Below are 259153 nucleotides of genomic sequence, written 5' to 3'. Positions count from 1 at the left end.
ATTACCAAATTTCAATGCATTTTAACCAATAGTCTTTCAATAAATTCAATTATTTTTATTGAAATTTGCAATTTTTATATAGAAAACATAAAAAATACATCTTTTTGAAACAAATATTTTTTCCAGAACATGCATCTTTTAAAAACAGAGGAAGTAATAATAGTAGTTGAGTGTTGAAAATAAAAGTAGCTGATAGTCCACCCATATCCCGATTAAAATGGTAACAAACAGTTGCATATTATATTCTGCGTTCAAAACAATATGTTCAATAACTAAATTACCTTTAGGCTATTAGTTAAGGGTAACTAAATTTTTGTAAATAGTTGGACTAAACATATATCAATGGAGCATACTTTAACTTAAAAAAAACTAGATTTTGACCCGCCCTTTCAAAGGGCGGGTATATTTTTTTTTGTTTTATTAATCTGAGAAATTTAATTTTTATAATTGTGTTTTTTTGTTATCATACTTTTAGCTAAGATTAGTTAAATTTAATATATTTTCTGGTAATTATATTCAATATGTCAAGTTGCTCAACTCTATACTTGTGTCATATGCATTTAAGAAATCATTTTTAAACTTTATTCTTAAAATTTATATCATTAATATTTTCTTAGTACTTATGTAACATAATTAGTCAAGAATATCTGTAACAAAAAACCCGATTTTGGAATTGACCCGAAAATGGCTTCCTTTGATCTATACTTCTATACACGGGTCAAAATTTAAAGTAACTAATTTTTATTTCTTAGTACTTCTACAATATTCTTATCTATTTATGTATACTATCTTTTTAAAATTATTAGTAAGAAGATTTGATAATTGTATTAAATTTGTGATATTATACACATGTACCTAGTGTTTTAAAACATAATCCAGATCTGCGGTTGAAAATGTAAATCCGGTGATCTGGTATGTAATCAGATTTGAATTTTTATGTAAAAATCATTTTTAATAATCCAGTAAAACCCAAGAAAACCCGCTAAAACCTAGAACCTGACTACCAGTTGAATCACTGATTGAACCTATATGTAACTTGTAATTATTAATTTTTTTTTTAAATTTTAGTTATATAATTAGAATCTCTTTATATTCTAATTAGGAAGTTAGTTTTTTAGTATAACAATACTGTGAGTATTTTGCGGTATATTTTTGACCCGATCTTGAAAGGCTGGTATATTTTTTGTTTTAAATTACTTTTTTTAGAAATTTAATTTTTATTTTTGTGTTTTTGTAATCATACTTGTGTTTTTCTTTTGTAATTTATTTTTAGTTATGAATAAGAAGTTTTGATAATTATAAGACTAAAACTGATATAATTAATATTTTTACTTTTTTACTTTATTAATGCTTATTTTGAAATTTTATACAATGATCAAAAAATTGTTTAATTTATTGTGTATTTGATAATTATTTTTATGTCTCACAGAATAACCATGATGTCAAAAAGAAATAATAATAACCCATAACTTTTAATAGCAATAACATCAATTATATTAATTATATTGATTAAACGAATTGTACTGTGGACATATAGTTAATCAAACGAAAATACATGTCCACTATCTAAATTATATGTTCACGACAATCAAAAGGAAATGAGTGTAATACTATAGTAAAACTGAACGGTTAGATAGGAGCGGTTAGATAGGAGCGGATTATGGTTAGATTAAGTAGTTATATAAATATGTCATGTATAACCACTTACATTGCTTCCTTGTTTTTTTTTAAATAGACCCAACTAATATCAGTTGATCATACTTCAACTTTAATAGTATTGATTTAATTTAATAGTATTGATGCTTGTTGTGTGTTAGATTTGCTTAATAGATCCTGAAAATAGTGCTTTACGAGAAAGAACCCCTTTTTTTTCTTATCCCAAACATAAACTATCATGTTCTCTTTTATACACTTAAAATATTTATTTAACTAACGAATGAAAAGTTAAAAACAAAGGTTTGAATATATGATGTGATCTTGTGATAAATAATGAAGCTATCTAATTTGGTGAAACACACAATCATAGTTATAGAATGTTGCCTACAAGGACATTAATGTGGCCCGTATTATCATGACAATGGCATCACATTACTCGAAAGCCACCACATATTTACTGTACTGATAAAATTGACTAAACATCGCATCAATCAATCAACATAAAAACTAGTTACATTTCTCAGCAACTTTAACCAGAAAGGAAACAGTTATTAGTTTTGTGTTAAATAATGTATTAAAAACAGTTATTAGTTTTCTGGAACACATAATGGAGAAACACACGTTTTTTTTATTTGGGGGTGTTCGAAATGCTAACACTTTTCGAATGATGACTGGAGATTGAAAAGTGTGAGACAAGCGGTTTAACTGCGATGCCATTTTAACAGTTATAGAAATGTATATATATGGTATATGTAGAAATTTTTGTTAATATTAACTGCGGTGCAGGACAGAATGCTGTTTACCATTCAAAGATTAAGTGGAAAAACAAAAGTTGTAAACTACAATCGACATAGTAGACTTGTGTACTATGATTATTTTTATTCTATACACATCCATGATCTAATTATATTTCATTTATTAAATTAAAACAATTATTCAGAAATGGGTTGCCGATGTAATTGAGTCATCGCTAATAGTTTCAGAAGTTGAAACTGATTAGATGTTTATAACTAATAAAATATTACTAGTATTTTTAGCTAAGAATTAGGGTAAGTTTGGTATTAGTTTCATTTTATAATGTTTCTATTATTTGTGTCCAAGGTCCTGGATATATAACTATTCAAAACATAATTTTACCGCCCACTCTGAACATTATTGGTAATACACATCATACAGAATGGGTAAAAGTTGACAAAAAATGTAGAATGGATAAAACAAATGGAGATATTTGGTTCAAACCTGACATGATTTTTTTTAAAATACAAAAATCCTAAGAATCCATATCTAGTATAGAATATTTTGTGGACACTACAATACAAAATTGTAAAGATGACGGTTTAGTATTATTGTGTATACATATTACAATTTTTTAATATTCTAAATAAAACATCAGTAATCATTTCATTTAACCCTGATTCTACCAATAGAAAAACAAATTGCATAATAAAAAGCTTATATATATCATAATAACCAAGTGGTGGTATTTTAATGGCAATTTTTTAGAGTTTAGTGTATATCCACATCAATTTTGGGTTGGATTCTCCGTAAGAATTAAATTATATCATTTGGTTAGTTTGGGCTTGGACTTTGGTTCAAATGGTTTACCTGGTGAAACGTAACAAATAATCTGTTCACCCCTTGACATTAGTCGGAAGATATTCCAAACTCAGTCATGCATTGTGGTAGTCAATCCATTCTTTAGCACTAATTGTGTTCCTTCCGAAGCCGACCGGATCAACCGATAGAATTTATCAATAAAGAAAACATTAATAAATTTTACATTGACAATTGAAAACATCATTTAAGTTGGAACTTTTTTCAAAACGTCAAGTATTAAAAAATGGAGAGAATATCATTTAACATTCAAATTTTATTTCATTTTTATAAAAGGTGTGAGTTTGCATTTGCACGCAAATTTTAAATAAAGTTTTCAAGCTTTATCTATGTTCTTTTAAATTAATGAGATAAATCATGCAGAATATTAATAAGATCTATAATTTACATATTTATAGAAAAATAGTTATTATGTTCTAAAGAAAATAAATTATATTTTAGAATTTTATCTTAACATAATAAAGATATTTGAAACCCAACAACAATCATCAAAATAAAATAGAGTGGATATATAATCATGATTCCTTATAAATAAACATTAATATTTATATCTAGTGGTTATTTTAACACTCACCATCATGCATACATAATCTTCTATATATAGCTTATATATATATATATATATATATATATATCTTTGGTAACTCGGGAATTTTGTATATGTAATTCTTTGACTATACGCGTATAAATTTAAACTGAAGTATCAGATTAAAGTTCAAAAAAAAAAAGTATCGGATTTTCTGTCCTTTCTCAAAAAAAAAAGTATCGGATTTTCTGAAATGTTAAGTGAGATATTTTGGCAGACAACGTAAATGGGTTCTCATATCACACCACAGTTATATGTACTATGACATTGGCCCTTTGCAGATCTACAGTCTCCTACACATATCTTAAAGTTGCATGGTTCAGTGATTTGCATCCACTGTTTTTGGGATACATGATTTGTAAGTCACACGCATCGTGCGGACATGAATGGAGCACTTCGCTTCCATCATAACTATACAAATGTGCGTATGTCTGTGAGTAACAATAAATTGGATGTGTATAGTATAAAGTAAATCCATATGGCAACAACGCATATAATTTAAACAATGTGGATAGAACAATATCAATAGAATCTACTCAAATGCATGCGTGGATTTTCTTTATTTTTGCACTAGCTGAAATTGAGTTGTCATTGTTAAGTGAATAGATTATACTAAAGGATCTTTTTGTAAATACTCACTAGTACTAGTAACCTTACTTGTATTTTTTGTAATAATACTTTTCCTATACTGAATAATAAATTCATTTAGCCTAATGTATAAGGTATTAGGCCATAATTAGACTTAATTAAGAGCCGGCATTTTTCTTTTTCAAAATTTTCTTTGCTCCCACTATATCTGCAACAAACTTGCCAGCTTCAACAACTGAAATCATCGCTGTCTCAGTCACTACATCTCTCCTCAATATCAAAATGACAAATGTGACCAAAGTTACCGGTTCCAATTTTCTAATACGGAGTAAAAAGTTCATGCTCTACTTGATGGCTGCGATTTGGCTACCTATATCAAAGGATTTATCGCCGTGCCTACAATGACGTTCACAACCATGATGGATCACACCCAACCCGGATTACACTCTCTGGAAGAGATAAGATCGCTTGATTTACAGTGAGTTTCTTAGAGTGACCACCACGACGATTCAACCCATCTTATCTATTATGTCGGAGATCTGGCAAACTCTCATAATGACCTACGCAAAACCAAGCAGAGTCCATGTGAAGCAGATTCGTCAACAAATCCAGAATTGGAAGAAATGCAGTAAGTCCATCAATGAATACTTTAAGTCCATCAAGGGACTTACCACACGATTTGATGAACTCGCCTTGCTTGGAAAGGTACTTGATCACGAAGATCAAATTGAGTTTGTACTCGACGGTCTTCTTGAGGAGTACAAGACCATTGCTGATCAGATCGATGGACGTGAAACTCCTCCATCGCTACCTGAGATCCACGAAAAGCTTCTTAATCAAAAAGCAAAACTTCAGAGCATCACTATTCCAGCAACACCAGCACCTGTTACAGCCAACTTGATCAATCACATGGAATCTAAAAATCAAAACCATCGCAACTACAAAAATTATAACTCATGTCGCGGAGGTCATTGGGGAAACCAAACCTGGCAGCAACAACAAATGATCTCCTCACCACAACAGCAGAACAGCTCACGAGGTTATCAAGGGGAGTGTCAAATCTGCAGCGTCTTCGGTTATAGTGCACGCCGGTGTCCTCAACTCCACAGTGGTACCTCTCACTCCAATCAAATCACCACGCAGAACAATCTCTCCTGGTAACTTCTAGCCAACATAACGCAAGCCACACTCTACAATCTGAATGATTGGCTCTTGGACAGTGGCGCGACGCACCAACGCCAACACAATCTTCTACATCTCTGGCTGACTCTACACATTATTTTTCTCCACCAGAGCCTACCGAAGAACCTGCTGCAGCTCCGCCAGAACCAGTTCAACCTCACAACTCTATGACAACACGCACAAAGAATAACAGCACCAAACCGGTTGCTCGCTACAATTTTACTGCAAGTCTCCAAGATAATCCACATTGGATCCCTTCAACCTGGCATCAAGCTGTGAAACACAATCACTGTTGTGATGTAATGTTAAGAGAATTTAACTAAACTACAGAAAACTATATGTGGGATTTAGTTGAAGTTTCAGAAAATATGAACATTGTTGGCTGCCATTGGGTGTTCACCAACTCTGATGGTAGCATTGATCGATACAAAGCTCGCATTGTCACAAAAGGGTTACCATCAGCAACAAGGAGTCGATTATGAGGATACTTTCAGCCCAGTTATCAAGTCCAAAACAATTATCAAGTGCAAAACCATCAGAATTGTTCTCGGCTTGGCTGTCAATAATGACTGGCATGTTCGTCAAATAGATGTAAACATTGCCTTCTTGCATGGTCATCTAAATGAAGAGGTTTTCATGTCGCAACGGCCAGGTTTCACAGACTCAAATCGCCCGGCTCATGTATGTAGTCTACGGAAAGCTCTTTGTGGCTTAAAACAAGCTCTCCGCGCTTGGTATTCCGAATTCAAAACTTACCTATTGCAGTCTGGTTTCACAAACTCACTAGCTGATACCTCTCTCTTTATCTACAATAAACACTCACAATTTGTTTTTTTGCTTGTATATGTTGACGAGATATTGGTCACATGAAGTAACCCAGAGCTGTGCAAGATGTTATCGCATCCCTCTCGAATTGTTTCTCTATCAAAGATATGGGAAATCTGAGTTACTTCCTTGGCATCGAGACAGTAGGAACACCGCATGGTCTCCACATGAAGCAATGGAGGCAAATATGGTGAACACTAAGAATGTTCCTACTCCTCTTTCTTCCCCCCTAAGCTCACCCTAAATTCATGCTTACCACTCTCTAATCTGAAAGAGTATCGCAGCATAGTAGGAAGTCTTCAGTACTTAGCTCTGACTCGATCTGATGTGGCTTATGACATCAATAAGCTTTCACAATTCATGCATTGCCTAACTACGGAGCATTGGCAAGCAGCTAAGTGTGTTCTTCGCTATCTCTCGGGAACTCTTAACCATGGAATTTACCTTTGAAAACAGTCTTCACGAATGCTCTGTGCCTTCTCTGATGCTTACTGGGCTGGAGACTCAGATGATTATGTGTCTAAAAATGCATACATCATCTTCCTAGGCTCTCAACCCATCTCCTGGACGACGAAAAGGCAGAAAGGGTTGCGCGCACTTAGACAGAAACAAAGTACCGTGCTGTTGCTAATACGGCTTCCGAGATCCGATGGATTGCTTCTCTGCTCACAGAACTTGGTTTTTGAATCACCACTGTTCCCACAGTTTATTGCGAAAACATTGCAGCGACCTACCTCTGAGCTAATCCGGTCTTTCATACTCGTATGAAGCACATAGCTCTCGACTACCACTTCGTACGTGTTGTCAGATACAGAATGGACTGCTATGGGTTACTCATGTTTCGACGAACGATCAATTTGCATATGGTCTAACGAAACCACTTCAAAGAGCTCCTTTTCAATCAAGGTCCAAGATTAGTATTACTACAACATCACCATCTTGAGGGGACATGTTAAATAAATAAATTATATTAAAGGATCTCTTTGTAAATATTCATTAGTACTAGTAACCCTACTTGTATTCTTGTATAAATACTTTTTCTATACTGGATAATAAACTCATTCAACCTAACATATAGTTTTCTTTTTTGGACAACACAGCCTAACGTATAGTCATGATCTTTAAAACAACAGATATTGACCCGCCCTCAAGAGGACGAGTATATTTTTTGTTTTTATTTTTGTTGCTTAGTATAATTTATATGCTTGTGTTTGTAATATGAATTTAATAGAATATATAATTTTTGTAAGTATATTAAATAAATCAAGTTTTATAAGTATGTACTTGTGTCATATACGTTTTGGAAATTATTTTTAATCTTTATTCAAAAAGTTTACAATATTTTATAATTTTTTTAGTTTCATATATGATAACAGTTATATTATAATCTGATAGACTTTGACATGTGGGTTGATGATTTGTTTTTCTCTTCCTTGTATTTTCTTCTATGTTCTTCATGTTTGGTTGTAATGGTAACTATTTTTGGAAAAGTTAGTTTTCCATGAATATCTTTTCAGAATCCATCGATGTTCTCTGTTGAGTGTTAGGGTTACTTTTCTATGAATATGGGTAAGCTAATTAACTACTTTATTACTGGATAATTTATTTTTGTTGCAATTATCATATAAAAAGATATGTATTGTCGTTGCAGTTATCATATAAAAAGGCTGGACACAACATGTATTGATGATGATTGTGTTTTAATAGAATAGATTTCCATAAATACACCAAATTATACAGCATTTTTTTGTAAACTAAATTATACAGCAGTTGATTTCTCGAAATAAAGTACCAACTGTGATATACAGTAAAACCTCTATAAATTAATAATGTTGGGACTTTGAAATTTTATTAATTTATAGAGATATTAATTTATAAAATTTTCCTTATTTAGATTTTTTCTATTTTTATTTATATAAAAAAGAAAATATTTTATTTTACCGTATGTACATTATTTAAATTTTATAAATTTGACTTCAATATTGTTTTATTATCTTATTTTATGTATAATTTTATGTTTCATAGAATTGTTAAGTTGTTTTCGGTATAATTTTACTAAATGTTATCAAAATATATTGAAATGTTAAGAAAAATAAAGAATTTTCATTGTGAATATAAAACCAACAATATAATATTTAACTTATATAAAAATTATATATAGATAAATTATTAATTTATGATTTTAAGGGGACTATATATTTACATAGAAATTTTAAGAATATTATTATCTTATTATTTTATCGATTTGTGTTATATTTAACACCGGCCCAACTTGGGACCGCTAAAATTTATTAATTTATAGAGATTATTAATTTATAGATTATTAATTTATAGAGGTTCTACTGTACTATGGGTCCAACTGGTTCAAACGCAGCGGTTACCGTTGTGGGTGTGGAAATTTGCGAATACAGATGGTCACGATTTCAAGCGTTATTTAATGTTTTGTATAATTGACACAACGTTTGAAAATTATTGCATTTGCGGAAATATTTATGATATTACAGCGTTTTAATAATAAACTACCAATATAAATATATTAAAACATTATAAAATATTAAAACATACTATTGTGACAAAATATAATAATTATTAATATAATACGATTAATATTTTTTAAAGTTTTTTAATTAGTTGAAAGTTATAATTTTAATAATTCTTTTAAAATATTTATATTAAAACTTTTAAAATAATATTTTGTTTTGTTTTATATGTGTATATATTTATATATGTATGTATATTAATTTAAAAAAAATCTAATGAATAGCTATAGTTTAAGGTTTTTATAAAACCAATTATGATATGGTTTCTGAATTTAAATTAATATATAAAATATGTATATTTTTTATTTATAATATTTTCATTGTTAATTAAAAAAGTTAAAATATTTTTTAAAAATTATATTTATTTATCCATTTGTAACTGCATGTAACTGCAAATTTAGCTGGAACCAGTTTCTGACTTTAGGAAATTTGGAGTAGTTTGAACCGATTTATACTAATTTGTATGATTATTTGAAACGATGTAAACTGATACTAACTGCAAAAGCTGCGTTTATAAATGGTAGCTGATAAACCAATTAGACCCTATACATGCATGTTCACTAGTACGGTTCAGAAGTCAGAACTAATCAATCTATATTTTAATAATAACATAGACAACAGTGAAAATGTAAGCCCTTATTACTTATATATTTATACAAAATACTCAGTAGTTCAGCTTCAACCGGTTGAATCCATATTTTTAGTTTTATTTAGCTACCATTTGCTGTCCTTATTTTGTTGTGGAGGTAGTAGATCCGATCCTTTACTGAAAGGAGTGGACGAACGTGAATTTCTCTTGGTTAAAAAGAATGGGAAAATCGATATCATGGGTTTTACACAATGATTAAAAGTTTTTTTTTTGTTTGAAAAATACAATGATGATTAAAAGTTCCGATTGTGATCCCCATGATTTAAAAAGTAGGCAAGTCTTCTTCCCGTCCTATCTACTTTAAACCTAAAAGGAGATTCCCCAGACATGGATTGAGGCATTGGACCACTGACTTCTACTAGAGGTTATATGGTTGGGTAGTTATCTGCAAAAAGTTATAGATTTCTATAGTAACAATATGGTTTTTATTATCTAGTATGTTAAAGCTTTTGTTGTTGTTATATGGTTGGGTAGTTATTTGCAAAGTTAAAGATATAGATAGTAACAATATAGTTGTTATTATTTAGGTTAAAACCTTCTTGTGGTTTGTTATATGGTTGGGTAGATATTTAGAAGTTAAAACAAGTTATAGGAACGAGAAGGTATTTACTATTCAGGCTTAAAACGCTTTGTTGTTATATGGTTGTGACTGATATGGTTATATCCATCTTTTGCTTTTGTGTATTGGCTCTATTCAGACCAAATACCTTGGAAAGGAAAAGAAAGAAGTCGTGTGATGTCTCGGTATGCATTGCATGGGAGAAAGAGCAGGTGGTCTCGTTAAAGCAAAACCATTCACATGGATCGCAAATGTCAGGTCCGAATGGACTATAATCATTGTTCTATCGGTTTTCCTTATTTTGTAACTGTCACCATTTTTTTTTATTTGTTAAATTTATTGAACCAAAAGAAACATTTTTACAAAGAATGTGATATCATTCAGAATGAAAATACATATCTTGAAAGTTGAAACCTTCCAGCCTTCTCTCATCTAGTGGCAAACCAAACCCCATGGATTTGTCATATCTGCCATTTCTGCTTTCTCGAAGAGAATCTATATTATTTCGTCTTAGTTTGACAATGTAAAAGGCTCAAGCGAGCTTGGTCTTGAGGAAGTTCACCATAGTTTCTTCCATTTCTCATTTTCTCTCACTCCAGATCGAGTAAACAACTGCTTGAAAAAATTACCGTAGAAAGAACAGAGAAGTGATGTCCCAAGTAGTGTCCAACAAGCATTACAAAATGCCACTCCATACGTGAATCTCGGTCTCATTAGTTTCTAAATGTGTCACCATTTTAACATGTGGTTTGATTTAAATAATAGGTTAAAAATGAATGTACCAAACCTCAGGTTAATTTCTCAAAAATAAATTCAGGTTAAGTAAATTATGTACATACATTATGTTCATATTCAATGCGTTTCATAGTTCCAACAACATATCATTACACAACACTCGTGTTATTTTTCTCGGACCATGTGATAACACTTATGTTTGTTCTCGGACCATGTGATAACACTTCTAAGTTTGACTTTGGTAAAATGCGATAACAATTTTTGGTTGATTGGGAAGAAAGATCTGGGGTGGAACCTAATGAGACTTCTAGCAGCATCTTCCCATTCCGCATAAACAAACAGAGGAATGAAAACGTTTTACCAAAAAAGAGAAAAGGATACACATTTAATTTGACTAAACATCTTTTTTTTTGTCACTGAACTGATTCATTAAAATGAAAAAGATAGAATGAGCCCAAACCAGGCCCATTCGGATAAGTCTCAATACAAAAGAAGATGGGCTTGAAGAGCCTGTTTTGCTAGTTTGTCGGCAAGAGTGTTTTCCGATCGACGAAAGTGAGAGAAAGAGATAGATGCAAACTCAGAAGAGATCAATCGGATGTCTTTCACAATACCGATGATCTCCTTTGACTGGGTGTTGCCGGTGATTGCTCTGATGAGCGTTCTGTTGTCGGAGAAGACGTTGAGTGACGAGAACTCCAGGGTTTGGGCCATGCATAGGGCTGATCTGAGTGCCATAGCTTCTGCGACGAGCGGAGATCCGACGAACTTCTCAATCGCTGTTCCTTCAATTGAAGCCTCCAAGTGTGCTCCGGTGAAGACCCAGGCGACTCCTGCTAGCCGTTGATCCTTGTTCCATGCCGCATCCGTCTTGCAAGTTAAGGCGTAGTTGTCGATGATCTGTTGTTGTGCTTCCTTGTGGCTTGCTCCTTTGGAAGAAGGTAACTCTCCAATCCTCTTCTCGATTGCTTTTGCTTGGGACCATTCCTTTGCTAACTTGACTCCTTTCGCAGCAGTATCTTCTGGAGAGATGTATCTTCCTTCGAAGATTAAGAGGTTCCTCGATGTCCAAACAGCCCACAGCACCCACAGGAGGATGTTGAGCGTTACCCCAGAGGGTGGGAGACAGATTAGTCTCCTGGACTTGACGATGAAGTCTCTTATAGAGATGCCTGTTGCTATGTGTAGAGGTGTGGCTAAAGGTACCGCTTCCCAGACCTTCTTTGCAAAGGAACAGGTAAAGAAGCAGTGTTCCGTCGTCTTTAACTCCTGACACCTGGAACATGTACTCATATTCACCACTCCTCTTTTTTGCAGGTTGCTTCCTAGAGCTATTGCATTATGGAGTATGGACCAGAGGAATGTTTTTAGTTTTGGTGAGGACGCTCCCGCCCAAACATCTCTGATCCAGCTAAATTCCTCTCCTGTGGGTGTTTGAATTGTGTACTTCTCTGTCTTGCAGGTTGAGTAGTAGCTCGATTTTGTAGTATAGATCCCAGAAGACGTTGGATGCCACAGGAACGAGTCCTCACCTCCTCTCACACTAGGCCTGATGCACTGGACCTGTTCTGCAAAGCTTGGTAAGATTTCGTTGAGCCGCTTTATGTTCCATGTTAGGTCCGTCGTTAGTAGATCCCCCACCGTCAGGTCTAGTTCTGCTTCCTTGATAGGGCCAATAGGCTTGACAACACTATCCAAAGATATCCAGGAATCTTTCCAAAGCCTAGTTGTTTGACCATTGCCTATAGATTTACCCAAGTTACCTTTGAGGAGGTCTCTTCCATGTAAGATGCTCCACCATCCATGAGAGCAGGATTGAGTAGCTTCCACCTCTAGGAAATTACGTTTGTGACAATATTTTCCTCTAAGAATACGAGCTAGTAAGCAATCTGGGACTGTGACTATTCTCCATGCAACTTTAGCTAGCAAAGCCTGGTTGAAACATTGTATATCTCTGATCCCCAGCCCTCCCGAATCCTTTGGTTGAGTCATCTTGTCCCACGCAATCCAGCAAATTTTCTTTTTATCCTCTGCATCATCCCACCAAAACCTGGTTAACACTGATTGTATCCTTTTGCAGAGGCTCACAGGGAGGAGGAAGCACGTCATGGTATACGTCGGGATGGCACTCAGAACAGACTTGAGCATTGTGAGCTTTCCGGCTTTTGATAATCTCTTCGAGGACCAGCTAACTGCCTTCTGCCTGATTCTATCAACTATGGAGGTAAACAGATCTCTTTTCCTTCTTCCGAAATGTTCGGGAAGCCCCAAGTACTTTCCTAGTCCTCCTTCCTTTTCGATGCCCAACACTAGTTTAGCATTTGCTTTCACCTCAGGTGGGGTTTTACTAGAGAAAGTAATTGATGACTTATTCTTGTTAATCATTTGCCCAGATGCTTTCTCGTAGTCGTGGAGCAGTTGTAGCAGGGACTCACAACACTCATTTGATGCTTGACAAAAGAACATTGTATCATCTGCAAACAGCAGATGATTAATTCTTGGGCTTCCGTTTGCCACTCTGATGCCTTGGATCAAACCTCTACGTTCTGCCTCCCTACACAACCCAGACAGTACCTCACTACAGAGGATAAAGACATACGGGGAGATTGGATCTCCTTGTCTAATGCCCCGGTAAGGTACTACGTTCCCATAGATAGAGTCATTAATGAGATAGGAGTAAGAGACCGTTGTGATGCATTGCAGTACCCATGTGATCCATACTTGGTGAAACCCCAGTTGAGTTAGAACGTCTTCAATAAATTTCCACTCGATACGGTCGTAGGCTTTTGACATATCTGTCTTAACGGCCATAGTGCATTTCTTTACTGCTTTAGAAGCTTTTAGGAAATGGAGAACCTCATGAGTAATTAGAACATTATCAGCTATTGCTCGCCCATGAATAAAGGCTGATTGTGACTCTGAGATGATCCCTCCTAGCACTGTCTTCAATCTAAGAGATAGCAGCTTAGAAATTATCTTGTAGTAGATGTTGCATAGGGCTATAGGACGGTAGTCTTCTACACGTTTTGCTCCTTGTGATTTCGGAATCAGTCTAACATACGTCGTGTTTATTGTTGGTGCGAGGATTCCTGTCAAGAAGAAGCTTTGAACTTCTTGTACTACCGCCGGTCCTATTACCTCCCAGTTGGAATGGAAGAAGCTGGCAGAGAATCCATCTGGCCCGGGTGCCTTATCTGGGTGTATGGAGAACGTAGCATCTTTGATTTCTTTAGCTTGAGGTATTCTGATGAGACACTCATTCTGTTCTGTTGTGATACAAGGTTTGATAGCTCGAGCTACGGTGAGATCCCCAAAATATCCTGTGGACTTGAAGAGGTCTTCATAGAATAAGGAGATGGTATCAGAGATTTGTTCTTCCTCATACACGGGTACGCCATCTTTATTCTCTATCACAGAGAGCCTATTTCTTGCAGTTCTTCCTTTTGCCATAGCATGAAAATAGGCTGTATTTGAATCCCCCAGACTTAACCATAACTGTCTACTTCTCTGTTTCCAGAAGTTCTCTTCATCTTTATAAATCCCGAGCAGCTTCTGGTTTAGCTCTTGGATCAGTGTTTCATCTGGGAGTAGAGACGATAGTGCAGTATCCATTTTGGTTTTGGTCTCCTCCAGTGACTCCTGGCTAGATTCGTGGAAAGCTTTACACCATTTGCATATGGCTTGTCTGCACAGGGAGAGGCGGTCCTCCACTCCTAGGTGAGTTGCACTATTCCAAATCGTTGCTACCAGATTCTTTACTTCGATATTGTCATTTAAACGCCTATCGAATCTGAAGATTTTGGCTCCTTTCTTTTTTGATGTGTCCAGGTACGACAATAAGGGCCTATGATCTGATCCTTCAAACTTCAAATACTTACTTCGACAAGCGGGGAAGAGGTCTGCCCACTCACTGTTGCTCAGAGATCTATCCAGTCTGCACAAGACAAGATGCGTGTGCCTCTTTCCCCTCCAAGATAAGTAACTTCCCGTGTACTTTAGGTCAAACAGATCATTTTGTGAAAGGAAGGATCTGAAAGAGCAGAAAGTCCCCTCTGCCCTGTCGGGTCCACCTCTTTTTTCACTGTTATCAACTATCTCGTTGAAATCTCCTGTCAGAAACCATGGTTTTTCTTTGTCGGCGTGTAGATTTGAGATAGTATTCCATACTTGATGTCTTTTCGATTGATCTGGTTCGCCATAAACAAACGTTGTCTGGAAAGATAGACCTTTGTATTCAATCGTAGCATCAATATAGTTATCCGAGGATGATGTAACCGTTAACTTGATGTCTTTTTTCCAGGAGAGGAAGAGACCTCCACCTCCCGGGCTATGTGGAGGGACTGCAAAGAAGTTATTTGCTTGTAGCCAGACTAGTTCCTTCATCACCATCTCTGTAGGGTTTTTTGTCTCCATGAGAAAAACAATATCAGGTGAGTGTTTTCTCTGGAGCTCTTGTAGGCGCTGGACTGTTATGGGGTTCCCCAACCCACAGCAGTTCCAGCTGAGAATGGCTAAGGAGCCTGGTTTGGGTGAAGCCGAAAATCCGACCTCTTTCTTGTCGTTGCTGGGATGAGATGGATAGGAGGGTTAGGATTGTTTTGTGAGCCTCCCTATATGGCTTCTGTTCTCTTCTGTTTCTTTCTACTCACCACCTTGTTCTGTCCTGCAGGTGAGCTTCTTAGTTGAGAGATGTTCCTCTTCTTTGAGCTGGCACCTCGAAGAATGTTAGGCGTAGCCCGAGCAGGTGAGGTCCTTTTAGTCTGTTTTGATCGTATCGTAACTCTATCCTGGAAGTTCCTCAGAGTCTCGTCGTCATCTCTCAGTTCAGGTGGGGTTCTCAGAGCTAGAGGTGTGTCCCGGTCTTCTACCTGCGGGCTAACAATGATGGAACGGAGACGCTGAGATCCTTCTGCCTCCTGATCTTGATGATTAGTCGCAGGGGGAGTGTCGTCTTTGGTGTATTGATTTTCTCCACTCTCCTCTTCAATGATGCTTGGCGGGTATAGTACCAACGGTGCTGGATAGATGAGAGCCTGGAGTACTGGGTCTTGGAGTGGTGGCGGAGTGACAGGATTGCTCAGGTTCCCCGGAGCTTGTTGTAGCTGAGGATGTCCTTTTGTGGAAGCTGCCAAGATCGAGGCCGCTGTGGTCTCCATGAGTCCTTCAGCATCAGTGTATTGTACTCTCTGACGTCTAGCTGCAGCTTCTACAGGATCAGCACAACTGAGGTATTGTCGTGTGACTTCATGAAGTTCATTCATGATGGCTTCTTTTGCTAATACTTGTTCGCTAGTTTCCTGCAGTTGGTTAGGAGAAGCCACTTGCTTTTCTTCAGCCGTCACAGTTTCATTTCTATTCTGCATCTCCTCCGGAGGATTAGGAACTACCACTAATTTGGGTCTCTATTGACCTTCACTTCTCTGGGGAAAGAGATCTCTTCCCTGGCGAAAATTCCTACCGTTGCTTTCTCTGTATCTTGAGTACTGAGGTGAGGCGTATTCTAGGGTCCTTTGGTCTGTAAACCTCCTGGTTTCTATTAGTCTGCTAGCCTCTCTTTCTCCTTCGTGTTTCTCTGGAGGTGGGTTACGAGTTTGTTTCGTGCTTACTCGGTCCCCAAAGGGGTTTCCATGTCTATCTAACCTCTCTTGAAACACCGGTGCAGGTGGTTGCTGTAGTTGCTTTCTTGGTGCAGGGTGCCTCTCCTCCATTTCAAGACCTCTAGTCAAAGGTCCTGCTGCAAGCGGTCGTTCCATTACTCTCGACGAGTCTCTTGTTGGCTCATCACTTCTGATAGGCTCGTAGCTAGGTCTGGTCTCTTCCACTTCCAGTTTCTTGGTGGGGCAGTGGCTCTTGTGATGGAGAAGAGAACAGCATAGCGAGCAGTGCATCTGGAGGTTCTCGTACTCCAAGGTAATATAAATCTCTTCACCTGAGTCAAAATCTACCATTGCTTCCTTCACCAGAGGTTTTAAACCATCGATATGGACTCTTACTCTTGCAGTTGTTTTTGTGAGTTCGTGGTTCTCCAGTGTGCCCAGATCCTGGCCTACTCTGACTACCATATCGTCGTGCCAGTAGTGCAGCGTAGCCCTTTAACGCGGATCCAGAACGGGATCAAGTTGGGGAAGGATGCAGAGATGATAGGCTCCTAACGCTGAAGGATGACCATCCAGTAAGAGAAATGATAAGGTCTGTTATCCAAAACCCTACGCAGGTCATCTTCTCTTTCAAATCGGAACTGGAAACAGTTGTTTCCCAGATCTGACCCCACTGCTCTGCCTCTCAGGTTCCATTTGCGGGGGAGGGCTGGAATCAACGCTGAGATTCTCTGTTCGCGTGGATTTGTGAGTCGTCCGATTAGGGTAAGGGCGTTTTCCTTGATAAGTGCAGCATTATCGAAAGATGGTGCTTTGATTCTTCTGATACCGCCTCTTGATTGTTCAGAGACTTGTTTCTTTCCCTTTTCCTCTTCAGTAAACCTAGCAGCCATGTTGGATTGCTACTGAGAAGGTAATGTTGAAGGAGGAGGCTAAAACTCTAGTTCGCTGGAGGAGGTAACGTCGACTCCAAGCAACACCGAGAGCTTCAGTAGGTTGAGAATGGTGAGAACAGGGAGCCAGAAACAGAAGCTTGGTTGTTGTATGTTGCTCTATCCTTCTAGATTCTTGTTTGTTTGGTATCCGCTAGCTTCCTTACAATAGAGAGTTACTTTCTACCGATTGAGAACTAGAGAGAAGGAAAATTCGAAGCAAGGATGGCCCAAGATCTGATACTTTGCAGTTCTTGGAGGTTTGAATTTGAATAGAAGTCCCTTGGAGGATGCTAGTTCGAGTAAAAAAGTAGGGCTTCCATGAAGATGCGATGGAGAGACCAGCGGTTTCTTTCCTCTAACGGCAATGCAGTGAGTTGTCGCTGTCTATGCTTTCCAACGTCAACCAAGTTGCTTTCCTTGCCTCGACTACCGTGTCTGGGAGAGTCTTTTCTCACCAAGACGGGTTTATTGAATATTTGACTAAACATCTAAAGGAAAAGGATACCACACTCTTTTATACTGAGTGTTGCAAAAAAAAACACTCTTATACCAAAAAGGTCATCCGACGCAGTGTGGGTGTGGGATAAGATGTTTGTTTTGTTTGGCTGTTTGGCTGTATCTTTTTTTTTATTAAACAAATGAACTTCTCTAAAATTAAACACATTTACAATTGTAACTATTTTATATGAGAAATACTTGGGTTCACCCTTAGAGTGAACATTTAGGTTCACCCAACCAATAGGATTTCGTTATTTCATATTCAGTATCTTTTAAAAAAGGAAATAAAATATTGTCAAGTTTTATTATGTTTTTAAAATAAAAAATAAATAGAAAATAATAATAGTAGCAAAAAAAGATTTTATATTTAAAATACCGTCAACAAAACACTAAACCCTAAATCATAAACCCTAAACCCATGGTAAATCCTTGGATAAATCCTAAATCTTTTGATTTTTAAAAATATACTTTTAACACAATCGGCAAAACACTAAACCCTAAATACTAAACCCTAAACCCTTGGATAAATCCTAAATTCTAGGATTTAGAATTTATCCAAGTGTTTTAGATTTACCAAGGGTTTAGGGTTTAACCAAGGGTTTAGGGTTTACCCAAGGGTTTAGGATTTATGATTTAGGGTTTAGTGTTGGTTGACGGTATTAAAAATATAATTTTTAAACGTGTTTTTGTTTGCAATTATTATTATTTTTTATTTATTTTTATTTTTATTTTAAAAATATAATAAAACTTGAAAATATTTTGTTTCTTTTTTTAAAAGATACTGAATATGAAATAAGGAAATTCTATTGGTTGGGTGAACCTAAAGGTTCACTTTAGGGGTGAACCCAAGAATTTCTCATTTTATATTGAGTTATTCTTGGGTTCACCCCCTAGGGTGAACCTTTAGGTTCACCAACCAATATAAACTTATCATTTTAGATTCAGTTTAATTAAGGAAACAAATAATTTGTCAAATTATATTATTTTTTCAAAATAAAATTTAAAATAAATAAAAATATTATATAAAAACAAATTAAAAAAAAAAATTAATGTTGTCAACAAAACACTAAACTCTAATACTAAACCCTAAACTCTAATCATAAAACCTAAACCCTTGAGTAAACTATAAACCTTTGGAAAAAACACTAAACATGTTGTCAACAAAACACTAAACCCTAAACTCTAATCCTAAACCCTAAACCTTTGGGTAAACCCTAAACCTTTGGGTAAACCCTAAACCCTTGGATAAACCCTAACCCTTGGAAAAACACTAAACATTTGGATAAATTCTAAACTATAAATCTTAAATACTAAACTCCAAATCTTATAAATAAATATTTTTTAAAATAATCTTTATTGAGAACTATTGTTATTTTTATTTATTTAATCTTTTTTATTTATTTTAAAAGCATAATATAATTTAGCAAGTTATTTTTGTTTCCTTAATTAAAAGATACTAGATTTAAAATAACAATTTTCTATTGGTTGGTGAACCTAAAAGTTCACCCTAGGAGGTGAACCCAAGAAAAAATGTTTTATATTTGAAAACTAGTTTTATGAAATGTATTTTTATATATTTTCTTAGTTTGGAACATTTGGCCTTTCTTGGATTTTATTTAATTTTGAATTACTTGGTCAATCTGTCAATTATTATTACGTAGCTATTTTCTTAATTTTACCATGTTATAATACATATATAGAATATACCAGTTTCACTCTTATGTTCAAAAACAATTGTGTGTGTTTTGGCTGGATTAAAACAGTTTGATTTGCCAGATTTCTAACCTTCATTAAGTTTCTCAAAATGGGTATCCAAACATATAAATATTATAATTTTATTTTCTATACTTTTCTATTTAATTTTTATACTAGAATGAAAAATAGATGGACAAGCAAATGACAAAAGAGAAGAAGAAGTATATTATGAATATCTCATAACTCCTCAAATGAGATACTTTCTTCTTTTGTTCTTTTCCAAATTGAAATTCATTCATAAACCACAAGATTTAATATATAAGTTGACGGATAAAATACATCCTCAAAAACAAGATTCCAAAGACCAGTTAGCTAAAACCTACATTGGAGCAATTTTCGAACACAATCTTAACAAAAGAAAGAGACTAGACAACGTAAAACGATTCAATAAACTAAAAATAGCTACACAAAAGCATAAGACAAACCAGTGCAAAAGATCTCTTGAGTAGCAGATAATAATAATCTGAATAAATCGATGCTGTCCTCGCATGCCATACAATACTAACCACTTGTAAAATCTAAAGACAATGTTACACCTATCAACCGGATCTATCGCTTCCACCCATCTCCTGCCAAACGGTACAACCCCACTTGTAACTAAGAACCAAGACTTCACAACCCGACCAGAAAGATGCTTCACAATCCAAACATCTCTCGGAAATGACTTGAACGCACTCTCTGACGTCCACTTTGCACCTAAATAGAAGTCCATTGTAACCTCCAACAACCAAGCTTCGTCGCTCAATATCATTGCACAACCACTAGAACCAAATATAATTTTGCAACTGAATGCGTGTCACTGCAGTAACCATAGATAGTCTCTAAAAACCAATAACATGAAACACACAAGAGGATCCAAAAGGTACACCACTGCCAATGTAAGCCCCTTACCAGAGACCTCTTAAACAAAAACCACAACTAAGAGAATAAGGATCAGAAGCTATCCACATCGGAAATGGCACCGACATATCACGACCACCTAAAGTAGACGAGGGGAGGAAGCACAAAAACCGACTGTTTCCGGCACTGGTTTGCAGTGACAGGCGATATCGAGACTCAAGGCAAGGGCCACCGACTGAGAGAGAAAGACGAGAAGCTTTCCCAGAAGTTCGGTGTAAGATAAAACTGCTATGGAGCTCTGATGACCTTCACCCACCGTCCTTCTCTTCACCCTGCCGCCATGGATCTGTATGGTTCATCCACATCAGGCACAACAACTAGATCCGGTGGCTATAGGTCTAGCCGGATATACACGCCCACTCCGAAAGTAGATCTGAAGGGAAAACTACTTCATGATCCATAGTCGACCCCTCTTTACCATCTCCTATACCAAATCTCTTTTTTCATCAGATCTGACATCTGAGAAGTGGATCTACACCAGATTTAAACCTAGGGAAAAAAGATATATCGATTCACGAGGATAGAAGCAAGGAGAGGCAAAACGAAAGAGGGAACTAAGGAATCCGGCACTGGTGCTACTCGCTACCAATGGAGAAGCTGGAGGCGAAAAGGTCGTCTGCAAGTTTTGGATGCTTTTTTCTAGAGAAAATTGGCTCTCATGCCTTTAACCGATACTTTAATTAGAGCTTTGCTCTTGATTTGATATTAATAATATCATTCCGAAAACAACCCTACTTTCTCACTGACGACCCTATGTGTAGCTGTGTCTGTGTCTGTGTCAGCAAGGCTATCAGCCTCCTTTAATCATTCCCCGAAACAAGTTGTCCTCTAGTTCTCTTTCTCTCTATCATCTCCTTTTTTAGTTTCCTGTATGTTTTTTTTGTTTTTCTTAGTTTTCTCTCATCTTCCTTCCTAATTATTTTTCATTTTATCTTCTCTCCATTTTTTCTTTTATCTCTTCTCACTTAAGAACTATCATCTTCTCGTCTTCTCTCCATCTTTTCTTTTCTCTTATCCCTTCTTTCTTTTTCAATTTAGTTCTCTAAGTATTATTTCAAACTTTACCCCAATCTACATCCAACTCTCTTCCCTTGAAACTTTCCCATATTTTCCATCATCTTTTAAATATTTTCCACTAATCAATCTTAGACAAACAAACCAACTCAGTGATTTGAGTTTGATATCAACTAATATATGATAATTAAATTATTGCTATTTAAAATGTTAAGGTATAATAGATTAGTTAAATATGTTACATTCATAAATTGCATGTAGCAATCACTACAACAAAATATGATTTTATGTTCTAATGAAAATAACATGAGACATAACAACTAATATATTTATTACCGTGTAAAAAAGAATATTGCGTCTATATAAATATGTATGTTTATTATATGGGTTGTATGAGAATTTTAAGTTAATACATATGTTAACAGCTAATACATATTTTAAATGATACATCAATTATTAGCAACTTACAATAGGGATTGTTACATGTTACATGTGTTGTTTTACTCGTTAACTTAAATTTTAATAACTAACTTATCTGTTACCTGATAAATTATATTCGTTAACTTAAATTTTAGCAATTAACTTAGTTATTATATGATAACTAATATTTTAGATTAATAGCTAATGCTAAATTATAAAGGTTGTTATTATGTTATTGATTTGTTTAACGCATATAACACTTAACTATTTAACTGGATATATGTGAATACCCTCGCAAGAGCCTCTTGGTTAGTTGATAAATTGTTTGATTAATGCTGTACATGGTATGATACTTGGTTTTTTAGTTGACAAATGCATTGATACATGGTTTGTGAGTTTATATGGTGCTTGTTAGATGGTTTATTATCAAATACATCAGTTTGTTATCCAAGACATGTTTTGTTAAGTGATACATACTTTGATATAAAAAATGAGCAAGAAAGAAGATTCAAAAAACTGAGAAATGATGGAGACTACGAGATAAGAAGAGAAGAAGTTCCACATATGTTTGGAACTAGATGAATGAGAAAGAAATAAGAATAAGAGTCATTTGCACAGAAAAAAAGACAATAACCTTTTAATTTGCAAGAATGGAAAAGGATAATGGGGCCCAACATTATCAGGTATAAAATGATTCTGATAACCCTACTAGACATTTTCTTATTTTAATAGGCAAAATAATTTTGCAGAAGTTATTTATGTATATACAAAAATAGTGGACCCCACTATTCAAGTTTGCTCTCTCTTCCTCTCGTTTTTGTTTCTCAATTTTTCTTGTTAGTTTTGTAATTTATTTATTTTAAAACTATTATTTTATTCAAAATTCTTTGTTCTCCCTCGGTGATTCCGCCATCTCTTGTTTCCTCTCACCACAAAACACAGAAAATGCTATTTCTTCAAACCTTATGGTTTCAAGTAAAATCAAAAGATTAATATCACATTAAATCATAGTCTCACATCACTTTATTATTCTGTACTTTCAATGCAAACTTTCGTTATCCATTGTCTCGGTATTCTTATGGAGATTTCTTAGATACGAAAAGATAATATAATAATTAACCTGCTAACATAAATTACTAATGTTTACGTATTTATTAGTTTAGTCGGCTAACATTCACTTGTTTAGCCAGCTAACAAATATTTTATATGTATTCAGATCAAACCTTTTCATGCAATATATTTGTTAGTTTAGCCGGCTAACATTTAACAAAATATTTTATACGTGTTCAAATCAAATTTTTTTCATGTAATATATTTGTTAGTTTAGCCCGCTAACGAATCTAACATTTGTTTCGTTTAGCCGGTTAAAAATATATATAAACAGTGATTTGCTAACAATATATATGTTTACCGGCTATTTGAACACTTGAAGAAAATTTTATTTTATAAAAATATAATTTAATAGTCCGTGTATGATTAGTGAATGGTTAAATTTTTTGAGGACATCAATCATAAGTTAGCAAGGTTACTTTTTGAGAACATCAATCATAAGTTAGCAAGACTATCCTCCGACATAACCAGACACTTATTGTTTTTAGCTGGTTTTAAAATTTGTGTTATATGGCTATTTGAACATTTGACTGCTAACAAACCAGTTACCCAGTTATTTTGAATGGTAGTTGGTTATTTAAATTAGAGGTCGACTAATATAAATAATTATCCGATCTCATTGGTGTCCCATCTCATTAATGATCCGATCTACCTTGTCCGATTCTTTTCTATTCTTCTGCTCTGAGAAATAGAAAAAAAAAATAAAGTCAAAAAGACTTAGATATCATCGAAAATGATGAAAGTTTAAAGAGCAAGGTAAAAAATTAGAGGAAGCAACATAATATATGGGTGGGACGAGACTTACGAGTTGGCAATAAAAATGAGTCACAATAACAAGAGCAAACACATGCAGAAGATCAGAAACAACAGAAGCAGAGGACTTCCTCGACGGTAACGCCAGCTCCGGCAAAAAAATATTATTACAAGAAGAATAGCTATTTCTCTGAAGGTACTGGTATGAATTTCATTTCTCAGATTCCTTCGTTTTATCCAACAAAAACACATAAGTAACAAGAAAATTTCAAAAAAAAACAGAGGAAAAGGGGGAGAAAATATTTTTTTATTTAATATCTGAAATATAAGCTTATCCATTAATCACAAATTTCTCTCTGATTTTCTTTGTACTTCTAAGAAACAGCACTGGGTAAAATTATGAAAGACATCAATGAAAGAAGGTGAAGTAAGAGTGAGAGAGAAAGCTTAGGCAAATTAGGGAACAAATGAAAGTGAGGCGGAGGAGAGAGAGACAAAAAAAGAAAATGAATTGGAAATGAAAATAAAGTAATAGGAGAAAAAAATGGTTTAATAGGTTTTGTTTAGGTTCTCATAGGGGTAACAGTGTCATTATGAAAATTGAACAGTGAAAATTCCATTTTTGCAAATATAGCTGTTATGTTTGTATATGAGTGCCAATTTCTCTAAGAATAATAAGTTTTTGTGAATGATTTATTTATGTAAAGAAAAGAGTGTGAAAAGAAAGAGAAAAGAGGGAAGAAAGAAACGAAAGAGAAGTGAAGTGAAGTAAAAGAAAAATGAAGCTTGCGTCGGTGAAAGAAAGAAAGAGAGAGAGTGTAAAAGTAAGAAGATTTGTGAGAGTGCCCTCTGCGATGGATGTGTCAAATGGGGAAAGATATTTTCATCCATTCTTGGATTCTATTGTATGACTTGTGTCTCGGCTGTCAATTTGAATGAACTCTCTAATATAGATTTCATTTATGGGTAATCCACTATTTCACCATTTTTCTAATGAGGTGGTTTTCTATCCATACTTTTATTCTTCTCTTTCCATTTTTTCTAATTATAATTTCTGACAAAAAAATTATAGAAGTAATTAGTTGGGATGTGACAAGTGGTTTTATCTTTAATTTATATTTATAGTTATACTATCTCTGTTTTAATATATAAGTAGTTTCAGATGTTTTTGTTTTTTTCACAATGTAAGTTGTTTTCAAAATCCAATGTAAAAAATAATATGAAAATAGTATTTAGATAAAAAGATAAAAGCAAAGTTAGAAATATGATTTGTCAATGTCATTGGTTCTTTTCTCCCTTTAACTAAATTTTAAAATCATAAATATGCATCTTTCTGAATATTTGTGCTTTTATAAAAAACTATTTACAATTTGAAACATAAAAAGTATAATTTATCAATCATGCTTTAACTAATTTTCAAAGCTAAAGTATAAAATTGTTGTATGGGCCTTTTTTTCTAAAGCAAATTTTTATTTAATTTAGAAACTTTATTTATTTTTCATTTTATTTCTACATTTACAATAGTTACAATTATATCAAAACATTCTACATACTAAATGCTACAATAAAATTTATATGGCTACATCGTAACCAATCAGTCCCTAGATGCTCTTAAATTTTTTTTATTATAGATAAATCATAATGTAATGATAAAAAAAAAGAAAATATAGTGTTTTGTAATATCTAAGTTTGTGGTATATGAAATGTTTTTAAAATTGATTTGACTACTTATGTCACTAAAATACACTTACTTTTTAGGTCACACATTTGTCTAGAACTCCACGGCTAACATGCTTGAGCTGGAGTAGTAGAAGAATTGGTGATCTATAGAGTAGTGAGTGGGACCAAAGCACAAGGAAATATCATGTGGTGTTTGTATGGTCACTAAATAATAATTTCGAATCTTTGGAAAAATTAATGTATTGTCCGTCAGGCAGAATGTGACATACAGACCAAAAGAACAGACGTGGGAGGCCCATTAGAGAGAGACGGTTAGGTGTTATATTTTCTATGTTCTGTAATTTGTATTTATCTATCAGACATTGGAAAAGAGAGACGCAAATTTCTCAGATGTCCCTCTCCCAGTATTTGATCGGATTTACTGGTTTAATTTAAATCCAATTTTTAGCACAATCCAAAACCGGCTAAAAGAGCAGGTCAACGGATTTTGACGAATGTCGGTCTGGTTTGAAAACATTGTTTTAAAGTTAGACCACAATTGTAAGTATGGTTATTTATAGACCAGCCCATACATAATTGATTAGACCCGAGTATCAAACTTATTTATGGGCCAAATAAACTGAATACTCTTAAAACATGTAAATTCTAAAAATTAACATTTGTATCTTTTTATCGGTTCAAATCTACAAGTTACAAATAATCAGATATTTATTTGGTTTTTAATTTTCATCAAACTAGTGTACTGTACATAGTCATAGTATGAGAGTTTCCAAATCAATACTATTAAAAAGGAAGGAGTTTTAATAAATCTACTTTAAAAAGTTGTTTGGACCCTTTTATTAATTAATTAATTTTTTGGTCTTACTTTTTATTTCTCTAACTATTTAATAGTCTACTAGTTTAAATGATCTCATTTATAGTTCTAATTTATTAAAACACTTCTTACCTACACGTCACTTATTAATTTCAGTACCACAATATGAATGATAAAATCCCAAAACCAAAACGTGATAATTAAATCCCACTACAATAACGATTGTGTTCCTTGGTGCACCAACCATTCAACATCAATCCATCACTACATGAAACTAATATGTATTGTAAGTCTATTTCAATACTTTTATTAAAATAAAAACCGATTTTTTCTCTTTAACATATGTTAACGCTGGAGACGTTACTAAAAATGTGGTTGTTATAATTCAAAAGTTTAATGCTGATATTGACATGCTAATCATATTCACTTACTTGATTAACACTTTTACTAATTTTGAAATTATTTTAAAGAAAGTTGATTGTTAGAATATATTGTACTTTGTTAGGAATATATTATATATACGATTTGTATGTCAATTACAGAAACGATTCATTTGTTATTTCGAATTTTGATCCACATAGTATACTACATAAAGTAAATAAAAATCAACATCACATATCTCAACCTTAATTTTTAAAATACTTATTATTTTGCCATATAATTTCACAACAGTTAAAAACATAAACACCCATTACAATTTCAGTACTATTCTAAATAATATTATTTTTACAAATTTATATTATTAGTACATAAATATTACTTTTTTGTTTTAATGAAAATTTCAAATTTTCCAAAATTATCTCTGAATTTATAAAATAAAATTAATTATATATTTCAAAGATAATTTTATCTCTTGATTTTTGGTCTTTAAACTATATATATCCATTAATTTAATTCTTTGCATCTATGATCCATTAAAAACTCATTCCAACAATCGTATGTTTAGTTTTATTAATAAACCTAAATACATTGTATTTTTTAAACAAAGAAATATATTATCTATATTGAAATTGTAATATTATTGATCATTACAAACTCATAAATTAAAATACATAACATAAATACAATGCACATATTTTATATGACAAATCAAATAGTTTGTATACTATTATAAAGTACATGAAAAGTTTAATCAAAATAATATCAGTTTTTCTGGGTTTTTACTGAGTTCACAAGGTTTATTGGTTCGACCGTAGGTCCAAATTTTTTAAAAAATTACTTATACTTTAATTCGTCTATAAACCACATATATTCTCCCACTAAAAGAGTTAATCATTTGTCTGGTTTTCCGGTTTTGGTTTGGTTCGGTAGCAAAGTAAATGTACTTAGAAAATTAGATGTAATTAATTTTTGTAGGTATATAATTTATATTTCGAAAATTCTGATAACCATTTGGTTTTCAGTTTTTCGGTTCTAAAGATATAGAATATGGTTGGTTATTATGAAATTTAGTCCGATATTGGTTTTGTTTTTTCAGTTTGGTATGATATTTCTGAGTCATAATCGAACTCACGTGAACTTCTCATTTACTTCCCCCACATCTTTACTTTTCAGCCATTTTTCTATTAATCCCTAACAAAAAATGAAAAGGTATTTTTTCTTTCTAAGAATAACCTACTGATTTCATTGACTTTGTTGAGTTAGCCTAGCCATACAACATGTTTTTAATCTGTTTGTATTTTATTTCTTAAGCTAAAATTAAGATCTATTTTTAGTCTGTGTTGACTATATATTTATAATATGTGTGGAGGACAAGGAAACATCACATAATTTCACGAGATTGATAAAGGATAACAAAAAGGTTTTGCATTGTATAGAAACAACCTTTTATCCATTTCTGAAATCATGAAGTGTGCTATTTTGTTTGTTGTTTTATGCGTTCTCATGTTCCAAGTTTCGAACATTGTAAAAGGTAAATACTGTATATTTTTCCTTTGATTTGGTATCCGCAAGTTGAGAACAGAACTGGATCCCAAAATTTGGGACCATTAACAGTTTTTAAAAACCATTATAAAACTTTCTTTTTATAATTTAAGGACCTATACATATATAAAATGTTAAAAGATTTGGGGACCAAAATCAATGTTTTATTGGTCTTGGTCCAAATCTGATCATGATTGTTGAAATACTGATTATTCCTACAAACAAAACTGGCGATAAATATAAAAGAGAGCAAAATGTAAAGAAAAAATTGCTCTCTTCCATCTCTACAAAACCGCCGCTGCTTGTATTTCCGGCCGACGGGTTTGGCTCCCTTAGCCACCGTCGGCCGGCTCTCCTTTGTCTTTTTCACTTTTCTCTTCGGTGCATGTGTAAATCGGAAGGTAAGGGTTCTCCGGAACCCTTTTTCCTCTGCTTTCCTCGGCTCCGGGATGAGGAGAACCTCTTATCTCTCTCATCACCGTTTTCATCTCCAGCATCGCATCTCATGATAGATGGATGGTTGGCTTATGGCCTCTGGGGCCGCGCCGTTTCCTTCGTCGGTGGTGGTTGCCGGCTTTCGTCTCTTTGGGTTTGCTCGCACTGCATGATGGGTCGATTGTGTGTGATTGGTGGCCAAGATCGGATGAGATCGCGAATTAGATGCTCTCTGAGGCTGTGGCGTAAGTGTTGAACCTGAATTCCTTTACTTCTGATACTGTTGTCGGAAGTGGCGTTCGGTGTTCGTTATGAGTTTCCCGGTGTTTTCCGGTGGGAAGTTTAGTGTTTGGTTTCAGTGGCGACTTCCAATTGAGGACAAAGACGATGACTTTGATTCTGATGGAGAGACGACCGGTGGTCCCGGCGGCGACTTTTTCGGCTGAGATGGAGATGCTGCAACCATCGACACGCGTTGTTCTGGATGCTTAGGGTTCGACACGTGGGGCGGTGGTGGTTGAGTCACAATCCTTTCATCTTGGGCTTGGAAGTTTAGGTGGCCTAATAGGCTAGGTTGTCTTTTTTTGTGTGGGCTCGGTTTTTTTGGGCCAGTGTGTATGTTGGTTTTTCCTTTAGCCTTTTTAGGCTTTATTAATAATACTTTAAGATGGCAAAAAAAAAAGAACAAAATGTAATAAATATATCGTGTCAATTATTGCAGAGCCGTGCCTACATGGTATTGAAAGAGGCATTTGCCCCAAGCCCCTATTAACTACATTTTAGGGCCCCTAATCTTAAATTTTTTGTTAGTCTAGTGGCTAAAATAGGTTTAAAGTAGTATTCACAGGTTCGATCAATTTTCCTGTTGATTTCAACTTTTTTTTGTAATTCAATTCTAGCTTCAGTTTATAGGCAAATTATTATATAACAATTATTTTTTAATATTTTAGAATTTATCTATGATTATGTGTAAAAATGATTTCTAATATGAAAATCTGTCTAAAACCTCTAATAGTCTTGGCATAGTACTCCCATTAATCATATATAGTTAATAAATAAGTTTGTGTTTTTTTTAGTATTTTAAATTTAGCTTTTATAGAACGGTTACATTAACCTTATGATCTAAGTATTCTTAAAATAATCTAGATATTATTTTATGTTTCTAAGACCATAGAAAACATACTCCAAGATTTGAATAAATAAAATACAAATGAATTTTAACATATAACTTCAAAAATAATATTAATTCAACATATTTGTCTTAGTATTTCTAATAAGCTATATATTGAACAGCATAACAACACTATTTTTATCTATGTGTTGTGTTTGTACTCTTTTATTTATTAAAAACATAGATTTGAAATATAATCACAAAACATAATGAGTAATAAAGTTATAAATGTATAAAATAAAACTTATTTGGCCGCAGGCCCCCAAATAGCCTCGCACGGCACTGAATCATTGTTTAGCAAAATTATTATTATTATTATTATTATTATTATTAAATTTTAGTGTGTTTCTTTATGTTGGTTGCCGGAAAATTGTAAAAGCGAATGGCCTAGACATGTGTAGATGGCATGGTAGGTATCCTGGAAAATGTGGCCCGGGAAAGTGTCATAACGAAATAAAGTCACCTCACAAGTTTCAGCGTTGCGATTGTAAAGATATTATTTATCTAAAGAAAGACCATCATGACTGCGATTGTTACATTAAGCCTCCTTGTCGTCCAAACTAAACGGCTGGTCGGCTGCTATTGATTTTTTTTTGGAACACTCGGCTGCTATTGATATAAGAAACCTCTTTGTCGGCAATACACTACCAGTCTTACCAATAAAATTCACTTACCAATAGAAAGGAGATGAGAGAGGAGAGTTTTTATGCTAATATGTTGTTAGTCTATATTTTTCTAAATTTAATTGTTTTATTATAGAAAATAATAAACGTTATGAGTTAATTATTGAAAATATATTTTCTTGTCGCAAAAAATATATTTAAATTTTATCTAGTGTTAATTTATATTGTCTTTCAGTTCTGTTGAAGTTTTTATTATTCATTTGAGAATATCTCAAAACAGATATTCCATAACAAATCGAATTTTAAAAATAAAACAGCATGAAATTCCTAATAAAGGAGAAATATTTGAAGCTACTTAATATTTTCTCTAAATCCAATCATAAAGCCAATCTGAACAATCCAAAGCGGGATAAGACTCTTGGAAACAACATAGCCAAGTGGTTAATACTTAAAGACTTCTACATTTAGATATGGGGGTTTGAAGCCCCATACAACACAACTTCTTGTAGATTATAAGATGTAAAACTTATCGATGGTTCCAAAATACTGCAGGCAGAACCGTTCGTTTAGGAATGTCTATCAAGGGTTTAGTACATGTAGAACCGTATGTTGATCCAAATGTTTCGAGGAGAGTTTCGTCGTGAAATCATTATCCTTAAAGTTATTCATCAAGATGCATATGTTATAGGTAATTGATCATCATATGTTATCCGTAAATGCATGTGGGTCAGAAATTGCCATTTCTGTATGTATATAGATCCATGCCTTGATTTAGATCTATTATCTTGTGAAAGCACTTGCCAAATACAGACAACTCAACAAATCAAGAAAGAACAATGGAATGTTTGGTCTGTTAGATATGATACGATCTATAAGAGGAGTCCCGTGAACTTTTCATTTGCTTATCCCACATGTTTACATTCGATTTACCTTTTCAGCTGTTTTAATTCATGATAACTAAATGCTCATTTCATCACATTAGTTTATGTTTAATATTATCTTGATTTCTGTATGAACTGGCAGAGTACACATACAAGTATTTTGTCTTCTCCCGCAAAGGATATTAATACTTAATTATTTTGTAGATATTTACACGTAGCAAAAGCTCTTTTTGAGGTAAGTCATACAATCGTAGATCCTAGAAAAATATTTAGCCATGTTCGTTACTCAAACGCTGCGATCGAGATGAGCGTCACAAAATTTAACGGAAACAAGGGAAGAATCAACGAAGGATTTGCTGCTTTTAATCGTTTTCAGTCGCTGAAGAGAGAGAATATGGACAAAATAAGTCGCTGTTATTTTCTGTCACCAGCGTTACCGGAGCTCTCTGATTATTTGATCGCTCCGTTTTCTATTTTATCACCGGAAAAACCAATAAAGCATAAAACTGTGAAGAAAATGCAGCTGCTGGTCTTGTTCTCAGTGTTACCCAAACCAACAGGTCTTTTGTTGATCCTAGAAAGACATGACTGCAGTAGATCTTATGGTAGATACTAGATAGAGAAGATTGATGTGGTGGTCCTAGAAGTTTGTTATTATATCATTTTTCAATGTATTATCTAAAACGGGGATATGTTTTTCTTTAATGTATACCTTTATTTTTGTTTCTATAATGAAAAATTTCAAAGATTTTTTAATTGGTATATTTTATTTATAAATGTTACAAATTAACCTTATTTACTTTTACTTTTTCAAAGATCTATGTAAAATTATAATTTTATTTAAACTAAATATTTTTAAAGATGATTATATACATAAAAGTGATTCTATTTTTATAAAATTTGTATTTCTCTAAAAGTATTTGTTTTATTATAATTATAAAAGTTCAGAATTTAAGAGTCCATCTTGAAAATAAAAAAATATAACTCTATAATAAAGGATTTTTTTTTGAAAAAAAATAGAGATAAGTTGGAGCATATTTTTCTATTATAGCATTTAGACATAAAAATAATAATGAATTGGAGCATTATGCTCGTAGATAATTTTTAAATGAATAATTAGACCATCTTCAATGTATTTCCTTATTTCTACTTCTAAAATAGAGTAATTCTTAAATGGAGATGGATTTCTCTCCAATGTATTCCTCTATTTTTGTCTTTATAAAAAATATTTTCAAAAGATTATTTTTAAATATTTTTAAATAACTTTTGTTTATGAAAGTTGATAACTAGGCCTATTTATTTTAAAATTTTATAATTTTTTCGAAAATTATGAATTTATTTAAACTAAAGTTTTATTAAAATACTATTATGTAAATAAAAATGTAATTCTATTTTTTCAAAAAAATGTATTTCTCTATAAAATAATTATTTTGGTTATAATTGTAAAAGTTTAAAAGTTAAAGGATTATTTTGAAAATAAAAAGTATGATTTTATAATAGAGCAATGATAATTTTTCATCTATAAATAGAGGAAAAAATAATAATCTCTATTTTAGAAGTGAAAATAGAAATGGGAAGAAATTTTTTTTCCCTGTTATAGCATATAAAGGTAGAAATAGCAATTAATTGTAGATACTCTTAGACTTACATGTAGATGCTCTTAGACTTACATTGTAGATGCTCTTATAGATATGATACTCAAATACACTGTAGTTGATATGAATAACATCTGTCATTTGATGGTTTAAAAAAAAACTATACTCAATCCCAAGAGGTCACAAACACTGCGTGCAGTTTAAATCATAACCATTGTTGTATCTTCTTATTTCAAAATATACTTTTAACTAATGTGTATTTTATTAATTGATGAAAATTTATAGTGATAAAGACCTGAAAATAAAATCTAAATGTATATTTTCATATTAATTTTGAGCTATTAATATTTTTAAGAACTTCTTCTAAATATTATGGCTACTGAAAAGTTTTATTTGGTAAGATTTATTTTTATAAGAATATCATGTTGAATTCATTTTGATCCAATCAAATCCAATGTAACCCGGTCGAACTCCAATAATCCATGACCAAAATATTTCTCTGTCATAATAAGACTCACGTAAACTTCTCATTTAGTGTTCGAATGGTGTAGTGAGAGAAAAACAGATCACCCGCAGGTGTAGTTCTCCTACCCTAAATTTACGTTTTCTGTTTTTAAAAAGCAGTTAGTGGGAGATCTGCTTGCAGTTTTATATTTTTTGTCTTTTTGTGAAAAAGCAGAAGATCTGCATGCAGATTTCACCCGCTAACATTTGTTGGTGTTGATATGTTTTTTTTCTTTTTTGGCCAATAAATTACGTTTTACAAATTACAAACATTTAACTCTAAAATTATCTGCTTTTATAAATAATTTTCATTTTATCTTACTTACAACTTTAGCGATACAACACTATTATTGTCTACTTATTTTTATTTTTATTTTTGACAAATGAGTTTTATACATACATATATATATATATATGTGTGTGTGTGTGTGTGTTTTAATTATAGTAAGTATTATGCAAATATATAGTAATAAATTTTAAATATGTATACTAATGGAAAAGATGTGTATTTTATTAAATTCGAATGTTTTCAAATTTTTGGATTTTAAAATGGTAGAAACATTGTTTTAGAACAGTAAAATGTAAATAAAATATTTTCATTCTATGTTACTTACAACTTTAACAATATAAAAACTATCATCGACTATATATTTATCTTTCTATTTTTGTCATATAATTTTACATTCATTTAAATTATTATATTTTTATAATGTATGTTTAATTATAATATATACTATGCAAATATAATAATATAATTTAAATATGTATACTAGTGGAAGATATATATATATATATATCATTAAATTTTACTGTTTTCATATTTAATTTCAAAATTGCATAACATGGTTTTAGTGTAAGATTTATTCCTGTTTATTTATATTTCTATATTATGTGTTTTGATATTTTTATTGTAATTTTTATTGTTTAAACATTTATTTATTTTTATTTGAACTATTTCATCATTCAAAACTATAATATTTGTTTACTCTACTTGATCTGTCCTGGATGATCTACTTGATTTGCATCTCTCCTACATGATCCCTTTGATATATATTTGTTCCGCTTGATCTGTAACGCTTGAATTCATTTTCCCATTCGGAACCTAAACCCCCCCTCTCCCCCCCCCCCCCTAATATTATATTTTATTGTAATTTTTATTATTTAAACATTTAATTTGTTTTATTTGAACTGTTTTATCATTCAAAACTATAATATTTGTTTGTTCTGCTTGATCTGTCCTACATGATCTACTTGATCTGAATCTCTCCTACATAATCTACTTGATATATATTTGTTCCGCTTGATCTGCAATGCTTAAACTCATTTTCTCATTCGGAACTATTTAAACATTTAATTTTTTTATTTGAACTGTTTCATCATTCAAAACTATAATATTTTTTTGTTCTACTTAATCTGCCATGCATGATCTACTTGATCTGAATCTCTCCTGGATGCTCTACTTGATATATATTTGTTTCGCTTGATCTGCGACCCTTAAACTCCTTTCCCATCCTTTCTGTATCAGATGGCTGTAGGCAGAGCTCCCTTACAAATTATTTGTCTTCTCCCACCAATAATTAAACTATTACTTTTACATATACAAATAAACATAAACTTGATATGATTAGATCCATTGATCACATCTTTCAATTTATAAACAAATTTAAGCTCACTCTAAGCAATATTGGGAATATTAGTTGAGACTTGAGAATTAACACCTCGTTTATTTTATGTTTTGCAAACTATCATTTATTTATGATACAACGCTAACAACTAAATAAATACGAGGTCTTCTAATTAAGACCAATTTTTTTCTTGGTAAAAGATTACACCCAGCTTACTACTAGAATTTCGTCTTAACTAATAATTTGTTAGCAATATTTTACCTTAATCAAGGTAATCATTATTGGTACACCATCGACAATATCAACTGCTACTATCGCTGGTCAAACAGCAGACCAACGACCGGTTATTATGTAGAACTCGCGTTAAGTTCAAGAGTGATTACATTATATTACAAAGTTTCCATGATATCCAATAATCTATTATTCTATTAAAATAGAAGTACAAAATTAGATTAATCTTTAGTTTTTTATTATATTTACATTATCATATTTACATTGTCATGTCACTGAAGTATTAAATGAGACTATATTTAAATATAATTGTTTTTTCCTAATTTAAATAATACTCCTTAACAAAATCTAGACTACCTTTAGATTTAAGCATTTAATATTTTTTCCTAATTTAAATAATAGATTTCCTTAACAAAATCTTAACCAAAATATATTTCCTAATATATAACATATAATCAATTTATATAACATAAAAATAAAATATAATTTTTATATATTATTAGCATAATACTTCCTATATAAGTCCAATTAGTTATAAATATAAGATTTGTTTATATGATACACTATGATCTAATAGATGATTAAATCACAAAATATAATTATTTAAAACTAATAAATAAAATCGTTATGTTTTAAAATGTTATATTAACAATTATGTAATACATTTTAATTTACAAATATATATAGTATACCATTAGTACATAGAAAAAATTTAAAGTGAAATAAAATATTTATACGGTCACGGGTCAAGCTCTAGAAATAAACAAAAACAGCGCAACATTATTTTTCTTTAACAAATTTATTTTAGTAGAAAGTATAGTTCCAAATATGGTTATATGTTTTATGTATTTATAATTTTATTTTCTTTGTTTTTGAGGGATGCTAGGATTTTTGAATTGGAAAAAATTATGACTCAACTCTATATTATTTTAATTAGGAAATTTAACATTTATATCAGAATATTTTATTAAAATTTTAATTTTAATTTTTATTATAACTGCAAAGATAAATTTCCAATCTAAATTTATATTTAAATATTACAAATAAATCATTTAATATTAAAAAAATTAAAAACATAAAATAAATACCCGCCCGGTCGGGCGGGTCAAGATCTAGTACGAATTAAAAATGAAAACAAAAAAGGTATCATTCTCTATTTTTTAACAAAAAAATAAAGACAAAAGGAGAAAATGATCATTAAAAAGGCAAAAAAAGAAGAGGCTATGCCATCTGTCATCCTATGTAGCCGTTGCACCTTCCTCATTCTTTTTAAATACTCTTTAAAACATTTCCTCATACGCTCCAAACAAGTCTTTTGAGTTTTTCTTGATGCCGATGGTGAGAAGATCAATCCAAGAAGGAGTCTTGATGATGTCTTCATCGTCTTCCTCCACAACCACAAGCAGCAACGGAACCGACTCCTCGGACGATTCTCTCAGCCCCTCCGCCTCTTCCAAAAGCTTCGTCCTCACCACTCTCCCTCCCCCCATCACCGGCGCGTACAAGCCACTCGCCGTCCTCTCCGCTCACGCCGGCTCCGTTTCGTCCTTAGCGCTCTGCGGGGAGTTCTTGCTGAGCGCGTCTCAGGGGAAAGACATCATCGTCTGGCAACAGCCAGATCTCAAGATCTTCGCGAAGTTCGGACAAGGAGACGGGTCGGTGAAGGCTTTGGTGAGCGTGGGGAGCAAAGTTTTCACGGCGCATCAGGACAGCAGGATCAGAGTCTGGAAAGTATCGCGGAGAAGAGGGTCCGAGAATGCTTTCAGGCTCGTCGACACGCTTCCCACGACGAAAGATTACTTGGGGAAGTTTATGAAACAGAGTAACTACGTTCAGACGAGGAGGAACCATAAGAGGCTCTGGATCGAACACGCGGATAGTATCTCGTGCCTTGCGGTACACGCCGGGATAATCTACTCAGGGTCGTGGGATAAGACGCTTAAAGTGTGGAGGTTGTCGGATTTAAAGTGTCTCGAGTCGATCAAGGCGCATGACGATGCTATCAACGGTCTTGTCGCTGGAGATGGCAGAGTGTACTCTGCTTCTGCGGATGGGAAGATCAAGATTTGGGGGAAAGAGAAGAGGAAGAAAGCTGATTCGTCTTTGTCTTCTTCTTCTGCTTCTTCTTGGTCACATGTTCTGAAAGCGACACTGGAGGGTCATGCGGAGGTATCGGTGAACTCGGTGGTGGTTTCCGGGGAGGGGAAGTGGGTATACGGAGGAGGGTCAGATGGGTTTGTGATGGGATGGGAGAAGAGAGAGAAGGGAGAGGACTTTGAGGAATGGAGATTAGGGTTTGAGATGAGAGGACATAAGATGGCAGTGCTGTGTATGTGCGTGGTTGGGGATATGGTGTGTAGTGGATCGGCTGATAAGAGCATTGGGCTGTGGAGGAGAGAAGAGAGTGGCAGGCTTTGTAAATTTGGAGTCATACAAGGGCATGAAGGTCCGGTCAAATGCTTGCAAGCTTCTCCCAACAATGTTGGTGCTGGATTCATGCTTTACAGTGGAAGTCTTGACAAGAGCATAAGGGTTTGGTGGGTTCCAAAACAAGTCGATGTAGAAGAAGAGAAGAAACCAAGTTTTAAGACATTGTTGATGCAACAGGGATGAGTAGATACTCGCATTAGATGTTTGTTTTTTTTGGTTTTTAATATACGATTTGGTTTATATTTGTGATTTGTTATTCAATTTGTAAAGTTTTTTACCATGATATAAATGATATTTGATTCGTTTTGATAGACTTGCGTCTCCTGCAATCAGCAGAAACCTTATACCAACTGTTTTGGTCCTAATGATAAGGTCCCATGCTTTGGGATTGCCTTTGCTTTGTATTGAAACTGTAGCAACTAGCAATGTGAAGATGGCTTCGGCGTTGGACAATACTATTGTTGCGGTCAGCCTACTTTTTGAGCGTTGATCACCGTCCAATTATCAAAACAAGAGTTATGCAACTTTCTCAATCCTTATCATGCTTTAACCATGTCCAATTAATGTTTTTAATTATTTAAGCAGATGCACCCATCATAATGGACCAACCTGGTGTTTTGGAAGTGAAGCATATATCCATTTGTTTAATCAAGAAAAAGCAGAGTTCCTCAGTTTTCAAATATAAAAAATGAGATGAGAAAGCTTTGAAGGGATGCATGTAGCCAAAAGCAGAAGTGCTAACATGTGTGTATATGCCTTTCTTTATGAAGTTGGAAGAGATTAGGTGAAATGTGATTAAAACCACCCTAGAAAGATACATTATCATATTCCAGTACCAAAGACAAAAACTTTGAATAGTTTAGTATGAAACATCATCATCAAAAAGGGTGGTAGATGCACTACACGTGTGTTGACCTTTGAAGGAGAAACATAAACCCTACCTTTGAGATTCTATAGGCATCTTAATGACTTAATCTTAAACTAAGACATCAAAACATCCCCGAAAAATGTAGATTACATTACCTACTTAGAAGAGAAATTGACCTTCCTGTTCTGGTAGTCACCTCTTGAGTTTCTTCTGTAGTTAGTGTTGTAGCCACATGATTCATCTCTTCCTCTGTTTCGCCTACCCCAGCCATCACTCGATCGTTTCACATCCCATTCTCTTCGATTAGTCTCACTCACTCTACTTGTTTGCCAACCGCCTCCATTAGCCCCATACTCTCTCCGAGTTGTATTGTCAGGCACAAAGCCAGCTTTCCATGGATTGTAACTCTTTGGCTCCCTATAATCCTGACTATATCTCGTACCACGCCAATCCTTCGTCTCCGTAACTTGATTTACCGAATCTCGCTTTCCCCATCCATCACTTCCCCAACCTCTATCATCATCCCACTCCTTACCAGAGCAACCTCCCCAGGTAGTATCTTCTGCTGTCTCCTTTCTACAACTAACCTTGGCTTCCCAAGGATCCTCGAGCATTTCACACTCTTCGGCTGGCACACTTTCAGAACCTTTCGCCTTCTTGTTTTGTTCCCATCCATCGTTTCCCTGTCCCCATCTGTCATTACCTCTATCTTTAGCTCCCCACTCGACCTCCTTCCAGCCCTCAGTCGTCAAGCAATCCCCAGACATTGTATCATTTCCTTCTTCCCGCGGCCTTGTTCTATCATTTAGATGATCTCCACTACTCTCTTCCACGTTCCATCCACTACCTTCCCACGGAACCTTCAACATACGAGTCTCTTCAATAGGGACAAGGTTACTACAACCACTCCAACTCCTGTCTCTCCGCCCTCGTTTCAAACCAGACTTGGCCTCATCAGGAGGCGCATAGTAAGCACCTTCCAACTCCCTAATCAGTTCAGGGTCAACCGTAGTGTCCCAATCCACTTCGCTAACGTAAAGATCCGGATCAGGAGGAGAGATATCACAGCGAACTCCATTGACTTGAGACCAAAACCGTTTCTTCTCGTTGTGGAAAGTCTCTTGGCAAGCGGAATCATCCCAAGTGATTACGTTACCTGTGTACCAGCTCTTGAAGTCAGTAGCTTCAACTACTTTTCGCCACGGCACTGATCCAATTACTTCGCAGAATCTCTTCTCCCATACTGGAATCCCATCATCGCCTTCACCATAACCTAATACAATACAGTAAAACACACAGATAATCTCAATCACTAGTGAGAACAATAGTTCCTCAGGAGACGGAAACTGAGATGAATTAAGATTTATATTTACCAGAAGAAGAAGGTCTTTCGCTATACCATCGCGAAGGAGATCTGCGACGGTTGAATCTGGATCGATTGTTCCACTTTCCCATCGAGAAGCCTCAAAGGGATGACGATTGATGTTTGGAGAGCAAAAAGAATGGTTGAGATCGGAGAATCTAGGGTCTTGCGGCGGGAGAATTTGGGCGGAGGTGACGACGGAGCGAGTTTGAAATTGCAGCAGGAGGAGGAGTGAAGTCTATTCTCGTTCGGTGGCGACTATTCAACTTCTGGTTCTGTAACGGCTCGAGTTCATTGCGTTTGGGCTATTAATGGGCCTAAAAGAGTAGGCATTTGTAGGCTTATAAGAATATATAATTGGGGTAATAGGAGTATTGAACAAGCCACGTGGACCCACACACCGCACCAAAGTCAGGTCTTTCTTCGCTTTTTATTTTGGGCCTGTACGTTTTCGAAAACGCGGGAGTTTATTAGTCGGATGCGTGGACGGTGATTTGGCAATGGTGAATGGGGGAAGTTGGAGGATCAATGGTAATGGAAATCTTGCAATTTATGGGTTCTGATGGGTAATTGAGTATGTCATTTTATTTGATTAGACCTAATCCACCCATTTCCCACAATGCATAAAATGTATAGCAGCGCCCCACAAAGCGTCGTTATTAGGGTTCAAAATTCAAAAGACCTGGCACTATTTGGACCATTTTAAACCAAAAGTTTTGTTGCCTAGCTTGAACAATACCTCAAGAACTGCTTTATTTACCAAAAGAAATATACTAACAGACGACGCCGATCACGCCATATCTAAAGTGAAAAGAACCGAACTTACCAAAAAATATAAGAAGATTATCACAGCATCATCATTTCTCCTCGTGTTGTAATCTCAAAGTCACTCATTCCATTGCTACTACGGTTTTGTGTATTTCTGGCACAACTTTCCATAGGTGTAGAACTCACCTGCAAACTTAATTACCAGTCAGTAAAATTAAATTAAGTAATCAATGTTTTTCCTCAAATCAAATGCTTCGAAACGAGCATCCACAATGCAAGTGATTCTAATCATGTCCCTCCTCTTATCATAGGAACTTGTTCACCAACAACACCAAACTTTGGAACTCTCTTTTCCAGTGTCCAAACAAAATTTCTACATTACATTCAATTAGTTGTTTTACTTTTACACTACTAAGTTAAATTGCCACGGTAACAAGTTTATATTGTTTTAATTTTTCAAGTTTACGCATGTCTTTTATTTTAGTACTAGATGGTTGCATGTCAAGATTCTTGTTTGTTTTGTACGTTTTTATATAAACTGATTTTAGAAAAGAATAGGTTTATATTAGTTTCAAACGAAATTACTGACCAAAATGTTTTCAATATTTATCCCCGAAAAAGCAGCAAACTATTGCCTATCGAACTAGTACTGGAAACTAAATACGCATGTATCCACGTTTATGCGTTTTGACCATAATTACTGAAACAATACTAAAATAAACAAACATACGCATGTATCTGCGTAGATACACTGACCATAACTACTGAAACATACGCTTGTTGAGTCATTAGGTGAAACGAACAATCATCATTCAATTGCTCCACACAATTCAGTAGCATGGCGTCGCCTTCAAATTCGATTCTCTCTTAATATTTGCTTTATTTTCTCAGACAAATCTTTCTTCTCTACTTTTGTAGAAAATGCTATGATCTGAAAAGAAAAACAAAAATATAAAGAAGAAAAGTGGGCCTTATTTTAAGACAAGAAAAGGTAAATTGCACGTTGTGGAGCATTCAACCCTCTGACAACATCATTTTAGTTTTAACTTTCTCCCACTCTCGCTACCCAGCCTACCCTCCACTCTCCATTGCTTCCACTCTCTACAGCATTCACGCGCCAGCCATGTGAATGACTCACGCGCCGATGATTGTTTATTAATTTCATAAAAGACATTAATAATGAGCTCTTCGTTTCATTTAATTGTCGTCGGGTTGGATTGGGTTGTTTTCGATTTTATTTGATATCGTAAATACGTATATAAAAATCAGTGTATGCCTCGTTCTTTGAAACCAATACCAACGGTTAACGATGCTACTACCATTAGGTCCATTACCATCGATCTTTATTTATTTCATCACTCCTACAGTCCCACTCTCACTCTCCTTACATTAATTGCCACTAAGAGCATCCCCATGAGTGAAACTAATGGGGGTTCACACAATTCCAAAAAAAAAAAAATATTAAATAAAGCCAACAGTGATGAACTTCACTCCCGCGAGTTCTTGCTGATGAACCTGTATCATCACTATTTCGCGGGCCCCACGACACGTGGCGGCCCGCGGTTAGTCGATTATTATTATTATTATTATTATTATTATTTTTTAGAAAAAAATGTCGAACAGTAAAAAAAAAAAAAAAATTTAGATGGAGATGCTCTAACTATTGTTAGTGACATGAATGATACTCCCTCTGTTTCATACTCCCTCCGTTTCATAATAAGTGTCGTTGTAGAGATTTTTTTCGTTGCAAAATAAGTGTCGTTTTCGAATTTCAATGCAGAATTTATTAATTTTATTCTGTATTTTATTTTTATATTGGTCGAGATACATGGGTAATGATGTTTTTATATGGAAAATATGCAAAATTTAATGATTTCTTAATCCGTGTGCACAACTCTAAAATGACACTTATTCAGAAACAGAGGGAGTAATAAGTGTCACTCTGAACTCATTTTCTTGTTACACAAAGAGTGTCACTTTAAAATTCCAATGTAAATTATACTAACTTTCAGCTGAAAATTAATTGCAAACTGCATTGATTTTATAAATAATTTTATTTATCTAAAATACTATTGGTCAAAAATGTATAACTAATTACAACTTACATATATTTCAACAACTTTCTTAATCTGTGTGAAAAATGTCACAACAACACTCTTTAAGAAACGGAGGGAGTACTAGAGTGTCTTGTGGAATGGTATTTGGTCGCTTTTGGAAACTTATGTTGTTTCCAATAAACGCTACCAGGTAAAAGTTATGAAACCAGCAAATGCTCAAAGTATTCAGATTTGTAAATTTACTTCGGTCGGATTAAGATTGGTAGTCTTAAAAGATAAGACCATTGATCGATTTCAGCGTGTTACCCTTCCACATGAATCCTGCTTATCCTTTTATGTATGGTTCAAATTGTGAATGTTTGACGCTTACGAAAAGATATTTTTTTTTGTTTAAACTAATCCATTCATATATAAAAGGTTTAGACATTGTTTAAGGCCCACATAGCCTGTTTGGCAACAGAGTCAACTTTAACATTAGCTGCTCTTGGAATAAAGATAAACATGATTGAAATAAATGCAGTAGATAGAAGGTAGATATCACGAAAAACATCATAAATCTCTAGTTTCATCTCATGCTTGATAATCGTGTTGATCAGAATTTGAGAGTCGGAGAAGAGCGTGATGGAGTTGATTTCTTGATCTCGAGAAAAGATCATGGCCGCTAGCACCACCAAAGTTTATGCCATAAGGGGCGACGAGACCGAAGTCGAAGTCGTTGCATGTTGAGATGAAGAATCCCGATCATCAATGATCCAACCCAATCCTACACATCCCGTTGATGAATTCCAAGCTGCGTCAGTGAAGATAGAGCAGGATCCAACTCGAGTAGGATTAGGTTTCGATCTGATCAAAGGTTTCAGAGGGGTAGGATTTGGAGGAAGCTGAGCCATCACCCATTCTCTTGCGCTTGAGATTGCTTTCTGGAGAGTCTCTTTTGGTGTTGTCTGGAGATTCTCGAAGATCCGTTGGTTCCTAGTATTCCATAAAGACCAGATGACACCAGCTGCTAAGGTTCCTGGTCCGAGCCCTATCGGGGAGAGAAGGTATTTTCCTTACCAGCTCCCATCCTTCCCGTGCTGAGGAGACGTTTCTGGAGTTGATTGTCTGTATAAATGGAGCCAGATCCCAAACTTTGAAAGCAAAGGAGCATCCGAAGAGGAGGTGAGTGATTGATTCTTCTTCGTTACATCTTACGCATAGTGTAGAGACTGGGATATTACGAATTGTGAACTGTTCTCCTACTGGTAGACCATTATGTAGGGATCTCCATATAAATACTTTAATTTTCTCTGATGTTTTGATGTTCCAGACATTTGGGAGCCATTCAAGAGTTGCGGCTGGATACATAGGTGCTGCATTAACCCTCTCCTCCGTCGCTACCAGGTAACCCGATCTCGTTGAGTACTCACCTGAAGGATTCTTTAGCCAAACCAGTTCGTCTAGAGCTTTGAGTTTGCTAGGTCTTAGCTTCAAAATGTGCTCTTTGTATGCTGGGAGGATCTCATCAATATTTGCTATATCCCGTTCAGATGTAGGCATGAGTAGGTCAAAGACTTTGAGTTCTTGATGGGCGTCAGGAACTGGACCATACGGTCTGAGATGTTCGGAATGAGATAGCCATGGATCCTTCCAAATGTTGATAGATTCTCCCATTCCCACCATCCATCCTAGCTACTTAATCAGTAGATATCTTCCTATTAGAATGCTTCTCCAGCCATGGGAGGAGGACTTCAGATGTTTGCACGTGAGAAAAGAGTATGTGTGACAATATTTCCCAAGCAGACAACGAGCTAATAGGCATGTAGGATTCTTTAGGATACTCCAGCCAGGTTTTGCCAGAAGTGCATCGTTAAAAGAGGTAATTTCTTTAAAGCCCAATCCTCTTTTTTCTTAGGTTTAGTCATTCTGTCCCACGAGATCCAAAACATCTTATCCTTATCAGGTTTAGAATCCCACCAAAATCTTGTTAATGTAGATTGAATGTTCGAGGTTAGTGACTGAGGGAGTTTGAAGCACAACATGGAGTGAGATGACATCGGTGCAAGGACTCTTTATCATTATCATCTTTCTAGCACAAGAGAGGAATTTTGAAGACCAGCTCGCAGCCTTTTTCTTGGTTCGATCCACCACAGCAGTAAAAAGGTCTTTCTTCTTCCTGCCGAAGAGTTCAGGAAGGCCAAGGTATTTTTCCATTCCCACCTCTTTCTCAATTCCAAGCGTCACTTTCATAAGGTTTCGAGCCACTGTACTTGTTCTCTTGGAAAAACTAGATAGAAGATTTCTCTTTGCTTATTAACTGACCCGAGACTGTTTCGTAAGTAGCAAGTAGATTTCTCCTTACAAAAAGATATATATTGTACATATTTTCAACAGATTTCTAAAGTTCGTAAGAATTTGTTGATCGATATTTATTTTTTTACTAAAACTTAAGCTCAGTAATTATAAATGTTTTAAATCGTTGGAAACTCCTTAAAAATTTCAGTACAAAACTTTTAGTTTATGTGACATTAAGTCTTATGTAATATTTTTTTTCTTAAACAATCTCAACCCTTAATTATAAGGGTTTGCAAGAGTTGAAGTATGCGAAAACTTTTTTTTTCCGTTTTCTAGATTGCTGAATATTTTAATCTTTTTTACGAATTGACAAAATGTTGAATTAAAACCCTAGACCGATTTTAATATACAGTAGTTTTATGAAAAACAAAAACTCATCTCCAACTGTATATTACTTACACATTTTAAAATAATCAGTTTTCAACTACATGCATCCACTATACTTTTCAGATATAAAAGTATATATTTATTATATATAAATAACTATTTATCTTTCATGCAAATTCGCAGCTTAAAGACGTTATACATAGAGCTGGCCACGGATCATATAATTCTATATTTTAGTATTTTTGATTTGTTTCGTAATTTACGGATCTCCGATTTTCCTATTTATTTTGTTTCGCAAAAATACAGATATCCAGAAAATTTATGGATATTTACGAATGTAAACATATATTTACGGATATTTCATCCACTTTGTTTAATACAAGAAAATCAAGAAAAAACAATACCAATTTAAATTTTTTAAAATTATATTTTATAAAATAAAAATATAAAGTAAAAAAAATAATGAAATTCTATGCTTTCTAAATTTTATAAATTAATAAATTTTCTTATAAAATAATTGTTTTTAAGAAAATTGTACTTTTTGTATAAAGATTTGGTATTATTTTTTTAATTTAATATTTTATAATTAATTTTAACAAAAGTTAATAAATTATATGTTAAATAACAAGGATATAAGATTATACATTCAAAACTCTATATTTAATCGTAAATGTACATGTATCTGTACAAAAGTAAGAGCAGAATGTATATCCATTTTTTATTTTTTTCAATATTTATGATTTACTTCGTTTTTAGTGGATACTAGTTTTTAGTATATGTTTTTTTCTTGAAGATTTACGAACATCCAAATATTTAGAATCGAATCGAAATGAATAAAAAGTCGAATCAAATTTGATGGATAATATGTCTAGCCTAGTTACACGTTCCTAGCTAACCAAATTCAGGAATTTTGGTCTTTCTCGGTTCAACAATTTCTGACTAGGTGTCATACATTATGAGATTTCTCAACAGAAAAATGTATTAGTATGCGCTTGTTGATTACCTGGGAAATGCGCTTGTTGATTACCTGGGAAAGGACATGATTTGACATGTCACATATGATATACTCCACAATATTTGGCGTATATTTGTGGAGATGTCTCCACAAGTCACAACTTCTGGCATATATCTCCCCACACCACATTGGCCTTTGTGTTGCCTCGTGGGATCTCACTATTTTTTCTTGTTTTTTTTTTTTTGATTAATCAGGGGATGATCCAAAGACTTTTTAGGTCCAAAACTAATCTCTCTGAGGCCGACGGCAACCCACGTATTCTTGCGATTTAACGCTAGCCCCGATGGCCAAGTGGAATCGAATCCAGGACGGAAACTCCAGCCGGAGCCTCTATACCACTAGGCCAAGACAACTTGGTTTATTTCTTCTTGTTTTTCTATTGCAAAAAGTGACCAGTTACGGAGAAGTGTTTGTGATAATTTGTGAAATGAAATAACTGGTCACTTTTTGGGACAAAATAACTGGCAACTTAGTATATTAAAGCATTTGGCTTTCTATTAGTATTATCTTTTTCATGATCCTGACTACTTTTAACATTTTCACCCGAAATGAATCGAGTTGTGAATTATTTTTTATTTAAAGATTCCACATCTTACCTAGGAAGAGTTGGCTCAACTGGAAAAGAATCCAAAACACTTGTGTTAGAGATCTTCAGTTTGAATATGCTGATAACATTGAATGAGATCAAACAGCTGGCCTTTGTCTCCTATCCTAGAAGGATTAGTCGGGTTCAAGAACCTCCTAATTACCCAAAAAAAAGATTCCACTTGCTTCATTTCCGTTAACCTATTAAACTTCGTTTATCTGATGAATCACATATGAGAGTTACATGCTTTATTAATTAATTACTTTTTGAAACTATTATTAACTGTTAAGAAAATAACTAAACAAACCTTTTATTTTGTACGGATCAAGTTTGGTTAATAACAAATTTAAAATTTGGATATAATTTTTAACTAATGCTAAAATCTTTTTGTAACTATGCTTATTTAGGACTTGGATTATTTTAGACTCGAGTATTCTTAGATATCATATGAAGATAAATATAAAAATAAGTATTTGAAATATTTAGTTTAGATATTATATCAAAATAAATACAAAATATTTGAAATATTTATTTCAGTTTCAGATATTTATTATGAATACTTCTAGGATCGAGTTTTCTGAAATTTTGGATTTTTTTCAGCATTGCTCACTAACACTTCGACTTCATATATATATTACCACCTTATAAAATCCGTTAGTGTATTTTTTTATATTTTTGATCGGAGATATGATTCGATGCAAGAGACTTGCAAAAGAGACTTCCAATGCTGATGCTCTAACTATATTTGTTCTGGGTATTTTATATTCCCCATGTTTCACACCTTTGGATTTCTTTCATCTTCATTTACAATCTTAAACCATCATCTGGCATGGTGGAACAAGAGCGGACAACAAGCAGCACGAACATGAACGTAAGACGCCGCCATTCACGCTAACTTAAAATGCATATGTGTACTCTCTATGTCTATGTGCTACTGTTTCTGAGAGAGATTAGCTGCAATTAAAAATGAGATCAACTAATTTTGAAACCGGAACAGAATCTCTAGATTATTCGTTTCCCCAGCCAAGTACTTAGGCCTTCTCTCAACGTGTCCTACTTAGGCCTTCTCTCAACGTGTCCTGCAACCTTCTCTCAACGTGTCCTGCAAAAAGCTTAATCTGTTTCTGATACTTTCTTTCGTCAATGAAATTACTGGGTTAGCAAACCCTTTCTCAAAAAAGGAGAAATGAAATTACTGGATTATTAACCCCAACTCAAAAGAATATGGCCTTCACATTCGTTTGGTCTCAGAGGGATATGACGAATTGACGCACCTTCTTTTCCACATTTCACATAATAGAAGCGACATCTAGTTTGAAAGTAGACCCACAAGTTACGTAGCTATTTTGTAATGTTGTGATTTTAATTTTTGGCACTCAGTCTCTAGCGCCTGCCCCACCATACGCCACTGTCCGTGTCTTTGGTAAAATCATTAATGATACACATAACATCACGCATTTCATTTAATACGAATACCTCTTATACCTTTCTTCTTTACATGCAATGTAACATTCTTCCTCTTTTGAAAATCACGGTAATAGCCATGGATCAATCACCTACTCGCTTTCACATACTTTCCACCTCATAGATGTTACATTTAATAACGTTGACACAAAACCTACTTCATAAAAATCAAACCTAAAGATTTGTAGTTGTAGAAAAAAATAACCAAAAGTGGATGTCTGTGGGTTTTTCAAGCTGGAGAGTGGTTAGACTGAGAGAGTAGCTACTGCTAAGGACAAGAAGAGAGTTGCTAACACTTTTCAAACCCATATTGTAATCTCTTTCTTCTGTAAATCTGTAGAGAGATTACACTTCTTGTCCTATATATTTATATCATATCATATTACATCATCTTCTGAGGTCCATAAACATTACACATTAAAACTAGAGAAATGGTACAACAATCTTTTTTTTTCTTCTCTTCACTTCTCTATCTCTTACATCAATTTTCCTGCTTTACTTTTATACCTCTGCATCTTTTTGTTATTAAGAGTCTCTACATTATTAGTTTTTTTAACTTACCTCAGTTTCTTTCTTTCTCACTTCTCTTCCTGCAACAACAAAGACACATAAATGATTTAACCTAACAAGATTGTTGGTTATGTGTTAACCATCCATTGAACTACTCTTTCTACCTGTTTATATCCCAACACGACATGCTGGTCCACCCCTACCGGGTAACATCCCAAATGCCGGCGACCTGATTCATAAAACAGTGTTAGGTTACCATTTACTTGATATTAATCAGAAACATAAAACAATGGTTGCATCATGAGACCTAGGCATTTGGCAGTTGAAAGAGTTGAAGGAGTCAGAGAGTGTAGAAGGAGTAGAATTATCATCATTATCAGAAGAAGGAGACCACAGATCTGATCCATTATTGTCCACCGAATCAGCAAACAGAAGCAAATGATTAGTTGACGATGCAAATGGACTATCTGGCAAGCATTCCTCCAACCTGTAATAATCCAAATAGAATTTGCTAGTTAACCTCACATAGCTTCAAAATAGATAAAAAAAGTTCATTAGTCATGAGTAAACCTACTTCTCTTGTAGATTTATTGTATCATCATCAGATCCTTCTTTGGAACTTCCTTTCCCTATCTCTCCTCCTGCTTTAACCCCACCTGGGCGTGGAGACACAAGTGTCTGGCTAAAAGGATTTGGAGAATGAATGTGTGTAGATGGGGAATTGAGCTGGAAATGATTCTTAACGTCATGAAGCTGCAGATTCATTAGCCTTCTGCTTTGAAGCTCAAGAATCTCTTCTTCAAACTTACTCCTCCACATAACATCTTGGGGGTTGTTATAGAACCCTCTCCCTCCTGCGCCACAATCAAATCACTATGGAGCGAGAAGCAAAAGGTTTCTTCAACTAAACTCTAAACGACAAAGAGCTTTAGTTTTTGTTTACCTAAAACATCTCTGGGGCTAGAATCAAGCCCTGTTGGGGACAATTCTAACTCTGTTGTTTGGTTAGTTCTACAGGAAAGAATAAAAGAACGGTAAACACAAGGATTCAAGGAACAATCAAGCCCAAAGTACTAGTTAAGTACCTGTATTTGTCAGGGACTTTGCCTTTCTCCTTGTAAGGCTTAACAAGAACCCTTGAATCACACACAAAGTGAGGGTTCCCTTTGGCAAGAATGCTCTTGACAGTCTCAGGGTACAAAAAAGTCACAAACCCAAACATCCTCTTTTGCTGATATGGTATCCTCACATCTTGAACTGGTCCAAAAGTACTAAACACAACCATAACAACATCTTTTAAGTCAAACTAAAACATATACTCAAACTAAAGAGAAGAGATCTGATTGACTGTGTTTGTAAGCATTACCTGAAATAATTGGACACATCTTCCTCCCTGAACCTACTGTCGGCAGGAAATGTCAAATAGATCTGTCTGGAAGCAGGACAGGCCATAGCAGAAAGATCAATCCTCTCAGGTCTCCATCTTCCAAGCTTCTGCAGTTCATCTCCCATCATCAAAGCAGCAGCAGCAGCTCTGTCCAAATACTTACACTAAGTTAAAAAAAAATCACTTTGAACATTTCAAAATAGAAAAAAAAAGATGAAGAAAAGTCAAACCTTTGAGCATCGGTGTTCTGCAAGTTAACACCTTTAGGAGAGAAAGAAGAGCGAGTCATGAACTGGTGAGCGAGTCTTGGAGGTACCGAGTTAGACCTAAGAAGCTCCATTCTGCTTGGAGAGCCAACAAGTTCACCTCCTCCGTCACTGTGGACGAATCTGCAGCTACTCCCGTTTTTGCAGAAGCCTCTAGCGAAATAAGAACAGGGCACACCTCCAAACCCTAACTCAGAATCACCAAACCCTAAACCGTCAAGACCGCAGCTACCGCTTCTGGCATGCACAGAGCCCAAGTTCACATCATCAACGAACTCGAACTCGTTGGTCATATCCTTAAAAGATCTTCCTCCTCCGTTAGCGTAGAAGGGCAGAGAAGCAGGGTTGAGAGAAGAGCCACGGCCGTTGTTCTTAGGGCTTATCAACTCCTCTTGACACCAAAGAGGCCTTGAACAGCTCATGAGACCCAACTCTTTCTTGGCTTTCGCTATCACAGAGTGAACAAGATTCTCCGGGCCAAAAGCTAGTCTTATCATCTCTTTCTCACCGTGATCTTGGAGAAGGAGAAGACCCATGATCTTTGATGCGTTAGCTGGGTCCAAAGCTTGGATACGAGAGAGCACAATCCTAGTTGCTTCATACCCATCCATGGCTTTTTTTTTCTCTCTCTCTCTATTGAGTTAGAGTAGAGAGAAGAAGAAGAAGGTAAAGAGTGATGCTTTTGTAGAGATAGAAAGAGAGTGTGAGTGTTTGTTGTCTTGTGTATAGAGAGGTTGTTGTCGTGAATAGGTCTCTCTGGTTACTTGTGCTGGAGTTTAGTTCTAAGGATTTTTCTTTTTTTTTTTCTTCTTTTCTAAACTACAATTTCTCAAAAACCTATCTTTTATAATACTATCTTCACCTACTGTTTCCTGCGAGACAACCAGTAAATAACAAAAAATAAAAATCAAACTTTAAAAAAGGATAAACAGTAGAAAAGGTTTTTCTTCTCGCGTGCTTATGAGAAGAAACAAAAAAAATCACCACTTTAAGAAAAATAGTTTGAGAAAGAAAAGGGAAAAGTTTAAACTTTATTAGGAAAAAAAAATAAGAAGAAAGGAAGTTTTTTTTTGCATGCTGAGAATCTTTACATGGAAACAAAAACGATTTTTTTTAACTGAGGAAGAAAAAGTAAAATCTAATTTACCTGAAAAAGTCAAAATGATCAACTCTTGAGATTCTCTGTTGGAGAACATTTTATCTATCAGTACAACAAGAGTGAAAACTTCTGCAGGTGACTGACGTTTACTGCTAGATGAAGAAAACATGTGACATCATGTAAAGATTCTATCATCAGAACTTGCACAAGTTTAACCTCTCTAGAGAGAGAGAGAGAGAGAGAAGATTCTATCATCAGAACATGTACGTACTTTAGTTGTGTATGTTGAGAGAGTAGATCTGCGCCATGAGGAAGCTTCTTCCGGATTTGGGATCAGGAGAAAACTCTCTGGTCTTTTCACGAGTTGAAGAAGAGTTGAAGAGAGAGATTGTGAACAGTTTCAAAGCCAGAAAAAAAAAACAAAAGATGGTTGCATTGCACGTTCTCTGACACTAGCCCTTTTTCATTTCACTCGGACAGTGAACTTCACGCGCCTTACGTTAAGAACGTATCACGCGCTATACGTTTTAAAAATTAAGACATAGTATTATTCACGCGCCTGTCGCTGAGGTTTGTTCTCCACGCGCAGGGATTGATATGCAGACCAGCTGTAACGCTGGGGTCTCCACTCTCTCCTACTGTCCTTTTCTCATTTTCATCATTATATTTTGTAGGGACACATTTAAGTTAGCTTAATCCTTTTGTTAATTAAAGGAAGTTAAAACCCCTCAGATTTCTTTCTAAATTGTTTTATTCTACTTGTAATTAAATTTTGCATTTATGATATAATGAGTCAGCAGGAAACATAATACATGCCATACATATTGACACTTAACCAGCTAATGTCTGGTAAGACACTTTTAATTCTTAGTCAATACTGTTGCAGAACTGCCTAGTATCTGATTCAATCATTTTGGCATGTTTGACTGAATTAAAAAAAATTATCATTATCATTTTTTTATGGATACCATTTCCATAAAACCATTATCATTTTCTCTTAATAAAAAGATATAGTGGCATATATAAATGGTAAGATATTGTTGACCAGTTCCATAGGTTTCTCCTTTGATGCAATGTAAACTAGCATGTATATTTTTGCTATATGATATGGACAATATAAAATACTGCGCATGTATTATCCACATATTCAAACTTTTAGTGAAAGATTCAAACTATTATATTGTTGTATACATGAGAGGGAGAGGGTGGGGATTAAAGATGAAAAGACATCATTGTCCTAAAATAATGCATGGTAAAAGGAATTAGCATTTTCAAATTTTCAAATTTTGAAAGGACCTTTTTTGTAAAAGAAGAATGACCCACAATAAAAAAGCAATGATTATAATAGTTTATATTTTTTGTGGGTGTAGCAGTGATTACAGGAGCCGAGGCACCTAACATAACACCTCACTCTATGATTATGTGCTTCAATATTATTACTACGCTAAATAATTACCCCCCAGAAATCTAACATTGCGGCCTTTTGATTGACCCATCCACAAATATTTGATTCCATTACATGGGAGAATGATTATTATGTACAAATGTTTTGAAGCAAATAAAATTGAAAATTTCTATGATTGGTGCAGTCAACACCAATGGATTCTTAAAGACACACATTTACGTATGATGTATACCTTATCCTTCTGTGATTGGGTTTGCACCATTGCCCACATGTAGAGAATCTATAAATGGACCCTCAAAGATCTTTCAAGCCCACAATCATCATCATACACACAACTACAATCCTCCTCGTCCTGCTCATTCCAAATCAAATTACATCAAATCAAATATGTTTTGGTACCACCAGAATAGACACATGTGGAGTAAACTACAATTTATGTATTACGTTAACTATATTGCAACCCTACCTCTGTCCCCTAACTAAACCCTTGCATGTTATACACTTAATGTGAAAATGGGTGGTGAAAGGGGAACAAAGGAGTTAAATAGGGTTCATGAAATGTTTGGCCCTCATCTCATTCTGCTCCTGCCACTTCACACATTACATTCCTTGTTGCTACGTTGCATCCATCGGTGTGACTAAACGAGATTGAGATTGTATGGTCCATCTGGCCTATTAGGTCAAATGAAACTCAGTTTTTGGAAAATGAGTTCACTGAAGACAATCACTTTCATTGAACACAAAACCAGAACCGTTGCATTGCTTCTGAAGCGAGAAACGACCGAGCTCATTATCAATCTTCACCTGCATCTCTACCAGAAGAGTCCGGAGTCTGATGATGATGAGATGAGCGTGAGAGTGAAGAGTAAAGTATTGTACAGTGATGATGAGATGAGTGTGAGAGTGAGAAGCATGATCTGGGCCTGGAGGGTTGCAACTATGAGTGTGACTACATCCTCTAGATGCTCATGCTCCATCCAAAAACTCTACTTCTTCCTCTTCCATCTTTACTATGATTCTAAACTTTAGAAATAACCTGCTCTGATCATCAAAATTGGAGTGTTTCTTTACTAAAAGGATGATAGTGCTGAAGAATAAGTTCTTACTTGATCAACATAGTGGATGAATACTACAACAGTAGTCAACGCTTACAGAGAATCAAACCTAGAAACTTTGTTGGATTCCTCTTTGAATCGTTGCAACAACAAAAGATTTATATATATTTCAAAGCTGGAAGATCCAAATCCAAAGATAAATAAGATTCTTGATTTTGAGGTCACAGGAAAAGAACAAGTCGCGAGGAGAACAGGGATGATGATGGTTGTTTACCTTGAGGTTAAGATGGAATAAAACCTTACTGGAAGAGACATAAGCCATTTACCGTATCTTAGCGCAATTAAAATATTCCAACGAGAAAAGGAGAGAAAGAGAGAGACTGGTTCTTTATGTCAACTTGTTAACGACTAGAAAAAGAAAAATAAAAACAAAGACTTTCCCTCCATGGTTTTCATTCATGTCATGGCACGTTTTGTAAGATGTTGTGTCCGTTTTGTGACTTGTCGATCCTCATCATCATTCATCATCTTACTATTCTTCCTTACCGATGAGTTTCATAAGCTCGTGGTGTTTAGTGATCATCTCATTGTGTTACACTTATGTCGTTGCCCGATTTGTTCCAAAAGGGATCAGAAGGATGATACTGTTCATACCTGTCTTCCTCTATTTCTTCATAGTTCCTTTGTCATTATCAGCCATACATTCAGTCGGTATCACGGCTTTCTTCAACTCCTGGCTCGCTAACTTCAAGCTCTTTCTCTTTGCTTTAGGAAGAAGAGGTCTTCACTCTTCAAACTCTAAACCCTTATATCTCCCTATTTTTTCTTAGCCGTCTCTTACTTGCGCATCAAGATTCATCTGAGCCCTAACCTCCTACATTCTTACTTCCACGGAGGATCATCGAGAGAGTCTCTTATACTATACCATCATGGTTACTCTTTTGGTTCTTTATGACAAAAGTCTACGAGTATATCAGCAAATCTCCCTGACAAAGCCGTCTTTACTCTCTACGCGATTCATATCTATCTCTTCCTCGAGCTCATCCTATCTGCCACACGGCAACCGTGTTTCGACCCATGCCTGGTCTTGACCTCGAACCACAGTTCGCAAGCCGTACCTGGCGATGACATCAATTCAAGATTTCTGGGGGAGACGGTGGAACCTAGCTTCAGCGGAATCCTAAGGCAGGCCTACCGTGTACGAAACCAACGGTTCATCTGTTCTCTGTCTTTGGGCGGAACTGGTCTCGTGTACTTGCTGTTTGCGCCAGAGTTTATGCATGACCTCATCTTCTTCTACATGGGACGGTTGATACCGGATTGGAAGGTAATGTGGTTCTTTCTTGTACACGGGCTCTGCACGACTGTGGAGATCGCGGGAGGTTCGGGTTTGTCATGGTGTATGGTGACTAGATCAAGAGCATCATTTCATCTCTACTTTAATACTTACCATGAGTTTCATATTGCTACGAAACATATCAAGATCATGATTGCATATATATGTGACTATTCTTTTTCCCTTTATTGCTACAACTATTCCAAAGTTTCTGCAACTACATCACTTGCATGAAACATGAATCAAGAAAATAGTGGAAGTTTATAAAACTATTATATAAAAACATAGCAAACAGGATATGGAACTAAAGATGAAAACCTCTCAAGTAGAGAAAATAGCATGCAAAACGGATCATTACACATCTTAAACCTATCTAAGCCACCAGATATGTAGACAACTCCTATGACTAAAGTCTAAAGCTCTTCCCACTAATAAATCAAACGCACAGGGAGTAGTTACTGATCATGTCATAAAAAGTCCAAGCTTTTTCCGGAAGACCAGTTCCACTTCACCACGAAGGCTTTCCACATCTGCAGCGTAGTCTCTCTTGTCTTCATCCGCCATTGATTCCTTGAGCTGCAGCTTCATTCTCTCTAATGCTCCTTCCAACCCGCAGAAGTCTCTGAGAACCAAAGGCTCTATGGACTTAAGTTGAAGAAGAGTACTAATTGCTGTAAGAGCCTGAAAAAAAAGAAATTTACACAGCCATAAGTTAGAAGGTGATTGTGGCCAGAATAATAATAATATAACAAGGTCATTTGTGCACACTGTAAAAGAGAGTTTCACCTTTTCTTGAAGATCAAGATCAAGCACAAGGATCAAATCCACCACGGATTTTAGGAAGGAACGATCACTGAATATAGGGAGTTCAGATTTCTCTGCGTTTTGTAGTTGAACCTCAGCCAAATCACCCACTAAGAATACAGCTTTCCGTCTAAGTTTAATATCTAAGCTCCCATTGCTCATTACATCCTGCAGCAATGAAGAAACGTGAATTGTTTTTTAAAAACAAAATCTTTATCTGATTCAGAGAATAATACATGAACAAGTGTGCTCACCTGAAGCATAATGTATCCTTGTGATGCATAAAACATGTCCTGGCCAGCTATGTTGTTCCGTATCAAGGCAGAGACAGCAAAGAGTGCTTTCGCAGCTTCTTCAGTAGAGTTGGAGTTTACCATCTTTATCAATGTTGTCAAAGCCCCAAGTTCAAGAACCTGTTACCAGGATTCACACAATTAAGAAACGTGACTGTTTCAGATGGCTTATAGATTTCAACGGAGGAAGGAAACAGACCTGGGCTTGAACAAAAGGGTTGTTTTGGCTGGCCTTCCCGAGCACCCACGCAGCTAGTTTCCTTACATCTGAGTCAGAATGAGTAAGCTCTCCTGCCACAACTTTAAGCCCTCCTGATTTGCTCAAATCTGTTACAGAGTAATAACAACAGCTGATCAAAACTCATCTGAACAAGAGAACAAAAAAAAAATTAAGACTCAATAGTTATTACCATTAGCATTATCGATAGGTTCAACGAGGATCAAGAGCTCATGCAAAGCACGGTGACGATCTTCAAGAGACAAGGAAGCATTGTTCAAGTCAGAGACAGCTATTTGCATCAACTTGGCGTCTGATGGCATGTTCAGCTTCTCCACCAGCTCCTGTTCAAACACTTTTTAACTTTTAGATGAGATTCCATAGAAAGCAGAAACAAGAGTCATAATATAAAGTAGGCACCTTTAGCTCAACTTGACGCTTCTGCAACTCATCCATAGACATCTTCTGTGCATCTTTAGCTGCTTCCTTCAATGTCGCAGGATCCGAGTGGCCTAAGCGGAGATAGTTTTTAGAATCAGATCTAGAGGAAGAAGAAGCAGTGGGAAGGAGGGATCGTATTACCTATAGCCCAGTGTAACATCCCATCAAGGGAGGAGAAGCCACCGTCGATTTGATCCTGTTCTCCGATAACCAAACCGGAATCTTCTACCAGCTCCGCCTCGTCCCTCGCACTGGACCAAACCATTCCTCCTCCGGTAGAGTTGGCTTTCTCAGCGGTTGTACCACCCACTAGTGCCATCACAACCAATAGTGACAACAGACATCTGAAGAAGTTCATCGTCGCCGGGGGAGGCAGATTAATTCAGTGGAGAAAGGACTTTAAGGTTTTTAATGGTGTGTAATTTTTGGTTTCGGATGTTTATATTACGAAACTAAACTAGTCCCTCCTTACAACGTGTTCAACCAATAAGTTTATTACACGTCATCTCGTTGGTCGTCACCCTCCGTGTCCACGTGGTGGTAATTGAATGGTTGTGCGATGCATAACTAATCTTTTAACTAATTTGGATCTAGATAAAGATTCAAGCAAACCAGTCTTTCTAAGGGTTAGCATACTACATTAGTTTAAGGGAAATTGCATTGCATATACATAAGAACACAAAAAAAAGAGTCTATAACCATAACAACTCTTTGGCTATAATATTCATTGTATAATATGTATAAAGACAAAAAATACCCTTCATCTCACTATTTCATTCTCACTCTCACTTTTATTATCGATCTTGTTCTTCTGAAATTATTTTTTTCTTTCCAAAATTTATATTAATCTTTATTCTCTGTTTTTTGTCTCATGATCATTTTAAAGTTTTATGAAGTTTTTGGAAAATGATACTTCACATGTCATCTAATCATCTACTCTGCTCCAACAACTGTGTTTGATCACGTTTCTTCATATTTTTGTTTGGATTTACAATTTTATTATTTTTTGATAGATGTGGGTTAAGAAGTAGAGGATGCGTAGAATTATTGGTGAAGATGAACAGTACACATTGCGTTGTACCATTCCATTTGATAAACATAGAATAGTATAATGAAACATGTACTGTTACATCATCTCCCCTCCTCCTCCTCCTATTTTATCGCGGCGAGACATCACTGTCACTCTTTCTTAACCAAGAAACGAATAACATTGATATGTTTCATACTATTTTAAATTACAGTATAGTATGATACATTTCTTTTTCTTTTATTTTGCAATTTGTATCTTCTTCTCTGCCTCATGGTTCTTCTTACTCCCTACCTCATTAGTTACACTATTTTGTCCTTCAACGTTGTCGTCACTCATCATCTCTCTCTATATAAGGGAATTTTAGAGAATTTGATATATACAAAATTTGTGGATGTGTCGAGTATTCCATACCATAATATGTATAGCATAGTCACGTAATGGATAAGGGTTTGGGTTTAGGTTTAGGATTTAGGATTAGGGTTTGGGTTTAGGGTATATGGTTTGGGTTTAGAGTTTGGGTTTAGGGTATATGGTTTGGGTTTAGGGTTTAGGGTTTAGAGTTTGGGTTTGGGTTTTGGGTTTAGAGTTTGGGTTTGGGTTTAGGGTTTAGAGTTTGGGTTTAGGTTTAGAGTTTAGGGTTTAGAGTTTTGATTTGGGTTTAGAATTTGGGTTTAGAGTTTGAGTTTGGATTTAGAGTTTGGGTTTAGGGTTTAGGGTTTAGAATTTAGAGTTTAAGTTTGGGTTTAGGGTTTAGAGTTTGGGTTGGGTTTAGAGTTTAGAATTTAGGATTTAAAATTTGTGTAATTGTCATAAATTTAACTTTTATAGTATTGTTTATTAATACATCTCACAACATTTATATATAAGTGAAAGACTATTCTATGTATATGTATAGTATAACGCAATTAGAGTACAACGCTTTATTCTTAATTGTTACAATCTTTGGACTATAATATATACTATATAGTATAGTATTACATATTCAGTTTTAAAGCGTCAATATCAAACGCACGCGCCTAAAAGGAGTTTTTAGTCAAAATTGTGTGCTAATTGTCACATCCATCGTTGCAACTGTAGAATGGCTATATGCTTGAGTTTTTCCTCCCTTATGTACATCTCACAAATTCTCCCTTAGTTTAACTCGGGGTGTAACTTCAATTTTTTTTTTATACTTATTTCTTGGGTATAATATGAAATGATGATAAATTAGAGGGGTGAATTTTTGGTTGATTTAGAAAAAGTCATCACTTAATTTAAGTAGTTTTGCCAGTTCTTTAAATAATTTAGGTAATTTTAAATATTTTTGGTAATTTTCTGTGATTTCAGACATTAAATATAAATAATACACCAATTAACTTTAAATAAAACTGTGATAAAGTGAATTTGATCCAAAATTTCGGGAAAAAACCGAATAAAACGTAAAAGGTATTGAAATTTCCGAAAATCTAATTCCTCTTCAAAAAGCTATATTAGCTTCATGAGAGTAAAAAATGGACTGATGATAAATTAGAGACGCGACTTTAGATTTAAAAAAGGGTGTAAATTGATAAATATATTATTTATTGGGTACAAAAGAGAGCAATAACGAATTTAGAGGGGCGACAATGGGAAAATTAGAGAAAAAGACATAAACAGGAAAAAAAGAAAGAATCATGACTTCTCCACTTCCTTCGAGTTGTATCTAATCAAATGTCCCTTTTTATTACCAAAATGACTTCTCACGCCACCAGACTCATCAACACCTTTCCTTTTCTTCTCCCTCCCTCCTCTCCTCCTCCTTCTAACATTCTCTCATCAACCCAATATGGGTTACCTCTCGTGCAGAGCCGGATCCGCCGTCGCAGTCGCCGTCTCATCCTCCTCCTCCTCCTCCAAATCCCTCTCCACCAAACCCCCTCCCGAATCTCCCCCAGAAGACCGTCCCAAACTCCGCCGTTTCCTCCACCGCGACCTCGAAGCCGCCACAGGCGGCTTCTCCGCCGACAACCTCCTCGGACGCGGCAGCCACGGCCGCGTCTACAAAGCCGCCATCGGCTCCTCCGCCTCCTCCCGCCTCGTCGCCGTCAAGAGACCTTCGAAATCCCGAGAGATCAGCCGCGAGTTCCACAACGAGTTCGAGATCCTCTCCAGGATCCGAAGCCCCAGGTTCGTCAACCTCCTCGGCTACAGCGCCGACGACCCCAAGGACCCTCTCCTCGTCGTCGAGTTCATGCTCAACGGAAGCCTCTACGACGTGATCCACTCCGATTCACCTTCCGCCCCCGCGATATCCAGCTGGAGCAAGAGGATCAAGATCGCTCTCCAGATAGCCAAAGCCGTGCACCTCCTCCACTCGCAGGACCCGCCGATCGTGCACAGAGACATCAAATCCGCCAACGTTCTCATGGACAAGAGCCTGAACGCGAAGCTGGGAGACTTCGGGTTGGCGATCAGATGCAATGCGGAGGACCAGAGAGTGAAATCCACCCCTCCAGCTGGCACCATGGGGTACCTCGACCCGGACTACGTCACGGCGGATAGGCTGAGCACCAAGACTGACGTGTTCAGCTTCGGGATCTTGCTGCTGGAGATAATCAGCGGGAGGAAAGCGATAGACGTGAGGTACTCGCCGTCCTTCATAGTGGACTGGGCGATTCCGATGATTAAGAGAGGGAAGATCGGGGGGATTTATGATCCGGTGATCGGGCCTCCCGTGGATGTGAGCGTGAGGAATCATTTGGGGTTGGTGGCGGCCAAGTGTGTGAGGACGTGTAGGGAGAAGAGGCCCGGGATGGAGGAAGTGGTTGGGTGGCTCACGGGGTTGACGCAGTCCGTTAGGTCGCGGCGGTGGGATGAGTTGGGCATTGGGAACCCGTGTATGATGGTTGAGACCGTGGGCAGGCCCGTGGAATGATCCCTTTTTGGAGTTTTATTAACGTTTTTAATCAAGTGCTTCGCTTTCAAGCCATTTGTTTCTTTTTTTGGGTTGGTCAAATTATTTCATTCAGCAAAAGTATTATTGTATATAATAAAGATTTTAATCACGTAACATCGTGTTTGTGTCATGGTATTATGATGGATCACCTCGTAATATTACGTGTATTACGTATTAGTCTAAAGTCAATGCGTTTATCCTTATCCCACATTTTAGGCGAGGAAATGTAGTTGCACAAGAATATTCCAAATCAGTCTCTTAATATTGACTTGTTGAGATAACCTTCTTATTTCTCCCAACTTGAGCTCCAATTTGCTTCAACTTGACAATGATCACTACGATACTTGAACTTGGCTACCTAGTGCCTGTACCCTGTAGGATTGGTTTCTCAATCCATGCTAATGAAGATTTTTATTTTCTTTATCAAAAGCAGTTGCATTGACCAAGAAGCTTGGAAGGGAGGGTGGAAGTTGGAACATGCCGTATATTTGATATGTGCAGTAAGACATGTTCACATATATATTGTTAGGTAGGCATGGGCGTCGGTGGCCTGTTCGGTATCGGTTCAGATGATTCGGATTTTCGGATTTTTTGGGTTATGCTTAGAAGTACCATTCGGTATTTACTAGTTATTGGATCAGATTCGGTTCGGTTCCTTCCGGGTTCAGTTCGGATAGGATGTAACCAATGATTAAAATCGTTCAAAAATATATTTTTTAAACTTCAAAAAGTAAAAAATTTTTGTTTCAAAATATATAAATTATTTACAAATCTAATTAAATATTAGTTAAACTAACTAAATTAGCTAAAATAATTCAAAATAACAAATAAAACAAACTACAAAAATATTTTGAATAGTCAAAAACATCTAAATCACCTTAAAATATATCAAAACATTAACATATTTAACTAATTTCGGATATTTTCGGATCCTATTTCGGATTTCGGATCAGTTCGAGTTATAACCAAACACCAAAGTAGTAGGCTCATAAATATCATTCGGATGTTTTTGTATAATCATTCGGATTTGGTTTCGATTTTTCCGGTTCGGGTTCAGGTAAGTACTTCGAGTTGAGGTAAAAACGCCCATGCCTATTGTTAGGTAAAGCTCTGCGACTGTGGAACTCCAAAAGTAAAACTGTAAAATTTTGTATGTCGCAGCGAATATTATGTTAAGATTGATACCCCTCTATACACGTATGTAATCATCCTCAACGTCTTCATCTGATGAATCAACTCTTATATATTAATCAAAAAGCACTACAACCAGAAAACGGTCTCGAGAAGATATCGGATCACTCACATACGAGATATCCGATCAACTTATCCATACGATTCCTCCACGAGAGAATCGTCTGAGACCTCGTGGTCTCACTATCAATTTTCTAGTTCTAAATGCATAAACTATGACAGAGAACAATGAAAACTACATAACGCTCCAGTTCTCACTTCAACTGAAAAACTCTCCAACTAACATAGAGAGTCTTTCAATCCGCATCAGCATTCTGACTTCTTCCTCTGACCAAGCTTATTAAATTGTTTACAATTAAATATGAGAACCTAATCACAAATTTCCTGACAGATTTTGTAATTGTTCCACTGACCCAAGTTGGCAGGACGCACAGAGCAAGTGGGTCGTTTCACTTATCTCTAAGCGAGAACCAACTGTTTCTTAGCGGGTCTTCGCTAGGGAGAGTAAAAGTATCTGAACCCTTGTTGGATTAACTAAGTGGCTACTCTTAAATCCATGATAACTGCAGGAGGTAGACTCAAAACACTCACTGAGAACACCTAAAGCAACAAGCCCCTCATCACTTAGCGGGTCTTCGCTAGGGAGAGTAAAAGTATCTGAACCCTTGTTGGATTAACTAAGTGACTACTCTTAAATCCATGATAACTGCAGGAGGTAGACTCAAAACACTCACTGAGAACACCTAAAGCAACAACCCCCTCATCACCTGAAGTAAATTATATATGTTAAATCGAAGTTGATGGTGACGCTTGAGAATGGAAAAGTGAAGACGGTGGAGCTAGGAAAGCAAGGGGTTAGATTTGTTGCTCAGAAACAAAAGAGGACAAAGACGTGATAAGCTTTGAGCATCATCCAACATTTGGAACAAGATGAGCTGAAGCTTCGAGGAGGGGTTGGTAGGGGAAGCAGTACTAGCTTCTTTATCATCGATACCTTTAGATTAGGCCTGCTTTAGATGTTGTATGTAAAATATATACATTTCTGAAACAAATATAGCTTTTCAAAATTTAAAAAAGGGTTAACAACAGCTGAATGAAATAAGAGATTTTAAGAATTTTAAAAGAGATACTTTAAGCATTGGTTTTTCTTATTTAGAGATGCAAAAGATCTCAAGAATATTTGAATATTATCAAAACTTCCAACTATTTGGAAATCAATCATGTTGCAGCTTTTGGTAGAGAGGGTAACACAAATGTATATTCATCTCGATTAAGGATATATTCTTAAACTTACAATACAAGCCAAAAAAAGCAGAGCCCATCCCATCTTGAACTTTCTCAACTTGATTGTCTATTAAGTATTTGGAAGCTTAACATGATTTCTGACACAAATAAGAACTAACCCACCAAAATTAATAGTCTGAATGATAGAGACATAAGCTTATAAAATTTTGATAAAAACATTATGCAAGATATCAAATTGACACTTGCGATCCAATACATGAAAGAACTCAAACAGCACTTCAAAATCTTACACTGAAATTGCAATACAAACAAACCAAGAACGTTCACAATCAAGACATGTAAGTGCCAGGAAGTCACAAGTTCTTACACGCTTAAGATGTTAAGATAGACATATATGAAGGCATAAATATAATTATTTTTAGGAAGGGTTTGCCAATAAAACAGAAGTAACTCAGGTTTCCAAATACATAATGCTCTCAAAATCATCCCAATAAGTCCTATGCAAAGACTCAGTCTCAAAAGGGAGGCGTTCCCGCAATTTGGACAATAGAACCCCTTCAATCATCTTACAAGAATGCAGATCGCATATGAGATGCAATGAAGAGTAAGCAGTCTTAGAGAAAACCATAACCATACCCTCACGACTAGTACCCTGCACGGACAACTCACCCGGGATGATAACCACGATGTTTGAAATAGGCAAAACAAAAGTCTTCTTGTTTGACCATTGGCTCTCATCCTCCAAAACCCACAGGTCCAAACTACGATCACTCGCCAGATGGGCCGGGGAGCAGTCGAAGACAGCAAGTTTTCCTCCATAGTTCATTAGATTGGTGCCAGCAGCATGAAGGGGTAATTTGATCAAATTGAACTTCTCGGAGCTCATGTTAAAACTCACAACCAGAAATGTATTATCACCAGTCAATGCACCATAATACAAGACACCGTCCATGGAGACACCTTGCGAGCAAGGATGATGATGCGGAGGGACGCTTTGGGTGATTCTCCTCCAAGAAGCTCCAGGGCCAAGCACCAAAACGTGATACTCGGATCTCACTACTCTCTCTTGTGCCATCTCCCAAGTTAGGCTAATCACTTTGTATTCCTCCTGAATAGGATCATATCCAAAGTGGTTCCACATATTGGAGGAATTATCTCCCGAGATGTTCGATACAACTATTGGCAACTCCACGTGCTGCTTGGTGGTGAGGTTACAGATCCTCACGCTTCTCCCAATTCTGCAACACATCAATCCCTCAAGAACGTTGACCAAGCAGCCTCCCATTCCTGGTATTGTCACATATTCCTGGAGTTGGAAGGTGTTCGCCTTCAAGTTCTTAATCAATTTAGAGAGCAGGGCATAGTCGCCGTGCCCATTCTTGTCCACTAAGTACATGAACAGACGCCGTTCACGTAGCGGCGATGCAACTTTACGGAAAAGATTAGCAAAATAACGGGATGAGATGATGGAATACCAGAGCCTAGAGACACACTTGAACTGCATCAATAACTTCGCGGGCAATCTCGCCAAGATCTGCATCAACACATCCTCAGGGAGCTCCGGAAGGTCAACGGTTACTGGTGGTTTTGAATCGAGCTTGTAGAGTAGGACTCTTCTATTCCGTTTGACCTTTGATCTTTTCATCTTCTTCTTCTTCCTCAAACCTTTCACCACAGCAATACGGAAAGATAACCCCACCATAGCTTACAGGGGATCTATTCGGTCTAGCCTGCGTTTTTTTTCCTTTGTCAATCAACCCAACCCTAGAACTTAAATAAGCATATGTACTTTATATAAAAACAGACCTCACAGAGAATCGTACACTTTTCCCTTTATACATTTATTTACCCTATTTTCCATTTAAATTAATTAATTTTACCTTTTACTTTCTGTTTTAGGAAAATATTTACCAGTATCTATCTCCTTTTAACCCAAACGCCACGACCACATGATAAACCTTTCACTTTTTTGTAAAATTTATTTATGCTCTGTGAAAATTTATGATATCTTAGATTGAGAATTTTTCAAATGTGGTAAAAATACCATTTTTTCAGATTTGAAAATAAATTCAAAGTAAAATAATAATACAAATCTGTGAAATAACCTGCTTCGCGGTAGGTGAATGTATATGCATTGTTGTAACAATAGTTCCTCCCCTCCTTGGGATAGAGTAAGAACTTGCATACGATTTGGAGAAGTAAATAATGTATGTCTTACATTTGCTTTAGTTTGTACTCCTGTTTTTCTTTTATATTTGACGTTTTACACACTTTCACACCAAACAAGAAAAGTTGCGCAATATCTTTTCTATCCTTCGCAGTTAATGTAAACATTTTTATTCGTTAAAAAGAATAATATAAAAGGTAAGTGAAGTCATTACTTCTATATTTCAAGTTTTCTTCTATATTTTGATCAATCAGTTTCAGTTTTTCATCTTAAATGTGTAAATATATTTTTATAATATTTATAATAATTTGTTATTTTTTTGATTTTCTAAAATATTAAAAAAAAAAATTGATGATCAGTAGAAAGTTTCATAAAAGAAAGTAACTAATAAAAAATATATAAGCTCATAGATGCATATCAATATTAGTATTAATTAAAATATTTTGAAATCTCTAAGTAATATTATAACTTAGATTTATAAAACTGAATTAAAATCATTTTAAATAATTTTAAATATAATAATTCAGATTTTCTTATGTACTTTTATTATGGGTATATTAGATTGTCATTTTACAAATATAATAGAAAAAGACAAAAAACTAAATATTAAGTAAAATATATATTTTTAATTGTAGCAAAATATAATATGTTTAGTTCATTAAAAATGTTTAGGATTATCTTATTTAAAAAATATTTTTGTAATTATTTGTTCAAAGTAGAGTATTTGCACTCCATGCACACAAAATTCACCCTATTTGCACTCCATACACAATATTCCTCCAATTTTCCTCTCCCTATCTTTACTATTTTTTCCCCATTCTATGGTATCCCACTTATTTTAGGACATTGAGCTAATTTGCTCCAAAGTATGCTTGTGGTAAAATTAGTTTTCATAAAAGTATCATTTAATGTTTTAAAAATAAAAATCAGTTCTTTTAATTTTTTTCTTGAGAATCTATTTTTTATATGTAAAATGTTTTTATAGACATTTTTAGTTTTATTTTAATTATAAATATTATTAGTCAACAAATATTATAATAACAAATAAACCATTTCAATAATACTAATTATAAAATAATATTATTCAATTAAAGGTATCTTTGTTTATCCAATCAATTTATTTTCTGTATTTATCCGAGAAAATGTATAGATATAATAAAAATATTTTTATTACTTTGAAAATATATTTATATTGCTTAAGATTATGTTTTAAAAGAAATTTTTATTTTCTAATATTAAAATTATTTTTTTAAATTTCCTTTTTACGAAATCATAGTATATATAAATATATTATTTTTTCAAATAAATATTATTTGATTGTAAATTCGTTTTTATTTCTATTTTTTTAAATTATATATGTTAACCAACGCTCCAAATCTCGCCTTCTCTGAAACAACTGCGGCATATGTTTCATGCTAAGAAACGGCTGTGTTTGTTTCAAAGATGCAAGCTGTAAAATGTAAATTGGCTTGTGCAAACAAAACAGTATTTTGTTTTTATCACAGGAAAATGGGACAGATGTACTCGATACAACAGTTAAAAAGGAATGATACATCGATTATGATTGTTGTGTTGCGACTTGTGACTGATCAGAAGAGTGGAAGAGTTCTGTCTAGCTGTGTAGTGGATAAGGTCTCCACATATTGGAGAAGGCACAACCAACTTGGCCTTAAATCAGTTACTTAGAAATAGGAATGAAGAAGGTCGTAACATAACAGCTCACAGTGGTAGTAAATTCATAAAGCGTATGGGAATTCAAACACTCGTAGAAAGTTTTGCTTTAACATAAACCTTTGTTACTCTTGTTTTGTGACAAAACTGTTGTAAAAAAACACAAAAGTTGGAACACTCTGAAAAGAAAAAAAGAAGAGGATTTGTCTACTTGGCGGATTTCTTCTTGGAAGGATCAGCTTGGGATTCAGCTTTGAGGATATTGAGTTGACCACCTTCTTTGCAAGCAGCATTGGCAGCTTTCACTTCATTGCAATGGTTTATGAATTTCGTAAGCTCCTGCTCCAGTATCAACAAAACCAACTTTATTAAAAATGATAAAAACAAACAGTTCGACACTAGCAAGATTTATGGAAGATTTGTAAGGAAAGAGAAAAGTACCCGGTCGGTGTCTGACTCTTTCGTTGTCTTTGATGGTTTCATATATCTCCTTCCTGTAAGAACAACAAGAAGACAATGAAAATCTGAGAAAAACCACAAATCGTTAGGGATTCGAGTGAGAATTACCTTTGCGAGTTTGAATGGCTTTTCCATGGCGATTTGGGGCAACTGTCTTCTTCTTCTGTTGGCCCTTGAACTGATTGCTCTTTTGCGTCATCTTCTTCTTTGATCTAAACTTCTCGTTGTCTCTAGGGTTTTCGACGGCCTCTGTGTACTCTTAAGGGTTTTGATGTAATTAAAAACAGCGCACTCAAGGCCTATATAATGGGCTTTAGAGAGGAGGCCTGTATTGATGATATAAACCCGATTAGCACACTCACAAAATTAATTTGGTTGCAGGGTCGATATCGGTTAGCTCCATTTTGTTCGGTTTAAAACAAATTGAATTAATACTAATATTTTGAATTGAATTGATTCAACTAGCTTAAATCATGCAAAAATAAAATAATTTAAATAAATTTATCCAAATTTTTTTTGGTCCAGTTCAATCGATACTAATGTAGCTTTAAAAAAATTGATATATAAAAAAATCTACAGACTTTTTGCTATGACTTTAGATTTTATTGTTGTAAATTTTATAGAAAGTTTTTAAAAATTGCTTTGAATATTTGGTTATGCAGAGCAATTATACATGTAAGTTATTTCAAGAGTTGTGGTTTAAATAAAAAATTTAAAACTTGATTACTCTGAATTTAGTGTTGTATAAATAAATAGGATTGTAGATAACACCTACATCAACTACCAATCACACTCATTATTTTACGAAGTGATTTTACTTACTTATCAGTTTTTCCGTAATATTCTGTGATTCAAATTATTTTTTGTTGTTTACTACTTATTTTCATATTTTTCAATAATTTCAGGTAATATGCTTATTTGTTATGTTTTAAATAGTTTTAGTTTTGCTTAATTGTCATATTCTCCATAACTTAGGTTATTTATTTATTATGTTCTTAATAAATTTAATTGTTAGTTTTATTTATTTGTCATATTTTAAAATAATTTTAAGTGGTAGTTTTAGTTTTGATCACTTATCATTTTCTCCATGATTTTAAGTTATTTTGTTTATTTTTCATGTTTTATTATTTTTAGAAGTTTATTTGTCATATTCCATAATTTAATTAGGTCACTAGTTTTAATAACTAACTTTTTGAATTGTTATTTTTAAATTTTAGTGATAGTTTAATAAATATTTTCATTCTATTTAAGGATTATTACTATTAACGAGTATCATCAATATCTAAAAATAATTATAAAGTTTTGTTCATCTTATGTTTACTTTAGTAATATTAATTGTTTAACAGTTTTATTCATTATTTTTAAAGAGGAGATTTTCTTTATGACCCAATTATCTTACCAATCAAAAATATATGAGTCCAAAAAATATAATTTCTCGCTAATTTTTCTTTTAAAAAAATTAAGCTTTTACTATATATATTAACTTATTACCTTTAGTTCATAAAATTTTACTTAAATACAAATATATTTATAATTGTTGTAAATTTTGTTAACAGGTGTCACTATAAACATCGATAAAGAAGAAATTCATATAAAATGCAGTTGCGATTTGATGAAGATGGGTTTGATTTCATAGACTTCACTGATAACAATAATTATGATTTAGTTGTATATTTATCTTTTATGTTATTATATTTTATTAATAAATTTTTTTTAGGTTATTATGATGTGATACATTTTACATGTGTGGTTTGGTGATATAATAAATAAAAGATTTTATAAGTACCAAGCTATTATCTATGTTGTGTTGTAATAAAAAAAAATATATCTTTTGATTAATTTAATATTTGAAATTAGTTAAATAATTGAAATTAAAATTGAAAATTATATTAAAATTTAAATTAGTTGGACATATTAGTCTGTACAAGTGGATCATCATTATAATAATATTTAAATAAATTAGGACAAACTAACAAAAAAACTATTAGGGATAATCAAAAACATGATGTCAGAAGCATGATCAAAAACAATCAGAGAGCTATACTTCAGTGTCTTTTGCATGAATTTAACATTTTTCCAGATAAAGATTTTAAAAAGAATTTATAGATCAGCGACTCGTGATCTGAAATACGTACAAGAATAGTAAACATATTCAATGTATATTAATAGAAAAACATTTAAAAAGTTATAACATGTAATTTGTACTAATAAAAAAATGTCACGTTGAGTTGCACGTAATTGGAATGTTAATTTTATTTACATGGCGGTTTGAGAATCAATTGAGAATTTTGTTACTCCAAAACTAAACTGTTAGGAAATGTTATATTGTATAATATATCTATTATAGAACATTCATTTATCAAGTTGAAATTTATTATCTATTTTTTTAAATAAAATATACATAATTAGCTAATGTGACTAAAATATATATAGCAATTAATAATTTTAAATAATAAAGATTTGTTTACAATCTGTATACATTCTATTGTTTCTGTTTAACTTTTTATTATTAATATTATAAAATTTAATTAAATATAGTATACAGTTGATAAAATTGATTGTTTTAATTTATTTACCATAAAATCGTCAATAAACAAGAACAATAGTTTGATTTATACGTGCACCTTAGTTTAGTTATTAATTTTCCAGTTATTCAATATATATTTATTTATTTTATAATATGTAAAAACTAGTAATAATATATAGATATAATTCTCATCAAATTATTAGAAATCCAAAGGAACCGAATCAAACCGTAAATTACTTTGGTTCAATTTGGTAAATTTTTTCAAATATCGAACGAACCGTAAAAGCGAACTAACCAGCTCGACTAAACCGAACCCGCAGGTCAATTGGAGTCGTTCTATAGGTGGGAGAAAGAAGATTTGGTTAAGAGTGGAGTCAAGTCGAGTCGAGTCGAGTCCGAGGGAAGGAAGACACGAAGACGCATAAAGCCGTAAAATCCTTCCTAAGCTTCCTCCACACTCCTCTCTCTCCGTCTTCGTTTCGATTCGTCTGCTTTTGTAGATTTTGTGAAAGTGTTTCAGTTCAGGTTCATTCCTTGTCACTGACCTAATGACGTCGCATCTCTCTCATCACTCCCGTTTTCTCTGGAGAAATCTATGTTTGCCCAGGAGAATTGAAAATCTATGCAATAGGAAGAGGAACTACTCTCTCATCTCTCCTTCTCTTTCACTCACCACCAAGGTGAGAGAGAGAGAGGCATGCTTACTTCAACATCGCTGTGCTCTTCTTACTCTTAAAATCATATGTTTCACATCAGAATCGGTTTAGCTCCTAGGTTTAGCTGATTCACATAAGATATTGAGGAAATAGATTCTAATGTTGTTGATACTTATTACATATCTGGGGAGAGTTCAGTGTTTTTGCAGTTCCACATGTAATTTGGACGCCACGGTTTCTCAATTCTCCAAAATTCAACATCTTGCGCCTGCGTCGTCGTCGATAAACTCAGCAGAAATTAGCGCTGCTTCTTCGAATGGTAGAGTGATGCTTATCGATGGGACATCCATTATTTACAGGGCTTACTATAAGCTCTTAGGTATAATATAATGCCTCTACTACTCCTTAAGTTAAAATTCATAGAAAAAGAATGTAACTTTTTTCTCTCACAACTCACTGACATTTTTGACTGGGCAGCAAGGTTGAATCATGGTCATCTAACTCACGCTGATGGAAACGCCGACTGGGTTTTGACTATTTTCTCTGCTCTTTCTCTTGTAAGTCCAATCTCTCATACTCTCCTCTACATATCTATTCTACTGAGTTTGAAAAATGTTTCTTATAGCATTTCAGGATGCCTGTTCGAGTAATCATGGTTGCCTTTTGAATTGTGTTTCTCTTTCTTGTTTACTCTTCTGACTTTAGGATTACCTTTTTCTGCCTTGTGTTATCACTTGCAGATCATTGATGTTTTGAAGTTTCTCCCATCCCATGTGGCGGTATGTTCCATTTCCATTTTCTCTCTCTGATTTTTAAGATGGAAGTTCTCTTTTCTCACATTTCCTTATTGGATATTATCCTGCTGACTTAGTTCTCTGTGTACATGCAGGTGGTGTTCGACCATGATGGTGAGTCCTAACTTTAGCGTAGGGCGCATTAATCTTGCTCTAGTTTCATAGTTATGGCCTCTTATCAGTTGATGCTAATTGCTCCACAAGTTATCTATAGATATGCTATTCACTACTTTTCCTCTCATATAAAAATGATTGTGTTCACCTTGTTGAGTGTTGTTTGCTAAACTTTGCCCCAAAATTTATTGTATTTTTGTACAAGTATCGGCTTCCTCAATTGTTTAAATTCAGTGCTGACGTTCTCAACCACCTATGTAGTGATATATTACTTGATGTTGATAATCATCAGTGCATCGTTAATGGGATTTTCTACTAAGCTATCAAGAGAGGGTTTTCTAATTATATATGAGTGTGGTAGTCTGACAAATATATCATCTAATAGACAAGGATATGTGGGGCAAGAAGATTACAATGTTTGTGGACCTGTACTTTTCTAGTTTACTCCTTTTGACGATATAGAGTCTTTTTCAGGAGTTGCTTTTGGCAGTACTTCTAATTCGTCAATTGGTTATCATTCTTCAAAAGGTAAGCTCCATGTCTTAAAGTCACACTTAAGTTAATGATGTTGGTTGGATCAGTTGATTGTCTAACAAATGGGTTGTTTTTCTGAGAGTTAAGTTAGTATGCTGACTCGATGGTTATGAAAGCAATATCATCACTAAGAATATCACAATTAATACATAAGCCTTCAATAAATTGCTTCTATAGACATTTTACTTTCAGTTATAACTGATTTTCTTTGTGCGCCTCAGAGAATTTAGTCCAGATATTATGGCTTACTTGTCAAGGGTGACAAGGTGGGCTGTTTGGCTGTCGCTTTTTGGCAGTCATAAACTTTGGTGTAGAGAATAGAGTAAATTGATTTATGAAAATATATCTTACCGGTTGGGCAGTATTTAGCTCCAATACTCAGTCGCTGCTGTCTTTTGTTATTACCGTCTTGTATTGCTGAGCACAGATATGTATATCCAATACTCTCTCTCCTTCGGAGTGAATGCTTATCTTTCCAGTATGCTTTTTAGACTTTTTTCGCAATCCCGGCATGATTCTTCCTTTCCTTTGTGTTAGAGTGTGAAGGATGAATAATATGTAATCTCGTCAGTATCTTTATTCTGTGCTTTAACTTTTACAGGCATGAACTTCCGTCATACTCTCTACCCTGCTTATAAAAGTAATCGTCCTCCCACACCTGATACCATAGTACAAGGACTTCAATATCTCAAAGCGTCCATCAAGGCAATGTCTGTAAAGGTTATAGAGGTAAATCATACACTTGAATGCCATATTTCCTTTGATTGGGATGATTACTCACTAATGGGTAACAATTCTATGAATACAGGTGCCAGGTGTAGAAGCTGATGATGTTATAGGAACACTGGCTATGCGAAGCATTGGTGCCGGTTATAAAGTAATGATTATCAGTTATTCAAAAAGTGTTCTTTGCTAATTTTAACTAGGTCCCGTTGATTTTTTTTCCTTTTTCTAGATATGGACTGATCATTTGTTTGTTGCCTCTTTACAGGTTCGAGTTGTCTCTCCTGACAAAGACTTCTTTCAGATTCTTTCTCCGTCACTGCGTCTTCTTCGAATAGCACCACGCGGATCAGAGTAAGAAATTCACGTTAGACAACTGTTGTCTTTTTATGTATATTTGCATATTCTCACTCATTGGTGTCAATACCGCCGCTTCGTATGGCCAGGATGGTTTCTTTTGGAGTAGAAGAGTTTGCTAAAAAGTTTGGAAATTTGAAGCCAGCCCAGTTTGTTGATATCATAGCCCTTGCTGGAGACAAGTCTGATAACATTCCAGGTAACACCCTTCTCTACCCCTTACGAAGTTGTTTCTGATATTCTTTTTCTGTAAATATTTCGTTTCACAGCTTCATCTGTGAATAGGGTTAGATACAAAAATTTAGCAAAAGTGAACAGAGAGAATAGCTAAAGTGAGATCCAATCCAATCATATGTTTGTGTGTTCACGTGCAGGAATTGATGGAATAGGGAACGTGCATGCAGTGGAACTGTTATCTAGATTTGGTGAGTCGTTGACACATATACTACATGCTTTGATTTCATTGATTTGCGCCCTCCTTGTTGCCTGATAGTGATTCTGATTATGTCATCAGGCACGTTGGAGAATCTGCTGCAGTCTATCGATGAGATAAAGGAAGGAAAATTAAAAGAGGTGAGTGAGATGGCTCTTGCATAGGCGACCTAGTACTTGTTGGATACGAAATTGCCTAATTTTTCTCTCTTACTTTTTTTTTTACAACAGAGCATAATAGCTAACGCGGATCAAGCCATGCTAAGCAAGAAGTTGGTAGGTTTTTTTTTTTTTTTTGCCTTCTCTCGTTCATTTCAGCAGAGATGACTAATTTTTGTTGTTTTGGTTAAATGGCAGGCACTGTTACGGACTGATCTCCCCGATTACATAGTACCATTTGAAACGACAGATCTTGTTTTTAAGAAACCAGAGGTTAGTATGACTGCAATTTGTTCGAAAGGGCTTTACACGTACTATATAGAATATACAGTAAATAAGAAGCGAAATAAGTAAGAGCGGAAATTGGTTTGGTGATGTGTACAGGACAATGGGGAGAAATGGAGGAGCTTATTGGTGGCGATAGGGGCATACGCAGAAGGATTTTCAGCTGATCCAGTCATGAGAAAAACTTTACAGTTGTGGGAGAGCCTTGACGCATCTAAGTGTTGAATCATGATAATGATACTATGCATCTTTTGTTGGATGGGGGGTACATAGAATATAAGAAAGCTCAAGGGTAGAGAGGGTTCTCGGGCAAAGGGTAGACACTTGTTGAACAATCCCTTTGTAAGGCAGTCATGCTTTTATTGAAAACTAGCGAGAGAATAGTTGAAGTTGATGCTCTGAAAATGTATTCCTCAAAAAGTATCTCAAACGTACAGCAGTGGTTGTAATGCAGGTCAGGCATGGAACCGTTACTACCACTCCAACATTGTAAAAAAAGAGCATCCAAAGTACCCAATGATCCATCAAACTATTATGAACTACAAAAAAAAACTATTTTTTTTTGTATTCATATCCCCTAATCTATATTTAAGAAGTGATTTTGACATGTGTCATCACCATATTAATTTTGAAAGAAAAATTATGACATGGCACACTAACATTGATGACATGTCTTGAAATAAATTATGACATGGATATTTACATTTAGTATTGATTTATATTTAAGATAATTTTTTAAAAAATATGGTAATAACTTATAGATCATTATGACATATTTACATTTAATATTGATTTATATTTAAGGTAAAATTTTAAAATATGGTAATAACTTATATATCATAATTAATATAACAATAAATCATAAATTAAATAGAAATATAATAATAATTAAAATTTCGAAATATTATTTAGCTATATTTTATAAGTATATATATTTGAGAAGTGATTTTGACATGTGTCATCACCATATTAATTTTGAAAGAAAATTATGACTTGACACACTAACATTGATGACATGTCTTGAAATAAATTATGACATGGATATTTACTTTTAGTATTGATTTATATTTAAAATAATTTTTTAAAAATATGGTAATAACTTATAGATCATTATGACATATTTACATTTAATATTGATTTATATTTAAGGTAAAATTTTAAAATATGGTAATAACTTATATATCATAATTAATATAACAATAAATAATAAATTAAATAGGAATATAATAATAATTAAAATTTCGAAATATTATTTAGCTATATTTTATAAGTATATAATTTTTAATACAAAAACAATTCTTCAAAATACTATGCATTTTGAAAAAAAAAATTCTTTAAATAATGACATGGACATTTACATTTATTGTTGAATTGTATTTTTAGTAAGTTTTTAAAATATGGTAATAACTCATAGATCATATAAATATAGCAATAAATAATATAATGTTATAAATAAAAATATAATATTATTTTGGAATTTTTCAAAATTTAATTCTGTTTTATAATTATAAATAATAAATTAAATAGAAATATAATAATAATTAAAATTTCGAAATATTATTTAGCTATATTTTATAAGTATATATTTTTATTACAAAAACAATTCTTCAAAATACTATGCATTTTGAAAAAAAAAAAATTTGTTAAATAATGACATGGACATTTACATTTATTGTTGATTTGTATTTTTAGTAAGTTTTAAAATATGGTAATAACTCATAGATCATATTAATATAGCAATAAATAATATAATGTTATAAATAAAAATATAATATTATTTTGGAATTTTTCAAAATTTAATTCTGTTTTATAATTATTATTAGTAAAACAATTCTTCAAAATTATACAGTTTTAAATGTAATTTTCTAATCCAATACTATTAGTTTATTTTTGATATCCATAAATTTTAGAGAATTATTTAGTTTTATATTTTGATAATTATACACTTAACAAAATTTTCTCTTGCATTTACAAAATTTGATTTAATATATTTTAACAAAAAGATATAAATTAAAGAATATTTCAAAATTGTAATTTTAAATATATAAATACATATTGCTAAATATACGTTGAATAAAAAATATTTTTTTAATCTTAAAGTTTTTTTTTGACATCTTAATATTAAATTTTTATATATGATTAAATTAAGATTATATATTGTAAGCAAATTATAAAATCAAAAATTAACAAAATCAAAAAATTAACAAAATTTGTATTTTAAAATAAATTTAAATTTTAAAACTTTTAATTCTGCACATGGTGCAGGAAGACACCTAGTAACAAAGAACTGTTACATTCACACTTGTTTTTTGAAACAGAAGAGAGGGGAAGGCCCTTTTGCCATTCACACTCTATCTCTGTTTCCAGAGGGAAGGGAAAGGAAGTGAAAACAAAAAGAGAGCCGATTAGGCCAACTTGATCATCGCTTTCACTTTGCCCCTTGAGGGCTATTTACATTTTCCCTCTACACCCAATTCAACCATCTAATTTCCCTAAAAAAGGACAAATCGTAAAAAGAAAACACAGACATAGAGGCACCCTTTTCATCTATGTAGGTTGAGTCGAAACACACTACACACACACACCAGAGTTTGACCTTTATTTGCCACTCTTCTTCGAGGAGCGCCAGCCATAAACTTCTAATAATAAAAGAACCTGAAACACACACATAAGAAAATCAAACACACAAAAAGAAGATGCAACACACAACCACAAGAAGAGAGATGAAACACAACACACAACACATAAACAAACAAAACTAAACCTAAAACAACAAACATTCATCTACATTTAGGTAGTGATTCAGTGTTTACCTAATTTAATTTCACTGATTCAATCCCTGAAGATCACATCATCTGCAATCTCCATCAGCCCTTGCAACGACTCCGGCGAGAACTTCCTCGCGAAGAAGTAATCCAAACTCGAATTAGATCTCCTCAGCGCGCGAATCAGCCGGGGCGACACCTCGTCGGCCCCGTACGTGTGAGGATGACCGCCAACACTCCCTGTCCAGTCAACACGCGTGAGCGTAAAGTTGCTACACCCTCGAGGATCCTCGAGGGACAGCAGCGTCGGGAAATAATGCTCCTCGGGGTAACAAGATCCCTCGTCGACGACGCAGGGAAGCCTAAACTTCCTCCACAGCTTCCTCTCCCTGATCACCACCAGCGCGTGGCGCTTGGCCATGACGAAGAACTGAGACCCCACGCGGAAGTCTCGGTAGGGAATCTCCGGCATCATCGCGTTGACGCCACGGGCGGCGTAGCGTCTCGGGAGGAAAGGCTCGTCGGAGAGGATCTCGACGAAGCTCCGTTGAGGATGATCGGAGGAGAAGAGGTGGTTGTGGATGTAGGGGAAGGAGTGGAGAGGGACGCAGTGCTGGGAGACGAGAGCGAAGTAGAGGTTGTTAGGATCGTCGAGGATGGCGCGTGCGATCAAACGCCGCTCGGCTGATATGAGGGAAGGGGAAGCGCGCGCGGTTTTCTTGGCGGGGATGAGTTTGGCGTTGATTGACGAGGAGATGGGGGAGATGGGGGAGGATGGATCCGCGTGGATGTAAGCGTTGTAGAGGTGTTGGTGTCCTTTGAAGAAGCGTTCCCAGAGAGGGAGGAAGGTGAGATCAGAGTTTGTGAGGAAGAGGAATGCGATCTTGGGAGGAGTTTGAGAGAGGGAGATGAGACGGCGGTTGTTGTTGTTGTTGGCGGAGACGGAGGCGCGGTGGAAGAGGGATAGGTCGTCGAGTTCGTCGGCGGGGGAGAGGATGTCGACGTGGTGGCGGGAGGGAGAGAGGAAGAAGAGGAAGGAGAGGAGTGAGAGGGAGAGGAAGAGGGAAAGAGAATAGACGAGAGTAGAGGAAGACAACATCTCTGTCTGCAATGCAATGCAATCTCAACAACACAATTAGAAATTTTCTGAGCAAGAAGAAGAATGAAGAAGAAGATGATTGGTTTTTAAATTTAAAAGGGAAATATGACGTGGGGACACGTGGATGTTTTAGTTAATTTCCGGGGAAATTAAAAGGACGAATCGACACAATTATTGCTAATCTTGTTGCGTGGGCCTCTTTAAATAATACTAAAAGAGTTTGATTCGGTTTTTTCAGCAACCAGATTTCCTTAAGCATATCTCGATTTATTAATCTATTAATAGGGTATGGAGACAGGAACACATGTAAGAAGAACCTTCTTTCGAGAAGCTTTTGACTTTTTACTTCTTTTTTTTTGTTATCCACTTGATTCTATCATTGATCTCACAAGTCACCGTAATGTGTGTTGATTGTGTGTGTGAATTGAGAAAATGAGTTGGATAGATTCTAGACTAACATGCTGTGACTCTCTCCAAAAAAATTCTAATTAGAAAATCTTCAAAAATATTATATACCTTCAAATATTTTTTTTTTGGCTCTATAAAAAAGAAACATCATATTTAAATTTTCACTGCTCAAAGTTTTTTATTTACATTTTTGTTCTTACAGTTAATTATACATCATATTTATGATTTTTAAGTTTTTTCTCATTTATCATTTTAATCTTTAAACTTTTATATTTCATAAATATTTCAGATTTGTTTTATAATTCAAGTTTTGCACATAAAATTAAATAAAAAAATTTAAAATAAGATTCATATTATTTTAGAACTAGAATTAGACAACAATTATATATCAAAGGAAACTTAATAATTTTTTTTTTAAAAAGATACATGAAAGTATAATTAAATTAAATTAAAAAATAATCAAAACCTAAATATGCAGATTTAAGTAAAATTACGTAATTCAGTCCAATTAAACAAAAATCTAACAGAATACTGAACTTGTATTCAATTCAATAAAATAAAGCAAACTAACCAAAAACCAACAAAATTTTTGTTCAGTTCAACCTGCCAAAATTTTGTGTAATCAAACTAATCAAAAACTAAATTAACCAAACCAATCTAGTTTTTGAACTCGCAGCCCAATTTCTGCGCGCGTGTGTGTGTGTTAGATTAGATTAGGTCTATCCACACCTTGTTTTAGTTCAATCATTTTGTCCTCATCCTACCAAAGATTCAGATATTTTTCTTGTTCATTCTTTTCTTCCCAAAACAAAAGCCTTCTTCAAATATTATTTTATTCATCTTTGCATGGCGGCTCACACCATCTTCTACCACCCACTCCTCTCATGCCACAACCACCGTACAACAAGACAAGCCCCAAACAGACACAGCGTCAGATCCCTGACTGTAATATCTTGTCGGAAGCAGAAATCACCGGAAGAGCGGCAAGGAGTGATCCAGAGAACAGTTTCAAAGATGATATCAGAGGCTGAGAAGATTGGGAAGAAACTGAAGCCAGAGAAGAAAGGAGATATGAAGGATCTGATGCTTATGAGTCTTTCTTTTGCAGTTTATGTTTATATCTCTCAACTAATGGTCTGTGCTTACTTCGCCTGGACCCATGTCACCCTCCCCAATCCCTCATGGTAGTTTTAGCTTTTAGATAATTGGGTTATTGTAAATCCACCACATCAATCAATAAGATCAAGAAGCTACATGTCTCTTAAATCCAATACAACATAGAAGAACGCAGAGGGACGGACACCAACCATTGCTTTTACAGTTGAATTTTCTCAAGCTTTCATTTTAAATTATTAATCTGCTTTAACTCTGTGACGTCCGAAGATCCTGCTGAAGAGAGACACCAACCATTGCCATATCATTATCAACCAGTTACGGCTCTTTCTTTTGGCACCACTTTCTTCTCTCCCTACAAACATTCCTTTGTACATCTCTTTTTGCTTTTGGTACAAAGCTTTCTCTTGCTCTGCAATTCCTCGTAGCTCTCTTCTGATGGCATTGTCGTCAGGAGCATACTTTTGAGCTTTTCGAAAATCTTCACGAGCTGAATCCATCTGCCCTAGCTCCGCCTTGGCCTTCCCTCTTCTGAACAGCGCTTTTGGGTTTTTCTCTTCTTCTGTCAACACCTGACAAAGTTTTTTTTTACATTCTTTGATTAGATTTCGAGAAAAAACCGAGTATGAAAATATATTCTTCAGATCATATGCTTTGATGAGTCTTACGATGTTGCAGTGACCAATTGCTTCATCATATCGTTTAAGCTTGATCAAGCAAGCTGCCATGTTCAGATGGCATGGGTTCTTAACCGCCAAAGCCATATCCTGGTACTTCCCATACAGCTGAAACATAAAATCATCCCCCATGTATGCAATTGCCTAAAAACAGTAAAACCATGATCAAAAAAGTTGACAAGACTCGCTCAGTATGCTTGAAAACCAAACAAGATCTAAACCCTAATTACCATTTCATACTGTTGCATGGCCTCCTCCAGTTTATCCTCCTTAAACAGATTATTCCCGTCCATTTTCCTTCTGTCTGCTGCACCAATCCTTTCCTCCACAGTCATATCACTCCGTGCCTTTCCCTGTACAATAAACCCTCTTTAAGCGTCAGGTGTAAGCAGGGAGCTTGAGAGATAAAAGCTTGGCTGTAAAGTTTATCTATACTATTAAAGGACAAGAACTTGCCTCCTTTGTTTCATCAAATCCAATGACTTCAACCTCATAGAGCAAATCCGCCATAGGAGGAACATTCGGAAAAGAGAAGTTTCCATCTTTCCCATATCCCAGTTCCCAGCCAATATGCAAGAGCGCACGTTCACCAGACTTCATGCTAGAAACACCGATGGCCAAACCGGCCATTTCTTTTTTCTCTGTCCCACAGACAACATTTCACTTCTTAGTCCACAGTCTATGTGGTAACACTAACATGGATTTGAAAACCAAAACATTGGAAACTCCCTCCCAAATATCCTTTTTTTCTTTACATTCACATGAAACACAAGCTGACTCAGATGCATCCAAGGAGAACTAGAATACATAATGAATAGCCAGATACCTTTTCCAAGAACCAATTCAATAGGTTGCTGCTCTTGCCATGTATCCTCAAATTTGTGCTGCGTGTGTTTGGTCCATGCCCTATAGTGCACTATGACCCAAGATGAAATTGGTGAGATAGGTAGAAAAGCTCGAAAAATGGATAAACCCTGTAGAAGATTTACTCAGGGAAACGTTGGATTATTAACTCTTCCTCACTACTTAAGAGGAAACATTTCAAAAGTAATTCATTTTCTCAAAAGCTGCCAGCTCACAAAAGCTTATACCACATTTCAACTCTCATCTATGTGAATAAACCTTCTTATAGCACAATACTGTATATCAACGACTACTAACAAAATTTCTGAACAAAGTCAAGAGAGTCAATCACAAAGGGAAGAGTAAGTGCAGTAGAAAATCAGTAAGCGGAAAAGTGTAGAAAGGGACCTGATCAACAAGGTACTTACAGAAGCATGTGGAGTACTTGGATGGTTTGGAACCGTGACCTTCCTTTATGATCTGCTTACTGACTTTCTCATCTAAGACTTGGACTTCACTATCAACTTTAGGGGGAACACTACTACCATCTTGAGGAGGCTCACCATGCACAACCGAAACACCTTCAGTTACTATCTCCTCGTTCTCTTGGTCTGAAACCAAATGTGAAGTAGGAATATAGTAGTCATTATCAAGTTCTTTAAAAAAAAATAAGATCTTTTTCTCCCGCAGATCACCAATCTTTTCTCCGGCAGATCACAACAAGATGTAGAAGAAAGAAGTGCGCTTCATTTCATATGCAGTTTGCTTAATAGCACAATCGTCTTGATAAAACCCATCACCACACAAAGAAAAAGCGGCGGAAAAAAAATTCCAAATTTTTAAGAAACAGAAAGACGCAGCTGTGACAAAATGGCTAACAGCTTCTAAAATCAAATAAAGTGAAGAAAATACATAGACAGAGAATGAATAGAATTGAAGGAGAGACAGTTTTATTTACCAAGAGTTTGACTTTGATGCTCCAAAGGAGATACATCCATTATTTCCAATCTAGTTTCGATCCTGCAGTACATTCAAAAGGTGTTGTAATGATGGCAAAGTAAGTAAGAATTGGACAAACCATGTTAACTGTTAAATGGGATTATACAAGAAGCCTTCCAATTAAAACGATTTTCCAGAGATATTCCTCGGAACTGACAACGAAACATTTATAAATAAAAAAGAACAGTAAAGGTAATCTTACGAGAATAAGAGTTCAGTGACATAAGAATATGTTCGAAAGCATCTTTTAGTCAAAACAGAATCAAGTGTTAAAAGGAGAAGAAAGTGAACTTACTGAGTAGGATTATCCGGAAAGCGGAAGGAGAAGTCTCTCACGAAGAAGACTCGATCGAGAAAGATCCAGCGGAGATCGCTCTAGAGACTGATGATTTTTTTTTTTAATTTTGATTAAAGGAAAATGTCAAGAAAGACCCTAAACTTTTAACTTTGCTCAAAACATAACCTTCTACAAAGAATTTTATCGTATTTGACCTTAAACGTTTAACTTTAGTCAAGACAGACCCTTCTATAAAGAAAAATTCTCGTATTTGAGCTGTATTTTTTTTATTTTTGCACCAGATTAATTTTTTTTTCCTATCGTTCCTAATCATTCCGTTATCAAATTGAATTGCAAGTAATCTTCATCATTGTTCTCAGAGTGTTCTACTAACCAGTCTTGGTCATGGATATTATTAAACTCGCCAGATCATGGTGTTTCAGTGGCTCCGTCCAACAAGTGATTATCGTTATCCATGATCCCCATAACATTAGTTCCACGCTCAACCTTGTGGAGATCTGCCATGGAGACAATGAGCCAGAGTCCATATTCTATACCTTATTCATATGGATGAGCAGACATGAAATTGCCGCTACACTGAAAAAAGGGTGGAGGAGCAGGTCAGAGTAATGATTCAGTGACGATAACAGAGAGGTAGTTAAGAGGCATGCAGACCAAGAGCGTCCATGGACAACAGGACATTGCTATTTTATTCATAGGTGGCACTTCCCTTTGCTGCACAAGATAAGAGCTCTCAGTCAGAACGCACAAAAACGCAGCAGCATCTTGAACAGAGCGAGCGTAGTATAGCAAGAGGAGGAAATGAAGCTTGATGTGGAGTGTTTTGCTGAGTTCTACAAAATATATACATATATAGCTGGTGGAGGAAGGAGAAGTATTTCACAAACTCCACAGACGGTCACATCACTTAAATCACAGGATGGAGAGTTCGGGCTGGTGATTGTTGGAAAGGGCTAGTAGCAGGTTAACCACTGGTCTCAACGAACGACTGGCAACAATGTCCAGAGATTGGCCTCATAGGTAGTGATGTTCTTTCTTGCTAAGATTTCTCCCTATGTGGTGCGATATTGATCATGCAGTAGCAGCGTACAAGAGGTGAGCTAGAAGGGCTAATAATAATCATCTGTTCAAATGCGCTAACTTAATACCTGAAGAGTAGTATCTTCAAGGTGACCATCAATTTTAAAAAGAACGTACAATAAAAGGTTTTCCTAAAGGAAAGGTAATCAAAGCATTACTGGTGTCCGAAACGTAAGAGTTAAAACAAGAAAACACGAAAACTAAGCTGATTACAAAAGTCTTCTAGTTGGTGCATAGATAAGGAAAACACTGAGCTCCTCCTTAGTACGGATTTGAGAACTTGGCAACCTCTGCCTGAAAACACACAAGGGGGGTACAAGCTTAAGGCCTACACATATGCAGCAATTCAGTAGCATTTGATATTCTTCTAGCTATACCTCACAACAACTTGATATAAACAGATCATGATAGAGAAAGAGAGAGAGACTTGTGTTGGTAGTAACCTCGAATTGGGACTTGAGAAAGTCAAGCTCCTTGTCAAGGTCATTGATAGCCTGATTGTATGCTTGCATAGGAGAAGACTGGCTTGTGGTGTGAATCTGCAAAACAAAATCAGACTTCACACTTAGAGAACAAAACTTGTTAATCAATCATTCCAATCACAAACCAGAGCTTAAAAGTTGCTAAACCTAAATAAACCAGTCAGCTGGATGCAATTGGAGAAAAGAAACGTTTGAACATACCCTGACTATGATTTTGTACTTGAGAGGATGAGGCAGTTGGTATCCTGCAAACAACACATTCTCGTCCCGGTGAAGCTGCCTACTCATATATCCCCCCCCCCCGACAGAAATTAGAGATTTCTTCTGTTAAAAATAAAAGTAAAAGAGAGACAATGAATGATGGTACATGCGGACGATGTTGCCAATGGTGTGGTCTTCTCTCTCAATCGTGAAGGAAGCAGCGTTGATGATCTTCGTGTCCCTCTCGTACGAAACCCTAGAATTACATCCAGAGAGGGTTTTAGCACATCAACTGTTACAGAAAGATGAAGATTAGAGTAAAGCTTTATTCGAGTGAAGTACTTTTTGGTGCCTTCTGGGACGACGAATCGTTCGTATCTGTCGGGGGCGTTCATGGCGGATCCAACGATTCTCCTCGCTTAGGTATCACTCTCTCAGAGACTGTCTGTCGCAGACGAACACCGAATTAACCCCAATGAACAACGCCACGGCGTCGTTTTGGTTTATTTAGTCTAGTATATCTCCACGTGTTGTTTTCTGATTGGGTTAAATCCTCTGGCTCGGATCGGGCTGACAACTCTTAGATATTTCCTCTTAGGTCCTTAGTATTTAAGGTTATTTACAGAAAAAATCTGGTGTGATTTAATTGGGGATAAAGACCTAACTAAACAAAAAAAAAAATCAAATTATATCAGAAGGAAAAAAAGAAAAGAAAAAAAAAGAGAGAAGTCATCAGATCCCTAAAAATCGAACCCGAACCGACTATGGCCTTTCACGTAGCTTGTCCAATTACATGGTATCATCTCTTTTCTCATTACTCTCTTTTTTCGTTCGTTTGTTTGTTTGTTTGTTTGTTTAGCGCGCCTCGCGAGAGGGCGTCGTCTTCTTTCTACCCCTACCTAACGGCTTTGTTGTTTTCACTTATCGAATTGGTTCACTTCTTTCTTTCTTTCATCGCAGCCGTAAAATTTGCGACTGCTTGTTGGGGTTTCGTCAGAGTCGTGAAGCCAAGGATTTGTTCCTCAACCAGATTCATTCTCTCCAGCACTTGTTGCCTGCCCCCTGGGATGATGCTGCAGTTCCAAAGGGAGCTACCGTTCAGATCCATGTGCCTAAGCTCCCTCTCCCCGATGATGATTCGGCAAAGGAGGTTGCTGCTTCTGCCTTATCGGTTTCGAGGCAAGTCAGCAGACACACCGTGGTGCTTAAGAAGGCAGTTGAGCATCATTCAGCTCCTGACGACTTTGAGGTGCCATTCCTTCTTCTCGGATTCTTATTTGTTTGTTTGTTTGTTTGTGTGGTTGATGTACAACTCCTTTATAACCCCAAGCTTGTTTTGCTTTTATGCATTTCTCTATGCAGATGGCGGTCAGTGAGCTCAACGAAGGAGATCACGGCACTGACAGTGCAAGTGTTACGTGTCCCATGTGCTATATCGTTGAAGTTGGGAAGAGTGTGAGAGCCAAGATGCTTTCTTGCAAATGTTGTGGCAACAAGTATCATAGAAACTGCTTGAAGTCTTGGGCTCAACATAGAGGTATCGTTTCATTGGGATTTGTTATGCTTTTAGCTGTCCTGCTTATGTTTCTTATAGTGATTTTTTGGCTTGCAGATTTGTTTAACTGGAGCTCGTGGGCTTGCCCATCTTGCCGAACCTGTGAGGTTAGTTTGGACATAACTTTCTCAATCACTAGTCCTGCACTTTTTCATGATCGCGGATTTGAACACTTTTTATTATGTTTCCTTTAGGCCTGTGGAACTTCAGAGGATCCTAAGAAGTTGATGTTCTGCAAAAGATGTGATGATGCCTATCATTGTGATTGCCAACAGCCTCGACACAAGGTATATATTTGTTGCTTCTATGCGAAGTTCTTATCTTGTCTTTTGCAAATTGATTTAATTTTATCCCTGGATGTTACAGACTGTTAGTTCTGGACCCTATCTGTGTCCTAAACACACCAAATGTTACAGCTGTGGGTCCAAAGTCCCTGGGAATGGCCAGAGCTTACGGTATTCTTATCTTTTGCTTTGTGGTGTATTCTCGTATTTGTTCGTCTAAAGTGCACCAGATCTCTTAGTAGTCCTTTTAAGATTGCAGGTGGTTTTTGGGGCACACTTGTTGCGATGCTTGTGGAAGGCTGTTTAACAAGGGAAATTATTGTCCTGTATGTTTGAAGGTATGTTCTTACACTCTCTCCTGTTGTTGATACTTGATACTGAAACGTATGTGTTCGCTTTCCCTGCTTCATATTTGGCTATGTTTGGCCATAGTTGATAGGTTGAGGTTTTTGTATTTTACAGTTGTTATCGTATGCTATCAGATATCTGTATGCAAATGCAGTTTAAATGCAACACTTTTGGGTAATCTTTGTCCCGCTTTGAAACGAATTGACTAACTTGTTTTGCATTCTTCACGTAGGTTTACAGGGACTCGGAAGCAACACCAATGGTGTGTTGTGACTTTTGCCAGCGCTGGGTCCACTGCTCGTGTGACGGAATCAGGTCCATATCCGTCTTTTTCATATAACCAATTGCACGTCTGTTCTGTAAGAAATGTTCCCCATGTCTGTATCCAACTAACGTTAACTTTGCAAACAAAATGTTGCAGCGAGGAGAAATATATGCAGTTTCAAGTGGACGGGAATCTTCAGTACAAGTGTTCTACTTGTCGCGGAGAAAGCTACCAGGTGTGTTTCATGTGTGGTCAATCTTTTATACATATTTGTTTTCTTATATCTCTCCAACTCCAATGCTAGTGAAATGCTGTGAATGACGATTCAGTGATCCCGTTTTCTCGCTATGATTTTGGTTTATGATGCTAGGTCAAGGATCTTGAGGATGCTGTACAGGAAATCTGGAAACGAAAAGATATTGAGGATAAAGAGCTAATTGCTAGCCTGAGAGCTAGTGCACGAGTCGTAGGGCAAACTGGTACCGCCCCTGTTATCAATCAGCCTGGGTCTGTCGAAAGAGAAGTTGCTGAAAAAGCTATGGTCAGTGGTGAAGAAGAGAAGCCACTGAGAGTTCTCAGGATAAAAAGTAGCAGGCCTCAAGATTCAGATAGCGAGAAACTCGGAAAACACTCTAAAGAGCTGAGCCCTGCGAAGACGAAAAAATTGGTTATAAGCATAGGCCCTAGAAAGGCAGGGGTTACAAAACCGATGAGCTGCGATTCCTCAAAGCTTGCCTCCAAATCCAACGGTATGCGTATTTTGAGTGATCATACACGATGGGTTTATTTTGAAGACTTGTTATAAATATGTATTATTTTCTTAAAAACTGATTTACAACATGGGCAAAAATAATAAAGGAAGCTTTGGTAATTTCAGGGAAGCATGTGAGAGTACAATCAGAAGAAACGGCTTCCCAAGAAGAGCAGCAACGGAGCTTATTGAGAAAGAGTAGTGAAGAAAAGAGAGGGTCTCAAGTTGAGGTAGGCACTTCAAAGGGTGAGCGCGGAGGAGATTCAAAGGGTGAGCGCGGAGGAGATTCAAATGGTGGCCAACAAGAGTTGCAGAAAGATTCAAGAAGGCTGCTGAAACTGAAAATAAAAACGCATAATCCGGAGAGCCAAGAACGTGAAGCCCCTAGAATTGTGTATGAAAGAAGCAAATCCGGTAAAGGACATAGGTCCAAGAGAAAGAGAGCATCACCTCCAGCAGAAAAATCAGCTTTCAATGAAGATGAAGATGTGTCACTGTCACGTGAAGACAGTTTGTTAGACGAGATGCTGGATGCTAGTTGGATTCTGAAGAAGTTGGGGAAGGATGCAAAAGGAAAACAGGTTCAAATACACGAGGCCTCGGATAATACATGGTACAAGAGACTTCTTTTTTTTTTAAACCTTTGAACGTCTTTTAGATGTTTCATCTATTACTAAGTTGTTGTAACAATTGAGTATTAATAAACAGGGAGAAAGGGGTGGTAAGTGAAGTAGGAGGAGGAGGGACATCAAAGTTGATGGTGACGCTTGGGAATGGAAAGGTGAAGACGGTGGAGCTAGGAAAGCAAGGGGTTAGATTTGTTGCTCAGAAGCAAAAGAGGACAAAGACATGAGAAGCTTTGAGCATCATCCAACATATGGAACAAGATGAGCAGAAGACTTCGAGGAGGGGTTGGTAGGTGAAGCAGTGCTAGCTTCTTTATCATCGATGCCTTTAGATTAGGCCTACTTTAGATGTTGTATGTAAAATATATACATTTCTGAAACAAATTTAGCTTTTGAAAATTTAAGAAAGGGTTAACAACAGCTGAATGAAATAAGAGATTCTAAGAATTTTAAAAGAGAAAATACTAAGCATTGGTTTGGTTACTTGAACGTATTTAGGATGCTTTTTCTTATTTTGAAATGCAAAAGATCTCAAGAATATTATAAAGAAGTTTTCTACGTTTTTATATTTAAATTTCTTAAGTATATATAAATGGATGTCGAAGATGAAAATTTTAAATTTATGACATTAAATTTATTTATATAAATGAGATAAATACAAGTAAGGAAATTGGTTGAATTAATAATAAGACGACCACTTATAGAAGCATTATTGTCCGAGCAAATAGTAAATATCAAGGGAAGTGTTTCGAATGTTGAATGTGCCTCTCAATAAAAGAAAAACTCAGAATGTGGCCCATTGTGTAAACAACTCCTCTTCTTTTTTATGAAATCAAAAGTCACTACTCTCACTCCAGCCCTCCAACCACCTACGTCTCCCTTCATCCGAGCAGTGGTGAATCTAGATTTTTTTTTTGGGGACATAAAATAAATAAGAGGAAAGAAAGGGTTCAGGAAAGCAAATGACTGTAACCATAGTCTAGAGGGGGAAAGCAAACGACTGTAACCAACTATGCTACAGAAAGCTTGTTGTTTTTTATAAAAATAGATTTATTTTTAGAGTTTTGTGGGGGCAGCTACCTCCTCCTCGATGAACGTAGGTTCGCCACTGCATCCGACATGGCACATTCCCGATGATGTTATCGCCTGATGTTGCCTATCATTCTCTACTTAAGAATATTTTGTTCAAACTTGTGTGACTTCTTTTATGCTAATTTTTTTCTTGCTTTTGGATTTAAAACTTTGTTACAATTTGTTTCTTTTTTATTCACTTTGTTTCAGTTTATTTGAACTTTAAAAAAGTCTCTGTTTCTTTTGTTAAAAACTGAATTTTGATCATCGCATAAGAACTAAACATGCATCATCATTTAAAATAAAATTTGATGCATGATATTTCGGTCATAGAAAAAAATAATTGCTCTATAATTAAGCCATCCACAAAAAATATACAAATGAATGACTTGTGGACAAAGAAAATGTGGACATGATTTAAAAGAAAGTGAAAATTATATTTTATAAAATACATGAAGTTATTGTTTGTGTTCGCTGTAGAATAGATAGAAAAAATAATTTTTTTTTTGTGGATAGAACCTTCCAATTTAGAGAATGTTGTGGTTTGTAGTTAAACTTGGTGATGGCATTTTGGCATGAGAAATATAGACGTCGTCATAGCTATGAATCGATCCATTGGATGTGGACGGTTCACCTGCAACCACTTCACCAAGCAAGATCTCATCAGAAGCCACCCACTAGTTTCCAGAGATATATTCAACCATCCACACATAACCCATCCACGCTCCAGCTATCCACATACCACCTATCCACGCAATTCCATCTACACGTTATCTATCCACATCTTTTGCAGATCTGGATTTTGAAATCCAATTGCATGTCTAGATTTTGAAATCCACAACAACACTAAGAAACCAACAAAACAAAAACGAGAATCGATTTAAAGGATTTAGAAGATCAGACAATTTCATCTCTCCTCTTCTCATCATCTCCTCTTTCATCTCTCCTCTTCGATCTCTCCTTATGTCTCTACTGCAACTTTGGCTCTGTCTCTCAGCATGTTCTTTTTCTTCCTCATCTTCTTCTCCGTAAAAATTACTCAAATTGGGAAGCAGCCGTGTGAGAAAACAAGCTGAGATTGGAGTGGGGCTGCTATCCAACTTCTCTGATTGAAAATAGAAATCTATATTGATCTTGGTCAGACACTATATTGCTGACTAGTCAAAGTCGGAGCAACCGGAGACGGTCACATCGATGACTTAGTTTTAGAGAACGCAACCAGCGAATTTTAGGAAATTAGGAAAATGGGAGAAATTAGGATTTCGGGATTCAGAAGAATGATTTCGGAATCGAAATAGGAAAGAGAAACAAAAAAATATTGTAGAGGTATCAGTGGTAAAATATTTTTGTTTGATGAAAAGGTAGAAATGACAAATCATAAGAAGAAAGTGTGTCAAAAGCACGATGTGTCTTGATATGTAATTGCAAAGTGAGAAAGTATCTACAATGTGAAAAATTCTTAAACGAGAAACTTACCAAAATGAACCTAGAAGATTCCCATAGAGAACCGTTGGATGCTGAAGCAGGAACATCATTAATGACTCTTGCGTCCATTTGAGGGAACAGATGGATGATCTTTGCAACAATCAAGGTATTCTACATCAAATAGATCAGTGTGGTTATTAGAGACAGATAGTGCATCATGTTTCCCTACCGCTGCTGTGCTCCCACACCTTCTCTAGACGGTTGAAACCAAAAGCTGCAACATGATAGATTTCACCAAAAGCTGCAACATGATTGATTTCCAAATAGTTGAAAGTTTTTTATAATTTATTGTATACTTTTGAAACAATTTAATGAATTTAGAATTAATAAATCAGAAATGTCTAAAACAGTAAAACATATGTTGGGGATTTTTTAAGCTACATATTGTTGCTTTCTGAGTGGATTAATATGACTTATCTTACATAGAGTAAGAATAGTATATTATTCCAAATGTTGAGGTTAAATAATAATTTTTGTATTGTTGAAAAAATAAATTAGCAGAAATCAAATATGATAATGAATTATTTTTCAATAACCTGATCGATCATTAATATAAATCACACACACATAGAGAGAGAGAGAGAGAGAGAGAGAGAGAGAGAGAGAGAGAGAGAGAGAGAGAGAGAGAGAGAGAGAGAGAGATTTGCTCGTTGTTGATCTTCATGATAATGGAAGTGGATGATTATGCAACCTGAAAGTATGATGAACAACAATTTTGTGAAAAACGACTACAGAAGACGACGATTACAGTAAGTAGAGTGTGTATTTATAGCAATGAGCAGCAGTAATTAGGGTTTTTATGGGCCAAATAGGCTTAAGCTTAAAATTAATAAACGTTTTGGATTAGTAATTTTTATTAAAATAATTTATATTTACTCTTATATGCTTTCAAATTGTCTAAAAATTTATTGTTTGGTCATTCTGTATGAAAAAATGTACAAAATTTACATGTGAGATATTTCAAGATTAAAACATTTTTTGGAATTTTTCTTTCTAATATTATTTTGTGTGTGTACCTTTTGAAAAGCAAACCTATAACAAATTGTGTTTTTGTATTTTTTTGTGGTAAACTTTTTCTATGATGTGTATTTTCTAATAACGTTTGGATGGATCTTCAAAATTAAAAAAAATTATATTTTGAAATTTAAAATAAATAAACACAAAGTTTAGTTATATAATTATCTAATAGGGATAATAACATCTGATTGTAAGTTTTGACCGTAACATGTATGAATGTACATTCGAGTATGTTTTCTTAATATGATTATTGTATTTTCTTGGGTGATTTGAATGATATGTGAACAATGTTAGAATGTATTCTTTACTGTTTCTAAAAAATATTATAATTTGCAAGATATATCAAAGATCCTTAATATATGATTTTAATTATATATTTTTAATTTTTAATTTTAGATATTTTAAAAATGTAATTAATAATTTATTTTAAAATTTGATAGATTTATTGTTTATTACTTGGTTCAAATAATTTTTTGGTAGCAAAATAAATAGACTCAACTTGGTTCAAACTAATTCACATACATGTTGAAGTAATAAAGTTTGTGTGTTTATTTCTATTTGCCATTTTATAATCCTTAATGTCTTATTTTCTTTTTACTTCTTTGTGTATTGATATTAGATATTAATTCTATTCATTTAATTTAGTACTATTTCATAGTTATATTTAGTAAAATTTTGAAATTTTATGTTTTATTTGATTGCATCATCAAAGATTAATACAATTCCTTATACTGCTTTAACACTAATTTGTTGTTTTAGTTTTTTTTTTGGATAATTTATCTACATAAGTATATTATATTTTATAGGTTAGAAATTGTAAATTTAGAACTGGACATGAGTTTGGAAACAATGACATTATCTTGGCCAAATAAATCAATTTTATTTACCAATTTTTCATCTATAATTTAATTTTCAAATAAAAATATGAGATCGCAAATTTACAAAATAAGAATTTTCATGTAGTGGAAGTATTAAAATAAAGAGAATAATAAAGAAAAACACTCACTTCTAATCATTCCCATAACAATTTTACCAAAATAAAGAAGTCACAGAGATCAGCCATCTGTCCTTATGCTACAAACTTCAACCTCTTTGTCACCATTCTCATCATGAATTTGATGATACACAATGAAACGTAATTTCAAATTATAACTACATACCTATGTACTATCATCCTCACCCTCAATCTTATATATTAAAGGGAATTTTAGGAAAATTGAACAAATAAACTAAACTATTGTCCCCTTAGTACAAAATCAAATTTTATCACTTTTGGACTTTCACTATTCTTCTTGTAAATAAAATTCATATCAATATATTTACAATGCAAAAAAATTAAGAAAAATATAAAACATAAAATAATTGCATATATGAAATATATTTATGGATTAAAAAATATTTGTAATAATAAGTTTTAAAATAGGTTAAATGTGTTAGAATATCAAATCTACCATCTACGACGACTTAGAATATGTAGTCTACCTAAAACAATGATCTACACATGGTAGAATGCAGAATACACCGAAAACATTTCGACCTACTAAGGCAGAAAAACAAATCTACATTTCCTTCTATTTTTTGTATATTTGGTAGATTATAAGGTATAATAAATGTTCTCATGTCTACCTTGGCAGAACATACTCTCTTCACATTTTTCTTTTATCTACGATCTCAGTTTTTCATATCTACCACTTTATCGGTTTTCTAACTTTAGTAGAATGTAAGTTCTACTAGATTTGTAAATAAAATGCGAAAATTTAAGAAAAAACAGTCACTAAATATCCCCTAAATCTATTAAATCTTTTTATTTCCTTTTTAAAATGTTTTCCCCTAAATTTGAATTTTGTTCGTTAATGTAAGCATATTTTTGTTAGATATTTTTTCATATCAGAAATCATACATATGTAGTAGGTTACTTGAGGTGGAAGAAAAATCTATCAAACTAAGACGCAAATGCCATTCAGCTAGTGGAAAGACATAGCACATGTGAACAACACGTTCTACTCTTAGAATTACTTTTACCTGTCAATAAGATTACAAGTAACTGATTCACGTTGTCTGTATGACTGTATCTCAAGGATTAATGCTTAATGTTTTTCTAAGAAGCTCTTTTCCAATAAGGTAATGTAATGAAATATCTGAGTGAAACTGTGAGACATTCATCAGATAATTCAAACAAAGACTGGTTATCTGTGTTTGTAATAAAACATCTGAGTGAAACTGTGAGACATTCATCAGACAACTCTATGCTCTTACAAAAAATTATGACAAACAAGATTTCCAGTTGTTAAAGTGAAAGTTTACCAAAGCTAGCAATATTAATTTAGACAATCAGACACTAAGATGAGGCTGTGATCAAAGCCAGCAACTGCTTGAAGAACACAACCCTCAACGTCCTCCAGCAACATCGGTTCATGTTCATCAACCAAGCTTCCTAACCCCACCCAAAAACTTTACCATCAACAGTAAAAGCAAGACTGTGCGCCCAACCTGACGATACCTTAACGATGTATTCTTGACCTCAAGCTTCAATCTTTGAAGGAACCAGAGCTTCAACGATACCTTCCCCAAGCCCAAGCTGTCCCTTTTTCGATTTTCCCCAAACCCACAGAGATCCATCATCTTCTATTGCCATTGAAACCACTCCAGACTCAAACGCTGATCGGACTCTCACATTCTCCGAGCTTTCTTCCACTCTCTTCGCCACACTCCCTGAATCTCTATCGATTCGACCGAGCTGGCTTTTCTCCTTTGCGACCCCAAGCCCAAATCTCGCCGCCGGAGTTAACTGCAAGGGAGTGGTAGTGTCCGAGGGATACGAACGAGACGTCGGAAGGTAAATCAGGAACCAGAGTTGGTTCGTAAGCGTCGGTTCCCAGTATTCATATACATGGTAGCCCCAGAGCGCCATGGCTTCCGTCTCCGAAGCTCATCACTCTACTAGTTCTCTGGCCGCCACTGCCCGTGAACCATCGTCATAGTAAATAATAATTTTATAATTTTTACTTTTTATAATTAAATCTTAATTGTTAATTTTATTATTTTTCTTTATAATTAATTTTAATTGTATTTAAAGTTAATTAGAAAGGATTAAACTGGATTTTCATTAATGTTTATACTATAAGGACAATGATTTCAGTTTTAATTCTAAGGGGACAATACAATAGTTAGTTTGTTCCTTATTTCCAAATTTCCCTATATTAAAAGAGAAGTCATTACTTTTCATTTATGTGTGACTTTTTATAAAATGGAATATCTATTAGAGTTGATCACATTACATTTTCATTTATTAATAATCTTGATATTAAATAAAACACATTATTAAATACACAAATCAAACTCACATATTTATTGTTACCTTGATATTCTCAAATAGTTTCCTATATTTTCGAAATTGATATCTCTTTAATTACTACTCTCTCCGTTCCTAAAAGATAATTGTTCTAGAAAAAAATTGTTTCTAAAAGATGATTGTTTTATGTTTTCTATGAAAAATTGTAAACTTTAAGAAAATTAATTGGTTTTATTGGATTATTATTGGCCAAAAGTTGTTGAAAATTGAAAATCATGGAAAACAATAAGTTTATTATAGTGATTTAATGCGTTTTCTTAATATGTGTGAAAACACTAGAAAGACTATCTTTTAGGAACATAGGGAGTATTATTTTCTATAATATCATAAATGATATCATCTAATTAATATACTTGATAGCAGATTTATATTGAATATATATCAATAATTTAATGTTATAATATTATACCTCCATATGTTAATTATTTACATATTTTTTTATTTTAACTTTTGATTTTATTTATTTTTTAAATAGAAAAATCATCATTATCTCTATACTACCTTTAACCAATGAAAACAAATTTATAACTATATAGTTTATTTAAAAATTAAACAAAAACTAAATGTTTAATTATTTTCTCGATAATATAAATCTATTGAAACTAAAAATTTAATTTTTTAAAAAACTTTCTAATTTTGTGAAATGTTACAAATATCTTTGAAGAAGAAAATAAAAAAAATATTTTACCAATCTTTATATATATATATATACGATTTCAATAATAAAATAATAATCCAAATATATATAGAAGAAGATACAAATACATGTAAAATATATAAACATTCTATTTAATAAAAACAAATATACCGTAAAATCATTATATTTTAAAAATTGATAAACACACCTCATATATATAATAATATATACCAGTATAAAATTGAAAACAAAATGTTTATATAAAAATAAATCAAAACAAACACTCACACGGTTGTACGGTTGTGCATGTTGAGATCTAGTTTCATTGTTAATCTCCGACACTGATTTGTTAGATTCCATCTTCATTTAAACATCCCTACTAAAAATCACCACAACTTAAATAACAACTGATCATTAGAATCTGAAAGAAGAAAAAAAACAAATTATAATTTTGTGATTGTTGGCACTTGATGAAGCAAATTAAGATATACATTTCTTATCCTATCAATGTAATCTAATAGCAGTACATAAGGAATACTCCCTAGATTAAAAAAAAAACATGTGTTACGTCCAGTACTTCAAAATGTTGCTCTTACCGTTCATTTCATTCATTTCTGTGAGTGAAGCAGTACTAGCTTCATTTCATAAAAAAAACGTGTTACAGACCTTGCAGGAGGAGTTGGTGGGTGAAGCAGTACTAGCTTCTTTATCATCTTATACCCTTTTAGATGTTGTATGTACAATATATACATATTCTGAAACAAAATTAGCTTTTAAGAATTTAAGAAGAGAAACACGTTAATCACTAGATTGACCTGAATGAATGATTTTCATATTGAGAATACAAAAGATCTGACTATCAAAACTTCCAACCACTTTGGAAATCTATCCCGTCGTAACTTTGGTATGGATTGTATTAGAGAAGGTGGGGGAGCTAGTGGAATACCAAAGTCAACCAAAACACAAGATATGTATTTGGACATTGCCAAGCGTAACAGTAACAGTCTAACCGACATAATCTACGAGTACTAGGAGGCCCCCTCCAGGGGCGGATCTATATTGGTGAGTACGGGGTCACGTGACCCCTACTAATTATCAAAAACTCACGTTAACGAGTAGCATGAATTTTGGAATAGTTCAGTGGTGATTAGTATGCCTCCGTTTAGTCTCGTTTGAGCTGTTTGATTGTTGGTGCTCTAAGGCATTCAGTATGTTTTACTATTAGAAAATAGTATTTTTTTCTCTTTCTTCTTTAAAATACTCCATAAATCATAACTTTGTTTCATTTTTATATTAGAGTATTAAAAATTTGGTAAAACAACCTAGGTTTTTGCTGTAGACAAATAGAATAATTAAAAATTTAATATAATATCCCAAAATCAATTTTAATTGCTTTAAATGTAATATAATATTATTAAAAATTAAAATTAGTTATACTAAAATTATTAGTATATTATAATATAGTGCCTCCGATTAAAAAAAATTCTAGATGCGCCACTGGCCCTAGAGATGTCAAATGGACGGACTATAAATGGGCGGCCCGTGTCCAAATTAATATGGTCTGAAATGGACATGTCCATTTTGACCCAGTAACTAAATTTTGTCCATATGGACGAGCCCAATTATAACATGGACAATATTGGGTTTAACCACTTGGACAATGGACGGCCCAAAAATCTAAAATATCTAGGTTTAGCAAATTGGAAAAAACACAATATTTTTTTTTCAACATTTTTCTTCCTGAAGCCTGAAAGTTTGATTTCTACCTGTTTATTTGTGATTTTTGTTATGAAAAAACATAATTTTCCGCTAAAACCGAAAAACGTAATTTTCCATTAAAATCGAAAAACGTAATTTTTCGTTAAAACCGGAAAATATAGTTGCCCGCCAAAACCAGAAAAATGTAATTTCCTGCCAATATCGAAAAATACAATTTTCCGCCAAAACCGAAAAATGCAATTTCTGCCAAAACCGAAAAACCCAATTTCCTGTCAAAATCAAAAATGCAATTTCCCGTCAATACCGAGAAACGTAATTTCTCGCCAAAACTAAAAACGTAATTTTCCGCAAAAATTGAAAAACGCAATTTTCTGCCAAAACTGAAAAATACAATTTCTCGCAAAAACCGAAAATGTAATTTTCTGCCAAAACAAAAAAACACAATTTCCTGGCAAAATCGAAAAAAATGAAAATTATATTGTTTACATTAAATGGGTGTATGGGTCTCATGGACAGCCCAACAAATCATGGTCTTATTTGGTTATGGTCTCATTTGGACATGGTTCTATTTGGGCTTCGACCAAAAATATTCAACAAAAAAATGAAACCTATTCGGATACTTCCAAACCCGTCCGGTCCGCCCAATTTACATCTCTAAGTGGCCCCCTCTAAGGATAAGAAACAATAGTTTATGAAATGACATAATATGGTAATAAAATAATTAATTTAACTCCAACTTTATTAAACTGTCGGTCAACTACAATATAGAAGTAGCTACTAGAAATGACATGAACCGTATGAATGATAACAACATAAAACTTTATTTCATTTTTGTTAGGGTCTACTAACCAGGTTGAGATCAGCGAGAAGAGAGAATGTTACAGCTGTTATTTACGATAGCTTTCTCGGCGGCGCCGTTAACGCTGTACATACCGCCGATCAGATGTTTGACGGCGTTCGCTCGGACGATGGAGGAGATGGGTGTTGAAGGTAGGGCTTACAGGGTGAGAGTCTTCGCTCGCGCAAGAATTGCTTGGTCTAGGCTTCTCGATTGCCTCTTCTCCTCTTCTCCTCGCCGTCCTTAATTTATTTAACTGTTCCTTGTCTCTTTCTCTGTACATATATCATCATGTTCCTCTCTCTCACTTTCCCTTCGCTGTGTTTTTTTGATCACGTAATATGTTTTAGATTTGGTGGATATATTTCATGATGATGATAGAACAGAGACTTAGGTTCTTGTTCTTGATCTTAATAAATAGAGATTGATCATAATCCTCATTTTTTTAATTCCCTATCAGTATCTCTTTATTTAAACAACTTTTATTTATTGTATGTAAAGGTGAGATTGATGATACAAAATTGCTCGGGATTACATGATGAATCTCTGAGCAAGATCATCAGTGACAGTTTAAAAATGAAATGAACTTTAAAACAAAAGAATGAATCAAATATATAAGAAGAAGTATCTGGTAAAAATTCTTTTTAGAGTTTTTAGTTGGCCATTGAGCAAGGCTTTAAGAACCAGAGAACATCCAAGCCCCTCCCTTCTTTGTTGTTGTTGTTGTTGTTGTTACTCTCTCTGCTCTGCTCTTCTTCCTCCTTTCTCTTCACCACTTCTTCAACCTGTATGTACACACAATAAAAACATCCTTTTGCTCAGGCATATGTCTCTACCAGTAAAATGAAGAGGAGAGAATAAGAGCATCACAAATACCGTAGGTTTGGGGGTACTCAAGGCCTTCAAAGAAGCAGTCCGGTTCTCTGAGAAGCACTGAGGAGATGGTGGGTTTGTTCTGATTTGCTGCAGTAACCGCTCATGTCCTTTGCTCTTTACATTCCCACCAAGCTTTAGAGGTGTAAGGATGTTCTCTGCATCATCATCCACTCTCCTGCAAATACCATCCCACAGAATAATCTTAGTTTCAAATCATAGGCTTTCTTCTAGTGTACTGCAACACATATGAGAAAGGAACTTACTTAATCCTTCTACACTCCTCTCCTTTCATCTTCACTACAGTCTCCACATTAAGACAGACAGGAATATTCTCCGCATCATCCACTCTCCTGCAACACCTCCAAAGTTAGTAACTTTTACATAAATAAATAAAACAACATTTCCCAAAGAAGCAGCAACACTTACTTCTTCCTTCTACGGTTCTCTTTAAAGGTGTTTGTGGAGGATTCATGGACCTTCTCTTTCCTCACTTCCAGCAACGGCTTTCTTTCCTTCTTCAACTCCAATTCATGAACAGAGTAAGGCTGATGATGAGTCAGAGTCTCCTTCCCAGTAGTAGTATCTTCTCCTCTCTCAGTTACCCTCGTGGCTAATCTCTTCAGCTCGTAGCAGAACTCTGAGATATGTCCAAATATATCTCTCCCCGAGAATAGATTCCTGGCTGATTGCGTGCTCTTTAGCTTCGGTGTCTCTTTGCTCATCTTCTTGGCGGAAGATGACTTAAGTGCTGCTCGCCATGATGATATTGGAGGCGTGGCTGAGTTTGGATTCTGGTTCTCACTCTCTTCATCATGTCCCCTCCTCCTACAAATCACCACAAGTCAATGGATGATTGATAACTAAAGAGACTATGAAACAAATCAAAGGGGAGATTTTTCAACAAGGTAAGTACCTCTGCTTCTGCTCTGTACTAGATCCTCCTGGTGTCTGATTCGTTTTCCTAAGACTCGGATGCTTCAAATCAAGACAGAAACACGAAATTGAGAAACCTTGGAAAGTGTTAACGAGGGAAAACAAGAAAATCAAGAAGAGTCAAACAAAACCTTGGAAGAAGTAGGCGTTTGGAAGAAGTCCTCAGGTCTCTTGGGATGGTTACAATCTTTGAGAGTCCAAAAACGAAGCCCAAGATCAGTAAAGAACAACAGATAGACGCAGAGATGAGATCAAGAGATTGTTACCAGATTTGCAGAACCAAGCGTCGTCGTCAACGGAGTCTTCTAAATGGTTAGGGGCCAAGAAGTCGAACCATTTGGGAGCTCGGATGTGCTCGTAGAAGACGTCTTCCACAAAACGAGAATCGATTCGCTTCCAATCGATCTGTGCAGGCTCCATCAGCGAAGATAATACTCGAGAGAGAGTAACGAGTCTGTGTGTTCGTTCGTTGGTTGGTTGGAGAGAAGAGATGAAGAATGCTAATTATGTAACCGTTACAGAGTTAACGTTACAAGCCAGATAAGCGGCTCCTATGCACGTGGCTTTCTCTTGTTACCGTTGCAGCTTTGTTTATTTATTTTTATCATTAAATTTATGGGCCGTGCGTGACCAGTAGTATTAAACTGGCCCGTTATGTGTGGAGAAGCGGCCCACTCTAAAGCTCTTGGGGTCTTACTATAATTATATGAAACCTTAGGTCTCCAATTGAAAAAGGGCCTCCTATATATAAATGATTCGGACCCAACCAAAACGCAGGACAAAATCGAGTTTCTGATTCTGACGACGACCTTTGACCGCAAATCGTCTCGCAGGTGATAAGATCGCTGTTTTCTCTTTCTTCGATTGTTTCAATAGCCTATGTGATCTTAATTGAGGATCATCATTATATTCAGCTTCCGTGTCTGATTGATTAATTGTTACCTAGGGTTTAATCCTTCCCTCGATCTTAGTTGATCTTTGATTCTCTGTTGGTTTGATTACGATTCTCAATTTTTTTTAAGATTTGTTTCTAAATCGTTTGAGAGCTTAATCTGTAGAGCAGTTGAGAGCTTCTAAATCGTTTTGGCAATGGATAAAGGAGCACCTCCTCCTCCTCCTCCCAGCATATTTGTGAACGATGGGTCCTTCATGGAAAGATTCAGACAGCTTCAACAGGAGAAGAAAGATGAAGCCAAGGATAAGGAGGCTCCCCATGTTGTTGTTGAGGAGTCCAAGCCTGTGAAGATTATTATATCTGGGATTTCTAATCCTAGGCCTTCTTCTTCTGCTACTAAAACTTCCATTGGGTTTAAGACCAATGATGCACAGAAGAAAGGTGGTAAGCTTGCCTTCAGCTTGAAGCAAAAGTCTAAGCTTCTCGCACCTCCTGTGAAGCTTGGTGAAGAAGAGGATGATGAGGATGTGCAGAATGATCAAAGCTTCGGATCTGCTAAGCGTCCAAAGTTAGACGCACCTGCCAAGTCAACCAAACTCTCAGATGTTGTTGTTGGTAATGGCTGTTTATATAGTAAATGTATATATATGTCTTTGGGTGGGTCTTTTGTGCAGTTTCTTCCTTAACCAACAATCCAATTTCTGGAAAAGACTTGGAATATCTGCCACGCCTGCTAGCCCCAACAAGAGTGATTTGCGTTCATTGGTATTAATCAGTTTTATAAGTGATTGTGCAGCACCTCCTGCGCCCAGTGACCCTAATGTGAAGAATGCTGCTGACAAATTAGCAAGCTTTGTTGCTAAGAATGGAAGGGCATTTGAGAATGTTACACGCCAAAAGAATCCTGGGGATACACTATTTAAGTATGTTAATTCAATTGCTTTCTTGGAGCATCTACAGTTTAATATGTTTCTTGATTCTCTCTTGTGTACATTCTAACTTGGTAGGTACTTGGGTGTTCGTTGACCTAATGCATCTTGTGTCCTGTTTCCCAACCAGGTTTCTTTTTGATGAGAGCTGTGCTGATTACAAGTACTATGCATTCAGGCTGTCTGAAGAGGAAAAATCTATTTCACAAGCCAAGGAATCTGGTGTACTTCACAGTGGTAATTATTACACCACGCCTGTGTTTATTTCTGCAACTGTTTTTTTTAATGTTATTTAACTGTTTCACCATATGTTTAGTTAAGCGTGTGCAAGGAATGTATTCCTCATCTCTTGTTCTTTTTCAGACAACATTTAGAGTATTCTATAATAAGAACTATATATTCTCTGTAGTATGTGTATAATGTGAGGCTACTTGTTCGGCTAACACATCTTGGTAGATTCTTAACGCCAGATTTCTTCATATTATCTTTCCAGGTGATGGAGGCCCGCGGATGTCCACCACACCAATCACTTCCCAAAAGCCAGCTCAGCAACAAAGAGGCTATCAGACCCCTGCTTCGGCTCTCTATGATGCTTCTGTAGAATCTGGAGCTTCCTCTAGATCTGTTCAGGCATCAGTTACAAGACCAAACAACAGTAAGTCAGTTCGCCTTTTGTCTGCCTAGGTTCCCTCTTATTGTTAACATCAGCTCTGACTGTCTGTTACATTTTTATACGTTGCAGGCGACTCTTATAGTGCGCCGAGGGCTGCAGACCCTATTTCTATGATGGAGTTTTACATGAAAAAGGCTGCCCAAGAAGAAAAGATGAGACGCCCTAGACAGTCAAAAGATGAAATGCCCCCGCCAGCTTCTCTTCAAGGTTCATCTGGTGAGAATGAATCCTATTTCTGTTTCGTGTTTGATGCAGCTGTGATGTCTCTTATCCCTCAACCATGTTTTATTTCAGCTATTCCCTCGACAGACTCCGGAAAGAGAGGTCATCACATGGGTGATTATATCCCACCGGAGGAGCTAGATAAGTTCCTTGCAAAGTGTGACGATGTAGCTGCATTGAAAGCCACAAAGGAGGCAGCTGAGAAGGCTAAGATCCAAGCAGATAATGTGGGACATAAGCTCTTGTCAAAAATGGGTTGGAAAGAAGGTGCTTACTTGCCTCGCTCTATCTGTAAACTTGTGACCTAGTTTCTTTCTGTATCTTGTGCCTTTATGGAGACAAGGAGGTTAAAAAAATTGGAGGAGTGGGTTGGTTACAGGTGAAGGTATAGGAAGCTCTAGAAAGGGTATGGCAGACCCGATAATGGCAGGCGATGTAAAGACTAACAACTTGGGAGTTGGGGCTTCTGCTCCAGGAGAGGTTAACCCTGAAGATGATATATACGAGCAGTACAAGAAGCGAATGATGCTTGGTTACAAACACAGACCCAACCCACTGGTACTTTTTACCAATATTTTTACCTCCATTCTTTCTTTTTTCTTGTAATAGTACTTCTTTACTCACCTTTTGTCTCAATTGATCTACAGGGAAATCCAAGGAAAGCTTATTATTAAGAACCATTCAGTGTGCTGCAGACAATCATGAGCTATCTCTCACCCCACCAAGCCCCAGCTGATCTTTGCTTTTCTATTAAAAGATATAATGTTTTTGTTTGGTTTTGGATTTGGATTGTTTGCAAATAGATCTATATCAGTTGGGATTGGAATTGACTGAGATTTCTATTCTTATTTCTTTGTTATAATGTTTTTGAAGACCGGTACAATAACAATCTCAACAGCGTATTTATTAGAGTGGAAGAAGGTAAATGAGAAAAATAACAAAAAGAAAAGAAAGGATGATAGGTTTCCTCCTAGACTCCTAGTTAATGATATCGCAAGGAGGGAAATTAGCAGAGCATCTCTGAGGAAGCTGAAGAGCCATGGTGCGGTCAATGCCTGAGAGCGGAGGTCCGTTGGCGAGGAGGCAAAGGCAAGGGCGACCAAGTGTGACAACAGCAGAGCAACATGACTCGGTCGGTGGGATTGGGCTGAAAGGAGCCACTGCTGCTCTACAAGGTATCAGTTGTACAATCGCTGAGAAGAATGTCCTGCTGCATCCTCCCACTTCTTCCTCGGGTAACATCGGTGGAGGTGGTTGCTGGTCCTCGAGCTGTGCAGTGACTATGGTAAGAACCGTTATGGTCGTAAGCAGTGTCATCGCTAACCCAACTCTCATGGCTTTCATCATCGTGTAAACAATAATAGTAATGAGATTGATGCATGATGCAACGAGATGATGATGCTTCTTTATACTATGAGGAAGGGGTGTCATGTCATGCTGTGTAACACCTCTCTCCTACCTCATAACCCAAATAGCTTCACGGTTACGACGTGTGTTTCCTACTCTTTAGAAATTCAATCTTCGGCATTTTTTATGACATCACTGGTCGTGTTATGTATAAAACGTCAAAGCGTTTTGAACCAGTGACTGTAGTTAAGAAAAACAACAAAGTAGTAAATACAAGAGATTATAGAGTCTATAGACAGTTAGCCCATTCTTGGTGTCGGGTCTTCGTCGTGCGGTCAATGGTTCGTAGAGAGATAGTCTGGTATATCGTGGTTAATGGGTGAATATGAATCGGATATCCGGCTTTTGAAACTATTTGATATGTTTCGGCAGAATAATCAACTATCTAATCTGATTCGATTTCGATCGGTAACCACCTAAATATTCAGTTTATCTTAGTTCCGATTCGATCCGTAAAATAAATGAGAAATCAGAAAATAAGTAAAAGTCAAAATAATATAAATAATAATATTTTATTACAAAATAAAAATTATTTACTTTGTAAAATTATAATGAGTACTTAATTAATAAAAATTCTGTAAACCTATATAAAATATAATTTTATAATTCTTTAGTATATGCATATAACGGATCAGATTAGATATATGTTTTTAAAAATATTAGTATTGTGATTTTCTTTGTTTCTTATGATATTGCCTATCAAAACAGATAACAAATCGAATCAAAATCTATGGATATTTTTACCCGCCCTAGTGATTATAACATGTCTTTTGTTGTTAAATATGCATATTATTAATAGAAATGATGTTTTCCTAGTATTGTATGGCAAGTATGAGTTCTTTATGTGGAACTGATGAATGATATACTCTTACAAATATAATGCGGTTTGTATGCTACGTCTTTTATTATTTATAAAGCATTGATGTATGTGTAAACATGTATTCATAAACGTGGAAAGTAGACTTTTATCTGTAAAAAGCCTTACAGACTGTAAACAACACATGACAAAACCCGTAGTTGTACAGCAGAAAGGATAATTTATGGGCTTATTTGCCAAATAACCAAAAAAGAGTAATTAGATTTTTAGTAAGAAGTAAGAGATAAAAAGAGAGAAGGTATTTTTGGTTAGATAGTAGGTTTGTGTTTTTTTATGGTTATTGGGACAAATTTCCCATACTGTTGATAAGATAAAAATCATAACCACACATACTCAACCAAAGTGAGCTGGTTCACCACAACCAAAGGGGAAAAAACGAAACCGCATCGGTCTGTTTTGCCATCGGTTTCTCCTACCATCAAAATCAAACCCCATACCCTATCTTGTCGTCTGTAATTAATAAAGGAATCTTAATTAGCTTTTCTTAAGATGATTAGCATTAAATTACGCAATAATAAAGTTCCTAATAAAGGAACAACCCATAGAAGGCCCAACAAATAATAAAAGCCCAAAGAGAGTGACAGGTTCCCCTCTCTCTCTCTCAAGCTGTGGTCTCCCTACTCTACTCGAGCTTTTCTAATAAAGAGTCAGCAGCCGCCTCGCCTCTTCTTTCACTTTCAACCCCCTCCTTAAACCTCATATCTCCTCCGTCCTCTCCGCCGCCGCCGTCATACCATTTCTCTTTGTCCCCTCAAGGTACCTCCTTTAGATCCTCTACTAAACCCCCCCTTTAATCTAACCCTTTTTTGTTATATCTCCTTTTGATTTCACATCCGCGACTTTCTTTCTTTTTTTTTTCTCCTTTATTATCGATTCTAATGCTCCTTTTTTATCTTTGTTTCCATGAAAATGAATGAGATTCTCTAATTCACTCGTTATTACCTAGTTTCTGCATGTTTATTCACTAGATAACCTCACCTTTCTCTGTGTCTAGGTGAAATGGCTGGGAAGTCGAACAAGTCTAAGGCCAAGAGAGCTGCTGCTGCTGCCACCTCCACTGACTCTGCTCTTCAAACCGATGTTCCTGCTGCTCCTGCTTCCGTTCCAACCGTTGATAATGCTGTTGAAGCTACTACCGTCCCTGAGGCCAGTGAAGTTCCTCCTACTGTTACCAAGGCTGACGACGACAGCGAACCACAAGCAGTAGAAGCAAGTACCGATGAGCAACCCAAACAAGGTTAGCTCTTTATGCGTTTTCTCAATTGCAATCAGCTTCTTTTTTTCTTATATGCTTGTCTGTCTTTCACACAGGTGAACTTCGTCTTTATCCTGTTTCGGTCAAAACACAGAGTGGCGGTAAAATGGAGCTACAAGTGAGCTCAAAGTTTCTCTTTTTAACTACTATTATTGGTGTGAGTTTACTCTAATCTGTTTTTTTTTTTAATTTCAGTTGAACCCTGGAGACTCAGTGATGGATATAAGGCAGTTCCTTCTTGATGCCCCGGAGACGTGTTACTTCACTTGCTACGAGTTGTTGCTCCGCAACAAGGAGAACGAGACTCACCATCTTGAAGATTACAATGAGATCTCTGAAGTTGCTGACATCACAACTGGTGGTTGTTCCTTGGAAATGATTCCTGGTATGCTTTAGACTCTGTATTTCTTTATAAGTTGAAAACTAGTTTCTTGACAGTTGACCGTATTTTTTTTTGATCTTTCCACAGCGTTGTACGATGATAGATCTATCAGGGCTCACGTTCACCGAGCTAGAGACCTCCTTTCGCTTTCTACGCTCCACTCCTCCCTGTCAACCACGCTTGCCTTGAAGTATGACGCAGCGCTGAACAAAGCTCAGAATCCTGGAGGTTTCAGATTTGAATATTACTCTTTTTCTTAGTGTTTATGACTTAATAATCTTGCTTGCTGTTCATGCACTCTGAACGGTTCTTTTCTGAATCAGACAAACCAAACGTCCCAGAGCTTGATTGTCTCGGTTTCATGGATGATGTACCCGCCTCGCTCAGGAAGTTGATCAATTCTCCAACGGAAGAGATCAAATGCGTGGAGAGCATTGTCTTCTCGTCATTCAATCCTCCTCCTAGCCACAGAAGGTATGCCTCTGCTGCTTTTTAACATATAGAGGCTATAATATCAGCTCCTTTTGTATCTAATAAATTTGTTTTGTGACAGGCTTGTAGGAGACTTAATCTATTTGGATGTTGTGACGCTGGAAGGTAACAAATACTGTATTACCGGCACAACAAAGGCGTTTTACATTAATTCTAGCTCAGCGAATGTTCTCGATCCAAGGCCGAATAAATCTGGGTTCGAAACAGCTACCCTCATTGGTTTATTGCAAAAACTTAGCTCTAAGTTTAAAAAAGGTGGGAACAAGTATATATTTATTTTTTCCTTAGTTTATTATTTCTTCATGGTTATTATTATTCAATTTGTTAATCATCTTCTTTTTTTTTCTCCTGTGACGACAAAAGCTTTCCGTGAGGTCATGGAAAAGAAAGCCTCTGCACATCCCTTTGAAAATGTTCAGTCGCTTTTGCCACCACACTCATGGCTAAGACCTTATCCTGTTCCCGGTGAGTTTGAATTTAAAAGCTGTTTGAGTCCGTATCAACTTTGCACATAGCGAACTTGTTTATTACAGTATGCTTTTTTGTTCTCTTAGACGTTTCTTCACATTTCCTGTTATCAGCAGCGATTATGCTTCTGAGATTAACATGGCAGCCAGCACTAATTAGGATTTAAAAGAAAGCTTTTTCTTGATCTTAGTTTCCTTATATGTAATAGATCCTTGAAATCTTTCTGTGACTGCATCCTAAGGTTCTAGTTATGTCTCGCTTGTTGTCCAAACTGTTACTTGTTTGTCGACCGCACACTCCTTTTATATTATATACCACGCTTTTGCTCACTACTATTTGATATATGAGAAGATGAGTTCCTCGCTTTATTTGGAATTTCAAAACAAATTGGACTTCTCTCCCCATTTTAAGAGAGAAACAGTTAAAATAATCGTGTATGTTATATCTGAGCATAAGCTCTTGTATCTGGCTCAGATCACAAGCGCGATGCAGCCAGAGCCGAGGAAGCCCTGACCATTTCCTATGGTAGTGAGCTCATTGGTATGCAAAGAGATTGGAACGAAGAGTTGCAATCCTGCAGGGAGTTCCCTCACTCTACTCCTCAGGAGAGGTATATTTTATATTTGACTACAGTGATTTTTTTTGTTCCATGAAACTTTTTATTTTGGCATTCTGTTCCTTTTGTATGTTGCTTCATATTGATAAATTCCGTCGTTGCAGGATCTTACGTGACAGAGCTCTTTACAAAGTTTCTTCTGACTTTGTCGATGCGGCCCTTAACGGAGCGATTGGTGTAATCAGCCGATGTATACCGCCCATAAATCCAACTGATCCAGAGTGTCTGCACATGTCAGTGTTCATCCTTTGGCTTTTGTCATTGATTCTTAATCGTCAACTCATATCTTTTAGTGTGTTAGCTGTTGCCATGACATCTTATCAATGGAATGATTCTCTTTTTGCTTAAACATGGAAAATGAGCTTTTAGATGTTTACGTTTTGTATTTTGTACTAGCGTGTTAATGTTGATTACTTGTATTGTTCCACTGCTGTAGGTATGTGCACAACAATATATTTTTCAGTTTTGCCGTTGATGCGGACATCGAACAGCTATCCAAGAAACGTCCATCGAGCAATGTCTCGGTGACTGAGAAAATGCCCTCATCTGATAAGGTTCTATGCAAAGAAGGAACTTGCGATGGAGAACACAATGCCGAGCTTAACTGCTGTAATGAGGCCCCTCTTGCAGAGAATGAGCAAGCAACATATGCATCTGCAAACAACGACTTAAAAGGCACAAAGTTATATCAAGAAGCAGATGTATCAGGGCTATATAATCTGGCTATGGCTATTATTGATTACAGAGGTCATCGGGTTGTTGCTCAGGTTCGTACTTATGCTGTAACTGTCAATTATCTTTTCTTGATCTTTCTTGTGTATATTTTAATAGCTTGCAATGTGTTTTCATATGTGTGTGTTCTAGAGTGTTCTACCAGGCATCCTTCAAGGGGATAAATCAGATGCGCTTTTGTATGGTTCAGTCGATAATGGCAAGAAAATATGCTGGAATGAAGATTTTCATGCAAAGGTAATCTTGTTGTTGGATTTTGTATTCATAAGCGTGACAGTTCTAGTATTGATCTACGTGTACAGTATTGTTACACATCTTTATTATATGACCACCTTTGTCCTAACATAACTTTTTGTCCGGATTTATTCCTTCTTCAGGTGCTTGAGGCTGCAAAACTCCTTCACATAAAAGAACATGATGTTATTGATGCTTCCGAGAATGTCTTCAAGTTAGCTGCACCAGTAGAGTGCAAGGGGATTGTTGGGAGTGACAACAGACATTATCTTCTGGACTTAATGAGAGTGACTCCTCGTGATGCCAATTACACGGGTCCAGAGTCACGCTTTTGTGTCCTAAGACCAGAACTGATCACATCATTTTGCCAGGTACAGATATTTTATTCCTTATAAACACATTTCCTTCGATTACTATGAGAGGCACTGATCAGTACGTATGTCATGATGAAGGCTGAATCTCAATCAAAATGTAAAACCAAGACTGATGAAGGGACGGATACTGTTTCTGATCCTTCTGATGTTAGGGTTGATACTTCTAAGACGGGTGATGAATTGAGCCATGGAGAGGAAAACGGAGCTTCAATTTCTGAGGTATGGGCTTACCTCCTTAAATGTTTGTGAAATAAAAGCAGCCAGCCAAAATACCAAGTAGGATTGGCCTCTGTAACAATGATGGGCTGTTTTCGTTTATATTAGTAGACAATACCGAGTACTTTGCTAATACTGAATACAGTTGAACTCGGTGGTCTGTCCTCGTTTTTTTTTGCTTTGAAATTTCTTCCATCCTTCCTAATGCTGAAGAGAAGTGTCTGAGAACAGTTGAAACTGATATTAACAAGAAACTGTAATTGCTGATATCTTTGTTTTATCTACAGAAAACTGATACAGAAAAGCAAGATACGACTGCCGATTCTGCAGCCAGATCATCTGAAAGTTCTAAAGTATGTGATGAAATAACATTTAACCCTAATGTTTTCACCGACTTCAAATTAGGTGGCACGCAAGAGGTATGTTATGTTGCTTATAGGTGCTGTGGTAAGATCATTCCTTATATTTGTTTAACTGATCTAATATTAATTATTATTTTTGTGTTAACCAGGAGATAGCTGCTGATGAAGAAAATGTGAAGAAAGTTAGTTCATACCTGGTGGATGTGGTGCTTCCAAAATTCGTAGCAGATCTTTGCGCTCTTGAAGTTTCTCCAATGGATGGTCAAACTTTGACTGAAGCACTCCATTCTCATGGTGTTAATGTTCGTTATATTGGAAGGGTAAGTTCGTCGTCTCCAGTGTTATTTTATGAGAGCTATCTCCTTGGCTGACGTTATTAACAATGGTTGTACATGATCAGGTTGCTAATGGAGTGAAGCATTTGCCTCATTTGAGGGATCTTTGTTTGAATGAAGTTACCGTAAGATCTGCCAAGCACATTCTCAAGGTAGTTAGAAAGTCTGTAAAGTTCATTAACATGGTTGAACAAGAGACAAGCTCCTTATTTAAATTTTTTACATGCTTCTGCAGGACATTCTAAGAGATATAGAGGATCACGATATTGGTGCAGCAGTCTCACATTTCTTAAATTGTTTCTTTGGAAACGTTACTGGGGGAAAAGCTAGCACCAACAGCGTGCATGCTAAAAATCAAAAGAAGGTTCGTGTTCACTATCAAGAGTCTGTCTATCTATAGTTCCTTGTTTGTTCTTCTTGAATTATGCTATTTCGTCCTTTGGAGCAGTCTATACAGTCTCATTTAACAAAGCGCACTCAGTGTTTCTGATTGGTATAAGGGACTATACTGACCCTTGAATTTGGACAGGATCAATCTATCACCAAAAAAGGTCAAGGAAGAGGGAAAGGAAAAGCTTCTTCAAAGAAAAGTCTCGCATCTTATATGATGGTTGACTCCAACATTCTATGGTCTGACATTCAAGAGTTTGCCAAAGCCAAGTATGAGGTATGATCAATTTGAACTTATTTTATTGACTGTCTACTGTATATTTGAAGTGGTGTCACCCTTCTGAGCAAGTTACTTTTTTCTTTTGCCTACTATACCCACCTGAAGCTAATGTGAGCTTATTTTCAGTTTGAGTTGCCCGAGCAGGCAAGAACTACAGCTAAAAATATACCTGTTCTCCGTAACCTTTGCCAAAAGGTAAGTAGAGAGACACATAACCTGTTCCTTCAGAATTTTGTTACTAATCATTGTTATTAATCGTTATTTTCTTGGTTACTTGGTTAATCAGGTTGGCATCAGTGTAGCTGCTCGCAAATACGACTTTGGTGCCACCTCGCCTTTTGATGCGACAGATGTGTTGGATCTTCGGGCTGTTGTTAAGCATTCGGTCCCTGTATGCTCTGAGGCTAAAAATCTCGTTGAGATGGGGAAGGTCCAACTGGCTGAGGTATTTATGCTATTTCAAATTAGCTGTTTTAGTTTCCGCCGTCTGATTGGTCTGTTGTTTTACTAAAGTGATTATTAATCTCTTGTAGGGTATGCTCAGTGAGTCCTACACGTTTTTCTCAGAGGCGTTTTCGATACTTCAACAGGTAAGCCTTCATGCATCTTATTAGACTGTCCAAATATTTTTAACGCTAAATCTTGTGATCATGGTAATTGTATAACAGGTGACTGGTCCAATGCACAGGGAAGTTGCAAACTGCTGCAGGTAACCCCTCTACTGCCTGAAGCTCCACCTTTCATCTATTTGTTTTTGATTTAGCCTATCATATACGGTTTTCTGTTTTGTTTTCTTGTTTTGCCTTACGGTTTTTGTTGCTTTCCAGGTACCTGGCCATGGTTTTGTACCATGCAGGAGACATGGCTGGTGCCATAATGCAGCAACACAAGGAACTAATCATAAATGAGCGTTGCCTTGGTTTGGACCATCCTGATACCGCTCACAGGTAACAACTTGGTTGAAAATTCAGATACAGGACTTGCAGTGCGCTCCTGTTCTTTTCTCTTGTTTGATATATGTTACTTACTTGGGGGTATCTGAACTGCAGCTATGGCAATATGGCTCTTTTCTATCATGGGCTGAATCAGACGGAGCTTGCTCTACAGAACATGGGCCGTGCCTTGCTTTTACTTGGCCTTTCATCTGGCCCTGATCATCCAGATGTTGCAGCCACATTTATAAATGTCGCCATGATGTATCAAGATATGGGCAAAATGGACACAGCTCTACGCTATCTTCAAGACGCTTTGAAGAAAAATGAGAGGCTTCTTGGTCCCGAGCACATTCAGACTGCAGTATGCTACCACGCTCTTGCCATTGCGTGCAACAGTATGGGTTTATTCAAGCTCTCACAACAGGTATTACAACTTCTGTAAGGCTTTGAATCTTCTATTTGGTCTATAATCTTCTTTAAGTAACTTGTCTTGTTTTGGTCAGCATGAGAAGAAAACCTATGATATACTTGTCAAACAATTGGGAGAGGATGATTCCAGAACAAAAGACTCTCAAAACTGGATGAAGACTTTTGAGATGCGTGAGGTTCAGGTTCGTGCACACTATACCTCTCTTCTTCATTTATACATTCTATTTTTTTTTTTATGTTTCTCAATTTTTTCTGGTTTTGTCTTTTATCAGAAGACTGCACAAAAGCAGAAAGGACAGGCAGTCGATGCGGCAAACACGAAAAAGGCTATCGATCTCTTGAAGGTATCTTACTTGCAGCTTTAGTTTCTGTCGTGTTTTTGGCTGAAAATCACAAAACTGTTTATTGATGGATGTTATAGTAATAATGTAATCGTTTTCCTGATTGGGGATGCAACAGTCACGTCCAGACCTGATACAGGCGTTCCAAAACGCAGCAGCGGCAGAGAGGGCTAATGCACTGAACACGGCTGTACTGGGAGAGGCTCAACCACGGGGCAGAGGATTTGATGAGAGAGCGGCTCGTGCTGCAGCTGAAGTTAGGAAGAAGGCAGCTGCTAAGGGGCTACCGGTTCGTCCCCAGAGTGGTGTTCCAGTGCCGCAACAGCGCTCCCAACTAATCAATCCAGGAACTGCAGCTTCTTCTAAGAAAAGCGGTGAAAACGGGGAGGCAAAAAAGGTAGAAGAGAAGAAAGCATCCTCTGAAAGCGTGAAAACAACGAACGTGGCGGCTCCTGCAGGATTGGGAGCTGGTTTAGCATCACTGGATAAGAAGAAGCAAAAAGCCAAAAAGTAAAAGTAGGGAGCGCTTCTAAATGAAATGGTGCTCGACTCTTAAGTAGTGGAGTTTGGTTTTGTGTGATTTCATCGCAGGAGAAGAAAACTTTTGTTCTGTTCTCATTGATATGTTTCGACGATTTGGGCTAAGTCCCTCTTCCAGCTTATGTCTGGTCTTTTTCATTTTCTTTTCCCTTCACTTTTTATGCGGATGTAATTTTATTCCACAAAAGTTCTAGTTTATCTTAGAGAATAAGCTCACTATTTAAGTATTTTGATTTAACAACATTTTTGACTTCTTTTTCGTGTCTACTACATAAAGTTCGATCAACCACCCCCCCACGAGTGGCGAACCTAAAGCACCAACGTCATACTTTCGGTTTTGGTTCGGGTTTGACAGGTGATGTATGATAAGTATTCAGAAAGAAGCCGACGGTTTGGATTCGCTACGATGAAATCAGTTGAAGATGCCAATGCGGTGAATGTCAAGTTGAGTGACACTGTGAGCTTTCTTTTTTTATCTTCATTTCACCATCTTCTGTTATTAAAAATGACGAAAGGTTTGTTCTTTATGACAGACCATAGAAGGACGTGAGGTGAAGGTTGACATCACAGAGAAACCTATAGCATCATCATCATCATCTTCTTCTCCTGATTTGTCATTGCTTCAGTCTGAAGATTCGGCGTTTGTAGATAGTCCTTACACAAAGTGTATGTAGGGAATCTAGCAAAGACTGTTACTAAAGAGATGCTTGAGAATCTGTTTTCTGAGATAGGGAAAGTAGTCAGTGCAAAGGTTTCTTCTGAAGAGGATGTTGAAGCTGCCATTTTGGCTCTTAACAAATCTGTAAGCTTTCATCCTTGCAAAACATATAGTAGTATGTAGAATCTTTTCTCATTTTGAATGTTTTAACCTTTCAGATCTTGGAAGGACAGAAAATTCGGGTGAACAAGGCATAGCGTGACAAAGAAGACAAGCCTTTGCCATCATAAGAAGGTGAAAAGAATTGAAGATTGTAATGCAAACATTTAGAGCTTAGTGATCATCATCTTTGTATCAGTTCTATGTTAAAAAAAATGAAAGCATCAAGTTATTTCAGACTGACCATTTCTAAGCAGCATAGATACAAAGGATAGGCGGCTATCAATACAGCTAACACTCAAAAGTAGCATTGGTGTAGCATAATCTTGCTCATCTATACAGATTAAGAGTATGATCATCCATTGACTTTTGTCTTAAATACTTACTCAAAAGGTTAAGAGTGCTGATTAACAAAGATATTTCTGAAAAGGACTACCCTAAGCTTCATATGGTGAACGAATATAGTTAACAAGAACAAAGATTAAAGTCTTATGTAATATTATTATACTTGAACATGGTACAATACAACTAGCTTTATGCTTCTTTTTCCCTATAAACATAACTTTATGTATGACCTACATAAAGCATTTTATTGTTACTAGTAAGGGGTACATTCACAGACTTACAACCTCAAACTTCTGCCTCAGAAGAAGTCTCCAAGAACTGGATTAGCTTCGAGCGTTCGTCCTCCAAAAGCTCAGGGTCTTCCTTTGTTAACCTCTCCCGAGTTGTACCATCCACACTCGTTGGATCATACACTACCTATTTCATTATAACAGCAAAATTACATCATAAACTCATTCATCAAAAACTTGTTCAACACTACTGTTAAGAGAAAAAAAGAGACATTATACTTTTGCGTAATTATTGGTATGGCCATCTTTGTTAGGTCCTGTAAACGGCTCGAGCTCATTGTGTCTCCATTCCCCATCTATGATATATTTATATTCAAACTGTCCCTCCTGCGTTTCAGAATCATAGCCATGTTCGTCAGAAAATGTTAAAACAAAAAGTAGACCACTAATAAGCTTTTCTAGTTCATTAAGAAAAAAAAGACTCACAGGCAATTCTCTCTTCAGGCTCCAGAATCCTGTTCCCTTGTCCAGTGTCAGAGGTATCCTCTGCATAGATGGTGAATGCATTATATACATTCTCTCAAGTAGTTTGCAATTGCATCAAGAAGATATGCTTATAATAAGAAGCCATTATTCACCTGTCCCCATCCGATGTCAAGGCCAGAAATTTCTACAGTGGAGAAACCCTTGTCTTTCAGTGTCAGAGTAACATACTTCTTCTTGAGTCCTGTAAGCTTTTAGGTTTCCCGGAAATAAATAGTCAGGAATATCAAGGAGCTAAGCACCAATTTGCTTGAAAATAAAACTGAGGAAGCTACAAACATATGTGCAAGCATTCTGAAGTTTAAAAGAGTTGCTAAGCTCACAATATCAATTGTTGCATTTCTGATAGCATCCAGCTTCGGGAAGCACGTTCGTTTGCTCTGCCATAAATTGTAAGAGATGGTTCTTAGAGCCTCTTTAAATAACATGTCTAGATCATATACTATAATGTTTTTGTCTTTAGCTATTTTTTAAATATATAATAAAGACTACAAAATGTGTGGTCAACTGGTTTTATAACACATAATATAACAAGAGGCAGTAACACTGGTTCAAAATGTTGTGGGTTAATCAATAAAGGTATTAGTAAAATCATGTGTAGAGGGGACAGAAACCAGAAGTTAGATTAGCATCTTACCATAAGTATTTTATGAGCATCCATAAGTTTATAGCCTTGCACCCAGAACATGTATGTCAACTGTAAATTGAAATCAATACACCTTCTCAGTATTAGTCAGCAAAAAAAAGTAAACACTTGTTAATATTCCTTCATCATCCAAAACCAAAGAAGCACAATAATGAACATTGTGGTACAGAAAGAAAAAGGGAGAGAAAGAGTAAGAGCACCAATAATTGGTTTCTGCAACATACATACCGCAACAGCAGGAGCCCTTCCCATACCAGCAGTGCAGTGGACGTATGTAACTCCTCCATTTCGCTTAACAGCTTTGTACAGTGTACTAAGCACAGCAGGAAGACGCATTCTCAAATCAAATGCATCAAAGTCTCTGTTGTTACACCAAAGATTTACATCAAACATTACAAGTGAGTGCTTTCATGGTGAATTATTTGATGCCATGTGCTCATGAACAATGTATTATGTGAAATTGGATGACAATGGTATAGACAAATAGCAAGAGTACAATGATGAATAACTTCCTCCTTTGCTAATTTGCAGACAGACAAAAAATTAACCAACTTTCCTGATCTCTCTCCTACCTTAGTATGCTTAATTAATATCCCATCATTTAGTGCCAATCAGTCACAAATTCACAGCCAAGTCATCAAAAAGCATAAACTTAAACAGATCATGACCTGTTGCATCACTAAAAGGCTTACCTTATTTCACAGCGAATATGCTCAATATCAGTAAATGTCTTAGCATATGCTTGAATGCTCTTTATATCTACTCCAAAATATCTGAAAAGTAATATAGGTCAAGGCACTATGCAGATCACTCTTCCTCACTCAAACCGAAGGAAGCTTGAAAAAATAGATAGTAAAGAATGAACAGAGAAAGAGGGGGGGGGGGGGGGGACTAGAAGGATACTCCAAGTCAGGATCTTGTTGCAAGCAGAATATGGTTTTAACACCAATCTTACGGAGCTTGTCAACATCTTCAGGAGTCTACAGCAAACAAAGCAGCAGAGCAGATAATAAAGATAGTAGTAACAGAGCAAACTTCAATAGTTAACAAAAAGGATGGATGAAAAAAAAAAGAAAACCTGTAAGCAAGATCCAACGATTAAATCTGGACGAAGGAAGTTGTAGTTCATTCCTAGCTCGTGCCTGTATGTTAATACTGAAATGAAAAGAGGCATAGCAACCTAGTCAGTGACTGAACTACTGCATGAGCATGAGCATGAGCAATGGGAACAAGAATTGGTGAATTTGTCAAAATAACAAATCAGAACTAATCTAAGATGAAACTTGAAAAACAGCACTCGAATACAAATCTAATCAATATTTGAATGTCACTCACATACCAGCACCCATAGCTTGAGTCATGTCTTGGCTATATTCATCAGATTTCTCTTCCTCCTTCTTTGAAACACCACTCATCTCTGCGCTGTCTGATACAGCCTACACTCAAACAAAAGCAAATGTTTCCACTAGTTTCAAAACATAGCAAGCAACACAAATATAAATAACAATATGGTCAACAATTAAAACCACCAGTTTACCTCTAAAACAAGTCGACATTTAGGATCATTGGCTTTGAATGGTAGCTGAAAAAAGGAGTTTCAAGAAATTAAGACTGTAAGAAAAAGGAAACTTGATTCAGTAGAGTGAGTACATGAAGTAGTGTGGTGTGGTACCATCATCTTCAAGGAAGACCAAGAAGGATCTCTGTGATTGCCTCCAAAGCCCCCCAACAAAGGTGAGACTGAAGATCTGAAATCACTGACGATCATCAACACACAATACAGAAAGAATCAAGAATCAAAAGAACTCAGAAGAAAAAAACAAGAAAGATAAAATAAATATTATCTGGAAAGCAAGAAGAAGAATGAATGAATGAATACCTAGGAAGATTCTGAAGGCAATTCATCTCTTAGAGAATGTATCAGAGAGGAAGAATTGCTCACTCACTCACTCAGTCCCAGGTCCGTCGATAAAAGATCTGTAGGTAAGTTAGTATTGTTCAAATGCCCAGGTCCACAGTGAATGTGAGTGCTTCTGAGGCTCAGGATCGAGACAAATAAATAGGACCCACAATGCTCGGGAAAGCCAATCACTTTTGTTTTGTCTCATACGTAAAGGGACAATAACATTAACAACAAAGAAGCTTAAATCTTCTTTTTTTTTTTTTTTACTTTAATCAAAAAACAAAACAACTCTCTTTAACCGTAACACTTCTGACCGCAAACTAACACTTCAAGCCACTGTACTTTATTTTGTTTTTCAGATTGAGTGTTTAGGTTTACGGCTTTAGATTGTTTCTGGGTCCACAAACTCCATGTGCCATCATATCTCACACCACCTCACCTTTTTAAGTTTTTGTTTTGCAGTATCTTCATGATCATCCCACAGAATATTTTCTTAGATATTTTTGAACCAAAGGGAACACTGTTTTTTTTTTATATATTTATCATCGTTTCTAAAAGCTTAAAGGAGGGCCACTCACGTGATGTCTTCACGTCTCTTATTGCTACCGACCTATATATCATGTGGGCCCCTTTAAAGGTGATATAAGAAGGAAAAAACACTCTTACTTTACAAGATATTTTCTGGGGGTTGCAGTTGCAGCAACACTTTTCTTTTAATGTTTTAGGAACATTTCTTCAACTGATGTGAGTAAGCCACTTAGAATTGAAACCAAAACGTATTTTTAATTTTTAATTCCAGAACCGAAAGAGTTACTGTCAGATAATCAGAGCTGAGGAAAAGGAGGAAAATAAAAACATGTGACAAAGTTTTGAAAAGAAACAAAAAGACAGAAAACGTCCCGTGTGGAGTTTACACATAAATATCTCTCTTTCAATCTATAGGTCCAAGTTCCACTTGTTATGATCCTCGGCAGGCGTAGAGGATGAACCTCCAAAGAGACTTATCTTTGGTCTTCTTTGATCTTTTCCCATTGGCAACTTCCAAAACGAATCTGAGTTCTCGAAGAACACGTATGCAAGTACCACTGATGCCATGAACAAGCAAAACAACAGCGCATATATCTGCCACTCTGCAAAACCCAACAGATAAAAGATATAGAGAAAGGTATATACGCCAATCATATTTGCAGATAGAAAGCTGGGAAGCAAAGCAAAGCAAACCTTTCCACTCCTTTGGTACAGTGAGTTCGGTCACCATCTCACCCCATTCACTCGATGTTGTCAGCATCACCCTAATGCCACAAGTAGATACACATAAACATTGGAAACAATGCTAGTCTAAAAATCCAAATAATGAGACTTGTTGATATATCAACTTATGCATACCTTTCACTAGGGCAGAACTCAAGTGAAGCAATGGTTTGACCAAGATGCAGCCTCTTACTGTAATGGTATATCTCCATTGTCTTCACTTCAGCTACAGATATATCTCCATCTTTGCCACCCCTTCAAATAAATTGCAAAAATAAATAAAAAAGTTTTAGCCTTTGTACAATCAAAAGCCTGAAAAGCAACAAGACCCGGGATGAAGAAAACACTCACAAAGCAATATATTTGCCATCCAAGCTCACTGCCATCGTCGATGCATTCTTCCTTGACAGCTTCTTGAACCCAAGCTTCTTCCATGTACTAATGTCGTAAACATTGACCACAGGAACATCACCTGTTAACAATTGTTTTAAAAAAAAATATCATTATCTTGTTCTGACTTAACACTAGTAATGTCTCTAATAGTTACATAAAGAGTCGCTATATAATCTTTTACCTCTTTGAGCAGCACAGAACAGAAAGGGTTTTGTTCCATCTTTAGAGAACCGGCACAGTTCAATATTTTCATCCTGCACATATCAAGGTAACATAATCAGGATATATCAGAAGAAATACATATATGAGTTACCAAAATGCAAACATTAGCTCCCATCATCATCACATACCCCACTACGTTCCAAAGTTGACAAAGGAAAACCATCTTCTGCTTTCCATATCCTAGCTGACCCATCAGTTGATGTTGTGGCTAAGAACTCTGAGTCAAGACTGCAACAAAAGACACGCAGATATGAGAAAGATGCACAGAACAGGCTTCGTTATCACAATCTCCATTTACTTATGTTGTATGACCCGAGTCAAAGACCTCATGTATTACTAGTTTAACTATGCTTTAAACTGAAAAGACTATAAAAGGAGGGATAATAAGAGAGAAGATCCTGGTCATTACCTAAAATCCATGTCCCGGATGGATTTGTGTGCCTTTGGCTCATCCAAAATTACACTTAGGTTTGGCCACTCCATTATTCTTAGACACCCATCCTGAAAAAGAAATAGCTTCTAGTAAGCTAGAGAAGAATGTGGCAACAGCGAGTATTATAAAGCAATTATTGGTCCCTCCTTACCACTCCTCCAGTAGCTAGTTTAGACCCGTCAAAGCTGAAGGCCATACATTTTTGTAGCCCAGCATTCTGAAGAGGAGGGAGTTCTTTGGCTAAGATTGTAACACCTGTTGCTCCTCCCACGATCTCAAACAACCTGAAAACCATATAAAATTCATATAGACAATGAGGCAGATAGTTTCCTAAAATTGGTGGAAGTCAATTCCAATCCAAAGCTCTAGTAGATGGAACAGTAGAGTTGCAAAAGATGGATGCAAGAAAGCAAGTCTAGATTACATACAACAAAACTAGAAAAGACCAACAATTATAAAAGGTGCCAAGAAGTACAGCAGAAGTATATGCAGATTTATAGTATTACAAGCCTCTCCTATAATAAGAGAAGCAATACACTGTTCGATTATTAGTCATTTGATCAGTTGTCAAGGCAAAGATCAACTGTTCAACATTTAGTCATTTGATCAGTTCTGAAGACAAGGCTAAATTAGAAACACTGTATTCAGAGGGAGGCACTAGAATATATCAAATAGTTAAGTGGAAGAGAAGAAAACGTACTTGCAACCACCTTTGGAGGTAGAGCAAACAAAATAATCACCACCAGGATGCACAGAGATTGCTATAGGATCACCATCACTCTCCTTAAGCTCATGTGTTGCCTTTTGATCATCAAAAGAAAGAAGAAAAATGTTAGTTTTTAGATCTCATTATTAGTCAAACCAAAAATAAAAGGGGGGGGGGGGGTTAGTCCTCCTGCTTGCTGCTTGTGTGGAAGATTAAAATAAATAAAAAAAAACCCTAGCTTTCTTAAAAGAAAAAACAGCCTAGATTCTCAGTCAAAACCCCCCAACAAAACGTGAAAGGTCTCGGTACGTGCAAGACACATGACTAATTGTTTCAAAAGACTTTTTTTTCTTTCTAAAAGGAGAAAGAATATTATTATTACCAAGGGAGAGGAGGAGAGGGAAGTGGTGATGGGATCGAAAGAGAAGATGTGAAGGAGGGCAGGAGAGGAGGAGCCACGGCGTTTGGCAGCTCTGGCGATGATGGCCCAGTTGACTTTCTTGGGGCGACGAATCCATGATCCGCACACCACATGCCCACTTTCCCCACGACTCGCTTCTTCTTTCTCCATTCTCTTCCCAATTCCGATTCGATTGATTGATTATTTTCCTCTTTCTTCTTCTTCTTCTTCAACTACAAATCTGTATCTCTTCCAAACCAATTGGAATCCTGATTAATATAGTTTACAAAGTTTTCTTTTTGTTTCTTTTTGTTTTTTTTTTTAATTTCCGGAAAAACAAAAACAAAACAGGAGTTGACTTTGCAAACTGGAAAGAAAGTTTTTGTTGGTTTTTTTTTTAAATAATGTGAATGAAAAAGTCTCAAAGGGACGGTGATTTGTGCTGTGGCTTGAACAAAATCGTGCGATTAGCTTTGAGATAATTACACAAGTCAGATGACATGATGCTGTCTGAATAGGATATACCTTTGATCCTTTTTTCTGATGCCAATTTAATTTAATTTTAATTAATTACCAACTCAGGTGTCACAATCGTGCTTCCGTGATCTTCTTTCATATCGCACTCTGGCCAGTTGCCATTAATGTTCAATGTTTGGGTCCTGATTATATATTAACATAATAACTATGCGAACTGTGGCCCATTTATTTGAGCCTGTGAACTGTGAAGATCGAAATTATATTTTGTGTTGGGGACAAGGCCCAAATGATTGGTTCAACCAGTTAGTTATAAGCCTGCGAGCTTGGATTTTTATTTAGGATATTTATATTCGAATATTTTGATACAAGGATATAGGGAATTTTATTATTTCAGAAGATTATAGCCCTGTTCGTTTGGTTGCCGCCGGTTTCAGCGTCAGCGTCGGCGTCGGCGTCGGCGTCAGCGGCTGCGTCAAACTCATTTATCTGATGTTCGTTTGGTTGCCGCTGACGCCGACGCTGACGCCGACGCCGACGCCGACGCCGACGCTGATTATTGTTCGTTTCGAAGACGCAGGAAATTGACGCAGCCGCATGACGCAGCCGCATGACGCTGTTTTGGATTGTTCGTTTGATTGACGCTGCGACTATTTTCATTTATTCATATTTTATTTTTAAAAATTTATAACATTATCTTTTAAATAAATAAAATATAGTTTGAATATATTTACATCCATAAAAATATTATGTTTACTTGGTAATATTTTTTTGGTCAAATATACAAATATAACAATATTTTTATCATAAAACTAAATCATACATTTAATTTTCCTTTGGAAAAAATGTATATCAACAAACATTTGATCTTTCAATAATCCTTCTCACAAGCTCAAAACATTTCTTTTAAATATCAGAGCAATTATATTTTCCAAAATGACATATTTTCTAAAAAACATAGAAAATAATGACATTTAGTATCAGCGCAACTATATTTTCACAAGATGTGATCCTTTTTTCATAATGGTAACAAATATAATTTTTATTATGAACACAGACAGAGAGATGTGAAATAATGACAAAACAACTATGTTCCAGCACAAGATATATGTCTTGTGGTTCTATTCAATGGCTGCTTCCTCTGAGACGGAGGTGACATCAGACAAGATGTCTGCGTCATTGTCTTCTTCGATGGTTAGACTCGACACTTCTTCGTTTAAGGAAGAGACATCGTCTTCCCCAGTGACAGATGGAGCTGGTGAAGCATCAGTGCTCGTGCACGTCGTGGTTGTGCTATGCGTCGATGATGTATCAGAACTTGAACTCTCTGACGATGATGACTTTTGCTGAAGACTCCAATACGTTATACTTGCCGTTAAGATCAACATCATCTTTTGATTTACCTGCATTGCAACAACGAGTCCCTCACAAATTAGAGACATAACAAAACCTCAGATTTGAATGCTGTTTTTTTCATAAGGTTTAGAAGATGTTTCTTACGTCCACGATATCTTCTGGTAACAAGAAAACAGAGCAACCGAGCTTTCTTGCTACACTGACGATGTATGTAGCATTCAATATCATCTCTTTCCCAATCCTCACAACTTGATTGCAGTTCTCTACTTTCTTAAACGGCATCTTAATTGGTGGTTTTGAAGCATGCTTCCAGTTAACTGAGCCTGGATAGACCTTGTCAAGAACTTCAAGAAGAATCCATCTGCATCAAAAAAAATATATAAGAAACCTTTCCTTTCCTATAAACTTCCGGAACAGAACATCACTCTTGTCTTCACAGAAAGCTTACCCGTTTCTGACATCTTCAAACACATTATTGACATAACTATCAATCCCCAGGCTATTAATCCATAGCCGGTAACATCTTTCATCTCTGCAACTCTGTGTATCCTCAGTCATCATCTCCGCAAAGGAGAACCTGCCATCAGTGCTAAGGCCATTCCTGCAGCAAGGTACATAGAAGCTAGTGAAAAGATCAAGTGAGTTAAGACCAAACCTATTATCTTCTGTGATCTTTTACAAACCTTTCGTGAAAAGTCTGTGCCACAAATGCGAGATTCAAATACGAAGACCCTTCAACTATCTCTTCCGCAGTCAAGTACCGTTTGCAGTTCATTCTCTCACCTGGGTTTGAGATCGAGAGAGAGAGCTCTGGAGATGGTGTGAGAGACGAGACGAAGCTTGATGGAGAGAGGGTCGAGAGGTGGAGAGCGAGCTTGAGATGCGTTGGAGATGGAGAGCGAGCTTGAGAGAGGTTGGAGATGGAGAACTCGAGATCGTGCGAGATGGAGAGAGGGTCGAGAGTTTGAAAGAGATGGAGAGCGAGCTTGAGAGAGGTTGGAGATGGAGAGAGCTGTAGAGGAGAAGAGAAAGCTCAAAGGAGAAGAGAAGAGAGCTGCGTTGATGGAGAAGAAGAAGCGGCGTCAATAGATCTATGTAATGGCAAATTTTTTGTAAATATTAAATTAGGTTAAGGGTAAAATAGTAATTGCAGTAAATAGACGTGGATTTATGTCGCAGACGCCGGATTTATGGCGTCAGACGCAGGCCTGCTGCGTTCGGCCGCAGACGCAGACGCCGATACCCGCGTCAATGAAACGAACAAGCGTCTAAAAAAAATATTGACGCAGCCGCAGCCGCAGGTACGTGCGGCGACCAAACGAACAGCACTATACTCGAAATCTAAACTTAAAAAAAATAAACTTCAAATGCATATTCTATTTTGTCTTCAACTCATTCATAATGTAAATAGTCCAAAAACACATAAAATAGACTTTTGCTGACTGAAATATTGTTATTGATCAACGTTGATTCTAGAGCATTTTTGAAATTAAGGTTTTAAAGTAACGTAATAAATTTTTATAAATGCAGTCCATATCTGAATCATAACGTAACCAAAAAAAGAGTAACGTAATATTTTTTTGTAAATGCTGTCCATATCCCAATCATAACCTAACCAGAAAAAAATACAAGTAACGTAAATAAATTTTTACAAATACCGCTTTGTTCGATTTCATCGTCTTAATTCAAACACCAAACTGTTTTCCAAAAAAAAAAAAAAAAACTCAAACACCGAACAATTTTTTTTTTGGTAAAAAAAACCGAACCTTTTTCATTCTGTCCTGCTGAAAAATGCCCAACTCCAACACCGACAATACCCATCCTCCGCAGCCGTCTCTTTTCTCACTGCCTGACGATATCGTTTTGAGATGCTTGGTCCTTATCCCAAGGATCTATCACCTAAACATCTCATGGGTCTCAAAACACCTAAGATCCCTTGTCTGCTCGCCTGAGCTCAACGCCTTGCGATCCATCCTCCCCAGGAGCTCCTCCCTCCATGTATGTTTTGAAGAAATCCACGGCAACGGCGATGACGAAGAAAACCATTCAACCTTCCACTAGTTTACTCTGACTAGTACAGAGAAGGAATATGGGTTTGTTCTGAACCCAACTCCCTTCCCTCCTCATCCTAATTACGGTTCTTCAGCCGTCGTTTTAGTGGGCTCAAAGATCTTTTTCGTTGGCGGATCTAGAGAACCTTCGACGGATCTATGGATCCTTGATACACGATCTGGAAACATCACTCAGGGACCAAGCATGAGTGTGCCTCGAGTACATCTCCAAGCAACTGTGGGAATAATCGACGGGATGATATACGTAGTCGGAGGCGGGAAGTTTAACGAAGAGATTCAAGTTGAAGTTTTCGATCCAAAGTCGGAGACTTGGGAGCTTGCTGGGGCGGAGATCGTTCGTAAGATGCCACGGAGTGGTGCCTCGGTACTGGAGGGGAAGGTTTATATGGTGGAGTACGGGGAGACAAATGTGTACAATCCGAGAGAAGGTGGAGGACAACGGATGGTTCATATGGTAAGCCAGAGATTCAGGGAAGACGACGAGGGAAGCAAGGTTAAGTTCACTGAAATGGCGTATCACGTGTGTGTGGTGGAGGGTGTTCTCTTTGCTTTTTTTACCCGGATTAGGTTGATGTGGTTTGATACAAAGCTCAATGTGTGGAAGAAATTGATTGGTCGTGATGGGAAGGAACTGGTTATCTCACGTGTGAGGACCATGTCGGAATATGACGGAAGGCTTGTTGTTTTTACTTACAATATCCCAGCTGACGTCTTGAGGAAATCAAATGCAGTTGATATGAAGATTAAGGTTCAGTGTATGTTGGTCTCACTGGATAGAGTTGGAGAAAAGATCTGTGGGACGATCGATTGGTCTGGTATTGTGGCTACAGTCCCAGTTTGGTTTAATTCTCAACATTGTTTAGCTGTTTCCGAGTGATTGGTTAGAGTGTGTGTTCTTGAGAGAGCAAGTTGTTTGCAAATTAGAAAGAAATTTATCATGAAACACAATAAAGAAATGAACATGTTTTGAAGTTTTTTTCGGAATGAAACCAGAATTCATTTATTAATGATCAGTCTAGTTATTTACTGTATATTCTTCTTATTAAATGTAAAAATTTCATATTGCTACTGGAATTCAAAACACGAAATTTTATTGGATCTCTGGTATTGTTATTTGAATCCAAAAAAACTAAAACAACTTAACTCAAATCGAATCAAAATTCATAAATAATTGAATCTTTTTATATTTTTAAACCGGAAACCAAAAATTACAACCAAATTAAAAACCAAAAAATACAATCTAACACCGAATCGATAATACCGAAACATATTAATCAACAAATATGTTAATAAATTTGTTAAGAAAAAAAATGTAATTACACGTTTCGAAAGCGTGGATATCCTAGTACAAATTAAAATAGAGCACTATTTGATTTGTAATAGAATAACAAATTAGTTGTTGCAAAAAAATCAAAGATGAAGAAAGAAACATATATAAATGAGTTCCAAATAATAATGTAATAAATTCAGATTTTGTGTGGGAGAGAGGAAGAAAGAAATGAGCGGCATCATGATCCCAGGTTCGAAACCACTACCGGAGCAGCAGAGTCACCACCACCGTCTCTTCGATTTCGCGAAAACGGCAATAATCAAAATCTTCGCACACCCTTACACCACTGTAACAAACTCCCTCTTTAAACCACAATAATCCCTTTTACAAACAAAGTCTCATCCTTTTTATCTCTCTCTATCTCTCTGCGTTGTTGTTGTTGTCTAGGTTTGCGAGCTCTACTGCGGCGAAGCTCCCGACACCGAGAAATGGGAAGACGCCTTAATCGGTCACTACATCGGAATCGGTACTACCATACTTATTACCACTAGAGCTTCCTGAAAGAGAGTGTACTAATTGGGTTTTGCAACTTAGATACATGGTATTCTGGGATATCTTGCGTGCGAGAAGCTTGGGAGAGTCATAGGAAGAGATACGATGTGGACTTCTTTCAAGCTGATCCTTCCAAGGTGTATCACTTTACGTGTTTTATTATCAATGTGGACCACACTTCTTAGTTTGCTTTCTTGTGGTGTATGTAACAGGACGATCTTGTAATGAAGGTAGAGAAGATAGTTGGGGAGGTTGATTTAGTTTCCTGTTGGCGTCATCTGCAGGCAGGGGTTTTGATTTTTTTTTTTTTAACTTGTGGATATTTGTAGCAATAGCAGGAACGTGACATCTTTAGCAAATTGTTCCTTGCTTTTTAGTTATGCTTTGAAACTGAGGAGAGTGCGAGAAGACTTTTGACTAATGTTGCAAGTTTGCTGAAACCGGGTGGTTACTTTTTCGGGATTACTCCTGATTCGTCTACAATATGGTATGAAAGATTGAAAGTTACATGAGAAAGCAATCATCTTGATTAATTGCAAGGGTGTATTCTTGGTTTTTGAGTGCCTGAATTGGATTACACTGTTTTATACAACTCTTAATATGTTTTTGTTTTATGGTCTTAATGTCTTACGAGTTTAGTTTATATAACAAGATGCTCAATTTGTTAGTTGCAACATTTGACTACATAGGTATTATGTTGTTCAGTTGGACTGAGCTTCTTAACATTATGGTAAAACAGGGCAAAGTACCAGAAGAATGTGGAAGCATACCACAATAGGAGCGGAGGGACGAAGCCTAATGTTTTTCCCAACTACATTCGGTCGGAAAGTTACATGATCACTTTCGAAGTAGAGGAAGAAAAGTGAGCTATTTAATTTTTTTTCTGAGAAAAGAGAGAATCATTTTGCCATAAAGCTTCTTTTCTGAAAGTAGAGACTGTTTGGTATTTTTCTACTCAGGTTTCCTAAGTTTGGAAAGAGGTATCAGCTGAAATTTTCTGGTGACAACCCTCCTGAAGACCATTGCTTGGTTCACTTCCCAAGCTTAATCAGGTGCGTTTTCGTTGCACCACGAACTCACCTTTTCTGTTTAATAAAACGTAACACTAGTTGGATGATATGGTATTTTTACCATATGAACAATGTGTGTTACTTGTTGACCTTTGCGCTTGTATTTATTTTTAATTTCTCTTGGCTAATATTAGATTCCCATTGCAATCATGCTTGTCAATTCTTATTCAGGTTAGCGAGGGAAGCTGGCCTTGAATATGTGGAGATTCAAAGTTTAACAGATTTCTACGATGATAACAGGTTTGAAAATCTGACAACGCTTACAGATTCTCAGTCTCATACCACGAGCTTTATTGTATTCTTGTTGCTTCTTTCTAAGGTTGTATTACGTTTGCTGATGTTGTTCACCTCTTCTTGTCAGAGCTCAATTCGCAAGTTTGCTGATGAATGCTGGACCGAACTTTGTTGACCCTAGGGGGAAGCTTCTTCCACGGGCATTTGATTTGTTAGGTAAACCTTTTCATCGTCTTATGCTATCTTAGCTCATCTCGTCTCCGTTATTGATACTCTGCTACTACTTATCTACCTTTTTTTTTTGCTGCAGGGCTCTATGCAACATTCATATTTCAGAAGCCTGACCCAGACCTTGAACCTCCTCTAACGACCCCAATACCTTACGAGTGTGATGAGGCAAGTGTCTTTTTTCTTGTATCGTTTCTTTCACTTGTGAAAAGAACATCTGTATTGGCTTTAGTATAAGATGTCAGTTAGAAAATCCATGGTTTAGTTTGTAGCACAACAATGCTTCAGTCTTAACCTCCCTCTGTTCATTGTGTATTTGGTCCACTTCGTTAATTGTTCTTTACGGATTTGCAGAGAGAAGTTCAGGTGATCAATGACACAAGGGCACCTTCGGAAGACTCATCACAAGGATTAGGGAAGATTAGTGAGCAAAAAGGAATATTGGGACCAGGCCCTGCTGATTTACGTTTCTCCGAGGCAATTTGACACCTCTTTTGTATGAAAAAATTGGGTTGCTAGGCCATCATATGCAAGTTGTGTACACAAAAAAAGATAAAACATGCAATCTGGTTTTGTTACAGAATCATATCACTTTGTCCATGTCATTTAACAAACAGAGATCATTTTTTATCTTTTTCAAGTGGATTACATCAACGTTCAACACAAAACATATTGATAGTTCTTTTACTCCATGATTTGTAAACGAAAATGAGCTAAGAAAATTTTAAATCTTGCAGAACACTTCTCCCCTCCGTAAAAGGACAGGACACACACTGGTAGATTTCAATTCAATCGGAATCAGAGTCATGTCTCCTCTTCCTATCCTTCTTCTCTTTCTTGTGCTTCTTCCTGTCATCTGAATCACGACTGTGTCGCTTTTCATGCCTCTCACGTTTCTCGCGCCTTTCATGTTTTTCGTGCCTCTCATGTCTCTCTTCCCTATCTCTCTTCGTAGGTTTCTTTTCCTCGCGCTTATCCTTCTCTTGGTTCCTCTCAGTATCATTAGGTACAACTTCAACAGTTTTGATCGTTGGTGCCTCTGCTGGTAGACGTACAGGCCCTGCATCTTCTGTCTGAGTTGGTGCAAGGGTGGTAGGATCTTCCCAAGGTCGTGGTGTCCTATACCAGAAAGATATGTGAGATGAAGGACGAAAGTGAAGTACTAGTAAAGCATAGACCCACCAAAACCACAAGAGTCTTTAAGGAAGTAGAGATGGTCACACAGAAAAAAATAAAAAAAAGGGAACTTACTTAGCATAGCCAATGCCGTGAACCCAAACTGCATCAGCCTTCCCTGCACCCAGGTCCTCGGCAGTTGAACCCCTTTTGATAAGTTCAGTATACTCTTGCTTGTCAAGGCGATTGCCTTGTGGTCTTGTAGAGGACTTTGGTGCCAAACCCAGAGCCTCCCTCATGGCTTGTTCCTCTTGTTCCTTAACCCTTTGAATCTCCTCTTTAATAGCATCCGTGTTGGGACCCCCTTGTTTCTTATCTCTAGCATACCAGTTAAGATCTTTGCCTGTTCAGTCCGTAGAGATATAAAATGTCAGTCTAAAGAAACTTTATAAAATTAAGGAAAAGGAGGGGAAAAGAGAGGAAGAAACACCTTTTTGCCATCGTCCAACAGGGGCCTTGACACTGTGACCCAAATAGTTCTCCCTATGTTTATCTGCCTTGACTTCATCCCAGCTAAACTCTGCACATTAAATGGTGTAACCTTAGTGTCAGAACTCTCCCTCATTCACAATTAACTGATTCATCATTATAAGCAGCAGCTCATGGTTCTAAAACTAACCAATTCACTAGAAACTGTGATTAACGCTTCTAATCAAATTCATGTAAAATTGATTATACCCAATATACATCTTCTTTTTTTTTTGAATGAACCCAATATACATCTTCAAACCCTAGATCGTTCCCCAAAACGAATATCACAACAAAGAACAGTAGAGAAAGATGGACGAAATTGAGTTTGATGTTACACGAAAACCCTAAAATAAAAAACTGAGAGAATTTGTTGTCAGAAGAGAAAGCAAGATCCGAAACAAATATAAAAGAAAAAAGGGAAACTTACGATCTCGACCACCACGAACACCGCCTCTCGTCGGATGATACATGGAAACCCTAAAAGTTGCAAACTTTTCTGGGTTCGAAGATGTTTCACGATCCCAAACGCCTCAGCTTTGATGAATATCGTACACGAGTCGAGTTTCTCAGGTTGGTAATTTACCGCAAAGTTCTTTTTCTGTATAAAAGAAAAAAAAAAGATGAAAATTAAGGACGGTCGATTTGATTGGTCTTAATCTGAAAACACCGATGATTTTCGAAATCTAATTAATGGGCCTTCTAATTCATCTTGGACCAGAGATCATGCTTTCAGGCCCATCTAAGTTTTTTTTAAAACAGGTGGAAAGGTGACACGTGCGGGCACGTGGTCGTCTTAGGAGAAGTGACCACCAGAAGATTCGTATCCTCAAAAAAATCCCCAGTCGATTCAGAACCCTAAGCGGTGCCATCCTCACCTCAACAAGACCACAACTATGGCTGAACCCGATTCTCCTCCTCCTCCTCAGCTGAACTTACCTTCTTTCGTCGTCAACCTGTTCCCCTTCCTCAAACCTAAGTCTCCTGCTAACGTTACCGATGGTGGTCCTAAACCCACGGGAGGAGATAAGGAGACTCAGAACTCGACCGTCTCTTTCCCTTACAATCCTCCCAAGAGCACTGAGCCACTCAAGGTTGAAGCCGAGCCTAGCTCCGGGACCACTTCCAATTCCCTCGTCATTTGGCAGGTTTTTTTTTATTTCCTTAGACGAAAAGAACAATCCATCAATTTGGAATAATTGTTTATTTCATTGGGAGCTCTTTGTACGTCGCTGTGTTTTTTTTTAAGGATTTATTAGATGAACAAACAATCATTGCGAGAGATTTGTCCATGGGTAGGACCATGTCTGTTTTTATTGCAGATGTTGATGATTTGTTATCTTTTTTGAGTTTCTCTTTTTACGCACTTATGTTCCTTTGTCTTCTTGTCTGAATAGCACTAGTGAAGTCAGTTTTTGCAACTTGTTTTTTAAATTGGTTTTGATTCAGTTGCAAGTAGTGCTATATATTGAATGTTGAAGATGATGATTACAGTTTCTTTTTTTCTTATTCCTGTATCTATAGTAGAGGCAATAGAGGACCTTTGCATAACTTGTTTTGTGCTCAGTTGTTTTTTTTTTCTTTTTGTCTTCTTGTTTTATACATTAATAATCTGTGTTCTGATTCTGTTCAAAGCCCTGAGCAAAAAGGTTGAGTACTTGGTTGCTTCAAAACTATATATTTTCAGGTATATGCACTTGGAGGGTTTCTTGTCCTGAAGTGGGCTTGGGCGAGATGGAATGAGAGGAACGAGAAAAAGAAGTCAACGGATGATGATGATGATCAAGCTCCTCATCCCGAAGATGATTGATGATGAAGGCTTTGTCATATTTGCACGAAGAAAATGAATCTTTTACCCCCATTTTGGTTCTGTATAGCAAAAACGCCCTTTCAGATTTTCTTATATTCCATTGTATCTCTACTCAAGACTATTGAGTTTCTTCTACTTCTGTAATGACTACGATTCTTCTCTCTCAATGCAGTTTTTTTTCTCTTCATTTCCACGGATAAAAAAATGTCATAGTCCTGTGTTAATGTTCTTTTATTTGATTCAACAATTTTGAAGGTAACACGTACGTTTAGGGTGTTGTGGCCTGTGGGTGTCGGTTCTCACCCGGGTCTGAACTGCTAAATTTGCACACACAGATTGGAGATGAGATCCGTGGAGCTCTGAAACGAGCTTCAAGGAAGACACAAGAACCTCGCCACGTTCTAAAGAGGACGTGAGAAAAAACTAGTAGAAAAACAGAAGTTGAAAGACACAAGAACCTCGCCACGTTCTAGAGGACGTGAGAAGAACTAGTAGAAAAAAACAGAAGTTGAAAGATACTCCCTCCGTTTCTCAATAAGTATCGTTGTAGAAAAAATATTTCGTTACAAAATAAGTGTCGTTTTAGTATTTCAATGCAGAATTTATTAACTTTATTCTGTATTTTATTTTTCTATTGGTTGAGATGTATGGGTAATGATGTTTTTATATGGAAAAAATGTAAAATTTAATGATTTCTTAATCCGTGTGCACAATTCTAAACACTTATTCAGAAACCGAGAATGTAATAACAATCAATGTTCTGTTATAACGCTATGAATCACATACATACCTTTACAATAATTTTGTTTTTGACTTTGTTTCTAACAAATTCACACAAACCTGGTTTGGTCTACACACATTGTACACAACATCATACAGTCCACTAAGGTTCAGTATATGATACTGCAGCTTTGATCACAAACAGAATCACACTCGTCTAAACAAACCGTCACCAGAACCACCACTAGGAGGCAACCCAACCGCACGTGTGTAGTAAGGAGTCGAATACATTTCTCTACTAGGCAGAACTGAGCTTCGAGTAAGTGTCATGGGAGTATATGTACTTCCTCGTCTATCTAAGTTGAAGCTACTTGAGGATGATAGTTGGTGGCTACTTCCAAAACCAGAGATGACAATGCCTGAAACACTTGGTGTGGTCGCTTTACAACGTCTTGATTCTTGGGTGTCTGCCCTGAACCCTGCATATAGTTTTGGTCCACCAATGTATGGAGTGGTCAAAGGACGCTCATCCATTGACAAAGGAGGACTGGTGTCAGGTGTATGGCTAATCAGAGCTCTCTGAGAACTCGAAGGGCAAGCTAGAAAGCTGTTCATCGTTGATGCATCAGGTGAAAAAACAGTTGGTACTCGAAAAAGTCCAGCACAGCCAACAGGAAACTCTACCATGGAGGAGCCAAGGTTGGAAGCAGGGAGAGATGATTCGGAACCAGATGCTGCCTCTATAGGTAGTGCGTATGTGTTCATATACGAACCTGGCGATGAAGGATATGAGCTTTCAGGTTTTCTGATGACTTTCTCTTGCAGAGACAGCTTAGCTTGCTTTAGCGCAGTGAGCACCGTCTCACATGTATCAGTAGACTTCTCTTTCGCCACTGGAACTAATAGATAATCTAATTTCTGGATGGTAGTGGCGTTACTGCAAAAGGAACTGCCTCTAGAGTTTGGCTGAATAGTTGATGAAGAGATACCTTTAGAGCTCTGTGAATGAGAAGACTCAGTTTTAGGACTCTCAGCTATATGTTTTCCTTTGTCTCCTTCTATAGATTTGGATCCACAACTTTTGCAGCACTTATCAGATGATGATGTTACTGAATCATCAGGCGAACCATGCGACAAAGCTTCAAATGATTCCCTATGGTCAACACACTTTGTATCAAGGAGTGAAGGTACAACTACTACCGTGGAACCTTCTTGTGCTTTTTCTCCATTGCTTTCATCTGTCACATCTGAATGGTTCCCTACGTCACACAAATCCTGCAAAAGATTAGAGAAGAAGATAAAAAGATATTAACATCTCTCAGAACTCTGTAGAGGTATAACCTGTGAGCTCTGAGACACAAAAAAGGCATAACATACCAAAGCAGATGATTTATTATCTGTGAACTCTTTCTCCCACTGCTTTTGAGTCTCTTCCATATCTTCAAAAGATCCGATAACTTGTGCACGTTTTGCTAACGCTCTCTCTAAGTTGACGTCCATGCTGTCTCTCTTCTCTAACACCCTCTGCAAGCTTTCGTCTCTCTTCATTGCATCAACATCAACCACAGTTCTGGACGCCTCTTCGCTCGCTTCAGTGCCATCATGAAGATCAACAACTGCGTTTCCATTTCCCTTATGATGATCTTCAGACACAGTTCTGGAAGGTTAAAGAAATGTATTAAGCAAGTTTTACAATAGCTTTTGTTTTTTTTTAACCAAAGAGATTCTCTCATCAGACCTTGTTTCGCTGCGTTTTATTTGTCTACAAGACCTTCCTTGGCGGTGTCTTGGACGCCAAATATAAGCAGAGTCGAAACCTCTCTGTCTCCTATCACGCGGTTCCTTGGCTTTGTCTGAAGAAGCTGCTGCTGCTTCTCTCCTGCGTCCTTTCCAGGACAGACTTTTGCCAGAACTCGTCTGAGAGTAGCTCTCTTGATCAGAGCTTGAATCATAACCGTCAGAGACATCATCATTAAACCCATTTTCTGCAAGGATGGCAAGGACATCAGCAGTTGCTTGTTCTGCCTTCTTTCTCTGTAAAGACACAATCTTGAGCTGTTCCTCCAGCTCTGCTACCTAAAAGATCACAAACAACATGACTTAGGACATAAAAGAAGACTATGAATGAATCAAATACAGGAAATAAGGAAAAAGAGACAATACTTTATCAGCGAGTCCATCAAGTTTAGCTCTTGCGCTCTTGGAAACAGCTCTTTCGGCAAGTAAACGCGCACGGAGAAACTCAATTGTCACTGTAGTAGGATCTTGTTCGTCTGAATCATTACACCTGATCAAATGAGGTGCAGATCAATCAGGTTTCTTGAAATGTGATTCGGTTTGCAGAAGATTCAAGGTCAAACTATGGAAAGCGGTAAGTAAAGACCCAAAACAGAGACGATTGAATTTGGAAAAAAAAAGAAAAGAAAAACAGACAGAACAGAACTAGTATTACCGATGAGGATGATCCAAGTTGTCCTGATGCGCCATCACGAAGATCCAAAGATCTGTTTTAGTTTCCAAGACTTGTCTGAAAATAACTTTATGCTGCGTAGAGCCTGAAGTCGTCTCTCTCTCTCTCTCCCTGTTTAATAAATTAACTTGAGGGAGTCAACAATGAAAGGTTTTAAATTTCTACCCTGTTAAAGTATGTTTCTATGTTCTCATTGGCTCTAAATGATAAAATAACTAATAAAGATGACGATAGCTAGTCAATATATATAAAGTAAGGTTCTTTCTCTCCTGCTGACACGTAGGATGACATGTCACTAATTCGTCTTCTGTCGTCGTGCCATGTGTCCATTTTACAAAACTCAGTAATTCATTAACTTGGCAATCAGATGGACTTTGTTTAAAGATTGAGCTTAATTTCATTATTTGTTTTCGGCCCAGCGACCACCTGCGCAAACCCTAATCTGTGGTGATGAACATGGAGACGGTGCCGATCGAGTGTCCTACAAAATATATAGCCCCATAAAATATAATTCATATAGTATTATTTATTCTAACATAATTAGATACACATAAATATAATAGTGATAGTTAAAAAACCAAATAACAAAATTATACATCCATAATATTGTTAGGTTAAAATGTATTCTTCGCATAATCTGATGTAAGGAAATGTATATTAATTTATACTCACTATTAAGATTTAATACATAATATATTCAGAAAAATATAAAAATGAGTAAGAGATCCGTAAGATTTTTTTTATGGGATCCTACTCATTGATTCAAATTAATACATAATTCTACACAAACAGTAAATATATATATATATACAAATAACATGGTTTATTTAGTCTCTACATACAATAACATGTAAAAAAAATCAAATTAATATGTAAAGTTTCATATATAAGAATATATATTAAACCTATAATATAATTTTTTAAATTATTTAAAATTTACATCCCGCCCGTAGGGCGGGTCTACTCTAGTTTATTGCATAATCACAAGTTTTCTAGCGTAATATACTAACCTTGTCCCAAATGATTTTCCCGATCATTCCATGACTCATCCGTGAAACATTAACTTCCTGGTATGGAAGGTAAACTTATCTCCTCTGTTTCTCTCGATTGTCTAAATCCCAATATCCCTAAAAAAAACAATAAGAGCATCTTCAACCTCACTCCATATTTTTTGTTTATCACTTCATTTTCCACTCTATTGTTAACTTCATCTCTCAATTTGGATTAAATTATGAAGTGGGGTTGGAGATGCCATAAGGCAGACTGAATGTTTCATCAGATCTATTCAAAGTCAAAATGATTATAGTTTCATATTCCCTCCTTTTTATTATAGGTGTCACTTTAACATTTTAACCAAAATTAAAAAAATTGTATAATAGACTAATATATTCATATTTAATATATGATTAATTAAATGAAAATATTTAAATAAAAATCTATTAGTTATTCAAAATAGTAAAAAATAGATTTAATGTACAAAACTATAATAAAACAGTAGAATTATATTTATTCTAAAATAAAATAAAAAGCTAAAGTGATATTTATTATGAAATAGAGAAAATATGAGTTTTGATACTACATGTGCATAATTTTTTGATTTGAAACGAGTATCTTGAAAAGGACAAACAATAAAATCAATTTGATATTAGATTACACAGATGCACAATTCATTAAAATATAATAATAAATTATATATCAAAATGTAATTACATTAATATTTTAAAATAATAATTAACTATGTGTTTTACCCGCACCTGCGGATATAATTTTTTTATGAATACTTACTAATCCATATCTTATTAATTCAAAAATCACCATAAGAAATGATTATTTATGGTTTTAGAAAATTAAATTAAACATCAAATTATTTATATGTGAAAAAACCTTTCTATCAAAACATATATGCTTATTATTGTGTTTAAATTTAAAAAACACTTACATATTAAACATATTTTATTGCTTGATTATTGTTTAACAATAAAATGTATTATATATTAATTTTTTAAATTTTACATTCAAAGATATTATTTTCAGATAATAACACAATTTATCTAAGATAAATCTTACTTTCTAAAATATACTTTTGACAATTTATTATATGAAATTATAATTAATTATCTAATATAACAGATAAATCTAATATTAGTAATATAAAATTCGATTTTTGAAATAATTCGTTTTTAATTGTATAATAAATTTAATATGAAAATTCATTAAGGATAATATTGATACTAATCACTCTAATTTTTAACGTGAGATTTTATGATAGGAAATACTATTTTCAGATTTTAATGCAGTAAATCTAAGAATTATCTTACTTTTTTGAATATATTTTCTGACAGTTTATTATATTAAATTATAGTTAATTATCTAATGTAAGATATAAATATAATATTAGTAAAATAAAATTTGTTTCTAATTATATATAAAAATTTATTAGAGGTAGTATGAATATTAACCACTCTCACTTTTAACGTGAGAACTCCGTTTCGAAAAATCACTTCGCAAATAATAGTATAATATAAATAAATTATATAACTTTTTCATAAGTGATACTATATATGAATTTGGACCGACACGTGACAACTGATACACTAAAATTGTGTCTTTCCTACTGCAAGCAAACAATGTTGATTGTAGTACTTAAGATTCAATCCAGAGGACCAGCTTACACTTTATTTCTATGGGATCAAAATTAAGCTAAGACAATATGGGGTTTTGTTTGATTTGGTAACATGCAAAATAAATAAGCAAGTAAAATATATAAATGAGAATTTAATTTAAAGAGAAGCCAGCCTAGGGTTACTTTCATCGGGTGTTTATACTTGTGAGCTAAACAATTATTCAAGTGTTAATAAGAACAGTCTAGAACTCGGATCACTCAAGTAGAACAGTCCACTGTCGTGGTACTGCTCCCTATGCTGATTGATCTCACCGTCTAACTGTCGTTGAGGTGAGAAGCGACAACAAGCAATAGAGATCAAGTCCGATAGGTTCACAGAACACCCTAATATCTACTTTCACTGATTAGGGATGCAATGCTCATTTTAAAACAGATCTAGCAACCTAAGCACTTTTGATGATCAGATTAAACCTATGATCTAACATTAAGCGGCCAGTTTAATGCAAGCAGTAAGAATGGTTATGAATAAAGAAAATCGAGTGATTCACTTATCTATGTTTAGCTCACGAAATCAACACCCTAGAACCCTAGACAAGCTAGCCGACTACTCAGCCATGAACAGAGAAAACACAGAGTTCATAGATGAATAATACTGCATAAATATAACATAAACAAAGAGAGGGTTCAGGATGATCTTCTCTAAAACGAGAGAGAGAGAGAGATCTTTCTCCCTTTACAAGGTATGAAAATCACAAAGTAAGTCTCCAATGGTTTCTTCTATGAAAAGAAGCGTAGAATGATAATGAGAAAACAGAAAATATGATATATCAAAGCCACATGCGGCTGGGAGAGAAAAAGAGGATAATTAGGGCAAATCCCGAAATAATAGTGGTTTCCATAAAAATCTCTGCCGCTGGAACAATCACTCGGGTTGTTCCGCTCGATCAGGAACAATCATCAAACTGTTCTGCGTGAAAATCACCAAACTACACTGTTTTCTGCCTCTTTTGTTCCAGCAGGTCCATCTCCCATCCAGTGCAATTCCAGACCTGTAACGACTCGAAAAAGACTAGAAAGACTCGACAAAGACTTGAAAACCAATTAGAAAACATATATACAATGATGTATAAAACACCATATATCAACAACATATGACTAGTTTTCCGTAACAGTTTTTATTATTTCAGTATGTTTTATTATTATTTGTAAAGTTGCATTCAAAAGAAAAAAATGTAATTTTTAATCAATGTATAAGATTGTGAAAATTATTTTAATTTAAATATATTGATCAAAATATATGAACTAAAATGAAATTTTATTTACATTTATAAATGTATAGACTAATAAAGATTTCAGTTAGGCCTGGGTGCTGGGGTCGGATTCGGGCCGGTTCCTTTCGGATCCGGGTCTTTCGACTCTTAATCATTTGGATCCAATAGGTATTTCTAAATATTTGGTCCGGGTGCGGATCAGTTATTCTCGGGTCCGGATTGTTTCAGATTTATAATTAAAATACTTATAAAATACCCATAAATTTTTGGTCCGTCTTGGATCCGGGTCGAGTTTGGGTATTTAGGATCTAAAAAGACAAGAAATATGCAAATTTCATCGAATTTAGTCAAAATATGTCATGTATATCTAAAATTTTACAAAATAACTTAAAAGATACTATTAAAATATTCAAATTCTAAATTTTACATTAAAATTTTTATATTACTTGAAAATGTTACAAAATAATAAAAAAGATTGTTAACTATAAGATATTTCAACTAAATCATAAAATAAAATATATAAAATAGTAAACAACAAAACATAGTTTCGGATCTTCATGTTTTTAAGCCGGTATGAATCGGTTCTTATCGTGTCGAATCTATTCAAGTCGGTTCTTTTTAGGTTTGGGTCTATTCAGATCGGTTTTTTTTGGTTTCGGTTCTTTCGGGTAGAAAACATTTGGACTCAAAAGGTATTTACAAATTATTAGAACGATTCCAGTTCGCGTATTATGAGATCGATTCTGGTTCGGGTTTCGGGTCCAGGCTAAAATGCCCAAGCCTAATTTAAGTTATAGTATTATTACTCTATAAAATAATGTATTTTTGTATAGTGTTAAAAATTGTTTGGATTTTCATATTACTGGTTTTAACTTTTAATGTATAAAGACTAGATTTTGACACTCACTTTCAAAAGCGCGGATTTGGTTTTGAGTGAAATGTTAGTTGGTATTGAGTACTATTTTTTGTTAATTTTGATTTACAGATTTATGTTAAAAATTGATATTCTGTGTTTTTATATCCGACTCGGATCCTCGGTTAAACTGGTAAATCCGGTGATCAGGATATATTCCGGTTCAAATTTAGTGAAAATTCGTTAATTAAAGATCTGATAAAATCCGATAAATTTAAAATATTATCACCAAATGTGACATAATCATGGTTAACCCTTTAAAAATCAAGAGAAAACTAATAATATTTTTTAAATTTTTTTATACTTTTAAATTATACATAAAATTGAAAAAAACTATTAGATTTGTGTTTTTGTAGTTTGATTAAATTTTACTATTTAAAAATGATATTAGAAAAACAAAATCTATTTATATGATAATATTAGTTTATTTTGTTATTTATATTTTTGAGGAATAAGTTAAAAGATGTCGAAAATATTTCAAAATATAATTTATTGTACATTGCATTAAATGAAATCAGATATGGAAGATCTTAATTAATACATAGCTGATCGAGATATTTATTTAGTTTTATTTCTTTGAATCTTACCTTATTTAAGTTAAATTTAAGGGTATGTAGTTAATCTATCTTATTAAAACAGAAACATTCTGTTGGACCTAACATTTATTTTGTAAGTTTTTAAATTAAATACACCTTTATACTTTATAGTTAAACCTACATTAAATCATTAATGTTCCTTTCTTTATATTACTATCCATATTTCCAAACAATATACTTATTTCTTTATACTACTATCAATGTTTCCAAACAATATATTTTATATACTACTATCAATGTTTCCAAACAATACAATAATTAATCTTAGTTATTTTATATCCATCATTTTCTCTTTAAAATTTTGTAGAAACGTCATAATTTCAGAAATTACAAAATAATGAACTTTAAAATTTGGATTATAAGATTACAAATTATGAAACTATTACAATTTCAATCAAATTAGATTACATATCGGTCATCTATCAGTTCAATCGGTTAGTCTTGGGTTTTAGTGACTTTTTAATATGAATATTTTTAAAAACTAAATTGAATTGTTAGATCTCCGGATAAACCGGTATAATCACAATCGGGTTGAATTTAAAAACACTGATTTAAATACATACTCTTTAAAAGTTAACAAAATATTTGTTAAGTTATTAGTGAAATTTTTCATCGTAAAATATTCCGCGCTTCCAAAGCGCGGATCAAGATCTAGTAATATTTTATTTTAGAAAACATTGTATAAGATGTAGTTTAAAAAGGTATTTTATCTAAGATCAAGTTGGGTCCGTATATTGCATTAAAATCATTATTTATATAATATATATGAGAGTTCTACACATATATTTTCATGGACATAACATCTTCAATCAAGACTCTAAATTAAGTGGGATGATTAGTTTTGAGTACTGTGTGTGAGATTGTACGTCTTTGTCTTTAGGGATGATTGGTTGAACTTTAACTTTAATTTTTTTTTACAATTAAATAAATTATAAATCATGTTTTATGTAGTTTTTCAAGTTAAAGTAAAAAAAAAATTGTTGTAGAAGTCTGATTTTCTAAAACAAAAAAAATACAGATATAGGAATATCGTTTCTTTTTATTTTCTTTCTCATTTAATTTCTATAATTATAATAAGTACAATTACATCAAAAAGATTTACAAACTAAATTCTACAATTAATTCTCTACAAGTCTACAACTACAATCTAACCAATCGCCCCTTTATACTTTAAATCTAAAGTATCTTTCTATGTCTCTTCTGAACTACTCTAAATATGTTGTAGAAACATGCTATTTCTTTGCCTTAAAAATCAACTTCACTATTTTAAAACAATATGTTACAAATATTACAATCATAATAAATATATAATGAATTTATCTTTCCATACATAAATATAATTTTTATATCGTAATTTATCCTATAAATATATCCAAAAAATTATTTTCAGGTTAACTTAATGAGAAATACTCAAAGACAACACTAAAAAGGCTTCTATCAAAATATATATTCTAAGAATTAAAATGACCAAAATATTTTATTAAAAAGGTAAATATACATTTATACCTCTAAAGCTAACTAATATAGACGTTAAGGTTTAGAGTTAAGAGGTGAGTTTTGGACTAGAGTTAAAAAATTTATAAAATAAAAGAATAATTATTAAAATTTAAAAATACAGTAAAAATATTTTCAAAAAAATTCAGAAATTCTTTTTAGTAAAAATTCGAGTTTGAAAACATATAATTCGAAACTATAACTTTTATTCTATTTTTTTTTTTTATTCGTATTTATATATCTAGAATATAGAGGATATTTATTTATTAAATAAAACATTTTAGTCATATTTATCTTTAATGTCTGTTTTGTGACAAAAACTTGAAAATTGTTTATTTAAGAGAATTACCCTAACTTAGTTTATGTTGAAGACTTCTATACAATAATGATAATGTTCAATAAAATTTGATTAAATATTTTGATATTTTTGTTTTATTTTAAAATAATAGAATAACTAATATATATATATATATATATATATATATATATATATATATATATATATATATATATATATGGTAAAACATAAATATTTTAAAATTTTCAAAATAAAGATATTTAAATTTGTTAAAAATATAATATATATTTATGAAATTGCTGACAACCCACCAAATATTTTTTTGAGTAGAGAACTTAATGTACTTGTTTGGATTGGCTATTGAGAGACATATGCGTAGGCATTCCGGGTATCGGTTCGGTTCGGTTTGGGTATTTTGGGTTTCGGGTAGTGTGGATATGGGGTTAGAGGATCCACTGAGTACTTAACTTTTTTCGGTTCAGATAGTTTCGGGTTCGGTTCGGATAGTAAAACTAGGAACCAGAATATACCCGAAATAATTTTGGTTCTCATTTGGTTCTGGTTCGGATTCGGATAGTTCGAGTAGTTTGGATAAAATATTAGTTATTTTTTATTTTTATTTTATTTTTTATTTTAGGATAAACTATCAAATAATTATGATGATTTAGATAAAAGTTTTTGAAAATTTTAGATTATTTTGGATATTTCGGATAAGATTATCCGGATACTTTTCGATAATTCGGGTAATTCATATATTTTATAATAATGTAGTTATCTTCAAATATTTTTAGATTCGTTTAAGAAAACTTTTAGTTATAAATATATATTTAGTTATGTTATATGTATATATAATTAATATTTTTATATATTCGGATACATGTTCGGTTTTTGGTTTGGTTCCGGTTCAGTTCGGTTATTTCGAATATAGAAATATAGGAACTATGCGGATATTTGAAGGTCCTCGGTTCGATTTGGGTTCAGATATTTCAGTTCGGTTTCGGTTTGGTTCTTCGGTTTTTTTCGCCGAGGCAGAGACAGTCTTGGGGGATATACAATGGTAGAAGAGTAATTAAGCAAAAATAATAAAAAAATATTTATTTTCTTTCTCACATGATTTACTTTTCATTATTTTAAAATAATATAATCGCGGACGCCAAAAAATATTATGGAATACAGTTTACTTAGCGACTTTAGGTTACAAGGGATTTTTCTCTTTCATTCTTTTCTCTCTCTCTCTCTCTCTCTCCACAATTGTTTATCTCATCTCATCTTCTTGCTGGAGCTAATTGGAAGAGAGAATCAATCAATCAATCTCTCCTGCTAAAATCCCCAATTACTCTTACGACCCGAAATTAAAGCAACCTTTCTTTCTATCTTTAGCTTTTTTCTTCCTCATCACGGTGGAATCTCCCTTCTCTTTTTATTATCTCACTAGTGATTACACCTCGGGGCCCTCCTTCCAGGTTTCTCTTCCTTCCCCCCCTTCTCTTTCTCACGAAACCCTAATTTCTAACTCCGATTTGTTTATTGATTTGATTTGAAGCTCCCATCTGGTCGATTGGTTGTGGATAAATTGATGCCGCCGCAGGACCACTCGTCTTGGGATCGGAAGGATCTTCTGAGGCAGAGGAAGCACGAGAGACCCTCCGAGCCTCCTTTCGATCCCCCTCCTTTCAGGTGGAGGGACTCTTCTTCTTCCTCCTCTTCTCACCGTGATTTTAACTCCCGGTGGGGAGGATCTTCTGACTTCCGCAGGCCTTCTTCTTGTAAGATACCTTATCTTATCATCTTCTCGCTTATTATAGGTTTGGTTGCAAGAGGATTTTGTTTTGTTACAATTGAATTTGTATTCTCTGATTAGGAATCTGAAAAAGGATACAACTTTTGCTCCTGAATCATTATCCTACATGACGTAGATATCTCCAGAATCGTCGATTGTTGTTTGTTTTAGCTTGATATCTTGTAGATTTGGATGGCACTAAGGTCTTATTTTTGTGGGTTTTTTATTACATCTATGGTTTTTTTTTCCTGGTAGATTTGAAACTCCTGTCTGTGGACTACTTGTCTTAATGGAATCTGTTTTAGTCTCCTAGAGTGTTATCACTTGCTGTGCTATTAGGGTTCTTATTTTTGTGGGTTTTTATTACATCTATGGTTTTTTTTTTTTCTGGTAAATTTGAAACTCCTGTCTGGACTACTTGTCTTAATGGAATCTGTTTTAGTCTCCTAGAGTTTTATCACTTGTTGTGCTATGAGGGTTCTGATGTTTTCTTTTTGTTTGAGAAAAGATAACATTTTTAGTTTCAGAAGTTGTATTATATACTTGGACGAAAATAGTTCTTGCGGAGTTTCTGATTTTCATCTTCCTCTTTGTCTTGATTTTTCTTCTTCTGAAGATCATGGGAAGCAGGGCGGAAGGTACCCGTTTGCGGAGGAGAGTAGTCATGGATACACATCTTCTCGGTCCAGTGCTCGGATGTTTGAAAATGACTACTATAGACCATCAGCACCACGTGGAGACTGGCGATACACCAGGAATTGCAGGGATGACAGAGTTCCTTTAAACAACAAGGACTGGAGGTGCAATACGTGGGAGATGAACAACGGATCTTCGAGAGCTTTTGAGAGGCCGTGTGGTGTTAGAAATGGTCGGAGGTCGGTGGAGGACAGACCACCTGCATCAGATTCACATACTTCTGTGGTCAACTCGTGGGAACCATCCAACTCCGCTCAGCAGATGGATATTGAGCTGTGCACCCCGGTTCGGACAGTTAGATTTAAGAACGAGCAGAAATTTTCTGATCAGAGGCAATCACTTCCTTCAGATCCTCATGCTGACGGTCCTGGGTTGTTTGATCGGCCTTCTTCAGTAAACAGTTATGAAAATAAGGAGTGTTCTCCAGCAAAGCAAACCAACGGTTTGATGTACGGTCGAAGGTTAGCTGATGATAATCCTCCAGTCCTCAATGCAGAAATAGAGGGAACCCGGAATCAGATTCTCCTGAAAGAAGATAATAAGTTACATGGAGTTAGTGATTTAGACGGTGTCAGAGAAAATGGGAAGGAGAATTCCCTGGGAGCAACTGGGAAGCTTCCAGTGTGGACCCGTTCCGGGAGTTTTGCGTCTCAGAGTTCAGGTTTTAGTCACTCAAGTAGCTTGAAAAGCTTGGGGGCTGTTGATTCCAGTGATCGAGAACTTAAAATTCTTCCTAAAACTGTTGCCGTGACTCAATCTTCTTCAGGAGACGCTACTGCATGTGCCAAAACTACACTGTCTGAGGAGATGAGTTCTAGAAAGAAGCAACGTCTTGGCTGGGGTGAGGGCCTGGCGAAATACGAGAATAAGAAAGTTGATGTTAACACAACCGAGGATGGAACAGACTTGTTGGAAAACAGTGCAGAGGAACTGCATTCTTTGAACAAAAGTATTGCTGATAAAAGTCCTACAGCAGCCAATGCTCCAGATTATGGTTCCCCTACAACTCCATCCTCTGTAGCTTGCAATTCATCACCAGGTACGGTACATTTTCTTATACATTACTCTGTTTGCTATTTAGAGTTATCTCTATGATTTTACTTGAGCTCTTCTGTCATATACTTGATAACGTAAGCCCTGATTTTCCTTTTCTTCTGCAAGGGTATTGTAACATACCAACCTAATTTTGTTTCTGTTTGTGCAGATAAGTCATCTGCGAAGGGTGCTATTGGTGCTAGTGATGTCAGTAACATGTGCCTTTCACCTAGCCCCGTGTCTAGTATTCACCTTGAACGACTTCCAATCAATATAGAGGAGCTTGATAACATCTCAATGGAGCGAGTTGGCTGTTTGCTCAAGGAATTGCTTGGTACTGATGATCCTGGTACAGGGGATTCGAGTTCCGTCCAGTTGACCTCAATGAACAAATTACTTGCCTGGAAAGGTGATATTTTGAAAGCTGTGGAGATGGCTGAATCTGAAATTGATCTGCTTGAAAGCAAACAAAGGGCGCTAAAGCTTGAAAGTGGGAGACAGTGCCGTGTTGTTAAACACGCTTCCGAGGGAGATGAAAATGTGCAGCAGGAAGCTTCTTGTAATTTGGGTCTCAAGGCAGTAGCTTCCTCTGTGGCTGAAACATTGGTGAGAGATCCTGTTCATCAGGCAGCCAAGGTTCCTTCTGAAATAATTGAAGATAGTTGTCGAGAAGTTAATTCTCTGTGCCATTTTCTTGCCACTGTCGGAAGCAATGAAGATATACTGCCCATACCGTCTACCAAAGCAGATGCTAATCAGGAAACGATTGACCTTTCTTCTGCTGATGATAGCATGGTCTCTGATGAAAAATTGCTCGGTGCTAAGTTATTATCTACCAATAAGACATATGCCTGTGAATCATCTCAAGTATTTAATAAAATGCTTCCGAGAGATTTCAGTTCGTTTGACTACTCAAGATTCCCTGGCATATGTCAAAGGCAGTTTGATTCTCATGTTAAAGAAAAAATTGCGGATAGGATAGAGCTCTTGAGAGCTAGGGAGAAAATTTTGCTCCTTCAGTTTAAAGCGTTTCAGCTCGCATGGAAGAAAGATGTGCGTCAACTAGCTTCTGCAAAGTACCAACCAAAGGCTAACAAAAGAACAGAAGTATTTCCGTATGCAAAAAATGGTGGGCATCTGAAGTTTTCCCAACCTGTACGCCTGAGGCTCTCTTCTTCAGGTAAAGTACTTAAAACTCTTTCTCTCTCTGCTTGTTTTTGTTAGTATTTTAAGCTTTCCTTGGGTTTGTGTTTGTCTTTGTCTTTTTTATCTTGAAACTGTAAGATGCCAGTCTTGTTATGCGGGGTTCTTCAGATTATTTACTGTTTGATTTTTCTTATTCTGAGGTAAATATATGTTCAATTGTAGAAACTTGGGGAGCATGAGTTTTTTAGTGAAAACATCTAGAACTCTTGAGGAATTTTTGGTCAGTGCAATACGTTGTCTGGGGGCCAGAGCTATCAAATAGTGGACGTAGTTTATTTTTTGGAAGCTAAGTTCAAAGTCATTCCATAATAACGAGTTTGTTGTATTGTTAAAGCTAGATTAACTTTTGTTAGATTCTGGGTTTATTCTAATAGTCCCCCCTGTAATATTATTATTAACACCTAGCTTGTATAGCTAGGAGTGTTAGTCCAAAAGATTGCTTTGTAAAACTTTTTGGATTCATCGAATTTTGATATCTAATAGCTGTTTACTCTACACGTGCAGCTTCAAGAAGGGATAGTGTAGCCTCCACGACAGAGCTCGTAGGTTACATGAAAAAGCTACTAAAGAATACCCGTTTAAAGCCTTTTAGAGACATTTTGAGGATGCCTGCGATGATTTTGGATGAGAAAGAAAGGGTGAGGTCGCGGTTTATCTCTAGCAATGGGCTGATTGAAGATCCATGCGACGTTGAGAAGGAAAGAACAATGATTAATCCTTGGACCCCAGAGGAGAAAGAGATTTTCCTTAGTATGCTAGCAATGCATGGGAAGGATTTCAAGAAAATTGCTTCATATCTTACTCAGAAGACAACTGCGGACTGTATCGATTACTACTACAAAAACCACAAGTCAGATTGTTTTGGGAAAATAAAGAAGCAGCGTGGTTATGGTAAAGAAGGGAAACACACCTACATGTTGGCGCCAACAAAAAAGTGGAAACGTGAGATGGGGGCTGCCTCTCTTGATATTTTAGGTGCTGTCTCCATTATTGCAGCAAACGCAGGCAAGGCATCAACCCGGCAGACTTCTTCCAAAAGGATCACCCTTAGAGGTTGTAGCAGTTCTAGTTCGTTGCAGCGCGATGGCAATTACTCTGAAGGGTACTCCCACAGTTTCGATTTCCCTCGTAAGAGAACTCTTGGTGCAGATGTTGTAGCTGTTGGTCCTTTGTCATCAGAGCAGATTAATTCCTGCTTAAGGACTTCCGTGAACTCTAGAGAGGGGTGTATGGATCATCTGAAGTTTGCTCCTGCTGCAAAGAAACCTCGTATATCTCATACTACACATAATGAGAACAGCAATGAAGACGATGACTCATGTTCAGATGAGAGCTGCGGGGAAACGGGACCTATTCATTGGACCGATGCGGAGAGATCTGCCTTTATACAGGGTTTCTCGCAATTTGGCAAGAATTTTGCTTCATTATCGAGGTTCGTCAGGACCAGATCTCCGGATCAGTGTAGGGTTTTCTTTAGCAAGGTTCGGAAATGCCTTGGATTGGAATGTATACAGTCTGGATCTGGAAATGTGAGCACATCCGCAAGTGTTGATAATGCCATTGAGGGTGGTGGAAGCGACTTGGAGGGTCCTTGTGCTACGGAGAGTAACTCTGGCATATGCAATAATGGAGTTAGCGCTACGATTGGTTTGGATACGCATACCTCGCCTGTTAACATGAATCAGGAGAGAGCCAATCATTCAGGCTTTGAAAATGTGGAAGCCGGCCTTAGTAGATCAGAACAAGAGAATGGGCTGGCATTATTGCGTTTGAAAGATGTTACAAATCTCGTCGACGCTGCATCTATCCCGGGTCAAGTTTCGGAACCTTGCAGAGATTTGGTAGACATTAATACTGTTGAGAGCAGCCACTGTCAGGCTGCAGACCAGATTAACAGCAATGATCTACTGTCAAAGGAAATAAATGAAGGTAATTCGACATCTGTCGCTGCAGAGGAAACTAAAAGCAGTGATCAACTGTCAACGGAAATAGATGAAGGTAATTTAACACCCGTCGCTGTATCTTCTGACCCCTTGTATTGTGGGTCACTCGTTCTTCCCAATAATATTGTGGAGAAGGGCTCAGGATGTGAAGGTGCTGCATTGCCTAACCAAAGTTCAAAGATGCAGGATGGAGTGATGCAAGCTGCAAACAGAACCATAAATTCTGGTCTTGAGGCTGAAGCTGCACCTTCAAGTTTCAGATACCTCGAGTGTCTGCACCATGTTCCGATAGAGGAAGACCTTGTAGGCGTCGTCAGTGTACCACAAGGAGATTCCAATTGCCATACAGAGTCCGAGTTACCAAATCCTCTTGTTGTCCAAACAAATAAAATGGGCTGGCAGTTTTCTGAGGTCAATCTGGATTTGGAGAGGGGAAGTCAGGTTTTGGGCCATATCAAAGCTGAGCAGAATGGTCAGTTAAATGCGACTAGCACGGACTCTTGTCAAATTCCGTGGATATCATTCACGCAAGATCCGAGCAGGATAATTCGGTCAAAATCTGATTTGATTGTAAAGGCTCAACGTACAGGTGAAGCTTTCTCACTCAGAAAGTGTACTAGCTCAGCTACTAAGCCTCTGACAGTATTCCAAAAAGATGGAAGATCTGGTCATAGCAGGAGCCATTCATTTAGTCTGTCTAATACTGAGAGGCTCGATAAGAATGGAGATGTGAAACTGTTTGGTACAGTCCTAACCGCTGATGAGAATGGAAGCAAGCAAAAACACAATCCAGGAGGAAGTATCAGGTCATCGTCAACCTTGAGCAGGGACCATGAGACAGGAAATCAGTACATTAATCAGCAACACCTTCAGAATGTTCCTATTACGAGCTATGGTTTTTGGGATGGCAACAGAATCCAAACTGGGCTCACATCATTGCCAGAGTCTGCCAAGTTACTTGCAAGTTACCCCGAAGCACTTACCACGCATCTTGAGCAGCAAGTTGTTAGTACCAAAGATATTCAGCTGGATGCTAGTGGAGTTCTGAGCTTTGGGAAGCATATCGAAGATAGAGCAGAGGTTTCGAGCGGTAAGGATAAAGGTAAGATAGGAGGAGAGATAACTGGTGTAGCAGAAGCAGCCACATGAAACAAAAAAAAAACTTCTTAGGGTCATGATTAGTTTGTTTTGGAGGTTTTGGCATATTCTTTGTTTGTCATCCTATCTGTATCATAATCTCACTTTATTGTCTTTTTTCTTCCTAATTTAGAATGTCAGTCAATATAGGCATTTTTTTTCTTTCTTTTGGTTTAACTTATGTTAGCTGATGTTTGTATTTGTAAGGTTGCTGATAATAACATGGAAAGAGTGCTAAGCTTAGCTCTATGTATGTTCCCTAGAAAGGATAACCTTTAAAGAATCACATGTAATGTTGTCTGGTGGAAGACTAATCCAACTAAACTTGCAGGAGGATATTGTTTTTTGTTCTGATGGCGCCATTACTATTAAAAACTGCACGATGGTAACAAGATGAATACCAGCTGATTTAGATAGCTGGACACTTTAGCTAAGAGGTTCTGATAATTTGATGTGTGGCTTTATCATGATTGAGTTTATCATACCGTACGAGTGTTCAACAGGTTTGGTAGCTGTAGCTCTAGTTGATGTTCATGAAGATGCTATCCACAATCCTCTGGAACAGCTTGACTAGGTTTCCAGTATAATCATGACAGATGCTACAACACTAAGCTATACACCAACTCACAACAGCAGAACAACTTGTTAGCATCGTTATATAAATCACATCACATACTTAAAAGTAGTTAGCTTGATATTGTTTAATTTATAGGGACTACTGATCTCGAGTTATCTAAGAAATCTATTGGCAAATGTGCACGTCTGTACCCATTTTCAGCTTGAGTAGCATCTACAACATCTGGATCAAAGCATTTTGGTAGTCCTCCCGCAACATAACTGAATTCTCTGCACATTGGTCAACATCTCCCGTAACCTATATCTGCTTCTAAGATTTCATGTTTACTGACTTGCCCAGAGATCATGTAAACATAATCACCTCTTTCATATTCATAGATTCACAGTCAAAAAGAAAACTGATGGCAAGCAAAATCTTGTTAGGCAATGACATAAGCAACTCATGTCCTAACACTGCATCTATATGTATATGGCTCGTACAGTAATACCTGCTTGAAGCAACACTAAGGACACCCAGCCAAAATGATTGGTTCACACGCAAGGTAACAACAACTCATCTGGAGGGAGAAATAGGAGAGTAATAGTGCAACTAATAGCTAGTGCTGCTGTTGTCTCTGTTTAGTTAAATAATCAATCATATGGAGGCGTAAACGCGATTATGTCTTTGTGTTTGTGTAATGGACAAAAAAGAAACACACAGGGCCTGCCCGAATTTTCCAAATAAATATATATATCTATATAAAATAATGAGTGTGCTAACAAAGAATGAAGGCTACAACAAGTATTCAACAAGATGATGGAGAAACAAGAAGAAGAAAATAAAAACGAGTGAGAGATGGAAGGTGGAAGAGGAGCGGACATTAATGACATTGTTGTTAGGATGAGAAGGAGTAGGAGAGAATACAAAAGATCTGCAGAGAGGGCAAGTGAGACTGCCACGGAGAAGCCAAGGCTCAATACAATGTACATGGAAGAGATGATTGCATCTCGGGAGATGTGTCACCGCATCTTCATCTTCATAATCCATGAGGCATATTGAACAGCACATCTCTTCCCCCTTCTTCTTTTCCTTGTCCCTGAACATCAAACTGGTTAGGTTGTAACCGTCATCATCATCATCATGCGATCTAGCTTCTCCACACTGCTTCTTCAACTTCCCTAAGGGAATGCACACATATGTGTAGAATACTATGGCTACTGTGTACAAAGACGACTGTGGAAACAACAATGAAATCATTTTTTGTTTTCTTGAGCTTTCTGTTTCTCTACCTCACTCTATCCTTCTATTTATACTGACTACTATAGTCTCTAATTGAATACTATTTTTATGTACTCGAAAGAGCTTTGGGACGGCGCCGACCACACCACGCCCCTTCTATTATTATTTTTATTTGTTTAAGAAAGTCAGCTATTTCCCCAACTTCAAGAAAACGTATGAGGAGTTAATGGTCAACGTACGAGAGATGATAACATGCTTCCATCTTAAGCATTACCTATATAATAATCTTAATGACAAGGGGACACATGACGGCGTTAAAATACAAAAGGTGGGCACTGAGATGGTGCAACATCCCTCTTAACTCACATTGATCCCTGAAACCTCGGATTCATCACATTACATAGTCAAGCGATATATGTATTATAAGCAAGGAGTCCTTCCACCAAAACAGGCCTTGACTACGAGTTCACGAATATAATACAGCCGACCAAATCAACTAAAGATTTCCAAGTAACTCACTCATTATTTTACTATTGACTCCAACCATTTTGATATATCAAATGTTTTGGTTCTTAAAAGGACACTACTTTCACTTACTAATTTTGTGGAAGTTGAAATCAAATTTATGAGAAATATTTTAGAAAGTCATCAGGTTTGTCCCTTTACTTGGAATTAAATTTTATTCAGTTAACCACATCCAAAACCTGGACAAACCCTCTTGACCATATACTTATTCTTGTGTGGCTCTCTTGTACTCAGGCTTCAGTTCATAAGTTCCTTGGTTACTCCCTTTGTTGTTGTAAATGCAAAGATCTCTAAGCAAGTCTTTCAGGAATTGCTGCACCAAATCACATTCAATACGGTTACACATTTCATTAAGTAGTACAAAGCACTATACAAGAGTCTTTTCGTTTTTGGTTACCTCTGGTTGGTCGGTATCTTGAATGAGGTTCCTCAGAGTCCAATGAGATTGTCTTTCAAAGAGATTAAACATGACCTCCTCCATCTCTCTTCGGTCCCTTCTTGTTCTCTTCATTTCCGTTGTCTTGGTTGTCACTTTCTTCTTTTCCTGATGATACAAAGCAGTGACTTGTATTTTTCACATCTGTAAGAAAAAAAAAACAATAGTGGGGTAATGTGTGTTTTGAGTGGTAAAGATAGATACAAAAGTTCCCGTGGGGGCTACAGTTCCCGGTGTTGGCCACATATACATTCCGGTGGCGTTATCAATGACCTGGTCCAAAAGAAAATACAAACATGATCATTTTTGTACGTAAAGATGCAGTGGTATAAACAATTATTCTCTATAAGAACCTGGATCTGTTTGTTTTTGCACATAGACTTGGTTGCCCTTTCACGGCAAAGCTTGCCATAGCTCTCCATGTTTTCAGTACGAGGACTCATGTGGAATTTGTTTTTAATCTTCCCTTCTACTGACGTTTTCCCTATACATCCCAAAGAAGGTCTGTAAATAGAATCAGGTTCATCTCTGGATGGTAAAATAAACATACTAATGCTGAACCTTCACGCAATGATACAAAAATGTGATACAACAAACAAAGATATGAGAATGCCAATATCTGACTAGTTTTACCCCCAAAGATTGATGCCATAGAACAACCAAAAATAAGGACAGGGAGAAGTTGTCCTTACCTTGTGAGGAAGACTCAGAGAAAACAGCCAAGGGAATGAAATCCTTAGACATATCCAAGCCAAAACGTTTTGGAATGTTTCCAGATCCAGCCCTAGCTAATTCCATTACAAACTGCGAGTCAAAAGAATCACATGCTTGACGAGCAAGAAAGCAAACGCAACCCTAGAAGACAACAGAGAAGATCTAGAGAGAGAGAGATCTAAGACAAAGAAAAATGCAAAATACTTTGGTTTCTTCGTCCACGGCAGCGAGAGGATCAACAGAGAGGATGACTTTGGCGACAGGAAGGTATGGATCGTCCATAGAAGGAAGAGATTGGAGAGCAGAAGCGATGAGAGAAGGGCTTTTCATTAGCCACATTGGTCTCTCTGCAAAATCCGTTTCCAAAGCTTGATTCTCATTCTTCTTTGCCCCAAACTCTTCCATTTTCATGCTTGCAGATAGACTATGGAAACAGAGTTCACATTAACCCTGAGGCTTCCCCTATCATCATTTAATATTGTCCTGGTTATTGTCAAATGTTTCTGTCACAAAGGGAAGGAAGCAGTCAAATCAAATATCAAAACCTAAATCTATTTTTAGCATTAATTAGTAGGATCCAAACAAGACAAGAAAGAAGCTTGTTTTATTTAGAAAATATGTTCAAAAATATGAAGATGAATATATGCTGAAAGAGAATTAATACAATACGTTAATTTCTCAAGTACTCAAAACTCTTGTTTCCCCTGCTTTTTGCTTTTTTTTTTGTTTTCACCTTTTCTGAGGTAAATACATGTTTTTAGTTGTAGGAACTTGAGACATATGACCTTTCAATTGAAGGGAGCATGAGTTCTTGAGAAATTTGACACTGTTAATTGAACCATTATGCATATAATCTCAGCATTCAGGTAATAACAAGACCATTTTTTTTTATTATTGCAGCAAAGAAGATATGAATTGACGATTTTTATGCATATTGCAAACAAGATAATCTGAAAATGGCTACAAACGCACGCTATGGGATCATTGGAAAATTAGATGGGTCATGTTCACGGGAAGACTAGTTCTTCTGTCTGCCATCATGTATTGATAGAAATGTACTCAAAGCAATATGGAGACGTATTACGTACTTTTTTTCTTCCCTGAGTGTAGAATGGTCTGTAAAATAGATGTTATAGCCATAATTTTTAATCGTTGAATGCACCCTGACTGAATTTTTTTTGACGCAGGAGTTACCCAATACCAAATCGTGCTGTTCCTGGGGAATGATGCTATCATCTGCATGCGTAGAGCTACCAATCCATCTTGTTCATCTTGAATACTCTCATAAGGTATAAGCCTAATCATGTTATAGCCAAATTAGTCCAAATCTGGATATGTCTTTGCAACCCTTTACCAGTTTTAGTAACCTTGTGGAGTTATAACCAATGCATCTTCTTCCTGTTTGTTGTTGATTGAATATCGTTTTTGTGGGTTGATATAGGAAATGCCAAATCAAGTTTAGTATTGTAAAACCATTTTGCTTTCTTAACCTTTTTTTTTTCTCTCAACGTTAAACAAGTGTAGAGGGTTTTACCAGCATTGGACTTTGTTGACGCAACTGCATTAGTGTTTCAGGATTTAGAAAGGATTCATTCTTCCACCACAGGGTATAGAGCCGTTTTGGTTTTCTACTCTCTTATGAGTCATGTTTTTGATTTAGATAGTCTCTTATGGTTAAGCACAGCCTATGTGGACAAGAAAATACTTTTTTTCTAGCAGCATGTGCTTTATAAGAAGCCTAGGTCAGAGTTTTAGTTTATTACCATTTATTAGATGCAAACCACTACAAGCAAAAGTTTCAGAAAAGGTCCTTTTTGGCTATGGATATGTTGGCTTAGTGTGAGCCAAGGTTGTTCACGGGTAAGAGATTAATTCTTCTTCTGTTTGCCATTTTGGAAGTGAATTCTCTCCCTATCATGTATTGAGAGAGAATGCATATGGGGCCAAATGCTGATGCGTGGGAAACGTTGATGAAACCTCTCTCGCATGGATCAACAAACTCGGACCTTTGTCCAGGCGAGTGAGAGAGCCAGAGAGCACCACATGGATGTCTGTATTTGCTTTAAGCTGTAGTTTTGCTTTTCTCAAAAAAGAAAAAAAAAAAAAAAAAAGAAAACGCCTTGTTCCTTGATTGTTTTTTTTTTCGGTAAAAATTATTCTTGTTTGTTTATTTTTATCGTTAATGAAAGCATAGAAAAAGAAAAATCAATAGAAAAGTGTTAATCTATAATATTTAGTCTGTATTAAAATTATAGGTAAAATGTTGACAAATCTAAATGGTGAAAAGTACAAAAACATTCATATCTACAGTAATATAATTAGATGCGTGAAAAGGAAGAAAAAAAGAAAAAGAAAGAGTTGCTACTTTTACTCCAATAAGTACATATTTATCAGAAAAAGAAGAAATATTATTATATTATTAATAATAAGATGTGAATATGTGATTTCTTTAGATCCTAGAAAAGTGAGTTGGCGGCCTTCCCTGAAGTACATATATATTTTTTATCTATCTAGTTTAGGGTTGTGTCAGAGAGTAGATGTGTCCGAAACAACTATGGGGTTGTCTTTCCGTCTAACCGCCGTGAAAGAGCTCAAGAAAAGGAAGAAGAAGTTGGAGGAAGTAGGAGCCAGGAGGTGCCGGAGAGGAGCCCCAGGCGTGGCCATTCTTCAGATCCCCGAAGATTTGTTGACAGAAATCTTGTTGAGATTGCCGGCGAAATCGCTGATGAGGTTAAAGTGCGTGTCAAAGCTCTGGTCTTCCCTCATCTCCTCCCGCCGTTTCACCAACCTTTTCCTCAAGACTCGGCAACAACGGCGTCTGTTTATGCATCTTGTGAACAAGGAAAACCATTCCGAGTTTGCCTTGTTCTCATCATCATCGCCGAATCCTTACTCAGACAGAGCTGTCTCTGTACTCAAACGAGATCTAAACATGCCGTGGATGCTGGGAGGCGAGTTCGTGAGTGCTCTCCGTGGCCTGCTTTGTGTCAGAGTCCAGGGAAGATTGCTTATCTGTAACCTCACCACCAAGCAGCTCGTGGAGTTGCCCACCATTATAAGAAGAACAAGACTAGGGGGGGTTTTACCTAATAATGATAACAACGTGTGGGACTATTTCTGCCACGACCCTGTTCACGATGAGTACAAAGCGCTTAACATAGTTTGGGAGGAGAGCAAGGAAGAAGGTAAAGTTGTTAGATCCGAGCATCATGTATTGGTACTTGGTCCTGGAGTTTCATGGAGATGCATTCAAAGCAGCACCGCCATTCCTCCTCATCGTCCTTGCTCACAAGGTATCTCCATCAACGGTGTTTTGTATTATGGAGCTTGTATTGATAATAACAATACTTCTGTGGTTATGAGTTTTGATTTGAGGTCAGAAGAGTTCACTTTGATAAAGTTACCCCTTGACGTAGTCATGACCTCTAGTCCAAATCTCATGAACTACGGTGGGAAAATAGCTGTTTTTGACTACTCCGTTTCTCTTCTTGCAACTAATGGTACCGTGGACCTCTGGACATTGGAGGATGGTGGGAAAAGTATCTGGTCAAACAAGATGTCATTAGTTTTGCCTGTTTCTCAAATGAATTTCGCTAGTAACAATCACTTGAAGATGCAATCCACCACTCGCAGCGGTGAGGTTAGGTTGGCAAAGGCAACCATCGTGTTTAACCAACATGTATTCTATGTCACCTATGATTTCGAGAGGAATATGGTAACATCAAGGTTTAAGTTAAAACCATTATCGGCCAGTATTGGGACTTGCTTGCGGACGAATTTTTGGGATGATACTGAGAGCATTATGTATTTGGAAACCTGAAAACTTTAATATATATGACCTTTGCCCATATGTTTCTTTTATATTCTTCTCTGTTTTGCTCTTTTTTTTTCTTTAAAAAAAATATGCCACAAGGTAAACATTCCATCTGCGGCTCCAAAATGATGATTCAATTGGTTATAATTTTGTATGAACATATATAGTAGCTGTCTAGGTCATGAGTTGCTTATGGTACAAACTAAGAAGGTTTTTCAGACAAATAAGTTTTCTTTTCTTTTTGTCTTTGTTCACAAAACTCATAAGTTTTCATTTGGCATTAGTTTATGAATGAGGTGGTGATGTTTACAGTTTTCTTTGTCTAAGTCAACAAACATGAAATTTTCATGCTGGCCAAAGGGCAGGGCAGGTGACAACCAAACTGCTTCGATCCAGATTTTACAGATGCTACTGCTTTTGCACTTGTTTCACAGTATTTTTTTTCCTAATTTTCCTTTGCCACTACGTTTTCTGGCTACCTTGATCAGCTAAAGCGTCCCCTTAAAAACATTAAACAACAAACTAGTACAATTCTAAATGTCTTCGCAACCCTTTACCAGTTTGAATAATCTTGTGGAGTTGTTTAGAGTCCTCCTCTTTGCTTGCTGCTGCCATATCCTAACATTGATCGTTGGGCTTTAGACAGAGAGCCAGAATGTTTGGTTCACACGCAAGGTAACAACTCCGTTGGACGGGTGCTGCTTTTTTTCTCTGTTTTGTACTTTGTAAATAATCACAGGATCTTGATCATATGGAAAGAATCAACGCGGTTATATCCAGTCCCGGCTCTAACCATGTGCTAGGAGTGCATATGCACAGGGTCTCTGGTTTTTTATTGATTTTTTCAGTGTGTTTTAGGATCCAATATTTTGCAAAAAGGTCAACTTTTCATATTTTATAAACACACATCTTATATTTTGGTAAAAAACAAAAAAAAAATTGCTCAGGATCCATATTTTGTTTGAGCCGGGCCTGGTTATATCTGTGTTTGGTAACGATCTCCTAGACATTATTTAGGTCAACTTTTCATATTTTATAAACACACATCTTATATTTTGGTAAAAAACAAAAAAAAATTGCTCAGGATCCGTATTTTGTTTGAGCCGGGCCTGGTTATAAATGTGTTTGGTAACGATCTCCTAGACATTATTTACGAAATGATTTGTATACATGTCATTACTACAATCATTCTCGTAAAAAAAAATGATATGTCACTTAAAAAAAATGACATGGCTTATAGTTAAATATGACACATGTTATAATCTTAAATATTTATTAACACATGTTACAATCATGTTAGTTAATAACTTTGAAAAACCAAACTTTATATAATAAAATATATATACGATTTCGATTCACTTTTTCTTTAAAATATAATAAATAAATAAAAGAGGCGACCTAAACCATTTTAATTTATATGTAAATTATTTTACAAATATGTTCATGATTCACATAATAAACGGGTATCCGGAACTGACCTGAAACTGGTAGTATCTGATCCGAAATCCGAACCGGAATCTATTAAGTATTGAATTCATTTATCCGAAAAACCCGGACCGATCGGATCTTACCCAAACCCGATCTGAATATCCGAAATTTCAACCCCACTTAATCTGGTATCAGAGTTCGATCTACGTAATCTAACATGATCCACGTCAATCTGGTCTAAAATTGAAAAAAAGAACTAGCAAACTTAAACGCAATATCCACGAGTAAGCGCGGAAAAATATATAGTATGGATAAGGACTAAGGAAATGTACTTGTTAGCTTTGGGAAATGACATCAAAAATTTGACGTGTGTTGCACGTGACGATTTTAAATCACAAGGTCCTATTATCACCTGCACTTAAAGACCAACGAAGCCTGCTAAGTTTTTGTTGACAGCTAAACACATATGAAAAAGAACACAAATACAGCGACTCTCTTACTTTGTATGGGTTATACAGAAACTTGTGTTCTGCACAGGTTTCAAAAGATTTGTGAGTCAAAGCAACTAGAATACACACATTAGGTGAGTGAATGAGAGGTAAGAAAAGGAACATGTGAAACAGTTTTCTTGATCTGAGGGTCAAATCCCATATCCAGCATCTGATGAGCCTCAGCCTGAAAAGTAAGTAGAAGTACCAATAAGTAGCATTTGAAAGTTAATTGGGTCGTTTATGAAATTTAAATAAATAAGGGATTAACATATAAATAAAGAAAACATGTGGATCCTATCCTAGGGCTTCCCCTTCATTGGTCGGATCGGACGACGTTTTACATCTTCGTCTTCCTCCTCCTCTTCGCAGCATTTCATCAGGGTGAAAAAAAATGAGCGGAGCCGGTAAGAAAATAGCGGATGTGGCATTCAAAGCGTCGAGGACAATAGATTGGGAAGGGATGGCGAAGGTTCTTGTAACCGACGAGGCTCGAAGAGAGTTCTCTAACCTCCGTCGTGCTTTCGATGAGGTTAACACTCAGCTCCAGACCAAGTTCAGTCAGGTCTCTCCTCCGGTTCCCTTTCTCATCTAATTCATTCCTACAGTAGTAGTAATCTGGATCAGGTCTGATTCAGTCGATTTTTTTCAGATTGGAGTTGGGAGAAATGTATTTTTTTTTTTGTTGAGATCTGTTTCCTTGAACTTGGGATTTGATTAGCATTTGAAAGGTCGAATATTTGATGCTGACCAATTTTTCTCTATTGATAGGCCTAGTTCTACTTGTGCACTTGATCATAACATTTGTTATCTGATTCTTGTTTTATGGATGTCTTTGTGGACTGATTTGAATTTTCCTCTCTGTTTAATTGTTGTTGAAGGAGCCTGAACCCATTGATTGGGATTTCTACAGAAAGGGTATTGGGTCTGGCATTGTTGACATGTACAAGGAAGCTTATGACAGTACGTTCTTCTGCAATTCCTTATTCTTCAACACAACCTGTCTCTCTGCATTACTCGTATTTGTGTTCTTGAAATTTAGTGCAGCTTCTGTTTGTCATGCGCATCTTCCAGAATGCTGACATACAGATACAGTATATGTTATGATACAAATAGACTTACCAATTCGTTTCAACTAGTTTGTGCTATTAGTGATCAAGTTAACTACTTTTACTTGCGTTTGGTTGGTGACTAAGAAATCTTGAGAAAGATCTGCTCCATATTAATACTTGAAATTAAAATTCTCATTACTCATGATTGGTTGGTTGGGACTATGGAGATATATACCAAATTAAATTTTGAGGGAGAATAAATTGATTTTTTTTCTTTTTTGTTTACTCTTTCTGGTCTGCTTCAGGCGTTGAGATTCCCAAGTTCGTGGACACTGTTACTCCTGAATACAAGCCAAAGTTCGATGCTTTGGTGAGCACTAGCTTAGAAACTCCCTCCATTGTTTTACAATGTTTTTTTGACAAGGTCTTAACTTAGTCGTTTCTTCTGTGCCATGTTTCATTCGATATTTATATATATGTAGTTGGTGGAACTGAAAGAAGCAGAACAGAAATCGCTCAGGGAGTCTGAACGTCTGGAGAAAGAAATTGTTGATGTCCAGGAGATTAGCGTAAGCGTCTCCATTAATCTTATTCAAAGTTCAATTCGATGTGTATTTTTTGTTTAACTCAAGATTCTGATGTATGATTCATTGTCTTTATGTGTGTGCGTGATCAGAAAAAGCTCAGCACCATGACTGCAGATGAGTACTTTGAGAAGCACCCAGAACTCAAAAAGAAGTTTGATGATGAAATCCGTAACGACTACTGGGGATACTGATCATTGCTTCTTGTATCTTCGGCCTGTGAAACATACATTCACTTTTCTTTCTCATTTTTCTCTCTTTCTTTTGCTGTGATTTTGTGATAATAAGTACACTCAGCTGTTGAGATTCATTTGAGACCCAATGAGACAATGACGATAAACCCATTTGGCAGTGCATGTCCGGATTTGTATGACGACTCTAAAGCGGACAAAAAGAATTTTGCCTCTTAACCATGCTCAGACTTTTTTTACTATTTATTAAGTATGTCATCAAAATAGTACCAAATATTTTTAAGGGAAATTGCAGGCCATAACAATAGCAAAACAACAAAAAAAATTTCTAACCATATGAATTTTTTGGCTATGATATTTCAACAATATTCCCTATATTATCCTTTCTCACTTTCCCATCTCTTTTTAACTAATTTTATCAGTTCAAAAATAACTTATTCAAATTTTTTACATATCTATAAAAAACATAGATTTTTTTTCTGTATATGACATGTTTTGAATTTTGTAAAACTAACATATATTTATAAAATTGAATATATACAGTTATAATGTAATTATGTGCTATTCTACTTATAAACTATAGAATAGAATTATAAATTATATAATCTTTCTTTCATCTCTCATATTTTTTCTCTACTCATATATACATCCATATCTTCCTCTTTTTTTCTCTCTTTCTATCTCTTTCTCATCTCACCTTTCTCTATTCATTCTTGTGTTATATTTCTTTCTTTTTTTACCATATAATGTTCAAATAATATATTTTGTATTATATTCTATTTACGGAATATAGAATAGGATTGTTGTTATGTTCCATCAATTTGTCATCCTCTCTCTCTTTCTCTTCCATCCATCTTTCTCTCTCTTTTTCCATCGTGTAAACTATTCTAATTTTCTTCATAATCCATATCCCTATATCATGCGTCATATGTTCCATACTATTTTAAATTACAGTATAATATGATACATTTCTTTTTCTCTTCTTTTGCAATTTGTATCTCCTTCTCTGCCTCCTGATTCTTCTTACTCACTATTTGATCAGTTACACTATTTTATTCTTCAACACCGTCGCAACTCATAATCTCTTTCTCTAAGGAAATTTTAGAGAATTTCATATATACAAAATTTATGGGTGTATCGAGTATTCCATACCATAATATGTATAGCATAGTCACGTAATGGATAAGGGTTTGGGTTTAGGGTTTAGGATTAGGGTTTGGGTTTAGGGTATATGGTTTGGGTTTAGGGTATATGGTTCGGGTTTAAGGTATATAGTTCAGGTTTACGGTTCAGAGTTTTGGTTTAGGGTATATGGTTCAGGTTTAGGGTTCAAACTTTTGGTTTAGGGTTTATGGTTTAGGGTTTGGGTTTAGGGCATATGGTTTGGGTTTAGGGTTTAGGTTTAGGGTTTAGGGTTTGGGTTTAGGGTATATGGTTTGGGTTTAGGGTTCAGAGTTTGGGTTTAGAGTATATGGTTTGGGTTTAGGGCATATGTTTTGGGTTTAGGGTTTGGTTTTAGGGTTTAAGATTTGAGTTTAGGGTATATGGTTTGGGTTTAGAGTATATGGTTTGGGTTTAGGGTTCAAATATTGGGTTTAGGTTATATGGTTCGGGTTTAGAGTTTAGAGTTTGGGTTTAGGGTTTAAGGTTTGGGTTTAGAGTATATGGTTTGGGTTTAGGGTTTAGTTCTAGGGTTTAGAGTTTAGAATTTTGGTTTAGGGTATATGAATTTGTGTTTGTTTGTTTATCTTTGCCTATACTATATGATTTCAATTTAGGGTTTGGGTCTCTCTCTCTCTCTCTCTCTCTCTCTCTCTCTCTCTCTCTCTCTCTCTCTCTCTCTCTTCACTCACATACACTTCCACATACTATATTAATACCAAATTGTTTCAATTTGTACTATATTAATGAAATATGTTTTATCATATGTTGTATCATACTAAACCATCTATACTATGAATAAATACGCTCTTTTATATTAGATATTGTGTTTATTCCATTAAGCACTACAAATAAATAATATTAAGCAAATTAAATTATTTTCTATTGTTTCATTTCTGTTTGACATATCTATTCTATATAGATAATGTAAATAGAATAGTATATGATGCAGCGTGTGACACAGAAACGTTCACGCGCTACGGAGGATTTCAGCGTCTATTTATGGAGTAAAAAGACACGATTTCCAAGTCATGGCTATATTCTTAATTGATTAGTCTCCTATGAATATACAGCAAAATCCCCCTATTTTTAAAATTTAAAACTTAAAGAACTTGAAAAGAAAACATCATATGTACCTCATTTTTTGTGTTTATTTTTACATTTACAGTTTCACTTGGGTAATTTCTTTCATCTATTGTTGATAGTCTTTTGTACAAATTAAAGATATATAAAATATAAAAAATAAAACTTATGATTGAAAAGCACTTTAATTTCACTTTGTAACACATTATCGAGTTTTGATAGTCTCATAGAGTATTAAAACCCTATAATAAATTTTATTTGTTTGAATTTCAAAAGTTTCTAATTTTTTTCAAAAATTTGCAAAAAGTAAAAAAAAAATTAACATGAGATACAATTATCTTACATAATAATTCACAATGAAACCTATGCACAATTTATAATTCAAGTTAACTAGGTATTTTTCCCGCACATGCGGGTATAATTCTTTTATAGATATTTGTTAATAAATTTACTATTAAAAATTATACTATTATGAATTTTTATTTTCTTGATTTTAACTTTTATTGATTTAAAGTATTAATTTAGATAACAAAACTAATATTTTATTTTAAAATATGTTGTTATCTTTAATCAGTTTTTATTATATTAATTTATAAAAAGTTATCTAATTTAAATATATAATTGTTAATATAACGTGATGATATTAAACCAATTTTTTGAATTATCAAAACCTAATAAATCTCAAAATAAATCAAAAGCACAAGAATGTTAAACCAAATCTAAATTTACATATTATATTAATCAACTATTGCTTATATACCTCATTAGTAAATTTTGTAATTTTTAAGAAATATGCCATGACGTATTACTTTTACAAAAATATAAATAATTTTATTATATGTGTATATATATTACTAATTATAAAAATTAACAAATAAGAAAGAAAGATGTAAAGAAACACAAAATAAATACATGGAATTATCTTTTCCTTTTTCAAACATGTTTTCTATTTCTTTTCTGAGATAATCTTATAATACTATTTTGTAATCAGGTAAATAATATAATTATTCATTAAAGATATCAAAATTTTAATCAGTTTAGTTAAAATCTATTCTATTAATTCTTCAACATGTCCAATTGATATTAGTTGGGTCCAACTTTTTATTTCTTTATTCAAAGACATCTATAGTATTAAAAGAGAAACATTCTGAAAAAAATCTACTTATACAAGATTGTTGCACCTTCATTAATGGCATAACAGTAATTTAGTTAATGGTGTTACATATATTATAAACCAATTTTGTATCCGTAATATAATGCGGTTCAACTGAACAATATCAAATGTATGGGACTCACTTCTCTTGATTTAATTATGGTTTTAGATGTGAATATTTTTTTTTCCTTTTTTTGTTACCAAACTTAGTGTTCGTAATAAAATTAAAAAATACATGAGTAGCTCAATCTTGGTTCTACACGCATTCATATAGTATCCACTCCACATTTATTACGGACAATCTATGGAATCTATGGTATTTGATCAACACACATGTAGAAAACTGAAATGGAACATAACGAAAACTGAAATGAAGAAAGACTTTACCAAACTATCTATTAATTTTTTTTTTTTTTAAAAATATATATATTATGTTAGTTAATCGTTATAAAATTATCTGTGGTAAAATATTTGTTATTTAAGATAAGTTTAACAACTATTAAAACCTTACAAAATATCTATACTATTAAAGCAGATGCATGTTTATGAATCTGCCTCTGAAATTTCTAAGTAATTATAAAAATTGCGTGTATTTTTTTCCAGCATTATTTGCAACCAATCAAAAATCATTATTTTGCAATTACATTAAAAATATTAATATAATTCAATTTTTAGCCTTTTTGAAAAAAAAAATTCCTAAATGTTTGCACCATATCTTTCCAAAAATATTTCACATTATTAATTATTTGATAGCATTTATTAAATGAAACCTCAAAATAAAATCAAGTTAAAATAACAAATGATTAAATCAACAAAATCATAATACATGTATGAATTATCTCAACTCTTTAAAAATAGTTTCATTAAAAATAAAAACTAAGTCACGTAAAGTAAATTTAATAAAATTATAGAAAATATTTTGAAACGCACAAATGAATTTTCAATATAAGAGTGTTGAAGATATAAAATATTTTATTTAAATTAAAAAAAAATTAGTGTAAAATAAGTTTAACTTCGGTTTAAATAATAAAATCATATTACGGATTATAATTATTTAGAGTCTTCTAAAATTTAGTCATATTTAAAAAAACAAAAATGAATCATATAAGTAAATTTAAAATAAATTTCATAAAAATTTAAAATATATAATTTATCAGAAATCATAATTTTTATTACGTAAAATAATTTTCCAACAAAAAATATACCCGCCCTTTTTAAGGGCGGGTCAAAATCTAGTTTATTATTATATAACCATATTCTTATATAACTGTATCTTCTTTTATTTTGATTCCAAAATTATCGGAATCTATTTCTCCCCAATATAAGGGACAGTTATATTTTATTAATAATTATTACTTAATAGTATATATATAACCGAAGCATATCAATTATTTTCTACTATAGTATGAACATGCTATTAATAACTAACATTAATATGGTATGCAGGTGATTAAAATCACAATAAGGATTCACCTTCATTATTGCTACCATATCTACACCGTGTGCTTACATATTCATTAGGAAACTTTTTTATATTACAATGATAATAAACAAAAAAACACAAATATAAAAAATTATATTTTTAAAAAAGAAATTAAAACATAAAAATATAAAAGTATTTAAAATAAAAATAGGTTTTCAAAACTAAAAAATACGCATTTTGATTATAAAAGGGCGGGTATTAAAATAGAATAACCTATTTTATAATTATAAATTTTTATAGATATAGGTGTGGTTCAATTATTTAATAAAATAGATTAAAACCTCTTATTAACTATTTAGGAGAAATATTATACCAAGAAAATCACAAATATGACTAAAATCACAAATATGACTTAAAAACAAAAATATAAAAATTAAATTTCTAGGAAGATATAAAACAAAAAATATATCCGCCCTTTTAAGGCGGGTCAAAAAAAATAATCTCCCGATAACCGCAAAATTAAGCGGAGCAAATACAAAATTATTTTTTGCGGATTATGCGGATCAGACTTTTTGACCAAAAGAAATTGAAATTCGCAGGTTGACGGGTCAGCGAACCAGGTTTAACCCGCAACCCAGTCCTAACCGAACGTATACCAGATCAATTTTAAATTGCAATTATTCAATAAAATGTATTTTGATTAAGACTTATTCACAAATATAACCAATACACACACAAATATGATAATTAAAATTAAACAAAAAATATACCCGCCCTTTTAAGGGCGGGTCAGAATCTAGTTATTTATTAAAACTAATGATTCAGCCTAAAACCATGTAGAATATGAAAAAATTATGAAAAACATGACAAATAATTAAATTATTTTTCAATACTTATTTTATAGAGTTTCAAATAATAGTACATATTTAAACTGATGGTTCATTAGTCAATAGTATAAAAAACATGATAAATAAATAAAATTTTCTTGAATTATGGAAAACAGGATAAATAATCTAAGTTAAAAATTGAAAAAACAAATAAACCTAAAATTAGGAAAACATGAAAAATAAGCAAAATTGCCTAAAATCATGGAGAAATATGACAAGTAAACAAAATCACTTCATAAATAATAGTATAGATCTATATTATTAAAATTGAAGTACTTTTGGGAATGGCTTTAAAACATGAATAATAATATAAAATGAATATAATGTTGTTTGAAAATAAGGAAACCAGTATATTAAGAAAATAAAAATAAATGACTTATGTTATTAAGAATAATTAGAAGTCCATTATATTATAAGAAACTATGTATCTAGGCCAGATTTAAAATATTCAAAATGACCAAATCTAATTACTTAAAAGCAGATTTTGTAAAATTTATACACATATTTCAAATCAAAATAATAATATAAAATTGATTTATATCAAATATATATATATATATATATATATATATATATTCAAAAATTTGATTTTTACTATAGTATTTTCCAATAACCATTATAAAAAAATGTTTTCAATATATATTAAAACATACAATAAAAGGCCCAATTTCAAACACAAACTTTGATTATGGTTTTTATTTTCGCACTAAGTTTTAAAAATATAATATATGTGATTATTTTTATGATGGTACGTATAAAATACTATTAATTATATGATTACGTATATGATATGGTACATACAAAATACGATTAATTATATGATGACACATATATGATATATAATAGTGACATGAAACATAATAGCAACATATTTTTCAAAAAATATTTCCGCGTCCGCGCGGAATCAAAATCTAGTTGTTATTACATCTCTTGTTAACAAAATTTTTTGGAAAGAAAATAAATTGTCTTTTAATTGTGTCTTGATATATTAGAATTTATATGAAATCCTCTTTATTTTGGCAATTATCAAAACAAAAAAAAAATTATTTCCTTTATTGTAAAATATATAAAAACTTTACAATAAATAAGAGTACTCTAGTATATTTATTATTTTTTAATATGCGTGAAATATGTCTAAGCGACATTTTTGCGAAACGGAAGGAGTACTATTATTTTTTTTTGTATATCTTCTCCATTTTTTTTTGGTGCGAAAAAAAAGTGTTTTCACCTCTTTGCCGCGAACCCAAGCAATGTAAATAATCGCTCCCAGCGCAAATTGAACCTTGATGGCGGAAGTTACAGCTGCAACCCCTTTACCACTAGAGCTGACTTGTTCTGGTTCTTCTCCATTTATATTGTAAACTAAGTTTGCATGTGTTTATATATTTCCACTTAATTATTTTCGAATGCATTACCAAACAACTTAATATAATTAGGTTTCCAAACATATGATTTTCTCATTGTCATCCAGAAAGCAACCGCAACCAAATTTCTCTAATCATCTCAACCGTCAACTAATGGCTTTATTTCAATACTTTGAGCGATATAACCTCTCTCGAGATCATAAATGAAAATGTGCATGCATGGGTTGATTCTGCTTGGGTAACAACCAAACCTTACAACTGTGACTGAAAGTTGGTAAATCTCCTTGAGGAGAGTTGTTGTATTCACAAAGCTTAAATAGCCAGAGTTGTTACAAGATTATCATAACTACAATATCTTTACAAAAGATTGTATCTTATCTAACCCAACAGAATATCCTATTCTAACACCCTCCCGCAGTCGAATCATGGCTTTGACGAATGGTGAGACTGGTCCTGAATTGATTGAATAAGGAGGAAGGAAGACCTTTTGTGAAAATGTCTGTAAATTGCTTTGAGGAGGGAACAAATAGAACCTTAACATGTCCAATGGCCACTTTTTCACGAACGAAATGCAGATCAATTTCAATATGTTTCGTCCGTTGATGACGAACTGGATTCTGAGACATGTAAACAGTGCTGATGTTGTCACAATAGACAAGCGAAGCCTTAGAGAGAGGATGACCAAGTTCGAAAAGCAAGTTGCGTATCCAAGTTAACTCTGCCACTACATTTGCCACTCCTTTGTACTCGGATTCAGAGCTAGACCTGGAGACTGTTGGTTGCCGTTTTGATGACCAAGAGACAAGATTGGGGCCTAGGAAGACACAGTAACCAGAAGTGGAGCGTCTTGTATCAGGGCATCCAACCCAATCCGCATCAGTATAAGAGACCAGAGAATCAATAGAACCTTTGCGCAGTTGTAAACCGAAGCCGGAAGTGCCTTGTAAATATCGTATGATTCGTTTGAGAGCATGAAGATAAGGGAGCCGAGGATCATGCATGTATAGACAAATTTGATGTACGGCATAGGAGATGTCTGGACGAGTGAATGTTAAGTATTGAAGAGCTCCAGCCAATTTGCGATATTGAGTTGGTTCCTGTATGCGTTCACCTTCATCAGCTTGTAGCTTGCCATTCAAGTCAACTGGCGTAGCAATTGGTTTGCAGTCTTTCATGCCGGCGCGATTGATGATATCTTTAGCGTAAGCTTGTTGACTCAGAAAGATACCGTTGTTGATGAACTCTGCCTTGACTCCAAGAAAGAAATGCAGTTTTCCAGAATCAGACATTGGAAACTCTGTTTTCAGTTTGGTGATGATCTTTTGGAGAAGGTTGTCATTAGATGCCGTCAAGATTATGTCGTCCACATATAAAAGGAGATAGGCACGTTGTGATCCCTTGTTGAAGATGAAAAGAGAGGCATCACTGTGACTGCATTTGAAACCCATCTTGGTGACATAAGATGCAAAACGGGAGTTCCAAGCTCGTGGACTCTGTTTTAAGCCGTAGATGGCTTTATTGAGTTTGCAGACATAATCTGGATGCTCAGTGCTTGTGTAACCGGGTGGTTGATGCATATAGACTGTTTCATCAAGTAAACCATGCAAGAATGCATTTTTAACGTCAAGTTGATGGATTGGCCAATTATGGGCAAGACTGACATCAAGCACTGTCCTGATGGTGACCGGTTTTACCACTGGACTAAACGTCTCGTTGTAGTCGATGCCTTCCTCTTGAGACTTGCCGTTGGCAACAAGGCGAGGTTTATGCCTGACCTCAATAAACGAGTCATAAGCACCATCCATTGCTGGTTTCCAGTTTGGATCCAGTAAAGCTGTTTTGTGGCTAGTAGGAACATTTGAAACAGTTGAGAGTAGAGTAAACTGTTTCTTTGGCTTTTGACTGCCCGCTTTACCTCGAGTCTGCATTGAATGAGCTGGCGCGGAGATTGATTGAGGTTGCGGTTGAGTAGTAGAAGCAGCTGTGGTTGGAACATTTGAAGTAGCCGGTTGCAGAGGAAGAGAAGGTTGAGGCTGGGAACCTTGTTGAAGAATAGCTTTAAAGAGAGGATGTGGATCGTCATCAGCTTGAAGAAATTGATAGCTTGATGGCGTCGAAGCTTTTTGTGCTTTTGAAAATACGGTTTCATCAAAGACAACATGTCGAGAAATAATGATTTTGTTTGTCTTGAGATCTAGACAGCGATAACCATTATATTGAGATGGATAACCCAGAAACAGACAAGGAGTGGATCAAGGTGCCAGTTTATGAAGATTGGAGTAGTTTAGATTTGGGAAGCAAAGGCACCCGAAAACTTTTAAATGATCATACCTCGGTTCCTTGTGAAAGAGAATAGAGAAAGGAACTCTGTTTTGAACAGAAGAAGATGGCAATATGTTTAAGATGTGAACAGAAACATGAAGTGCCTCAACCCAGTAAGATGAAGAGAGATGAGCTTGAAAGAGGAGGCACCGAATTGAGTTGTTTATAGTTCTGATCATGCGTTCAGATTTGCCATTTTGTTGAGAGGTATGAGGACAAGAGAATCGAAACTGTATCCCTTTTGAACGAAAGAAAGCTTGAAACTGAGAGTTTTGATACTCACCCCCATTATCACACTGTAAAGCTTGAATGTTAGTTTTAAACTGATTTTCAACATATGCATGAAAGGTTTTAAATTCGTTGAAAACATCAGACTTTCGCTTCAGTGGATAGACCCATAAAAAATGAGAATAATCGTCCAAGAAAAGAATATAGTATTTAAAACCAGTGATACTTGGAACAGAGGATGTCCATAAATCAGAATGTATGAGTTGAAATGGACGAGTGGTGAAAGAAGTAGATTTCGAAAAAGGTAATTTTGTTTGTTTTCCAAGTTGACAAACTTCACAAGAAGAAGATAAATTGGCATTGTTACAAGAGATTTTATTCTTAACTCGCAAAGATAAAAGAGAATTTTTATTAAGATGAGCAAGTCTTTTGTGCCAAATATCAGGAGAAAAAAAAGCAATGCAGTAGAGTTTGATAATGAGGGAGAGATCTCGGAAGGAATGGAGTAGAGATCTCCAGAGCTGTTACTGCGCAGAAGAACCGTCCGAGTGAGAAGATCCTTCACAGAAAACCCAAAAGGATCAAATTCAACAGAGCAAAAATTATCTCTTGTGAATTTTCGAACAGATATAAGATTCTTAACAATTTGCGGAGTGATGAGGACTTTGTTAAGAGACAGAGAACGAGTAGAAGTGGGAATAGAGGTGTTACCAGACGAGAGAACTGGAATCCGAGAACCGTTGCCAACAATAACATAATGATTGACAAGTTTATTAGGATTAGACTTGAGAATACCTTCATTTGCAGCCATGTGACTTGTGGCTCCTGAATCCATATACCAGTCACCTACTGATGGATCCGCAAAAGACATGGTGTTGAAAGCATGTTGAAGGTCCGTTGTAAGCTGCTGAGGATTCATTGCCATGTTTCCTTGCTGGTAGGAGTTTGGACGAGGGCCAAGAACTCCTCGCTGAGACTGTGGAGCTTGCATATGAGGAAGCCAGTATGGTACTTGTTGCTGCCATGGAGGATATTGAGATGGCCAGTAGGCATGGTTACCCCAGTTTTGATTGTTGTAGCGGTTGCTACCACGTCCCCTTCCTCTGTTTTGACGACCCCTTCCTATGTAATTGTTGTTGTTGTTGTACTGATGACCCGTCGGACGAGAGGTGTTGGTAGATATCGGTTTGGCATCAGTGACGGTGAGAGCAGAAGAAGATGAAGCCGTCGTTGAAGGTGGGGTAGCAGGTTTGATTTTGTTCACTCGCTTCTCCTCCATTTCCAACATGGACTGAGCAGAATCAAACGAGGGAAAGGGCTCTCGGTGTTTGATTACATTTAGAATGTTATCAAAGCGTTCGTTGAGTCCATTCAGTAAGTACACCACCAGTGTTCTGTCTGATACAGGGGCATCCACGTTGGCCAACAAATCGGACAAAGACTTGAGTTTTTGGCAGTAGGCTTGAACGGTCATGTCTCCAATCTCGGTGGTTCTCAACTCATTGTCAAGTTGGATTGCCCTTTCTTCTTTGTTATTGCGGAACTGATTCTCTATGCGAACCCAGATGTCACGAGATGTACCGCCTGGTTTGAAGGAACTGCGGAACAGTTTTGGAGCCAGCGTGCCATAGAGCCAAAGCTTAACCAAGCCATCACGTTTGAGCCAAGGAGCATCATTGTCACCAGTGGGTACAGAAGTTCCATCAATATGTCCTGAGACATCAAAGGTTAGGCAGTGCGTGTGGAAGAGCTCGCGCCACGCAACATAGTTGTGATCATCAAGATCAAGGATGATCGGAATATGAGTTTTGATGTTAGTCACACCGAAAGCTCGTTCTTTTGGAGGTGGAGGATTGGCTATAGGAGCAGCCATCGAAGAGGAGTAGAAGAAAGAGAGAAGAAAGAAAAAGATTAGATCGAGAAAGATTTTGTGAGCCTTTGCTCTGATACCATGAAAGTTGGTAAATCTCTTTGAGGAGAGTTGTTGTATTCACAAAGCTTAAATAGCCAGGGTTGTTACAAGATTATCGTAACTACAATATCTTTACAAAAGATTGTATCTTATCTAACCCGACAGAATATCCTATTCTAACAGTGACTAGTGCCCACATAATCACATCATCTCCATGGACGATGTCAGAAACAGGAAGAACAAAAGTCTTTCTTGTTCACGAATTGCTCTTGTAGGTGGCGTTTTCAACAATCCAAAATAACTATTTGTAATAAACTAAATATTCAAAATTCTACCTTCTAATTATATGTCTACATATTTTTTCTCTGGATTATACATTTCCCCCAAAATAAAAAAGTTTTCAAAAAAATAAAAAATAAAATTAAAACTGTACGAAGAAGAGGAGAAAAAGAAAACAAAAAAAAACAGATCGAACACCACATGTCACCACACCCGTTGTAGAGGTCGTTGGAACCACATCTCAAAATGAGCCATATCTATTTCTTGACCTCACCATCCCCTCTATTGATTTTTATGTTATCCTATGAAAAAAAATCATTTGACATTTTATTATATTGAAAGCAAACTTCCTATCCTACCTTTACCCATTTGACAAAACGATCATTCTATATAGAACTTGGCAGTTATTATCCCTAATTTTTTTTTCATGCAGACAAACAAATATGACTTGGCTAATGGGACAAAAAGCAAGTTGATTTGTACAAAAAAACTAAAACTAAAACAAAACATAATAGTACAAATAAATATACATGAAATCTCTTTTTTTAACACATATACGTGAAATCTCTAGCTTTGAGGATTCCCGCCTTAAGGCCCGCATTAATGAACCCCCGATTGAGGTTCATAATTTGAGTTTTTTATTATTATTATTTTTTTCGTTTGATTTTCTTTTTTTTTAAATACTGACCAATAGCGGGTCGTCACGTGGCATGAGCCCCTCTAAACAATAACAATCTGGGTTCACGCGGAAGGAGCACGCCGAGACGAGGTCTTTACTGTTTTATATTATAATCATTTTTTCTCGATTCGCATGTGAACCTCAACTAACACACTTCAATGCGGATGGCCTTAGAGTTCATCCATAAAAATGTTTATCTCAGGTTTCTCAGCAATAAAAAGTAAATCTTTTAATGTATCGTGATTCTATATTTAAATTTAATTTTTCTAAAGAAGTATTAACTAATAAAAAAAGATATATGTGTCTCCAAAATTTTGCAGCAGGTTCTTAAAGTATCTTTTTTTAGAACCTGCAATGGGGAAGTTCTTATCCCCATTTCCAAAAAGAAAACAAAAACAAAATATAGAAACTATCAAATGCCTGACCTTCTCTGTGCTTTATTTTGGAATTTTTGTAACATCATTTAGAACAAGAAACCAAAAAAAGTGAGAGAGAGTTCAAATTGTTCTATCCTATTAAGAAAGACACCAAAAAGGATGAAGAGGTGGTGTCTGGTGAAGCTTTTTCAATTCATAGAAGAAACTATAACAAACAAAAGATATAAATATAGCAACACAATTTTATTATTATTAATTGGATTTTTTAACAATGGGTTGTTTGTTTGTTGACCAAAATAAAAAGAAAATAAAAACTCTCTTTTTATACAACGCCATTCTTCTCAATCCTCTCTGTCCTTCTTGTTATTTCTTTACGCAATGCTTCTTCCATTTCTCTCTTCCTCTCTCCTTCTCCGTCTATCTTCTCCGATCATGTCCCCTGATCCCTTCTCCTTCCTAGCATCTTCCCCTAATTAATACAACCAAACTTATCATTGTTATATATTCTCAGAGAATTCAGATCGATTTTATTAGTGATAGAATAAACTGTAGGAAGAGATACATGGAGAGTTCGTTAGGTTTTATGGCGGTTTTCGCAGTCTCAGGAAGCGTGGTGTTCCTCGCGAGTCAATTCCACAAACGTCTCCTCTCCGATTACTTGGACAAGTTCGAACTTGAAATCCGTACGTTTAAAAATTCATATTCTATATTTTATTTCGTAAACTTGATTATGAACAATTTGATAATGGTGAGATTCATATTCTATATTTTTTTTTGTTTTAGGATCGCAGGACAATCTGGTGATGAAGAAGAAGGTGAGATTCGCGGCGGATGTGGTGGAGCCGTCCGGGAATAACAAAGAGTATCGCCGGAGACACTCCTCCAAGGCTAAATTCAATAGGGAATTGAAGATGGCGGCAATTGTTTGAAGTTTTTGTACAAAAGGAGCCAAGTACCAACTATGTAAACTATTCATTGGGTTTTGTGTATTTTTAATAAAAAAAAATTTCAGAAATTTTTTCTTATCTGATAAATCTGTTTTGCAATATCCTTTAGGTCTTCCCATGTTTAATCCTTCCCTAGTAATATTATCCCATTCTTCACTTTTAGGTAGGTTTTACCTGTACAAATATTTTGTTTGTGGTAAATACAAGTGTGATGATTGCTAAGTAGTAATTTTTTTTTGGTCCTGTGGCATAAAATAGGGCTTTTTATATCATATGATAGGGGTGGGCACTTTACCCGATACCCGAAGTGGCACCCGAACCCGACCCGAAAAACCCGAACCGAAATCCGAACCGAAGTAGCAAAATACCCGAACGGGTATTGAATTATGAGAGATTGGATATCCGAACCCGAACGGGTAATACCCGAACCCGAATGGATATCCGAAAATAACCGAACTTATGTACTATTAACCATATATTCATAGTTTACTTCTCTAATTTTATTCAAAATACTTATATTAATTATACACATGGTTTAAAATTAGATAATATACATATAATTGCAAGAAAAGTGATTTTTTGCTCACTTAAAATGCTTAAAATGCATGTCCAAATTTTAGTTTCATGCATTAACAAAAGCTACAGCTAAAATTTTAAAACAATAATCAAATTAGTGTATTTTATTTTTAAGATTTTATCTTCAGATCATTCAATGTATTAAAAATAAAATATCAGTTAAGTAAAATTTATATTTTTTAAAAGAAAAAAACTTGAGAAATGAAGAAGTTAATTTTTTTTTGCAAAATCTAAATATCCGAAAACCCGACCCGAAATAACCGAACCCGAACTAAAAATACCCGAACCCGACCCGAAGTACAGAAATACCCGAACGGGTTTTATACTCCTATACCGAAATACCCGAAAATCCGAAATACCCGATCCGAACCCGAACGGGTATCCGAACGCCCACCCCTATCATATGATGTGATTACTGAATACATATGTTGTGCTGTTTCCCAATTACTAATTCTATTGTTGTCAATAACAATAGAGAATGACGTAAAAATGGTTGTAATACTGATTTATTGAAATTACAATGAGTTAAAAGCACATAAATAATGCAAAAACTTTTGAAACTATGATGTAGATTAAGTACTGGTTATGATCTGTCTTGCTGATTTTATCAAATAAACTCATAAATAAATAAATAGATTATTTATCATGCGGGTTATGGAAAAAAATCATCGTGTTGGATGGTAGTTTAATTATCAAGGTAAATAATAGGAAAAATTCCATAAAAATACACGAACTAAATTTTGTTAAGCTTTTTAATACCCAAACTTTTTCATTACCCAGTTTAATATTTCAACTAATTATTTTGTTCATTTTAATACCCAAATTTTTAACACATTGCCTACTTTAGTACCCAAACTTTATTTATTTTAATAAAAATACTAATAAGTTTCAAACAAAACTTAAAAATCCCCAAAATCTAAAAAAAAATATTAAAATTCTAATTTTATTTTAAGATTTAGGAAAAGAAGGTAGATAAACCATGGAAAATTATTTTTTTAAAATAAATGAATTTGAATGATAAAGATAAATTTCATTTTTTATTTCAAAAACAAACTAAATGCAATATTTAAAACTTATAAATTTTATTACAAAATTTAATATTTTACACTATTTAGTTACTTATATTTCTCAAACACCAAAAAAATTTAGAATTTTATGAGTTTGTTTTGTAAATTTTAGAGATTTTTAAAAATTTTATTTGAAATTTATTAGTATTTTTATTAAAATAAATAAAGTTTGGGTATTAAGTGGGCACATATTTAAAAGTTTGGGTACTAAAATGAACAAAATAATTAGTTGGGATATTAAATTGGATAGTGAAAAAGTTTGAGTATTAAAAAGCTTAACAAAATTTAGTTTGATTATTTTTATGGAATTTTCCCTAAATAATATAGTTCAACAGTTGAAAGAGTTTTATTCTTATTTCTTTAAAGGTTCTTGGTTGTGTTTGGTTATGTATCAGTATCACTGTCAAGTGATTGCAAATCCTTTCGACGAAATGACGAATTGTATTGGCTCTGTACATAACATAAGTACCATAGCCGGGTTTCAGCAAAAACAAAATAGATCTCTAATCTCTAAAACTATAACACTCGGTTATATACTTTAAGTTATCTCTGCATTAACGTATGAACGCATTATTTCAGAAAATCGTCAAACCTAAACTATAATAATTTTTGAAAGTGTAGTGACAGCATGACATTAAAGACTTATTAAACATTCAAGATTTGTCAAATATTTGGGTATATATAAAACACTGCTTAAATATAGAAATCTATAATATAATGAGACACTTGAGGCTCTCCTTTTGCGCCACGTCAGCGTTTTTAAAACGTGTGGGCTTCAATTTTTTCTATTCTGGACTTTAAGTTAAAACACATACATAGTTTAGGCCCATATCATAGATTATTATCTTGCTTCCCCATTCAACCTCGCCGTCCACGTTTATCATAATCTGCAAACCTAATGATTTGCAAACAGAAACGTCGACATCACCGTCTCTGTACCCAAACTCTAACACTGTCTTTCCCACCTCTTTCGGCGTCCTGATGCCGCCCCGGAATCCACAGCTCTGTTTCGGCCGGCGAGATCACAAAAGGATCCATCGAGGATGTCCTGACATATCAGATTCGACATTAGAGAGGGAGAATTCGTCGCGTCTCAGAACCTAAGAAAATGAGAGAATCTTCTCTTCGTTCCTCCTACTCTTATAATCAGTGCTGATACCGTAAGTTCAAAAGCGTTGAACTTTTATCTAAACTTGCAATAAAATCATGAGCTTTAGATTCCTTTCATGGGTTTAGGTGTGTACCAATGGTGAGGCTGGTGAAGTGATGAAACGTGATGAGGTTCCGGATTGACCTTTGCAAGCTACTTATCTTATAAGTGAAGCGTCTTCAGAAAGATTCTAGATGGTTTAACTACATCTCTGCTCTTCCGAGAAAACCTCGCTTTATAGTGGTAAGTTTTCCTTTTTTTTTTGGCTTTTGTTTACTGAACTTTAGAATATTCTTTCCAGATGATGGCATTAGTCTTAGTTTTTTTGTGTACTGTTTTTCAGGACTCGGACAGAAATTGATATGTACTTAGAAGCTTCACAGATTCGAGAGAACATGCAATCGAAAGAATCACTAATGTTGTTTGAATGTGAGATATTGCATTCTCTTTCCTTCTCTTAACTGCTATTTGTTGTGAAGAACTTTACCAAGTTCACGAGCAGGTAAGAACTGATATTGTTGTCTTCAGCAACTGGAATGTTTGATTATCTAATGCTAACATATGTACTATATGCAGTGGAAACCTTTCTGTTGTCTTTATCAGCAACCGCACCAGTGGAACTAGCACCATCACAAACATCGTCTACAAAAAGGCATTCAATGACCTACCAGAAACAACCGGTATGTTAGCTTCTGCTTTTAACAAAAAAATTGCATAAGTACTTATACTATTAAGCTTTGAAGAAATCACAAACACTAACACTGAAAACAACCATTACTTAAAATCCATAAATACTCTGTGTAATAAAAACTACCGATCACCTCTCGCCTCCTGCTAACCATTCAAAAGCAAATTTATAACATATATACATTCAATCAGCTGAACTAAAAATTAACTCAACAGACAACAAATCAGTTCAACTAAAACTATACACCACGTATAGCAATTTAACAATTTTCCAACTTTATTATGTAGGTATTGATGATGAAGGCCAAGATGTGGAAAAAAATCAGTGGGTTGAGCGTAACACAAATGAGCAAAGGTAAGCAACTCTGAACAATAAACCAAAAACCTTACCTTTATAGATATATTACACCACTAAAGAACACAATCATACACAGGCAAAGGAGAAAAAAATCAGACACTTTTCCGACCTATACAAGGGCGGGAACTTCACGAAGAACACTTCACTTACGTCTCATATGGATTTGGGCTTCCAGGCCCACCGTCGAGCAAACTAAAATAGTTAGTTTTCTAGGAATAATATAACTTCTTTTTAAGTCCGTAGATGCCCAAACAAACTCATCTCACTTGTGAAGAATGCGACAGAGGCATTTAAAAAGATAATCAATATCTTATTTTCTTTTATTTTCAAACTTTATTATAAAATGATATTTATTAATCACATGTTTCATTATTTTTTTTATTTTTTTCTTAATACTCGAGTTTAGTGACTGAAAATCAAAATATTGTAAATATCTTTTTCCTCTTTTTTGTCCTTACTAATTTCTAATTGAGTTGTCTCTGCTGTGTCCAGTATAGAGTCTCGCTATGAAAGCTATGGTCTACGTGCTTGATTTCTCCAACATAACAAAAAATCACCTTATCGTTAGATGAACATTATTTACAAACAACACGTAAACAACAAACAAATGAACTCCCTTAGACTCCCAAACTCAATTTTATTTCATTGCAACACTTGGAAAACATACACCACAGCAAAGAACAACATCAACTCCACATATGTATATAAAGCAATCCCCGACCCCGCGCTTGCGCGGGGGTTTCGCACCTAGTAATAACAAGACCAATTAGTTAGAAACGTTTAACTAATGAAAAGGGTACCGTAAACAACCCGAAAGGTCATCACATGCCAAAATTTAAATGTGGCTTACGAGAAGTCGTCGGAACTGGTCATATGATTAACAAATATTAATCCTCAGACGCTTATAACGTGACGACATGCATACTCTATTCAACCATATAATATCTAATACATTGTATACCTGATAGTATTTCCACCCGCCCGTATATAAGAATACGTGATGATGACGATATAAGAAGAGGGTAAAGCCTAATCAATAGTGACGAATAAAATACATTGTTCTTACCATTATGATTTTTCTCTACATATATAGATTGAACCGGTAATGGGTGAGGAGGCCCAATTCTCTTAAGTAATTTGATCTTCCATGACCTGATTTTAGACAGTTTTATACCTCTTCCGTCTTCTACTAAATTTGAAATGTGTCCTTTTTTTAACTTTGAATGTGCCTTTCCTTGGACTTGGAGCACTAAGTTAAGATAATTGTTTAACTTTTATAAGGAAGATTATAAACTTATAAAAACAGGGCATGTTCTTCTAAAACTTTAGCGGTCCAAAACAGAAAACAGACTGATCCAAATCCAACGGTAAGTTTACTGATGCGATGTTGAACGAGTCAACATATTATTATATAACAAATGGGAACCTTGAACTGCATAGCACATGAGGTATCCCATTCAGAATGCGCCTAATTTCTGATTAATTAGTACGTAAAGCAAATGATGATATTGGCTTCACCATCAGTGCCGGTTCTGATAATTTTATGGTCCAATACGAAATTAAAAAAATGAAGCCTTTAAACAATACAGAAATTTAATCTATAAAAACCTTAAGTTTATAACAAAAATTTAAATATCCTCAAAACTAGTAAAATTTTGTAAATTCTTAAAAAAAAAAATTTCTTGCATTTTTTTTTACAAAGTCATCCATCATATTTTCATAGTCAAAATAGTATTGGAAAGAAAATATAATTTAACCTAAAAAATAATTAATGTTTAATTAATTAGTTTTTCTATTCATTCTCATATTAGTTTATCTAAAATGATATATAAAGTTACAAACCGTGTTATTTAGTAGAAATATGTTTTACAAAGTGCTACCACCTTATTAAACTTTATGATAAATAACAACAATTGACAAAAACTACACCCCAAATGTTTAAATAAACCAGAGGCCCCATGCAATTGTATCGTTGGGATGTGTTCAACGCCGGCACTGTTCACCATTGAAGTAAGATAACAGTAATTCCAATCGCTTGAGATGGTGGGAGACTGTCACATCCCGGTTCTTCCATACCGGAATGGTTTTATTTTCTTGTTAATTAACCTAATTTTACCCAAAAGTAGGGTGGGCAAAAAACCCAAACCGAACCCAACCGAACCAACTAAACCGAAGCTAAACCGAACCAAACTAAACCGTGCTCTTTATGTAACCTAATTGGTTCATGTTTTACTCAATCCGAACAGTTTGGTTTGGCTTAGATTTAAACCGAACCAAACCGAACCAAACCAAACCAAACCAATAATCCAATATATATATAGTATATATATGTATTAACATATTGTAAATTTTAGTTAAAGTTTCGTTTTTCATTTTTCATAACTTCCATATCTTTAAAAAAAATTATAAATACGATTCAAATAATACTATTATATATAAAATCATATAGCATAAGTTTTTATATTCTCACTCTGTAGTTTATGAGTTGATTATTTTTTAATAAAAGTATAAAACTGATGTTTTCATATTTTATAACCAACCCGAACTACACCGAACCAAACTAGATCATAATAATGTAAACCAAGTTAAATCTAAACCAAACCGAACTGAACCGAATTAAACCTAAACCGAACCCAAACTAAAGCTACTTTGGTTTTAATTGGTTTGAGTTTTATAAAACCTAAATTACCCAAACCAAACTGAACCCAAACCGAACCCGAAACTAAACCGAAATGCCCACCCCAAAACCCGTTAAGCATTGATCTTTTAATTCATGCTCGTGTAATAAATCTTAGGTCTCCTTTTTTTTTTTCTCTTCAATTTAAAAACCACAGTAAACCTTTGCAGAATTCTATAGATATATGAAAATCCTATCCACTTTCTTCTCTTTTCTTTTTTTTTATATCTAAATTTTGGTCTTGTTTTTTTCTTCCTTTTCTTTATTTTGTTTTCTTTTTTTTGTATTGATTTTTCAAAGAAGCCGCCATGATGTTGACGCCTCAGAGTCTTCTCGATTCGTTGGAGACAATACCAAGTCACTGGAAATTTGTAACTAACTGATATCTCCCGTTGTCTAGATCTATCTTGTCTTCTTCCTAGATCTGGTCAGTGATAAGGTAAATAACCCTTGTTCTCTTTTCCCCCATCCCATTTTTTTATGTTGGATCTTTCATCATGGGTCTCTGGTGGAAGCACCTACCCGGTTCTTTGTAAATCTAGTTGGTGGAAAACCATAAGATTCAGATCTGCTTCTTCTCTCTTTTCCATCCGTATATCTAAGGCTAAGGTGATGACTGTTGTGATCACTTCCTTCCTTCTTTCATTATCGCTTCATAGTAGAAGTATCTATCAAAATCATTCATACATATGTGTTATCTATAAGCATACGCGTATTTGTTTGATAAGTGAACTATATATATATAGCTATATATTATATTGTTATGTGTGAACATCTAGATCTATTTATAGATTACTAAATTGAATATGGTTGAATGATGTTTGAGGATTGTATGTAATGATTGTATTGATTGGGGTTATAGTATATACGAGTGATGTATATGTGAGAGGTGTAAATGAATTAAGGAAAGGCTTAAGGCCTATATGTGCCGGTGTAACGTGGTGGAATCATGTATATGTATGTCTCGGGAATTACATTGTTTTTTGTTCGGTCATTTGGTAATAGTGTGAGTTGACATGATTCATCGCTGGAGAGGACATACAGCATGCATGTGTGTGATGTAAGAACATAGTAGCATGATGTCGTGAAGACAACGTGAAACGTATGAAAATGGTGGCGGATCAAGCTTGAATCAATGTCGGTAACTTGATTGCGTGAAGGTGTGAGACAGCATGATGTCGTAAAGACAATGTGATATGAGTTCTCACGTGATAACAAGAGGAACGCGAAGACCGAATGAGGTGGCGTTGTCTCATGTTGGCACCGCCAAGGTTTATTTTCGTTTCTTGTCGATTGATCATATTGATGTGTACAGTAATAGGGAATGCAAAAGTAGTATTGTTGGACCATTGACTCTTCCTGAGTAAGAGACTTGGGACCTAAAGTAGATGTTCGAATAGGAGGAACACGGTGTAAAGAAAGAAACCATAACCCTTTTCTTTTTGGTGGGTTTTAGAACACTGATCTTTTGGGCCCTATACATATATAGACATGTGTTTTGATTTTTAAAGTGCTGGCATACGGAAATAGGCCCACGGAAAGCCCATTAGTAATTCAAAAGTCGGGTAAAAAGATAAGAAAAGAGTAGAGGAGATCAGAAACGCCGCAAGACTTCTTCATTGTTACTCATCTTCTCCGTCTCTCTCTCTCTCTCTCTCGAGGAGAATCGATCTCGTGTTCTGTCCAATGGTTCTCTGTCATTCTTTCTCATCTTCCGGCGATCTTGTATCTTTTTTGTTTGTTTTGGCCGTGGTAGCTACAAATTCAATTGAGTGAGTAGTCGTCATTTCGAAAGACAAAACAGAGCCAATTTTGTATATTTCGATCCCGGATCTGTAAAGGCTGCACCTTTCAATCAAGGGTAAGTATGTAGACATCATGTTATGTATAAATCAATGTTTGGTCTGAGTGAAGATGTGTTTGGAATCGTTCTGTTCTGTTCTGTTCTGTTCTTTTTTCTCTGTTCTTCTTCTCTTTGAGTTTTACAGATCCGATCTTGTTTTCAGATCAGATCCGTTGTTTTCAGATCAGATCTCTTGTTTTCAGATCAGATTAATATACAGATAAAGATATTGTTTTCAGATCCTTGAGTTATTCTCTGTTTCGATATGAATTGAATTGTGTTTGATGTGATAATTTACAGATGATATCTCTATTTTTTAATTCGGAGGAGGAGCTCTCTAGATCCGTAAGTCAACAATCATGGATCACATCTAATTTGATACAGGTAAATTCTCCTTTTTTTTCTCTTTCAACTTTGTGTGTGTTTGTTCTGCTTTGTATAATCGAATACGTTTTTCTGTAGCTTATATTCATTCGTATTATTATATCTCTTTTGTAAGAGACTGATTTGAAAATCAATTGTGTAGTGTACACAAGGCAAGACAGCTCTGTTATGACATGTCAGAAACGAGGCAAAGGTTGTTGTGATGCTTGTGGAAGGCATTTTATCAAGGGACATCGTTGTGCTGTATGTTTGAAGGTATGTTCTCGCTCTCTCTCTCTATGTCTGAAATGTCTGTGTCTGTTTCCCTGCTTCATATTTGGTTTATGTTTTTTTTTGGCCATAGTTAATAGTTGTTTTGCTTTCTTCACGTAGGTTTAGAGGGATCCGGAAGCAACAATCAACACCGATGGTGTGTTGTGACTTTTTTGCCAGCGCTGGTGGGGGTCTCTTGTGTGATGGAATCAGGTCCTTATCCTCTAAAATCAATTTTCATGTAAGTCTGTCTTTATGTCTGTATCCAGCTAATGATTAACTTGTGCAAACAAATATTGCAGGGATGAGAAATATATTTGCTGTTTCAAGTGGATGGGAATCTTCAATACTAGAAGTGTTCCACTTGTGGCGGAGAAAGCTACCAGGTGTGTCTTCAATCTTTTTATATGTGAATTGAGAATTTAGTGATTCCATTTCTTCTCTCTGATTTGTGTTAATGATGCTCTGTAGAGCAAATTTGGAAACGATGATAAAGAGCTAATTGCTAGCCTGAGAGGTAGTAGTAGTGCCCCTGTTGATAAGTATTGGCGCTTCCCTCCAAATCCAACTGGTATGCGTGCTTGCTTATATTTGAGTGGTCATATCCTTTATTTTGCAGATGTGTATTATTTTCTTTGAGATTGATTGATTTACGAGGTAGAAAATATTTTACTTAACTAATGAAGCTTTGGTAATTTCAGGAAAGCATTGGGGGGAAATTACAATAATCAGAAGAAACGGCTTCCGCAGAAAAGCAGCAGAGAGGGCCAATAATGTCAAGTGGTCCAATAGAAAGCCAACATAATTAGTCCAGCCCGGTTTACTGGGCTTATTCGGCCCAAAGTTAAACCTCTATAAAATCTCGCTCTGCAGTGATGAATGATCAACGTCGTTTCCAGTTTTACCTCTTCTCCAAGTTCTTTTGCATCATCATCAGATCATGGACATGGACAATCAGGTTACTTCAGTTCTTTCCTTATGCGTTCCTTGTTGTATTTCAGATATTTGATCTCATATCTTCAGGAATTGTACATAGTTTTTGATTAGATCTGAGATTTGTTTAGATCTGATTTGAGATAGATTTCCGATTTTGTTACTTACTGAATGGATTCAGTGTCGAGATTTGATTAGATCTGATCTGAGTGAGATTTATGTTTTTGTTTCATTTATGAACATATTTTGTTTCCTTATCCACTGATTATTTCCGATTTGATTAAAATTTGGTTTGAGAGAGATTGATCATTTTGTTTCCTTAAATTAACAATGTCTGTTGTTTCTTAGGAAATTGCTGTTGCTTTGGCTGGTGCTACCCCTTTCCAGGTAACATGGGTTACCCAGCGATTTCTCCTTGGCGATATTGTGTCTGTGAGACTCTTCGCAAAGTCGCTCCTTATGCGTCTCACCGAGGCCGAGAAAGAGACTTTGGCGAGCAACCTGATCCGACTTCCCTCTTCTACAGTTACTCGCTTTGATCTTTGATCTCTGCTTTGAGTTTAGAACTCCTAAACTCTTTACTCTTTGTTGCTTCTTTGAGTTTCAAACTCTGCTTTGTGTTTTATCTGCATCATACCTAAAACTCTTCGTTGTGTTTAAAACTCTTTTATCAATGTTCAGTACCGTACCGAACTCTCCTAAAATCTTTGATCTCTGCTTTTAGTTTAAAACTCTGCATCAATGCTTAAAACTCTTTATCGCTGCGTTTGTGTTTATAACTCTATCTTCGTTCAGTACCGTTTATATCTTTTAACATTTCATTTCCTTTAATATTAAAATCTACAAATTGTAGTCGCGCAACATAAATTATTCTCAAAACCACTCAATTAAGAAACTTGGAGACATGATCTTTTGCTTTTGTTATAGACTGTGAAAAATTAAACCGAAATGAAGATATGTACCAGAATTTATTTTTTTTATTGTTTATATGTTTATTACATGTTTTTTCCACGGACTAAATATTCTACAAATATTTGCATGCAGATATGGACATAATTTTTCTATAAATAGTTATTAATTTATATTTTATTAATTCAAAAATCAGCATTTTATGTTTTCAAAATATTTAAATCAAACATCAAACTGTTTATACATAACAAACTTTTTCACTAAAATATCTTAATTTTTTGCTTAATTAATAACTAACTAGAAATTGTTTTATAACTTAAATTTTAAAATCTAATAGAAAATATTATTTTAAAATAATAATACAATATAAAAATAATCTAGTAAAAAATCTATTATTAGTAAAAAAAAATTTTTAATTGTAAAATAGATAAATATAAAATTATTAACATGAAAATTCCGTTGCGGAAAAAACGCTTTATAAATATTAGTATAGATGTATTCATCTTTTCTATGTGTTGTATGACTTTTAAATCTTTTTTGTATTAGATGCATTGCAGTGTTATTTAGAAATATTGACTTTGGAAATATTATATATGCAATAGAAAGTTTTTCTCTTTAACGATGTTTTTTTTTTTTAAAAAGGGTTAAATCCGGATCAATGATGACACAAGCCTAACCTCTGGGTGGAGGTACAGCCCACGGATAGACATTTTTTTGGGCATTCAAATAAGTTGAAAGCAATAACTCATATCCGTGTGGCCGGTGGGATTTGAACCCGGATTCGCCGTATTGGGTTAAGACAATATTTTGATAAAAGAAACATGTTTCGTCCTTTCAAATTGGAATTTGCTTAAAACGAAGACCCCGTGTGCTTTTGAAATTATTAGGTAAAACATCCGCGCGTAGCTTAAAATATATTAAAATAAATTTTAGATTTTTGATAAATAAACAAAAATTGCAAACTATTTTCAAAATATTAACATAGGTGATATTTTTAGTAGTTTTCAAGAATAAAATAGTTTTTAGATTTTTGATAAGTAAGCAAAATTTATAAAATTATTAACTTAGTATTTGGTACTTCTAATTGAAAACACTTATTATTGTTAGATATCTTGAATAATTTTTTTTAAAAAATACAAAAGGAATAAAAATGAGAGGTTCTATCGTTTAAAAGATTACGTAACTTTTTGAAAATTTACAAACTTACATATTTGAATATTTGATTATATATCAAAATTTTATTCGAAATCATGCTTATTTTAGTCGTTTGATACGTTTTACATTCATTTTCTTACAATTTCTCAAACTAACAAAGTTATAAGAAAGCTGAAAGTTGTTTTAACCAAGCTGAGCACATGACATTAAGAAGTACAAAGGTAGATACATGTTTTTCAGCTGTAGTGGAAGACATATATACCTCTCTCGGTAGCAGAAAATATGAAATTTTATTCATCTCACAGTTCCGACAGTTGTTTGGAACTCAATATTCTGGAATCTGAAACTTTCCCCACTAACACGTTATGCATGTGTGTGTTACTCTTCCCTCTAAATTGGAGTATAGCCCATGATGCAACTTGCTTGCTCTGTTCAATGGGACAAAAAACAGTAACCACTTACTATTTAGATTCCATTACTCACTCTAGATTACGTCTGCAACAGTTTCATCACTCATCTTAGCCTAACTTATAATAAACTATGGACTGATGGTAACCGTCGGCCTCATCTTCAAGTGATTATTGGTCCTAACAGGAAGGTGATCTCTGAAACAATCCAAGAAAAATAGATTCAATACACTAAAAGAAAAAAAAAACAGTGTTTAGGCTCAGTTGTAACCCTTATGACTCAGAGCATAGAAGATGACCCCACGGGACCATACATCTACTAGGATGATTCTTAATGCATTTGCTGAGGAAAAGGAAATAACCACTCTTCAACATATTATTGAACAGGAAAAGAAGCAGCTTCCTTTCTTCAACAATGAACAAGTTTACTGCTATGGTTTACCGTCCTCTTGTTCACATTGCCTCTCTCCCTCTGCTTTTCTTCAAAGCAATTGAGAAACATGAGTATACGGACTGATAGCCGTACGACTGTATCACCTATAACCAGTTACACAAACCATTCATTACAGAATCCGTTGAATCTAGTGAGATCCAACCCGATTATATGAGTTTATGAATCATATTGTGAGAAGTTTGAGTTCTTGAACAGTTCCATCACGCTAGTCTCACATTTTCTGGTGTAAGGTATGATCTTTTCGAGGTTCGTTTTTTTTTTGGTGGAGATGAACAGAATGGTATGATCTCAATCCGTTTCTGTCACAACAATTGGTTCCTATAGTTGAAGAAACGATGACAGAATGGATCAAAACTCTGTTTTTTCCCAAAGAATTTGGAACTGGATTTGGAAAAGAGATTAGAATACTAACCATTGGAGATTTCTGAGCAGAGAGGGGCAATGAGTGGCTCATAAGACCTAAGACCTTCCCTTTCTCTGCTAAATGAACCTGCATAAGCAGAAAAACATAGAGATGAATTGTAAATGAGAAGTACAAAATCCAAAAGACAGAGGACAAGATTATGAGACAGAGAGAAAGATCATACCTACAAGAGAGAGAGAGAGAGAGAGAGAGAGAGAGAGAATGGATAAGCCGAAGAGATAAAAATACAGGATGAAAGAGCAAGAGAGGATAGACATTAGGAGAAAGGCGAGAAATATTTATTTAGCAATCTTCAATCCACCACCATCTTACTCTACTGAAACTCTAAACCTCTCTTCTTTACTTCCATGGTGGATGATTAATCTCTGATACTGCATCATTTTTTTTCTCAAGGGAAGTACAAGCACATGAAAGGATAATAAGCAAAATCCAGAACTCAAAGTTTGATTCTACGGAAATGGTTGATCAACTTGCTGATGTTTCATGCAATCACAGCAAACCCACACCTCATGTTTGATTGATGATGATGTTTACTAAGCGGACGAATAAAGAAAAGATATCACAACAGTTCACATTCGGACAAAAGAAAAGCTTAGCTGTAAATGATGTGGATAATTGAAATGAACTGATTGGATTTTCAACTTTTTTCATTTATTGACATGTCAGTTTCTCATGTCTTTAAAAGTCTGATGTGTCATCATCCGCTGGAAAAGTTTGAAAGAACCTTGTGTTATTATTGTGTTGATTATCAACCAAAACTCATTTGGGACAATTCTCCTAGATAACTCTACTTAATTTTATGTTTCAAAACTTTCCATTCAAATTAGAAATCAGAATAATAGCATTCATTAATAGATGAAAAAGACTATAGTACCCTTAAACATATTAATAGAAAATAACAAAATTCACCGTCTTTCTCGACGAACAAAAGTTGTATTAAAAACTATTATATAAATGAAAAATATAATTTAATTTTTACAAAATTGTATTTTCTATAAAATAATTATTTGGGTTATAATATAAACATTTGAAAGTTAAAAACTTATTTTGAAAATAAAAAGTATGACTTTATAAATAGAGGAAGAAATAACATTAAATATTAAATTTTCAGGAACCCTTCTTTAATATTTTACTTGTTATCATAATATTTTTAATTAAATATTAAATTTCAAGAGATTTTTTCTAAATGTTTTACTCGTTATCCTAAAATATTCTTTTTTAATTAAATATTAAATTTTTAGAAAGTCAAACCTAAATGTTTTGATTGCTATCCAAAATACTTTCAGGAATCTCACATTGTATTTTTGTCATCTCTAACAAAGAATAACCATTTTTGTTATTATCATATCTTCCGAGGTTTTTCGAATACCTTCCCAAATATTTAAAAATGTTTCTTGAAATGAAAATAAATATTTCAAATAAGATGCATGAAACATGTCATTTCAAATTCTTTGGAATACCTTCCTAAATGTTTGTGAGTGCTTCCTAAAACAAATGTAGTAAGCTGACTTTGTTTTTTAATCACTCTGAGCTTCTAGATGTGATTTTTGTATGAATTTATACTCTCTGAGACTTTGAAATGACAAGTTGTAGGTTTCCAAAACAGTTTGAAAGTTGTAGGTTTTTCATGATTCATATAGCTGTAACAAGCAACCTTTTAATACATGCGATTCTTCAGTTCTCTTCAATTTTATTCATTATCCGATCTTTATATTAAGATTTACCAATCAACATAGTAGATAATCATAATGTTTTCCACGTTCTCGTCACCGTATCTTCACGTTCACATTTGTCTTTATGTTCTAGTCACCGTATCCGTCATTGCTCAAATCTGGCTTCGGTTTAGGCTTCATGCTCTCTTCTCTATAGTGGAAAACCCAAACATTGCGTCGAAAATCCTCCACTGCTCAACTCTATCATCCCTCCTCTTCTCAACATCTCAGAACAAAGATCACTGATCATCTATTGCGCTCTCTAGTAAGCCTTTAAGTGAGAGTCCACACCTCTAGGACCATAACCGCTGGTTTCACACGTTGCAATGTCTCTTTAGCTTCATGATCCTTTCTTGCTTCATAAGACAGATACCGAGATTATACATTTTGTTGTTGTCCGGTGCGATTGACAAAAAACTCTTCTGTACGCATCTTCAGCTTCAACGAAGTTGTCTCTCTGCATCAAAGCCCATCCTAAATTACCCAGTAGTCGAGTGGCTTCTTGCTCCAACTGGACTTGAAACTTTTTTCCCTGAGACCTAGCGGTCTTGGTTCTCTTACCGTTAGGAATGGCAATTGAACCGCAGCCCGCGGGCCTGGCCTGTAGAAGACCCATGTGGGGCGGGTTTGGGTAGAGATATTGTAGGCCCATTTGTGAACGGGTCTCGCGGGCTAAGTCTCATGCAGGTTGGCTTTAGTGGTTTGGGCCATTGCGGGTCTTGCGGGGCAGAAAGAACCCGCACCACTTCCTCTTTTGTTAGGTCTCCACCTGAAAAAAAAAGAGGGAGCACGAAAATGACTCGTTACTAATATAATACACAGCTCTCAATATGATACTGTTGATAAGAAGCTGTGGGAGTTGGTAAGAAGCTGTTGGAGTTGGCTGATATGGGCTGTATAGTTGATACACACACAGTTGACAAAACAGAACAACTGTGCTGAGTTGGTAAGAAGCTGTGGGAGTGTCTCTGTGTGCTAAGTTGGTAAGAAGCTTTCACAGAGAGAGAGAGATACACGCAGCTCTCGAAGTCTCAATTATATGTATACAATGAAATCTAGTGACTATGTTTAACACTTGACAAAACCGAACAACCAATACTTGCTTTGTTTATGTTGGTAATGACTTGATATAAAATCTAATGCCTTTGTGTAGCTATGTAGTTTGTTTATGATATGTTTGTTGATCAACGTAGAATAAGATGATGTTATATATTCATCATGAGTTGTCTCTTGTTTGCTAGGTTCAGTGCCTTGCTCTTGTTTTGATTTTTTTTTTGTTTTGATTTACGTGGTCTCTTGTTTTACTAGGTTCAGTGTCTTGCTTTTCAAACAACAGCAAAGGAATGAGGACTGCATTTTTTCTACCCGCGGGCCGGACCAGCAAAGTCCTCTGTAGCAAGCGGGACGGGTTTGGGTAGAGGTTTGGAAACCGCGGGTCACGGCGGGCTGACTCGCAAAGATCCGCCAGAGATAGAGACTGCAGCGGGGCGGGCCATAGCGGGGCGGGTGGTCCCAATTGCCTGTATCAACAAGAGTTTGTGTTTCAAAAGTGCAATCTGGTCATCTACTCTCCCATATCTCTGCAAACAATATACAACAAAATCAAACAGTTGAAAAAGGAAAACAGAGGCAAGTGGAGACTAGGATTTTTTGTATTACTCGAAGGACCTTGTATAGATCTAGGAGGATATTGTCAAATGACTCGTGAGTAACTAATTATTGATTAAGAAATCTCAATCAACATCAATTGAGTTATTGAATGGTAAATATGCATTTATAACTCTTCGGTTAATTAATCTAAAACTTACGGTTTAAAGGTAAGGGGTTAAGTTTTTAAAATGTGTTCAAATTTAAAAAAATAAAAGTTTAAATTTCCAAAACAAAAATGTGTTATTTTGGTCATTTTATTTTTTGAAAGTTATTTTTGTGACAAAAAAAATTAAAAAAGGTTATTTGAGAGAATTACCATTTGAAAAACCTAAATTTTGATCTGAAAATCTAATTTCAATTTACAAGCAAAAACCATCCAACTTACATGTATAAAATTTAATTTCAAATGTGATGACCGTCGAAGATGAGATTCACAGTGATTACACTTCTGTCCCCGACATCGGCGTCAGCATCAACGTCAGTGTCGTCGTTGTTGAGTTTGTCGAAAGAGACAGTGAGTTTTTTTTTCTTTCTTTTTTTTTATTAATATGTGTAAGGGTACTATAGTTTTTTAATTTATTAATGAGTGCTATTATTCTGATTTCTTATTTAGATGGCTAATTTTGAGACATAAACTTAAATAGGGCTATCTACGAGAATTGTCCATCAAACTAATATCCGTAAACATTACATACTAGGTGGGTTTTCCGTGCTCATGCACGGGTACAAACATTTATGAAATAGTTAAATTATAAGAATTATCAAATATTTTATTTTATTTGTTTATAAGTATTAGGTTATTTTGTAATTTATATGTATGATAAATAAATAAAATTGTATTAAGTATAACTATGCTACTGCCTTAAATAAATATGTGATCTAAATATAATATGTCATATTAATTTAAATATACATTTTTGGTATATTGAGTTACTTTTATTCTTGTAAATTGAGCAACGGTTTTTGTTTATTTTCTTAATTAACCCCTTATGTTAAAGTTGAATTATTGTTTTTAACTTCACGTTCTATTCATTCTCTTTTTTTTTTTATAAATTTTTAGTTTATCCTCTTATACTTGCACACATATTTTTAAAATATTGTATATCTAATATATGTTGTTTCAAAAAAAGGAAAAATATATTAAATAAAAGTTGCATTAATACACATAACTTGTAATATTTTGAAAACTCATGCACATTTATGAATATAATAAAATAATTAAAACATAAAAATTGGTTGATTTGATACTTCATATTTTGATTAATTTGGTAATTCATATTTTGGTATATTAGGTTCTATTTGATTTTGAAATAAATATTTTATTAAAAATAGACTAAAATAAGAATAATCTTGTTATTTATATTTTGCTTATATTAAGTAATATATTTTGTAATGTTGTGTATCGTTTGATATGTGTTGTTTTGATGAAATTAAAAAAAAAATGATTTGTTGAGAAATTCATAAGATATTTACACCAAAAACTCATAATTTTTCTCTCATTCAATTTGCTTATATTCAGTTCAGATCAAACAATATTAATAAGTTTAATTTTCATTCTAACATTGTTTGAAAAATCTTATTATGAAAAAAGAAATAACAATAAAATATATTAAATTTAATATATTCAAATAAATATCATTATGTTTTAAAAGAAGATTTTTAAAATAATTTATGTTTACATTTTTTGTGAATCTATGTATTTTCCTTTTTTATCTATATTGTTATTTGGAAAAATGATTGTTGGCTACATGAAGTATTGGTCATCACATGGCTAACCATGCAAACTAAACTAATGTATACCTAACTACACAAAGTATATGTTATGCATGACAACATCCCTCAACTTAATGATGTTATGTAGTTAACATCACGAGTTTAATTTCATTCATCCCAAAACTGATGTGGATGACAAAGACCGTTTAAATATCATATCTTATCAATTAAAATATAACTAATATGACCGTAATTTATCTAAAATTAGATTTAAAACCACATTTTAAAAGCGTAAGAATATTTTTAACAAAATTTAATTTACAAAATCAATATGTCTTAATATTTTTTGATTAGTAGTGCTTTACCTTTTTGTTTTAGTGAATTTGAAAACTATATAATTATATTACTTTTTTCCTATTAAATTTGAAATTTATATAAGATTATTTTTAAAATTATTTTAATCTGTTTATTATTAAAATTTAATATAGTTCTGTAATTCATTTGATTAATTATGTGATATATACTTATCTGATAATTTTTTTATTATAAAACTTATTTGATGTCTATTTATATATTGACTCTAAAATTTTAGTTTTAATACAAAATTAATTAAATTAATGAATTATTTTATTTATATTTTCATAAACAAAAAATTCATTCACTTAAACTTAGTAAAACTGTAATATTAGATTTGTATTATTAGATTACATTTATTCTTAAAAGTATATTATTAATAAATATATATACAAGATAATATTTGGTTTAAGTTGACATCAAATAAGTTTTAAACAAATAAAATGTCAGATTGACGTTAAATAAGTTTTATAATTAAAAATAAATATATAATATTTTATATGACTTTCAAATTTATATAAATATAAATAATATAATTATATACTTTTCAAATACACTAAAATAAAAATTCTAAAATATTACTTATCAAATAATATTAAAATATTTATTTTGTAAATTAAATTTTGTTAAAAAAATTCTTAAAACGCGGTTTAAAATATAATTTTACATAAATTACGGTGAGGATGATAATATTTTAATTGATGAAACGAGATATTTAAACGGTATCTGTCACCTACATTAGTTTTTGGATGAATGAAAATAAACTCGTGATGTTAATTACATAATATCATTAAGTTGAGGGATGTTGTCATGCATAACATATACTTCGTGTAGCTAGGTATACATTTGTTTATTTTGCATGGTTAGCCATGTGATGGCTAATACTTCAGGTAGCCAGCGATCATTTTTCCTTGTTATTTCCTGTGTGTTTTGAAAAAGGAAAATTAAACTAGAAAGTTAACTAAAATCTTATTATGAAAAAAGGGAATACATTATTAACATCAGTAATATATAATATTTTTTAATTCATTAAAGTTATCCATGTAATCAACTATTTAAAAGTTAACGTGAGCGTGTTAAATAAGAATTTGACTTCTCAAATAATATTATAGAGATTGCAGTATATTGGTAACAAATTCATACTATTTTTTTCTTATTAAGATAAGCCATAAACTGTTATAATTAGCCAACACACACTACTTTGTAAACTGAAAGGAGAGGCACACAATTGAACACGTTAATGGTTGATCCTAGAATGCACATACTATAAATTATATATGACTGTCGTAAACATAATGCATAAGTGTATTAAAATCATTAGAATCTTGTTTTACATTCACCAAGCTTTATCTTACATCCACCAAGCCTCTCAAATCTCAGTGAATAGTTAAACAACATTCTCCAGACTTCATCATATTCCCAATCTCCGCCTCGGTTCACCACTCCATCTCGATATGTCGATGCCCCTCTTTATATAAACTGCCAAAAGACTGGTTTCTTCCCCTTTCAAGCATCGCTTGTAACTGAGCTCGAGCTTCATCAGAAACACAGAACCTTCACCATCCTCTGTGGTTGTTGAGGTCTGTCGGAACTGAGAGAAGCAGATGACCCCAACCGTCACAGTGTTTGATGAATTAAACCACATGCTTCTTTCCCAAGTTCCATTCCACATCATCTGGGTCCCCGTACCGCAGTCTTTGAGTTACGTTACTCACTGCATTCTGGCTAAAACCATATCTTGACCACACCACACCAATATCACACTGGCTAATAGCTATACTGGTCTTGGAGATATGAATTGTACTCCCATGTTGTTGCTTCCATTATGAGCCACCACAAAAGCAGCCTATAGAGACTCATTTGGTTTCAAGGAGGGAAGCACATGTTAAACTTGAGAAAGATTGTGTTCAACTCCAATGTTAAGAAGATGAACCAAAGAGTGCATGCTTGAATAAAACGCCAAGAGCCTTACAGTGGATGCCACTCATCTTTGCTCAATGAGTTGGCGTGAACTGCGCCAGTGCCCTTTCCATCTAAAAAAGTTCAATATTCGTATCAAACGTACGATAGCTAGGTCATGTGTGAACACCAACTCGTATGTTTGACCATCAAAGTGGCGTACTCTATACATGCCAGCCCAAATCCCTACATTAAAAAAAAATATAAGATATAACTCAGTTCTGTATAACAACTTAGATTTAAGACATAGAATGGTAAAGGTTTTTCAAGGATCATACCAAATCAATTGCATATCAAGATATTCAGAACAAAACTTTCCCACCAGCACTCGTGTAAATTTGAAAACATGTGCCGAAAAGTAAGCTGGAAAACATAAAAATAAATAGTATTAGTGGGTAACACAAGGGAAAAACATAGGGGAACAAAGACAAAAGTCCAACCTCCAATAACTCAAAATCAATCAAAAGCATCCACATAAGTGGTTGATTCCTGATCAAATTTGCTTTTCTCCACCATCCAATGATGTAAGCCAAGAAAAACGTGTCAATCACTTTGTCCTGAAAACTAGTTAGAAAGTATAAGCATTTAGATGAATGTGAAAGTTATGCCTACCAAATGAGAAGCGGATGAAAAGACGGCTTTGTTTAAAATATAATAAAAAGGTGTTGATGAAAATACACAAATTTCTTTTAACAGCTTTGTTTATTGGGTGATCAGGCACATAGATGTGGATATAAGCATGTATGCTCTCACAAAGTTCTGCGACATGGGCAAACTTAATAAGAAGGTAATTTACAAATGGTGAATAGATAGCAATAAAATCTGACTCTCTGAGAACATGCATGTTACCTATTCCAAGATAAGGGAGGCGAAACTTCTTAAACTGTCTAGCATCATCACGTTTCTGGGTGGAATAATTGTCATAACTATTAGATTTTGCTCACTAAAACCAGAAAGAGATAATCAAATGCATACAGAAAGGGTATTGTGAGAGAAGCATTAAAAAGTGAATTTGGAAGAGCAAAAAGCTAACGAAATGACGGCCATCCCGTGAACTAAGCAGGATTAGAACCCCACATTAAAAAAAGAAAAAACTATTTACTTCACAATAAACTGTCAGAAAGAGATTCATACGGTAGAGGGAGGATGAGACTGATCCAGTCCGATAAGAACATCATGAAGTTTCTCTTCAACCACCCTCAACATTCGACTTATTGGATGCTTTTCACGGGTTCTTTTCCGCTCGATCTGCGTAATCAACACACTGAACCCATAAATCTGGATTTTTGTTACTTTTTGTTTAGGGTCTCTGTGGAGTTTGAGAGAAGCGCCAGAAGGCCGTCTGAGATTTATAGCGTTAAGTTGAGAGGAGTTGAAGAGAAATTTCTTGCATGTTGAATACGTTTGGCTATACATACCAAATATGAGAAAAACCGAACCAGGTTACTATAAATGCTTACTTTGGGAGGAGGAAGCTGAAAGAACGTGATCATGATGTGGCTTGTGGTTATAGTTATGAGAGTTGACAGCACAAACTCATATTCTAAGTGGTTGATTAAATTTGCTAATGTGGATAGCCTCAATGCTCTACTTCAAGAACATTTAGGTGATGATTGTTTGAAGTAGTTTTTGGTTTTTAGTTTTTAGATTTTGGCTTTTTGATTTTCAACTTTTAGTTTTAGTTTTTAGATTTTGGTTTTTGGTTTTGCTGTGGTTTTTAGATTTGTCGAAAATAACCAACACACAAATTTTAATATAGTACAAAATATAAATAAAAGATTAAGATGTTACAATTAAAAATATATTAATATTTTTAATAAAAAATATACTTACATGTTTTAATTTTTAATATTATACTAATAATATCTATAAATTATAAAAATAAAATTTGAACCAATTATGAAATTTCTTATATAAATTATTTTATTTTTAAATTTGAATAGCTATTTTTACTTTTCTAGATAATATAATATATTGCTTTAATAAAACATATTATGTGTTTTTATAATTAGTTATTATTTGATGTGTCTATAATTATTGCAATTATTCATTAATTTTATTTTTTAAAATAATAACTTATTATTTAAACTCAATTAATATTATATATAAATATCTTCATTTATTTTATAGATATGAAATACAGATAAATTATTTTACAATATTTTTTGAATGATATTTCTTGTACAAAAACTTGCATGAAATTTTATATTTATAAAAATATTATTACTGATTATTAATTAATTAAAATGAAATACTATCTATAGAAATAAACAAAATTCGTTTTTTCCTATAAAAGACTTATAGAAGTTGGTTTTTTGGCTTTTCTTCATAAATTGGTTAAATTTTTCAAAAACTAAGTTTTCTAAATTTTAGAGAATTTATTTATCCAAAAGCTTAATTGGCATTTCAAATGGTTTTGACAAAAACAAACACTAAAAACTAAAATTTGATTGGATGAAAAATGGTTTTTGCAAAAACAAAAACCAAAGCAAAAACCAGAAACAATCTTCACCTTAATATTGTAAGAGGATTGATAATTTTAAAGGCTGTAGGTAAAAGTTAAAACTAAAATCAGCCCATTCAACCAATCACCACCATGAACTCTGTTGTACCCATATATTTACAAGGTGTTTTCTAGCACCATGTGCAGTAAAAAAACTTTAAAATATTTTTAATATATAAATATAAATTATATTTATTTTTCTAATTAATATTGTAAAAAAAATTCTTATCAATATTTTAATATAAATTTGATTTAAATAAACACTAAAATTAAGATAAAAATAATTTCGTTTATTTTAAATTATATTTAAGAATATGCATGTATATATTTAAAATTACAATCTTAAGTAGATTTTGCTATCTATTTATTTTAATTAAGTATATTAAATAAATATGTAAAAATTTCATAAGTGTCAAAATTTAAATTAAACAATATTTAGAAAAATTGTAGATATATATAAGAAACTAATGATTTTACGATTTAATTTGATTTTACGATTTAATTTTTATAACTTTCTGAAAAATGTATACATTTTTGAAAATTTTATAATTGAAATGATATTTCGAAATTTGAAATACCATAGTTGAATATATTTATTTTAATGATGATTTATGAGTTATTACCATATTCTAAAAAAACTAAAAATGTAAATCTACAATAAATGTAATATATGAGTTATTACCATATTTTAAAAAGTTTACCATAAATATAAATTAAAATTTAATATAATTTTCCATGTCATATTAATTTATAAGACATATCATCAATTTTAGTAGTAATGTCATATTATTTTTGTGAGAATGGTTGTAAAGAAGACATATAGAAAAATCACTTCTCAAATATAGTCTAAGGATAAAAATCTAAAAATGTAAATCGACAATAAATGTAATATATGAATTCTTATCATATTTTAAAAAATTTACCAAAAATATAAATTAACATTAAATATAATTTTTCAATGTCATATTAATTTATAAGACATGTTATCAATTTTAGTAGCCGTGTCATATTATTTTTGTGAGAATGATTGTAGAGAAGACATGTGGCAAAATCACTTCTCAAATATAGTCTAGAGGGATTTATATATATCATTTGTAAAAATAAATTACTTGATTTTCAATCCCAAAAGCATTTGTTTTTCTTCTCTTTCAAATATTGTAAGATCTACAACAACAATTTGTTCTCGTAATCTTCTTCACTTCCCAAAATGCTTTTGGCCAGTAACAGGTTTTTTCGATTTGGTACGAAGCAGATTACTAATTTTGTAAATCGTGCTCGCTAATATTTGTAAATTGGGTTGGCTGACCAGAACCGGTGGACGTACCGGTTTGTGGTGAAATGAAGCTTAATAATTGGTTTTGCAACATCAGGTCGTCTATTAATGGTACCATCACTTGTCACGTAAAATAACAACAAAAATCGATAGATGGTAGGCCTAGTGCCAATAATCTCAACGGGTAAATTTAAAGGAAATAAACTTAATTGTCTAGAAATATGAATGGTAAGCCTATTAGAGTATTAGAGGCTGCCACAGTAATTAACTACTGAGTAGGTAAGTCTTAGGTTTCCAAATACATAATGCTTTCAAAACCATCCCAATAATAATTAGGAAGAAGCAAAGACTGGACTTGAGAAGGGTGCCTCGGTAAATTGTTTGATAGAAACCCTTGTCCGAACGTACAAGTCTCCAGATCGCAAATCAAATTCAATGAGACAACTGAGCCATGCTGAATGAAGCACCTAATCTTACCTTCATGACTGGTACCTTGAACGAACAAGTCACCCATGAAGTTAGTAAAATAGAGGTCTGAGATAGGTAGAGAAAAAATCTTCTTAGTCCACAATTGATGATCGTCTTCAAAAACCCACAGATCCATCCTATCTTGCCTCTCGAGACATGAGTAGTCAAAGACAGCAAGTTTTCCTCTATAGTTCATTAGATTAGTGGCACGCGTGTCCCAGACGATGCCAGCTTCAACAGGTAATTTAATCAAAATGAACGTCTCGGAAGTCATGTCAAAACTCACTACAACACATGTTTTATCAGCCGCCCAGGCCCCATAATACAAATGGCGGTCGATAGAGATACCTTGAGAGTAAGGACGATGAGGTGGGAAGCTTTGGGTGATTCTCCTCCAAGAAGCTCCAGGGCCAAGCACCAAAACGTGATGGTCGGATCTCACAACTCGCTCTTGTGCCATCTCCCAAGTTAGGCTAATCACTTTGTATTCCTCCTGAATAGGATCATATCCAAAGTGGTTCCACATATTGGAATCATCTCCCGATAGAACTAATGGCAACTCCACTTGCTGCTTGGTTGTGAGGTTACAGATCCGTACTCTTGTCCCGATTCTGGAACACATCAATCCCCCAAGAGCGTTCACCAAGCACCCTCCCCCCATTCCATGTATTGTCACGTGTCCTCCCATTCCTGGTATGGTCACGTGGTCGAATCGGTAGACTTTTATAGGATCTTTCTCAGACAATATTGAGTACAATTCGTAGTTGCCTTGAGCATCTTGTTCCACTAAATACAAACGACGTTCACGTAGGTGCGATGGAGTTTTAAGGAAAAGATTAGCAAAATAAGGAGATGAGATCATGGAATACCAAAGCCTTGACATGCACTTGAGCCTCATCAATAAATTTGCCGGCAATCTCGCCAAGATCTGCATCAGCACATCCCGAGGAAGCTCCGGGATGACAACGGCAACGGGTTTCGAATCAGGCTTGGAAAGGGCTCTTATATTCCGTTTGGCCTTTGATCTTTTCATCTTCTTCTTCCCCAAACCTTTCTCCGCAGCTATTCGGAAAGACAATCTCACCATAGCTTTGTAGATAGATCTGTTTCCCAACTACTCTGTCGGCTCTGTTTTCTTTTTTACTTGTGAGTCAACCCTACGGAAAGTAGATAGCTTATAGATAGATGTACTTTATACAAAAACAGAACTGGTCAACTAAAGGACTATTTCCATTTTATGGATTTTTTTTTTTTTTTGTAAAAAATCATATTTACGAGATAATTTGAAAAGTATCAATATTTATAGTTTAGAATGTAATAAGATATTTTTATCCAAATTTTAATTACAAAACTGCATATTTCAATAATTAAATAGATATTTCAAAATCACATTATTATGATTATTCATGTTTAAGATAAATATGTACTTAACATATAAAATATATTATTTACTATTTAATCTTTTAAAACTGTATTGATAAATACCAAACATCGTCATAAATTAATTTTATAAAAGATTGCTACAATTAAGTTTGTTGAGTTTATTTGTTCTTCTAAACTACAAAAATAACATAGGTTTGTAATGTCTCAATGATTAATCGAATGTACTTTGAATCATATGCTGATCTTGTCTTCATCACTGAAGTAAGATATCTTGCCTACAAATGTTGAATCCTGAGAGCTAGGACCACCGGCTCTACCATCACCAGTGATCTATGAATCCGTTTAAGCTCCTTGGCTACATCAATCATCTTTGGTCTCTTCTCCACACTCCTCTCGCAGCATCTGAAGGTAAGCTCAACAAACTTGTCCACCTGAAATCTTTCAGCCTCCACAATATCTCTCACTCCAACTCGGTATATGGTCTCAATAAACTCTCCTTTCTCTTGCAACCCTCTTACATAGCTACGTATATCGATGAAGCGCACATCAGACCGAGGAGCCATGCCATGTCTTCCAATCAGGAGAACCATCATAAAGATTCCAAAGCTATAAACATCAGCATACTCTGTAACAATACTCGTATGTAGATAAGAAGGATCTAAATATCCGGGCCATCCCATCACTTGATCTTCCATTTGAGACTTCCCCTCAGGTAGAGTTAGAGCAAGGGAGAAATCAGACAGCTTAGCTGTCCAGTTATTGTCCAAGAAAACATTCATGGGAGTTATGTTTCTGTGTACAATGATCCTAGGGAACTCTGTGTGTAGATAAGTAACCGCATTGGCTATCTCCTTAGCCACCTTTAGTCTTACATCCCAAGGTAAGAACTCTGTATCTTTAGAACCTATACCTCCTTGGTGTCCTAAAGCTCCGTTCTCTGCGTTTTCAAACACCAGAACTGGACAAGGGAACTCGAGACAGCATCCCAACAGCTTCAGGAAGTTGATGTGATTGGTTACACGAGCAGATATGACAATGTCGTTGTAGACAGCTCCAATTCCATCTCCATCCCCTCTGACTTTTTCCTCAGGATACATCTTGATCATGTAAGATCTATCTTCAATGCTACCAGTGAACCAAGTGTAGTAAAGGTCACTCGTTACATAGCGGCTTGGATCAAAGCCATTTGTGGCCTTGAGGATCTGATCAGAAGAGAAGCTTCGGATAGGATTGGTTTTACCGTTGCATCCAGCAATGAGCTCTTTGAGAAAAGTGCTTCCGTTGTCCAAGAACCATTGTTTCCTCCTCTCTTTTCCCTTGTTTCTCCAGAACTTCATGGTCTTCTTCAGATCAATAAAATGTTAATGGCAGTCAAAGTTGCCGTCTGGTGAAGATAATGTTGAATCTGAGGCCATTAACGTTTCAGAAAGTCAACTTTTATTAGTCAACAAGTTTGAAAACTCGCTCTTCTACACATGGGAGTCTGAATGACGTCAACTCAAGCAGGTTCTAGAAACTATGCTTCCTGCTTTGAGAACCTAAAGTTAGATTACTCATATAACCTTCTTTAAGTCTTTTCTTAATCAAAATGAAGTTTTTGCACCAAACATATTACTGTCAAAGGCAAGTAATCAGGAATAGACAACCTTGGTATGAGCATAATCTCAATCTTAAATAATCCAACCATCCTCGAGTGATCCTTGTTCTATTATTAGCTTATCTATTTTGCCACCAAGATCATCTTTGTTCTATCTTTATTCCTCTTCTCGCAGCATCTCAGCATGTCGTTCGAACCACTCCCGAATTCAACAGTTTCTCCTCTCTCATATATATGCAGATCCTTCACATATTCAAGAATGGTAAAATCTGACCGGCCATTTGATTCAAACCAAGTTTGGTAATGTTGAGTTTCTTCAAGCCTTAGGTGTCGACTCCCTTGACTCTAGAAACGTAAACAACCAAGAACAAGTGACTTCGTTTGACTCTGGAACTCAAAACGATGATAAAGAAACAGATAAACACGAAAACAGAGCAAAAACAGAAAAATAAGGAGCACACAAGACAACTTTATCCGGTTCACTCCTGTTAACTAGGGTAGCGTCTGGCCGAGTCGGTAATCAGGAATCCACTAGTTTTAATGTAGTGTTTACAGAATGCAAGACAAAAATATCATAATTCCTAGACTGAATAGAATCACATGAATATTTTATCTGAAATAATAAAATCTATCCAAGTTATCTGATATTTTTATCCAAAAAATTCAAATATGATTTTTTACCCAAATTATTTAAAATTATTCAAAAATAGATATCTAACCAAAACAAAAATGAACTCTAAATTTTATCGTGTTTCTAACATTGCTATCAAAACCATATTGAAAACAAAAATAATCAAACTAAAATAAAACTCAAATTCATAAATAACCAAACGGACATATATCCTTTCAACTAAAAAACCGAAAACCACAATCAAACCAAAACTAAACCAAAAACAAAACAAAAATGATCTGGAACCAAATCGAAAACCGGACACACATGCATAAAATATTAGTGAACAAACAGATAGATTAATAAACTTGTAAACAAAAAATAATTTTGCGTTTTCGAAGCATAAATCAAAATCTAGTTAATATTAATATCTGTTATTTACAGGTGAAGCCAATGTTCATTTTATCATCGGCAACGTAAAAATCATCAAAATCTTTGGAAACAAGATAATAGTCAAGTCTAATGGATGAGTTCTAGTAAAAAAATGCCAATGCAATTCATAAGACATTTTTTAAGAAAACTCAAATAAAATCAACATGTTAACATTTGCTGTCTATATATTCCGTATATTCCGAAGGACAAAACTTGGATTCATCCTCTGTGGTGAACTCTCTAATTCATTTCAACCCTCTACACCAATTAAAATGTCATATAGGATTAGCGAAAAAGAAAATAACTTTTTCTTTTTAAAAAAGAAACGAAAACAGGTGAAACAAAAATAAAAGCGTCGTCTCTTTCTTTTTCTTCCTCTAGAAAAGATATGAAGTTTCGTTTGTCAAAAGCTTTTGAGTCTCCAATTGTGTGTTTTTAAATACAATTATATACCTAAATATTCTAAACCCAAATTATAAATCCTATATCCAAACTCGATACGTCTAAATAGGATTTGGGTTTATGATCTACGATTGAGGTTTAGGGTTTAGAGTTTAGAAACTCATATCATCATCTTCTTCATCTTTAATGGACTTTATTTTATAGACACAAATTACTCTATCTTATAAAAGAACATGGTTTGATTTGATTTCGAGAAGATAAAGTCGAAATTGGATTTAAAATCATAGAATTGGAGGCTTAAACTTGACAAACAAAACTTCATATCTTCTTACTGGGGGATGAAGAAGAAGAAGGAGACGTTCTCTTCCATTGTTAAGAGCGACACCTTTTTTCACTTGTTTTCCTTTTTTAAAAAAAAATTATTTCATTTTTTACTAATTTTACAGGTAACTTTAATTGGTGTAGAGAATTGAGGTGAAGTAGAAAATTTACCATAGGAGTGAACAAAAGTTTTGTTCTATTCTGAACTTAATTTTGGTATTCTCGCAAACTTATTATACACAATCTTATTATAGTTTAGAAATGGCCAAAATAAAGTTACATACATCATTTAAACAACCAAAATCAGTACTATGTCATCTCCACTTTTATACTGTATGTCTGAAAATTGTAAAATTAAAAAAAAATAATGAAAGATTTCCGATGTAATGCTTAATTTGGCCGTTACTTGGGTTAAAAGTAGATGGTAATTATTTCCTAAAACAGAAAGTAAAAGGTTAGAGTAATTTATTTAATTTTTATTTTATAAGCCAATGAAAAAAAAAATTAACCAATAAGCCAATGAAAAAATTGCGTGAAAAAGGGAAAAAGTACAATTCTCTTTTTTCTCGTTTTCTTTTTTTTTTGTTCAGCAAAGTACAATTCTCTCTGAGTTCTGTTTTTCTATATATATAACGTACACTAGATTTTGACCCGCGCTTTCAAAGCGCGGATTTATGTTTGGTGAAAATTTTATATAATCACATTTATATAACCCGTCTTGTATATGCATTTATATAACCCGTCTCATATATGTGTTTTATATCCGGGTTTATGTTCGGTTAAAACTATATTGTACATGTATTTTTAGGTTTTTAATTTTGAATTAGATATTTTAAATATAAATCAATATAACAGTTTTATAGTTTTGATCGGTGTTTTGAAACCCGACTCGGACCTGCGGTTGAACGAATTACCGGTTTGTAACCCGGTATTTTTAATATTGTGATTTTTTCTAATGATAAGACAAATTCGGTGATCATAAGCTGGAAATTTGTTTAAAATATATTTATATTTTTCAAAATCATTCTAAATGATAATGATTGTTGTCAAAATTAATAATTTTAGAATTAAAAAACCGGTGGTTAATAACAGTATCAAACATGGAAATAATCGATACAGTATCAAACAAAGAAATAATCGCAGGCCGAAATTAAATTAGGAAACCGGTGATTAATGACAAACCAAAAAATAATTAAGAAGAAACTGGCGCAGAATGTCCAGAATACCATTAATGAATACAAAGGAAAGGTTCTTCGGTAGGGGTAAAAAGAGTAAAAATCCAAAATATGCTTGTACTTTAATAGTATAGATATGTTTGTTAAGAAAAAAGGGTACATATGTTGTTGGATCATATAAAAGCCCAATGGCTTTATATATAAATGTGAATAAATAATGACTTGGGCTAGATGTCATTTAGCCCACAAGATAAGTTAATTATGTATGTGAAAGTTGTCCCACATCGGGGAAACATGGGAGAGAAAAGCAACATATATATGTTCTCTTACTATGAGAGCTTAAACAGCTTGGAGAGAGAGGAAGGCCGGCCGGCGCGGTTGTGGGTGCAGTTTATCCTCTTGAGATATTTAAACGAGATAAGAACAGGAAGAACGAGTCTTGGGGAATAAGTTTTCGAAACTCAACTTCCCTCGATCTCCTTCCCTCGATCTCCGCGAGATTTCCGTCCACGTGCAGAGACTGTTGCGGAAAGTGGCTCGCTTCCGTCTCTTTAAATAGTGGTCTCTCCTCTCTCATTTTTCACTGACTTTTCACATCAATATCACAGCAAAAAATCCCTTAGCGTAAGTCTTTAGTTTCGAGAGTGTTTCGTAGCTTTTATAGTTCGATAGGGTGTTCACGAGTGAAGCGTGAATCGTCGCCATGGTTTTATCCTGCGACTCTATATTCGTACAGTCTCGTCTCACTACGGAGCGAATATAAAGAGTTAATGAAAGATATATCATATCTCGACTCCATGATAGGTTTCTTATCGGGTTTCATTTCGTCTATTCAATCGTTTCTTTCCTTAACTTCTCGCTTTTATTATATCGTTTATTTGATTCGGTTTTCCGGCTTCTACATATGTTATGTTCAACTCCTAGGGTTGATTGACAAAAAAATACAGCTATGGTGGGGTTATCTTTCCGTATTGCTGTGGTGAAAGGTTTGAGGAAGAAGAAGAAGATGAAAAGATCCAACGTCAAACGAAACAGAAGAATACTTTCCAAGCCCGACTCAAAACCCGTAGCCGTTGACCTGCCGGAGCTCCCTCTAGGCTATGGTATTCCATGATCTCATCTCGTTATTTTGCTAATCTTTTCCGTAAAGTTCCATCGCTGCTACATGAACGGCGTCTGTTCATGTACTTAGTGGACAAGGATGGCCACGGCGACTATGCTCTGCTCTCAACATTTCCTAGGAACTTGAAGGCGAAAGTCTTTGAACTCGATGAATATGTGACCATACCAGGAATGGGAGGCTGCTTGGTGAACGTTCTTGAGGGATTGATGTGTTGCAGAATTGGGAGAAGTGTGAGGATCTGTAACCTCACCACCAAGCAGCACGTGGAGTTGCCAGTAGTTGTATCGAACATTTTGGGAGATAATTCCAATATGTGGAACCACTTTGGATATGATCCTATTCAGGAGGAATACAAAGTGATTAGCCTAATTTGGGAGATGGCACAAGAGAGAGTCGTGAGATCCGAGTATCACGTTTTGGTGCTTGGCCCTGGAGCTTCTTGGAGGAGAATCACCCAAAGCGTCCCTCCGCATTGTCCTTGCTCGCAAGGTGTCTCCATTGACAGGTGTTTGTATTATGGTGCATGGACTGGTGAGAATACATTTGTGGTTGTGTGTTTTAACATGAGCTCAGAGAAGTTCAATTTGATCAAATTACCCCTTCATGCTGCTGGCACCAATCTAATGAACTATAGAGGAAAACTTGCTGTCTTCGACTACTCCCCCAATCTGGCGAGTGATCAGCGTTTGGACATGTGGGTTTTGGAGGATGACAGTCAATGGTCGAACAAGAAGACTTTTGCTTTGCCTATTTCAAACATTGATGTTATCATCCCGGGTGAGTTGTCCGTGCAGGGTACTAGTCGTGAGGGTACGGTTAGAGTCTTCTCTAAGACTGGTTACTCTTCATTGCATGCCCTTTGCGATCTATATACTGGTAAGAAGAGAGAATGGGTTGCATTGCCCAAATTGCGGGAGCGCCTCCCTTTTGAGACTGACTCTTTGCATACGACTTATTGGGATGATTTTGGGAGCATTATGTATTTGGAAACCTGAGTTACTTCTGTTTATTGGCAAACCCTTTATAAAAATAATTATATTTATGCCTTCATATATGTCTATCTTAACATCTCAAGCGTGTAAGAACTTGTGTCTTCCTGTAAGCACTTACATGTCTTGATTGTGGACGTTCTTGGTTTGTATGTATTACAATTTCACTGTAGGATTTTGAAGTGCGGTTTGAGTCTTTCATGTATTGGATTTGGATCGCAAGTGGCAATTTGATATCTTACATAATGTTTTTATCAAAATTTTATAAGCTTATGTCTCTCTTTTTTCTGAACGAAATGTATGGAACTTAGCAAATCAGCTTGCAAATCGGCAATTTCAGACTATTAATTTTTATTGGCTTGGTGGGTTAGTTCTTATTTGTGTCAGAAAGAAATGTTAAGTTTCCAAATGCTTGATAGACAATCAAGTGACGAAAGTTCAAGATGGGACGGGGTCTTCTTTTTGGCTTGTAAGTTAAAGAATATATCCTTAATCGAGATGAGATATTAATTGCGTTACGTGATCTGCTTTTTGACTTGATGAAACCTCTTCACTTTCTCCGTTAGGTCTTCTAAGAAGTGTGGCTCCCTGTGTGATGTACTAGGTTGCACGGGTACGTCACTTGGGTGCCGTCTCGCGTACCGGGTTCGCCGAGGGGACGGGGACGTCTCGGAAACGCCTGGGAAACGTCCCCAACACATATGCCGTGAACCCGGGACGGCAAGACTAACCGGGGACGGGTTTAGTCTGAAACCGGAGACGTCTCGGGAACGTTTCTCTCGAAACAGAGACGTATCCGTTTGACTTTTGGTGTGACGATGTGTAAAAGTTTAACCATTCCATATTTATTTTAATTGTTTTATTCTATTAATTCTGAAAAAGTTAAAAGATGCACTAAAGAAAGTTGTTTATCAATAAACAACACGTGAGAAGTTCTTGTTTCTTTCTGATTTTAGTGTTTTGGTGTTTAGGTTTGAAGTTTGATTCGGTTTGAATTATATTTCATTAATACAGTTATCTGATTTTTTCTGTATACGAATATATGTGATTTCTTGTGTTGCTGATTTTACTTGTTGTATCATGTTTTTCTGTGATTTCAGATTAAGAAGGTGAACTCTCAAACTGTAAATGTCATAACTTATAGATATTTATATATTTTCCTATATTTTGGTTGCCGTTTCTATGTCGTATCCGTATCTAAAATTTTTAAGTTTGCCGTTTCCCGTCCCCGTTCCCGTCCCCGTTTCATGTACCCGTTCCCGTCCCAGGGCTGCTTAGGTGATGTATCATGTATGTAAATAGTACATGGAGCCTTGGTGGGTCTGCTGTTGATTCAGACAACACTCATAATCACATGAAGCAACCTTGTCATTCCTGATCTGCACGTACCAGTCAGTTCTGGAACAACGATGATCATCAAACAAACGAGCTAGTTGAACGCAGTACAAGAATGCCTCTCTTCATCCCTTCTTTGCTAAACGAAAAGACAGGTAAACCAAACTGGAAAGTTGTTTTGTCTAACATGAACTGGTCGTTGTAATGAGAAGTAGCTGGTCACACTCTTTTGAGGCTATGTTGTGAAGTTAGATACATAGAATAGGAGCAATACTATTTTAGACAAGTATATGTAACATAGCGAATAAGGTCAACTTATTAGAAGAGTGATGTTTGGATGCTTTTGTTGGAATCTATGGTTATGAATTATGATTTATAGTTTACAAGTTTAAGGATGCTGCATATTAGAGTTCAGAATATTAGAATCCATTTTTAAAAAACATCCAAACATCATCACTCTTCTAATAAGTCACTGTTTGACCTGTCGAATCCCACAGATTAATAATTAGTTTATCATTAACGGGGTCTAATAACTGTGTAACTAACATATGTTCTGTGTTATCAAAGAGTAGGCTTCTAATAAACCAAATCTATCGGCACTACATTGCTGCAAAGAGTGGGGTTCGTCACTACATTGCTGCAAAGAGTGGGGTTTGTTTTAGATATAATCAATCTGCTTGAATTATATTTCTGGTGTATTTATTATGCAGGTATATATGTTAGTGTTGTCTTCCACAAGCTTGTATGTTTAACGCTATGAACATGTGAGACAGAGTGGTTGAATCTACTTATGTGTCTCCTCAAAAGATTCACCTATTGAACAGGTACTGTATATCTTGAAGCCAAACTATTCAGCTTCTTTGATCAGGTTCTTTTCCAGTATGGTGACATAAATGTTCTGTTCTACATCTCAGTACCATCCCATTCGACTTTGTGAACAGCTCCCCTACTGGAATGAACCGAGCTTAGTGCCCGAATGTGTGTTATCGAGTCTTGAAACTTTGGAATGGATAAAATACGAAGGAAGATAAGAAGAGGAAGAAGCAGTAGCATTGGTTATGAGTGGGAAGAAGCAGTAGCATTCGTTATGAGTGGGGAGTTACTTGGATTTGCTTTTTCGCAAAATCTGTATTGCACTAAGAAAAATACTTAGTCTCTTACACATGAAAATTGATATATAAATCAATACAAGTACACTGCTCACGAATGATCTAGCTGTGTATGTTCTCTTTTTTTTTCAAACTCTTGGTATTCAATCAAAAGTATCCTTACAATTCTCGACCAAACAGACCAGCAACTGAAACTCAAAGAAAAAGACACCAGTAGGCATATAGACTACTAATCCCATAGACATGTGGATAAGAAATAAATTCTAAAACCTAAAAAAAGTTATGAGATTGTGGGAGTGAGAGAGTTCGACTAACAAACCAAGAAGAACATAGTTGTTTTTGGACCTCTCTCACTGTGATGAGAGTCCACCTCTCCATCACAAAGAAAAAACTATGCTTCACAATACAGCAAGTCAAAGACCTATATAATCTACTCCCTCTGTTTTTTTTAAGATACATATTCTAGACTTTTCACATATATTAAGAAATCACATTAAAAATGCATTGATTTTTGTGAATAACAATTTTCCATAATTTTTAACCAATAAAAATCCAATAAACACAATTAATTTTCTTGAAGTTAACAGATTTTCATTAAATAATACATTGAAAAAGTAAAAAATGTATCTTTTTAAAACAATTTTTTTTCCTAGAACATGAATCTTTAAAAAACAAAGGGAGTATTAAAATAGAAGTACGTATAAAATAAAATAACCATAAAATTTATCACTTATTTACAAGTTTATGCCACTAGAATATTTAATAACTCTACTTTAAGTAAGTTATGTCTCTTCTAATTTATTAAATCATTTCCTAATTCGATTTTAAACCAAAACAGATTTGGCAACAATAATTTTACAAGACACAATTTTCCTAAATATAGACATTCTTTATTTTGCATTGTTCTAAACACTCATCAATTTTATTATGGCCAAAATCATTACACTCGCACGGTCATAACTTTAACCTAATGGACTCTTTATTATTCATTTATCTTATTATGGCCACCCGACCAAAATCACCACTATCATTTCATATATATTTTTTTAGGATTTTATTATCTTCTCAAGATAATGATTTAAGAATACATATTTACATATTTTTTACAAACTTTTTTTTTTCAAAAGTTAGGAAAAGAAATTTCACTTTACTAATATATATTTGTAATACTAAATTGGTTAAATTTAGTACAAATTATTATTTACTAAATAACATACATTTCAATATAATATATTTATTTTAAGAAAATGTGATACAAAAGCCATTAGAAACACAAAATTAAATGATCTCATTTAAATTATACTATATGTTTTTGTAAATAATATATACCCAATTAATTATATGGTGACACATCTCCAATATAAAAAACTTAAAATGAAAAAAGAAATATAATTTATAAAATAAAACAAAAATCAAATATCTGCGCAATTACGCGGACCAAGCTCTAGTTGATCTTCATAAAACTTCTGAATGCAGCAAAGTCGGATAACCAATTAATCTTTATATTTACTATACATAATTTAATCTATACTATAAAAAAATAGAAAGCCCTTCTTTTAGGTGTTATTCTATTTCAACATTATTTACAATTTTCTGTCACTGCTATTTAATTTTAAACATATGTTATGAAAAGTTGTATTATCATTTAAGGAATATTCCCTAATAATATGTGATCCTTTTATTATTTGATTTAAAAATACGTTTGTTATTTTTACAACAGGAAATCTGAAACAAGAAAATATATCATTTTCAAATATTTTTATGACCACCATAATAGGAAAACTATTCACTCGATGAGATTTTGGGAATGATGATAGAAAAATGTTTTTTGCATATACTTACAAGTTACAACTTCATAACAAAACCATATCATACGTCAACATTTTTTAATTCGATGACTGCTTTTGAATTCAAAATGGGTTGACTTCAATTGATGTTTGTTTTGAAAACGTTTAATGTAAGCATTTAAATATGTTATTAATTTAAACATATAATCTGATACATAAGCAAATATATGAAAAAAATATTTAATTATATTATTTGACTAAGTTATAAAATAAAAATATATTTAAATAGTGCATATTTTTATTGCAATATCTAAACATATATCTTAACAAATTTATATTACTTTCGAATAAAAACTTAAATTATGTGTTTCGCCTCAACATTACTCGAATATGTATTTTAACCATATTTATTTTCTATCACCACAAAATACGATTTAAAATAACTATAAAATTTTTTAAAAAATTTAATAAATATAAATATATTTAAAACATGTGGAAACAGTTTTTATAATTCAAAATTTTAATGCAAGGAAGACATATATTATTTACAAAATCACTTTTCACATAAAATATATGATCAAAATATTTTGTTATTTATTATATGTATAAAACAGAATTTTTTATTAAACCAAGATTTATAGATTTTTATAACATACATCTTGAAACTTAATAAAGAACAAATAAAATAGAAATTACTATAGATCTAAATGTGTTATAGTATCTACCATAACTGATTCATGAATATATGGCACCATATCTATATTTATTACGACACACTAATTTTCAAATAAAATCAATAGTTTATTTGTTGGAATTTTCAGTTAAAAAGTATTGTCTGCGAAAGTCTTAACCTATTAATCATATAACTAAATATTTTTACATGCGCACACATACATTTTTTTACGAATACTTATTAGTTCAAGTTTTATTAATTCTCAAATCATCAAGATAAGTTATTATTAATATTTAAAAAAAAAATAAAAAAACAAATTATTTATATATGACAAAATTTTGCATTAAAATATAAATATTTATTATTGTGTTGCAATTTAAAAAAAATTCACATACTAGAAAGTTTTTAGAAAATACCTTTATATAAATTTTTTGCTAGATTAATATTTAATTATCAACTTTTTATATCTTAATTTTTAAATTTTATGATATAAAATCTTATTTACATATAACAACACATTATATATAAGAATTATCTTAGTTTCTCAAATATTTTTTATTTTGAAAATTTATTACATTAGTTTATAATAATTCATTTTTCATTTTATAATAAACTATAAAGAAAAATTTATTAAGGGTATCATTAACTTTAACCACTCTAAGTTTTAATATGAGGGTTCAAATGAAAAAATATCATTTCACAAATAATAGTACATATCATATGAATAAAATTGATACATCGATATTAACGGGTCAACGGGTCGACCGTAGTTAACCGCGGATCAGTAAATTAATAAATAGTATTAGAAAGTTATATATAAAATATAATATTATTTATTATTGTAAACCATATGATATTATAAAAATTATTTTTATTTATAAAGTATAATTTGATATTTAAAATACTTTACGTTTAATTTTTTTAATCTTAATACCAAACTAGATAATTTGGCCAAAAGTTAAGATAATAAAATTACAATCAATTAACTTTTAAATCTAAAATAAATAAAAATACAAAATTATCATAGAAAATTAGATTTTGATATGCGCTTTGAAAGCACTCAATTATTTTTATCCACAAATTTACTAACTCGACTCTTTGTTCACTGATATGTTTATCAGGTATGCGCGTTAGTTTTTTTATTATGTTCTAAATTGTTATTTTTGTTTTAGGTTTGGTTCTGATAATAATGTTAGGAACTTGATAAAATTTGAGTTCAACTCGATTTTGGTTTGATTTTTTTTTTAGATAATTTCGTGTAGAAATATTTTTTTAGATTTGTTGGATAAAAGATTGGATAAATCGATATTTATATGTTTTTGGTCATAAGTATTCGAGTGATTTGCGTTTATAAAGATTTAGATAATTTTAAATATTTCATATATAGTTAATAAAGTAATATTGTTTGGCATTTGTTTCATAAATAGTATTTTTTAGAGTATTTGATAGTCATATTTCTCTTGGGTTTTTAACGGATAAAACAGCATCAGATCATATGTTAATGATGGGTTTTGAGTTTTTACTGATTTTTATCGGGTTTTCAATTAGTGAATTTTCACTAAATCTGAAGCGAATTATATGTATTACCGGATTTTTTAGTTTGACTTTGAGTCAGGGTCGGATATGGAAACACATGACATGATATGGAAACACATGTACATGAGTGGAAACACAAGTGTTTATCGAACTCAAATATTTAAGATTGAATGTTAAGTATATTGGTTATCCATTAAATAAAAAAAATTGTATTACTAAAATTATTCCGCAATTTTAAAGCGCGGATCAAAATCTAGTTATAATATTAAAATATAACTTAATATATTTAAAATTGATAAAAATAATATATTAAATTCTGTTGATATTAATATTATTTTATTATATGTTACAACAAACTATATATTATGTTTTATGACTACATTCTCCACTTGTGGGTTATTTCATAAATATGTAAATATTTAACAAGTACGATACGGGTCGAATGACAGATAATTAGTTTATATTACAATTTGAAACTTTGAAATAAAGTAAAACTAATATGAGATGGGTATATAAAGAAATATCTTATTTCCTATAATAATATTATATAAATTTAGTTTAGGTATATATACTTCAAAACAATTTTTCTAAAATACATGTGTATAAAATTTCTAAATTTTACTAAATAATTTCGTTGAAAAAATCCGCAGGTCAAAAATCTAGCTAATCACTATTTAAAAAATATATACATATGAATAAATGGTTTAAGGAGTTAAAAACAGTTATATAGATCAAAATATAAAATCTTATTACAAACCAGATATCACATCACAAAGTTTAGATACGTAGTTCAAAATATAAAATTTTATTACAACCCCGACATCACATCACAAAGTTCAGAGAATGGCCAAAAGATTTGATGATGGAAAGTGAAAGCTCTTGGTAACAAGAGCCTGATGCTCTTTGGGAGTGAGACGCTGCTCTTTTGACTTACGGAAGCCTATTATTATAATTCTTGAATGTGTATAACAATTTAGAAGTTTTGTTATTGGTGAATGCTATCTTGATATTCTAAGTGCTCAAAAATAATTAGAGGTGTTGGCTTAATCACAAAACTTCAAAACGCTTTGATTGAATATACTCTTCATGATAAAACAAATGGGCTAATCTGCTTAATTATCAAAATTTATTAGTATGAATCCAACATTTAAATAGAACAATTTTTGTACATATGACCAAATGTGTAGACATGTTCCCCACATGTTCATGAATATAATGTTTTATGCAAGAATATGAAATCATTATATCGATTTCTATAAATTGTGTTCTATTGACTATTTTATGTAGTGTATACATATAAAAATAATTAATATAAACCATTACACTTTCTATAATTTTGACAATATGTTACCATATATTATTATTTGTAATATCATTTAGATTATTTGGTAAATGGTATTAATTAGTTATAAACTTTCATTTTATTTTAGATCTAATTAAAATAATTGAAAATCTCTTAACCAATCAAATTATATAAATTTTTTTTATTATCTTTCAATGATTGACACCTAAGAAAAAAGTCACTTAAATGATTTCCCTTTTAATATATAGGATGATTTTTCATCTTCGACCTTATTAATTTTAGAACTTATTATTTATATTTATTTATTTACTAAATTTTTCTTCATGTTGTAAAACACACACCAAACTAATTGATTCACATTTATAGTACTACGTAAAATACATTTATTTCTACAAAAAAAATAAAAATTAAGTACGTAAGATATAAAATAACCAACAATACAACAAATAAGTTTTATTATTCTTCACTTGTGTTTTTAGATCTTCTTTCTTTTTTCCAATTCTAAATATAAGCATGCCAATTTTACTATAATCAATGCTATATAAACAATATGAATAGAGTATCAACTCTAGTATCATATTAATATTATGTTTATATTGTTTAATTTATATTATAATAAAAAATTCACTGAATATTATTTTAAACGATATATCATATAATTTTATTATAAATAAAGCTATAAAATTATATTAGTAGAGTATTGACTCTACTTCGTATTAGTATAGAGTGAGTATTAACTCTATTTCGTATTAGTATAGTGTTCTGGTTTTCAATTTTATATTATAAAAAACTTTTTCATTTATTAATATTATTTTAAACGATTTACTATATAATTTTATGTTTTTAAATATACAAATACTTTAATCATTTCTGAAAGTGATAACTTCACTGTACCATCAACATTTGTCAATTTTATATATGACTAGATTCGATCTCCGCGCTATGCGCGGATAAATGTTGAAATTGTTAAGTTTTAGATCATAAGTTTTGGATTTTATCTGGGATTGGAGTATTCTTTTTTTTTGTCAATTGGATTGGAGTATTCTATTTCATACAATTATTTGAAATCTGGTAGTTATTAAGTGCATGTAACCAAAAAAAAAGAGTAAAAGGGTTGCATATAGTAACGTAAATAATGTAAGAAAAATTTAAGTATACTGAAGAATAAAGTTTTTGATGTGGTTCATAATAGAAAAAATTATTATACGCCCGAGTTTATTTCATAAATTTTTATTTTATTTTAAAATATTATTTATATTTAAATATGTAATATATATTGGAAACTCTGGAAAATAAAAATTATTAAAATGAAGTTTCACATCTTAGAATTTAAAACGTAAATAATGATAAAAATACATATTACATTATTTAAAATACCATTACAGTAAATTTAGTTAAAACTCCAATAATTTAAGATTTTGATTTCTTAACTATTTTGTTCATTCGTATTGTATAATTAGTGACTAAGAGTTTAAGTTCTTCCCAACAAAATCAATCTCTCTAGAAATACACATGAAAGATAAAATTGTTGAATTTTCTTACAATTTCAAAAGTGTTGGATCTAATAATTTTATCACCTTGATAAAAGGTAAACAGTTGATTTATTGAACATTTTCAGAAATTTCATAAATGTTGTTAGAGGTAACTGGTAAGTGCTCTGAGTATTTTTACTGTTCTTTTTATTTTTACAATCATTTTGATTTATCAATTACTTTTTTAAGAAAATAATTTAAAACTACAGCCCAAAAGTTAAATTAGGAAATATATTGGTTTTGGAAATAATTTTTTAAAATATATACATTTAGTATTTTGAAAATAATTAATATAAATTTACATCAATCTAATCTAAAGTCACAGAAAAAAAAACTTACAACATACATTCTAAATCAAAATAACTAAAGTCACATCCTCTACCAATCCAACATAGATGTTACTCTACTTAAAAATGTTCCAGTAAAACTGAACCGAAATAGAAAAAATGATTTGAATTTGGTAATACCGAATAAACCGAATGGATGTTAATTTAAGGAATAACGGTATCTGAATATGGTTCGGCGTAAACCCGATAAAACCTAATAAATCGAAGAAACCAATTAAATAAAATATGTTAGTATACTACTATACATATATACGAAATTTATAATAAAATTAGTAATATATACATGAAAACACTGATTTTATTAATTCTTTTATTTTTTCTAAGTTTAAAAAAAATCTCATTTTTCATTAAATTAAATAAAACATATTTTCATTGGTACATATTTATGCTAAGATATAGTTATTTAATACTATTATGATATTAATAGTTTTCTTATTTATATTTTTAATAGTAAAAATGAAAAACAATATAAAACCAAATAAACCGAAAATCGTTAGTACATAAACCAAACTAAACCAAATTAGATATGATATTAATATGGTAGCTTATTTTTATAAACTGAAAAACCAAAAACAAAAAAAAAAAACGAACCGACATGTGGATTGAACACCGTTACTTTATCTAAATGAATGTATGTAAGCCGTGTTTGTGATTTTTTTTTTTGTTGTGGTCATTGATTTCGAAGATTTGTATGGTAGAAAGATGACGAACTTTGCTTTAGAAACCAATCACAATTAATAGGAAAAACATCAAAGGATTGACTAATCGCCAAAAGCTAAAGTGAGACAAACGTGGGTGGCCTAAATGACCAACACCTTAATTACATAGCATAAAGTTAAAGAAATGATATTAACTAAATGAAAGGTTTGAATCTTTCACATAAACATTTGAAAATGGAGTAAGAAACTCTGAACTTTTACCAGTGATTCGATTCATAACAAATCAGATAAAGTGAATACAAATACTCAAAATTTGTGTTTTTAGTTCTCCGGAATAACCCTTAAAAATGATGATGGAGGTGGTACCGCTCTAAGCTGAGTATTTTTGACCTTTGAGAAACAACCCACTACTTGTAAGGGATTGATGTCTCCAGCCACACACCTTTGAAGGAAAATTAATTTTGAATGACGTCACACCTAAGTGTTTGCCCAATACAATTATAAATTACCTTAAACCCATTCACAATGACATGTATATGTTGTGGATATCATGTTGAAAAGAAAAGAAAAAAAAGAGCTGTTGATAAGAAGAGATTGACCTTCATTATAGATAGATGTTTCTTCACTTTGCTTCACAGCCTCTACATGGACAGTGAAGACACGCTAAGAACAACCACCTGTTTTTCCAATACAAACACACAACAAAATCAACCCTCACGCTCTCTTTGTTTACATTCAAGCTCTACTTCACATTATTTACTTTCGAGCATTTTTAAACAAATAATAATTTAAAATTGTAGGTTGTTGACCATCTTCTCTCAATCACAATATGAAAAAGAAAAAAACCTCATCAACTGCTGTATATCTTCGTTCTCAAGCGTTTCATTACTTCTAGCCCTTATCTCTTCCTCTGATAAAAACACATCACCTCCTCTGTTGCCAGCATTTGACCAGTCATTAAAAGGCTGAACCAAGTGTTGGTTTTACAAAAGTCTTATCTAATGTCTCAGTATCTAAGCCAAAGTCAAATGTTTTTCATCTTTCAATCTTTTTGTTCCAGTAAAATTAAAATACATAAAAACTAAACCTGGCTTTCTCAAAATAAATGTTCTGCTGACTGGCTTTTTGCTTTTGCTTGAAGGCATCACACCATTGCAAAGAGACTGCATCGACGTTATGCTTCATGAACTTTATCTGTTGACAGCAGATTGCCAACAACAAAACACATAGAAAAATGTTGCTAGTATCTCCATTGGCGAGTAACTTACTAATCTGTGGAACTATAATAGGCTCTGTAAAAAATAAAGGGGTTAAGAGTAAATGTAACCTACCTCAATGTACCTCGCATGGTACAGCTTTAAGGGATTCCAAGTAATTCTCGAAATCTAATGTTGACATTGCCCGCAACAAATCCTCACCATTCACAGTTTTCCATTTCTCTTTCTGGCACTTGTCTCTGGCTCTGCATTAATCAGAAATTCAAAATTCGAAAATCAGAGAAAAACATAAAGACTTTCTAAGCTACAAATTAACCTAATAATCTAAATTCCAAAGAAAAAAAATTATGTGTTACAGACGCAATTAAAGAGAAGAAACAACATGCTCCCTGGTAATGAAGCTGATGTACTCGGAGACGCATTCCTGGACTGTATCTTTAGCATCTTTACCGATCATTCCGTTGGGAGGCAACGCACTCTTCATGATCCTGCTTATATTAGCTATTGGTAGGTATCAATCCTGCTCCCTAACCGAACCGAAGCTTAAATCAAAGTTTACCTTCTCATTTCCAGTCCTAACCGCCAGTTTATCAATGAGATAAGTAGTGACATCAATTTGCTTCTTTGTAACATCCTTAGATGTAAAAGTTTTGGTGAAAGTTGCTCTTATATTGTCTATGTTGTTCTGCAGTTAGAAAAAAAGAAATCTGTTGCTAAAAAAGAGAAACAGTAATAGCGTAAGCACAAGCCTAAAAAAAAATGAAAGCTGCCTACCGTAAGATTTTTGGCTTTCTCATACTTCTCCTTGTCACTCTGACCTTTTAAGGCACTGCCAGCTGCCAAAAATACATAGTTAAACTCTTTTTGATAGGATCATTCCAGAAAGCTAGCCAAGTGACGGTGTTGTGTTGTCATGCTTTACGTCTTTCCATCTGCAGTGTCACATCTCACATAGCTTAGTAATATCTTTATAAAATGTTTTTTTCTATTTTGGAGGTAAACCAAGGGGAAAAATCACAATACTTTTTACCAAGGTTTTGATTGGACATTCTGGAACAGGAACACCTTTCCCAATGTTCATGGTGATATCAGATGGATGGATACGCATACGCTTCTTTAGTTTTCCATCTGAAGACAATAGACAGGTTTTGAGAGGGAAAACAAAATAGACAATGCCTTACTCGAACCCACAACGTCAAAGTATATTGATCACAAATAGTGCCAAACGGACTCTCACGATTGTCAAATTTCATTTATAAATATTTTGGACATGTGTATGTCACTATCATTATGATAATTACAACAACAACATTGTAGCAGCAAAAAAAGGATAATTACAATCAGCATTACATGGATTCTTCTTAGCAGAAGATTTTAGTCTTCTTCTGATTCTACTGAGAATGAAGCGAGAACCGGATTTCCCACTTTTCGCATTGTTGCATGTAGTTTGTGTTCCAGGTGATGAACCAGGAACCAGTCCATTTGGTTCAGGCTTCAAGATTACAATTGTTTGTGTTTCTTTGATTCTCTGAGAATCTCCTGAAACTGGTGAAGTACCAATGTCCCGGAATGATCCTTGTTTAGAATCCAAGAACTGAGATGCATCCACAAGGCTCTTGCAGTTCTCTACCTCGCCACTGTATCAACTCACTGAACTTCTCTTCTGAATAATCATCTACTGAGTCAGCATCCCTCTGATGATCCTCTGGTTTCTTGTCTGCATGATCATTAACATCCTCACTGTTGGTTTTGCTGCATGTTCTTCTTCTCTTCTTCTCCTTGTCTTTCCTCTGCATTTAGTATCACACTTTTGCTGAGTCTCTTCCTCTTCAGTGAGGTTCTTGACACACTGCATTTCAGCTTCACTCTCATGAGACAATAAAACACAAACAATCTAAATCAGTTACTAACTCCTCACAGCAATTTTACACAATAAAAAACAAATTTGATTCTCAAATCCAGTACCTCAAAGTAGCAGTCACAGGTAAGCTGCTTCTCCACCATAGTCTCAACACCTGCATTATTACATTAACCAACAAAATGAGAATCCATTTTTTTTTGTTTCAGACACATTTTCCTAATGATGTCCCAAAAGAAAAAAAAGAAACTGAAACCTACGATTCTTTTGCTTCCACGTTTCTTATCCATCAAAAGCTTATGGATAGATCCACCATGTCTGAAATCAAACATGCTGTTCATAAACATCCAAACACATTATATCCCTTCTCTTGAATTATATATTCTGTAAATCTCTTTCTCCATTGATAATACTTCACAGTGCTCTTCTTCTCTCTGTTTTCTACACAACAATAAATATTATCATTTTTTAAAAAAGTTACCAAAACTGTGAGTACAATCAAAGAATAACATGTCTGAATCAAAACTGATTATTATTATATGATTCATTCATGCAGTGTTGATCAAAGAAAGAATAGAATATAAAAGAAAAGAAAAAGTATAAAGATTTAACCTTTTGGAATCTGAACCAATGCTTGCAAGAAGAGGAATGCCGAGATATAAAGAAGTACTACTGATAATAATAGTACTTGCCCTACTCACCTCGAGTTCTGCCTCCATTGTTAAGCAGAAAATGAATCTTATAATATTATTGTTTTTACAGAGTTCACATAAATGCGGCTTTATATAATAGTGTCTTTAATTTGTTTTGTGAATTTTACTGGTTAAACAGAACAGTATTGAACGTAAGTGTAGATTTCAAATTTATTATTAATGTAAGAGAAGTTCGAATGCATTATGGAACAGAGGAGCCTCTTAACTGCGAATGCTGTATGGAAAGTTTCAACGACACAACACTAACATTTTCAATGCATGTTGATATGATTTATAAGATCTAATTTCTGATAATGGATCAGCCGAAACCTAACCTCTCCTTCATGTGGTCCGAGAGTGACGTCTTCGAAGAACATCGATTCATAAACTTTGCCGGAAGAAACAGCGCTGCGAACGTTTGGCTTGTTCGGCATGGTAGAGGAGGCAGCGACTTTGCCCCTAGCTTTGATCGATACGCCGGAAAAGACACCGGATACGCCGGAGGAGACACACGTTTTGCTGATCGATCAACCGGATGAGACACCAGTGTTCACGATTGGTTCAATCAGATTGGGAGAGGAGATAACGGCCTTGCCGTCTTGTTTCCTCCGGAGACAGTGGATTCTCCGTTGGGATTCATCGTAGAGAGCACAAAGAGTTTTGATTGAGATTAAAATTTGAAGAAGAGTATTATATATAGTTTCAGAGGAATAAAGGCGAAACGGTGCTATTAATGAGGTTAGTGAAGGTTTGATTGCAGAAGAGTTGGAGAAAGGGAATGGACAAAGAGGAAGACAAAGGAATCGACGAAAAGTGAAAGGGCAGAGACGTTTTGCACATCAGTGACGTGGACGAAAAATCTTTTCATGATTGGTTGATTTAATTTGCTGAGTTGGACACTCTCTCCTTTGAAGGTATTTGCCTTTTAATATAGTATAGATTGTTTTGCATTCATTGGCACTTTTTAGAATATATATAGTGAGTAAGTATAAGAAATATTAGTAAATTTAAGTTAATTAGTTTTCTGCAATATATGATGTATTGTATTCACTATCAATAAACTATTTAACATAAATATGTTTAAAACCATTTATATAAATATTTATATAATATCATATGTATTTATATTAATTGTAAATATATATAATGAAATCTATGATTTTATAGTTTTCATTAACAAAGTATGTTAATTCATCTATGATGTTAGGAGTTTTGAGGCTCCTAAGTCAAATGATAGTATAGTGGTAGTATTTTGTCGAACCAGATCTGAGGGATTCAAATGCAGAGAGAATGCAAGTATTTGCCTAATCTAAGTGCAATCAATGAATGGATGGTTTTTAAACTAAAACTAGAATGCAAGTAACAGAAATGATACTTTTAAACTATTGGAAAGGAGAACTCATGGGTGTAGGGATTTCAGACCTTGGGTGATCAAGTTTCGAACTAAGGATGACAAATGAAACAATCAAACTATTAACCTTAAGCCTAGACACAATTCTAAGCAAGCTCTATGTCTAGATGAATGCTCATTTGCTAACATGTCTCAAACATCAAATGTCTTTGGTTGAATAACATGCAAGCAATCATTACTAACAAGTCTATTAGCTATCTTAGCATCTTTAACAACAAATATCTTTGGCAAAGTACACTAAGAGCCTAGGAGAGTTGACTCAGGCATTTCATCAAACACCTTTTGGGTGGGAAATGCCTAGAGATCACCCTTTGAGTGGTCTACTCAAATGATGCATTAAGATCACTCTACTAGCAAGGAACAAGTATGATCTATACCTAAAACATCCTAGAACTAGCCTAATAACCCTTAATCACCCTAACCCATGAATCCAAAAGGTGATTACTCACTAATCTCCATGATTCCTCTTAAACCCATGATGGATTTCAGATGAATCATATAGAGATGTAGAAAGAAAATCACAAGAACACAAGAACAATCAAAGCCAAAAGAGAACTTTTCTTGAGAGAGTTTTGTGTATTCAAAATGATCAAAGATAATCTGCCAATGGTGGCTACAAAGAGTACTTAAACATTAGGTTTTTCAGTGCAAAAATGTGCACAATAAATTGCAAAAAGGTCTTTGAAAATAATAAAAATCGTGCACTGATAACGCGGAGCGACCTCGGCCAGTCGCTCCGAGAGGTCGCTCTGGCTTCGGGAGCGACCTCGGGTGGTCGCTGCGAGGCGTCGCTCCGGAGGTATTTTCTTCGTCTTCGAGCCGTGTAAAGCCGAGCGACTTGGAGTGGTCGCTCTAGCTTTGGTCGTCAAGGTCGCTCCGGCTGGAGCGAGGTCTCACAGCGACCTCTGCAGGTCGCTCCAGGCTCCTCTCGTCCAATCATCCTCCTTTTCACATCTTTTGAGCTCCAAGTGCATCCAAATGTCTCCAATAACCTCACTTGGCACTCCAGTACCTAATAGAGACTTATGCATGCAAAATGCAACCTAAACATGTCTAAATCCTATTCTATATGATGAAAATGCTTATGAATGAATGGTTAAAACAATGCAAATATGCAAGACATCAACTCCCCCACACTAGTCCTTTACTTGTCCACAAGTAAACTTTCAAGAACCAAGGAGAAAAAGCTTGAAAATGGGGACTGACAACCAAAAGAAACTCTTCTTAGTTCTCAACCTAACAACCTTGCATAATCATACCAAATAGCAAGAGCAAAGATTTTATCCATCTCTAACTTCTCTAAGCCTATCTCAGCTCCTTTGATCTCTACACTCATGAACCATGCATCTACAAACCACAAATCCACATCTCTCTAACATTTATGAAGCAAACTCAATAGACATCTCACAAATGGTCAACTGGTCCAAGTCATTTGGTTTGGTAAGACAAAGGCTTTAATGCAAGTGAAATCAGAGGTTCAAAATGATCTTTTATGGTGGTTTACTCTCAAGACAAAGTAGCTTTGACATTACACATAATATATATAAGAAAGGGATCAACTCATGCATACAATGCTCAATCTCCATTGTTCTACCCTTTCCCAAACACACAAGATATTCAATTATTCCTCAGTGTCAAACCCAACTCACATCTCTCACCAAAGGATCCCAAGAACATTTTTCACATCAGACTCTTTCTTTTTGAAATCAATAAGGGATTTTCACAATTTTAAAACAAATCTGAGCTCTTAACAACTTTGCTAGCCCCCTTTTTATTCTCTTTTTTTTTTCTTTTTTTTTTTACTTTCTTTTTTTTATTTGGGGGCCAAGACTTTTCACAATAAGAGCTAGATACTTCTCCACTTATCCCACAAAGACTAATCACTTAAGCACAAAGAGTCAAACCTTTCATATTCCCAAATCACAATCACAACACTCACCCCCTTCCTATAGCTAGATAATAGAGTGACTAATCTAGCAAGAATGGAGACTAAGCATTGTCGTTCCCAATACTCTCAACATTATGCACATGTAAAGCTTTCCAAAGAGGCCTCACTCAACAAATAATGATGGTTTAAAAATGAGGTATGGGTTTTGGGAGTGGAGTACCACTTGAGTTTGTCAAAAAGATTGGTAAAACAGATGGGACAACTCAAGTGTGTATATCCATGACTTTGTACACAAGAGACCATATGCAAGAGACATTAAAACAGGAGCTTGCTTCAAAGAGAGAGTATCAACAGTCAAATGAGTTTCAAGAGGAGCATTCAAGGCGCGAAGTTTACAAGCTTTCTAAAGGGTGCTCAAGCTACTTGTCATGATTACAAAGGTCAACAAATTCAATACTTAGCATGAGCTCTTTACAAGGTTGAAATCCCCCTAATGCATGAATGCAACCTATATGCTTCTAGACTCAATCCTAAAAATGCAAATGATGCAACTAAATGATTCTTTTTGTGTTTTTCAAATTTTTTTTTTTATGCAAATAAGAATGTAATATGAAATGCATGAGACTCAAAATCATGGAAACAAACATGATCAAATACTTGGTACCTCCCCCACACTTAAATCACACAGTCTCTGTGTGAGTGAGGTACCCAATGGAAATGTGAAATACAAGGGAAAGTGGGATTGTGTGTTACATACCGTGGAGCGAGGTGTGAACGTCGCTGTGACAGGTCGCTCCCAGCTGGAGCGACTTCGGTATGTCGCTGTGAGTAGATCGCTCTGAGGTCGGTTTTTGTGTTTCCACTCGCGTGTGACGCGAGCGACCTCAGCCTCTCGCTCTGGACATGTCGCTCCCAGGTGGAGCGACCTAGATGTGTCGCTGCGATGAGATCGCTCTGGTGTCCGACTTTATGCTCAATACCTGCACACAACTTCACTTTCCCATTGTTCTATGCAATAGAATGATAATGCAAATACTAATGCAATATATACAAGGATACTCATGGGACTTCCTCCCAAGTGAGCTTGTTTTAAGTCTCTAGCTTGACTTTGCCTCCTTTGGATCAGGCGGGACTAGGTGCAGAGAGTGGAGTTGACACCTCATCTTCCTCAGGTGGTAGCTCATCAAAGTGATCATCAGCAGGAGGAGGATTCATCTCTTCAATGGTGAAGGCTTGTCCAAATACAGTGGGGTTCCTCATCTTCTCCTTGATGTCAAAGTGGAGGATGTTCTCCTTGCCCAAATGGAGGTCAATCTTCCCTTCCTTCACATTCACAATAGCTCCTGCTGTAGCTAAGAATGGCCTTCCAAGAATCAATGGGTCTTGAGCCTCCTCACCCATTTCAAGCACCACAAAATCTGTAGGTATCTCATACCTTCCAATCTTCACAGGGAGGTTCTCTAGGATGCCCACAGGGTACTTCACTGATCGATCAGCCAACACCAGAGAGAGTCTACACTTCTTGTATTGAGTGAAACCAAGCTTCTTTGCCACAGACAAAGGCATCAAGCTGACACTAGCTCCCAAATCGCACAGACATTTCTCAAATACCATAGGTCCAAGAGCACAGGGGAGTGTGAAGCATCCTGGATCCTCTAGCTTCTCTGGAGCATCTAGCCTCTGAATGATGGCATTGCACTCATGACTCAGAACCATCATGCCCTCCATCTCCTTCTTCTTAGCAGCTACAACATCTTTCAGGAGTTTGCTGTATTGAGGAATCAGCATGAAAGCATCAATGATGGGCATTGTAACCTGAGCTTCACTCATCTGCTTCTCAAACAAAGCCTTGTACTTCTGTAGCAGCTGCTTCTTGAATCTACCAGGGAATGGAAGCTTTGGTTCATAGGGAGGGGGGACATGAGAGCTCTCATTTGCTGGAGCAGCAGATTCACCATCTTTTGTTGTTTTCTTCTCTTCTCCAACCTTTCCTTTACCCTTGGCTTTCACAATCTTCTCCAAGATCTCAGCATCTGTCTTCTCATCAACAATGACCACTTCATCATCTAGGTTGATGGCCACCTCCTCACCTTGTTTCTCAGCATCCTTGGTGAAGGTTACAGGAGTCAATTGCTTACCACTCTAAGTGTGACAGCTTTTGCTTCCTTGGAGTTTTGATCTGACTTTCCAGGTAGAGATCCTTGTTGGCGGTTCTGGTGGGAGCTCATGGAAGCAAACTGATTCTCCAAATTCTTGACAGAAGAAGCAAGGTGGGAGAATTTGTTGTTGAGCTCATTGTAGCTCCCATCAATCTTGGAGTGAAGGTTCTTCAGCTCATAGCCCACATGCTTCTCACTTCTAGTCTGAGACTCCAAGATCTGTTTCAGTAAGGCATCAGTGCTGCTCTGTTGAGGGGCAGAGGAGCTAGGAGAGGAGTTTTGCTGAGGCTGATAGTTGCTCTGCTGGTTGTTTCGAGGCTGATAACCACTCTGCTGGTTGTTTGAATAGGGCTTCTGTTGGTAGTTGTTGTACTGAAAGTTGGGTTCCTTCTTGTACCAGCTACCATTACTGTTGATGAAACACAATTCTTCTTGCCCTTCTAAACCATCAACCTCATTGACAGGAGGAGGTATCTCCTGGCTTGGGTTGCCAACAAAGTTCACCTGCGCTTGTGTGGCCTTATCAGCAATGAGTTTGTCAATCTTCTCCTGAAGAGCCTTTATCTCATTCCTTGTTTGATTGTCATCACCTCTGCTGCTTCTGTCATGGTCTCCACTGTAGACTGCATCACTTTTAACCATGTTGTCAACTAGAGCCTCTGCCTCTTCCTCAGTTCTCCCCAAAAAAAACCCATTGCTAGCTGTATCCAGTCTGGCTCTGTACTTAGGAAGAGCACCTCTGTAGAATGTGCTCAGCAAGCTCTCCTTAGAGAATCCATGGTGTGGGCACTGAGCTTGGTAAGCATTGAATCTCTCCCAAGCTTCACTGAATCCTTCCAAGTTCTTCTGTTGGAAGCTGGAGATCTCATTCCTCAACTTAGCAGTTCTTGAGGTAGAGAAGAACTTCTCCAAGAATGCCCTCTTGCAGTCTTCTCAAGTGGTGATGGAGTCACTTGGTAGAGACTTCTCCCATTGACGTGCCTTATCCCCCAAAGAGAAAGGGAATAGCTTGAGCTTTAAGACATCCTCTGATACACCATTAGTCTTTGACATACCACAGTAGCTGTCAAACTTATCCAAGTGATCAAATGGGTCCTCCACAGCCAGACCATGATACTTGTTGTTCTCTATGCAGTTTAGCAGTCCTGACTTGATCTCAAAGTTGTTAGCAGCCACAGCTGGTGCTCGGATTCCAAGTCTAGGACCATGGGTGTTAGGGCAGTCATAAGTGCCAATGGGGCGAGCTGGTCGCTGTTGGGGCCCTTGTGGAGCATTGTTTACTCCATTGGGGTTCAGAGGATTTTGTGGATCAGCCATCTCAGCTTCCTGTGTCTGCAGTAAAGCTTGTTGCTCTTCTTCTCTTCTTTTTCTAGCACACTCTCTCTCTAAAGCTCTGATGTATGCGGCTCTTGGAACAAGGTTTGATGTACCCTTGCTCCTCAAGTTCATACACCTGAAAATCACAAAGAGTGAAGAAGAGAATCAGTAACTTACAAAAATAAAAATGACTTAGTCTCAAGCAAATGACTAAATCTCAATGTTTAAATCAAACTCAGAATTTGGCAACGGCGCCAATTTGATGTTAGGAGTTTTGAGGCTCCTAAGTCAAATGATAGTATAGTGGTAGTATTTTGTCGAACCAGATCTGAGGGATTCAAATGCAGAGAGAATGCAAGTATTTGCCTAATCTAAGTGCAATCAATGAATTGGATGGTTTTTAAACTAAAACTAGAATGCAAGTAACAGAAATGATACTTTTAAACTATTGGAAAGGAGAACTCATGGGTATAGGGATTTCAGACCTTGGGTGATCAAGTTTTGAACTAAGGATGACAAATGAAACAATCAAACTATTAACCTTAAGCCTAGACACAATTCTAAGCAAGCTCTATGTCTAGATGAATGCTCATTTGCTAACATGTCTCAAACATCAAATGTCTTTGGTTGAATAACATGCAAGCAATCATTACTAACAAGTCTATTAGCTATCTTAGCATCTTTAACAACAAATATCTTTGGCAAAGTACACTAAGAGCCTAGGAGAATTGACTCAGGCATTTCATCAAACACCTTTTGGGTGGAAAATGCCTAGAGATCACCCTTTGAGTGGCCTACTCAAATGATGCATTAAGATCACTCTACTAGCAAGGAACAAGTATGATCTATACCTAAAACATCCTAGAACTAGCCTAATCACCCTTAATCACCCTAACCCATGAATCCAAAAGGTGATTACTCACTAATCTCCATGATTCCTCTTAAACCATGATGGATTTCAGATGAATCATATAGAGATGTAGAAAGAAAATCACAAGAACACAAGAACAATCAAAGCCAAAAGAGAACTTTTCTTGAGAGAGTTTTGTGTATTCAAAATGATCAAAGATAATCTGCCAATGGTGGCTACAAAGAGTACTTAAACATTAGGTTTTTCAGTGCAAAAACGTGCACAATAAATTGTAAAAAAGTCCTTGAAAATAATAAAAATCGGTCACTGATAACACGGAGCGACCTCGGCCAGTCGCTCCGAGAGGTCGCTCTGGCTTCGGGAGCGACCTCGGGTGGTCGCTGCGAGGCGTCGCTCTGGAGGTATTTTCTTCGTCTTCGAGCCGTGTAAAGCCGAGCGACTTGGAGTGGTCGCTCTAACTTTGGTCGTCAAGGTCGCTCCGGCTGGAGCGAGGTCTCACAGCGACCTCTGCAGGTCGCTCCAGGCTCCTCTCGTCCAATCATCCTCCTTTTCACATCTTTTGAGCTCCAAGTGCATCTAAATGTCTCCAATAACCTCACTTGGCACTCCAGTACCTAATAGAGACTTATGCATGCAAAATGCAACCTAAACATGTCTAAATCCTATTCTATATGATGAAAATGCTTATGAATGAATGGTTAAAACAATGCAAATATGCAAGACATCAATCTATATTTAAGATATTTAATTGTTTATTTGGTAATATAGATTAGTTTCTTTTTAAACGTCTGAATCGATTATTATCGAATAATTTAGATTAGATTAGGTAACTGAAAGATTAATTTTCTTTTAAAAATTTAATTAAATAAATGAAAAATCTAAATACCAACAACCAATCAAATTATAAATTAATCTTAAATTTCACCTATGAATGACACATCAAAAAGTCAATTTAAGTGATTTCTCAATTAATATATAGAAAGATTTTTGTAACTACAATAATCAATGATGTTTTTTATTACTTGACATAATATGAGACATATTATGATAGACTAAAGACTTATAAATAATTCATTAAGTTTTAAGTAATTAAAATTTGCGATGAACCTTGGACAAAAGACTAAGAAGGCGACTTTAATCTTACTTTCTTCAACGATAAGCCCAAAACCCAAGAATAACTCATAAAACCGTGGCACATTACTTAATTTAAAGTATCATCGATTGATATCGTCCACACACAAGGGAGACGACAACAACACAGCGATGGGAAAATTTTCGTGAGTGAAACAGGCGACCGTAGTGGTTGCGGGCTTGCAGCGCTGGCGTTGGATGGTTAGCAATAGAGATAGCCGCCTTCAAGCCTTTCGTTGACAGACTCTGATTCTCCATTGACAAATCCAATCCAGCCAAAGACCCAAGGACGCGGACACAGACAGTCAGACACCACCACTGCTGCTCCAGCCAACCAGTTACTGATTTCAAAACCGAAACAGTTTGTTATATTGCATAATCTCTGTCTGCTATTCTTGTATTTTTCATTGGATGTGTCCTAAAGCGCTTAATCTCAATCACAAGTTGACAATAATAACCATGAACAGAGTTCTATATCACCAAAAGAAGCATATTGATTAATCTTGAAGAAATTACGAAGCATAACAGTTAAAGATATTGCTTTAGATGCTAACTCATAGATATATCAGATTAAGCAGGAAAAAAAAAATACACGTATGCATAGGGAGACCATAACTTGAAAAGTCATGCACATATGGTTTTTAACCTATATGCTGTAAACTGTGTCAGTTGACTGACATAACTGTGTCAGATTGAATGAATAGCAAAAACTACCAAAAAGAAAATGTTTATTTGTCCAGACATCTTTGTATTTACCACAGACACATGTTCTCTTAAGAAAGCGACGATTTGCATTTTGTATTTTCCTTCAGTGGATTCGAGCCCAAACAATAACAAAAAGCCAGTGATGGAACTTTCACTGTTTTTTTCTTTATTGATTTAAAAGTCTGGTAATACATGGGAAATTAGCAAAACTTGATGATTATAAAGGAAAGGAGACTTGGGACAACGACTATTGATATAGCGAAAGAACCAGGAAAGTGTAAACCTCCCTCTAGTGGCGACTTAGCTAGACCTGAACATATTGTTTGATGTATGATTATATTTCTTCCACACAGAGATGTTGAGGAAAATACAATACCTGATGATTACAAGATTACTTTAGAGTTTTTTTGAAAAATGCTTTTCTTTAGTGAAAAAATTGAGTTGATAAAGCGAAACCGAAAAGGGGAAGAGAGACCAGCAAACTTGTTAGATTCACCATGAACGATTACTCACCTCACTTTGTATGTAACTCTCGTTTGAATCGATTGTAACCAAAGATAACAGAAAATAATAACATGACACAAAGCTTTTGTTTACCCAGTGTTAGTTTCCGATATGGATGACTTATTAGTCACTGGGCCCGATTAGATCCAGCAATCCACTCAATTAAAGAAGAATCAGCTCAAGAACAGAGCAAGATGATCATCTCGAGTTATATCCTCTCGAGTGATTCTGTTAGTTTGTTGTAACTGAAAAAGACGAAGAGTCACTGACTCTAAGCTGATTACAAAGTATTTGGAAACCTTCGATTGCGACTAGAGTCTTCCACTTGATTCAACAGGTCTACCCGGTTCTTCCCTAAACACCTAACCGGCTCGTCTTCGACTCAAACTTAACCAAAACACAGAATATGGCAATCACCTTCAATAACAAAACTGATGATAAGAGTGAGAAAACCATTAAAATAATCTCATTCTACAAAAAAGGAGGAGAATGTTTGCTTTTGTGGCTTCTTGTGATAGTTCCATATCTCTGCCGATAATTTACACTATGGTCTCTGTCACTGGACTAGGCCTACAGGCCCTACACTGGACCACAAAGTAAACATTTTGTCTCAGTAAGAGCTCTTGAGATAATTACATTAGAACGTTCATTATTCAAATTTGATATTTCATCTTGTTTATGCAAGATATTTTTCAGTACATGTATATGTATTTTTTGTATTAACTTCAGGATATCTCGTACCTATGGAAAGATTCAGAATAATCTCCAATGAAAGGTGAAAGGTGCAGTCTACCACCCACGGATCAACTCTTTCTCCCGAAAGATGCATGTGTGTTTATCTTCCGATGCTTCAAATTATTTTTGTGTTTTTATCATTAGCCAGATTACATTCTAGTTGTCCCTAATAAAAAGATGAGATACCTTTTACGCCTTTATTTAATTAAAATTAAATCTTTTCAGCCAAATAGTAAATAACGAAGTCATTACAAGGATTTATCATCAATCTATATCTGCTGACTGAGAGCGATATACCGCAAGTTATACGTCTCATTTTAAGTCATGGTTAAGTCTTTACCTTGTAAGACTTTTATGGGCCACATTAAATCACTGAAAGAGCTTAAGCTAAAAATATTTCCTTCCTTGAAGGCTATGTCAAATAATGAAATAATTGAATGTCAGTCCATATTCAGGTTTTAATTTTCCGTGATAGTTTCTTACGATAATTCCTTGAATATTAAAAGTTGCAATCTTTCCCTAAGCCAAAACCATTCAGGTTTCTCAAATGCTTTGGATTTCATCATCTACTTGTCCTGCCCTACACAAAACTCAAACAATGATTAAAGATAAAAAAGAGATGGACCCATCAGTACAGTTATTTTATTGATTTAAAAGCATAAATTAAAACAGAAATTATCAAATTATAATAATATCGATAGAGAAGTAGGCTAAGAGAGACGACAACTGCTCATAAAAGAGAGAAAGTACCAAGAAAAAACAGAGGAAAGACACACGAACAAAATGAGAAAGTTCATAAAATTCTCTTTAAAAGCAAGTAAATTTTAAAGATTACAGAAGGCGACTCCATGGAAGAGTGCCGGTTCGAGACGAGCGAGTTACAGGCCTCGTTCATGATGTCGACTCCTTTATGGTCCAACTCATGGAGTTTATGCAACGCCGCTGATTCCGCAAGAAACATTCAGATCCAGCACGTGGCTCGGATCATGTACGTTGCTATACCAAAGGTGGAGATGAATCAACCAGGGGATCTTGTGGGCGTAGCAGTTGGTGGAGATGCGCTTTTCTCGGCCTTGTCCTCATCACTGCCCTCCGGTGAGCCTCCGCTTATGGTCAACGGTGCAATACATGACCTTTTTGTTTCATCGTGTCTCCTCATTCAATCACAGGTTTGTTCACTCTCTCTCTCTCTCTCTCTTTGAACATTTCTGTCTTTTTAAAAGCCTTGCTATTGTCCTTTTGATTATTTGGGAAGCAATATTACTGGTTTTTTTCTTAAAAAAATATATTATTGAACTTTAGGAAGACTAGTATTTTACGTATCTAATATCCTCCATACAAATTGAAGTTCAACTAATGCGTTAACGTAAAAAAAAATCAACTAATGCTACTACTAGACACTAGTTATGACAAATTTTATTTAGAAGGGAGAAAAAATAAAACACCATTACGATTTTGAAACTTCTTGAGATAGTTAAATATACTTTATTATTTTAAAACATTAATCATTTTCATAAATACAAATATATTAGAGTTTCTAATTAATTTGGCATAATTATAATATGTTAAATATACTATGAACTTTCGTAAATTCGTATTTAGCAAAAAAAACTTTCATAAGTTCGTTAAACTATCTCAAACTAAAGAAGATGGTCTTTTCTCTCTATATTTTCCAAATTTATTATAAACTCAACAATGTTGATGACTATGTTCCAGATTCGATTTGTGAGAGAATGAGAAAACAATATAGACTCTGATTGGTAAGATTTAGAGTCAAATGGTAGAACCAAAAGTAAAGGAAATTTACTGTAGGTCCACTTATAAGTGGAATAAAATTTTCACTTGTTTAAAATGGAAGAAACAGTTAACAGAAACTTTTCAGCCAAAAAATATGAAGCAAAATGCTAGATACGATAACTTTCTTTTTTTTTGAAAAATAGATACGATAACTTTTTACCATTTTACTCCAATTCTTTTTATATGTGATGGTTTACCAATTACAACCTTAAACTAACTCTAGTGAAAATGGTAAAGCAAAAAAGCTGACCAAAACCAACATTAAACTAACTCTAGTGATTCGCTTAAAAAAACTAACTCTAGTGAAAATAATTAAGCAAAAAGCTGACTAATAAAACACTAATACTTTTATTTTATATTTGTTAATCTCAGTCTTTCTTTAACCAGATAGACAAAGTGTCTTTTTCAGAACATCACCACCAACCCCTACAAGGCTATAGACTATATACATAAATAAATAGAATAATATTTTCCTCAAGAAATCCCTGAAAGATTCGCAGATATATCAATCTCCCACGATCTAATAAATCACAACATGACATTGTCGTTTGTCGTCACCTCGGATATGACAAGGAAGTGAAATTCAATTTTTGATTTGGGTGCCATGTCCGTCCAAGTCAATTTAAAATGACTAAGGCTGCGTGAAATGTAATGGCAACATTATGCTAACGGTTCAATTAGCTTATCAAAATTTGGCTTTTTGGTCAGTTTGTATCACCACTCGTCAAACCATTTTATTGAAAGATAGATTATAGATTAGTCTCTTAATCGGTTTCCATTAGTAGAGAAAACAAATGTTCAATAAATAGTCAAAACAGTAATTATGTACTATATAAGGGATTAGTGTTTAATGGATGCATAAAGGCCGTCTGAACCGATTTTCTAAATAATTATTTTGTTTATCAACGATTTCCCATCTAATGTGTTTATGCACAGACGATACCGATATTTAGAACATTGGAGAAACTTTTTTTTTTTGGTAAACTTGTAGAAACTATTTGTTTAATAGTATTGATAGATAACGGAGTATAATCACATTAATTAATTTATTATAGCCTCCAGTAAACCAACCAATTTATTGTACGACTGATTAAATTTTTTAACGTGACAGATCACGCAAGGATTGGGGCAGGAAGAAACTAAACAAGTGGTAATTACCGGACATTCAACTGGCGGCGCCTTAGCCGCACTCACCGCACTTTGGCTTCTCTCACAACCTTCTCCGCCGCCATTCCGCCTCCTCTGCATCACCTTCGGCTCTCCTTTGCTTGGAAACCAATCTCTCTCTTCCTCAGTGTCCCGATCACGTTTGGCGCACAAGTTCTGCCACGTGGTCTCCGTCCACGACCACGTTCCCAGAGGAAATGATGATCGGTTCTGGCCCTTTGGAACCTATCTCTTCTGCTCCGACAGTGGAGGTCTTTGCTTAGACAATGCCGATTCGGTTCGTGGGATGTTTCGTATACTCAACTCGACAGGAACTCCGAACATCGAGGAACATCAAAGGTACGGACATTACGTGTCCACACTCTCTCACCAGTCTCTAATATCTAGAAGCTTTCGTGGTGGACGTATCCCAGAGAATAGCTACGAAGCTGGTGTTGCGTTAGCTGTTGAGTCTCTAGGATTTTCTTATGATCAAGAAAGTGGTGTGTCGGTGAAAGAGTGCATAGAAGCAGCTACGGAAAAAAGTCGTGCTCCGATTTTGAGAGCGAGTGAGTTAGCTATTGAGCTTGGTAATGTCTTGCCATCGAGACTAGATATTCAATGGTACAAAGACAGTTGTGAAGCGTCACCAAAACAGCTAGGTTACTACGATAACTTCAAACAATTCTCAAATGCAAGAGAGATAAGGGTGAACATGAGTCGCGCAAAGCTAGCTAAGTTTTGGGATGGCGTGTTTGAAATGGTGGAGAAGAATAAGTTACCTTTTGATTTTCATCTGGGGAAGAAATGGGTATACGCATCACAGTTTTACCAACTCTTAGCCGAACCACTAGACATTGCGTACTTCTACAAGTACAAATATTCAAGGACGAGTGGTCATTACATGAAGAGTGGGAATAGACCCAAAAGGTATGTAGTGATTGATAAGTGGTGGAAAGAAAGAGGAGCGCCTCATAAAGAGAAGCGTGCGAGAACTCGGTATGCTAGCACTACGCAGGATACTTGCTTTTGGGCTAAGCTTGAGGAAGCAAAAGAATGTTTGGATGATCTGAGCTGCGAGAGTATAGATTTGCAGAAGCGAACTTTGTTGAGGGAAAAGATTGTTGGGTTTAAGAGCTATGCTGATACATTGGTGCAGATGAAGGAAGTTTCTTTGGATGTCTTGGCGAAGAACTCGAGTTACAGTGTGTGGGTGGAGAAAGTGGAGAAACTTGGAGAGTTCAAGTTAAAAATGAGTAATGGAGTTGTTGATGAGAGTGACGCAATGGAGACTTAGTAAGATTAATAGCAAATCTAACGTATGCTATGCTATATAATAATCTTTATCAGTTGCTGTTCATCATGTTTATGTAGTACTTTCTCATGTATGCTTTTATTCTAAGACAATGTTCATCATTATGTTCAACAAGTTTATGCAAGGTTTCTAATTTATGTAATTTTCTTTTGGTTAAATGTTAAAATATGTATGTAAATCTAATTTCTGCATATTGTAAAGAAATTACAATTAGTGCTAAGCACTACTCCAAATATCGTAATATATATATCTAAAAGACTATGAAAAACTAAGAGAATAAACATTTTCTAAAGAAATTACTGAATATACTTTAGAGAATAGTTATAAATGACTGCAGAAAATAGAAAAACTTATGAACACTCTACTTATTTCTGTTTCACTTGTTTAAATTATTGTACATAGTACAAAGGGGATGAAGAGACGAAGATATACATATAATCTCTCAAAGGTATTTTACTATTTTATAAAATTGAGACCATTCTTGTATAACTTTTTATTTCTTAATATTTTTAATCTCAAAGTTTATTAATACAATACCCAAAATTTTTATTACACAATTATCTTGATGTTTCTATACTAATATCTAAAAATGTATTTCATAAATTATCTAAATATGGAGATCATTTAGAGTATTTATAGCTAAACTCTATAAATTAGATTTAGTTTTGGATAGTCTAATGGGATAAATGGATCATGAACACATAAACAAAGCTAATTTTCGGAGGACTTGGAAAAAGTATATAGAAAAGCGTTAAAACACATAGGAATTTAGGATTCTTGGAGATTGCTAAAGACACATGATCCAGGAAACTTTTTTCCCCATTCAGATTTTCCTTTTCCAAGTTCCCTTTTTGTGTGTAAATAATCAAATAAATTCAAGTCGAAGTATACGAATAGAGAGGGTATTTCTACAAAACTCTGTGCTTTCTTGTTTCACTCTCTCTTACCTTAATTTTTATTCATAGAACGTTATGCATACCTTACATATATTTTCATATTAATATGACCCGCACATACACAAGTTTCAATTCTTAACGGCTTTGACGTCCTCGCGAATTAACGTTTTTCCCCATTCAGATTTTCCTTTTCCAAGTAGACAAATGTTTCATAACTCTTGGGTAATTCATGCTGCATATTATTGATATACGAGTATGATTCCTACCATTATTATTCTTTTGATAAGTGATAACTGATAAGTATTATGGATACAAGTATTGTTTTAATTCAATGTAAACACACTATGAAATTTTTGTATATATAACTAATTATACACTACGTACTTTCGTAATTATCGTCGTGATCATATTATATATACCTCCTCGACAAGAGAAAATTGGACGTACGTATATACCAATATAGAATATTTATATTGTATAGTAATCGTGAGCCTCCATTAACCAAGCCGTACCAATAGCTTAATGTACACCAAACAACCCTTCTCTTGCAAGAGGCCATAGGCATATTAGTTTGCTTCGAAACAATCTCCAAGACTAAGTATTAAATAACCATTTTATTAACTCACATCTTACTATTATTTTAACATATCTAAGATTCAAGACCCTTAAACATGTCTCCCCCAAGAAGCAACAGTGAGTGCACGCTTACGAGGAAGTTGCTCCCCCCACACTTTCTTCACTCTACAACGTACACGTGTCATACCCTCTCCACATGCACAAACTCGTATACAATTCATGCATGCGTATATAATACATTCTTATTGTGATATAGAGGAAAAAAGAGAGAGATATGGAGAGAACAGAAGCCTTGACGTCATCGTTTATATGGCAGCCGAACGCAAACGCAAACACGGAGATAACGCCGAGCTGTCCGAGATGTGGATCCTCCAACACGAAGTTTTGTTACTACAACAATTATAGCCTCACTCAGCCTCGCTACTTCTGCAAAAGCTGCCGCAGATATTGGACCAAAGGCGGGTCCCTTCGCAACGTGCCCGTAGGTGGTGGCTGCCGCAAATCCCGCCGTCCCAAAGCCTCCTCGAGTATCACTAAAACCGGCCTAACCACTAATTCTTACAGTTCCGGTGGTGGCTCACCAAACATAGATCTTGCTCTTGTTTACGCCAATTTCTTGAACCCAAAGCCTGACAAACCGAAACTTCAAGAAAACTGCGAAACGGATTTTCTAGTCGAAGAACCTGTCGGCGCTTTGATGGAACCCTTATGGAGTACGGACATCGGTCATGGTCATCATCATCATCATCATCATAACTATGAACATCAGGTGGAACACATTGTGGATGAATGTGGTTATAATGGGTTGCCTCCCTTTCCTGGTGAAGAGCTTCTGCCAATTGACAAAAGTGGTGATTGGTCTGATGCTTTATTAAATGGTCATAACCATGTAGACGTTGGTGGTGTGACTCCGGCTCAGATTGTTCACGAACCGGTGGTTCATTTTCCTGACGAATCCAATGACTCCACCAACCTCTTATTTGGAAGTTGGAGCCCTTTTGATTTCTCAGCCAATGGATGATCTTTATTTGCATTAAAGTTTGTACTGTACTTATTATACATACATAGACATTTATAAATATATTATGAATCATTTATGTAATTAAGAAAGTCCATAATTTAAGTACAAGTCTAAGGGGTAATATACATAGGCTAGCTTTTTTTGTGCTGTGATTATCGACCTACATATGATGGTATAATTAGTCGTTTTCAAGATTTGCCCAAGAAACCCACGTGGGAGGTCTTTATCTTTGGATTCGACTGAGATTTGCCTGTTACTTAAACTTACAATTCACTGAAAGTGAGACGTACGTGTGAGACTTGTAGTATCTCTGGCCTTTGTGTGTGTCCATGTAGATCCTTCTCTAAAAGGCTGTGTCAGAGAAAGAGCATATATGTTCCTACTTTTCCTTTCACTCCATTCTACTAGTATTAATATTTTTTATTGCCCAGACTTATATTATAGTTCTGCTTTAAGTCAATGCCATCCATTGAAATGATTAATGTGTATGATTTATATTTGGCCTAATTTATACGATTTTTAACCTTACATACATATGCATTGAAATATATTATTCCTATAATATACTTTCGAGATTTGTGTCATGTTTTTGTAGATCCAACACATTTATATTGATAATAGCCCTCTTTTTTTTGCACCTTTTTCATCTGAAATTACACCTTTTTCATCTGAAATACAGTTCTGGTGAGACGACACAAACTTATTTTTTCAGTCGGAGCTGCAAGATGCAATAAGTAAATCCGACGCTTAAAATATCAGTGTCAGCAGTGTCTTCTTTTTTCAATCTCTACGGCAAGCGTCGATGATTATTCAAAATTATTCATCTATGTATCTGTCGAAATGTTATTTTCAGTTGCTTCCGCTGCTTTACAAAAAGAACATGGCTAATGTAAAATGTAACACCATAACCAACTCGTTAGTCGTGACTAGTCAGGTATTCTTATTCAACATGTGACTTGTCCGTACTTCTCACAAGTTGGCTACTTGGCCCGTCTAACTCGTGGTTTATCAAGGATTGATTAGTCCGTCGTCTACATGTGAGACCTAATTCTATAGGGACTGGAAAATTTATAGCTCTTACCATGCTATAATAGTATAACCCATATGAGTACGTATGTAGGGAAATTAAAAGAGAAATATTATATTTTTTTTGTCAACAAGAAAGATAATATTTAAAAGGAGAAAAGAAGATAATTCATAGATTTGGCGAACAACAATAATAGAGGAAACTATCGCAATTCGCAAGTTGTGTTCAGAGGTTAATAAGTTAACTTGGGAAGTTGTCTTTAGAGGAAAGTTGTTTAATGTTGAGCTTCCTGCGTCACACACGTTCCCAGACATCTCCACTTGATCCAAGAAAATAGTAAACTCTGATGACTATGAATTATGATTAACAGTTTTACCTACACATTACATCAATTATAAATAATTGTATTCATCACTCACCAAATCTGATTTACAAGAATGACTCTAAGGGCTACACAATAGAAACTCTAATAAACTTTGTATTCCTGTAGTAAATTTTCTATTGAAGAATTGAACTTTATAGAAGGTATGAAATGATGAACATTTAACCAAACAAGAACGGTTTAGCGGTATTGAGAGAGTTTCGGTCCCAATATAGATATGGGTTCGAATTCTACTGGTCACTGGGAGAAAAAAATTAACTTTTGGTCCCGCGTCTGGTAACCAAAACGTATTCCGGCCAGTAAACGTAGGCTGTTATGGATATTCATCGTTAGTATAGACCCATTTCAGTGGAAGCCATGATACACTAGGTTATTCTTAAAAAGAAAAAAAAAAGAAAGAAATGATGAACATTTTCACAAAAACAAAATAATTATGAAACATAATTTAGTATTATATCAAGAAAACTCTATAACTAGTAATATTCATATCAAACGAAAAGTAGAACTAGTTACCATTAAATTGTATAACATGCATGTTCTCATAATATATATTATAATACTTTTGAATTTTAATGCTAAAATTAATAACCAGTAATAGTAGTACATAAATAGATAGCTAAGTGTCTGTTGAAACATTGACAATGAAGGGTGAGGTTACGCGTTAACACCAAAGTCGTAAGCGTTCACACCAAGTCGTAATTGGCTAACTAGTCATAGATAGACTAAGATATATACTTTGGCATCTACGCTATTCATGAAGGTTTACGGTTTACTAGATTGAAGTTAACTGTTTTAAGACTTTCAATTAAATTAAAAGTCCTCAAAGCCATATTTTTACCAATCACGTTTTTTTTTATTCTAAAGCCATTAAAGTCTCTAAAGTCTTCCTAAAAATACTCACAGTCTGTTTTATTTGTTTTTACGTTAAATGAGACAGTTTTTTTCTAAAGCCATAAAACCATGGCTTTAACTTTTTTTAAGTCACAGTTTCTAAAGTTTTAACAGTCTAAAGTCTCAACAGTAAAAGTCTTGCACAATCACAGCCATAATCTGATACTTTGCTAGTCTACTCTCTATTGTCAAAGTACAGATAACACTAACGTGCACATAAATGCGGGTTAGGAAATAGTTTATTGTCAAAACAACAATTTAGTTTACAAAAAAAAACAATTTAGCTTAAAACCAAAAAAAAAAACTTAAAATTTTCAATTCATACAACTTTGTCAAATGAGGTATTGACAAAAATTTAAAAATTAAGTATGTAAATTTTAAAACAAATAAAGTGATGTTTATAGAATTATATGTGCATAAACTCTGAACTCAAATACTAATCGCCGCATCTGATGAACTAAGGTATAAAATATGTTATCTTCGGTTGCAGATGGTAACAGTTGGTTGACATAGTTTTTAATTTTATCAAAAAGAAATTGGTTGATATAGTCAGGTGATGAGTTTGGATCACATGTTCGATATTAATACCATAACCTCCATATGTTTCATATTAAGTGTCGTTTTAGATTTGTACATATGGATTAAAAAACATCATTATCCATACATATACTTATATCTCAAGAAATAGAAAAAAACACTCGAGAATAAAGTTAATAAATTCTGCTTAGAAATGTTAAAACTACACTTATTTTGCAACAAATTTTTCTTTATAACAATATTTAATATGAAATGAAGGAAGTATTTTTTTGTCGGACTTCTGGCATACATATATATGTCTGGATCGGCTATGCAAGTTCCCTATATTCAATGTGATACACGTATAGTACAAATGGCGGTCAATACTCTGCTGCTCCTGTTTATTTTTAATCTGGTAACTATAAACGGAACAATTTACCCGCTGCTTAAATCATTTTAAAAAGAACTGAATAAGAGGCATCAATAAGGTATCGCCATGATATATACAGTTTGATTTTTAATTTGGACTCGCGTGAAACAATCTTTCACAACGAAAACTCTGTACATCCTGAGCTATCCCCTTTACATTGTTTATGATTTTATCATCTTTTATAAATTTTGCATGTTCTCAAAGTTTACTTGTATCAAATACAGCCCCGGACCTAAAATATTTTGGAGCAGAAGCCCAAAACATGTAGAGATAACAAAATGTGGTGAAAGGTAACTCAGGGTAATCGAACCTCCTCCTCTATGAGTATATGTTAGCCGTTACCCAAAGAGATTTTGACAAAATGAGCAGCCGAAAACTTATTTATTATTCCGGAAGCACATGCTTTCACTGGATGGGCAAATCACCAATCCCTAAAACAGACTATGGCTACCTCTCACATCGGGTACTGATCAAATATATAACTACAAATGATCTTAAAGAATATAATAAAACACAATGTAGTCCAAATAAAAAAATTATTTGGAATTCCATATGTGGAACCTTACAAATCAGCTGCGCAAAGTGGCAGTAGTCGTAACTGAAAGACATTCACTTCTGGATGAATTTGATTCCTATTTATAACAATCTTGCTGGACGTTTGGGAAGCTGAAACTAACTTCGTCCCAGCTGAATATCTGTTGAATTGACTTTCTCAGTTAGGTTACACTTAAGTTAGGTGATCCGAAATAGAGGATGTGCGGTTCAACTTGCATCATGGAAAGATATGCTATTTTAGAATTGCAGTAACGTGCTTTGGATTCATATATTTATCTCCTAAACACAATATCCTGAATGCACATTTTGTTTTCAGGATATATATTGTAAAATCATTGCACTTATATTTTCGGATCTCTTTGCCTTTCATCTATACCGATATTGATATGTCTATATGATCGCTGAATTGTAAATTTTAGTTAAGAGTTCTCCAAAATAATTTCTCGTTTAGTCTAAGGTAATTTCAAACTGAATGACTTGAAATAAATTGATTTCAGTATATAACATCGCGAGAGAAAACAAACACGCATATCAACAAATAACAAATCTTAAGAATTTCTTAAAGTCGAAATTTAGTATGGGATGAATGCCTTGTCGTCGAATTCCATATACATGGAACCCATACATTAATGGAGTTAGAGACTTAAAAAATGTTGAACATAGGGACTTACGCTTTCGCAATGTTTAGCTCCATAAACATAAATGGTCAGGAAACGTTTCACATGATACATAATCAATACTATTAAAATAGAGAAATTCTTGGGTTCACCCCTAGAGTGAACCTTTAGGTTCATCCAACCAATAGGATTTCGTTATTTTATATTCAGTATCTTTTAAAAAAAGAAACAAAATATTGTCAAATTATATTAATATTTTTAAACTAAAAAAATAAAAATTAATATTAGTTGCAAACAAAAATAAGTTTTAGAAAAATACATTTTAATACCGTCAGCTAAATACTAAACCCTAAACCATAAATTCTAAATCCTAAACCCTAAACTTCTGGATAAACCCTAAACCCTTGGTAAATCCAAAATGCTTGGATAAATTCTAAATCCTATGGTTTAAGATTTATCCAAGGGTTTATGATTACCCGAGGGTTTATGATTTATCCAAGGGTTTAGGGTTTAGTTGTAAGACCCGAACCCGGCCGACTAGGCCGCGGTCGATGCCTCACGTCGCTCGGTCCATACCCTGACCGAACCACTCAATTTTTCGATCTTTATCTGTACTTTCGCCTAAAGGTGAAGTCTATCTTGGACCTTAGCTTAAGACTACCTTAGTCATCCCCTAGCTTAGATCCTTTCAACTTATGCACAGCGGAATATTATCTATCAACCATTGGTCTAAAACCAACCTAACACTCGTCAGGTCGAATCACCTTAGCCATGATCAGTAGACACAACTACTACCAGCTCCAAGGTTGATCCTGAACCTAATCCAAGTCATACAATAATTGAGGTTCCATTCCCCTAACCATTCTATCTAGATCTATGCAATATTGCTAGATCATACCTTTGCCACATCCACGGAGCTTGATAGCTCTTTGTCTCAGCTACCTTAGCTGTCTAGCTAGCTCATTCAGCTAGCTGAACTGAACCACTTCACTTGAGGTTCCCAACTCTCTTCCAGCTGATCGAGCTGCGAGGTAGCTTTGCCTAGCTCCCCATCCACTCGTCCAACTCCTCATTATACCTGTATAAACTCTCCCCTTAGGTACTTAGTCATTCAACCAACCATCCCCACAAACCAAGTACCTTTGGGAAGTCTTCAGCTGCAAAAATCAACCTCAAGCAAACATGCTCCAAAAACTAATTAAAATTCATGATAAATCATGATAATTCATAACTAAGAGAATGGTCAAGTCAGATTTCTCAGAACTGGCCTCGATCATACTGATCTCGCCCATGAACAGCCCATATGGCCATAACTGACCACCTCTAAATCAATGAGATAAAACTAATCTCTCACCATGATAATTCATGATAAATACCCATTAAGAGATATTTGAAGTCGGATCCTAACAATTCCCTCAGGAACTATCAGATCTCCACTTACCTGCCCAACCAAGGCCATTGAGAGATTTCTCTGAACCGGCCACTCCATGATCAGTACCTCCACGTCTGATCAACATATAATAGGATTAATAATGCCCACCAGTTCCTGAGTCAATCAACCAACCACCCCACATGACTCAGAACTGATGAGTCTTCACACATACCTAACCGGCCATGGAACTATGTCCCAATGAACCTGGTCAGTCTTGCTCTTCTTCATGGCTCTCAGCCAATCATGTACCAACCCAAGGTTGATACCTATCATACCATATGATTCCATTACCTCATTGCCACGGCCTGAAGCCATTGGTAATGCAAAACCATAGATCAGGTTCACTCATGAACCACCATGAATCACTAGTTGCTGTATAGCATCTAATTACCATCCCATATGGATGAATTAGTTCAACTATGATCCGCCCCTTTCTCCAGGGTCCTGTATCCCTACAATACATCACAATATATGGTCTCCAAGGGCGTGCCATACTTGGCCTCATATGCACCTCAAGAGACACCAACATAAACCATAAAGTAATCATATGTACATGTTACCTTATACTTGATCTTACTAGATCTTGTGCTTCCTGTATCATGTCTGGCCATGCTCCTCCATTGCACGCCTCTACCAAGCCTTATCATATACCTCCAGTATTGATAAGATCCAATCATGGGTCGCACCCATCATCCATTTCATGGAACTTCCATGAAACAGTTTCTGCACTGCATCCACCTTCAAGGCTGTACATGCCTTTGGGAGTGGAGTCCGGCCTTCTCCATTCAATTATAACCATTTGCGTGTGTTACCATGATGTAGAGGAAGCCTAGGGTGTGTTCATCCATGATCAAACACCACCCAAGGGTCGTGCATCACTTCCCACTTCAGATCCCATGAAACTGCTTTTCTACACACCACTGCCTTCAAGGCTGTCTCCACCATTGGAAGTGCATTCCGGCCCTCCATCTTCTCTCCTGGCTATTTGAATGTGTAGTATGGATGTAGAGGAAGCCCATGGCGTGGCAAACATCAATCAAAACACACCAGAGGGTCGTTCACAACTCCCCTCTTGATTGCCATCAAAACTGCCTCTTTGCTGCCTTCATCCCACTCTTGGGGTTGGATGTTGCCATCCGACTTTCTCTCTGTTTTCTCTGGTTTTTCTTTGTGTTTCAGGAAGAAGAATGAAGCCCTGACGTGCCTGCAAAGGCACGGACTTGCCCTTGTATTTATAGAAAAGGAATGATCACCTTTCCAAAGGTTGCACCCTTTCGGTATCATTTCTGGCCATTGATTTAATCAATGGTCCAGATCACACCTGTTCGCCTATGGCAGTTACCAGACGTCCTTGACATGCCTAACTGCTCCTAGACATGTCACACACAAGCCTTAGCTGGTTGCCCAAGCCCCTGGTTCAACCACAAGTGCCCACCGGCTCACCGGCACACCCGGGTGGTCCACATGGTCCGACCACTGTCCGGACCTGGCCCAACTGCCCAAGACTTGAACACTCAGTCTAGCTGAGTTGAGCTGATCCCCAGCTGACCCAGCTGAGCGAGCTAGTTCATCCAGCTCAGGGAGCTGACACACTCTTCAGTGAGCTACACTGAGCTGCACTACACTTCATCTAGCTGGTCGAGCTTGCTCACTGCATCGCCCAGCTGCCATACACTTTGTATAGCTCCTTTTTTACTTGTATCCTTCTTGGTTTAGCTATATCTTAGCTTCCTGATGCCCTTAACCTTACTTCCAGGCCATAATACCCTTGTGTTTAGGTCACATGACCTGACTGGTGCATCTCCTTGCACCATGGTCGATCCTAATGATCATATACAGGATCAGGGGACATGACAAGTCTCCCCCACTTAGAATGGATTCGTCCTCGAATCCAGTGGTGCTTACATCCCATATCATGACAAAGGTTCCAACTGAACTCTTTGCATCATCATCCTTGTTCATTTTCACTGATCACCTTTTTGATCAATGTATGAACAAGTCTCCCCCACTTGGACGGAACACACTAGAATCCGAACCAAGTGGTCCTTGCCTTATACATATCACACCATAACAGACTTGTGTCACTGAACTCAACTTTCTAAGTTGCAGTCCTAGTATACACCAATCCAATTATTCTCTGAGCCTAGTCCATGACTAGATTATTTTCAGTCCTTAAGAACTTACTGCATACTCGAGTCTTAGTAGATTTACCCAATCTCCAAGATACTCGATGTATCAGTCAAGTCTTAACGAACTCGATCACATTCCGGTCATGTCCACTCCGGGACTCCACCGTCTCATTCCAACCATAGGTCAATCTCCGACTTGGTTGTTCTGCGACCCTCGTCCCTCACTGAACTTAGTCGACCTCATCTCAGCCATCTAGGCTGGTGCCATACGATACGGACTTTTGGACATTGGGACCGTTCCCGGTTCTAGTTCGATCATGCTCGGGTCAGCCCCTGCAAGAGGCACACCCTGCAGCGCCCGAAAACACATCCTTGAACTCTTGAACCAACCGAATCCTCGTCCGGGCTACCACCCCCTACAACCTCCTTAGTGTTAATGGTCGCCAACCAGGCCTCATGACCACCTCTCAGCATATTTTCCACCTGGACCTCTGAGATCACTAAGCATCCAGAGGTTGGTCGGATCCTTGGAATCTGATCGGGGGTCCACACCCACTCTCAAACTGTACTCATCCCCGGTGACAGTCTAAGGTGGCCCGATTCTTTCCAAGACCAATCCATCCCTAAGATCACTTCATGATTCTCAAGGCTAACCACTATCAGATCCACGGGCATCGCCCTTCCTTGGATCATCACTGGGATGTCCCTCACAAGGCCTAGTGAATGCTTCCTTTGGCCTCCGGCCGCACTCACTATCCTGGGATCATCCCCTATACCAATACAAACAACCCCTTTCCGATCATATCTGGACTCACAAACGGTGTGTAGCTCCAGTATCGAAAGGTATGTTGTTTCCACAACACTGATCATTAAGTAACTAAATGAGTAAGAACATCGGTTTGATCACACATTTGGAAAACGTCCCATACCATTCTCCAAAGTGTCACACTTCTGTGAATGTCCCATACCATTCACAAGAGTGTTTATAATATACCTCAATCCCCATCATACTGAGCCACTTAACATCATATACCCAATCCATTCAAATTGATCTAAGGAATCCTACCTTGGCTTATACTGAGTCCAAGCTGATCCATCTGATCCCAAGCCACTCGTATACTAGCCATGTAGCGTCTCCCTTAAACCAACTTGAACCTCGCAAATGCTCACTTGTTTTGAACGGCCACCAAGGATAACACTTACCCCCAAAGAGTGCTGCACGTTTCTTTCAACCTAAGCCACTCTCAGGTTCATGTTACTTCCCTGGTCCAGGTCATCCATACAAGATCTTGCACTGCATCGATCCGTCCAATCCGTCTATTATTTCTAGATAACTAGATCGGCCAACCTTCTGTTCCAGGATCTTGCCCTTGGAGAATGCATCTTGGCCAAGCCAGTTCACCTTGGAACTTTCCCGTTCACAAGCATGATACCCTATCTTGCCTCAGCTCCCTCTTGGCTCACCTAGTAAGGTTCCATGGTCATCTCAGTTTCCAGAAATAATTTCGGTTTGGAACACAATACCTTTGAGCAGTAAGTTGAGCTGAAGTTACAACCCAATCAGAACCTCCACTCATCTGCCTCAAAAGGATCCACACTACCTGAGAAATACTTTTGTTCTCATCTGAGCTATGTGCTCCAGCACCCTCAGGTAGTCCACTAACCAAGCTGCCCTAGCTGGTGGATCAATCTAGACCACCTCAGCTACTGGCCCAGCTTGATCATCAGCTGCCAAACAACTGCCCAATCAACCGGTTAGTCCTCTCATTGTTTGCAACAATTGTTTGGATCAGCCCGGTCCACATCACAAGAGGATTCAACTTCCCCTTCCAGCTGCAGCTCAGCTCTCCCCCACTAGAACCTCAGTAGGGTTGAGCTGACTTACAGTCAATCCAGCTTCATTGTTAACTTCCTCCAGCTGAGTCAACAATAAAACTGGTGGGTTAATCACATCAGCATCTACTTGTCCGGATGCATGGGTGAACAACCACAACCCAATGATCCTAGAATCAAGCATGCTCTGATACCAACTTGTAAGACCCGAACCCGGCCGACTAGGCCGCGGTCGATGCCTCACGTCGCTCGGTCCATACCCTGACCGAACCACTCAATTTTTCAATCTTTATCTGTACTTTCGCCTAAAGGCGAAGTCTATCTTGGACCTTAGCTTAAGACTACCTTAGTCATCCCCTAGCTTAGATCCTTTCAACTTATGCACAGCGGAATATTATCTATCAACCATTGGTCTAAAACCAACCTAACACTCGTCAGGTCGAATCACCTTAGCCATGATCAGTAGACACAACTACTACCAGCTCCAAGGTTGATCCTGAACCTAATCCAAGTCATACAATAACTGAGGTTCCATTCCCCTAACCATTCTATCTAGATCTATGCAATATTGCTAGATCATACCTTTGCCACATCCACGGAGCTTGATAGCTCTTTGTCTCAGCTGCCTTAGTTGTCTAGCTAGCTCATTCAGCTAGCTGAACTGAACCACTTCACTTGAGGTTCCCAACTCTCTTCCAGCTGATCGAGCTGCGAGGTAGCTTTGCCTAGCTCCCCATCCACTCGTCCAACTCCTCATTATACCTGTATAAACTCTCCCCTTAGGTACTTAGTCATTCAACCAACCATCCCCACATACCAAGTACCTTTGGGAAGTCTTCAGCTGCAAAATCAACCTCAAGCAAACATGCTCCAAAAACTAATTAAAATTCATGATAAATCATGATAATTCATAACTAAGAGAATGGTCAAGTCAGATTTCTCAGAACTGGCCTCGATCATACTGATCTCGCCCATGAACAGCCCATATGGCCATAACTGACCACCTCTAAATCAATGAGATAAAACTAATCTCTCACCATGATAATTCATGATAAATACCCATTAAGAGATATTTGAAGTCGGATCCTAACAATTCCCTCAGGAACTATCAGATCTCCACTTACCTGCCCAACCAAGGCCATTGAGAGATTTCTCTGAACCGGCCACTCCATAATTCAGTACCTCCACGTCTGATCAACATATAATAGGATTAATAATGCCCACCAGTTCCTGAGTCAATCAACCAACCACCCCACATGACTCAGAACTGATGAGTCTTCACACATACCTAACCGGCCATGGAACTATGTCCCAATGAACCTGGTCAGTCTTGCTCTTCTTCATGGCTCTCAGCCAATCATGTACCAACCCAAGGTTGATACCTATCATACCATATGATTCCATTACCTCATTGCCACGGCCTGAAGCCATTGGTAATGCAAAACCATAGATCAGGTTCACTCATGAACCACCATGAATCACTAGTTGCTGTATAGCATCTAATTACCATCCCATATGGATGAATTAGTTCAACTATGATCCGCCCCTTTCTCCAGGGTCCTGTATCCCTACAATACATCACAATATATGGTCTCCAAGGGCGTGCCATACTTGGCCTCATATGCACCTCAAGAGACACCAACATAAACCATAAAGTAATCATATGTACATGTTACCTTATACTTGATCTTACTAGATCTTGTGCTTCCTGTATCATGTCTGGCCATGCTCCTCCATTGCACGCCTCTACCAAGCCTTATCATATACCTCCAGTATTGATAAGATCCAATCATGGGTCGCACCCATCATCCATTTCATGGAACTTCCATGAAAACAGTTTCTGCACTGCATCCACCTTCAAGGCTGTACATGCCTTTGGGAGTGGAGTCCGGCCTTCTCCATTCAATTCTAACCATTTGCGTGTGTTACCATGATGTAGAGGAAGCCTAGGGTGTGTTCATCCATGATCAAACACCACCCAAGGGTCGTGCATCACTTCCCACTTCAGATCCCATGAAACTGCCTTTCTACACACCACTGCCTTCAAGGCTGTCTCCACCATTGGAAGTGCATTCCGGCCCTCCATCTTCTCTCCTGGCTATTTGAATGTGTAGTATGGATGTAGAGGAAGCCCATGGCGTGGCAAACATCAATCAAAACACACCAGAGGGTCGTTCACAACTCCCCTCTTGATTGCCATCAAAACTGCCTCTTTGCTGCCTTCATCCCACTCTTGGGGTTGGATGTTGCCATCCGACTTTCTCTCTGTTTTCTCTGGTTTTTCTTTGTGTTTCAGGAAGAAGAATGAAGCCCTGACGTGCCTGCAAAGGCACGGACTTGCCCTTGTATTTATAGAAAAGGAATGGTCACCTTTCCAAAGGTTGCACCCTTTCGGTATCATTTCTGGCCATTGATTTAATCAATGGTCCAGATCACACCTGTTCGCCTATGGCAGTTACCAGACGTTCTTGACATGCCTAACTGCTCCTAGACATGTCACACACAAGCCTTAGCTGGTTGCCCAAGCCCCTGGTTCAACCACAAGTGCCCACCGGCTCACCGGCACACCCGGGTGGTCCACATGGTCCGACCACTGTCCGGACCTGGCCCAACTGCCCAAGACTTGAACACTCAGTCTAGCTGAGTTGAGCTGATCCCCAGCTGACCCAGCTGAGCGAGCTAGTTCATCCAGCTCAGGGAGCTGACACACTCTTCAGTGAGCTACACTGAGCTGCACTACACTTCATCTAGCTGGTCGAGCTTGCTCACTGCATCGCCCAGCTGCCATACACTTTGTATAGCTCCTTTTTACTTGTATCCTTCTTGGTTTAGCTATATCTTAGCTTCCTGATGCCCTTAACCTTACTTCCAGGCCATAATACCCTTGTGTTTAGGTCACATGACCTGACTGGTGCATCTCCTTGCACCATGGTCGATCCTAATGATCATATACAGGATCAGGGACATGACATTAGTATTTAGGGTTTAGTGTTTTGCTGATTTGGTTAAAAATATTTTTAAAAACAATCCAAAGATTTAAGATTTGTCCAAGGGTTTACCATGGATTTAAAGTTTATGATTTAGGGTTTAGAATTTAGGGTTTAGTGTTTTGATGACGGTATTTTAAATATAAAATCTTTTTTTGTGACTACTATTATTTTCTATTTATTTTTATTTTAAAAACATAATAAAATTTGACAATATATTGTTTTCTTTTTTTAAAGATACTGAATATGAAATAACGAAATCCTATTGGTTTGGTGAACCTAAAGGTTCACTCTAGGGGTGAATCCAAGTATTTCTCATTAAAATATGATCATTCTTATAATTCAAAAAAATATGATCATTCTTGAATTATACTCTTAGTAAATATTGCAATTTTACCAAAAATTCTCTTATTTTTATAAGGATTACTAAAGATCATTAATGGTAATTAAAACTTTTGGGTTTAGGTCTACAGATACACCTAAATGAATTAATAAATATCAAACTTATTCTTGAGTTCACTCCTAGGGTAAACCTTTAGGTTCACCAACCAATAAAATTTAAGTATTTCATATTTAATATCTTTTAAAAAAAGAAAACAAAATCTTCTTAAATTATATTATGTTTTTAATATAAATAGCTATAAATAAATTAAAACAGTAGTAGTTGCAATTTTTTTTTTAAACTATGATTCATCCAACGGTTTAGAGTTTACCCAAGGGTTCCAGATTTATCCAAAGGTTTAGGGTTTAGTATTTAGGATTTAGGGTTTAAAGTTTTTTTTTTTTAAAAAAAACTATGATTCATCCAACGGTTTAAAGTTTACCCAATGATTCCTTATTTACCCAAAGATTTAGGGTTTAGGATTTAGGGTTTAGAGTCTTATTAATTTTGTTTTTGCAACTACTAATATTTTATTTATTTTTAGCTATTTATTTGAAAACATAATATAATTTAACAATATTTTGTTTTCTTTTTTAAAAAATATTAAATATAAAATACTTGAATCCTATTGATTGGTGAACCTAAAGGTTTACCCTAGGGGTGAACCGAAGAATAACTCTAAATATCAGACCTACATATATTATATATTAACCTTAAGTATTCTAAATTTATATATTGGACCTACAAGTATAATGAACCTTATATAAATTAACAAATATAATGACACCAAAATATTATTTTCTTAAATCTAGTATCAATATTCAAGATAGATCATTCGAATATTATGCATATTTTCAATACAAACCAAACCCCTATATCCTCCACCATATATTACATACATTTTGAATATCATTTTTGAACATAATATTATTTAACTATAAAAATGAGTATATACACAAATATAGAAAACAAATTATTTACTATGTCATTCTCTACATAATATTGATATGGCAATTATGAGTCTTTAAGAATGTATTTTTAAAAAATATCATAAATTATATTTTAAATCTAAATTGAAAATACAAAATTATATCAGGTTATTAATAACAAAAATAAACTAATATTTTCATATCAATAAGTATTTCTATATTATCATTTCTTTATTTGGACGACACAATAAAACTTTCATCAAAAGAACTGAAAGTTTATGTAACATCAAAAAAGTATATGAATAATTTAATCAAAATTTTTTTATCATATATTTTTTATTTTATCGTATCAATGGTACCAGATCGCGGTTTGATAGCGAGTTTTGGTCTTTTACCATGTTCTATCGGATTTTTAATTAACAAATTTTTCATTAAATCAGAACTGGATTATTTAGAAGATATCAGGTCTACCGATTCAATCATGGATCTAGGTTGGATATGAAAAGACTTATTTAAACTCAAACATTGTTATAGAACAACTTTCAAAATATTTATTTTCTAATAAAAAGTTATAAATTAATGCAAATTTAATCAAAATGTTCAACAAAAAAATATCTGCACTTTCTAAGATAGTATTAGCTTCTAAATTGAACATAGATAAAATAAAATAGTGTAAATTGATGGTTAGAACTATGATACAAATATATGACAAGAAAAACTCATTTTTAGTTTAAAATTGACAATTCATATCATTACTACATTTAAATAATGAGAACATATTGGTCCTCACCATAGAATATATATATACTATTAAATCACACATATCATATTTAAATTTATTTCTAACAAATACCAAATTTTGGATAAATGATAAAAACATAAAACTCAATTGTTATGATTCGAAACAAAAATAACAGGTATTTTAAATAGTTTTGGATTAATAAATGAGAAAACAAACTGGCACTTATTTCGGGTTAAAATCTAGTATCTATTAAGATAACTATGATGTAATTCTTTTTGGTTATCTACTCAATAAAAATGAGAAGTTGAAAGAGATGTTCTCCATTATTTTTGTGGAAATGAACAAAAGAGAAAACAAATAAAGACCCTTTAACAATAATGAAGAAGCAAGTGGGAAACTGTAGCCATGCAACTTGTGCTTCCATTTATTTCTTTGCAGTCTCTAAGAGCATCTTTATTGCAGTATGTGAACACATCTTATAGGAATATAATAAAAGGAAAAATCAATGAGAGATGTGTTTTTAGGTTGTTATGCAAGATGTGTTTTGGGATAGTTTTTAAGGTGACGTGGCTTAATTACCCAATACCCAAAACATCAAACATGCCAACTTTTTTACAACTTTCATGTTCGGTTCATTAAATAAAATGTTTGTGTACTTTAATTAATATGTTTGTTTCTTTTTATGTTTTTCATTTTTATCTTTCATTTTTTTTCATAATAACTAGGTGATACCCGCGCCATGCGCGGAGCGAATGGTCTAATAAAAATTATAACTTTTACTCTAAAGATATTAGAAAACTAAAAATCATAATAACAAATATTACATATTATATAATAAAGATTGGACGAAATTATGCATGTTTATATAAGGTGAACTTTGATTTTTTAAAAACTTGTGTAATTGATTAGATGTAACATCGGAATATTTTTGTGGAAGTAAATCTATAAGAGTAAAAGAAAGATTTATATATAATTAGTTATGAATTTAAGATAAAAAAACACATGCAATTTGATTTCATAATATAAATTATGAATACAAAGTAAAACGAAACATATACAATAGAATAATAAAATATGAAAAGAACAAATTATAAGAAAATAAATAAAAAATATCTACAGAATTCTTTGTTTGCAATCCTATAAAGAAAATAAGAAAAATGTATCAGCTTACCAAACTCACTAAACGAAATTGTATACTTCTTTCTGAAAGCATCAATAGCATTCATTGTCTTTGTGTGTTTTAAGTTTGTAGATTGTGATACAGTAGAAAAAAGTTTAGTATGATATATTGTAATAATTAACAGGATTTATGTCATGACAATTGTATCAATCAAATATATTACATGGCGAGAATAATGGCAAAAAATCCCTACAATTTCGTTTAAAATGTTTAATTGGTCTCATGAATTTCAATATATTAGTAATAACTTTCATATATTAACTTAAATCAGAATGCGTATTGATCAATATTACATTAGTTTTCTAATTTTTTCAATAGCATTAATTACGATTAAACGTAAAATTAGCAAAGAAAAATCAAGTAAATATAGAAACAAAACATTATTGGATTTGATATTAAAAGATGTCACTAAATCTCCTATTTATTTAAACTATAAGGTAGATTCTCTATTTATTTACTTAAATTCTAATTTTTTCAATAGAATAATTATGATAAAACGTAAAATTAACAAAAGAAATCAAGTAAATATAGAAATAAAACATTATTGGATTTGATATTAAAAGATGACTCCAGATCTCCTATTTATTTAAATTATAAAGTTGATTCCCTAGTTTTTGGAATAGCATTAATTATGATTAAACATAAAATTAGCAAAAAAATAAAGTAAATATAGAAACAAAACATTATTAGATTTGATATTAAAAACGTCACCAATTCTCCTATTTATTTAAATTATAAGGTCGATTTCCTGTTTATTTACTTAAATTATATAACTTAGTCATATATATATTATATAAATTATATGACACATAAGAAATGACAATTGTGTTAATCACACATGAGAATAAGGTTAAATAATAAAAGTGCTCCTTACAATGCTTCAAATTTATATGCAGGGCGCAAGTAGCTATTAAATCTGCTATTAAATTGAATATTCATATCAATCTTCGAATTTCTTTTAAAGTTTGACTACATCAATAAGGTGAAAAAACACAAATTACGGGTATTAAATATAAATGATGGAAATCATTTCAAATGCGGCACAATTTTTGCGATCTTATCATTTGGAAAAATGGGAAGAAAATATGACTTTCTTTAAATAGAACTCTATAATTACAGAGCAAAAGAAGATTAGGCATACTCCATTATTAGTCAATCAATTCACTTTAATACTAATTGAATTGATTTATTAAGATCAATCAGAAGACATTGATTTTGATATGTTTTTGCATTAATTTCAATTACAGCAGTCAAGGCAAACTCTTGCCACTTTCCGTTTATGAACCTAGACTTAAAAAATGTAACATCTGTTTTCAAGAAATATTATATGAGCAGTATATTCTATAATCACGTCCGTTTAATTTTTACTACACCCCAAGAAACCAAAAAATGCAAAAAGGTAACCTAGTATAATTTTAACTTTTAAATACAACCGAGTATAAATTTTTCATCTTTAACATGTTGTTAATCTCGGAGCAAAATATGAAGATTTACGAATTGTAAATGAAAACTAAAACATTCACCTTTATATCTTAATATTTTTTAAAAAATATAATTTTGAATATATAGATATAATTTTGTAAAGTAAAATTCACATCATTTCTCTCACCATGTAAAGTATAATTTGAGCAACACAAATATATGAACTTTACATATTCATTGTATACGTGCAAAGTAAAATATTGAAATCTAAACTATGAATACTCATTACTTCAAGTAGTTTTTATGACATATTTTTTTTTATCTAGATACAACTATATATGTATCTAGATTATATAACATGAAAAGTAAAACAGTGAGTTATACGTATAGTTTTCTTCAAAATCGAACTTTATATATGATTGTTAAATTGTTAATATGGAATGTGGATTGTATGTCACAGCCATCTTCCATATTTAAACTATCTCGTGATTGTCAAACCATTAACTTTTATTTCCATATTTGGCTATACAAAACTATCATTTAGTAATTATATAAAGCATATAATATATGTAATGGCATAAAAAGTAAATACTCTAGGCTACAAAGGTGTTTTTTGAAAAAGGTCTAAGGTGAAATGTGGTGATGCCAAGTAAGTAATGGCAAATTGGTTATAAACACATGAACTAAAGGTTGTTTTTAAAATGGTCTCCTCAATCTTCGAATTTCTTTTAAAGTTTGACTACATCAATAAGGTGAAAAAACACAAATTACGGGTATTAAATATAAATGATGGAAATCATTTCAAATGCGGCACAATTTTTGCGATCTTATCATTTGGAAAAATGGGAAGAAAATATGACTTTCTTTAAATAGAACTCTATAATTACAGAGCAAAAGAAGATTAGGCATACTCCATTATTAGTCAATCAATTCACTTTAATACTAATTGAATTGATTTATTAAGATCAATCAGAAGACATTGATTTTGATATGTTTTTGCATTAATTTCAATTACAGCAGTCAAGGCAAACTCTTGCCACTTTCCGTTTATGAACCTAGACTTAAAAAATGTAACATCTGTTTTCAAGAAATATTATATGAGCAGTATATTCTATAATCACGTCCGTTTAATTTTTACTACACCCCAAGAAACCAAAAAATGCAAAAAGGTAACCTAGTATAATTTTAACTTTTAAATACAACCGAGTATAAATTTTTCATCTTTAACATGTTGTTAATCTCGGAGCAAAATATGAAGATTTACGAATTGTAAATGAAAACTAAAACATTCACCTTTATATCTTAATATTTTTTAAAAAATATAATTTTGAATATATAGATATAATTTTGTAAAGTAAAATTCACATCATTTCTCTCACCATGTAAAGTATAATTTGAGCAACACAAATATATGAACTTTACATATTCATTGTATACGTGCAAAGTAAAATATTGAAATCTAAACTATGAATACTCATTACTTCAAGTAGTTTTTATGACATATTTTTTTTTATCTAGATACAACTATATATGTATCTAGATTATATAACATGAAAAGTAAAACAGTGAGTTATACGTATAGTTTTCTTCAAAATCGAACTTTATATATGATTGTTAAATTGTTAATATGGAATGTGGATTGTATGTCACAGCCATCTTCCATATTTAAACTATCTCGTGATTGTCAAACCATTAACTTTTATTTCCATATTTGGCTATACAAAACTATCATTTAGTAATTATATAAAGCATATAATATATGTAATGGCATAAAAAGTAAATACTCTAGGCTACAAAGGTGTTTTTTGAAAAAGGTCTAAGGTGAAATG

General features: G+C 35.0%; 39 protein-coding genes, 4 long non-coding RNA genes, 1 other non-coding gene and 1 pseudogene across 67 annotated transcripts; 23 read left to right on the top strand and 22 right to left on the bottom strand.

Moving 5' to 3' along the window:
• The first annotated feature begins 28255 nt into the window (after nucleotides 1-28255).
• On the top strand, nucleotides 28256-30503 carry LOC108810768 (putative defensin-like protein 252). Its single transcript, XM_018582856.2, has 2 exons — nucleotides 28256-28322; nucleotides 30319-30503. The coding sequence occupies exons 1-2, from the start codon at nucleotides 28256-28258 to the stop codon at nucleotides 30501-30503; spliced, it is 252 nt and encodes an 83-aa protein (XP_018438358.1).
• Nucleotides 30504-36624: 6121 nt separating this feature from the next.
• On the top strand, nucleotides 36625-38139 carry LOC108805709 (protein JINGUBANG). The gene has a single exon (XM_018577642.2). It carries the CDS (start codon nucleotides 36728-36730, stop codon nucleotides 38009-38011), a length of 1284 nt encoding a protein of 427 aa, XP_018433144.1. The 5' UTR covers nucleotides 36625-36727; the 3' UTR covers nucleotides 38012-38139.
• Nucleotides 38140-38608: 469 nt separating this feature from the next.
• LOC108805710 (uncharacterized) lies at nucleotides 38609-41026 on the bottom strand. The gene is made up of 3 exons (XM_018577643.2): nucleotides 40886-41026; nucleotides 40070-40500; nucleotides 38609-39969 (listed from the first exon to the last, which is right to left on the bottom strand). The coding sequence occupies exons 2-3, from the start codon at nucleotides 40149-40151 to the stop codon at nucleotides 38852-38854; spliced, it is 1200 nt and encodes a 399-aa protein (XP_018433145.1). The 5' UTR covers nucleotides 40152-40500; nucleotides 40886-41026; the 3' UTR covers nucleotides 38609-38851.
• Nucleotides 41027-48894: 7868 nt separating this feature from the next.
• Nucleotides 48895-52304, bottom strand: LOC108812838 (zinc finger CCCH domain-containing protein 46). Of its 2 annotated transcripts, none has more exons than XM_018585209.2 (10): nucleotides 52144-52304; nucleotides 51921-52021; nucleotides 50738-51645; nucleotides 50487-50654; nucleotides 50206-50391; nucleotides 50064-50131; nucleotides 49695-49974; nucleotides 49428-49607; nucleotides 49285-49349; nucleotides 48895-49200 (listed from the first exon to the last, which is right to left on the bottom strand). In XM_018585209.2, exons 3-9 carry the CDS (start codon nucleotides 51382-51384, stop codon nucleotides 49289-49291), a joined length of 1590 nt encoding a protein of 529 aa, XP_018440711.1. In that variant the 5' UTR covers nucleotides 51385-51645; nucleotides 51921-52021; nucleotides 52144-52304; the 3' UTR covers nucleotides 48895-49200; nucleotides 49285-49288. The 2 variants fall into 2 exon arrangements, with proteins under 2 accessions (XP_018440711.1, XP_018440712.1); XM_018585210.2 differs by having other exon boundaries at nucleotides 51921-52024; nucleotides 52144-52299.
• Nucleotides 52305-54507: 2203 nt separating this feature from the next.
• Nucleotides 54508-55902, top strand: LOC108808458 (acyl-CoA--sterol O-acyltransferase 1). Its single transcript, XM_018580599.2, is given in 9 exon segments — nucleotides 54508-55153; nucleotides 55156-55241; nucleotides 55243-55282; nucleotides 55284-55313; nucleotides 55315-55386; nucleotides 55389-55437; nucleotides 55440-55537; nucleotides 55539-55603; nucleotides 55605-55902. Coding segments are annotated over 9 exon segments (1011 nt in total). The 5' UTR covers nucleotides 54508-54880.
• Nucleotides 55903-55919: 17 nt separating this feature from the next.
• LOC108806520 (uncharacterized) lies at nucleotides 55920-57841 on the bottom strand. The gene is made up of 7 exons (XM_018578660.2): nucleotides 57565-57841; nucleotides 57403-57494; nucleotides 57176-57326; nucleotides 56965-57092; nucleotides 56727-56885; nucleotides 56455-56640; nucleotides 55920-56349 (listed from the first exon to the last, which is right to left on the bottom strand). The coding sequence occupies exons 1-7, from the start codon at nucleotides 57779-57781 to the stop codon at nucleotides 56131-56133; spliced, it is 1152 nt and encodes a 383-aa protein (XP_018434162.1). The 5' UTR covers nucleotides 57782-57841; the 3' UTR covers nucleotides 55920-56130.
• A 2318-nt stretch (nucleotides 57842-60159) lies between these two features.
• LOC108806290 (serine/threonine-protein kinase-like protein At3g51990) lies at nucleotides 60160-61497 on the top strand. The gene has a single exon (XM_018578361.2). It carries the CDS (start codon nucleotides 60258-60260, stop codon nucleotides 61344-61346), a length of 1089 nt encoding a protein of 362 aa, XP_018433863.1. The 5' UTR covers nucleotides 60160-60257; the 3' UTR covers nucleotides 61347-61497.
• Nucleotides 61498-64254: 2757 nt separating this feature from the next.
• LOC108807030 (putative F-box protein At3g52320) lies at nucleotides 64255-65505 on the bottom strand. The gene has a single exon (XM_018579265.2). The coding sequence runs from the start codon at nucleotides 65503-65505 to the stop codon at nucleotides 64255-64257; it is 1251 nt and encodes a 416-aa protein (XP_018434767.1).
• Nucleotides 65506-67677: 2172 nt separating this feature from the next.
• Nucleotides 67678-68368, bottom strand: LOC108809382 (uncharacterized). Its single transcript, XM_018581527.2, has 3 exons — nucleotides 68209-68368; nucleotides 68083-68135; nucleotides 67678-67980 (listed from the first exon to the last, which is right to left on the bottom strand). Exons 1-3 carry the CDS (start codon nucleotides 68297-68299, stop codon nucleotides 67849-67851), a joined length of 276 nt encoding a protein of 91 aa, XP_018437029.1. The 5' UTR covers nucleotides 68300-68368; the 3' UTR covers nucleotides 67678-67848.
• Nucleotides 68369-70960: 2592 nt separating this feature from the next.
• On the top strand, nucleotides 70961-75075 carry LOC108812531 (uncharacterized). Of its 2 annotated transcripts, XM_056989052.1 has the most exons (16): nucleotides 70982-71056; nucleotides 71148-71307; nucleotides 71482-71662; nucleotides 71761-71840; nucleotides 72024-72062; nucleotides 72173-72191; nucleotides 72666-72719; nucleotides 73327-73454; nucleotides 73534-73602; nucleotides 73717-73802; nucleotides 73895-74004; nucleotides 74180-74230; nucleotides 74320-74378; nucleotides 74469-74513; nucleotides 74595-74669; nucleotides 74781-75075. In XM_056989052.1, exons 2-16 carry the CDS (start codon nucleotides 71176-71178, stop codon nucleotides 74904-74906), a joined length of 1254 nt encoding a protein of 417 aa, XP_056845032.1. In that variant the 5' UTR covers nucleotides 70982-71056; nucleotides 71148-71175; the 3' UTR covers nucleotides 74907-75075. The 2 variants fall into 2 exon arrangements, with proteins under 2 accessions (XP_018440316.1, XP_056845032.1); XM_018584814.2 differs by lacking the exon at nucleotides 72666-72719 and having other exon boundaries at nucleotides 70961-71307.
• A 1804-nt stretch (nucleotides 75076-76879) lies between these two features.
• LOC108812532 (glycosyltransferase BC10) lies at nucleotides 76880-78624 on the bottom strand. The gene is made up of 2 exons (XM_018584815.2): nucleotides 77495-78624; nucleotides 76880-77336 (listed from the first exon to the last, which is right to left on the bottom strand). Exon 1 carries the CDS (start codon nucleotides 78543-78545, stop codon nucleotides 77514-77516), a length of 1032 nt encoding a protein of 343 aa, XP_018440317.1. The 5' UTR covers nucleotides 78546-78624; the 3' UTR covers nucleotides 76880-77336; nucleotides 77495-77513.
• A 1106-nt stretch (nucleotides 78625-79730) lies between these two features.
• Nucleotides 79731-80213, top strand: LOC108805864 (uncharacterized). The gene has a single exon (XM_018577836.2). The coding sequence runs from the start codon at nucleotides 79800-79802 to the stop codon at nucleotides 80139-80141; it is 342 nt and encodes a 113-aa protein (XP_018433338.1). The 5' UTR covers nucleotides 79731-79799; the 3' UTR covers nucleotides 80142-80213.
• LOC108805863 (peptidyl-prolyl cis-trans isomerase FKBP42) lies at nucleotides 80143-83025 on the bottom strand. The gene is made up of 8 exons (XM_056989462.1): nucleotides 82881-83025; nucleotides 82545-82606; nucleotides 82015-82197; nucleotides 81570-81659; nucleotides 81200-81384; nucleotides 80974-81096; nucleotides 80735-80887; nucleotides 80143-80638 (listed from the first exon to the last, which is right to left on the bottom strand). Exons 2-8 carry the CDS (start codon nucleotides 82582-82584, stop codon nucleotides 80306-80308), a joined length of 1107 nt encoding a protein of 368 aa, XP_056845442.1. The 5' UTR covers nucleotides 82585-82606; nucleotides 82881-83025; the 3' UTR covers nucleotides 80143-80305.
• Nucleotides 83026-84015: 990 nt separating this feature from the next.
• On the bottom strand, nucleotides 84016-85142 carry LOC108809196 (DNA-directed RNA polymerases II, IV and V subunit 11). Its single transcript, XM_056989463.1, is given in 4 exon segments — nucleotides 84016-84257; nucleotides 84407-84725; nucleotides 84813-84902; nucleotides 84989-85142. Coding segments are annotated over 4 exon segments (495 nt in total). The 5' UTR covers nucleotides 85042-85142; the 3' UTR covers nucleotides 84016-84224.
• Nucleotides 85143-85305: 163 nt separating this feature from the next.
• LOC108806042 (uncharacterized) lies at nucleotides 85306-88937 on the top strand. The gene is made up of 12 exons (XM_018578061.2): nucleotides 85306-85442; nucleotides 85607-85895; nucleotides 86009-86183; nucleotides 86259-86308; nucleotides 86396-86488; nucleotides 86568-86656; nucleotides 86745-86823; nucleotides 87066-87148; nucleotides 87255-87333; nucleotides 87469-87847; nucleotides 87976-88462; nucleotides 88558-88937. Exons 1-12 carry the CDS (start codon nucleotides 85411-85413, stop codon nucleotides 88700-88702), a joined length of 1980 nt encoding a protein of 659 aa, XP_018433563.1. The 5' UTR covers nucleotides 85306-85410; the 3' UTR covers nucleotides 88703-88937.
• A 9590-nt stretch (nucleotides 88938-98527) lies between these two features.
• Nucleotides 98528-99028, top strand: LOC108806710 (uncharacterized). Its single transcript, XM_018578888.2, has one exon. It carries the CDS (start codon nucleotides 98632-98634, stop codon nucleotides 98839-98841), a length of 210 nt encoding a protein of 69 aa, XP_018434390.1. The 5' UTR covers nucleotides 98528-98631; the 3' UTR covers nucleotides 98842-99028.
• A 32-nt stretch (nucleotides 99029-99060) lies between these two features.
• On the bottom strand, nucleotides 99061-100905 carry LOC108811272 (uncharacterized). The gene is made up of 7 exons (XM_018583317.2): nucleotides 100670-100905; nucleotides 100535-100590; nucleotides 100384-100445; nucleotides 99897-100295; nucleotides 99734-99820; nucleotides 99471-99645; nucleotides 99061-99379 (listed from the first exon to the last, which is right to left on the bottom strand). The coding sequence occupies exons 1-7, from the start codon at nucleotides 100821-100823 to the stop codon at nucleotides 99248-99250; spliced, it is 1065 nt and encodes a 354-aa protein (XP_018438819.1). The 5' UTR covers nucleotides 100824-100905; the 3' UTR covers nucleotides 99061-99247.
• Nucleotides 100906-101114: 209 nt separating this feature from the next.
• Nucleotides 101115-103958, top strand: LOC108811270 (SURP and G-patch domain-containing protein 1-like protein). Of its 2 annotated transcripts, none has more exons than XM_018583314.2 (9): nucleotides 101115-101236; nucleotides 101467-101913; nucleotides 102095-102221; nucleotides 102358-102464; nucleotides 102721-102882; nucleotides 102970-103116; nucleotides 103195-103389; nucleotides 103502-103680; nucleotides 103770-103958. In XM_018583314.2, exons 2-9 carry the CDS (start codon nucleotides 101493-101495, stop codon nucleotides 103794-103796), a joined length of 1365 nt encoding a protein of 454 aa, XP_018438816.1. In that variant the 5' UTR covers nucleotides 101115-101236; nucleotides 101467-101492; the 3' UTR covers nucleotides 103797-103958. The 2 variants fall into 2 exon arrangements, with proteins under 2 accessions (XP_018438816.1, XP_018438817.1); XM_018583315.2 differs by having other exon boundaries at nucleotides 101134-101236; nucleotides 101462-101913.
• Nucleotides 103949-104497, bottom strand: LOC108813055 (putative lipid-transfer protein DIR1). The gene has a single exon (XM_018585488.2). It carries the CDS (start codon nucleotides 104467-104469, stop codon nucleotides 104101-104103), a length of 369 nt encoding a protein of 122 aa, XP_018440990.2. The 5' UTR covers nucleotides 104470-104497; the 3' UTR covers nucleotides 103949-104100.
• Nucleotides 104498-106005: 1508 nt separating this feature from the next.
• On the top strand, nucleotides 106006-114030 carry LOC108811952 (clustered mitochondria protein). The gene is made up of 28 exons (XM_018584078.2): nucleotides 106006-106162; nucleotides 106401-106643; nucleotides 106718-106779; nucleotides 106857-107046; nucleotides 107131-107271; nucleotides 107367-107517; nucleotides 107597-107790; nucleotides 107899-108000; nucleotides 108478-108613; nucleotides 108724-108852; nucleotides 109056-109386; nucleotides 109484-109588; nucleotides 109729-109956; nucleotides 110038-110178; nucleotides 110463-110594; nucleotides 110687-110857; nucleotides 110938-111024; nucleotides 111108-111236; nucleotides 111402-111539; nucleotides 111669-111737; nucleotides 111829-111987; nucleotides 112076-112132; nucleotides 112211-112251; nucleotides 112370-112489; nucleotides 112592-112901; nucleotides 112981-113088; nucleotides 113179-113250; nucleotides 113366-114030. The coding sequence occupies exons 2-28, from the start codon at nucleotides 106406-106408 to the stop codon at nucleotides 113759-113761; spliced, it is 4137 nt and encodes a 1378-aa protein (XP_018439580.1). The 5' UTR covers nucleotides 106006-106162; nucleotides 106401-106405; the 3' UTR covers nucleotides 113762-114030.
• A 110-nt stretch (nucleotides 114031-114140) lies between these two features.
• Nucleotides 114141-114841, top strand: LOC108811277 (30S ribosomal protein 2, chloroplastic). The gene is given in 4 exon segments (XM_018583321.2): nucleotides 114141-114244; nucleotides 114321-114446; nucleotides 114449-114589; nucleotides 114664-114841. Coding segments are annotated over 4 exon segments (405 nt in total). The 5' UTR covers nucleotides 114141-114145; the 3' UTR covers nucleotides 114703-114841.
• Nucleotides 114842-115083: 242 nt separating this feature from the next.
• LOC108811276 (phosphoglucan phosphatase DSP4, chloroplastic) lies at nucleotides 115084-118408 on the bottom strand. Of its 3 annotated transcripts, none has more exons than XM_018583320.2 (14): nucleotides 118248-118408; nucleotides 118041-118116; nucleotides 117906-117950; nucleotides 117708-117804; nucleotides 117447-117523; nucleotides 117272-117348; nucleotides 117061-117141; nucleotides 116597-116729; nucleotides 116360-116419; nucleotides 116046-116102; nucleotides 115818-115913; nucleotides 115666-115725; nucleotides 115459-115566; nucleotides 115084-115366 (listed from the first exon to the last, which is right to left on the bottom strand). In XM_018583320.2, exons 1-14 carry the CDS (start codon nucleotides 118271-118273, stop codon nucleotides 115235-115237), a joined length of 1125 nt encoding a protein of 374 aa, XP_018438822.1. In that variant the 5' UTR covers nucleotides 118274-118408; the 3' UTR covers nucleotides 115084-115234. The 3 variants fall into 3 exon arrangements, with proteins under 3 accessions (XP_018438822.1, XP_056844628.1, XP_056844629.1); XM_056988648.1 differs by having other exon boundaries at nucleotides 118041-118125; nucleotides 118248-118405; XM_056988649.1 differs by lacking the exon at nucleotides 118248-118408 and having other exon boundaries at nucleotides 118019-118120.
• Nucleotides 118409-119034: 626 nt separating this feature from the next.
• On the bottom strand, nucleotides 119035-122146 carry LOC108806335 (SEC12-like protein 1). Its single transcript, XM_018578425.2, has 10 exons — nucleotides 121659-122146; nucleotides 121271-121371; nucleotides 120722-120854; nucleotides 120547-120638; nucleotides 120266-120365; nucleotides 120097-120169; nucleotides 119874-119994; nucleotides 119658-119777; nucleotides 119493-119563; nucleotides 119035-119401 (listed from the first exon to the last, which is right to left on the bottom strand). The coding sequence occupies exons 1-10, from the start codon at nucleotides 121845-121847 to the stop codon at nucleotides 119208-119210; spliced, it is 1194 nt and encodes a 397-aa protein (XP_018433927.2). The 5' UTR covers nucleotides 121848-122146; the 3' UTR covers nucleotides 119035-119207.
• A 1028-nt stretch (nucleotides 122147-123174) lies between these two features.
• LOC108807288 (fimbrin-3) lies at nucleotides 123175-124571 on the bottom strand. Its single transcript, XM_018579556.2, has 4 exons — nucleotides 124190-124571; nucleotides 123955-124107; nucleotides 123651-123867; nucleotides 123175-123553 (listed from the first exon to the last, which is right to left on the bottom strand). The coding sequence occupies exons 1-4, from the start codon at nucleotides 124279-124281 to the stop codon at nucleotides 123272-123274; spliced, it is 744 nt and encodes a 247-aa protein (XP_018435058.1). The 5' UTR covers nucleotides 124282-124571; the 3' UTR covers nucleotides 123175-123271.
• A 634-nt stretch (nucleotides 124572-125205) lies between these two features.
• Nucleotides 125206-126554, top strand: LOC108807361 (F-box/kelch-repeat protein At2g22050-like; annotated as a pseudogene).
• Nucleotides 126555-127030: 476 nt separating this feature from the next.
• Nucleotides 127031-129580, top strand: LOC108811797 (mRNA cap guanine-N7 methyltransferase 2). The gene is made up of 11 exons (XM_018583889.2): nucleotides 127031-127196; nucleotides 127296-127374; nucleotides 127443-127537; nucleotides 127613-127684; nucleotides 127778-127887; nucleotides 128140-128262; nucleotides 128360-128452; nucleotides 128642-128710; nucleotides 128832-128920; nucleotides 129015-129100; nucleotides 129287-129580. Exons 1-11 carry the CDS (start codon nucleotides 127077-127079, stop codon nucleotides 129416-129418), a joined length of 1068 nt encoding a protein of 355 aa, XP_018439391.2. The 5' UTR covers nucleotides 127031-127076; the 3' UTR covers nucleotides 129419-129580.
• On the bottom strand, nucleotides 129538-131166 carry LOC108811799 (uncharacterized). The gene is made up of 4 exons (XM_018583891.2): nucleotides 131007-131166; nucleotides 130539-130628; nucleotides 130184-130451; nucleotides 129538-130051 (listed from the first exon to the last, which is right to left on the bottom strand). The coding sequence occupies exons 1-4, from the start codon at nucleotides 131047-131049 to the stop codon at nucleotides 129721-129723; spliced, it is 732 nt and encodes a 243-aa protein (XP_018439393.2). The 5' UTR covers nucleotides 131050-131166; the 3' UTR covers nucleotides 129538-129720.
• A 219-nt stretch (nucleotides 131167-131385) lies between these two features.
• On the top strand, nucleotides 131386-179200 carry LOC108811802 (uncharacterized). Of its 2 annotated transcripts, XM_056989108.1 has the most exons (3): nucleotides 131395-131724; nucleotides 132264-132387; nucleotides 179183-179200. In XM_056989108.1, exons 1-2 carry the CDS (start codon nucleotides 131473-131475, stop codon nucleotides 132384-132386), a joined length of 375 nt encoding a protein of 124 aa, XP_056845088.1. In that variant the 5' UTR covers nucleotides 131395-131472; the 3' UTR covers nucleotide 132387; nucleotides 179183-179200. The 2 variants fall into 2 exon arrangements, with proteins under 2 accessions (XP_018439395.2, XP_056845088.1); XM_018583893.2 differs by lacking the exon at nucleotides 179183-179200 and having other exon boundaries at nucleotides 131386-131724; nucleotides 132264-132573.
• On the bottom strand, nucleotides 133184-135761 carry LOC108811796 (uncharacterized). The gene is made up of 5 exons (XM_018583888.2): nucleotides 135559-135761; nucleotides 135270-135393; nucleotides 134845-135182; nucleotides 134484-134763; nucleotides 133184-134381 (listed from the first exon to the last, which is right to left on the bottom strand). Exons 1-5 carry the CDS (start codon nucleotides 135591-135593, stop codon nucleotides 133314-133316), a joined length of 1845 nt encoding a protein of 614 aa, XP_018439390.2. The 5' UTR covers nucleotides 135594-135761; the 3' UTR covers nucleotides 133184-133313.
• Nucleotides 143993-150817, top strand: LOC108811843 (uncharacterized). Its single transcript, XM_018583949.2, has 5 exons — nucleotides 143993-144234; nucleotides 144315-144537; nucleotides 145168-146286; nucleotides 146452-147462; nucleotides 147993-150817. Exons 2-5 carry the CDS (start codon nucleotides 144348-144350, stop codon nucleotides 150578-150580), a joined length of 4908 nt encoding a protein of 1635 aa, XP_018439451.1. The 5' UTR covers nucleotides 143993-144234; nucleotides 144315-144347; the 3' UTR covers nucleotides 150581-150817.
• On the bottom strand, nucleotides 150941-152381 carry LOC108810983 (RING-H2 finger protein ATL18-like). Its single transcript, XM_018583052.2, has one exon. The coding sequence runs from the start codon at nucleotides 152379-152381 to the stop codon at nucleotides 151917-151919; it is 465 nt and encodes a 154-aa protein (XP_018438554.1). The 3' UTR covers nucleotides 150941-151916.
• LOC108810845 (transcription initiation factor IIF subunit beta) lies at nucleotides 152829-154528 on the bottom strand. The gene is made up of 6 exons (XM_018582922.2): nucleotides 154243-154528; nucleotides 154017-154128; nucleotides 153678-153808; nucleotides 153529-153597; nucleotides 153286-153432; nucleotides 152829-153201 (listed from the first exon to the last, which is right to left on the bottom strand). The coding sequence occupies exons 1-6, from the start codon at nucleotides 154447-154449 to the stop codon at nucleotides 153094-153096; spliced, it is 774 nt and encodes a 257-aa protein (XP_018438424.1). The 5' UTR covers nucleotides 154450-154528; the 3' UTR covers nucleotides 152829-153093.
• On the top strand, nucleotides 156513-157899 carry LOC108807391 (putative F-box protein At3g52320). Its single transcript, XM_018579671.2, has one exon. It carries the CDS (start codon nucleotides 156593-156595, stop codon nucleotides 157856-157858), a length of 1266 nt encoding a protein of 421 aa, XP_018435173.1. The 5' UTR covers nucleotides 156513-156592; the 3' UTR covers nucleotides 157859-157899.
• On the top strand, nucleotides 160084-161814 carry LOC108806575 (ATP synthase subunit d, mitochondrial). Its single transcript, XM_018578726.2, has 5 exons — nucleotides 160084-160333; nucleotides 160650-160731; nucleotides 161126-161190; nucleotides 161303-161389; nucleotides 161497-161814. Exons 1-5 carry the CDS (start codon nucleotides 160163-160165, stop codon nucleotides 161596-161598), a joined length of 507 nt encoding a protein of 168 aa, XP_018434228.1. The 5' UTR covers nucleotides 160084-160162; the 3' UTR covers nucleotides 161599-161814.
• On the bottom strand, nucleotides 174688-201494 carry LOC108832961 (putative F-box protein At3g52320). Of its 2 annotated transcripts, none has more exons than XM_056989106.1 (2): nucleotides 200328-201494; nucleotides 174688-174932 (listed from the first exon to the last, which is right to left on the bottom strand). In XM_056989106.1, exons 1-2 carry the CDS (start codon nucleotides 201403-201405, stop codon nucleotides 174835-174837), a joined length of 1176 nt encoding a protein of 391 aa, XP_056845086.1. In that variant the 5' UTR covers nucleotides 201406-201494; the 3' UTR covers nucleotides 174688-174834. The 2 variants fall into 2 exon arrangements, with proteins under 2 accessions (XP_056845086.1, XP_056845087.1); XM_056989107.1 differs by having other exon boundaries at nucleotides 200667-201494.
• LOC108832962 (uncharacterized) lies at nucleotides 174835-175908 on the top strand. The gene is made up of 2 exons (XM_018606413.2): nucleotides 174835-175146; nucleotides 175247-175908. Exons 1-2 carry the CDS (start codon nucleotides 175026-175028, stop codon nucleotides 175390-175392), a joined length of 267 nt encoding a protein of 88 aa, XP_018461915.2. The 5' UTR covers nucleotides 174835-175025; the 3' UTR covers nucleotides 175393-175908.
• LOC108806272 (uncharacterized) lies at nucleotides 182266-186032 on the top strand. 2 transcript variants are annotated; one of them, XR_001942525.2, is made up of 9 exons: nucleotides 182266-182534; nucleotides 182931-183786; nucleotides 184069-184152; nucleotides 184295-184407; nucleotides 184525-184617; nucleotides 184707-184790; nucleotides 184876-184975; nucleotides 185106-185362; nucleotides 185686-186032. It is a non-coding gene; the product is annotated as an uncharacterized LOC108806272 (long non-coding RNA). The 2 variants fall into 2 exon arrangements; XR_001942526.2 differs by having other exon boundaries at nucleotides 182350-182364.
• Nucleotides 187578-189257, bottom strand: LOC108809352 (uncharacterized). Of its 2 annotated transcripts, XR_008935909.1 has the most exons (4): nucleotides 188850-189257; nucleotides 188675-188752; nucleotides 188080-188580; nucleotides 187578-188006 (listed from the first exon to the last, which is right to left on the bottom strand). It is a non-coding gene; the product is annotated as an uncharacterized LOC108809352 (long non-coding RNA). The 2 variants fall into 2 exon arrangements; XR_001942823.2 differs by lacking the exon at nucleotides 187578-188006 and having other exon boundaries at nucleotides 188025-188580; nucleotides 188850-189249.
• LOC108808455 (uncharacterized) lies at nucleotides 195344-197668 on the bottom strand. The gene is made up of 5 exons (XR_008935910.1): nucleotides 197209-197668; nucleotides 196924-196978; nucleotides 196515-196833; nucleotides 196353-196437; nucleotides 195344-196260 (listed from the first exon to the last, which is right to left on the bottom strand). It is a non-coding gene; the product is annotated as an uncharacterized LOC108808455 (long non-coding RNA).
• Nucleotides 201495-201785: 291 nt separating the features above from the next.
• LOC108809695 (serine/threonine-protein kinase ZRK1-like) lies at nucleotides 201786-203704 on the bottom strand. The gene has a single exon (XM_018581852.2). It carries the CDS (start codon nucleotides 203036-203038, stop codon nucleotides 201977-201979), a length of 1062 nt encoding a protein of 353 aa, XP_018437354.1. The 5' UTR covers nucleotides 203039-203704; the 3' UTR covers nucleotides 201786-201976.
• Nucleotides 203705-207168: 3464 nt separating this feature from the next.
• LOC108807021 (putative F-box protein At3g52320) lies at nucleotides 207169-208411 on the top strand. Its single transcript, XM_056987656.1, has 2 exons — nucleotides 207169-207341; nucleotides 207431-208411. The coding sequence occupies exons 1-2, from the start codon at nucleotides 207188-207190 to the stop codon at nucleotides 208354-208356; spliced, it is 1080 nt and encodes a 359-aa protein (XP_056843636.1). The 5' UTR covers nucleotides 207169-207187; the 3' UTR covers nucleotides 208357-208411.
• Nucleotides 208412-218706: 10295 nt separating this feature from the next.
• LOC130496490 (uncharacterized) lies at nucleotides 218707-223297 on the bottom strand. Of its 15 annotated transcripts, none has more exons than XR_008935639.1 (11): nucleotides 222734-223295; nucleotides 222319-222415; nucleotides 221967-222140; nucleotides 221814-221863; nucleotides 220872-221708; nucleotides 220623-220780; nucleotides 220408-220533; nucleotides 220231-220336; nucleotides 219719-220093; nucleotides 219231-219308; nucleotides 218707-219108 (listed from the first exon to the last, which is right to left on the bottom strand). It is a non-coding gene; the product is annotated as an uncharacterized LOC130496490 (long non-coding RNA). The 15 variants fall into 15 exon arrangements; XR_008935635.1 differs by having other exon boundaries at nucleotides 221967-222147; nucleotides 222734-223294; XR_008935634.1 differs by having other exon boundaries at nucleotides 221967-222415; nucleotides 222734-223296.
• A 5331-nt stretch (nucleotides 223298-228628) lies between these two features.
• LOC130497213 (small nucleolar RNA R71) lies at nucleotides 228629-228735 on the top strand. The gene has a single exon (XR_008936223.1). It is a non-coding gene; the product is annotated as a small nucleolar RNA R71 (small nucleolar RNA).
• A 5083-nt stretch (nucleotides 228736-233818) lies between these two features.
• Nucleotides 233819-237519, top strand: LOC108812821 (lipase-like PAD4). Its single transcript, XM_018585189.2, has 2 exons — nucleotides 233819-234288; nucleotides 236028-237519. The coding sequence occupies exons 1-2, from the start codon at nucleotides 233968-233970 to the stop codon at nucleotides 237357-237359; spliced, it is 1653 nt and encodes a 550-aa protein (XP_018440691.2). The 5' UTR covers nucleotides 233819-233967; the 3' UTR covers nucleotides 237360-237519.
• A 1487-nt stretch (nucleotides 237520-239006) lies between these two features.
• On the top strand, nucleotides 239007-239870 carry LOC108811169 (dof zinc finger protein DOF3.5). The gene has a single exon (XM_056988486.1). The coding sequence runs from the start codon at nucleotides 239124-239126 to the stop codon at nucleotides 239868-239870; it is 747 nt and encodes a 248-aa protein (XP_056844466.1). The 5' UTR covers nucleotides 239007-239123.
• The last annotated feature ends 19283 nt before the right edge of the window (nucleotides 239871-259153 follow it).

This window comes from Raphanus sativus, chromosome 6 (assembly GCF_000801105.2).
Source record: "Raphanus sativus cultivar WK10039 chromosome 6, ASM80110v3, whole genome shotgun sequence".
NCBI classification, from domain to species: Eukaryota; Viridiplantae; Streptophyta; class Magnoliopsida; order Brassicales; family Brassicaceae; genus Raphanus; species Raphanus sativus.
The sequence above is the reverse complement of the archived record's forward strand: the minus strand, read 5'-3'. Positions and strand labels throughout refer to the sequence as shown.

Excerpts from the sequence above, each read along its gene's own strand:
- LOC108810768 (XM_018582856.2), top strand. The coding sequence starts at position 28,256 with ATGAAGTGTGCTATTTTGTTTGTTGTTTTATGCGTTCTCATGTTCCAA. Across the intron at positions 28,323-30,318 it reads AGTTTCGAACATTGTAAAAG|CGAATGGCCTAGACATGTGT; the intron begins GTAAATACTGTA and ends AAATTGTAAAAG.
- LOC108805709 (XM_018577642.2), top strand. The coding sequence starts at position 36,728 with ATGCCGATGGTGAGAAGATCAATCCAAGAAGGAGTCTTGATGATGTCT.
- LOC108805710 (XM_018577643.2), bottom strand. The coding sequence starts at position 40,151 with ATGGGAAAGTGGAACAATCGATCCAGATTCAACCGTCGCAGATCTCCT. Across the intron at positions 39,970-40,069 it reads CGAAAGACCTTCTTCTTCTG|GTTATGGTGAAGGCGATGAT; the intron begins GTAAATATAAAT and ends GTATTGTATTAG.
- LOC108812838 (XM_018585209.2), bottom strand. The coding sequence starts at position 51,384 with ATGGATGGGTATGAAGCAACTAGGATTGTGCTCTCTCGTATCCAAGCT. Across the intron at positions 49,975-50,063 it reads TAGCCCCAGAGATGTTTTAG|GAGGGAGAGGGTTCTATAAC; the intron begins GTAAACAAAAAC and ends ATTGTGGCGCAG. Across the intron at positions 49,608-49,694 it reads ACAATAAATCTACAAGAGAA|GTTGGAGGAATGCTTGCCAG; the intron begins GTAGGTTTACTC and ends GGATTATTACAG.
- LOC108806520 (XM_018578660.2), bottom strand. The coding sequence starts at position 57,781 with ATGAACTTCTTCAGATGTCTGTTGTCACTATTGGTTGTGATGGCACTA. Across the intron at positions 57,327-57,402 it reads AGCGTCAAGTTGAGCTAAAG|GAGCTGGTGGAGAAGCTGAA; the intron begins GTGCCTACTTTA and ends GTGTTTGAACAG. Across the intron at positions 57,093-57,175 it reads ACCTATCGATAATGCTAATG|ATTTGAGCAAATCAGGAGGG; the intron begins GTAATAACTATT and ends ACTCTGTAACAG.
- LOC108806290 (XM_018578361.2), top strand. The coding sequence starts at position 60,258 with ATGGGTTACCTCTCGTGCAGAGCCGGATCCGCCGTCGCAGTCGCCGTC.
- LOC108807030 (XM_018579265.2), bottom strand. The coding sequence starts at position 65,505 with ATGGTGGGGTTATCTTTCCGTATTGCTGTGGTGAAAGGTTTGAGGAAG.
- LOC108809382 (XM_018581527.2), bottom strand. The coding sequence starts at position 68,299 with ATGACGCAAAAGAGCAATCAGTTCAAGGGCCAACAGAAGAAGAAGACA. Across the intron at positions 68,136-68,208 it reads AGCCATTCAAACTCGCAAAG|GAAGGAGATATATGAAACCA; the intron begins GTAATTCTCACT and ends TTGTTCTTACAG. Across the intron at positions 67,981-68,082 it reads AAGAGTCAGACACCGACCGG|GAGCTTACGAAATTCATAAA; the intron begins GTACTTTTCTCT and ends ATACTGGAGCAG.
- LOC108812531 (XM_056989052.1), top strand. The coding sequence starts at position 71,176 with ATGACGTCGCATCTCTCTCATCACTCCCGTTTTCTCTGGAGAAATCTA. Across the intron at positions 73,455-73,533 it reads TGTCTGTAAAGGTTATAGAG|GTGCCAGGTGTAGAAGCTGA; the intron begins GTAAATCATACA and ends CTATGAATACAG. Across the intron at positions 74,379-74,468 it reads AGGAAGGAAAATTAAAAGAG|AGCATAATAGCTAACGCGGA; the intron begins GTGAGTGAGATG and ends TTTTTACAACAG.
- LOC108812532 (XM_018584815.2), bottom strand. The coding sequence starts at position 78,545 with ATGTTGTCTTCCTCTACTCTCGTCTATTCTCTTTCCCTCTTCCTCTCC.
- LOC108805864 (XM_018577836.2), top strand. The coding sequence starts at position 79,800 with ATGGCGGCTCACACCATCTTCTACCACCCACTCCTCTCATGCCACAAC.
- LOC108805863 (XM_056989462.1), bottom strand. The coding sequence starts at position 82,584 with ATGGATGTATCTCCTTTGGAGCATCAAAGTCAAACTCTTG. Across the intron at positions 82,198-82,544 it reads GCATCAAAGTCAAACTCTTG|ACCAAGAGAACGAGGAGATA; the intron begins GTAAATAAAACT and ends ATTTGGTTTCAG. Across the intron at positions 81,097-81,199 it reads GATTTGATGAAACAAAGGAG|GGAAAGGCACGGAGTGATAT; the intron begins GCAAGTTCTTGT and ends TTTATTGTACAG.
- LOC108806042 (XM_018578061.2), top strand. The coding sequence starts at position 85,411 with ATGGCCTTTCACGTAGCTTGTCCAATTACATG. Across the intron at positions 86,489-86,567 it reads GCCAACAGCCTCGACACAAG|ACTGTTAGTTCTGGACCCTA; the intron begins GTATATATTTGT and ends TGGATGTTACAG. Across the intron at positions 86,657-86,744 it reads GGGAATGGCCAGAGCTTACG|GTGGTTTTTGGGGCACACTT; the intron begins GTATTCTTATCT and ends TTAAGATTGCAG.
- LOC108806710 (XM_018578888.2), top strand. The coding sequence starts at position 98,632 with ATGTTACAGCTGTTATTTACGATAGCTTTCTCGGCGGCGCCGTTAACG.
- LOC108811272 (XM_018583317.2), bottom strand. The coding sequence starts at position 100,823 with ATGGAGCCTGCACAGATCGATTGGAAGCGAATCGATTCTCGTTTTGTG. Across the intron at positions 99,821-99,896 it reads GAGAACCGTAGAAGGAAGAA|GAGAGTGGATGATGCGGAGA; the intron begins GTAAGTGTTGCT and ends GAGGTGTTGCAG. Across the intron at positions 99,380-99,470 it reads TGAGTACCCCCAAACCTACG|GTTGAAGAAGTGGTGAAGAG; the intron begins GTATTTGTGATG and ends GTGTACATACAG.
- LOC108811270 (XM_018583314.2), top strand. The coding sequence starts at position 101,493 with ATGGATAAAGGAGCACCTCCTCCTCCTCCTCCCAGCATATTTGTGAAC. Across the intron at positions 101,914-102,094 it reads ACTCTCAGATGTTGTTGTTG|CACCTCCTGCGCCCAGTGAC; the intron begins GTAATGGCTGTT and ends GTGATTGTGCAG. Across the intron at positions 102,222-102,357 it reads CCTGGGGATACACTATTTAA|GTTTCTTTTTGATGAGAGCT; the intron begins GTATGTTAATTC and ends TTTCCCAACCAG.
- LOC108813055 (XM_018585488.2), bottom strand. The coding sequence starts at position 104,469 with ATGATGAAAGCCATGAGAGTTGGGTTAGCGATGACACTGCTTACGACC.
- LOC108811952 (XM_018584078.2), top strand. The coding sequence starts at position 106,406 with ATGGCTGGGAAGTCGAACAAGTCTAAGGCCAAGAGAGCTGCTGCTGCT. Across the intron at positions 111,237-111,401 it reads ATGCTAAAAATCAAAAGAAG|GATCAATCTATCACCAAAAA; the intron begins GTTCGTGTTCAC and ends GAATTTGGACAG. Across the intron at positions 111,738-111,828 it reads TCCGTAACCTTTGCCAAAAG|GTTGGCATCAGTGTAGCTGC; the intron begins GTAAGTAGAGAG and ends TTGGTTAATCAG.
- LOC108811276 (XM_056988648.1), bottom strand. The coding sequence starts at position 118,273 with ATGAATTGCCTTCAGAATCTTCCTAG. Across the intron at positions 115,726-115,817 it reads TTGACATCGGATGGGGACAG|AGGATACCTCTGACACTGGA; the intron begins GTGAATAATGGC and ends CCATCTATGCAG. Across the intron at positions 115,567-115,665 it reads GCCTGAAGAGAGAATTGCCT|GAGGGACAGTTTGAATATAA; the intron begins GTGAGTCTTTTT and ends TCTGAAACGCAG.
- LOC108806335 (XM_018578425.2), bottom strand. The coding sequence starts at position 121,847 with ATGGAGAAAGAAGAAGCGAGTCGTGGGGAAAGTGGGCATGTGGTGTGC. Across the intron at positions 120,366-120,546 it reads ATCCGGGACATGGATTTTAG|TCTTGACTCAGAGTTCTTAG; the intron begins GTAATGACCAGG and ends CTTTTGTTGCAG. Across the intron at positions 119,564-119,657 it reads GAGTTCTGCCCTAGTGAAAG|GGTGATGCTGACAACATCGA; the intron begins GTATGCATAAGT and ends TTGTGGCATTAG.
- LOC108807288 (XM_018579556.2), bottom strand. The coding sequence starts at position 124,281 with ATGAACTGCAAACGGTACTTGACTGCGGAAGAGATAGTTGAAGGGTCT. Across the intron at positions 123,868-123,954 it reads TTTGAAGATGTCAGAAACGG|ATGGATTCTTCTTGAAGTTC; the intron begins GTAAGCTTTCTG and ends TTTTTGATGCAG. Across the intron at positions 123,554-123,650 it reads TACCAGAAGATATCGTGGAC|GTAAATCAAAAGATGATGTT; the intron begins GTAAGAAACATC and ends GTTGCAATGCAG.
- LOC108811797 (XM_018583889.2), top strand. The coding sequence starts at position 127,077 with ATGAGCGGCATCATGATCCCAGGTTCGAAACCACTACCGGAGCAGCAG. Across the intron at positions 127,685-127,777 it reads CCTGTTGGCGTCATCTGCAG|TTATGCTTTGAAACTGAGGA; the intron begins GCAGGGGTTTTG and ends CTTGCTTTTTAG. Across the intron at positions 127,888-128,139 it reads CCTGATTCGTCTACAATATG|GGCAAAGTACCAGAAGAATG; the intron begins GTATGAAAGATT and ends ATGGTAAAACAG.
- LOC108811799 (XM_018583891.2), bottom strand. The coding sequence starts at position 131,049 with ATGTATCATCCGACGAGAGGCGGTGTTCGTGGTGGTCGAGATC. Across the intron at positions 130,629-131,006 it reads TGTTCGTGGTGGTCGAGATC|AGTTTAGCTGGGATGAAGTC; the intron begins GTAAGTTTCCCT and ends TTTAATGTGCAG. Across the intron at positions 130,052-130,183 it reads CACGGCATTGGCTATGCTAA|GACACCACGACCTTGGGAAG; the intron begins GTAAGTTCCCTT and ends TTTCTGGTATAG.
- LOC108811802 (XM_056989108.1), top strand. The coding sequence starts at position 131,473 with ATGGCTGAACCCGATTCTCCTCCTCCTCCTCAGCTGAACTTACCTTCT. Across the intron at positions 131,725-132,263 it reads ATTCCCTCGTCATTTGGCAG|GTATATGCACTTGGAGGGTT; the intron begins GTTTTTTTTTAT and ends ATATATTTTCAG.
- LOC108811796 (XM_018583888.2), bottom strand. The coding sequence starts at position 135,593 with ATGGCGCATCAGGACAACTTGGATCATCCTCATCG. Across the intron at positions 135,394-135,558 it reads AACTTGGATCATCCTCATCG|GTGTAATGATTCAGACGAAC; the intron begins GTAATACTAGTT and ends TCATTTGATCAG. Across the intron at positions 135,183-135,269 it reads TTGATGGACTCGCTGATAAA|GTAGCAGAGCTGGAGGAACA; the intron begins GTATTGTCTCTT and ends GTGATCTTTTAG.
- LOC108811843 (XM_018583949.2), top strand. The coding sequence starts at position 144,348 with ATGCCGCCGCAGGACCACTCGTCTTGGGATCGGAAGGATCTTCTGAGG. Across the intron at positions 144,538-145,167 it reads CTTCCGCAGGCCTTCTTCTT|ATCATGGGAAGCAGGGCGGA; the intron begins GTAAGATACCTT and ends CTTCTTCTGAAG. Across the intron at positions 146,287-146,451 it reads AGCTTGCAATTCATCACCAG|ATAAGTCATCTGCGAAGGGT; the intron begins GTACGGTACATT and ends CTGTTTGTGCAG.
- LOC108810983 (XM_018583052.2), bottom strand. The coding sequence starts at position 152,381 with ATGATTTCATTGTTGTTTCCACAGTCGTCTTTGTACACAGTAGCCATA.
- LOC108810845 (XM_018582922.2), bottom strand. The coding sequence starts at position 154,449 with ATGAAAATGGAAGAGTTTGGGGCAAAGAAGAATGAGAATCAAGCTTTG. Across the intron at positions 153,809-154,016 it reads CTCTGAGTCTTCCTCACAAG|GGAAAACGTCAGTAGAAGGG; the intron begins GTAAGGACAACT and ends TGGGATGTATAG. Across the intron at positions 153,433-153,528 it reads TAGCCCCCACGGGAACTTTT|GAAAAGAAGAAAGTGACAAC; the intron begins GTATCTATCTTT and ends TTGTATCATCAG.
- LOC108807391 (XM_018579671.2), top strand. The coding sequence starts at position 156,593 with ATGGGGTTGTCTTTCCGTCTAACCGCCGTGAAAGAGCTCAAGAAAAGG.
- LOC108806575 (XM_018578726.2), top strand. The coding sequence starts at position 160,163 with ATGAGCGGAGCCGGTAAGAAAATAGCGGATGTGGCATTCAAAGCGTCG. Across the intron at positions 160,334-160,649 it reads TCCAGACCAAGTTCAGTCAG|GAGCCTGAACCCATTGATTG; the intron begins GTCTCTCCTCCG and ends TTGTTGTTGAAG. Across the intron at positions 161,390-161,496 it reads TTGATGTCCAGGAGATTAGC|AAAAAGCTCAGCACCATGAC; the intron begins GTAAGCGTCTCC and ends GTGCGTGATCAG.
- LOC108832962 (XM_018606413.2), top strand. The coding sequence starts at position 175,026 with ATGGAGAGTTCGTTAGGTTTTATGGCGGTTTTCGCAGTCTCAGGAAGC. Across the intron at positions 175,147-175,246 it reads CAAGTTCGAACTTGAAATCC|GATCGCAGGACAATCTGGTG; the intron begins GTACGTTTAAAA and ends TTTTTGTTTTAG.
- LOC108832961 (XM_056989106.1), bottom strand. The coding sequence starts at position 201,405 with ATGGTGAGATTGTCTTTCCGAATAGCTGCGGAGAAAGGTTTGGGGAAG. Across the intron at positions 174,933-200,327 it reads TCAAGGTACCAGTCATGAAG|GGGAAGATGCTAGGAAGGAG; the intron begins GTAAGATTAGGT and ends TGTATTAATTAG.
- LOC108809695 (XM_018581852.2), bottom strand. The coding sequence starts at position 203,038 with ATGAAGTTCTGGAGAAACAAGGGAAAAGAGAGGAGGAAACAATGGTTC.
- LOC108807021 (XM_056987656.1), top strand. The coding sequence starts at position 207,188 with ATGGTGGGGTTATCTTTCCGTATTGCTGTGGTGAAAGGTTTGAGGAAG. Across the intron at positions 207,342-207,430 it reads GGAGCTCCCTCTAGGCTATG|TGGACAAGGATGGCCACGGC; the intron begins GTATTCCATGAT and ends TCATGTACTTAG.
- LOC108812821 (XM_018585189.2), top strand. The coding sequence starts at position 233,968 with ATGGAAGAGTGCCGGTTCGAGACGAGCGAGTTACAGGCCTCGTTCATG. Across the intron at positions 234,289-236,027 it reads GTCTCCTCATTCAATCACAG|ATCACGCAAGGATTGGGGCA; the intron begins GTTTGTTCACTC and ends TTAACGTGACAG.
- LOC108811169 (XM_056988486.1), top strand. The coding sequence starts at position 239,124 with ATGGAGAGAACAGAAGCCTTGACGTCATCGTTTATATGGCAGCCGAAC.